Here is a 288,358-nt window from a genome sequence, read left to right as displayed (position 1 = left end):
GATATACTCCTCCCAGTATATACTCCTCCCAGTATATACTCCTCCCAGTATATACTCCTCCCGGGAAATACTCCTCACAGGATATACTCCTCCCGGGATATACTCCTCCCGGGATATACTCCTCCCAGTATATACTCCTCCCAGTATATACTCCTCCCGGGATATACTCCTCCCGGGATATATACTCCTCACGGGATATACTCCTCCCAGTATATACTCCTCCCAGGATATAATCCTCCCAGGATATACTCCTCCCAGGATTTACTCCTCTCAGGATATACTCCTCTCAGGATATACTCCTCCCCCCGATGTGTATTTGAAGCACTCCAAACACTGTAAATGAGTGAGCGAGTGAGTTTAGTTTTACGCCGCTTTTAGTAATGTTCCAAGAATATTACGACGGGGGACACCAGATTTGGGCTTCACACATTCTACCCATGTTGGGAATCGAACCCGGGTCTTCGGCGTGACGAGCGAACGCTTTAACCACCAGGCTACCCGACCGCCCCTACTGTAAAGGAGTATTACTATACTGTTTCTTTTACTCTGTCAGAATGTTCTATCAAAAACTCAACGTGAATAACAAACCGTAATATAAGTTTTCACATACAATTCATACCAAAGCTCTGACTTCAACGATGTAGGGGATTGTTTGGCCAACATTGGCGAATTAAACCCAATGTTGACAGTTCTTGTACAGGAATCTGATGATCATATCTCTGTGAGGCTCTCCTTCCTCACCATACTTGGTCACGACAACATCTCTCCTTCCTTACCATCCTTGGTCACGACAACATCTCTCCTTCCTCACCATACTTGGTCACGACAACATCTCTCCTTCCTCACCATCCTTGGTCACGACAACATCTCTCCTTCCTTACCATCCTTGATCACGATAACATCTCTCCTTCCTTACCATCCTTGGTCACGACAACATCTCTCCTTTCCTACCTCATCCTTGGTCACGACAACATCTCTCCTTCCTTACCATCCTTGATCACGACAACATCTCTCCTTCCTCACCATCCTTGGTCACGACAACATCTCTCCTTCCTCACCATCCTTGGTCACGACAACATCTCTCCTTCCTCACCATCCTTGGTCACGACAACATCTCCCTTCCTCACCATCCTTGGTCACGACAACATCTCTCCTTCCTCACCATCCTTGATCACGACAACATCTCTCCTTCCTCACCATCCTTGGTCACGACAACATCTCTCCTTCCTCACCATCCTTGGTCACGACAACATCTCTCCTTCCTCACCATCCTTGGTCACGACAACATCTCTCCTTCCTCACCATCCTTGGTCACGACAACATCTCTCCTTCCTCACCATCCTTGGTCACGACAACATCTCTCCTTCCTCACCATCCTTGTTCACGACAACATCTCTCCTTCCTCACCATCCTTGATCACGACAACATCTCTCTTTCGTCACCATCCTTGGTCACGACAACATCTCTCCTTCCTCACCATCCTTGGTCACGACAACATCTCTCCTTCCTCACAATCTTTGGTCACGACAACATCTCTCCTTCCCTCACCATCCTTGGTCACGACAACATCTCCTTCCTCACCATCCTTGGTCACGACAACATCTCTCCTTCCTCACCATCCTTGGTCACGACAACATCTCCCTTCCTCACCATCCTTGGTCACGACAACATCTCTCCTTCCTCACCATCCTTGGTCACGACAACATCCCTCCTTCCTCACCATCCTTGGTCACGACAACATCTCTCCTTCCTCACCATCCTTGGTCACGACAACATCTCTCCCTCCTTACCATCCTTGGTCACGACAACATCTCTCCTTCCTCACCATCCTTGGTCACGACAACATCTCCCCCTCCTCACCATCATTTAGTCACAACAACATCTCTTTTTCCTCACCATTCTTGGTCACGAGAACAGCGTCACGTTATCAGAGAAATCACTTTGATGACAACTCGAAATTCATGTTCAATGAACTGCTAGATTAGAAACTATTTGTAGTGTCGATGTATATTGAACTTTTAAACAATCTGTTGTCCACCCAGAAAGGCATGGCGCTGTCCGACAACACCAGAAGTATTGACCAGTCTAACCCGAGGGGATAGCTTGTATGCTCAAGCTTAAGTTTTGACAACACCCGCTATCGGTCATTTCCGTTCCACTGTCGGTGTTGTGCTGTGCTCCGTGTCCCGTTACGCTGCCTGTCACTGGGGCATCAGTATTCAGCGTTTGAAAGCATCTTTATGTTGTTGCAGATGTCGTGCCCATGTCGGTATTGCATGAATCCATTACCGCGACAGGAACCCGGGCGACTCCAGCACACATTAGCACCTCCCACTGATTGCCTCCCAGGTCCTGGACAGCAGAATTGTTTTAGGTTTTAAGAGTAAACGTTTGAATGCGAGTGCTGGGAGTTAAAGCTGCCCTTCATCTCATGTAATCAACTATGACTACAGATGTGTTCCAAACAGAAGACCTTGCTGAGTGAAATGATGGACTCACTCGTACGACTTTCGTGTTGTAGGATATACAGTGGTACAGTTTACTCGTCTAGGATATAGAGTGGTACAGTTGACTCGTCTAGGGTATACAGTTGTACAGTTGACTCGTCTAGGGTATACAGTGGTACAGTTGACTCGTCTAGGGTATACAGTGGTACAGTTGACTCGTCTAGGGTATACAGTTGTACAGTTGACTCGTCTAGGGTATACAGTGGTACAGTTGACTCGTCTAGGATATACAGTGGTACAGTTGACTCGTCTAGGATATACAGTGGTACAGTTGACTCGTCTAGGGTAAAGAGTGGTACAGTTGACTCCTCTAGGATATACAGGGGTACAGTTGACTCGTCTAGGATATACAGGGGTACAGTTGACTCGACTAGGATATACAGTGGAACAGTTGACTCGTCTAGGGTATACAGGGGTACAGTTGACTCGTTTAGGATATACAGGGGTACAGTTGACTCGTCTAGGGTATACAGTGGTACAGTTGACTCGTCTAGGATATACAGGGGTACAGTTGACTCGTCTAGGATATACAGTGGTACAGTTGACTCGTCTAGGATATACAGTTGACTCCGTCTAGGATATACAGTGGTACAGTTGACTCGTCTAGGATATACAGGGGTACAGTTGACTCGTCTAGGATATACAGAGTGGTACAGTTGACTCGTCTAGGATATACAGGGGTACAGTTGACTCGTCTAGGATATACAGTGGTACAGTTGACTCGTCTAGGGATATACAGGGACTACAGTTGACTCGCCTGGATCGTCTAGGATATACAGGGGTACAGTTGACTCGTCTAGGGTATACAGTGGTACAGTTGACTCGTCTAGGATATACAGGGGTACAGTTGACTCGTCTAGGATATACAGGGGTACAGTTGACTCGTCTAGGGTATACAGTGGTACAGTTGACTCGTCTAGGATATACAGTGGTACAGTTGACTCGTCTAGGATATACAGTGGTACAGTTGACTCGTCTAGGATATACAGGGGTACAGTTGACTCGTCTAGGATATACAGTGGTACAGTTGACTCGTCTAGGATATACAGGGGTACAGTTGACTCGTCTAGGATATACAGGGTACAGTTGACTCGTCTAGGATATATACAGTGGTACAGTTGACTCGTCTAGGATATACAGTGGTACAGTTGACTCGTCTAGGATATACAGGGGTACAGTTGACTCGTCTAGGATATACAGGGGTACAGTTGACTCGTCTAGGATATACAGTGGTACAGTTGACTCGTCTAGGATATACAGTGGTACAGTTGACTCGTCTAGGATATACAGTGGTACAGTTGACTCGTCTAGGATATACAGTGGTACAGTTGACTCGTCTAGGTTATACAGGGGTACAGTTGACTCGTCTAGGATATACAGGGGTACAGCTGACTCGTCTAGGATATACAGTGGTACAGTTGACTCGTCTAGGATACACAGTGGTACAGTTGACTCGCCTAGGATAAACAGTGGTACAGTTGACTCCTTTAGGATATACAGTGGTACAGTTGACTAGTCTAGGGTAAAGAGTGGTACAGTTGACTCCTCTAGGATATATAGGGGTACAGTTGACTCGTCTAGGATATACAGGGGTACAGTTGACTCGACTAGGATATACAGTGGAACAGTTGACTCGTCTAGGGTATATAGGGGTACAGTTGACTCGTTTAGGATATACAGGGGTACAGTTGACTCGTCTAGGGTATACAGGGGTACAGTTGACTCGCCTAGGATATACAGGGGTACAGTTGACTCGTCTAGGATATACAGTTGGTCTAGGTATACAGTACAGTGACTCGCCTAGGATATACAGGGGACTCGTCTAGGATATACAGGGATACAGCAGATGACTCGACTAGGATATACAGGGGTACAGTTGACTCGTCTAGGGTATACAGGGGTACAGTTGACTCGTCTAGGATATACAGTGGTACAGTTGACTCGTCTAGGGTATACAATGGTACAGTATCTAGGATATACAGTTGAGTACTCGCCTATGATACAGATTGACTCGACTAGGGTATACAGTGGTACAGTTGACTCGTCTAGGATATACAGTGGTACAGTTGACTCGTCTAGGATATACAGTGGTACAGTTGACTCGTCTAGGGTATACAGGACTCGGTACAGTTGACTCGTCTAGGATATACAGTGGTACAGTTGACTCGTCTAGGATATACAGTGGTACAGTTGACTCGTCTAGGATATACAGTGGTACAGTTGACTCGTCTTAGGATATACAGTGGTACAGTTGACTCGTCTAGGGTATACAGTGGTACAGTTGACTCGTCTAGGATATACAGGGGTACAGTTGACTCGTCTAGGATATACAGGACTCGGTACAGTTGACTCGTCTAGGATATACAGTGGGTACAGTTGACTCGTCTAGGATATATGAGGGGTACAGTTGACTCGTCTAGGATATACAGGGGTACAGTTGACTCGTCTAGGATATACAGTGGTACAGTTGACTCGTCTAGGATATACAGGGGTACAGTTGACTCGTCTAGGATATACAGTGGTATCAGGCTGACAGCTGACTCATCTAGGATATACAGTGGTACAGTTGACTCGTCTAGGATACAGTGATTGATACAGTGGTACCAGTTGACCTGCCTAGGGATGAAACAGTCAGTTACAGTTGACTCGTCTAGGATATACAGTGGTACAGTTGACTCGTCTAGGATATACAGGGGTACAGTTGACTCGTCTAGGATATACAGGGGTACAGTTGACTCGTCTAGGATATACAGGGGTACAGCTGACTCGTCTAGAGGATACAGTTGACTAGCCTAGGATATACAGTGGTACAGTTGACTCGTCTAGGATATACAGGGGTACAGATGACTCGACTAGGGTATAGAGTGGTACAGCTGACTCGTCCAGGATATACAGGGGTACAGTTGACTCGTCTAGGATATACAGTTGTACAGTTGACTCGTCTAGGGTATACAATGGTACAGTTGACTCGTCTAGGATATACAGTGGTATAGTTGACTCGCCTATGATATACAGGGGTACAGTTGACTCGTCTAGGGTATACAGTGGTACAGTTGACTCGTCTAGGATATACAGTGGTACAGTTGACTCGTCTAGGATATACAGTGGTACAGTTGACTCGTCTAGGTTATACAGGGGTACAGTTGACTCGTCTAGGATATACAGGGGTACAGCTGACTCGTCTAGGATATACAGTGGTACAGTTGACTCGTCTAGGATACACAGTGGTACAGTTGACTCGCCTAGGATATACAGTGGTACAGTTGACTCCTTTAGGATATACAGTGGTACAGTTGACTCGTCTAGGGTATACAGTGGTACAGTTGACTCGTCTAGGATATACAGTGGTACAGTTGACTCCTCTAGGATATACAGGGGTACAGTTGACTCGTCTAGATCTAGGATATACAGTGGTACAGTTGACTCGTCTAGGATATACAGGGGTACAGTTGACTCGTCTAGGGTATGCATATATACAGTGGTCTAGGGTACAGTTGACTCGACTAGGGATATACAGGGGTACAGTTGACTCGTCTAGGATATACAGGGGGTACAGTTGACTCGTCTAGGATATACAGTACAGTGACTCGTCTAGGATATACAGTTGACTCGCCTAGGATATACAGGGGTACAGTTGACTCGTCTAGGATATAGAAGTGGTACAGTTGACTCGTCTAGGATATACAGGGGTACAGTTGACTCGTCTAGGATATACAGGTCTAGTACAGATTGACTCGTCTAGGATATACAGTGGTACAGTTGACTCGTCTAGGATACAGAGTGGTACAGTTGACTCGTCTAGGATATACAGTGGTACAGTTGACTCGTCTAGGATATACAGTGGTACAGTTGACTACAGTTGACTCGTCTAGGGGGTATACAGTGGTACAGTTGACTCGTCTAGGATATACAGGGTACAGTTGACTCGTCTAGGATATACAGTGGTACAGTTGACTCGTCTAGGATATACAGGGGTACAGTTGACTCGTCTAGGATATACAGGGGTACAGTTGACTCGTCTAGGATATACAGGGGTACAGTTGACTCGTCTAGGGTATACAGGGGTACAGTTGACTCGTCTAGGATATACAGTGGTACAGTTGACTCGTCTAGGATATACAGTGGTACAGTTGACTCGTCTAGGTTATACAGGGGTACAGTTGACTCGTCTAGGATATACAGGGGTACAGCTGACTCGTCTAGGATATACAGTGGTACAGTTGACTCGTCTAGGATACACAGTGGTACAGTTGACTCGCCTAGGATATACAGTGGTACAGTTGTCTCGTCTAGGATATACAGGGGTACAGTTGACTCGTCTAGGGTAAAGAGTGGTACAGTTGACTCCTCTAGGATATACAGGGGTACAGTTCACTCGTCTAGGATATGCAGGGGTACAGTTCACTCGACTAGGATATACAGTGGTACAGTTGACTCGTCTAGGATATACAGAGGTACAGTTGACTCGTCTAGGATATACAGTGGTACAGTTGACTCGTCTAGGATATACAGGGGTACAGTTGACTCGTCTAGGAGTAAAGAGTGGTACAGTTGACTCCTCTAGGATATACAGGGGTACAGTTGACTCGTCTAGGATATGCAGGGGTACAGTTGACTCGACTAGGATATACAGTAGTACAGTTGACTCGTCTAGGATATACAGAGGTACAGTTGACTCGTCTAGGATATACAGGGGTACAGTTGACTCCTCTAGGATATACAGGGGTACAGTTGACTCGTCTAGGATATACAGGGGTACAGTTGACTCGACTAGCATATACAGTGGTACAGTTGACTCGCCTAGGATATACAGAGGTACAGTTGACTCGTCTAGGATATAGAGTGGTACAGTTGACTCGTCTAGGGTATAGAGTGGTACAGTTGACTCGCCTAGGATATACAGGGGTACAGTTGACTCGTCTAGGGTATGCAATGGTACAGTTGACTCGTCTAGGATGTACAGGGGTACAGTTGACTCGTCTAGGATATACAGTGGTACAGTTGACTAGTGTAGGGTATAGAGTGGTACAGTTGATTGGTCTAGGATATACAGAGGTACAGTTGACTCGCCTAGGATATACAGTGGTACAGTTGCCTCGTCTAGGATATACAGTGGTACAGTTGACATATACCGCATGATACAGAACTTTCATCGTTCAACGTGCTGCCCTCCCTGTGGAATATGATCATACGTTAATTATAATTATTATTATAATAAGTATTTGAAAGATGACTGTGGCGCCGAATCATGCTTGGCATCTGTTGCCTCAGACATCCAGATTGGCTTAGAGATTCTTTGTCATCTCGATAATAACGTTTATCTGTTCGATTCTAAATCTATGTAGGATAAAGGTCAGCAGTGATGGATGATGACGGAGAGCACAGTTGACGGTGCTGCACGATGTTGTAGACGACGCTCCATAACGGTGGGGATGGTAAGCAGTAGATTATCGTGTTCACCCGGGAGGGCGGGTAGTCTTTGTAAAGTCTGTAAAATATACTTCCGTTTAATTCTTGACAGAAAGAACTTCAAAATACGCTGGGTGAATAACGCCGCTGTGTTTACACGTCTCTACAGACTCCATCCTCTCCGACAACGTCAGGGTGAAGGTCACGCCAAGTTGTCAAGTCCGCCGTTGTGTTTACACGTCTCTACAGACTCAATCCTCTCCGACAACGTCAGGGTGAAGGTCACGCCAAGTCGTCAAGGCCGCCGTTGTAGAATGTTTCCTTTGCTCTTTATGTCTTCACTGCGAACAACACCTGAAGAGACCCCGTTCTTTGTCTCTGTGTTTAATGTTTATTTACAGCAGACCGACATGGGACCTTGAATAAACACACGCTGTGTTCACACAGAACAAACATACATGCTCTGTACGCTCTGTACGCTCTGTACGCTCTTTACGCAGGTGTTACTAATAGCAACACACAAAACATGTATGAATAGGATTTCAGATAACTCGTCTTAAGACAAAAGGAATGGCGCCGTTCTGGTGAGCCCGTCAAGATAATCGACTTGATTTAGACATTAATCCTTCTACCACCTCCTCCCGCGACGACGTCCCGCTGCTGGCTGCATCATCACGGTACGCATGTGGATACATATTTCTCGTTACATTCTTCTCAGATTTCATCTTTAATGGCAACAGTTGGCGACTTGCGTTTGATAAGACTCTTCAAAGCACACTTACAGAAAATAATTCTGTTAAATTGGCGACATCCTGCCCCGGCAATGCTTCTCTGATTTCTGCCGCCTAATGGTCGAGTCATGATCGTAAATATCCTTTAATAAGAGGGACAAGCTAAGGTTTCAAAATTAAGACAGAAGAAGTAAGATAAGGCATAATCACCTGCCAGCAATGTAAAACCTCTAAAACACAACTTATCGAACTCACGTCTCTCAACCATAATACCAATTACTCCAGAGACGGTGAAGAACTCATGCAGGATCTCGATATTTTAACTGTATACCTCTCCGATGTCGGTATTAAACTCTGATTGCGACAATTTCTTCAAATAGTGCCTCTGGCAAAAATATCTCAGGTTGAAACGTTGCAAAAACCCATTTTTGATGCAACCTTTAGATCGCTGTGACGCCATTATACTGAGCGATTCTTCTCAGACATGGCATGGTAGGAGACAAGCCTGGACTTAAAACAGACATTTTTTTGTGAGGTCCTTGACCAGAGGGCAACACACGACATGAAATGTCATCTTTCAAAAGATTGCAACATCTCCGGAAACTGGCAGCAACAATACCTGCTATTAGCTTGGAGAGTCGCTGTTGACGTAGAGCTCGCCGGAGCCAGAGGACTCAGTACTGGATATGACAGAAGCTTCTAAAAGCTTCAGATGAGGAGGATGAGATGTTCGCACAAGCCGTATTGCCTGTCATCTACCTCCTAACTGCTGTTGTTTAGTCAATGTTTTATGGCACTTGAAGTCGGGCGAAACTCTATGATTTATACCTCTCTTTCAGGAATATATAAAAAATGGCTTTTATCTTTCAAATAAATTAGTGAACCTCAAACAGCAGAAATGAAAGTAAATCGAGGAATTAAAGGACGCGGGAATTTGTAAGATTTGAGCAAAACGAACTTAAATAAATTCTGAAAATAATAATGTATTCAGGTGAAATCATTCTTTGTCAGACTGGGTTTTCTTCACAGCCACTAAATTTATTTTGGAAGGAAAATGCCAAAATGTTATTTTCTATATAAACGTCAGAAATACTGAGCAAATAACGTCAAATACAGCACAATCGGTAAACCCCACAACACTCTCAGACATGAGGTGGGACTCAGATAAATTATCTGTCTGTCTGTCATTATGTCACTCTGCAATAACGTCATCAATGGACAGTTCGGTGTACGCCGACATCGACGGTTATCCTGCCTCATGTAAGAATGTCCATCTATGACGTTTGATATTTGCGACCTTGAACAAATTACCATGCATGCCCTATCATGTACACCACCCAATCGGGGTATAAATCTTCGCGAGGGACAATAAAGTTTTAAAGCCCGCCCCAATGGAAAAAAGGGTGTCAGCCCGATCTGTCGACAAATGAAAAATAGGATGTTGCTAACTGTCGACAAAACAAAAACCCCGGAGTGTCGACATCGCGGGGTCAACATACCGTGACGGTGTTAATTAGTGAAAGAGAATGTTTGCTTAGTGGTTTGCAAGTGGCTATGTGTATCCTCACGCCTGTGTATCCTCACGCCTGTGTATCCTTACGCCTCTGTATCCTCACGCCTGTGTATCCTCATCGCGTGGTCAACATACCGTGACGGTGTTAATTAATGAAAGAGAATGTTTGCTTTGTGGTTTGCAAGTGGCTATGGTGGCTACAGCTATACTCGTATCATGAGTAAATGAATTAAGTTGATTAAAGAGAATGTCATTTTAACAATTTGCAAGAGAATTAAGGTTGCAAAAACAGACTATTATTTTACGTTATGCTAGTGGAAGGATTACCATTTTGGAGTTTAACATGCAACAACATCCGGAAAGAAACAGAGAGCTTACAAATTATTTTGTGATATTGGGAGTAGAAGGATTATCGAAATGCTGTTGTAAACATTTAACATTTGGGTATAGATAATAGATCATGAATATTTTGTTACCCATGTCAAAATGGCAAACGCTATGGTGCGGGGTACATTGATTGACAACATTCATAGAGGTAAGAATCTTTACCACAATGGATCCAAGTACAGAGTCAAAGACACAGAGCTCAAAAAACATACTGGAGATGTACAGATGCAACCTGTCCATATATAAAGGAGTTTTGGCAAGAAGAAATAACTGGACTCATCTTTTATATATTTATTACTTATACACCTGCAGAAATCACTTATTTATATAAAACACACACACACAAATATATTGTGTGAGCTTTATGAAATATATATACAAATATGTTATATTGTGTGACATATGATACATGCATGTTGTTATATTGACTGAATAACTATATTGTCTACTATATATATCTCACTTTGTTTTAATTGGTTTGTTAATTTCGATGACACTGGGAGTGAAGTCACTCATGTGGAACATCACCTCACTTTTCCCGGACTGTCGACAAGTAATTTGGACGGATTATTTCTTGTTGTCGACAGTCCGGGCATAAACCGAAAAAAACATGCATCAACGGGAGTCAGTGACCCGTGAACCAGTGGTTCGGAGCGACTACCCAGTAACATGTTAGTTAAGTATATGATTGAATTTCAGTTTGTTTTGATGTTATACATAATGAGCGATTTAAATATTCCGTAAGATAAATTGGCTGTAGTCTTGTGATCCGCTACAACAGATTTCATTCGGCGTACACAGCCGCAATCTAATACATTCAATGAACGACAATAGATTCAGATTCATCTGAACAGTTAGACAGGCGGCACATATATAAGATGGCTTGTAGTCTAGCTTTCAGAAATTGTTTAGTTTACACTACTTCTCTAGAATTAAAACCAACATATGGGCGAGCTGCTGTTTCAGTGTATTTTCATATGTCATAGATAACAACGTACCGGCCGCATCAACAAGTGAAGCGTTGATGACGACAGGAGAAATTCATGCTGATGGATAGACACTCAGGTTGGTGAGTCGGAGTGAATAATGTCGGTTTGGAGGAAGAGAGGTTTATGGATGTCAACTACGTCGTGTCTTGCTCCTTCATCAGGTGCGTGAATGCCACGAGGCAGAGATCATATAGACGTACATGTAACAACAACAACAACAGTGATAACTAAAGACAATATGTACACACCTATGCTCTCTGTCTCATAGCATTCATCCACCTAATGAAGGAGTACGCATATATTCCGAAATGTTGTGTTCCTCAAAATATAGATTGAAGCCGAAACCATAAAGCCCCTCTTCCGTATGTGTATCACTTCTAAATGCCATTCAAAGACCTCTCTGTTTAAAGGTCTGATCGAGATATATCAGATATATACAAGCAACAACACATAGTTCTTATTAAACTTGAAAAAATGCTGTCAGGTTGGAAGTTTGATACAGTACGTTGGGTATGTGTACACTGTATAGGTGTACGTGTCATATTCAAAACAGAGCTGTCAGTACATGCAGGGCGTGTAGGGCGTTTAGGGCGTGTAGGACGTGTAGGGCGTGTAGGGTATGTGTACACTGTATAGGTGTACGGGACATATTCAAAACAGAGCTGTCAGTACATGCAGGGCGTGTAGGGCGTGTAGGGCGTTTAGGGCGTGTAGGACGTGTAGGGCGTGGAGGGTATGTGTACACTGTATAAGTGTACGTGTCATATTCAAAACAGAGCTGTCAGTACATGCAGGGCGTGTAGGACGTGTAGGGCGTTTAGGACGTGTAGGGCATGTAGGGCGTGGCTGACGTGGGGAGAATGGCTGGCTATACACAGGCGTGAGGATACACAGGCGTGAGGATACACAGGCGTGAGGATACACAGGCGTGAGGATACACAGGCGTTAGGATACACAGGCGTGAGGATACACAGGCGTGAGGATACACAGGCGTTAGGAGAATGGCTGGCTATACACAGGCGTGAGGATACACAGGCGTGAGGATACACAGGCGTGAGGATACACAGGCGTGAGGATACACCGGCTTCAATGTGTTCTGGCAGCCAACACATGCATCATGTTGAAAATGGAGCCTCTTGCTAAATGATATCTAGTACTATCTGGGAGCAATGCTATCTACGATGTCTAGGCTTTGGAAATACTAAACACGGGTGAAGTAACACATTCTCCGATGTGAGGATCATTTCATTCAATCATTTGATACTGCGACAGAATGTACAGTGTACGTGATACCACTTTTAAAATAACATTTTCAATGGACAACACGATACTTGTCTTTGGATTGAAATGTCAACCGGGTACCGAGGCTGGAGATATAAGCGCCATAGGCCTGGAAAACATGATACTTAAATGTTGATGTTTTTACTGAATGTATAATTATGTTCACTGTCCGAGTATTTCAGGAATATTGTAAACAAGGTTCAGGTGGGAAACTGATACCACACGGCGACATACATCAACTCAGTGCCCTACCACTATGAATGTGAGCAAAATGTCGACATTACAGATAATGTCGGTGGAGCTTGTGGGTCTGTGGAAGAAAACTAAAGTCTCATTTTATCTCAATATCCCCCAACTTGAACAAATCAAATATTTTCTCGGAATACATTGCTGCACTTCTTGCCTCGCGGGCCTGCTGGAGCGGTCGTCAGCCGGGGTACTCACATCAATGTTTAAACGGGCATGCATTTAGAATTCATGACAAGCATAAACGAAAGACACCGAGAAGTTTGTTTGGAGGGAAATGTTTGCTGGACAAATTAGACAATCAAAGATCCGCCGATCTCAATATTCATCGATTCCTTTCAGCAACGTCAGTAACGTCACCGTCCGCTGGTGTAACGTGGCTGGTCCAGACATCAGTTGGTCAACTCCCGACACTAATGGACTCTGCCAAAACTACGTCAATGCTGTCATAAATAGTTACCCACAAGTAAAAAACAAATTCCTTCTGACAGATTAATTTCCAGGAGAAACCTTCACGGTAATTTTCCAGATTAAAATGAAATATATCATGGGCGTCAAATGGAAATATATCGATTTCCGGGATAGAGGAAGAGATTTCCGGAATCCGTAAAGGGGGGTTTTCGTATCAGAGGAAGATTGCAACTTGCTTCTGTCTAAGACTGTTGTAATTAATTGCACGCAGATCGGATGAAGGGTAGTAACTGGTCGTATATGTTAAGCCTGGTATGGCGACAACAGAAACCAGCTACACTTACAGTGACGGAGATTTAGTGCAGCTGGGTTCCTCCATCACCATTTGGGCAGTCGAAGAATCTAATTACACGGTATGGCGTGTAACTCCAGGAGAGGAGTGTTCCTAGGAGAGGTATTACACACAGGGCAGGTGTCTGGCGGTGTTTAACCCTACATGGTGTCATGTGTCAAACAGCTGGAGTCTTGCCCCGAGATGAGAATTGTTCTATTTGTGGGTACACCGACAAAATACCAGTTGATGAAAAGCGTTATGTTAGGGGTAGGCGGAGTTGGGGTGGACAGAGTTGGGGGATGGCGGAGTTGGGGTGGACGTGGACGGAGTTGGGGTGGATGGAGGGGTGGGGTGGGCGGAGTTGGGGTGGGCAGAGTTAGGGGTGGGTGGAGTTGGGGTGGTGGGTGGTGGATGTACGGAGGAGGCACGTGGAGGTGACACTTCAGCAAAACCTCACGGCAGAACCACTGGGTTGCTTTAAACACTAACTTACGTTGAAGCGCTTTTCTGCCCATAATTGTGTCACCCTAAGGAATTGAAGAAGCGGGTACGTTTGTATCTTATTATAGCGCGTAATGGAAGCATTGGGGGTAAACTACTATTTATATCGTCATGAACACAATTTTGAACCAAGGCGGAGATAGGAACATGCAACATCTTGATTCGTCAGGTGTATTTGTCACAATTGTCTTCGTTTGGGTATTAGAACATTAAGTTACAATTCGTCTACGTTTACATACGTTGCATACATATACATGTATTATATATACCGTTTAGGATTTCTATACATTCCTAAACATGTTTAGATCTAAACAGGTTCCATGTGCGTTTTCCTTTTACACATAATTATTTTGTCAGTGTACCCTCAAATAGAACAACTAGTTTTTTGTCAATGTCCGCACAGATAGAACAATTAGTATTTTGTCAGTGTACTCACAAATAGCACAACTGGTATTTTCTCAGTTTACCCACAGATAGAAAAAGTAGTATTTTGTCAGTGTACCCTCAAATAGAACAACTAGTATTTTCTCATTGTACTCACAAATAGAACAACCAGTATTTTGTCAGTATACCAACAAATAGAACAACTAGTATTTTGTCAGTGTACCCACAAATAGAACAAGTAGTATTTTGTCAGTGTCCCCACAAACAGAACAACTAGTATTTTGTCAGTGTACCCACAAATAGAACAGCTAGTATTTTGTCAGTGTACCCACAAATAGAACAACTAGTATTCTGTCAGTATACCAACAAATAGAACCACTATTATTTTGTCAGTGTACCCACAAATAGAACAACTAGTATTTTGTCAGTGTACCCACAGATAGAACAACTAGTATTTTGTCAGTGTACTCACAAATAGAACAACTAGTATTTTGTCAGTGTACCCACAAATAGAACAACTAGTATTTTGTCAGTGTACCCACAAATAGAACAACTAGTATTTTGTCAGTGTACCCACAAATAGAACAACTAGTATTTTGTCAGTGTACCCACAAATAGAACAACTAGTACTTTGTCAGTGTACCAACAGATAGAACAAGTAGTATTTTGTCAGTGTACCCACAAATAGAACAACTAGTATTTTGTCAGTGTACCCACAGATAGAACAACCAGTATTTTGTCAGTGTACCCACAGATAGAACAACTAGTATTTTGTCAGTATAACCACAAATAGAACAACTAGTATTTTGTCAGTGTACCCACAAATAGAACAACTTAGTATTTTCACACGAAACACAGACATGGACAACCTAAAAGATGGCGGAAACAAGGCAACTCCACCATTTGAGTTGTACCCTTCCAACAAAGACAGCCTTAATACCATCTTCAATACCATCCTCAACAGCAGCCTGCAACAACCTCAACAACAACCTCAACAACAACCTCAACAACAACCTCAACAACAACCTCAATAACAGCTTCAATAATAACCTCAATTACAACCTGTAGCACCACCTCTCGTGTAGAGGCTTCTCGTGGTCCCCGCTATTCAACATTTCCATCTCGGCTATCGATTTCCCAATACTCAGTGTCATTTAATGAACCGCTATTTCATCTAATTGCATGTAATAGAATGTGTAATGCGGTGATATTAGTTCTCCTTCCATAGCCATGAGAATCAATTGATAATGTTTTTTTAACTGGATGAATATGATGCTATCAGCGATGGCATGTTTGCCGCAGCCATCGGTTGCACGCACACCTGTTCCACGGACACCTGTTGCACACACACATGTTGCACGAGCACCTGATCTAGACCTGAGCGTCAGGATATGATACCGGCCCCACTGACGGTTTCGAGATGGTGTATGTATTGGTGTCTGGATATCTGCATCCGTTCCTCTCCCATGGCATAACTTGACAGAGGCGAAGTAAGCTGAATTTACACGTATGATGGCGCTCCAATACCAAACCAGAAATGGTGATGCTATTGTGTTATTTTCATAGGGTTAACCGAGGCGATATTACATACATCTCACCTATGGGTACGTATCTCACCAGAGGGAACCTGGCGCGTCAAGGCGGAGCGCACTATCACACAACACAGGGGTGACAGGAACGAAGCAGGTATTTCTATGTTGCTATCATTTGTCCTGCAGATATCGGGGAGGAATGCCACTCAGTCTCATTACAGGCAGCGCGTGTAGGATCATAGCCAGGTAGCTGTGAGTGACAAGTCTGTAAAACTTTAGCCACTCTCATCTCGAACATGATGAACGTAGAATCTCACCCGACCACTGTCTGGTACTACTACATTCATGAACACTGAGCTGGGACAACACGGGGACATGGTGGCACTGTGTGACACTGAGCTGGGACAACACGGGGACATGGTGACACTGTGTGACACTGAGCTGGGACAACACGGGGACATGGTGGCACTGTGTGACACTGAGCTCGGACAACACGGGGACATGGTGACACTGTGTGACACTGAGCTGGGACAACACGGGGACATGGTGGCACTGTGTGACACTGAGCTCGGACTACACGGGGACATGGTGACACTGTGTGACACTGTGCTGGGACAACACGGGGACATGGTGGCACTGTGTGACACTGAGCTCGGACAACACGGGGACATGGTGACACTGTGTGACATTGAGCTTGGACTACACGTGAACATGGTGACACTGTGTGACACTGAGCTGGGATCACACTTGGCCATGGTGACACTGATCTTGGTCTACACGTGGACACTGTGTGACACTGAGCTGGGACACATGTGGACGGGACATGGTGGCACTGTGTGACACTGAGCTCGGACTACACGTGGACATGGTGGCACTGTGTGACACTGGTGACACACGTGGACATGGTGACACTGAGCTGGGATCACACGTGGACATGGTGACACTGAGCTGGGATCACACGTGGACATGGTGACACTGAGCTGGGATCACACGTGGACATGGTCACACTGTGTGACACTGAGCTGGGACACACACGGGGACATGGTGACACTGGTGACACTGAGCTTGGACTACACAACACGGGGTGTGATGGTGACACGTGGTGACACTGTATGAGCTGGGACAACACGTGGACATGGTGGCACTGTGTGACACTGAGCTCGGACTACACGTGGACATGGTGACACTGTGTGACACTGAGCTCGGACTACACGTGGACATGGTGACACTGTGTGACATTGAGCTGGGACTACACGTGGCCATGGTGACACTGAGCTTGGACTACACGTGGACATGGTGGCACTGTGTGACACTGAGCTCGGACTACACGTGGACATGGTGACACTGTGTGACACTGAGCTCGGACAACACGTGGACATGGTGGCACTGTGTGACACTGAGCTGGGATAACACGGGGACATGGTGACACTGTGTGACACTGAGCTAGCACTACACGTGGACATGGTGACACTGTGTGACACTGAGCTCGGACTACACGCGGACATGGTGACAGTGTGTGCCACTGAGCTCGGACTACACGTGGACATGGTGACACTGTGTGACATTGAGCTTGGACTACACGTGGCCATGGTGACACTGAGCTCGGACTACACGTGGACATGGTGGCACTTTGTGACACTGAGCTCGGACTACACGTGGACATGGTGACACTGTGTGACACTGAGCTCGGACAACACGTGGACATGGTGGCGCTGTGTGACACTGAGCTGGGATAACACGGGGACATGGTGACACTGTGTGACATTGAGCTCGGACTACACGTGGACATGGTGACATTGAGCTCGGACTACACGTGGACATGGTGACTGTGTGTGACACTGAGCTCGGACTACACGTGGACATGGTGGCACTGAGCTGGGACAACACGGGGACATGGTGACACTGTGTGACATTGAGCTTGGACTACACGTGGACATGGTGACACTGAGCTCGGACTACACGGGGACATGGTGACTGTGTGTGACACTGAGCTCGGACTACACGTGGACATGGTGACACTGTGTGACACTGAGCTCGGACTACACGTGGACATGGTGACACTGTGTGACATTGAGCTCGGACAACACGTGGACATGGTGACACTGTGTGACACTGAGCTGGGATTACACGGGGACATGGTGGCACTGTGTGACACTGAGCTCGGACTACACGTGGACATGGCGACACTGAGCTGGGACAACACGGGGACATGGTGTTACTGTCTGACACTGAGCTCGGACTACACGTGGACATGGTGACACTGTGTGACACTGAGCTCGGACTACACGTGGACATGGTGACACTGTGTGACACTGAGCTTGGACTACACGGGGACATGGTGGTACTGTATGACACTGAGCTTGGACTACACGTGGACATGGTGACACTGTGTGACACCGTGCTGGGACAACACGGGGACATGGTGGCACTGTGTGAGATCGAGTGAGACGCCAGCCACTCCTCTCTAGCTGTATAAAACATCGGCCATACTGCATGTCAACTCTCACCAGGGGCCGTGGGGTAGCCTAGTGGTTTAAGATTTCGCTAGTCACGCCGAAAACCTGTGTTCGATTCCCCACATGGATACCATGTTTGAAGCCAATTTCTGGTGTCCCCCGCCGTGATATTGCTGGAATATTGCTAAAAGCGGCGTAAAACCATGCTCACTCACTCACCCAACCAACTTCGGTGCATTGTAAACCAGCCACAGTATGTGTTCCTACAACGCCCAACCACCAGCGGTCCATGTTCTTCAGACTGACAGTCCGCCGACCAGGTACCGCTGAATGACGTGACTGTTGGTTCAGAAGCGGAACTCAGGCCACGGGAGTAATTACGTTCATCGAAAAACAAAGACATTTGTAATTGAACTTCAACCGAACAACCAAATCCCGGCTTGCTTCAAATCTCTTTACCTCAAGCAGTTCTCTAATCCGACTCAGGCCTTTTATGGTTTCCAAAACAAATTGCATTTCTTTCAGAGCATCGTACTATGGATCTGAGATCGACCGGTACAAACTGATGCGTCTTGACAGTTTTATTAAGAAAGATTTTCTGGGACGCTTTGGAGGAGAGGAAGCCACATCGTTAGTCAAGCGTCGATCCACGCCACCTCTGGTCGTCTATTGATTACACAGCCATGTTCCCCATGCAGCTTTCTGGAAGTCATGACCCCCAAGCGCCTGTTTCGATTGATACTTAGAAATACAGGGAGCGTGGCTGTACTAGATCTACCCCCGGACAGGGCAGATGAGGCCTGGCATCCCGCTACACATGCACAGCGCAACACCAGACGGGGGACCTGCAGTATGCCTCACTCAACACGGGAACCTGAAAAACGTTTATTGACTGTCTCACTGTTCACGAAGCTGGCAACAACTTCTGGAATTTTTTTATAAGAAAGTTAACCAGTGTGATTGTTCAGATTTTGCAGCAAAAGAAAACAGTCGGTCTGTCAATAAAGGAATTACTACGTTGTCCCCAAGGTTGGTGTTCAGACTCCGAAATGAACACATCTTACTGAAAGACAGTTCTTAAATGCCATTAATGAAATAAAGAGAAGTCCAGATAATGTTTTTCATTTACAGAAACAGTAGAAATATAGACTTACGACCAAATGTAGACTTGCTTAAGCTGTGTTGGATATATTTGCTTCAGTGTCTGACATACTTGGTCCAGGTGACACTTGAGAACTATCAACTTCTTTAAACGTTTGATATATTTGTCTATGACATCTTCCGCCGTCTCAACAAGCACCTTCGCGATAATCTTCAGTCTACCGTGGTGTCTACATGTGTTGCCAAACTGTCCTCTACATGGTCAACCTCCAGGAAAGGAATGTAGCCGAGATAACTCATCGTTAAATGTGCCGCTTACATTGTGATATAAAAAATATCTTCCAACTATTAAATAACATGGACCTTCTGGATACATGGACCTTCTGGACACATGGACCATCTGGATACATGGACCATCTGGATACATGGACCTTCTGGACACATGGTCGTTATGGACACATAGTCGTTATGGACACATGGTCGTTATGGACACATGAACGTTAAGGACACACGATAGTTATGGACACATGGACCTCATGGGCACTTGGTCGTTATGGACGTTCGCATACGGACTGGCAGCAAGCACAACTATAAACAGATAGCCTACATGTCGCAGCACGAGGACACAGAGGAGATCCGTGGAAGATATTGTCTTCAGCAACCTATCCTTGTGAGAGGCGACTAACAGGGGTGACTTGTCTGAACACGTCTTCGTCTCCTAGGTGCGTAGATCGATGCTCGTGATGTAAATCTCTGGATTATCTGGTCCAGACCCATTGTAACAGAACGCCGCCCTACAGAAGGAAACGTGCTGGTCGCGGTGTTAAACAACAAACTTGAAAACAATCAACTAGCGAATCCCAGCACAAAGAGTAGAGGCAGACTGACTGACTGACTGAGTTTGGTTTTACACCGCTTTTAGCAATATTCCAGCAACAGCACGGCACACCAGAAATGGGCTTCACACATTGTACCCATGTGGGGATTCGAACACGGGTTTTCGGCGTGACGAGCCAACGCTTTAACCACTAGGCTACCCCACCGCCCAGTAGAGGCAGAAAGCGTCACACAATAAATATTGGAATGAGTTGATGTAAAACGGGTTAGAATCGCCTCGAGAATGAAACATCCCGTATAGGTGTTAAAGAGTATTGTTATATTCCAACGATCGACCGAAGGTCCAAATTTCAAAGTTCGACGGTGCTCAACCAGGTGAGCACAACATAAATATATTACTGTTAATCTTGCATATGTCGATACACCATATACCTTGAACACAGCACGACAGTACAACAACCATGACCGCACCACCTGTTTCTTCAGTACGAAGATTACCTACAGTGCAGCCATCTAGCTATGTATTGAATTAACGTAGACAGCGACGTCTTTCACGACACACGCTGCTTTAAGGTCAGTTGCCTCATGTCTTGTGCGATCTATCAAACCTGAACGACAGCCAGATCTGTCGTCCCAACAACCCAAAACTATTAATCATGTGTAAATGAATTGAAACCCCATTGACACCCTCAGCAGATAACCGTGTTATGAATGATGTGTGAAATTCATCACCATCACCATCATCAGCAGCAGCAGATATCCCCCCCCCCCCCCAGCCCCCCAGCATACAGGGGCACATACATGTATTGGGAAGCAAGTGGACATGCTTCTCTATCGGCTGGATTGTCACAGTTTCTTCCTGGAGATTACGCATAAAGGAACGTTTAATCTAGATTCATTTCATATTACAAGACTGGTACAATGCGTTTTCTTTTGGAATATTCCTGTATCGACCAGCTCCCGTGGGAGCTCCGAGTTAACTGACGTCGGCATCCGGACAGTCTGACCTGGGCGAGCGTCTGGTCAGTTTTGACCAGGGCCGGTGAAAGACACAAACAATACTGGAATCACGTAACCTCTTGCCTTTCAGCTAATAGTATTGTCACTATCATAATTGTCTTAATATTCGTGAATTGCTTTTCCATCATCATCCTCAGCATCATCATCATCATCATCATCATCATCATCATCATCATCATCATCATCATCATCACTACCATCATCATCATCATCATCATCATCATCATCATCATCCATCATCATCATCATCATCATCACCATCATCATCATCATCATCACCACCATCATCATCATCATCATCATCATCATCATCATCATCATCATCATCATCATCCACCATCATCATCATCATCATCATCATCATCATCATCATCATCATCATCATCATCATCATCATCATCATCATCATCATCATCACCACCACCATCATCATCACCACCATCATCATCACCATCATCATCATCATCATCATCATCATACCATCACCACAATCATCATCATTAGATCATACGAGGGAAAGTTTGATCATCAGAGTGTAAACCACCACCACCATCATCACATCATCCACTACCCATCATTATCATCCCACAATTCCTCCCATCCCTCCCTCCCTTTACCCACTTCCCCTTTACGTAGATTGCCCTCCACGTCTAGCACGCCCAGAGACCTACAGTCAGGTCTGGAGTCCAGGCTTACACAGGACTCTGAGCCGAGATGACCAATCAAAGTGTCTGCGGTGATGGATCAGCCGCTTGATTAGATTCCCGCTCAATCTGGGGGTAATTCTGCCGGAGTGACAGCGGCTTAAGGCAGTAATTGCACGTATGCTTGTAATTTCCCCCGTTCCCACACGGCCGGTGTATGTTTACAAATTATACCGGTGTTTACACATGTGAACATTGGTAACCTGATACAGGGAATTGTTGGGTGCAATTACCCAAGTCATAGAGTGGGTGAGTGAGTATGGATGTCCGTCAGTCGGGTGATGGTGGGACTCGGTGACATGGACGAGGAGTGTCATAGTATTCCTCACACGCAGGTCGATATCCATGTCAATCACGTGACTGTCAGGTCCATACCTGATTATTTACTACCGTCGTCGTATTGCTGCTGACTTCTGAGTTACGCAAATATTTGCACACAGGAAAAGAACACGAACCGTCTGTAGCGAATCCTGGTGTAGATTGTCGTGAGACTCTGGTCAAGAGGATGCAAGTGTTACAAAAAACGTTGAAAGCTACCCGTGTTGTTTCATGCCATTACACCTTGGTACATCACACAACATCTGAATCATGACATGGATGTAAACTGGCCTCATCTTGCTACAGTCTGTAGCCTGTCCACATCTTGCTACAGTCTGTAGCCTGTCCACATCTTGCTACAGTCTGTAGCCTGTCCACATCTTGTCAACGTTTGTAATAACCTTTACTAACATCTCGCAAAGTGCGGAGATCCGTTACGTGAAGCACCGTTTACTGACAGCACGACAACGTGTTGACCTTTAAGGACATCTCCACAACATGTATGGACAATTCACCGAATCTCCACAACGTGTATAGACAATTCACCAAATCTCCACAAGGTGTATAGACAATTCAGCGACATCTCGACATCGCCACCCATTGGCATCTCGAAGACGTGTGTACGTCGAGTGAGGCTTCAACCTCCCCGACAACTACGTTCTGCCCATCCGGCAGTAGTTGCTATAAATACACACATCATCACACACGTTGCGGTGCCCGGAATCTTCACCAGCTGCAATGCTAGAACTAACAGCATCTAGTCACATAGATACATGAAGGGCACTCATCGGGATGTTAACGGACACATCTAGACGGAATACTGCACTGGCAGGTAAACCATGGCACAAGGGAAGAGAAGGCAAAACGATTACTCTGGGAGATCGATCAATGGTCCTTTGGCCCGTATGCTGGACATGAATGGACATGGTTGAAACAGTGGTCATCTGTAGCCAGTTCAGGCGCAGTCGTAATTGGGTCTGTTTATGAAGTGAGCGGTAAGCACATTGCCATACTGTTGACCGGTCACAACGCAGTCCCGATAGTCATGCAACTATCCAGACGTGTGTTACATCTATCAAAACAATACACAATGTCTACATTAGATTGAAATTTTCAGCACAGTCCGCATTAAACCCTGTCATACACAGTCCACATTTAACTATGTCACACACAGCCTATATGAAGACCTGTCTTACCTAAATCCTGCCATACAAATTTCTAAACCATTCAACGATCATCCAGAAACAAATACTACATTGAGTGACATATGACTGTGACAGATGGTCAGACTGTAGTCATGCTAACATGACCGTGACAGCTGGTCAGACTGTAGACATGCTAACATGACCGTGACTGATGGTCAGACTGTAGTCATGCTAACATGACCGTGGCAGATGGGCAGACTGTAGTGATGCTAACATGACCGTGACAGATGGTCAGACTGTAGTCATGCTAACATGACCGTGACAGATGGTCAGACTGTAGTCATGCTAACATGACCGTGACTGATGGTCAGACTGTAGTCATGCTAACATGACCGTGGCAGATGGTCAGACTGTAGTGATGCTAACATGACCGTGACAGATGGTCAGACTGTAGTCATGCTAACATGACCGTGACAGATGGTCAGACTGTAGTCATGCTAACATGACCGTGACAGATGGTCAGACTGTAGTCATGCTAACATGACTATGGCAGATGGTCAGACTGTACTGATGCCTACATGACAGTGGCAGATGGTCAGACTGTAGTCATGCTAACATGACCGTGACAGATGGTCAGACTGTAGTCATGCGAACATGACCGACTACAGATGGTCAGACTGTACATGCCTACCGTGACAGATGGTCAGACTGTACTGTGCTAACATGCATGACTGTGACAGATGGTCAGACTGACATGCTAACATGACCGTGACAGATGGTCAGACTGTAGTCATGCTAACATGACTATGACAGATGGCAGATGGTCAGACTGTACTGATGCCTACATGACAGTGGCAGATGGTCAGACTGTAGTCATGCTAACATGACCGTGGCAGATGGTCAGACTGTAGTCATGCTAACATGACCGTGACAGCTGGTCAGACTGTAGTCATGCTAACATGACCGTGACAGATGGTCAGACTGTAGTCATGCTAACATGACCGTGACAGATGGTCAGACTGTACTGATGCCTACATGCCAGTGACAGATGGTCAGACTGTAGTCATGGTAAGAGACATAGCTAAGAAGACGTAAGCGGATGTTTTATGAGCTCTGTTCTCTGACGAAACCATTTAACAAAGGCTTTTGACATTTTGTTTGTTTTCGGGATCGTAACTTGATTACAGGAACGAGAAACTCCATGTTCAAACAATAAGATTTGACATCTGGTTTACAACGATCTTCTTTCAAATGTCAGTTTCTTCTTTGATGTAGTACGAAATGAGATGTTATCGTATACTTTCACTGGCTCAATACATGCTCCGCTAAATGACTCAAAAACAAAACCAACGGTTAATCCACAAGAGCTTGCCAATCGTGCAATGTGAGTTTCAAATACATCGAATGGTCTTTCTTTCTTTATTCACAAACTCAGGAAACCTAAAGCAGATATCTGATCGCAGAGACAGTTGGTGGAAATACTTCTGTCAAAGTTTAATTAAGGAAACTCAAGTTCTTGCCAGAAACATCCTCTGCATTGTGGGCAGTGGACAGGTTCTTATGAAGACATTGACAGGAGATTTAGAGGAGACCTGATGCCTCTTGTATGCTGGCCGTTGTTTTTGGCAGTGGTAATAGAGGTACAGGGTTGATGGAAGGTAACAGAGAGAATGTAACAGAGAGAATGTAACAGAGAGAATGTAACAGGCATAATGTAACAGATGCACCGAATATCAGTGTGAGAGAGTAGAGTGTAGTAGAAGCAAATCACAGAGGCAGTGGGAAGATTCTGGTGAATAGAATTTAGTTATACAGAGGCATTTGAGGATCATGATGAATATAATCCAGTGGAATGGAGACACTTGGTGATTATGGTGAAAATGATAGATGTTTAAGCAGTATTCACATGCGCGTAGTGACTATTTAGATCAGGGAAGTTCGATGGTGCTACTACAGCCAGTAAATAGAAGATTGTCTATGGTGTATCATGGACACGAGCGTGAGACAGTAGTGTAAAAGTGGAGTGGGGCTAACGGCCCTAATGAAAGCAGAGAACAGAATACGGCACAGTGGTATTTACAACAGTTAAGTGTTACCAACAACCACCACATTACAGGGGATGGGGTGGTCTTCGTGGGGGATGGTAATGGTGTAGGAGACAGTAGAGAGAGGGGATGGTACTGGTGTAGGAGACAGTAGAGAGATGGGATGGTTCTGGTGTAGGAGACAGTAGAGGTAAGGGATGTTCTGGTGTAGGAGACAGTAGAGAGAGGGGATGGTACTGGTGTAGGAGACAGTAGAGAGAGGGGATGGTTCTGGTGTAGGAGACAGTAGAGAGAGGGGATGGTTCTGGTGTAGGAGACAGTAGAGGTAAGGGATGTTCTGGTGTAGGAGACAGTAGAGGTAGGGGATGGTTCTGGTGTAGGAGACAGTAGAGGGTAGGGGATGTTCTGGTGTAGGAGACAGTAGAGGTAGGGGATGGTACTGGTGTAGGAGACAGTAGAGAGAGGGGATGGTTCTGGTGTAGGAGACAGTAGAGGTAGAGATGGTTCTTCTGGTGTAGGAGACAGTAGAGGTAGGGGATGGTTCTGGTGTAGGAGACAGTAGAGGTAGGGGATGGTTCTGGTGTAGGAGACAGTAGAGAGAGGGGATGGTTCTGGTGTAGGAGACAGTAGAGAGAGGGGATGGTTCTGGTGTAGGAGACAGTAGAGGTAGGGGATGTTCTGGTGTAGGAGACAGTAGAGAGAGGGATGGTTCTGGTGTAGGAGACAGTAGAGGGGACAGGATGAGTGTCTGGTGTAGGGAGACAGTAGAGAGAGTAAAGGGATGTTCTGGTGTAGGAGACAGTAGAGGTAAGGGATGTTCTGGTGTAGGAGACAGTAGAGGTAGGGGATGTTCTGGTGTAGGAGACAGTAGAGAGTAGGGGATGGTTCTGGTGTAGGAGACAGTAGAGAGAGGGGATGGTTCTGGTGTAGGAGACAGTAGAGAGAGGGGATGGTTCTGGTGTAGGAGACAGTAGAGGTAGGGATGGTTCTGGTGTAGGAGACAGTAGAGGTAGGGGATGGTTGCTGTGTGGAGACTGGTGTGAGGTTGGGACAGTTCTGAGGGATGTTAGGGAGACAGTAGAGGAGGGATGGTTTGGGGCTGAAGTGTAGGGTAGACAGTAGAGGTAGGGATGGTTCTGGTGTAGGAGACAGTAGAGAGGGATGGGATGGTTCTGGTGTGGGGAGACAGTAGAGAGGGGATGGTTCTGGTGTAGAGACAGTTGAAGTAGGAGGGGATGTTCTGGTGTAGGGAGACAGTAGAGGTAAAGGGATGTTCTGGTGGTGTAGGAGACAGTAGAGGTAGGGGATGGTTCTGGTGTAGGAGGGAGACAGTAGAGGGTAAGGGGATGGTTCTGGTGTAGGAGACAGTAGAGAGACAGGATGGTTCTGGTGTAGGAGACAGTAGAGGTGAGGGAGGATGTTCTGGTGTAGGGGAGACAGTAGAGAGGTAAGGGATGGTTCTGGTGTAGGGAGACAGTAGAGGAGGGGATGGTTCTGGTGTAGGAGACAGTAGAGGAGAGGGGGATGGTACTGGTGTAGGGAGACAGTAGAGGATGGGATGGTTCCTGGGTGTAGGAGACAGTAGAGAGGGGATGGTTCTGGTGTAGAGACAGTAGAGAGGGATGGTTCTGGTGTAAGGAGACAGTAGAGAGTGGATGGTTCTGGTGTAGGGAGACAGTGAGAGGGGATGGTTCTGGTGAGACAGTAGAGGTAGGGATGGTTCTGGTGTAGGAGACAGTAGAGGGGGATGGTTCTGGTGTAGGAGACGAGTAGAGGGGATGGTTCTGTAGGAGACAGTAGAGGGGGATGGACGGGATACTGGTGTAGGAGACAGTAGAGGTAGGGGATGGTTCTGGTGTAGGAGACAGTAGAGAGTGGGGATGGTTCTGGTGTAGGAGACAGTAGAGGTAGGGGATGGTTCTGGTGTAGGAGACAGTAGAGGTAGGGGATGGTTCTGGTGTAGGAGACAGTAGAGAGAGGGGATGGTTCTGGTGTAGGAGACAGTAGAGAGGGGATGGTTCTGGTGTAGGAGACAGTAGAGAGTGAGGGGATGGTTCTGGTGTAGGAGACGGTAGAGGGAGGTTCTGGTGTAGGGATGGTTGTGGTGTAGGAGACGGTGAGGTAGGGGGATGGTACCTGGTGTAGGGAGACAGTAGAGAGGGGATGGTACTGGTGTAGGGGAGACACAGTAGAGGTGAGGGGGATGGTTCTGGTGTAGGGAGACAGTAGAGAGGGGGATGGTTCTGGTGTAGGCAGACAGTAGAGGTAGGGGATGGTTCTGGTGTAGGGAGACGGTAGAGGTGGGGGATGGTTCTGGTGTAGGAGAGACAGTAGAGAGGGGATGGTTCTGGTGTAGGGAGACAGTAGAGGTAGGGGATGGTTCTGGTGTAGGGAGACAGTAGAGGTAGGGATGGTTCTGGTGTAGGGAGACAGTAGAGAGGGTTCTGGATGTAGGGGACAGTAGAGAAGGGATGTGGGGTGTAGGGAGACGGTAGAGGTGGGATGGTTCTGGGTGAGGAGACGGTAGAGAGGGGGATGGTTTACTGGTGTAGGGAGACAGTAGAGGTAGGGGATGGTTCTGGTGTGGGAGACGGTAGAGGTAGGGGATGGTTCTGGTGTAGGGAGACAGCAGTGGAGGTAGGGATGTTCTAGGTGACGGTAGGTGGGTAGAGGGGATGGTTCTGGTGTAGGGAGACGGTGAGAGGGATGGGTTCTGGTGTAGGAGACAGTAGAGGAGGTTCCTGATGTAGGGAGACAGTAGTGTAGTTCTGGGGAGACAGTAGAGGTAGGGATGGTTCACTGGTGTAGGAGACGGTGGAGGTAGAGGGGATGGTTCTGGGTGCTGGGGAGACGGTAGAGGGATGGGGATGGTTCTGGTGTATGGAGACAGTAGAGAGGGATGGTTCTGAATGCCTCCATCCATCCTCCATCCATTCCCTCCATCCTCCATTCCTCCATCCATCCATCTCCCTCCTTCCTCCATCCCTCCATCCACTCCCTCCACTCCTCCTTCCATCCTCCACCTCCACTTCCCTCCATCTCCACCTCCATCCACTCCTCCATTCCCCTCCATCCTCCTTCCATCCATCCACCCCTCCACCTCCACCTCCATCCTCCATCCATTCCACCTCCATCCACCTCCATCCATCCTCCATCCATTCCTTCCATCCCACCTCCATTCATCCATCCATTCCTGTCCATCCCTCCATTCCTCCTCCTTCCTCCATCCTCCATCCATCCTTAATCCACTCCTTCCACTCCTCCATCCATCCATTCACTCCATCCTCCACCTCCTCCATCCATCCACTCCCTCCTCCATCCTCCATCCATCCCCTTCCACTCCATCCATCCTCATCCGTCCTTCCTCTCCGCGTCGTTCCTCTCCATCCATCCATCGTCCTTTCAGCTCATCCGCGTCATCTCCACCGATCATCTCATCGCATCAAAATCATTCATCTCCGTCATCATCTCCTTCCTCCAAGATCGCTCATCTCGGCTCCGGGTCGTCCTCCCCAAAACTCCAAATAAACTCATTCATCATCTCAAGGCTCATCCAGAATCGTTCATCTCCGCTCATCAAAAAGATCGTTCGTCTCCGATCATCAAAAGATCGTCATCTCCTTCCTCATCGCAAAGATCGTCCAAATCTCCAGGCTCATCAAAAGATCATCTCCATCAAAAAAATAAATCTCCGGCATTCCATCAAAGATCGTCCTTCCATCTCCATCATCCATTGTCCAAAAAAGAAGACGTCCTCCAAAAAGATCCACCTCATCCATCCGACCCCTTCCTAAAAAATCAGATATTCCTCCACCTCCATCCTCAGGTTCATCCCTCCATCCATCCATCCATCCTCCATCCTCCATCCTCCACCTCCATCCATCCATCCTCCTCTCCTCCATCCATCCTTCCATCCTCCACCTCCATCCATCCATCCTCCACTCCATCCATCCATCCATCCATTCCTCCATCCACCTCCATCCATCCATCTCTCCTTCCATCCATCCATCCATCCCTCCTTCCTCCTCCACTCCTCCATCCATCCTCCTTCCACTCCTCCATTCCTTCCACTCCTTCCATCCTCCATCCACTCCTTCCCCTCCATCCTCCATCTCATCTCCATCATCTCCGGCTCCATCCTCCTCATTAAATCTCGAGGCTCATCCGTCGAGATCGTTCGTCTCGAAGACTCATCAAAAAGATCGTTCGTCTCGAGGTATAAAATAAATCCCTCCACCTCCATCCTCCCTCCATCCATCCCTTCCATCCATTCCACCCCTTCCATCCCTCCATCCTCCTCCTCCGTCGTCATCTCCTCCATCCCATCTCCGTCCATCCATTCATCTCCGCGTCATCCATCCTCCCGCCTCCATCCGGGCTCATCTCCGCCTCCATCCATCATCCTCTCCATTTCATCCATCACGTCATTCATCTCCGGCTCATCCGCGTCGATCATCTCCGCTCATCCGTCATTCATCTCCGTCAAGATCATGTCCAGCCTCCATCCGCGTCATCTCATCCATCCCGTCGTCAGCTCCGCTCAAGATCATTCATCTCAAATCTCATCCATCCGGGCATCAAATCTCATCCAAGAATCGCTCATCTCAAAATCAAAAGATCGTTCATCCTCGGCTCATCAAAAGATCGTCTCCGTCGCGCGTCGTCGTCTCGAAGGCTCATCAAAGATCATCAAATCTCCGGCTCATCAAAAGATCATCCTCGAAAACTCATCAAAGATCGTCATCTCGGCGTAAAATAAAGATCCTCATCGAATCATCGTCTCCGGCTCATCAAGATCATCGTCTCCGGCTCATCAAAAGATCATCATCAAATCAAAAGTTAATCATCCTGAAATCATCATCCGTCGCCATCCGTCAAAGATCATCATCCGCGCTCAAAAGATCATCATCTCCGTCTATCCAGGCGTCAAAGTCTCAGATCCATCCCGTCTCATTTCTCAAAAGATCGTCATCTCCGTCATCAAAAGTCGTTCGTCTCCGTCATCATCCGTCAAAGATCCATCAAATGCGATTCATCTCCGTTTCAATCTCATCCGAAGATCATCGTCTCGTAAATTTCAGATCATCCGTCATTCGTCATTTCATCAAATCAGTCATTCGTCTCCGGCTCATCCAAAAGATCGTTCGTCATCAAAAGATCGTTCGTCCTCGTCAGATCGTTCAATCATCATCAAGATCGTCGTCTCCGTCATCGCGTCCGGTCGATTTCATCATCGTTCGTCTCGAAGGCTCATCTAAAATGTCGATCGTAAAGTCTCAAAGGCTCTCGTCGTCTCCGTCGTCCGTCGAATCATCGATCATTTCTCGCGTCGTCGTCAAAGATCGTTCGTCGTCATCCGTCGAAGATCGTTCGTCTCGAAGGCTCGTAAAGATCGTTCGTAAATCCATCCAGATCGTCGTCTCGAAGATCCGTAAAGGATCATCGTCGTCGAATCATCAGATCGTTAAAGATCGTTCGTCATCCGTAAAATAAGAGATCGAATCCGTCGAGATCGTTCGTCTCATCCGTCGAAGTAAAGTCTCGTTTCGTCGAGATCATTCGTCCTCGAAGATCGTCAATCCGGAAAGATCGTCATAAAGAAATCGCCAAAAGGATCGTTCGTCTCGGATCGTTCATCTCGTCGTTCAAATTATTATTATAAAGGATATTCGTCTCAAAGATCGTCAGATCGTTATTCGTCGTCGATCGTTCGTCTCAAAGAAAGGATCAATAAAGAGATCGTTCGTCTCATTTCAAAAAAAGAGACAGTTCGTCTCCGGGAGATCGAAAGATCAATCGAAAAGAGATCGTTCGTTCGTCGTCGAGATCGTCCGTAAGAAAGAGATCGATCCTCGTCATCAAAAGAGATCGTTCGTCGACTCGCGTCGTCGAAAGGATCGTCTCGTCTCCGTCGCGAGATCGTTCGTCTCGGTCGTCGAAAAGGATCATCGTCTCGAAGATCGAAAATTCGAAAGGATCGTCGTTCTCGAACAATCAAAAGTCGGAAAGTAAAGAATCGTTCATAAAGAGATAAATAAAGTTTCAATCGTTCGTCTCGAGATTTCATCGTTCGTCTCGTCAAGTAAAGATCATCGTCTCGTCAAAATAAAGATCGTTCGTCTCGAAGACTGGTTAGATCATTCGTAACAATCGCGAAAGATCGTCGTTTCGAAGATAAAGTAAAGGATCGTTCGTCGTCGTCGAGATCATTCGTCTCGATAATCGAAGAAAGGATAGTTCAATCGAAGTCGAAAAGGATCGTTCGGATCGTTCAATCGTCTCGGGAACAATAAAGATCATCGTGCATCAAAAGGATCGTTCTCGTCGAAAAGATCGATCGTCGTCGTCGAGACGTTCGTGTAGGAGGAGACAGTAGAGAGAGGGGATGGTACTGGTGTAGAGACAGAGAGAGGGATGGTACTGGTGTAGGGAGACAGTGAGAGAGGGATCGTTCTGGTGTAGGGAGACAGTAAGTAAGAGAGGGATAGAGGGGATGGTACTGTTCTGGTGTAGGAGACAGTAGAGAGAGGGGATGGTTCTGGTGTAGGAGACAGTAGAGAGAGGGGATGGTTCTGGTGTAGGAGACAGTAGAGAGAGGGGATGGTTCTGGTGTAGGAGACAGTAGAGAGGGGGATGGTTCTGTGTGTAGGAGACAGTAGAGAGTAGGATGGTTCTGGTGTAGGAGACAGTAGAGGTAGGGATGTGGTTCTGGTGTAGGAGACAGTAGAGGTAGGGATGGAGGGATACTGGTGTTGGAGACAGTAGAGAGAGAGTGGTTCTGGTGGGCATGAGAGAGGATGTTCCTGGTGTTGGAGAAGTGAGGAGTAGGAGACAGTAGAGAGGATGGTTCTGGTGTAGGAGGCACAGTAGAGGAGTGGTTCTAGTTATGTAGTAGAGGGGATAGACAGTAGTAGAGACAGTAGAGGTGAGGGGATGGTTCTGGGGGGGATGGTTCTGGTGTAGGAGACAGTAGAGTTAGAGGGATAGAGTTCAGTGGTAGGAGACAGTAGGGTAGGGGATGGTTTCTGAGACAGTAGAGGTAGGGGATGGTTCTGGTGGGAGGGAGACAGTAGAGTAGAGGGGATGGTTCTGGTGTAGGGAGACAGTGTAGAGACAGAGAGGGGATGGTTCTGGTTGTAGGAGACAGTAGAGAGAGAGGGGATGGTTCTGGTGTAGGAGACAGTAGAGAGGGATGGTTCTGGTGTAGGGAGACAGTGAGTAGGGGATAGTTCAGTTAGGGAGGATGTAGGGAGATAGTTCTGGTGTAGGAGACAGTAGAGAGAGGGGATGGTTCTGAGTGTAGGAGACAGTAGAGAGGGATGGGATTCTGGTGTAGGGAGACAGTAGAGAGAGGGGGATGTTCTGAATTGTAGGAGACAGTAGAGAGGGATGGTTCTGTTGGAGACAGTAGGGGAGTAGGAGAGTGTAGAGAGATGGGATGGTTCTGTAGTGTAAGGAGACGAGCAGTAGAGGGGGATGGTTCTGAGGTGTAGGGAGACAGTAGAGAGAGGGGATGGTTCTGGTGTAGGAGACAGTAGAGAGGGGGATGGTTCTGGTGTAGGAGAGACAGTTGAGGAGACAGTAGGGATGGTTCTGGTGTAGGAGACAGTAGAGGGGATTAGGGTGATGGAGACAGTGAGAGTGTTCTGGTGTAAGGAGAGACTGGTGTAGGGACAGGAGGTGATGGTTCTGGTGTAGGAGACAGTAGAGAGAGAGGGATGGTTCTGGTGTAGGAGACAGTAGAGGTAGGGATGGTGTAGGGAGACAGTAGAGTAGTGGTTCTGGTGAAGACAGTAGAGAGAGGGATGGTAGGAGGTGTAGGAGACAGAAGATTGAGTGTAGAGACATTGGAGTTCTGGTGTAGGGGATGACAGTAGAGAAATGGGATGGTTCTGGTGTAGGAGAGAGTAGAGGTAGGGGATGGTTCTAGTGTAGAAGACAGTAGAGAGAGGGGATGGTTCTGGTGTAGGAGACAGTAGAGGTAGGGGATGGTACTGGTGTAGGAGACAGTAGAGGTAGGGGATGGTTCTGGTGTAGGAGACAGTAGAGAGAGGGGAAGTTCTGGTGTAGGAGGCAGTATGAAGGCTCTGTGAACAGTTAATGGGCCAAAGAGGACGTGTGTGCTCAGCTCCAGATGAAAGCCACACTGAAAGGCAGATCTCTGATGCGGCAACTAGAATGTAATGAGAGCCCACTAAAGATGACGAGGTCTGGTCTGAGTCTACCTATACTGGTACAATACATGGTGGATAGCACGGAAGTCACATAGACTGGCACACACACACCGGGCATTTAGTTCAATCTTAGAGGGGAGATGAGCATTGGACCTCATTACAAGATCGAAGGTGGTTTGTTCAACACACAACTTACAGCCATGGGATGGGCGGGGGAGGGGAATATCCCGACTGACAAAACGGTGCTTGATGACAGGAGGTTGGACGCTTTGTTGCATTTTCATTGTTATGAAAAACCCTTTACCATAAAATACCATTTGACAGTATTGCATAGTCAACATCTCAACCGGCGACAACTGACAGGTTGCAGACGACATCCCTAGCACTGAGACCTGGTCTGGACCGTCACCCTGTCGACGTGCTCCCGTGAGTGTTTGATGAATAGGACCAGCCAGGATCCAGGTTGATCCACGTGATGAGGGCACTCAGTATCTGGACCGTCACCCTGTCGACGTGCTCCCGTGAGTGTTTGATGTATAGGACCAGCCAGGGATCCAGGTTGATCCACTTGATGAGGGCACTCAGTATCTGGACTGTCACCCTGTCGACGTGCTCCCGTGAGTGTTTGATGTATAGGACCAGCCAGGATCCAGGTTGATCCACGTGATGAGGACACTCAGTGTCTGGAGCACTAGCTGATGTATCTGTAGACATTACGTCCACTGGCACAATCCGTATTCTTCCTGCAGTGATCACGTACCCATGAAGGTCCGGGTTAGAATGAACCTTCAGTAACCCATGCTTGTCGTAAGAGGTGACTAACGGGATCGAGTGGTCAGGCTCGCTGACTGGGTTGACACATGTCATCGGTTCCCAATTGCGCAGATCGATGCTCATGCTGTTGATCACTAGATTGTCTGGTCCAGACCGCCTCCATATAGCTGGAATATCGCTGAGTGCGGCGTAAAACTAAAATCACTCACTCACTCGCAGTGATCACGTGACACGGGACAAACACAAGGACCAAATGTCTGTTGTCACTCTGATAGTCTGGTGATCTACATACGCACCACACAATATGTATATTATTGTGCCTCTGAAGATCCGGGTTAGAATTGATCTGCAGCAACCCATGCTTGTAGTGAAAGGCGACTAACGGGGTGGGGTGGTCAGGCTCGCTGACACATGTCATCGTATCCCAGTTGCGTAGATAGATGTTCTTGCTGTCGATTACTAGATTGTCTGGTCCAGACTCGATAATTCACAAACCGCCGTCATCTTCCTGGAATATTGCTGAGTGTGGCATTAAACAACCAGCCAACCAACCGTATATTATTTTGACATGTGTATATGAACTCTTCGTTCCCCGATCGTTTGTTCCTGACTTAGAATGGCAGTCAAGCTGCCTTCTACTATATGGGAGTCGTGTTGTCAGGATGTCGTGTGCGTCTCATTGAGTACACTACATTAGAATCCGGATAGATCTCACCGAACTTGAACTATTACGTAAAGCTTGGTGAAGTATAATTAACATTTCATCCTCTTCAAAGGACAAGGAAATCGGCTGTTAAGTATTGATAGGTTACACAGCGGGAAAAGAGGAAATTCAATTCTCTTTCGTTAGATTTCCACTCTTATGCATATTAAAACCAATACACAAATATTACGGAAAGGGTGAAATGGCGCGCGGAGTAAATGACTGATGAGATTACGTCAACAGTCCTTACTGATGAGAATACGTCAACAGTCCTTGCTGATGAGAATATGTCAACAGTCCTTGCTGATGAGAATACGTCAACAGTCCTTACTGATGAGAATACGTCAACAGTCCTTACTGATGAGAATGCATCAACACTCCTTACTGATGAGAATCCGTCAACACTCCTTACTGGTGAGAATACGTCAACACACCTTTGTTATCAGAATACGTCAACACACCTTTGTTATCAGAATACGTGAACAGTCCTTCCTGATGAGAATACGTCAACACTCCTTACTGGTGAGAATACGTCAACAGTCCTTACTGTTGAGAATACGTCAACACTCCTTACTGGTGAGAATACGTCAACACACCTTTGTTATCAGAATACTTTAACAGTCCTTACTGATGAGAATACGTCAATTTCCCTCACTATTTTCCCTTTCACACTCTTTTCTGTTTTCTGTAGAATATGAAGACTGGTTGCTCCATGACGTTGACGTTGACGTTGAAGTTGTCGTTGTATACGACGCAAGTGCTGCACTTCCTGCTGCTGGTCCGGAGACTGCTAAATACTGTCGGTTATCTCCCATTTGACAGACAGTCGATTGACAGACGGTGCACTAGAAAGTTAATTCGGGTAACACCTACGGATATAATGGAACAGTCCACTGTCCATCGAGTAGAGTAGGGTAAGCCGGAACCAGGTTTGAAATACACAACGCCATTTGTGAATTTTGATTGTGTGTAAATAGGACTTTGTTGTGATTAAATGACAATCTGTCTTCTTTTCTCAAAATTGTTTTCCTATCAATTGCAATCCAATATACAAACAGGCTTATCACTGAGAGGTTTGATTGTGTTTAATGATTTGAAACATATTTTATTCATTCAAGAAAATGATTGGGCACAAGTTATCCTACTTAGAAAAGACATCTCCCAAAAAGTACACAATTCATCTTACAACACTGTACACAAGTGACAGCCATAGGCTAGGATATGTACAACAGATGCTACCTGAGAAAACGTTTTTGTTTAAAAGATATAAATATTCTGATTTTCAGTAAATTGAGAGACCTGCATTGCCATGTAAGATAAGATTATTATCAATCAGTGTTCTAATTTTAACAATATGTTCTAAAGAATTTAAGTTTATGTCTTTAAATAGTATACAATGGACATTCAAGTAAGTAATGAAAAACGTTCTCACATCCATGGCCACATTGACGTGACATTTTTCTTTCACGTGGATATAAGATTTAAATGATGCAACAGAGTCGCAGTTTCTAACAACTGATACAATTATCGGAGTTTTTAACTCATAACTTGTCTGGTTGCTAACTACAAACCCCCCCAAATATCTGGTTGCAAGAATTTTATAAAATATTAATGTTAATGTGCATCTTCTCTTTCTCCCAGAAAGTGAGATAAGGTGAGGCGAAATTTGGTTTAACGTCGTGCTTGAGAATATTTCGCTCATATGACGACGTGCATGCGTGTGTATGTGTATGTGCGGCTGCTTGTACTAGCCCAGACTTAAGCTGTTTTTTTATAGTGCTAGCCCACTGAGATACCATGCCGCAGTGAAGCATGAATACCCCACTCAGACACATTATACTGACTCCGAGCCGACCAGTCCTTGTTGTACCCATTAATGCCGAGAGCAAGACAGGGACTAACAAGTACCATATTTTAACGTCTTATGGTATGACGCGGTTGGGGATCGAACCCGCGACCTTCCGCTCTCCGGGCGGACGCTCTAACCACTAGACCACGGAGGTGGTCCTCAGAAAATAAATCCCAAACCTCACCTGCAGACTCAAGGTGTGGCATTATAAATACAGTATAAATACAGTATAAAACAGTATAAATACAGTATATGTTTGCTAATGCTGTTCTATTTAGTAGGAACTTTAATTTCCGATATGCTCCATTCATGTTAGATGTCTATTTGACAATGTTTTCAATTTGATGATGTCAACTCCCGTTAAACGAGAAGGTTAAACCCAAATGTTTATAAAAATCAGCTGTTTTTATATTGCAGCAATCAAAATCCCAATTAATGTCCTTTCGGCCATCTTTCAAAGTAAATGAGATAGCTTCATTTTTAATCTTGTGTTTTTATTTGGACTATTCCATTATAATGTGCAGGTAACAGGTAGTAACTAATCTGTTCACTGAACCGTCAAGGTTGTTTTAAGGCATCTGCGATCTGCCTGTCTGCGTAATGAGAGGACAACCCACTGTCAGGCCATCGTGAAGGTTGCAGGCAAGATATGGAACTCGCCACAAATTCCGTTGTACAATCGTTAAACCAATAAAAGGGGGCTAGCCGAACCCTCGCAACGAAACCAGTGGTAAACCAGGATCACAGGTAATTGGTATTTTCTGTTTTGAATCTAAAGAAACCTCAAGAAAATCATTAAATGGAGATTTGAACCTGGAGACAGATGCAGCATGATAGACTTTCGATTTTCTGGCTCCGTTTCCGGAGTTCAGTAGCATTTAGAACTGTAACACTTTCCTAACAACCTTCAACGTTCCGTGCACATGACGAGCCGGCGTCAAGTGGCTGAGGAGCTTGCTCTCCAACCTCATCCCACCAAGATGTACCATCAATACACTGAATCAAATACACTTACGCTTTTTAAATTGCTGGTCAAAAATTAATTTCGACCCTTTGAAAAACAGGTAACGGGACCAAAATATAGTGTGATACTGGCCGCTTCTAACTCAGTCTTGGTCTAATCCAGGGGAACAGGTTCCTTGTGGTTGAGGATGTGTTGACATGGTGTGAATGTAGTTACTGTCAGTGCAGGGAGATGACCCTGAGCGTCACACTGCCACAGTTTATGGGGTTAACGCAATACGCACATCCGGCTTGTCCCTGGCTGATCTCCATGTTCTGTTTATGTTCTGCAGTAAATTACCAAGCATATCCCTGCCCTGGGTTACAGCTGCTGGGTAAATGTGATAAATATTGATCAGTGGGTGGAACGGCCTCTGTGCTCACATTAAGCTAAGGAATTACAGTTGGGTGATGGCTGTAAAGACACTAAACAAACACAGGGAAACTACATTGCTCAATTTGGCTTTTTACCCAGTGTGTGATGTATTAGGCGGTAGCAAAATCAAACACCTTCCTAACCACGCATTCATGCATCTTACAACGGCAAATTGGAATGTAAGGACTTTAAGATGTGCGCTGCTGCACATTTCATGGATGAACCTTGAGACGATTACTTTGTGTGTCACTGCATCTCCATACTGGTAACGTGCAATGTTTGGGAGGAAACTCAACAGTTCACATCTCACGTGGATGAATGTGAACTGACCTGTCTGTTATTCATTTGCGTTACAGTGCAGAAGGTCGAGATAGGCCTTCAGTATATTAACCATACCTGTCTGGGTGACACGTTTAAATATACTGAGTCGAGGAAGTTGAACGGACTTTCAGAGGAATCGTAGTAAGAAACGAAACACCCCTGAATCACGTTTATTGGAGATCATGTTCAGATTGTCATTATAGGTCGACAAATCATCTTTCCATTATTTTATAAGTTTTTCATCTTCAAAAGCAGTTTCTGGTATTGTAAAAACAACACTGAAGAGATTTCAAAATACAATTCATCGCGTCAAGCCTAAAACTTGTGTCTTTTAATTCATAAAGTCGTTTGGTGTGATGCTTACATTCACATCATTGCGACCAGCGATGTGATGACCCCAAACCTCTTCGCCCTCAATGGCGACAACGACTTCGAGGAACATATCCATCACTTGAACAACACGGTGACATGCGGGCCTGTTGTACAGTAAAGGCGACAAATAGTTCACCGATTGCTGTGTTTTACCACTGGTCCTGAAAGTCGTTAAAATATACTAATTGACATTGTCAGCCCCATCTTAAGGGTTTACAACCACTTTACAAACTGACCAATCTCAGCTGCCCAGTATAATGTCCAGATGTGATTAGAAGGTAAGCCCGTGGTTCAGTCCAGGGATAACTGCCCGTCCAGTGATGAGTGGTCAGACCCACTCAGTAGTATGGTGCTGTACGTGGTCAAGGGACAGACGGATTAACGAGCGCCAGCGTGTAATGTGTCGCTGCCGGACAGAGCTGGGATTACCTACATCAAGCCTTCTCGTTGTCCTGTTATCACCTGTCGGCATGGTGAGATGAACCGTGGGTCAGATTGAGGCGTGTTGCAGCCTCTCTTGACGTTGGACTTGAGGCGATAGGCTTGAGTGGTGAGATGAGGCGTGGGTCAGCGATTGAGGCGTGTTGCAGCCTCTCTTGACGTTGGACTTGAGGCGATAGGCGTGGTGAGATGAACCGTGGGTCAGATTGAGGCGTGTTGCAGCCTCTCTTGACGTTGGACTTGAGGCGATAGGCGTGGTGAGATGAACCGTGGGTCAGATCAACGGTATGCAGCGTTGTTGAGTGTTGCAGCCTCCGTTGGACTTGAGGCGATAGCAGCATCCCCTGCACTTGAGCGATAGGCGTGGTGAGATGAACCGTGGGGTCAGATTGAGGCTGTTGCGTACGTTGGAGTTGGTCTAGACAGGTCTGACGATCAGTTACGTACATGCATAGGCATGGTGAGATGAACCGTGGGTCACGTGTTGCACCTCTTACACTTGAGGCGATAGGCGTGGTGAGTTGGGTCAATATCTAACGAATAGTTTTGTTATGCTCGACTTAGACTATCTTGACATCAACGGTCGTACCTGTCAGTACAGTTGGTCTAGGGTCTGATTTACGTACATGCAGTCTACACCTTCAGTTGCAATGAATAGGTTATGCATTTTACGGTCAGAGGTTTCACAGTTCATGATGTCCTGATGAACCAGGTTCCGTTGTCAACGCCAACATCGGCACCAACATCTACAGATGTATCAACACCAACATCGGCATCAGTGTGAACGCCAACATCGGCACCAACATTGACATCAGTATCGACACCTGAACATCAATCATCATCACCCGTAGCATCAGTACTAACATCAGCACCACCATCAACATCAGCATGAACACAACATCTGCACCATCATCAACATCAGCACCACCATCAACATCAGCATGAACACAACATCTGCACCATCATCAACATGAACACAACATCTGCACCATCATCAACATCAGCACCACCATCAACATCAGCATGAACACAACATCTGCACCATCATCAACATGAACACAACATCTGCACCATCATCAACATGAACACAACATCTGCACCATCATCAACATCTGTACCATCATCAACATCAGCATGAACTCAACATCTGCACCATCATCGACATAAGTATGAACACACAAGCACCATCATCAGTGTCGCCATTAGTATCAACACTAATATCAGCACCACCTTCAGCATCAACACTTACAACAGAACATCCATCAACATCAGCATCAACACTTACAACAGAACATCCAGCAACATCAGCATCAACACTTACAACAGAACATCCATCAACATCAGCATCAACACTTACAACAGAACATCCATCAACATCAGCATCAACACTTACAACAGAACATCCATCAACATCAGCATCAACACTTACAACAGAACATCCATCAACATCAGCATCAACACTTACAACAGAACATCCATCAACATCAGCATCAACACTTACAACAGAACATCCATCAACATCAGCATCAACACTTACAACAGAACATCCATCAACATCAGCATCAACACTTCACAAACAGAAACATCCATCAACATCAGCATCAACACTTACAACAGAACATCCATCAACATCAGCATCAACACTTACAACAGAACATCCATCAACATCAGCATCAACACTTACAACAGAACATCCATCAACATCAGCATCAACACTTACAACAGAACATCCATCAACATCAGCATCAACACTTACAACAGAACATCCATCAACATCAGCATCAACACTTACAACAGAACATCCATCAACATCAGCATCAACACTTACAACAGAACATCCATCAACATCAGCATCAACACTTACAACAGAACATCCAGCAACATCAGCATCAACACTTACAACAGAACATCCATCAACATCAACATCAGCATCAACACAGGGCAGAACATCCATCAACATCAGCATCAACACTTACAACAGAACATCCATCAACATCAGCATCAACACTTACAACAGAACATCCATCAACATCAGCATCAACACTTACAACAGAACATCCATCAACATCAGCATCAACACTTACAACAGAACATCCATCAACATCAGCATCAACACTTACAACAGAACATCCATCAACATCAGCATCAACATTTACAACAGAACATCCATCAACATCAGCATCAACACTTACAACAGAACATCCATCAACATCAGCATCAACACTTACAACAGAACATCCATCAACATCAGCATCAACACTTACAACAGAACATCCATCAACATCAGCATCAACATAAACGTTATCATCACCATTGCCTTAAGCAACAACACTTACATCATCATCACTCTCATCACATCATGACCATCAAAGCCAACATTACAATAACTATCATCACCAGCAACATCCCCATCACCATGGTAACCAACATTATCCCTATAGTCATCTACATCAGGATGAATATACTCCCCGAGCAGACACCACAGTGTACAGTGTCCATTATACCGCGGTCTAATGTGTCTGTGTGTGGACACCTGTCTGTTGATACAGGAACATTGAACTAATCTGTAACGTATCATGTTATATCAACATGGACTCACACATCTGGAGAGTAATCTACACATAAGTAATATCCCCGTCAGTCTGTTCTCGGGTGGCTGATCAAGTACCATTGTGTTTCATATTATTCATAACGCACATTAAACTGGGAATATTGTGTGCCGACATCGAACTATTGACATTCAAATGAAGGTCTAGCCGTATCTGCGACACTGTGTATGATTTCTATAATCAATTATAGCCGTCAGCAAGTAAGTCACCTAACATCGTCTTCATACAGATGATGATTTACCATATCATGATTTGCCATACGTCTAGAGACTCTAGTACTTACACAGGTGCAAATGTATCTCTATGTTCCATGGGCTCACAATATCAGTAGTATGTGTACACCATCAGTACCGCCCCTTTTTGCTTACACCATCAGTACCGTCACTGTGTGCTTACACCATCAGTACAGTCACTGTGTGCCTACACCATCAGTACCGTCACTGTGTGCTTACACCATCAGTACCGTCACTGTGTGCTTACACCATCAGTACCACCACTGTGTGCTTACACCATCAGTACCGCCACTGTGTGCTTACACCATCAGTACCGTCACTGTGTGCTTACACCATCAGTACCGTCACTGTGTGCTTACACCATCAGTACCGTCACAGTGTGCTTACGCCATCAGTACAGTCACTGTGTGCTTACACCATCAGTACAGTCACAGTGTTCTTACACCATCAGTACCGTCACTGTGTGCTTACACCATCAGTACCGTCACTGTGTGCTTACACCATCAGTACCGTCAATGCGTGCTTACACCATCAGTACCGTCAATGCGTGCTTACACCATCAGTACAGTCACAGTGTGCTTACACCATCAGTACCGTCACCGTCACTTTGTTCATCTACACCATCAGTGTGCGTCACTGTGTGCGCTTACACCATCAGTCACAGTCACAGTGTGCTTACACCATCACCATCAGTACCCGACACTGTGTGCTTACATCATCAGTACCACCACTGTGTGCTTACACCATCAGTACCACCACTGTGTGCTTACACCATCAGTACAGTCACTGTGTGCTTACACCATCAGTACCGTCACTGTGTGCTTACACCATCAGTACCGTCACTGTGTGCTTACACCATCAGTACCGTCACTGTGTGCTTACACCATCAGTACCGTCACTGTGTGCTTACAACATCAGTACCGTCAATGTGTGCTTACACCATCAGTACCGACACTGTGTGCTTACACCATCAGTACCGTCACTGTGTGCCTACACCATCAGTACAGTCACAGTGTGCTTACACCATCAGTACCGTCTCTGTGTGCTTACACCATCAGTACCGTCACTGTGTGCCTACACCATCAGTACCGTCACTGTGTGCTTACACCATCAGTACAGTCACTGTGTGCCTACACCATCAGTACAGTCACAGTGTGCTTACACCATCAGTGCCGTCACTGTGTGCCTACACCATCAGTACAGTCACAGTGTGCTTACACCATCAGTACCGTTACTGTGTGCTTACACCATCAGTACCGTCACTGTGTGCCTACACCATCAGTACCGTCACTGTGTGCTTACACCATCAGTACCGTCACTGTGTGCCTACACCATCAGTACCGTCACATTGTGCTTACACCATAAGTACAGTCACAGTGTGCTTACACCATAAGTACCGCCACTTTGTGCCTACACCATCAGTACTGTCACTGTGTGCCTACATGAGCAGTACAGTCACTGTGTGCCTACACCATCAGCACAGTCACTGTGTGCTTACACCATAAGGACCGCAACTTTGTGCCTACACCATCAGTACTGTCACTGTGTGCCTACATCATCAGTGCCGCCACTGTGTTCTTACACCATCAGTACCGCCAATGTGCCTACACCTTCAGTACCGCCACTTTGTGCCTACACCATCAGTACCGCTACTTTGTGCCTACACCATAAGTACCGCCAATGTGTGCTTACACCATCAGTACCGCCACTTTGTGCCTACACCATCAGTACCGCCACTTTGTGCCTACACCATCAGTATCGCCACTTTGTGCTTACACCATCAGTGCCGCCACAGTGTGCCTACACCACCAGTACCGCTTCTTTGTTGATGAGCAACCTGTGTGACAATGTCCTTGGTGACGTATGTTTCAATGTTTCCAGTTTTCCAGTGTGCCTGTCATCTATACATATCCTGTTGTTCTGTGCCAACTATCCAAGGAAGTACGTTGGTGTGTAAGTTAAATGTTTTACTGACAGAAATAGCCTGCAACTGTCACGAGGTATCAAGAGCTGCACGATCAGATATCAACGTGATCTAATTACACAGAACAATACAGGTGGCAGCATTTAGACACGGACTTCCACCACAACAGACTGGACTTGCAGGAGACGTGGCATGGCGCTCATTCCACCGTATGTCAATAACTGTGGACGTCTATATAAGGATAAAACATGTCCGATATTTGTCACAATCACCCGAAATAAGCATATCGTATATTTACTTTGGAAAGGACACACTTTTTTGACAACCATATAATTTCCTGTACGATTATTACAGCATAGGTATTGTTACTGTCAGTCCGCCGTCCCCGGGGTTGGGGTGGGGGCATAATGACGTGCACAGACACCACGGGGCGGCGACGGGGACGGACGTGGCTGACACAAGGAGCGTATTGCACGCACGACACAGCGGGAGTGTAATAACGGGGTCCGCCACACAAAATCCAATATACCGTCTACAGACGTAATAACCCATATTTAGCCTCCTGATGAGCTGTGAGGTAAGTGATTTGCGGGAAGAAATGACTTGGAAGAAACGCATTCTTATAACCTTGCATATAAAACAACAGACAAGAACGATTCTCGTTTGAATATATTTAAGACCGTGTATCGGAGTAGATAAAAAGCTATATGCTGCGTTACTGTCATGCAAGCACGTGTAAAACAAACAACACAGTTTCACAAACAATGCCTGACTATTTCCCGTTTGATGAGCACCCATACACGTGCATGTCACTCCCCGGCGGGTTGCGATGTCTGTACGAGTTTGATTCTCTGTACCGTTCAGAAGCCTGAAGCCGAAGACTGTAGGACAAGAGGGACACTTCAGCATTCCAATCGTCAACTTTATTCAAAGTTCTTGCAAGCTCCACTTGTATTACTGTCTTTATCACGTAACAAAATGCGTAACTTTATCTAATGACTTCTCTACTCACATGAAAAAGGGAGACTAATTATAGTAGGACGAATATAAAAGAGCTGTGGACGAGAAAGATGCGTGAGTATAGGTAGTGCTTGACGTGATGTAGTCGTGGCGCGCTCTGCAACGTGGTCCGCCGTCTCTGCAGTCGAGCACTCAGCCTGATGAGAGGGAGAGCCATGTGTAGTGGTTGATGTACACGGCGAGGGGGTTGCTGACGACCACGCGGAGTGCTGTACTCAGTGAATGTTTCTATATCGTCATCCCCGACTGCTGTACTTGATGGGATGATGCTCGCGGAATCATTACATTACCGTCGTCAATGTTTGATCCCGACAACTGCATCAAAGGATGGTTAGGTACAAGGCAATTAATCAACAGCAGTATCTATATCTCAGCTGGGCCCATTCCCTTCCCAGCTACTTCTCCGTGATCACTCCTGTCCCTCGGGTCTACTCGTCCAGACCCACAGCCAACTCGTCCCGACCCACAGCCGATATCTGCTTCCAGACCAAAGCATGTCCCTCTCAACATGCAACACCCTACTGTTTAAAGACCACACCCTGCTGCTTCCAGACCACACCCTACCCCTCTCTCATACCACACCCTACTGCTTCCAGGCCACTGCCTGCTGCTTCCAGACCACCCCACCCTACCATACCACACCCTACTGCTTGCAGGCCACACCCTGCTGCTTCCAGACCACACCCTACTACTTCCAGACACCACCCTACTACTTCCAGACCACACCCTACTACTTCAAGACCACACCCTATCCCTCTCTCATACCACACCCTACTGTTTCCAGACCACATCCTGCTGCTTCCAGACCACACCCTGCTGCTTCCAGACAACACCCTACTCATACCACACCCTACTGTTTCCAGACCACATCCTATCATTTCTTCCAGACTGCTGCTTCCAGACCACACACCCTGCTGCTTCCAGACAACACCCTACTACTTCCAGACAACACCCTGCTGCTTCCAGACCACACCCTACTACTTCAAGACCACACCCTGCTGCTTCCATACCACACCCTACTGTTTCCAGACCACACCCTACTGCTTCCAGACCACACCCTGCTGCTTCCAGACCACACCCTGCTGCTTCCAGACAACACCCTGCTGCTTCCAGACCACACCCTACTACTTCCAGACCACCCTACTGCTTCAGACCACACCCTGCTGCTTCGGACCACACCTACTGCTTCCAGACCACACCCTACTACTTCCAGACCACACCCTACTGCTTCCAGACCACACCTACTGCTTCCAGACCACACCTGCTGCTTCCAAACCACACCCTGCTGCTTCAGACCACACCCTCCTGCTGCTTCCTAGACCACACCCTACTGACCACAATCCTTCCAGACCACACCCCTACTGCTTCCAGACCACACCCGGACCACTCTGCTTCTATACCACACCCTACTGTTTCCAGACCACATCCTACTGCTTCCAGACCACATCCTACTGCTTCCAGACCACACCCTCCTGCTTCCAGACAACACCCTACTGCTTCCAGACCACACCCTACTACTTCCAGACCACACTCTACTGCATCCAGACCACACCCTACTACTTCCAGACCACAACACTCTACTGCTTCCAGACCACACCCTCCTACTTCCAGACCACACCCTTCTGCTTCCAGACCACACCCTCCTACTTCCAGACCACACCCTACTGCTTCCGGACCACACCCTACTGCTTCCAGACCACATCCTAATGCTTCCAGACCACACCCTACTACTTCCAGACCACATCCTACTGCTTCCAGACCACACCCTCCCCTACATCCAGACCACACCCTACTGCTTCCGGACAACACCCTACTGCTTCCAGACCACACCCTACTGCTTCCAGACCACACCCTCCTACTTCCAGACCACACCCTTCTGCTTCCAGACCAAACCCTCCTACTTCCAGACCACACCCTACTGCTTCCGGACCACATCCTACTGCTTCGAGACCACACCCTACTGCTTCCAGACAACACCCTACTGCTTCCAGACAACACCCTCCTCCTTCCAGACCACACCCTACTGCTTCCAGACAACACCCTCTTACTTCCAGACCACAACCTTCTGCTTCCAGACCACACCCTACTGCTTCCAGACCACACCCTACTGCTTCACGACCACACTCTACTGCTTCCAGACCACACTCTCCTGCTTCCGGAACACACCCTACTACTTCCAGACAACACCCTGCTGCTTCGAGACAACACCCTACTGCTTCCAGACCACACCCTACTGCTTCCAGGCCACACCATACTGCTTCCAGACCACACCCTACTACTTCCAGACCACACCCTACTGCTTCCAGACCACACGCTACTGCTTCCAGACCACACCCTTCTGCTTCCGGAACACATCCTACTGCTTCCAGACCACACCCTACTGCTTCCAGACCACACCCTCTTACTTCCGGACCACCCCCAAATCATTCTCTGTCCCATATCCCACTCCTGTTGGACTCAAACCCCTACCAGTCTCCCGCCCCACAATTCCTGCTTCCAGGCCACACCATACTGCTTCCAGACCACACGCTACTGCTTCCAGACCACACCCTTCTGCTTCCGGACCATACGCTACTGCTTCCAGACCACACCCTTCTGCTTCCAGACCACACCCTCCTACTTCCGGACCATCCCCAAATCATTCTCTGTCCCATATCCCACTCCTGTTGGACTCAAACCCCTACCAGTCTCCCGCCCCACAATTCCTGCTTCCAGGCCACACCATACTGCTTCCAGACCACACGCTACTGCTTCCAGACCACACCCTTCTGCTTCCGGACCATACGCTACTGCTTCCAGACCACACCCTTCTACTTCCAGACCACACCCTTCTGCTTCCAGACCACACCCTCCTACTTCCAGACCACACCCTACTGCTTCCGGACCACACCCTACTGCTTCCAGACCACACACTACTGCTTCCAGACCACACCCTCCTACTTCCAGACCACACCCTTCTGCTTCCAGACCACACCTCCTACTTCCAGACCACACCCTACTGCTTCCGGACCACATCCTACTGCTTCGAGACCACACCCTACTGCTTCCAGACAACACCCTACTGCTTCCAGACAACACCCTCCTCCTTCCAAACCACACCATACTTTTTCCAGTAGGAGGGTGTGGTCTGGAAGCAGAAGGGTGTGGTCTGGAAGTAGTAGGGTGTGGTCTGGAAGCAGTATGGTGTGGCGTGGAAGCAGTAGGGTGTGGTCTGGAAGCAGTAGGATGTTGTCTGGAAACAGTAGGATGTTGTGGAACTGCTCCACACACAGGATATTGTCGGAACTGCTCTACACACAAAATGTTGCGGGAACTGCTCTACACACAAGATGTTACGGGATCTACTCCACACACAGGATGCTTTGGGAACTGCTCCACACACAGGATGCTGTGGGAAACTGCTCCACCACACATGCTGTGGATGCTTGCTCTACACACAGGATGGTTTGGGAACTGCTCCACACACAGGATGCTGTGGGAACTGCTCCACACACAGGATGCTGTGGGAACTGCTCCACACACAGGATGCTGTGGGAACTGATCTACACACAGGATGTTGTGGGAACTGATCCACACACATGATGCGCCGGGATCTGCTCCCACACACAGGATGCTGTGGGAACTGCTGTACACACAGGATGATGTGGAAACTGCTCCACCAACAGGATGCTGTGGGAACTGTTCAACACACAAGATGCTGTGGGACTGCTCTACACACAGGGTGTTGTGGGAACTGCTCCACACACAGGATGTTGTGGGAACTGCTCCACACACAGGATGCTGTGGGAACTGCTCCACACACAGGATGCTGTGGGAACTGCTCAACACACAAGATGCTGTGGGACTGCTCTACACACAGGGTGTTGTGGGAACTGCTCCACACACAAGATGTTGTGGGATCTACTCCACAGACAGGATGTTGTGGGAACTGCTCAACACACAAGATGTTGTGGGAACTGCTCTACACACAAGATGCTGTGGGATCTACTCCACACACAGGATGCTGTGGGATCTACTCCACACACAAGATGCTGTGGAATCTACTCCACACAACGGATGCTGTGGGATCTACTTCACACACATGATGTTGTGGGATCTGCTCCACACACAGTATGCTGTGGGATGTGATCCACACATAAAGATTCTGTGGGATCTACTCCACACACAGGATGCTGTGGGATCTACTCCACACACAAGATGCTGTGGGATCTACTCCACACAACGGATGCTGTGGGATCTACTTCACACACATGGTGTTGTGGGATCTGCTCCACACACAGTATGCTGTGGGATCTACTCCACACACAGGATGTTGTGGGATCGCTCATGTCCTTTTGCAGCTGAAGTTTTCCATTTCCATACAGACTGATTTATGAAGAATACAATTAAGGAGTCCCGCTGGGTATTTCCAACATGAATAAGATTCTTTTAGGGCAGACGGCATGGTGCAATCGATACAAGTGTAGGCATTAGGTATAGGTCTGGCAGTGGCGAACACATCCTTATTTCACCCTGAAGGGCACACTTTTCCTGGAAACTCGCATAAGTCCCCATAAAAATGCAGGGCGTGGTACCCAGCCGTATGTCGTCCAATCTGGCTTCACCGCAGTTACTGGAAATTCACCTACACGAAGGTGATCTCGACATGCGCCAGTATTGAGGGGTTGTTGTCAGTTGACTTGTGGGCTTCTCGTTGTCTCATTGTCTTCCGCGTTATATTGTTATTCTTCTTAGTTAGTACCACCTTGTGGAAACACGAGTATACACATGTTTCATTTTAATGCGTTTCCTCAATATTCATAATCTGAACCAACACAATCCCTGGCTCTAAGTACATCGTAATACAATCACAATGTTTTGATGACACTGTCCCACAGTTCTTGATGACCTCATCCAACAGTAACCAATAACTTGAATACAGTTCCCGGTAACCCTACCCTACAGTACCTGGTAACCCTGCCCTACAGTACCCGGTATCCCTGCCCTACAGTACCTGGTAACCCTGCCGTACACTACCTGGTAACCCTGTCCTACAGTACCTGGTAACCCTGCCCTACAGTACCTGGTAACCCTGTCCTACAGTACCCGGTATCCCTGCCCTACAGAACCCAGTAACCCTGCCCAACAGTACCTGGTAACTCTGTCCTACAGTACCCAGTAACCCTGCCGTACAGTACCTGGTAACCCTGTCCTACAGTACCTGGTAACCCTGCCCTACAGTACCCGGTATACCCTGCCCTACAGTACCTGGTATACCCTGCCGTACAGTACCTGGTAACCCTGTCCTACAGTAGCTGGTAACCCTGCCCTACAGTACCCGGTATACCTGCCCTACAGTACCCGGTATACCTGCCCTACAGTACCCGGTATACCTGCCCTACAGTACCTGGTAACCCTGCCCTACAGTAGCTGGTAACCCTGCCCTACAGTACCCGGTAACCCTGTCCTACAGTACCCGGTAACCCTGCCCTACAGTAGCTGGTAACGCTGCCCTACAGTACCTGGTAACCCTGTCCTACAGTACCCGGTATACCTGCCCTACAGTACCCGGTAACCCTGTCCTACAGTACCTGGTAACCCTGTCCTACAGTGGCTGGTAACCCTGCCCTACAGTGCCTGGTATGCCTGCCCTACAGTACCCGGTAACATACCTGCCCTACAGTACCCGGTATACCTGTCCTACAGTACACCCTGCCCCCTACAGTACCTGGTAACCCTGCCCTACAGTACCTGGTAACCCTGTCCTACAGTAGCTGGTAACCCCTGCCTACAGTACCTGGTAACCCTGTCCTACAGTACCCGGTAACCCTGTCCTACAGTACCTGGTAACCCTGCCCTACAGTACCCGGTATGGTTCCTACAGTGCCGGTATACCTGCCCTACAGTACCTGGTATACCTGCCGTACAGTACCTACAGTAACCCTGCCCTACAGTAGCTGGTAACCCTGCCCTACAGTACCTGGTAACCCTGCCCTACAGTACCTGGTAACCCTGTCCTACAGTACCTGGTAACCCTGTCCTACAGTACCTGGTAACCCTGCCCTACAGTACCCGGTATACCTGCCCTACAGTACCCGGTAACCCTGTCCTACAGTACCTGGTAACCCTGTCCTACAGTAGCTGGTAACCCTGTCCTACAGTACCTGGTAACCCTGCCCTACAGTACCCGGTAACCCTGCCCTACAGTACCTACCCTGGTAACCCTGTCCTACAGTACCTGGTAACCCTGCCCTACAGTACCTGGTAACCCTGCCCTACAGTACCCGGTATACCTGTCCCTACAGTACCTGGTAACCCTGTCCCTACAGTAGCTGGTAACCCTGTCCTACAGTACCTGGTATACCCTGCCCTACAGTACCTGGTAACCTGCCCTACAGTACCCGGTATACCTGTCCTACAGTACCTGGTAACCCTGTCCTACAGTACCTGGTAACCCTGCCCTACAGTACCTGGTAACCCTGCCCTACAGTACCCGGTAACCCTGCCCTACAGTACCCGGTAACCCTGTCCTACAGTACCTGGTAACCCTGTCCTACAGTACCTGGTAACCCTGTCCTACAGTACCTGGTAACCCTGCCCTACAGTACCCTGGTAACCCTGCCCTACAGTACCTGGTAACCCTGCCCTACAGTACCTGGTAACCCTGCCCTACAGTACCTGGTAACCCTGCCCTACAGTACCTGGTAACCCTGCCCTACAGTACCTGGTAACCCTGCCCTACAGTAGCTGGTAACCCTGCCCTACAGTACCTGGTAACCCTGCCCTACAGTACCTGGTAACCCTGTCCTACAGTACCTGGTAACCCTGCCCTACAGTACCTGGTAACCCTGCCCTACAGTACCTGGTAACCCTGCCCTACAGTACCTGGTACCCAGCCCCACATTACCTGGTAACCCTGTCCTACAGTACCTGGTAACCCTGTCCTACAGTACCTGGTAACCCTGCCCTACAGTACCTGGTAACCCTGCCCTACAGTACCTGGTAACCCTGCCCCACAGTACCTGGTAACCCTGCCCTACAGTACCTGGTAACCCTGCCCTACAGTAGCTGGTAACCCTGTCCTACAGTACCCGGTATACCTGTCCTACAGTACCCGGTAACCCTGTCCTACAGTACCTGGTAACCCTGCCCTACAGTACCCGGTAACCCTGGTAACCCTGCCCCTACAGTACCTGGTAACCCTGCCCTCCTGGTACAGTGCCCGGTACCTGCCCTACAGTGCCCGGTAACCCTGCCCAGCTAACCCCTGCCCGGTATACCTGCTCCTGCAGTACCTGGTAACCCTGCCCAACAGTACCCCTGTCCTACAGTACCGGGTAACCCTGCCCTACAGTGCCCGCCCTGCCCTGGTAACACAGTACCCGGTAACCCCCTGTCCCGGTAACACAGTGCCCTGGTTGAGCCAGCCCTGCCCTACAGTACCCGGTAACCCCTGCCCTACGGTGCCCGGTAACTGTAACCCTGCCCTACCAGTAGCTGGTAACCTGCCCCACAGTACCCGTAGCCCTGGTAACCCTGTCTGTACCCGGTATACCTGCTCTACAGTGTACCTGGTATACCCTGCCTACACAGTGGTACCTGGTGGTAACGCCTGCCCTACAGTACCCGGTACCCCTGACAACCCTGCCCTACAGCCCTGGTAACCCTGCCCTACAGTACCTGGTAACCCTGCCCTACAGTACCACGATCTGGTACCCTGGTAACGAAACCCTGCCCTACAGTACCTGGTACCTGGTAACGAAACCCTACAGTACCTGGTAACCCTGAAACCCTACAGTACCTGGTAACGAAATACCTGGTATACCGAAGCCCTACAGTACCTTGTAACGAAATCCTACAGCACCTAGTAACGAAACCCTACAATACCTAGTAACGAAATCCTACAGTATCTGGTAACGAAACCCCACAGTACCTGGTAACGAAACCCTACAGTACCTGGTAACGAAACCCTACATTACCTGGTAACGAAACCCTACAATACCTGGTAACGAAATCCTACAGCACCTGGTAACGAAACCCTACAACACCTAGTAACGAAACACTAGAGTACCTGGTAACGAAACCCTACAGTACCTGGTAACGAAACCCCACAGTATCTGGTAACGAAACCCCACAGTACCTGGTAACGAAACCCTACAGTACCTGGTAACGAAACCCTACAGTACCTGGTAACGAAACCCTACAGTACCTGGTAACGAAACCCCACAGTACCTGGTAACGAAACCCCACAGTACCTGGTAACGAAACCCTACTGTACCTGCTAATCAGATAACACAGCAACAGTACAATGTTACAACGATCACATCATTCACTACAGTTGCCGAAGACGAGTGTTTTCTAAGTGGCATCAATGACATCAAAGAGAAGCCATCCCGCAGTAATTCCCCCCATCATGATGGTGTGTTGTCGTGTAGACCGTCATTGTAATCACACGTAATGAAAGCCTGTGAGTAAGGTCCAGTAATTTTTCCAAATCGCCATGTATTAAACAAAGCAAAAGTCTGATTGAAAAGCAGCGCCATCTGCCGGTGCTAATGAAGCGAGTAAACTCAATTTACGCTGTCCGTGGTCTTACCCCCACTTCCGGCAGCACAAAGGGCAACCGTAGGCAGTGTAGGCAGTGTAGGCAGGATATCGATAAAAAGCCACCACACGCTGCCGTGGTACAATTGTGACGGGCACTGTAATAACACAACCAGTTGTTTCCTACCGCAAGACGTAATCAGCAGAACAGTAGAAGATTTCATAACCAGAGAACAGTTACAGTCTCCTAGCTCACTTGATTACAGTTTCTGGAGTGGATTTCGTCCACTTCAAAGCACATGAAAGGCGATATCGGCGCCGTCGTGCACGACAATCCCGTCGCCCGGCAAGAAGAGATCGCCAGGACGTAATGACGACATATCCAAAGTAGGAAAGCTTCTATTCCTAAAACACGAGTGGGAGAGTAGAAAGTCGACCCCGCGATATACTGGGGTCCCCGGTTAATCAAATACCCACGTTTGCCATACCTGAATAAGCCTGTCTGACTTGACTAAATCGTCTCAGATGTCGTGTCGCAGACTTAGCACACTTCGTGAGAGATGACGCCGCACTTAAAGGGTCCATTGTGGTGGTTATATCATGGCCTCATCGAGGAAGCATGATACCAAGCTTAGCATCAGTATTTAATATAAATATAGTTACAGAAGCTACGATTCCTCAACGTGCTTGTAGACACGATGATATATTAATATCCTAATGTGAATATTCATCACACCAATCTCATAATCAGATCATCCACTCACTGATATCTAAACAAGGAACATGCTGATGAATTGGCAGACTGATGAGAAGGAATTCCCGGAGTAACGGGTGAGCACTGACCAATAACCAGTGTCTTCAGTGGGAGAGGGGTGGGGCCAGATCAACGCGTAAAACGACAGTAATAGTCTAACAACTTGACCATCCAGCCACTTCTTTATCTGACGTATTTTCTTCAACATACCTCCTCCCCTTGTACTGCCGCCGGGTCATAGATTCGCATGGATGTCACCGACAACCAACTCTCACAGCGATTAATGTTATAAATAACGACTCGCGGGAGAAATCGGCTCCAGTAAATAACTTTTTGTAACCCGTAAAGTGTCTTGAGGAGCTTGGAGATCATGAATTAACTGGCAACGCATCTAGACACGCACTTCAGAAAGGCAGTACTTACGGAATGAGATGACGGGGTTTAGGAAGCAGGAGACTCGGTAGCGCTGTTGCCCGGGGCACTCAACAGGATCTGCTGATTGTATCACGTGCGATTATAGAATAATAGGTTATATGTTTAAATGAATATTGGAATCTGATTCCGGTTGAATCGCCGTAGATGTCGGCTGGGAAACCGTGTTAAGACTTTGGGTAAAAATAAACATTTCTACTGATAAACGTCTGCAGTTAGGCGACCATGTTTCAGAAATGTAGCTATGCTGTAATAGACAGCTGTACTGAATAACGTCTTAAACAAGATGACACTGCTTCAGAAATGTATTTTTGCTATTATACATTGACTGCCAAAAGAAAGTTTATCTTAGTTTTCAGTCAACTTACAGCCACAAAACAGAGGGGCATTGAGGAAGCCTTATTGGGTCAAAATCTCAACACAATCAACACTTACAATAACGGTCAAAATCTCAACAAAATCAACACTTACAATAACGGTCAACATTTAATATGCAGCAACCGATATTGGCATGTCACTTCCCAAGTTGAAGCGGATAAGCTGCATTGAGCTTTCAAAGCAATGGAAATTGGCACAAATACCTCAGTAGGCACAGTGACACGTCACATTAATAGCGAGTAGGACCACACCTTGCTGCAAGACAGGCACATATACCTCAGTAGGCACAGTGACACGTCACATTAATAGCGAGTAGGGCCACACCTTGCTGCAAGACAGGCACATATACCTCAGTAGGCACAGTGATACGTCACATTAATAGCGAGTAACGCCACACCTTGCTGCAAGACATCCACATATACCTCAGTAGGCACAGTGACACGTCACATTAATAGCGAGTAACGCCACATCTTGCTGCAACACAGCCACATATACCTCAGTAGGCACAGTGACACGTCACATTAATAGCGAGTAGGGCCACACCTTGCTGCAAGACAGGCACATATACCTCAGTAGGCACAGTGATACGTCACATTAATAGCGAGTAACGCCACACCTTGCTGCAAGACATCCACATATACCTCAGTAGGCACAGTGACACGTCACATTAATAGCGAGTAGGGCCACACCTTGCTGCAAGACAGCCACATATACCTCAGTAGGCACAGTGACACGTCACATTAATAGCGAGTAGGGCCACACCTTGCTGCAAGACAGGCACATATACCTCAGTAGGCACAGTGATCCACATCGTCACATTAATAGCGAGTAGGGCCACACCTTGCTGCAAGACAGGCACATATACCTCAGTAGGCACAGTGATTCGTCACATTAATAGCGAGTAACGCCACACCTTGCTGCAAGACATCCACATATACCTCAGTAGGCACAGTGACACGTCACATTAATAGCGAGTAGGGCCACACCTTGCTGCAAGACATCCACATATACCTCAGTAGGCACAGTGATACGTCACATTAATAGCGAGTAGGGCCACACCTTGCTGCAAGACAGGCACATATACCTCAGTAGGCACAGTGACAAGTCACATTAATAGCGAGTAACGCCACACCTTGCTGCAAGACAGGCAACAACTTTAAGAAGTACAGAAAAAACAGCAGCCATCTGATGACGTCACGCAGGGACACGTCGCCACGTCGGTCATCTGGAGGGTGTGGTTGCTGTAGAAAGCGACGGTGCATGACACCTGGGGGGTGTTCTAGAGGGGTAAGTTCTGTACATTTGGTTGTGTGGTTGTCAGGATCATATAAAACACCATGTGGCAGCTGTTGTAGAAATGGTAGAAAGTTTGAAGAAGGGTATCATTCCTGTAACGCTGAACCTCACTTCTCAGTTAACGATGACCAGTGGTTGACATCCCCTCTGCCATACAACACGACCACTAAACGCAACATGCCGTCTTTCGTTCTCCCCTCGGCGGAAAACATGCTGTCTTCCATTAGCTGTGAACAGAACAGAACAGAACAGAACAGAACCGGCTTTCATCTCGTCACTGCTGGAAACATGCAGTCTCGGCCCAATCTCACCGATGACACATTTCAGTGATGTCTTCTTCATCAGGGTGATGGTACATGCCGACCGTATCAGTCACACGCCGTATACCCTGATTGCACGTGCGGTTTCAGCTCCCTAAGCAGCACGTACGTGTTGTTCGCGTTTACAACAAAGCCAAAAAACGTGCAGCGGACGTGTCTCGCTCTCTCTGCATAGAGCAATATTGTGTATGTGCGATATGTTTAACATTGCTTTAGTTGAACTTGTACTTAAATCCTTTGGAATTTCATTTTCTCTTTGCCGTAAGAGTATACAAATCTTTTTTGATAAACACTGCTAGTGATAAACGTCTACAGCAACACGACAATGTCAAAGACGTATTTTTGTCATAATATCAATTTATCGCAGAAAGTTGGGAAGCAAGACGGCTATTTATGGAACTTTGCTTTACTAACGATATATATGGCTGACCTTCTCACGTGCAAGGCACATGGCGTACTAGTGACCGTCAGAACACGTGTTGCGGCAACACGGTTATCACTTGGTGAAGAATTGAATTATTGACTGCCCCAGTAAAGGTCATGGACACAAGTACTAGTGGAGTATGTCATTGATGCATGCAATAGTGGAGTATGTCATTGATCATCAATGCATGCAATACGTTACCGATACCTCCCTATCTACAGACCCTGCAGTCTGACGGTATTACAGGTATGTTAACAATACCTCCCTATCTACAGACCCTGCAGTCTGACGGTATTACATGTATGTTACCAATACCTCCCTATCTACAGACCCTGCAGTCTGACGGTATTACAGGTATGTTAACAATACCTCCCTATCTACAGACCCTGCAGTCTGACGGTATTACAGGTATGTTAACAATACCTCCCTATCTACAGACCCTGCAGTCTGACGGTATTACAGGTATGTTACCAATACCTCCTATCTACAGACCCTGCAGTCTGACGGTATTACAGGTATGTTAACAATACCTCCTATCTACAGACCCTGCAGTCTGACGGTATTACAGTTATGTTACCAATACCTCCCTATCTACAGACCCTGCAGTCTGACGGTATTACAGGTATGTTAACAATACCTCCCTATCTACAGACCCTGCAGTCTGACGGTATTACATGTATGTTAACAATACCTCCCTATCTACAGACCCTGCAGTCTGACGGTATTACAGGTATGTTACCAATACCTCCCTATCTACAGACCCTGCAGTCTGACGGTATTACAGGTATGTTAACAATACCTCCCTATCTACAGACCCTGCAGTCTGACGGTATTACAGGTATGTTAACAATACCTCCCTATCTACAGACCCTGCAGTCTGACGGTATTACATGTATGTTAACAATACCTCCCTATCTACAGACCCTGCAGTCTGACGGTATTACATGTATGTTACCAATACCTCCCTATCTACAGACCCTGCAGTCTGACGGTATTACATGTATGTTACCAATACCTCCCTATCTACAGACCCTGCAGTCTGACGGTATTACATGTATGTTACCAATACCTCCCTATCTACAGACCCTGCAGTCTGGCGGTATTACATGTATGTTACCAATACCTCCCTATCTACAGACCCTGCAGTGTGGCGGTATTACAGGTATGTTACCAATACCTCCCTATCTACAGACCCTGCAGTCTGACGGTATTAGAGGTATGTTAACAACACCTCCCTATCTACAGACCCTGCAGTCTGACGGTATTACGGGTATGTTACCAATACCTCCCTATCTACAGACCCTGCAGTCTGACGGTATTACAGGTATGTTAACAATACCTCCTATCTACAGACCCTGCAGTCTGACGGTATTGCATGTATGTTAACAATACCTCCCTATCTACAGACCCTGCAGTCTGACGGTATTACAGGTATGTTACCAATACCTCCTATCTACAGACCCTGCAGTCTGACGGTATTACAGGTATGTTAACAATACCTCCCTATCTACAGACCCTGCAGTCTGACGGTATTACAGGTATGTTACCAATACCTCCCTATCTACAGACCCTGCAGTCTGTGGCGGTATTACAGGTATGTTAACAATACCTCCCTATCTACAGACCCTGCAGTCTGACGGTATTACAGGTATGTTAACAATACCTCCCTATCTACAGACCCTGCAGTCTGGCGGTATTACAGGTATGTTAACAATACCTCCCTATCTACAGACCCTGCAGTCTGACGGTATTACATGTATGTTAACAATACCTCCTATCTACAGACCCTGCAGTCTGACGGTATTACAGGTATGTTAACAATACCTCCCTATCTACAGACCCTGCAGTCTGACGGTATTACATGTATGTTAACAATACCTCCCTATCTACAGACCCTGCAGTCTGACGGTATTACATGTATGTTACCAATACCTCCTATCTACAGACCCTGCAGTCTGACGGTATTACATGTATGTTACCAATACCTCTCCCTATCTACAGACCCTGCAGTCTGACGGTATTACATGTATGTTACCAATACCTCCTATCTACAGACCCTGCAGTCTGGCGGTATTACAGGTATGTTACCAATACCTCCCTATCTACAGACCCTGCAGTCTGACGGTATTACAGGTATGTTAACAATACCTCCTATCTACAGACCCTGCAGTCTGACGGTATTACAGGTATGTTAACAATACCTCCCTATCTACAGACCCTGCAGTCTGACGGTATTACAGGTATGTTAACAATACCTCCCTATCTACAGACCCTGCAGTCTGACGGTATTACAGGTATGTTACCAATACCTCCCTATCTACAGACCCTGCAGTCTGACGGTATTACAGGTATGTTAACAATACCTCCCTATCTACAGACCCTGCAGTCTGACGGTATTACAGGTATGTTACCAATACCTCCTATCTACAGACCCTGCAGTCTGATTACATGTATTGTTACATCTACAGACCCTGTATGTTAACAATACCTCCCTATCTACAGACCCTGCAGTCTGACGGTATTACATGTATGTTAACAATACCTCCCTATCTACAGACCCACACGGATGTACATACTCTATCTACAGGAACCCTTACAACGATACACGGGATGTACATACTCCATCTACAGGAACCCTTACAACGACACACGGGATGTACATACTCTATCTACAGGAACCCTTACAACGATACACGTGATGTACATACTCTATCTACAGGAACCCTTACAACGATACACACGGGATGTACATACTCTATCTACAGGAACCCTTACAACGATACACGGGATGTACATACTCTATCTACAGGAACCCTTACAACGACACACAGGATGTACATACTCTATCTACAGGAACCCTTACAACGATACACGAGATGTACATACTCCATCTACAGGAACCCTTACAACGATACACGGGATGTACATACTCCATCTACAGGAACCCTTACAACGATACACGTGATGTACATACTCTATCTACAGGAACCCTTACAACGATACACGGGATGTACATACTCTATCTACAGGAACCCTTACAACGATACACGGGATGTACATACTCCATCTACAGATACACAGGACCCTTACATCTACGAACCACTTACAACGGGATGTACATACTCCATCTACAGGAACCCTTACAACGATACACAGGATGTACATACTCTATCTACAGGAACCCTTACAACGATACACAGGATGATGTACATACTCTATCTACAGGAACCCTTACAACGATACACGGATGTACATACTCCATCTACAGGAACCCTTACAACGATACACGGGATGTACATACTCTATCTACAGGAACCCTTACAACCATACACAAGGATGTACATACTCTATCTACAGGAACCCTTACAACGATACACGGGATGTACATACTCTATCTACAGGAACCCTTACAACGATACACGGGATGTACATACTCCATCTACAGGAACCCTTACAACGACACACAGGATGTACATACTCTATCTACAGGAACCCTTACAACGATACACGGGATGTACATACTCTATCTACAGGAACCCTTACAACGATACACGGGATGTACATACTCTATCTACAGGAACCCTTACAACGATACACAACAGATGTACATACTACTCATCTACAGGAACCCTTACAACGATACACGGGATGTACATACTCCATCTACAGGAACCCTTACAACGATACACGGGATGTACATACTCCATCTACAGGAACCCTTACAACGACACACAGGATGTACATACTCTATCTACAGGAACCCTTACAACGATACACGGGATGTACATACTCTATCTACAGGAACCCTTACAACGATACACAAGATGTACATACTCTATCTACAGGAACCCTTACAACGATACACGGGATGTACATACTCTATCTACAGGAACCCTTACAACGATACACGGGATGTACATACTCTATCTACAGGAACCCTTACAACGATACACGGGATGTACATACTCTATCTACAGGAAACCCACTTTACAACGATACACGGGATGTACATACTCTATCTACTCCATCTACAGGAACCCTTACAACGATAACGATACACACGATGTACATACTCTATCTACAGGAACCCTTACAACGATACACAAGATGTACATACTCCATCTACAGGAACCCTTACAACGATACACGGGATGTACATACTCTCATCTACAGGAACCCTTACAACGATACACGTGATGTACATACTCTATCTACAGGAACCCTTACAACGATACACGGGATGTACACATACTCATCTACAGGAACCCTTACAACGATACACAGGATGTACATACTCTATCTACAGGAACCCTTACAACGATACACGGGATGTACATACTCTATCTACAGGAACCCTTACAACGATACACGGGATGTACATACTCTATCTACAGGAACCCTTACAACGATACACGGGATGTACATACTCTATCTACAGGAACCCTTACAACGATACACAGGATGTACATACTCTATCTACAGGAACCCTTACAACGATACACGGATGTACATACTCTATCTACAGGAACCCTTACAACGATACACGGGATGTACATACTCTATCTACAGGAACCCTAACATTACACGGATGTACATACTCTATCTACAGGAACCCTTACACAACGATACATGTACATGTACAACGATACAACGATACACGGGATACATACTCTATCTACAGGAACCCTTACAACGATACACAGGATGTACATACTCATCTACAGGAACCCTTACAACGATACACGGGATGTACATACTCTATCTACAGGAACCCTTACAACGATACACGGGATGTACATACTCTATCTACAGGAACCCTTACAACGATACACGTGATGTACATACTCTATCTACAGGAACCCTTACAACGATACACAGGATGTACATACTCTATCTACAGGAACCCTTACAACGATACACACGGATGTACATACTCTATCTACAGGAACCCTTACAACGATACACGGGATGTACATACTCTATCTACAGGAACCCTTACAACGATACACGTGATGTACATACTCTATCTACAGGAACCCTTACAACGACACACGGGATGTACATACTCTATCTATCAGGGAACCCTTACAACGATACACGAGATGTACATACTCTATCTACAGGAACCCTTACAACGATACACGGGATGTACATACTCTATCTACAGGAACCCTTACAACGATACACGGATGTACATACTCCATCTACAGGAACCCTTACAACGATACATGGGATGTACATACTCCATCTACAGGAACCCTTACAACCACATTCAGGATGTACATACTCTATCTACAGGAACCCTTACAACGATACACAGGATGTACATACTCTATCTACAGGAACCCTTACAACGATACACGGGATGTACATACTCCATCTACAGGAACCCTTACAACGATACACGGATGTACATACTCTATCTACAGGAACCCTTACAACGATACACGGATGTACATACTCTATCTACAGGAACCCTTACAACGATACACGGATGTACATACTCTATCTACAGGAACCCTTACAACGATACACGGGATGTACATACTCTATCTACAGGAACCCTTACAACGATACACGGGATGTACATACTCTATCTACAGGAACCCTTACAACGATAGATACACGTGATGTACATATTCTATCTACAGGAACCCTTACAACGATACACACAGGATGTACATACTCTATCTACAGGAACCCTTACAACGATACACGGGATGTACATACTCTATCTACAGGAACCCTTACAACGATACACGAGATGTACATACTCCATCTACAGGAACCCTTACAACGACATACACACATATTCAGGATGTACATACTCTATCTACAGGAACCCTTACAACGATACACGGGATGTACATACTCTATCTACAGGAACCCTTACAACGATACACGGGATGTACATACTCCATCTACAGGAACCCTTACAACGATACACAGGATGTACATACTCTATCTACAGGAACCCTTACAACGATACACGGGATGTACATACTCTCAGGAACCCTCTACAGGAACCCTTACAACGATACACGGGATGTACATACTCTATCTACAGGAACCCTTACAACGATACACGGGATGTACATACTCCATCTACAGGAACCCTTACAACCACACTCAGGATGTACATACTCTATCTACAGGAACCCTTACAACGATACACGAGATGTACATACTCTATCTACAGGAACCCTTACAACGATACACGGGATGTACATACTCCATCTACAGGAACCCTTACAACGATACACGGGATGATGTACATACTCCATCTACAGGAACCCTTACAACGACACACGGGATGTACATACTCTATCTACAGGAACCCTTACAACGATACACGGGATGTACATACTCCATCTATCTACAGGAACCCTTACAACGATACACGGGATGTACATACTCTATCTACAGGAACCCTTACAACGATACACGGGATGTACATACTCTATCTACAGGAACCCTTACAACGATACACGGATGTACATACTCTATCTACAGGAACCCTTACAACGATACACGTGATGTACATACTCTATCTACAGGAACCCTTACAACGATACACGTGATGTACATACTCTATCTACAGGAACCCTTACAACGATACACGGATGTACATACTCTATCTACAGGAACCCTTACAACGATACACATGATGTACATACTCTATCTACAGGAACCCTTACAAAGATACACGGGATGTACATACTACATCTACAGGAACCCTTACAACCACATACAGGATATACATATATCTACAGGAACCTTTACAACGACACACGGGATGTACATACTCTATCTACAGGAACCCTTACAACGATACACGAGATGTACATACTCTATCTACAGGAACCCTTACAACCACATTCAGGATGTACATACTCTATCTACAGGAACCCTTACAACGATACACGAGATGTACATACTCTATCTACAGGAACCCTTACAACGATACACGGGATGTACATACTCCATCTACAGGAACCCTTACAACGATACACGGGATGTACATACTCTATCTACAGGAACCCTTACAACGATACACAGGATGTACATACTCTATCTACAGGAACCCTTACAACGATACACATACTCTATCTACAGGATGTACATACATCTCTATCTACAGGAACCCTTACAACGATACACGGGATGTACATACTCTATCTACAGGAACCCTTACAACGATACACGGGATGTACATACTCTCATCTACAGGAACCCTTACAACGATACACACGAGGATGTACGGATGTACATACTCTATCTACAGGAACCCTTACAACGATACACGGGATGTACATACTCTATCTACAGGAACCCTTACAACGACACACACTACAGGATGTACATACTCTCTATCTACAGGAACCCTTACAACGATACACAGGGATGTACATACTCTATCTACAGGAACCCTTACAACGATACACGGGATGTACATACTCTATCTACAGGAACCCTTACAACGATACACGGGATGTACATACTCCATCTACAGGAACCCTTACAACGACACACAGGATGTACATACTCTATCTACAGGAACCCTTACAACGATACACGAGATGTACATACTCTATCTACAGGAACCCTTACAACGATACACGGGATGTACATACTCTATCTACAGGAACCCTTACAACGATACACGGATGTACATACTCCATCTACAGGAACCCTTACAACGATACACGGATGTACATACTCTATCTACAGGAACCCTTACAACGATACACGGGATGTACATACTCTATCTACAGGAACCCTTACAACGATACACGGATGTACATACTCTATCTCACAGGAACCCTTACAACGATACACGGGATGTACATACTCTATCTACAGGAACCCTTACAACGACATACACAGGATGTACATACTCTATCTACAGGAACCCTTACAACGATACACGGATGTACATACTCTATCTACAGGAACCCTTACAACGATACACGGGATGTACATACTCTATCTACAGGAACCCTTACAACGATACACAGGATGTACATACTCTATCTACAGGAACCCTTACAACGATACACGATGTACACACTCTATCTACATGTACAACGATACACGGACATACTCCATCTACAGGAACCCTTACAACGATACACAGGATGTACATACTCTATCTACAGGAACCCTTACAACGATACACGGGATGTACACTCTACTCTATCTACAGGAACCCTTACAACGATACACGGGATGTACATACTCAGGAACATCTACAGGAACCCTTACAACGATACACGGATGTACATACTCTATCTACAGGAACCCTTACAACGATACACAGGATGTACATACTCTATCTACAGGAACCCTTACAACGATACACGGGATGTACATACTCTATCTACAGGAACCCTTACAACGATACACGGGATGTACATACTCTATCTACAGGAACCCTTACAACGATACACAGGATGTACATACTCTATCTACAGGAACCCTTACAACGATACACGGGATGTACATACTCTCCATCTACAGGAACCCTTACAACGATACACGGGATGTACATACTCTATCTACAGGAACCCTTACAACGATACACGGGATGTACATACTCTATCTACAGGAACCCTTACAACGATACACAGGATGTACATACTCTATCTACAGGAACCCTTACAACGATACACGGGATGTACATACTCTATCTACAGGAACCCTTACAACGATACACGGGATGTACATACTCTATCTACAGGAACCCTTACAACGATACACGGGATGTACATACTCTATCTACAGGAACCCTTACAACGATACACAGGATGTACATACTCTATCTACAGGAACCCTTACAACGATACACGGGATGTACATACTCTATCTACAGGAACCCTTACAACGATACACAGGATGTACATACTCTATCTACAGGAACCCTTACAACGATACACGGATGTACATACTCTATCTACAGGAACCCTTACAACGATACACACGGGATGTACATACTCTATCTACAGGAACCCTTACAACGATACACACAGGATGTACATACTCTATCTACAGGAACCCTTACAACGATACACGGATGTACATACTCTATCTACAGGAACCCTTACAACGATACACGAGATGTACATACTCTATCTACAGGAACCCTTACAACGATACACGGGATGTACATACTCTATCTACAGGAACCCTTACAACGATACACGGGATGTACATACTCTATCTACAGGAACCCTTACAACGATACACGGGATGTACATACTCTATCTACAGGAACCCTTACAACGACACACGGGATGTACATACTCTATCTACAGGAACCCTTACAACAATGGCGAGCACATGTGAGTATTGCGAAATATGAAGACTGAGGTCAAGGATGCTTTTTAAAAGAAAAACGTCCGTTCACACCAACTGTAAAATATTCTAAGACATGTTTCATTTTCCTCCACAGACCCGTGGTATGGGGCCACTACAGACAGAGGTAAGTGTTTCAATACTCACATGGTGCAACATATCCGCGATATATGAATTATGATTTTCAAACTCCACGTGTATGAAGTGTGATACTGACACGTGTGACTTTTAAACTCCACGTACAGGAACTGTTCTATCGACATTTGTGATTTACATACCACACCTACAGGGACTGTTTTGTTAACAAAAGTAATTAATCTCCTTAGGCTGGGGCTCCCGATGGCCTTACGCAAGCACCGAAGGTAAAATCGAGTGTAACATTTATTCTGCAGTTTTACATTTATTCTGCAAACATTTTTAAATGAATGTTTTGTGAAGGTTATGGTGTTCAGTAATGAGCTAGCGCCAACGCATATTATTTAAATTAAAGTTCTTTTTATGCCAAATATAATTTCTGAGTTCGTAACAACTGCTATGTCTGATGTGTAACAACTGCTATGTCTGATGTTTTTGCGGTAAAACAAAAATCGATTCCACTTGCAAATATTAACCAATTCAATTCAATACTTTTAGGAACCACACCGGACTGGCGATATCAGACGTCATCTGGCAGCAGTTACGGTATGTGTTGAGTTGCAAAATACCAAATAGACGAGGACACACATTCTTGTTGCAACGTTGAACATATGTGCCAGCGATGGGAAGTAACATTAATAGTAAGAGATAGTCACGACTTCAAAACGAAGACATCGGAACTAGCTTTTGCTACAGCAACTTAAACAAATGGAGACACCTTCTACATGTTATCACTTACTGCAGTGTTATAAGTGAGTTGTACATTTCTAGCAATATGTGTTTGTGAATGCCATGAATGTGATTTTGAATTAAATGAATTCGTTGGTTATTGACACAAATGACAAGTTTCGACTTCGAACTGTGAGTTTGGAGGGGAACACATTTATCGGGAGTATAGTATATGTTCGATCATGAGTACGAATTCCAACTGGTGAAAATGATTTCGTAAACAAAATCCTTTCTACGTAACCATCCAAGTCGAACCTGATGATGTTACATATATACTAAGCAGCAAAAGAAACGTCAGTTTGAAATTTTCCTTCGCAGAAATGGAAAACTGTAAACTCATTTAATGTTTTGATTGTATATTGTTGACAACATCACCAACTTTACCTGAGCAAAGACATTCCTTCCCAAACTCAGAATGAAACCCAGGAAATAGTCTCAAAACGCAACCTGATCTCGGAGATCGTCCGGTGTTCTCCGTGTTTTTCATGCAACTCATGCTGCACGTGCTGTTCACAAGGACAGCCCTATAAAATGCACCCCCAAACCTGTTTGAAACATTCACATTACAACGTCAGCAGGATGCCGCGACTCACGACAGCTGAGAGGAACCAGGCGCTAGGTAGACTCGAAGCTGGCCACACTGCACAAGCCGTTGCCAATCACTTCCAGGACAACGTTCGGACCACCTACAGGCTGCAGCAACGTTTCCGGGCCACCAACACCACAAATGATCGCCCCCGTACTCGCAGACCAAGGGTGACCACAAGACGTCAACTGCAGATGGCAGAACAAGAATATGGCGACGACGTGGCCAGCGTTACTCAGACCAATGTGTTATGGAAAGGGACTCATGGGAAGGTGCAAGCATCATGGTATTGGATGGAATAGGCCTAAACCTGAGAGTGGATCCTGTGGTGTTCCAGAACCTTGGTCCAGGTAGAGGAGGCGGCATCACAGCGGTGCGCTACATCGACCAAGCTCTCAGACCCCACGTCATACCACATTTCACACATCACAGGAACAACATTTTCCAGCTTGATAACGCCCGGGCCCATACTGCCAGAGCTATACGGGGCTTCCTACAGCAGAACGGTGTCAGCATTATGCAGTGGCCAGCCCCTAGTCCTGATTTAAACCCAATTGAACATCTTTGGGATGAAATTCAGAGGAGACTGAATAATGTCATACCAAGACCGAACACGGCCGATTTATTGCGCCAGGCCTTTCTCAGAGTGTGCTTCCAGGTGCCAATGACCTTCATCAATGGATTAGTGTACTCCATGCATAGACGCTGTGCTGCAGTTATTGCTGCTCGTGGTGGTCACAGTAGATACTGAAGTCAAGAGTCTGAATGGACTGCAAACGTTCACATAATGTCTTGAAATTGTGCTGGGTTATGTTGTTCATAGATGTATCAAAATATTGTACACAAAAAATGTTTTTGATCCGCTTATTATGTCCATTTCTGTAATGATTTGATTACAGTGCCTATCTGATTTTGAATTCGTACTGAAGTTTTTTTGCTGCTGAGTATACGATGCTTTCTTAAAGATTCGGGACCAAGATGCTCTATTGAGCTTTCAATGCTTGAGCACATGAATCACTCTGGGTAGAAGACATCCTCTTTGTTGTATAAAAATCCCCCAGAACAGAAATGAAGTCATTTAAATTTACTTCCACTCTTGGACGCCGCTGTCCATCCTTCAAGGGCGCAAACGTAGAGAGCATCGTCCCCTAGAGATGACATGGTCGCATGTGTGACTCCTCATCATCTTCTCATTATCAGTTGGATCTGCTTGATGACGGCACGGTAGCCATGTCTCACCAATGTTTCATCAACACCTTGATGCCTGTAGATATATTTTCCCATGTTGTATATATCTGGTTCAAATCTAAATTTCAAGACAGTTTTGATTGATCCTGAAATATCATTTCTTACATGTGTTTAGATTTGTTACCTTAAGACTAAGTTATTTACAGATTTATGACCAACATGGAAACGACGTGACTGGCAATGTTTATCTTTATGGGAGGTACTTCCGGGTTGTGTTTACTTCTGACGGCAGCAATGTCCAAAGAGGCTTCAAACTGTACTATGGTCCAGGTATGTTGTTATCTTGCCTATACTCTCATCTTAACAGCTCTACTTTGCATTCATAATCTACAGTTTGGGGAATTATAATTACTAGTACATACGTCCTGTGTATGCGTTAGTTACTCAAAGCTCATGAAGATTACGTATGAAATGACATATATGTATACATAAAAACATAATACATACCTAAAACGACTGGTCACTCATCCACGAACACCATACTATGACATATGTACATTGATACAACACCACGAGACATACACATGCCTACAAGACACATACAGTAGCAAGACGATAAACTTGTAAATGATGTGCAAATGTAGACTAATTATGTCCGGAGACCATTCTACTACATAAGTTCCCTGTTGGGCCTGAAGTAAATTCTTTTTTCGATTGATTGTAGATTACTCATCATTCCCGACGTATCCCACAACAGGTAAGAATAATTCTGCTCAGTGCATAGCTTGAACCTCTGAATGCTGATTATTTCGCTAGTACATTTGACCCTCTTTTTAAACATGACACTGAGAGGTAGTGAAACGATATGAGGTTCGAAGTCTCTGTTAAATTTATTGCACTAAACTTGTGACGCGCACGCACATGTGCTTGGCAACTGAACAGGGATCTGTATCCGAATGTCGCACTTACGAAACAAAAGAATCAGTTATCCATAAAATTTGTCTATATTTTGCTTCTCCCCATAATACAATAGTGAAAGGAAGGATAGTGTAGATTTGTAGAAGGTGTCCAGAAATCAAGCCATCGACCAACCGCTCTCCGGGCCGACGCCCCCTCCACAAGACCACGGAGGTGGTCTGTGAAAAGAAAAAGAATGATATACAATGTAGTCACAATAATATTTACCAGTCCAAAACCCCCAGAAAACGTAAGATGTGTCCGAAAGCTAGAAATGCGGTTTTGTTCGTCGAATGTGATTATATACATCGAGTTTACGCACAAAACTATTTTGCAATTGGCGACCAAGCGCAAAGAGTAGAATCTAGATCATTGGTTATCCGGGTGCTTGGCCATGTCAGACAAATATGCGGATACAATGTCGAATCAAGACACTTCATGCGTCTGATCTTGAAATACATTTTCTAACTCTCTCCACCAGACTCAAGTTACAACAGACGGTCATCAAGCCCCTACCCTTGGAATGGAATGGCGACCACATGTGAGTATTGCGAAATATGAAGACTGAGGTCAAGGATGCTTTTAAAAGAAAACGTCCGTTCACACAAATTGTAAAATATTCTGAGACATGTTTCATTTTCCTCCACAGACCCGTGGTATTGGTCCACTACAGACAGAGGTAAGTGTTTCAATACTCAAACGGTGCAACATATCCGCGATATATGAATTATGATTTTCATACTTCACGTCTGTGAACCGTGATACTGACACAGGCGACTTTTATATCCAGGAACTGTCTACCGACATTTGTGATTTTCATACCACACCTACAGGGACTGTTATACTAACAAAAGTGATTTTTATCTCCATAGGCTGGGGCTCCCGATGGCCTTACGCAAGCACTGAAGGTAAAACCGAGTTTCACATTTGTTCTGCAAGCATTTTGAAATGATTGCTTTGTAAAGATTATGGTGTTAAGTGATGAACTACAACCAACGCTTGTTATTGAAGTTAAAGTTCTTTTTACGCAAAATATAATTTCCCAGTTTATAACTGCTGTTATGTCTGTTCTTTTGCGATGAAACAAACATCAATTCCACTTGCAAATATTTACCTAATCAATTCTATTTTTTTAGGAACCACGTCAGACTGGCGATATCAGACGTCATCTGGTTACGGTAGGTCACTTGCATGAATAAAAAATTCACACAATGTTTTAAATATTCGGGGACATGTTATATTTTCCCAAACACACTCGTGATACGCAGCGACTCCAGACAGAAGTAAATGTTTCAATACTCACAAGGAGAAACATATAGGCGATATAAAAATGCAGAGCGGGTATTTATAGCATTATGGCTAAAAGATCAACTTCCTATATACGTTCATGTTCAACCGCGGCAGTGATGACGTCACTGAGCTGTTTATAATTATTTATTTGTATTTACATGTTGCATTATTCGCTCCCTCAGTGCATGCATGTTATCTTTAAGCTTGTGGGGAGACGAGCTACAGCACCAGTGGCGTTTTCCAATCTCCGAACTACCCCAGCAGCTACTCCAACAACCTCTACTGTGTCTACGGGATCTACCCATCTTACAACATAGAACTGAGCATTGACGATTTGATGTTAGAACAGAATTATGACATCCTGAGGGTAATGAAAACACTTTCATACTTTTGTCTTTTCTTTATGACTGGATAATGTTATCAATAGTGGTTTGATTAACGTGAAGGCGCTTTATGACAGATTTTTCTTGTGCACAAACATATTTGTCCGATGATTCTCTTGTGAAGCATGTCAAGGTTCCACAGCTATATAAAACAGGCAAGACTTTATCGTTATGTCAGAGTTGATTTTGCTTATGCTTCTAAACTGATGGATGATGCAGAAATGCTTGTCAACCAAGATAAATTCAAATTTTAAATTGCCGAAGTCTGTTTTTAAAGGAAGGCTAACCGACCACTGCATCGAGTTTATGTCCAGTGTGTTGAGAAGAGCTTGTTTGAAGTCGGCAGGCTTTAAACGTGAAACAACAGCCTTCTGTTAGCCGCTCATAGTCATTTTCAACTTAATACGGTTGTGATTTTGCATCAAACTGTAATATAATTACGAAATGTACATTTTGCTAAGAAGTTAACGACTGTCCAATAAGGACAGGAGTGACGCTGTATCTTACGCTTTCCTCTTTTCCCCCTTTTGACAAAGAGGTGCATCAGTGGTACGATCTAGAATATCGACTTAGCAGAGCTTCTATGGAGAAGTCCCATTCGCTCTCAGGGTTTGGAGAGGGGCAAGAGCCCCGAGCTGAGCCTAACCAGCCCGACTGTTCTTGCGTCACCAAATTTGCTGCATTTAGTTATTTTTATCTGAAAATAATAACAACAATGTGCTACTACCTCATATTCCCCATATACTGTTCTTTCCATTTCAAAATATTAGAACTGTCATAACTAATAATTTACTGGAACACGGTGTAGTGAAAAGATCGGTACATATTTTAATATCACCTCTACCACCTATAGAATCCAATACAGAACCAGCCTGAGGTATGAGAGTATACCTCTAACCATCACACAGCTTAATCGACTCTGCATGTGTTTCAGATTTCATACGAAGATGTGTATGGGTACCAACGGAATGTGTCATTTACCGGTGACAGTCGTGACACAATGGTTGGCAGACAGTTTAAAATGACCTTCACAACTGACGGAAGCAATACTCGCCAAGGATTCAGGCTGTCCTGGAGGAGATATGGTACCGCAGTATAATAGCTCTAACCCTGATAATGACCTACACAGATATGGTACCGCAGTATAATAGCTCTAACCCTGATAATGACCTACACAGATATGGTACCGCAGTATAATAGCTCTAACCCTGATAATGACCTACACAGATACGGTACCGCAGTATAATAGCTCTAACCCTGATAATGACCTACACAGATATGGTACCGCAGTATAATAGCTCTAACCCTGATAATGACCTACACAGATACGGTACCGCAGTATAATAGCTCTAACCCTGATAATGACCTACACAGATACGGTACCGCAGTATAATAGCTCTAACCCTGATAATGACCTACACAGATATGGTACCGCAGTATAATAGCTCTAACCCTGATAATGACCTACACAGATACGGTACCGCAGTATAATAGCTCTAACCCTGATAATGACCTACACAGATATGGTACCGCAGTATAATGGCTCTAACCCTGATAATGACCTACACAGATATGGTACCGCAGTATAATAGCTCTAACCCTGATAATGACCTACACAGATATGGTACCGCAGTATAATGGCTCTAACCCTGATAATGACCTACAATGAATATTTCCCCAGCCGGCTTCCAGTCAGCACACAGAGTACGAAGTAGAACATGTACCTTACTGAGAAAGTGTAATCCCAAACATCACATATATTGTATTTGACCACTTTATAAGTGGCAGTGTGTATGATGTTGATTACCAGTCTGATTTTGGTTCCCAACCTCTCCACTGTTACACAAATACTCCTTAGTATTTTTATGTCAAATTCTTTCATTGTTTCAGATTCATGGGGATCAACGACGAATGGATACTATCGTAAGATATTTCACAAACCTATTCGTTTATGAAGAATGGCTATAATAATTAATTATAGGGGAATGTCCTGTATTTACATTACATTTCTTCAGATTCTACAATACTTCCAACTTCATGTGGCAATAGTTTAATACATGTGTCCACTGTCAAATTGTACCAGATCAATGTTCGTTGTAATTGTTGCTCTGCGTCTATCATAACATCAGACGAAGAGTGACCTAAATAGCCGCTCCGAAGCCTCATGCTGTTGTCAGAATCACATGATTGCTTTGAACAGTCGCCCTCACATTCTAATTCATCAGTTCAATATACATGCTGTTGAGTTTTACGAAGATGATAACGGTCGGAGATATACAAAACCCGAATGCTCTCACTCACCACACCCCTACCTACTACCTCACTCACTCACCAGACCCCTACCTGCTACCTCACTCACTCACCACACCCCTACCTACTACCTCACTCTCTCACCAGACCCCTACCTGCTACCTCACTCACTCACCACACCCCTACCTACTACCTCACTCACTCACCACACCCCTACATACTCACTCACTCACCAGTCACCTACCTACTACCTCACTCACTCACCAGACCCCTACCTACTGCCTCGCTCACTCACCACATCCCTACCTACTCACTCACTCACTCACTCACTCAGACCCCTACCTGCTACCTCACTCACTCACCACACCCCTACATACCTCACTCACTCACCAGTCCCTACCTCTACCTCACTCACTCACCAGACCCCTACCTGCTGCCTCACTCCCCTCACTCACCACACTCCTACTCACACACCACTCACCTGCCCTACTACCTCACTCACTCACTCACCACACCCTCCTACTACCTCACTCACTCACCCCCTACCTCACTCCCCCTCACTCATTCACCACACCCCTACCTGCTACCTCACTCACCACCACACCTGCTACCTCTATCTCACTCACTCCCCTACCTGCTAACACCTCTGCCTGCTACCTCACCCTCACTCACCACCAGACTACCTACTACCTCACTCACTCACCACCCCCCTACCTACTACCTCACTCACTCACCAGACCCCTATCTACTACCTAACTCACTCACCACACCCCTACCTACTGACTCACTCACTCACTCTGATACCTATATCATTCCAGAACCGAGCAGCACCTGGTGGGGCTGGTCATCACAAGGTAGGTAAAACTGTCTATCAGTGCCTGATGTGAAGAGTAGTGTATACTTTATAAATGTGTTATTTCCCCAATGGAATCCATATTGGTCAAGTATGTCGGCTGCGAATTTTACATGCATATGTAACAACGGGAAACACACATTAGACAACATTAATTTTGATTTGTTCTAAAGTCTTGGCCCTATATTTGATTATTAAAACCTATGGTATGAGATCTCTGGTCCGTTTCTTTGTAATAGAGAAGCTCTCATACTGCTTCTATATGATCGATGTCCAGTAGTATATATATAGCATGGTCAAAACTTGTTACCTCACATCACTCTTGTATCAGTCTGGAAGCTTGCGTTAATAACTCAGTATGGTGACAGTTACAGATTAGATCCAACAAGTTGCTAGGTATGGTCTTCAGGAAGCGTCATCACGTGGCTCGCCTAGTAACAGGGGGCGTAATCGAGGAAGGACTTTGGTTGTAACTGTGCTGAACACTGTAATGTGTTTGTTCGATACTTACTTCGTAATATCAGGTTTCAAAATAACGATGAGTAAATCAAATGTTTCCCTCGTAGCTATATGTTGCATGAAAGGCCCCATTCTTTCTTTCTTCTCATCAGCCCCATCTGTCATGGTCACCTGTGACTCCAGAGATTTCAAAGTGACTGTACCACGTGACATGATTCAACAAGTGTTTCCGGGGTCATCTCCATATGACCTGACCCTGGATGACCCTAACTGCCGGGGACAAGTCTACTATGACGTTGTGATGTTTCGTTCAAACATCCTTGGTTGTGGTATGACAAGGGAGGTAACTAACCCGTCCCTATTACGTGTTGTTTTCGGTAAAGCAAAATATCATGTTACTTTGTAAACATTGATTTCACGTAATGTTGAAATAGAAAAACACGAACGAAATATTAATACTGATGTCGATGTGGATGTATAAATGCAATTAGTAGTATATACTAACTGAAAAAAGTGAACTTCCCTTCATATAATGTTAATATATAATGTTATATAAAATAGGGGCGGTAGCCTAGTGGTTAAAGCGTTTGCTCTTCACGCTGATGTGAAGCCCATTTCTGGTGTACCCACACGTGATATTGCTGGAATATTGCGAAAAGCAAACTAAACTCACTCACTCACTCAATAAAAATATATTTACTGTGATATGATATGATATATGTCCGTAGAAATAGTTTTTACACGTAATATTAACATACATGTCAATGTATTCGAAAGTTCACACCCGATCAGTTAAACATACAAGTTGAATTCATTTTACATTATTTTTGTGGAAGTAATCTAAAATCTAAAATCCATACCATTCCTTTATTTTACAATTATGTCACAGAGGACAGGAACACTTTGTTCTATCGCTACAGGGCCATGAGAGTGAGTGTTTACGCTGCTTTTAGCAATATTCCAGCAATATCATGGCATGGGACACCAGAAACGGGCTACACACATTGTACCCATGTGGGGATTCGAACCACGGTCGTCGGGGTGACAAGCAATCGCTTTAACCACTTTGCTACCTCACCGCCCGTACAGGGCCATGACACTCACAACCAAACAATTGTTTTAGGGTTAGCATAATCTTTCCCCTGTAACATTTTAGACAAAGTTGCCATGGCAAAATCAGTTACCATGACCCTATCACGTATGACCAAGAAAGGGCAGTACACCCATTTCGCCAACAACTGGTGTCATCATTGTAAGTTTGCAATCGGAACTTTGAACGAAATCTACATTTCTTTGATCCCTAAGATGCTCACGATTGATATTAGTGGTCATAAATACAATATGTCGTTCACGAACGATTGGCATAATTTCTTTATGAATGAGCTACAACTTAAAATGACGTGGCCTTGTGTGTCTCTGTGCCTTCTCTGAGAGTAACTACACGCAAGCAAGATAGCTGCATCGAAGTCAAATGGGAAATGGCCAAGGTGTGAAGGGATTAGTCGTTACATCTACATCAATCAATCTCTGTTTCTTTTGTAGTGGAGGCCATAGGTCCAGGGTACAGTTCAAAATACATATGTGCATGTATAATTCATAAGACAATAAGTTAATTTACAAAATATACAAAAAGTAAATATGATATTGTTGGCATAGGAGTGAATCTCTAGGATTCATTGCATTGTTTATATATACAAACAATCTTTTACAATATCTGGATTGACAATTTACATGAGCATATTAAACTTATGAATAGTGGGATTTGAATAGAGTTTACGTGGTAAATACAAACATCTTAGATTTTGATAATACATACCAACATAAAATGAAATTAATTTTCAAGAAAGTTGTCTTTACATACAAAACATAACCTATTTGATCTGGGTTGATTAATATATCGACCGGTTTCAATTTGGAGGCGTTGTGATGAACCTCTGAAGTTAGCGAGGGCCGATGGAAATTTTGAAATTGATAAATCTTTTATGTAAAATTCAACACCAAATGAAATTTTAAAACAAGAATAAAGTAAAAAGTTAGGACTATTTACAAGTGATGTGTGCCATTCTTGTTCATAACTAACTCACAGTCTAAAACCAAATTCTGATACGAATTTATCGACATTATATAAATTTTGCTTTTTCCACATGAAGCCAAATCCAAAAGAGTAAAGAATATTCTGATTTTTTTATGCCCTGTTTGTTTTACCATTTACAGAGTCTAAATATTATAACATTTCTACATCTATGAATAGAACGTAATTTCAAATGTTTTCCAAATGGTCGATTATAGAGTAGAGCTGCACTTACTGGTTGCCATACATCCATATATGCACCCATACTTTGCGGTTTTGTTCTTAAGGAAACTGGATATGACATCGTGTACAAGAACAGGATCATGCCACAAGTTAGAGGATACTACGGAACCACAACGGCAACCGGATCAATCATCACGAGGTTCAACTCAAAGGATATATCTCTAGAGTGTCACCTCAACAGAGACGTGTCCATTATTGGACACTTCAGGCCTCAACATGATCATCAGCTGGTTGCAAGTGGCTCGGGAAACTTTTCCATGCATATGAATTTCTACAGGGATCCCAGTATGAATTACAGAATCACCTCCTATCCGATGTACATTGGCCTGAATCAGGATGTATACGTGGACGTCGAGCTGGAGTCGGATGACTCTGATCTCAAGATATCGCTTCAGAACTGCGTGGCTAAACCGTCTGTGGATCCTTACGATTATTACAACCAGTACTACCTCATCAGAGATGGGTAAGTGACACAAGACGTAGTATCAACACTCATCAAACATTCTTAAAACAATTTTCAAAACATGAACATATAAAAATACGAAGAATGCGGTTGATATTTCATAGCACAACTTGGATATTCAAACATTAAACAAAACATTCTGCTGGACTAGTTTTACTTTTTATGGAAATGAAAAAGAACCGTTTTTCTTCACTGTATCCTGTTCTAGATCTCTGCATTGTTAACTTGGTGAAGGAAAGTCATGAAAATGCTATTGAGGTGACTCGGATAGGAGTCAACCCCTAAAATGCTATAACTTGTAATTTACATAGGAATTTGATCCAAAATGTGATCCATTTGGACGAAATTGGATCGCGTTCATGTCCTTGATGAAAACTAGTCTGCAAAAACTCTGTTTACAAAATTACCCCTTTTTTTCATCAAGATGTCCTGCGGACCAGACCGTTGCTTTCGAGTACACTTCCTCCCTGAAACATGTCCACTTCCGGTTCCGACATTTGAATTTGTTCGCAACAATCGGGATGTATACATCTTCTGCTACGTCCGAGTATGCAACGGCACAGACTACGAACACAGATGTCGTCGGGACTGCAACTCAATGCATCGTCGTGTTCGTGAGGCGTCGGATGACAGGACTGAACATGACCTTCACATCTTCCAGGGGCCACTTACCTTCAGAGAGAAACGGAATGCAGGTAGACATATAAGGGTTACTTTTCATTTAGCCGTGCCGGTGTCTTTTGCCATTTTGTGGTTGGGTTTGGTTTTCAAAATGAACCTGATAACCTTACACGTTTTCTTCACCTACTTGTTATAGTAACAGTAATGTTTTAACCGTATGTTCTTGTGTTGTACGAATGTGTGCAGAAATGAGTTTTTCTCAGTGTTTTGAAATTTCACAGTTTTCATTCACGTGGACACGATTTTACATGTCTTTCTGTCATTATGATATCCTAACACAAGTCAGTGCAAAACACCAAATGTCTGGGGAAAAAAGTAATTTAATTTCTATATTTCTTTGTTTTCAGATTTCCAGGTAGCAGAACGAACCGGCGGGAACGACTCCAGCACTACGGCAGCTGTCCCAGCAATTGTAATGGCTATTGCTGCAGTTGCCATGGTGATGGCTGCTGTTGTCATGGTGATTCGAGGGAAGCGCCGTAACAGATCCCACACGAAAGGTGTCGATACCGAATTGTAAAACGTCCAACAGCCTTTGCAACTGTCCGCAATTTCACCGCTTGAACTAAGCATTTAGCTGCTTCCTTATAAACTGATTGTGCATTATTCCATATGTATATGCAATAGATACATTATAGAACATTCGAACACACACATTGATGCAACTCAGAAACTTTAACCATTTCAATCAGAATCAAGATCTGAACACGAGAAGCAGTTATCCATGTTGTTTTCCCGTTGGCGAGACATTGTTGGGTTCACTCACTGAGACGTTTGAATAATACTGTAAACATTTTCCCCAATAAATGTTAAAATTCATCAGTATTCAAAGCTATACATGTTTTGTAATTCAGATGCCTAGGCGATACGGTACTGTATTTTCACCATCTGTGGTATTCGTATTTGTGCTAAATGAAACACGTGTATCAATACGACAGATATACCCAGGACAAGCATGCTAAGAATTCGCTTTGTTTTTACATTTATAGCTTTCGTGCATGCGGCGACCAATTTCTTTCATTTAATAGCAAGTGTTGGACTAGTGTGTCCAGGAATGAAGACAATAAGTGTAGTCGGACTGATCAGCTTTTATCTGTGTTGAGAGTGCATAGAATGATTTAATTATTGTTAATCAAGCTTTCTATATTTACAATAAAGATATAAAACGTGTTGCATTGTTATTGTTGTAAGCAGGAAGTGAATGACAGGGTGCTCGAGTGGTGTAACGCCGCCTTCTATACACAGTTGGGTCCCACATTGACACAAGTACAAGTCAAGGAAGAGCGTCATTATTGTCACAGATGCGTCATATATTTGAAACAGATGTTTTCTCTAACTGAATGAGTTTTACGCCTCTTTTGCCAGTACTCCAGCGATTTCGCGACGGGTGACATCAGAAATTGAACTCATGTGAGAGATCAGCCGGGCGTGAGTCGTGTCCAGCGACACGATACGCTTTTATCAGCAGGCTACTCCTCAGCTTTGCTATCTAAGTCTATTATTTCATATAGATAGGTAATTATTGTATTAGAGTCTCACCTCATTTGGTACATTTTATAAGCATACAAGATATCGATAAACGCATATTACATAAAGTTCCATGAGCCACTCCATTTGGAGTTATGAGAGACTTTAGAAACATAAAATATACATATATATGTTAAGTCAATGTGTAGAATAAATTGCCTGAAATTTTCAGTCCATTTGTAAATTGTCACTTTACAAATTGCCTGAAATATTAGTCGATTTATTTGACAGGCTGACTGAAAGTCAGTTTCAATGTGTATCATTATTAGTGTATAAAAACTTAACTTTTAGAGACAAACCTAACACAGACAATCAAGGGACATCTTTATTGACACAAAACAATATTTCACCAATATTTCAAAATATAAAAAAACATTGGGTGACATTATTTGCTCACATTTTGTGAGGCTTTCGTGGCACCTGCTATTGCATTTGCCTCCTGCTTTAAAGCACTTTAAAGCTGTACAGCGTATATTGGTTTATATTACAAGGGAGTAAGCGCAGTAGTTGGAATAGTAAAACAAATGCACATGCGGTACGTGAATATCGTTGACTTAGACCAACCCCACTTGTTCTCGGTGTTTCGTTTAATGTGCATACCCTTTGTAATACAAACCAATATTAGCGATTTGAATGTATGATCGTTTGTTAAACAACTTTTATCCTAAGTTGAATAAAATTCTGAGATGTAAATGTTCAATTGGCAAGGTAAACTTATGAGGATTCACAGTCTAATTTCACTTTATTCGATTTACTTTTTTGGTTTAAGTGAAATTCATCGGTACGTTTTCACTGTAAACAGACTATAGGTGCATTCCTCCCGGATGTTCAAACTTTGATATAAGCAATCCTAAAGCACGGTTTGCCGAACTAGCCACAGCTTGACCCATCCTGTGGTAATCAATATACTCTGTAAGAATAAGTCCCAGATAATTGTAACTTGTTACAATATCAAGAGATAAAAGGCACCCTTTCTTCAAACCACAACGTACATTATACGTGCTATGTTCCCAGGTCAAGAGGAAGACGGATATATAAGATACGTCCGCTATTAGGAACAATTCGTTTCGGAATTCGTTGTCATGATAAGGCAAGAGAAGATAGTTATTAGTCACTGAAATAACTGAAATATATAGGCGTTTGTGAATTGCAAAGTGTCAATTTCAGTAATGTTACACACAGAAAATTGACATGAACACACAGTCAAATCCCGATGAGTTGAATCGCTGGGGACCAAGTAATAAATTCGACTTATCCGTGTATTCGAGACATAGGTATGTCTATGAGGGTAGAAAACACGTTCAAAACATGTATATAGGAAACACGTTCAAAACATTAAACAGTATAACTGATACATGTACTGTATTGCATGCAAATAAGGACAATAACCGCTGTCGCATGGAAGACGTTGATGTCAGGTTCTTATTGTCGCACACAGTCTCATGTATGAACAAATAGAGTTGACCCTTGTATCGGGATAACAGAAGAGCTATGGTTTCGCTTATGCCAAGAGAGAACTCGAAACTGTATTGCGGAGTTTCTGTCCCTCGTGAATGAATGCTCAAAGTCCTCCTCGACAGACTCGGATATTTACAACCCTTATTCAACCTAATTCCCAAAACTAATTATCCGGCAAAAAACTACGAAACATCGTTTTTATATTTCATGGCTTTTAACTTTCATACTTTCGTTGCTGATAATCATTGTCTACTGTTCCAAAATTTAAAGGTCAGTGTAGTCGCCTAGTGGTTAAAGCCAACGCCCGTCACACCGAAGACTCGGGTTCGATTCCCGTTTATTATGTGAATCAATGTCCCTCGCTATTGCTTGAATGTTACAAAAGGCAGCGAAACGATATGCGTTGATGTACTCGCTCGATAGTATATAAATAATTAACTTGATCTGCCCTTAGATAACATAGAGTGAGTGAGTGAGTTAATATTTAACGTCACATCGGCAATATCTCAGCCATATCGTGACGAAACCAATTTATACAATAAAAAATGAAAACATTTTGGAGAGTAAAACCTGTCAACGAAGGACAGTAAAACAACTAGATTATCACAGGTAGAAATTTAAAACTAAAGTACACACATGGAAAAGTTTAAATCAGCCATGGTATTATATTTCTCAAAATATATAGGTGGCATGACCATCCGAAGATCGAAAGGACTGGATATTATTTGTAAATTGTTATGACATGCCCTTTGCTTCCCAGTTTAATTCCCCTAAAGGGTTATCTTATCTCAGCTTATATCTCTATCCCCCAGCCCGACCCCAACCACCGTCTGCGACACCCGTCCTGAATTTGCTTTTGGGACGACCCCTCCTACCTGTTTGTTTTATAGTGATAGTGAGACTCCATGTCAGCTACATCCTCCATAGTTTCAGTATTACAGTTATCATTTTTTTACGTCAGCTATCGTTATAATGAAGCTAAGTTTAATTTCAAAACTTGTCCTTTGTAATATAATATCAATCCACACTAATTTGCATAAAGCCATGGCCTGTTCCAAATAAGTCACTTTGGACTTAACAAAAAAACGCATTTCTCATTTCTGCACTAATCTCTCCTCAGTAAAGTCCTTTTTCTACAGTCACTAAATCTAAAACATTTAACTATACACGACAATACAATATAAAACCAGGCTATAGATTGCCAACAACTGAAGGTAGATCACCATACTAGGGACCATGGGACTTACAGTACATTTGCTTCCTGCATGGGCCCTAGCTGGATTGACATCATCCCTTCCGCTGTTAGCAATTTATATTGAACTAGCCATACATTAAAAATACACATATGCTACGATTAAATAAGTGGAGAGTTTAAATTGATTTTGAATGTTGCGGGACTTACGTACCTTATCAGGAGGACAATAATTTTACAGTACTTTAACCCCTTTGAGGGTACAGCCACTAACCATCTAAGTTACTAATCTACCAATCATTAAAATACATCTATCTACAGAACATATTATTCAAAATTCATCTATTAAATCAATTTCTTTTAAAAAACTAATAATTAAATGAAAATTAACAGTGCTAAAAAGTTCCTTACCTGTTTTCACATTGAAATATTTATCCCTTATGATGGAGAATTCAACACAGTCAAGCAGGATATGCTTGACGGTGAATCTCTCATCACAAGAGATACAAAACGTAGGATCTTCACCTTTTAGCAAGTATTTGTGAGAATAACGCGTATGGCCAATGCGACATCGTCGCATGATGACCTCCTCAAATCTGGACTGACAACCCAAGTAGGTGTAACCAATATACGGTTTTATTTCATGTAATTTATTTATACCTACTTGAGTGTCCCACTTCTGCATCAGATCCCGGATGTAAGTTCTAATGCTAGCTTTGAAATCGGAGTATGGAATTAGAAGTGGTGTCACAGATCTGTTGAGTGCTGCCTTAGCAACAGATCTGTTGAGTGCTGCCTTAGCAGCAAGATCAGCCATTGTGTTCCCGGAAATGCCAACGTGGCTGGGTAACCAACAAAAAAACGATGTCGCATTGGCCAGTAGCAAGATCATTATACAATTCAATAACTTCTATTAAAAGTGGATGTTTACAAGAAAGATTTTTAATATCCTGAAGACACGAAAGAGAATCGGAAAAGATTATGTATTGTTTATATTTACGGTGTTTATTAATATATTTAAGAGCTGTTAATATGGCGTTAGCTTCTGCTGTGAAAGTAGAGCTGTTATTTGGTAGTCGAGAAGACATTGTTCTGGATCCAATGACAGTGGCACAAGCCACCGCGCCACCATCCTTGGACCCTCCTGTAAATGAGGATTTGTATGTATTATATTTAGTTTTTAATTGATTATATTCTTGCTTATATTGTAATTCATTAGTTTCAGACTTCTTAAACTTGTCAGAGTTAGGTCAACTTCAGGCCTCACCAGTTGCCAAGGAGGAGAAGAAAGAAGACGGGAAGAAGCTATATTTTCCAGCTCAATGCCGGCAGCAGAAATGAATGGTTGAATTCTTAGCCCAAGAGGCGGAACAAGAGAAGACTTTTTGTTGTACAAATCCACATAAAGAGGATTAAAACCACAATTAAATGCAGGGTTAAACTCGTTAGAATATAGTTTGGTAATATATTGTAAAGATAATTTTATACGGCGGTGGGTAAGAGAAGGATCATCTGCCTCGACATAAAGACTGTCAACAGGAGAAGTTCTAAAAGACCCAAGACAAAGTCTTATGCCTTGGTGGTGGACAGAATCAAGTGGTTTTAGGTTGCTTTTGCAGGCTCCACCATATACGATGGAGCCATAATCAAGTTTCTGATCTATATACGTGGAGGAAGGTAGCTTGATCCCCTCCCCACTTTGAGTTGGATACAACTTTCAACAAATCAAAGGCCTTCAGGCATTTGGCTTTAAGGGATTTAATATGCGGCAAAAAAGTTAAATGGGAGTCGAAGATTAGACCCAAGAACCTGGCCTCCTTTACAACGTTTGATGGGAGTGCCATTTAAAGATAGTTCTGGGTCTTTATGCGGCTTATATTTTCTACAAAAGAGTAGACAATTAGTTTTGGACTGTGAAAATTTAAAGCCGTTTTCAAGACACCATTTATGTATTTTATTTAAACACAACTGCAATTGCCATGCAATAGTATGCATATTTTTACCACGACAAGAAACATTAAAATCATCCACAAAAAGTGATCCATCGATTGAATCGTTTAAAACCTTGGATAAACTGTTAATCTTGATACTAAATAAAGTGACAGACAAAATACTGCCTTGTGGGACACCCTGATCCTGATTGTAATGGTCCCAGACAAATTGGTCTGTTAGAACCCACTCGGACTTCAAATTGCCTGTCTGTATAAAAGATCTTGTGATATAAAAGCATTTTATCAAAGGTAAACGATCCCAATCAAACCAAAAGTCATTGTAAATACCTTCAAATTATGCCATGCTTCCAGGTTGTATCATAAGCTTTCTCGAGATCTTGGCCAGGTTTTGGTATTGGGATTACAATGGCATTATGCCATGAAGGAGGAAATTCTCCAGACGTCCATATTTGGTCAAATATATCTAAAAGTGTCATCGGACATGGTTCAGGTAAGTGTTTCAGTAGCTGGTAATGTATATTGTCATCACTCGCTGCAGTGTCATGAGCTTGCTCAAGAGCAGTGTGTAGCTCATGTAATGAAAACGCTTCATTATAATCTTCACCGTTATTTGATTCGAAATTACGTTTTGTCTTTTCTGTTGTTTCTGATATCTCTGAAACTCAGGGACATATTTTGCCGATGATGAATTTTTGGCAAGTGTTTCGCCAAGTCTATTTGCAATTTTAGATTTGTCAGTTATTAAATTAACACCATCTTTAAGATGTGAACAGCAGAGTTTGAACCATTGCCTTTTAGTCTCTGAACCATGTTCCACACCTTAGACATAAGCGTGCGTGAATTTATATTGGAGACATACTTCCTCCAAGATTGTCGTTTGTTTTGTTCGAAGGTACGACGTGCCTTCGCATTAAGTATTTTAGATTTATTTAAGTTATGGACAGTTGGATGATGACGGAAATAATGTTCTGCCTTTTTCCTCGCTTTTCTGGCTTGTCTACAATCTGTATTAAAACATGGTTTCCGTACATGTGGAGTTGTAGAGGACTTTGGTATACACTCATCAGCTATTTCCTTTAAAACGTCAGCAAAAGTCTGAATGGGATCAGTTACGTCACTGAAGCATTCAGGTCGTAGCTTCGATTTACACATATTTTGAAATTCGGACCAGTTAGCCTTCGAAAAATTCCATCTTGTATGCGATGGAGAATCAGATGGAGTTATTTCTCACAGGATAGTTGGGAAGTGGTCACTTCCACAAAGGTCATTGTGAATAGACCAATCAAATTGAATGAGGAGGTTAGAATCTGCAAGACACAAATCCAGAGAAGAATAAGTGCCAGTTTCAGGATGCAGATAGGTGCTTAAATCATCATTATATGTACACAGGTCATTATTGGAAATGAAATCTTCCAGTATTTTACCTTTAGTATTAGTGCTAGTACTGCCCCAGAGCGGGTTGTGCCCGTTTAGGTCACCCATAATAACACAGGGCTTCGGGAGTTGATCACAGAGTGATTGAAGATCGGTCTGCTGAAGTGCCGATGAAGGCGGAATATATAGAGAGCATAATGTAAATGCTACACCCAGAGTAAGTCGCACTGCAACAGCTTGGAGATTAGTGTTAAGTGTAACAGCACTGTGATAACATCCTGTCGTATAAGGATAGTAGAACCTCCAGTGGCCCTATCACCCAGAGGGAAAAATAATGAACCAACGTAATGTAAAATTGTCTGCCTGCTTTAGGTAGGTTTTCTGTAAGCAGAATGCTGGTGGTTGTTAATCCTGAATCAACAACTGTAATTCATTGAAGTTGGTCTTTAGTCCTCTACAATTCCATTGGACAATACGTGAAGAAACTATGTCTTTGGTGGGTTGATGGGGGATCTACCCCTTGTCTATTTTGAGGGCGACAAGCTATGAGCCCTGTACTGTATGTTTTCAGAGACATCCATGTCTTCGAGAGATCCAAACTTATTGTAAATTTGGATTTTGTCTTCTACCCCTTTTGAGGCTCTGCCACTATGGTATTTTCTTGAAGATCCATTGATTGGTTTGATTTGATTTTTCGATAATTGCTTCCCATTAATTCCAGATGGAAGTTTGGAAGTGGACTGTAATGATGATTGTTCCTGGGAAGATGGCCGAGATTGAACTTCTGTTCTAGCAGGTGTTGTTGATACAACGGTTTGCGTTGACTGGTCAGGAGAGTAGACCTCGAGTGCATCTGTTTCAACCCATGTCAAATCAGTTTGGCATTGTGTTGATGAAGTGGATACAGTTGAAGTTACATTTTGATTCGTTTGTTCCCGTAACTGAAGCATAGGACTCATTTGGTTCTGGTGTGTGAACAACAAGCTTTTTGGCATCAACAAAACTAATATTCCTTGTGAATTTAATTTTATTAATTTCCATTTGTTGTTTCCAGATTGGATATTCTTTTGAAAAAGATGAATGAGTACCAGAGCAGTTGGTGCATTTTTATAGTTGCTATCACAATCTTCTGTAACATGGGTTTTTTCGCTGCAGTGAGCGCATGTAACAGAATTTGTACAGTTGTTTACACCATGACCATACTTTTGGCATTTAAAGCATCTCAATGGGTTGGGAATATAAATATCAACGTTGAGATGGCAATTCCCTGCTTTAATTGATTTTTGAGCAGTTGGATAAGAAAAATGGAATATGTAGGTGTTTGTTGTTTTTCCGGGTTGTGAATCGTTTCACAAAAGTTACTCCTTTGTCTTTCATTTCTGTGACTATGTCTAATTCACTCATATCTGCAAATAGTTGATCCCGGTCTCTGACGATTCCTTTGCTTGTGTTTAAAGTTCTATGTGGAGATACCGAAACAGGTATTCCAACAAACAGCTCAGTTGACACCAAATTTGTGGATTGCTGTTTCCAGCTGCATTCGATGAGCAAAGAGCCTGAGCGCAATCGTTTGATCTTGCGGACCTCACCTGCAATACCATGTACACCCTTTGACACTGCAAAAGGGTTTAATTTTAAAGGTGATTTGTAAAGAGTCTCGAGAACTAGAAATCGAGGCCAGTATTCAATTAAGTTAGAAGGTCGTTGGTCGTCATCATCATTGTCCAATTGACGTTTGTTTCGTTTTAGGGGGTTTTGTATTCCATAGTTTAGTGTAGAAGGTTCATCATCCGAGATCCCCACCCACCATGGAGTATCATAAAGACAATGCTAAAAACAAGTGGATATCCGACTTGCAGCACCAAGGATACTAAGATGATATACTCCAGCAGAAAAACTATATGTTTAATTATCCCACTGGATTGGCCCATGAGCCACCGCCTTCTGGGCATAGGACTCTAGGCAAAAGGAACAATTGATCTAATTTTAAGTCATTCAAATTCTGTGAACTTATTTGCCCAAAACAGCATCATTTATGTCAATCAAAAATTTGTGCAATATAAAATAGAATGCACAGGGCTTGGCATGACTAGCCGATTGGTTGAACCGTGCCCATTCAACCACCTGTCTAGGTGAAGTAACGGGCGAAGTGGTGTGTTGGGAACACTGTACCTGGAACCAGTGCCATCAACCACCACCTCCACCGACACAGGGCGCAAACCCACGGCAAACAGGTTGGTGGACCAAATATGCCCCCGGATCCACACGGGGGGTTGAAGAGCGCTTAGCGTTACCCAGCACCAACCACGAGGAGGTGGCTCTTCACGGGTGCCAGATAACATAGATGTAGGACTGGGGCCATAACAGCCAAGTGAGTTCTGTTGGCTTTGAACTGTATTCCTGTGGTTCTATAACGGCATATTTGCTTAGTATGGGAGGAAAGCCTGAACTGATGCAGATCTTAGACACATAGCACGTATACCGAAGAGCATATGTATGGCACTGTAAAACCTTGACACACGAGCCAAGATTCGAATCCATGGTCACATTTCTCCGGCGTTCTAAAAGGACGCGCTTCTGTAGAGGGTAATGTCCGAGTAACTCTCCATTCCTGAAAAATAATAGAGCCGAGGCACCGAAGGAGTATCATTCAGACACCAGGAATCTCGACGAGCCTGGTCCGGGTTATAAATGATTGTCTGAATGGGTTGAGCAGCATAGGTCATCATGATTCCTGACCCACCACACTTGCTGAGACATTGATATACCTCTTATACATCATAGTGAGTGAGTTTAGTTTTACGCCGCACTCAGCGTAATAGTTCAGGGCGAAAGTGTGCTTTATTACACTATACATGGTGGTAGAGCGAACTGTATTTCGTAAATAATGCATAATCGTGCTTGTTCTCGCTCCAGCTTCAGCAGCTTCTCCAGCCAAAATAATGATCACATGCGACTCCATGATTTTCAAAGGGATTGTACCACGTGTCATCAATCAACAAGAGTTTCCGGGGTCATCTGAATATGACCTGACCCTGAATGACCCTACCTGCAGGGGATAGGTCTACCGTGACGTTGTAATGTTTGATTCAAATGTCCTTGGGTGTGGAACGACAAAGGAGGTAACTAATCTATCCTTATCGTTCTGTTTTTAAAGGAGTTATATCACAAAACGTCTTCCAGTGGATGTAAGCAAACAATACTGGTCATGAGTAGCATCTTAATGGATCAACGGTTGGTCAGGCTTGAAACCCAGGTTACAGTGACAAATACAAAATATGTATTAAGCTCGCCAGAGGCTCGCATAATACAATTTTTATTCCTAATATATGATATGAATGATACGGAAACATACTCGGTTAATAATCTCTATTGACTATCCATAGAACTTGGTTTTCCTTCATCTTTACAACTTCTAAAATGCCTCTCAAACAATGTATCCGCTTCAACTCAAACGATATCCTGCTGGAATGTCGCCTGATCAGGGACGTGTATATTACTACAGACTTCAGGCCTCAAAACCATCAGCTGGTTGCAACAGGTTCGGGTATGAATTACAGAATCACTTCCTCTCCGATGTACATTGGCCTGAATCAGGATGTACACATGGACGTCGGGATGGAGACGGATGACCCTGACCTCATGATATCGCTTCAGAAATGCGTGGCTAAACCATCCGCCAATCCTTATGATAAGGAGCAGTACTACCTCATCAGAGATGGGATAGAGCTGGTATAAACAGTGTTGACATTAATCAGTTTTCGTAAATGTTCCCCTGCATTTATAAATAATGATAGAATACACTTACGATGCAATCGGGAACGTATGCAAGTAATTATTTGTGACAATAGTTACTGAACGGCCATGTGTTACCTCCAAATCCAAAGATCCGTAATAGGGTTTGTTTCTACTACGATTTCAAAGCGTGTCATGACACTTTTGTTGAAAGGCCGTGCAACCTACCAGGCCTCAAGAACCCTTTCTAAATATTTTCGATAGACATTGTGGATGATATCTCTAAATTTGACCTTTCAGACACTTGTCACGGCATTGTCGTAACAGTAACATCATTTTAATAGGGTTTTCTTCCGATTTCAGAAAGGGTTCTATCGGTTTTGTTTCACTGTATAGTCAAAAAATAAATATTCCATCCGTTTCCTGTCCAGATATCCTGTTGACCAGACTGTGTCTTTTGAAGACTCTTCCCAGCAGCACGTTCACTTCCGATTTCGAACATTTGAATTTCTGCGCAACAATCGGAAAGTATACATCTTCTGGTACGCCCGTGTGTGCAACGACACAGACTACGACTAACGATGTCGTCAGGACCATCGCCGGGTTCGCGATGTGTCCGAGGACGAAGGTCATGACCTTCGCATGTTCCAAGGACCACTAACATTAAGTGTGGGAAAGGATGCAGGTTGGTATTTAGCACTGAGATTGCACTTTTTAAATTGCGAGGATGTATAGAATGGCAGTGAACATCGATTACCGTATTCTATATTTCAGATTTCCAGGTTGCAGAAAGAACCAGTGGTGAAGATTCCATCAGAACAGCAACTTTCCCAGCAATTGTTATTGCGATTGCTGCAGTTGTCGTTGTGATGGCTGCTGTTGTCATGGTGATTAGAGCTAAGCGGAGAGGATCCCACATACCTGGCGGTGATCTGTATTCACTCTGACCTTAATGTCCCTGATCTCGATCCACATTAATTACATTTTATGACAATACAAGTAATCAAATCAAATCTGGATGTGCTCATGAAATGGTTGGCACAGATACATAATAATGTAAATTTAGCAGTGGAGAATTTGTCTCGTTCACATAAAGGTCTTCTGTTGATTGGTGTTTATATAGCCATTTTTGCAACTCCAGAGCTTGTAAGATTTAGTCCTGAATACAATTAACATTAGATAACGAACGTTTGTTCACTTCTATATAATTATGTTATATAGTTATATTGCCTTGTCGTATTGATATTTTGTCAGCTCCACCTTGTTACTACTGCCATATTTGAACATAACAATCTACTGAATACAGATCTGTAACAATGAAAGCCCCAAGCCAAATATGGGTGAATACATAGGTTACCGGCGATTTTATGACACGATGTATGTGATATGACGGCAAAGTGAAAAACTGACAGAAGTAAATACAGTTATTTTTCTCATTAGGCGATGTCAAATGCTGTGAAAACATAACACTTATATTTTAGTGACTGCCGAGCAGAGGATATCTAGACGTAGCGTCTCAATGGCATTGCTAAATGTTTTATCTTAAGGTACAGGCTTTAAGGTCATGTTAGAGGAAACGTACTGTCTCAGTGACAATGCTGTACGTTACACCTTACCATCCCTGTTTACTCAGTCGCATCTGAAGGAACAGAATAAAAGCGAAAATCAAATATTCGACACGTTACTGAAATGTTTATGCAATAAGACTAGGTGTTCTACGATCGTTGTCCTGTTACACCCTGACCCTTCGGTTTGAAAGCTGAAAATGCTTTTTGTTGCCTGGGCCGCCAATTACGCTGACGAAAGGACAAAAAGACTTGAGTTACACGGACAGGTGCGCCATTTGGCTATTGACATCACACGATTTCGGCACCCCAGGTTTGTGGAAAGTGTTGACTCAGGTGAATCAGGAAGTCACATTTTTTGGTGGGGTAGCCTAGTGGTTAAAGCGTTCGCTCGTTACGCCGAGGACCCGGGTTCGATTCTCCATATGGATACAATGTGAGAAGCAAATTTCTGGTGTACCCTGCCGTGATATTGCTGGAATATTGCTAATTTAAACAGATTTTATTGCGGATTAAACCTAAACTAAGTCTTTTTTGGTCATTGTACCCCGAGCGCGTTGGGGATTGGATCATACCAACAATCACTGGTTTGCCTGGCCCAGAAATGATAGCATACAGACTGTCAGTCCACCAGTACTGGGTCTATTTACAAGGCTGGAATATTGCCGAGTGCTGTGTTAAACAAAAAAAAAAAACTATTTACAAGGTAATCGGTCGTAGTCATTCAAATTTCACAGACATTTTTCTTTGATCAAAACGAACTGCATTATCTTTTAGATCAACTGTCTTACAAAGCTGCAGCGTTGTCAAATCACCAATGAGTACCCCTACACGTATTTACACGTGTATGTGAACATGTCTGGAAATCCTTTGGAGTAAGCGACTGAGTTTGGTTTTACGCCGCTTTAAGCAATATTCCAGCAATATCACGCCGGGGTTGGAGCAAGTCATGTAGGAAACGTTGTTGGCGACCAGCTGCAGGTTCTCACACGACGAGCTTGAAAACAACGATCCGATACTCCTTCTTTGTCAAAGTCGTTCTTATGTCTTCATGGATGGCGTTTTGGTCTTAAACCCTCATTCTGTCAGTACTTGATCACAGCACTTTCCTCAAGTTTGTCCATTTTCTATAGGTAACAGGGTCATCCTTCCTTTACCAGCCTGTCGCTGTCATACAATCTGCTTCACTATTTGTTTGTGTGGATATATCTAGAAACACCATGTCCACACCAAACAATTTCACTATTTACACAATTCTTGTAACATGTTACTTGTCATTTCTTAATCAATTTATCATACGTCCAGTAAATGAGTAACTATTTGAAGACGCCGGCAATTTTGCTAACCATACGTCCAAAACAAGTAATAATAATGTAGACAGCACGATGTAACGATGCCGTATACTTATCTGTATAAAACTTTGTAATGAAAATCCTCAAGATATGCTTCGATTTCATTGATTAAAATTATGCTTGAATTTAATGTTCACTTTGAACTAAAATCCCATTTGTGTCACATTTCTAACCAGAGCTGGTGGTTGACAATGTCACCACTGCTTCACAACTAATCAGGGTATAGTTGGATATAAGCATAGACTGATCACAATGCATAAAGTGTTTTTCAGTGCAAAAACTGCTACAAACAAAATCTGTAGACACTGGATAACAGTACAGACAGACAATGGTTGACAATGAAAAGTCTGCTTCACACACTATCAAGGGAGATATCACTCACAAATAAGCAAACAGACATAAGATGACAAATATATTATTTTATTTTGACAAAAAACTTGCTGCACAAAGTGCACTGGACTGTTGACGTGGAGATTCTTGGTCAATGGAGACAACCATAGTCATTCATCAGGACAGGACATGAAGGCAAGAGGTCATCAACACTGGTACAATAAGGCTCAACTGGAGGACTGTACACAAGTAGTTGATAAAATATTATTAGTATAGGCTCTTTGACAGCTTGTATTGATTATCACGGATTTCTTACTGAATGACAAATAGGAAATACAAGTAGTTCCAACACAGTGTATTCCCATTTTCTCAATCCCTTGTGATGATGTGTTGATGTCACTGTAGGAATTCTATGAAGCTTACACTTTATGTCCCAATTCTCCAAGCCAACATTTCAATCACAAGGATATGCACTTCATCTGAACTACTCAAAGAGAACTCAATTAAGATTCTGTGATCTTATTTTATCTGGAAGAAGTTGGATCTAACTATTCCTAGCAGTATTATGTCACATCACATAAGACGTGTGGAAGGACAACTGAGAGTAATACAGGTATAGATCATATTCTTGAAACCTGTAGTATGAGGGATAACTGGGACAATTGTGAGAATCTAACTACAAATTAGCTGATCCTCACATGCCAAGGGGGATAATTCAACACAGCAAATTCAAGCACCTTAAACAATCTTCCACTGCACTCTGATGTGTATTTTGGATACATACTTTGACATTTAAATAAAAGGTCACTGAGAGAATGGGAATTCACTGCATTTCTATTGCTTTTGATTTCATAAAACCAAGGAATATGTTGTGGAAGTAATCCAGACATGCACATCAATAATACTTGCAATTCAACATTTGTGTTATGAGTCTATATACAGCATACTGACACAGAGGTAGCACTGCAGTAGTATTGAGGTAACCTGAAGCAGATCCATTTGTAAACAACATCAGAGACTGGACTTAGGAGCATGAATGTCAGTTAACATTGAGAAACACTTTCATAATTTTTATAAATTGCTTGTGATATGTTCTTATCCTGTTAAGTATACTTCATTCCAATATGGTTGATGCTATTTTGATTTACGATCAACCATACCATTATTTTACACAAAAGGAAACATGGAATCACATTCCATATCATACTGTTTGTGGAAACACATACACCACCATGTAATCCTATCTGTTTGAAGGAGTAGCACAAGGCATTTACCACACAGTATAACATACATGAGGAACATTTTCCAAACATGTAACCCACAAACAAATAATACAAATCTGGGTACAGAATTAAACATAAATTCTGGATTTATGACTTCTGTAAATACAGAATGTTTTCAACATAATCAGTGTCTTTGGTTAACAGGGGAATAATCCACGCAACACACCAATTCATGTTTGTCACTTATTTAGCAAAGAAACCAGCGATAACTGGGCCATAATTATGTCCAAACTAAAAAGTCATGTCACATTTTAATATTGATAAAGTGAGTGAGTGAGCGGGGTTTTACGCCGCTTTTAGCAATATTCCAGCAATATCACGGTGGGGGACACCAGAAATGGGCTTCACACAATGTACCCATGTGGGGAATCGAACCCGGGTCTTCGGCGTGAAGAGCGAACGCTTTAACCACTAGGCTACCCCACCGCCCATAATATTGATAAAAGAGATGTATACCGGGAACAGTTTACATACCGTTATATCTCAAATGAAGGCCCACTAATTTCTCGGAGATAGTTTGAAAGGAAATGTCATAACCAACATGAACATATAAGAAATGCACCCTCTGATATTCCAACACAAAGAAACCTAAAGCATTGTTAATTCAACCCTCTCAGATAGGAATTGAGTCAGTGAGTCGGATTCAATGCTGCTTTGAATAGCATTCCACTTATATCATGGTGTGGGAAGCCCCAACTGACACAGTGAGTGAGTGAGTTTAGTTTTACGCCGCAATCAGCAATATTCCAGCTATATGGCGGCGTCTGTAAATCATCGAGTCTGGACCAGACAATCCAGTGATCAACAGCATGAGCATCGACCTGCGCAATTGGGAACTGATGACATGTGCCAACCAAGCCAGCGAGCCTGACCGCCCGATCCCGTTAGTTGCCTCTTACGACAAGAATGGGTTACTGAAGGTTCATTCTAACCCGGACCTTCACGGGGCCCAACTGACACAGGCCTAAATGCTTATGCACTCGTGCAGTGCTGACAGACCACGAAACATTAACCTGCCACGATAATCTGGATGAATCTGGATACAATTCACATGATCATCGGTTTCTGTGATACCAAGGGAACATAACTCTGTACAGCGAACTTCGACTGGGCAACCAACAACCCAAACAGAGGAAATGAATCCTTTCAGAAAGTGTCTTGAGCACCTGGGTCAAATTTGAAGATGTAGCGTTCCTACCTGAGGAAATGCCATTGTAAATCTGTAAATTTGAAAACACTGCATATCTAAAGAAAACAGTACTTGCTTTCCCAAATAAAGCTTATAGTACTCCTGGTTCAGATTTACAATTTTCAACACTAATGAACTAATATTAGCAGTAACTGCACAGTGCTTTCAAAGATAATACTTTCATTATCATATGAACAACAGTATGTTTCAATAATTGTCATGTTTAATAACTATGGAATACAAAAAAGCATGGTCACTGTAATGTAAAATGTCCACATTCTGATTTGAAATGACATCATGTTTCTTCTTTATATGTTTCAAGCAAAGTTCTTATTTGAGTCACTGGTGCTCATTATCCAAAGAGCCAACATGATTACTGGTATGGTAATGTAAATTCTACTTGTCTGTTTTTTATACCACTATGACACTGTGTAGGAAATATAATATATGTGTTGGTTCTAAATACTGTACCTTTCGAACCAAGCAGAAATGTACTGATGCCATTTCATGAGTCAAAGTTAAAAGTTGTTGAAAATAGGGATGTGTTTGGAAAAGTTGAAATGCATTAATCTGGCATTAATTGTTTCAAGGGACAGAATAATGTTTTGAGTTTGCATGAATGAATGATACAAAAAAACCATAACTAAGTACACATCTCTACAAAGTCCAAATTCAATGGTCAGCAAATCTGTATATAGAACAATATGAATGGAGGCATGGCTCTGTAGCTCACCTATCATGAACTGAATTAGTACAGTGAGACATTCCAAATCTTGCTGACCACATGGACACACCCTGTATCTTAACCATGAAGCCTTTCAGTAAATTCATCCTAAACAACTTCCTGAAACTGGTTACTTTGGCAACCAAAGTATAGAAACTTACTAGTAAGTTGTTACAACTTGGACCATCAGAGTAGTTTCTACTTTATTGATTGACCAAACAATTTTAACTTGGTAAAGAAATTCACAAAGTAAATATACTTCAGACCCTCCATGCCAGCTGACTGCATGCCACATTATCTAAGTGCATGACCTAATGTAATCAGTCTTCACTTTGACAGAATTGGTGGGATCATCGATGCAACTTCTAGATTCAATGCTCTGTAAACACTTTACAGAAGACACAGGACTCAGCAAAACAAAATGTTGTTATCCACCAGACCAGCATAAAGCTGTGGCCTTGTTGTGGTGTAAGGAATCTGTATCTCCCAATGTCAATGATGTATATTTCAGAAGAGCTATAAGAGAAGACTCTACCATTCAGTCTCCAGTAAATCTAATAAATAAATACTCTTTCATTGAGTTAGCTCTGATCACCTGAACAAAGGGCAGCTGCAACAACATTTACATGCTCCATAGCTAGCAAACTGTATGTTCATAAATACTACATTAATATGAAATAATGTATTATATAGCATTATTGTCAATCTATATTTCCTCTGAGAGAACAGTGAAACTCCTCTAAAACTAAAATTCAGTTTGCATATCTGGCAAAGAAGAAAAACTCAAAATGTGTGTCCTCAAAACAGAAAACGTTTTTCAAAGTTCTACCCACTCTTCCTCTTATTACACAGACATCAATCATAATTTACAGTCAGTACACACATCATTGCATTCACTCTGATTTGTTTCAAATGTAGCATACACAAAATACAACGTAACAGGTTTAGCGAACATTCAAAGGGTAGCAACTGCTGTATTTATGACATTCAACTTCAAGCTGACTTTCTATGCATTTCCACACACATTCTGTCCTGTATATAGGAGGGAAAGCAGAGGTCACAATAAACGGAGGTAAGATTTCCTAGAGCTTTTCAACTGCCTGTAACTGAAAATGTTAAAACCTGTTGATAACAAGCCATATCAGTATAATGTTACCATCTGAGTCTGAAATGATGAAACATGAAACCTTGCACATATATCAACTACAGTCCCTTTGGCTTATAAGTGGACCAATGAATTTCAATGTAACTGGAAAACTAATAAACATAAAATACTCAATAAAACGCTGATCATAATCAAAACATTATTAATTCTGTGCGTGTTTTTGCAGAATTTAAGCCCTAAAAATGAAAAAGTTTAACAAACTATCATTAAAATGTTGACACAGTTCACTATTTGTTACGTGGGAGGAGTGCAGAGAAAGGGACAGCCAGGTGTTCGAGAAGCAAGTGCAAAAGTGCCGACAAAGTTATTGATTCATTAACCTGTGCTGTGCCGTCTCCATCCCTTCTCGCACACCTGGCTGTCCTTTTCTTTGCACTCCTCCCTCGTAACAAATAGTGAATTCTCCAAAACCTCACAGAGTTGGTCTGATGTTTTGATTATGATCAGCATTTCATTGAGTATTAAATGTTTATTAGTTTTCGAGTTAGATTGCAATTCATCGGTCCGCTTTTGAGTCAAACTGACTGTAGTTCGTGGTAATAGAAACACTCCAAAACATATTGCTGGGGTCAGACCAACTATTTTTCCTGTTTTTACTCTAAACTTGAGTGAGATGAAAAGCAATCAACATTTGGCAGATGGGAATACAAACAGTCCAAGTGTATTAGTCTCTTGTGTTGGTTTAACAATAACTACTGCCTATCCTTACAGTAAAGTTAAGTGATAATATTTGCCATTATGTTATTGAAACAATGACTTTCATATGGTCGCCATTGTTATCACTGTGTTCAGAGACAGGATGCATGTATCTGTTCTTCCCTTGTATCTACCTGCCTCTTTGCCAGTACAGAATCTAGCCTCTTTGCAAGAATTTCAGTACAAGACAAACCACACTAAAGTGGTATAGTGTCATGTGTAGCATGTGAACCAAGTCATGTTTAGTACTCCAAGGATAACTTGCGTTGGGACAGCCAGCGGTAATGCCAGGTAATGAGGTTTGAGATATTACTCCAGGTTTAGTTTAAGACTAAAATATATACTTCCTCAAAATTGCATACATCCTTGCTTAAGGTAATGACAATTTTGAAACTGCAATTAATTCCTAAATTTACTAAAAATGTTATTTGGATGTTAGATTGGTGGATTTCAAACAAAATCATTCAAACTATCCTTCACCTATTTGATGTCTTGTCTACAGTGTTGTTGAGAAACCCCGCAGAAGCTACCCCTAGAATAATTCCACAGAAAATAATGAATACAATGTAAAAACAAAATGTTACATGATAATTAATACTTTCCAAGCCAGTACTCAGTGCCTCATTAGTGTGAGAAGTTTAAACATGGAGCACTCAGGTTTTGATATTTCAACTGAGTAAACATGAATCTTCCTCTTTGAACGTATTTATTGCCACTATCATGGCTTGATTAAAATCAAATCTTATCAAACAGCATTCAGACATGGAATCTGCAGACACGTTTTCATTCATGGAAGTCCATACTATGAACATTAATGCGGGTGTCACGATTCACACTGATGTATCATCACATCAACACTGATGTTACAATGTGATACACCTCTAAGTGAATTGGCTCAAAGATTCATTCTAAATTAATGACTTTCACAAATCAATATTTACACAATATACACTTGGGCTGTGTTAAGAAATGCCTGTCAAGAAACATAAATGCGGAATCAGACTGAATAAATCAATCAGAACAAACGTGAACAACCAGCCTTCCAAACATAATGTGACTGACAGCGATAACCTCTTGTTGGACAAACCACATGGAACATGGAGAAACTCAGGGAGAAATGGCACAAGTTAAGTGCCGTGACTTATAATGACTCAAGTATCGTCATAGTAATTGACACGTGAGGGCAGTGTATCGTGAAACCCCTACAGAAAAGCACCACTTGATACATGTTTCTCAGTATTTCTCACCACAGTAATAAATACAAACAGTTAAGAATAGCATTAGGATGCAACATATGCCAAATAAAAACAGTTGAACTGACGTACCCATTCTCTGCCTCTCAGTGTTCTACCAGTATCAAGGTATATAGGAGGGAAGGCTTGACTAGAACAGAACTAAATGCACATTTTAACAATCCAAATTAAAATATTGACATTACAGAGAAAAGTCAGCAAAAACTGTACATCTAGCACTCCTTTGTTCATCATCATCATCATCATCATCATCATCATCATCATCATCATCATCATCATCATGTTTTCAGTTCTACACACTCTCTTTTGCAGATTCAGTCTTTCAGTCTCAGTAAGTTCCCTGACGTTGTCTGTGTACACTGAAAACAGAAGCAGCCATGAAAGAACAACTCAATAACCTGGCAAACTGACCAGCTGATTTCAGTATGTAATAATTGCAGCAGCTCTGTCTGTACACTGAAAACAGAAGCAGGCATGAAAGAACAACTCAATAACTTGGCAAACTGACCAGCTGATTTCAGTATGTAATAATTGCAGCAGCTCTGTTATGACACCCAGTGACATCTGTCCCTCAATGATTTCTGTTATGACACCCAACATCTGTCCCTCAATGATATTGATGAGAAGAAGATTTTAAGAAGCAGGTAGCTCACCTTGCCATGACATGGTAGCTATTCATCATTATCTTATCTTACACCTTTTTTTGAAAATACCCTGATCTGTGGATGATTTAGTTTTCGAAAACATTTGATTTTTTACATAGGCCAGAATAATAATTAAAAGAGAAATTTACAATTTGAAGATACAGTGGCAAAATGATACTTAGTTATGACTGACTGACTGATCTCTTACAACTTGTAATGTGGGGAATTCGAACCCGGTCATTTCAAGAAGATTTATTATTATGTCATGGTGAGATGGTGCCATTTTCAATCGATCGATTCACAAAAGTACATTTTATGCCAAAAAATGTAAAAAAGACAAATGTTCAATGAAATCTTGACAATAACTTATGTTATAATGCATTACAAATGTAAGTCCTATAATGACTGGACAACACAACTAACATTCATTTCAAGAAGATTTTATGGTGAGGTGGTGCATAATTCACAAAAAAATAATCCTAATTCTGTTATTGGTAAGTCCATAATAGGACAAATAAAACAATAATAAACTGGCTGTAAAGACACACATGCATCTGCCCCTTAAGCACATACAGCTGAGTAACTGGCTGTTAGGCATGAATATGTTGTTTGTGCTCTTGACAGTATTTACTGAGTTGTGTGATTTACGAAACTGTGTGCAACCTTGGTTGTCATGCGTGAAAAGTTACCATGGCAACCATTACAAACTGCTTGCAATTGGATGAAGGATGAATTTATCAGTATTGTACTTATCAAGGAATAATTTAAATAGGATGGTTTAAAAAATGAAAATTAGAAAACGTTATACGCCAACACCATTTGTTCAAAAGTCATTGCCTGAGAACCAGTTCTTTGTATTTTTAAGCCTTATGTGAGTAAGGGGAGCTAACTCTTGCCGCAAGATTCTCACAATACATCACAAGAAGACCTCTACTTCACCCATGATTCTCAGCTTAAGCCCATTTTGGGAGCTTGATCACTGGTTCAGTGACGTGAACATGATCACCACTGTCTTTATTGTTGTAGTCACTGTGTTTATATTCTACTAAGTACTACTTTGGAATTTGCACTGCCACTGTGATTCATTTGTAGTGATTGCAATTGCTTTCTAAACTAAGTTATTTTAGAATAAAATTGTCAATCATATCACATTTCTTTGTGGTTTACTGGTTTCACACCAAGTTCTTTTATGGACTGATTTTCAGTTTACTTATAGTTTCAACTTGGACATGAAATCGTAACACAATGACAAGCCTCTCCATACCTCTCGACCAGGTCAGCTCCGATGACATCATGTATGTGATACAAGATCCCAAGGCGAGCCAGCTTCGGCCACTTCCTCTGTTCAAGATCCTTCAAATCAAATCAAAATGTAATTTTTTAAGTAAAATTGATATTTTATACTTATCCTGACTCATGATCTTTGCTTATCTCCCTTTCCCTTGCGATTGGTAGTGGAACACTTGAATCCTTTGTAGTTCCCTGAAGCAGACGTAAAAATACACTCACCGACGAGTTACCTGCCTTTTCCCGCGCAAAAACAGTCATGTGACCAGCCTTACTTGTCACTCTTTCCTGATTTTTCTGCCCATGCCCCTGGATCTACTGTGAAATCCGAAGTTTTTCCAGCGGGGAGGTTGGGAGGGCTTCTCCTCATGAGTCAGGATAAGTATAAAATATCAATTTTACTCAAAAAATGACATATTTTTCCTTATCCTGACTCATGATCTTTGCTTATAGTATCCTACGGATTGGTGGTGGGTCAAGCCACTTCCTGGATTCAACAGCTGTCCATAGATACGTCCTGTATCTCCCCCCTCCATGGGAACTGCGTAACGGCATTTCCTAGATCCTATTCTTCCAACTTCCGTTATAACTCGGGGGACCACAATCTTGTCTTACTTCTCTCTCAGACAAGTGAATCTTCTAGATTCATGTGGCTTAAGATATACTAGTATCTTCTTCTTACTAGTTATCTATAACAACCCATAGATTATGATAAGATCTTTATCATAAATGAGTTGCAACCCCTTCACGTACAGGTAAGATCTTTACCCGTACAGAGTCTTAATACAGAGTCTTAATCACTCATGCTATCATGCTAGCCTAGTCTAGACTGTGCTTTGAGGATGGACTGCTACAACAAACCCAGAACTTTTTGGCTATGTCCAAAGTAAAAGTTATCAACAAGTCAACGAGCAATAAAGCCAGGTGAGATTTTCAATTAGGTTCTAATCCTGCCTTTGAGGAACCTCATCCAAAATGAGTTGTTGTGCTACAACAAGAGGCCAAAACTGGTGAATGCCGGAGAGTCGCCTTCGGATGGCTATGTCTCGGTTGAGGTAGTGGTTGGCAAACACCGTGTATCTCAGACATTCGACTTCCAGAAGCAGGCCTCCATAATTGATGATATAGAGCAAGTAATTCTGGTACTTTCGTCAACTTGATGCCTGACTTCATAGTGACGACTGTACTGATGGCTGCCAGATATGTGGATAATGTCGAACCTTCCAGATGTCTTGTATATCCAAGGTGACATAGATATTCCGCCACTTGAGGATGAGAAGCTTTCATAGCTGTGAAGCCTTTCCTCCTTGCATATTGTTCAAATTTCTGCCATTTGTCGTCATACAAATTGCAAGTAGATCTGCGTAACGCTAAGGTTACTGCTTTCGCTGCTCTGGCGGAGTATCCTCTTTTCTTCAGACAGGTTTTGATACGGTCCACACGTGTAGCTGGAACAGTGTTGGGTTCCTGTGGACTTGCTTGGTGTGTGGATGTCTGAGTAGGTTCGACCATTCTGGTAGTTTGAGGGTTGGACTTCCGAGATCTTCTATTAGGTCTAGGAACCAGAATCTCGCTGGCCAATAGCGCGCGACTAAAGTCAGTTGTAGCGCCTGTGTCTGTTTGATCTTCAACAGTACTTTCGGTAGTAAGATCGGAGGTGGAAACGCATATGCGTTTAGTCCTTCCCATGATATGCTCAGTGCATCTGTTGCCCAGGCTTGAGGATCTGGTACTGGTGAGACAAACGTCTGTAGTTGTTTGTTGAACCTCGTGGCGAACAGGTCTGTGCATGGGGATCCTATTTCCCTTATGATGAGCCGGAATGCTTCTGGATGGAGCATCCATTCCGTGGGTGACGGACGAAGTGGTCGGGAAAGAGCGTCTGTTAGTACGTTCTTGGCTCCCGGTATGTGACACGCCTTTATCCAGATGTTTGCATCCTTCGTGATGTTGAACAACTGGAATGTGAGCTGAAGTAGGCTTGGCGATTTTGTTGATCCTTGCCGATTTATGGATAATGCCACTGTAGAGTTGTCTGTGTGGACCATCAGCATTCTGTTGATCAGCGAGCTCGACCATAGTTGTACGGCATTGATCACAGCTTTCATTTCCAGCAGATTGATGTGAAGATGTTTTCGGCCACTTCCCTGATGCAACTTGGTTGTTGAGATGTGCACCCCATCCCTGTAACGATGCATCTGCGTAAAGATGTGTGTCGAAGGCCGGCTCTTGTAAATAGGTCCCTCCGCAGACATTCGACCTGTGAGTCCATCATAGCAGGTATGTCTTGAGATTGTCTGGTAGCGAGATCAGATCAACGCTGTCCAGATGTTTTGCGAGGAAACGAGAGAGATGACTGCTTCTGGAATCATGGCTTGTATCTTGACCCAATGATCTTCTGGGACCACAATTTGATTCTGTGTTGTGATAAATCTTATTCCCAGAAATTGAAGATCTTGTTTTGGTTCCAACTCTGACTTCATCAGGTTCACCCCAGTTGTGTGAGCAATTTGATTGTGTATTGCCACGCTCTTTTGTCTAGTAGAGTGTTGATGGTGTCTGGTGGACACGCCTGGATGTTCAACCATCGTCATAACTGCGTCAGTAGTTCAAACATAAACTGCAGCTGTCGTCTGAGTTGATCTGCTTGTTGATGCGTCTAGATTGCATTGTCGAGGCAGAATGCACTGCAAAGTCTCTGCTGATGCAACAATGGGCTAGGTTACACATGTAAATAGTCCCAGGGCCGAGGAAATTCCAATTGGAAAATACCTTTCATTTCTGCAACAGGCAAGCAAGGGATGTAACTCTATCTTGACTTGGCCGTGACTCACTGAGACGACCGCCAAATGGGTATCACCGCCATTTCTTTCTTCTTGTGCGCTTCTCATCCTCGGAGATAGGCATCAGCGATGACAACAACCTTGTCCAGCATGGCAATTTGCAGTGATGATACATCATTCTTCCCCTTATATACGCAGACGATCTGTGTTGATCAGCATACATCGAAGCGTTGCCTATTTATAGCAAGACTGGTTCCAGTGTAGTATCGAAGGGGACAGGTACTCATACAGGCTTTTATCAGCGAAAAATTCCAAGATAAATATTGTTTATCGTTTATCCTGCTGTCAAGGCTAGACATCTATTAGATTCCCATGATGATAACGAGCCGTAGTTGTATGCTGTTTTCAAGGCTGCAGATGAAGTATTCCCCCGTACAACGGGTTTGTTTACAAGTCAGTAAACTTGCTGGCGCCTGTTCTGAGAGTAAGGGGCGTTGTCTTTCCTGGACCAATCAGCTTCAAGCATGACATCACCGGTGTTGTAGCAAGTTGGCCTCCATAAAATCTGGTGCAATAGTTGATAGAGTAAAAGCGAGCGTAATTCTACGCCGCTCATATAAACCTCTTGAATAAGGGTTGCTCCAAATGTAAAATATTGTTCAGTGATATTAATCACGTATTTCCCATTGTGGATAATATAAGCCAGCATGACGAAGGAGGCTGTCGAGACGTATGTCTGTATTGTTCTTGAAGAATACTGATGTTGAATCTAGTTGATAGGATATAGATTCCTAATCCCCACGCTGAATGACGAGCGTTAATAATATCATCTGTACGTCCGTCCTAAGATTCTTGAAGGCGTTGTTAACCTTAAGCCACCTTTACGAAGGTCGCCTTGAGGTTCTCCAGCACTTGAGATATCGGCTTCATAGGTGATATCATATTGGAGTTGAAGTCATCAGCATATATGCAGTACGTCTCTGTTGGGTTGGAGTGAGTGAGTGAACGACAATATCAGCAGGCCATCTGCTACCCAGGATAAGACCTCCGCATCTGTGTAGATTAAGTAGGTTGTCGTCTGAAACTGAACCTACTACAGGTGTAAGGTTCGTGCAGGTTGTAGAGTTGTGCAGGCTGTAAGCTGTAGAGATCGCACATGTTGTTGATCTTTTTTTTGTTGAGTTATATCTAAGAGTTCGCGAACCCTGTAGACGTCTGCGTTGCTGATATCTGCCTGTTGATCTGAGAGTTCACGAACCTTGTAGATGTTTGCGTTGCTGATATCTGCTTGTTGATCTGAGGGTTCGCGAACCTTGTAGATGTCTGCGTTGCTTATATCTGCTTGTTGATCTGAGGGTTCGCAAACCTTGTGCCTATGTTGCTAATATCGTCTCTTGATCTGAGGGTTCGCGAACCCTGTAGATGTCTGAGGTTGGTGATATCGTCTGTTGATCTGAGGTTCGTGCCTCTTCTCAAAACTTCCTTTCGCGAACCTTCCTCCGCTAACCTTTCCTCCGGAACTCTGCGTGGGCTGCGGGATCTAGATGAGGATTGACTGGATCTTGGAGAGGACCACATTGACGTTCTTGAACGTTGAGGGTTCGCAGACGTATCTAGGAGGTTCGTGGAACCTTCATCTTCCATGATGATAGAGTCTTCTGAGTGTGAAGATCTTCGCGAACCTCATCTGCAGTTGTAACCTCTGGGTTGAAGCTGCTTCAGGTTCGTGCAGGTCGGAGGGTTTGCGAACGCTGACTGCCATCGTAGGGTTCTACCCAACTGCTGCTTCTTCGGCGAACCAACGTTCCATCATGGCCATCATCTGCGTTGTAAACTGCCTCATAAAATCGCCCGGGTCGAAGTTCTGTGTTGTAGACTGGAACTGCTGCGGCGTGGACGAAGCGTTGGCGAACGCTGAGGTGTTGTGTACGTCTACTTCGCTGATGACTGATGTCTGCGTTGTTGGAGGCTGGTCATCAGGGAGCTGAGCAGCTGCTGTAGTTGCAGGAGACGATACAGTCGTCGTGGAGGTCGACTGCGTCGCTCTTCTAGCCGATCTGAGAGGTACTTTAGGTAGAAGTATCGGCGAGTCAGCAAAAAATGTCTGCTTCGGCAGGCGGCACAATGTCTTCATTAAACGCTCTCTGATGAGATATTTTACCAGAACGAGACGACTTCTCGGACGAGTTAGACCTCTTCTTAGCAGCAGTTAAATCACGAACAGCAGCAGACGACTGCCCCTGCAATGTACTCGGCAAATCACTAGTATTATGTATTTCTGCAGTAGAAGACAACACACGGTTACCGGCATTATCTCCGGTTTATCAACAGTGATTGAGATGACTTCCTCACCTGATCCATGGTACGTCTATAGATGTACGATAAATATTGATTAAATTGCAAATCTGATAAATTAATACAGCATCTGTAACACAAGCTGGAAGAACATGGATTAATGCATGACGGGCATTGGAGGTGAGGATCGGTCACTGATAGCCGGTACCTGTAACACTGCAAGATTCATCAAATGTAAACAAACTACATTATGATGAATAAATGTCACAAAATATGAATAATTTTATGAAAAGTTTGACACACGATGAAAACTAAATATAACCAAAAAACTATACACAGTTTAAATTGGATAAAGGATGTAAATATTAAAGGATATGGTGGCATATATGGGACTCCAGTGCTCGCCCAACCATCCGCCAAAAGGGAGAGAGTGACAAGTAAGGCTGGTCACATGACTGTTTGCGCGGGAAAAGGGAGGAGGTAACTCGTGGGTGAGTGTATTTTTACGTCCGCTTCAGGGAACTACAAAGGATTCAAGTGTTCCACTACCATTCGCAAGGGAAAGGGAGATAAGCAAAGATCATGAGTCAGGATAAGGAAAATACAAAACACTATTCCTTTGTCAGTACGAACACACTCAAAATACACTGGTATCATTTCCTGGGTTAAAAAAACCAAAGCAATAGAAAAGTTCCATAATATTTACTTTTTTTATGGCCACCATAACTATGATAAGCATATCTACCCTGGATTAATTAACCTTCAACCAGGGTTATTCAGTCCTTTAGCATCTCTTTGGTGGATGTAATGTTCCATGGGATAATTCATGAAGACTCAAGTGTGTAAATAAACTCAGATAAGAAACAATTTAGCATAAACTTTAAACATATGGTTTGGATTTTTCTGTACAATAACTATACAAACAACACCTTTTATCAAATCATTATGATTTTCTCATCATAACACAGGTACATTATCGTCTTCATGCACTCTTTATATTATAATAATGGTGGAATCATCAAGGTTAATGCTTCTCATTTTGGTTCTTTTGACCTTTGGCAACGTCTACAGAATCTTCAGAATTTTGGAATGACTGACATTTTCATGGGAAAGAACAAATAACAGTTAAAAACATAATAAAGGTGAATGAAAAAGCAATGTTCATACCTGTTGGAGTATTTCTCTGTATTTGCATTTGCGTATCATTGTCAACAGAGCCTTCCTTCCCCTCATGAAGTTCTTCATGAACACACCAGCGTTAGGGATGGACAACCACCAGCTGCCAACATCTCGAACTGTCAACACTGATGACTTGACAAGCTGCCTGGTGGAAGTTAGTACATACCAACAGTTAACATCATTTTCATACAACACACAACTGCAGTAACACAAACGTTACAATATGCATTAAGGATATAAAACAATCTAACACTAATGTCTAAAACAAATAGTAATGTGTTCCAGGATAAAAGACCAATACGAGACTGTGGGCACACTTGCTATGAAAATGGATGTGTCAAGCAATAGTTTGGTGTGTAGCTCAATGTCTCAGTGTAACTCATTGTGTCAGTTTGTCAGTGAATAAGTCAGTTTGTCTGGGAATATGTCAGTTTGTCTGGGAATATGTCAGTCTGTCAAGGAATATGTCAGTTTGTCAATGTCAAGGAATATGTCAGTTTGCCTGGGAATATGTCAGTCTGTCAATGCCAAGGAATATGTCAGTTTGTCAAGGAATGTCAGTTTGTCAATGTCAACTAACATGTCAGTTTGTCAGTGAATGAGTCAGTTTGCCATTGAATGAGTCAGTTTGTCAGTGAATATTTCAGTTTGTCAGTGAATGTTTCAGTTTGTCAGTGAATGAGACAGTTTGTCAGGGAATGTTTCAGTTTGTCAGTGAATGAGTCAGTTTGTCAGGGAATGTCTTTCAATTTCAATGAAAAGGATATGTCACTGTATGTGTCAGTTTGTCAAGGAATGTGTCAGCTCAACTTTGTCAATGTCAACTAAATGTCAGCTTGTCAATCATATGTCAGTTTGTCAAGGAATATGTCAGTTTGTCAAGGAAATGTGTTTGTCAATGTCAAGGAATCTGTCAGTTTGTCATGGAATGTGTCCATTTGTCTGGGAATATGTCCATTTCTCTGTGTGTCAGTTTGTCATGAAAAGGATGTTCAGTTTGTCAGTGAATATGTCAGCATGTCAAGGAATCAGTTTGTCAGTGAATGTCTGTGAATGTCAACTAACATGTCACTTGTCAATCAATGTGTCAGTTAAAGTGTTGTCAGTTTGTCAGTGAATGTCAGTTGTCAGTCAATGAATTCCATTTGTTAATCAATGTCAATGTGTCAGCTTGTCAGTGAATGTGTCTGTGAATGCTTCTATTTGTTAATCAATGTGTCAGTTAAAGTGTTGGTTTGTCAGTGAATGTGTCTGTGAATGCTTGTATTTGTTAATCAATGTGTCAGTTAAAGTGTCAGCTTGTCAGTGAATGTGTCTGTGAATGCTTCTACTTTGTTAATCAATGTGTCAGTTAAAGTGTCTCTTCAGCAAATGTGTCTGTGAATGCTTGTATTTGTTAATCAATGTGCCAGTGAAAGAGTCAGTTTGCCAGTGAATGAGTCAGTTTGTCAGTGAATATTTCAGTTTGTCAGTGAATGTTTCAGTTTGTCAGTGAATGAGTCAGTTTGTCAGGGAATGTTTCAGTTTGTCAGTGAATGAGTCAGTTTGTCAGGGAATGTCTTTCAATTGCAAGGGAATATGTATTGAATAGGTATGTCACTGTATGTGTGTCAGTTAACTTCAGCTTGTCAATCAATGTGTCATTTCGTCAAGGAAGTTGACAGTGTGTTGGTAAATGTGTTTTTCTGTCAGTCCATCTGTCAGTTCGTCATGAAATGTGTCCATATGGCAGTGAATCTCTCCATTTCTCTGTGAATCTCTCAGTTTAAGGATGTTGCCGTGTCAGTGAATATGTTAGCATGTAAGTCAGTTTGTCAGCGAATGTGTCTGTGAATGCTTCTACTTGTTAATCAATGTGTCAGTTAAAGTGTCGGTTTGTCAGTGAATGTGTCTGTGAATGCTTCTATTTGTTAATCAATGTGTCAGTTAAAGTGTCAGTTTGTCAGTGAATGTGTCTGTGAATGCTTCTATTTGTTAATCAATGTGTCAGTTAAAGTGTCGGTTTGTCAGTGAATGTGTCTGTGAATGCTTCTATTTGTTAATCAATGTGTCAGTGTTATAGTGTCGGTTTGTCAGTGAATGTGTCTGTGAATGCTTCTATTCGTTAATCAATGTGTCAGTTAAAGTGTCTGTCAGCAAATGTGTCTGTGAATGCTTGTATTTGTTAATCAATGTGTCAGTTAAAGTGTCAGCTTGTCAGTTAATGTGTCTGTGAATGCTTCTATTTGTTAATCAATGTGTCAGTTAAAGTGTCAGCTTCTCAATGAATGTGTCTGTGAATGCTTCTATTTGTTAATCAATGTGTCAGTTAAAGTGTCGGTTTGTCAGTGAATGTGTCTGTGAATTCTTCTATTTGTTAATCAATGTGTCAGTTAAAGTGTCAGTTTGTCAGTGAATGTGTCTGTGAATGCTTCTATTTGTTAATCAATGTGTCAGTGTTATAGTGTCGGTTTGTCAGTGAATGTGTCTGTGAATGCTTCTATTTGTTAATCAATGTGTCAGTTAAAGTGTCGGCTTGCCAGTGAATGTGTCTGTGAATTCTTCTATTTGTTAATCAATGTGTCAGTTAAAGTGTCAGCTTGTCAGTGAATGTCTTGGTGTGTCAGTCAATGTGTCAGGGTTTAGTTAATATGGCAGATATAGTATAACTTTTTCAGTTGATGTGTTGGTGTGTAAATGTCTTGGTGAATGTGTCTTTATATTTGGAAAAGTGTCCTTGAATATGCAAATGTGTAGGCCTATATGTCGATTTGTGGCACCAAGCTTGCCAGTAAACACATCAGTGAATATGTCAGTTTGTCAATGTGCCTGTGAATGCATGCCACAACAACTTACGTGATTTCTTCATCTTTAAAGCGGAAATCCTTCATCAAAGTATCTTTGTCAAGACTCACATCATTGCAGTTTTTCACAACCCGTAAGAATTTTTCTGAAAACAAATTTTCCCATGTTCATGCTTGCCTTCCTTTTGCCTTGTCAAGAAAGACAACAGGATGCAGGTTCGGTGAATCAATGCCTGTGTCTTCCCACTTCAGCCTATTCAACATACATACGAATCTATCCAAGACAGATAAATGCTAAGACCACAGCCTTGTCAAGCCGAAGATAACCTGTCTCTACCCACTTCAGCATATTCAACTCGTCACGCCGAAGACCCGGTCAAGATTCCCCACATGGGCAAATGTGTTAACCTGGTGTTCCCCGCCTTGATATTGCTGGAATATTGCTAAAAGCGGCGTAAAACCAAACTCAGTCAGTCAGTCAGTCAGCATATTCAACATACACACAGATCTATCTAGGATTCTAAACTAAGAGCACTTGGCATGCAAATGTTTTTGTCATGTTGTTCAAAACTGGGATTCATTTAAAGTTCCTACTCACACTAACTTTGTCCATTAACATTCCATTCCATAATGCAAAACAAATCATTAAAACCACTTCCCTTGTATTGGTCCTGCTATTGGTGAAACACAAGTTGACGTGACTTGGCCATCAAGCTACAGCTATATCACCATGAATTAAGAATGAATATGGAATATGGAATATGGAATACAGACTAAAGGTCAAATATTGGCTCTGTGTTGATATCGACAAATCCCATATACATCAGTAAATGCATCATGAAAGTTGTATGCATCCAAACTAACTGACAATGTTGTTTTGGGTTTGGTTTTTATTGATTAACACTACACTCAGCAATATTCCAGCTATATGGTGGCAGTCAGAAAGTTATCAAGTCTGGACCAGACAATCCAGGTACTGACGCAGTAGGGATACCATGACGTGCATCAACGAAGTCAGCAAGCCTGACCATCATCCCTAGTCACTTCTTACCACAAGCATAAGTTGCTGAAGACCAGTTCTAACCCGGATCTTCATGGGTCAGCTGGGGCTGTACCCAACATCTTGGCCTTACATTCTTACCTATTATATGATTATGTACATGCAGATCTTTCATGACGTGGAGAATGTGTGTTTCATAGTCATGAGCAAACACAACACACAGGTCGTTGGCATCAGCACCCAGTTTAAACACCTTGATTTCCCCACTGCTACGGAGGTCACCCTGAAGACAGACACATTACCTATTACCAGTGTATGAAATAGGCCAAAACACCCACCCAGACATCAGGGCGGGTAACTTCAAAATGTTACCAGCCCAAAATGGATTTAACCAGACCAGACAATCCAAAGAAAATAACTCAAGTTGTAGTTACAATTAATAATGTAATAAGCCTGAGACATGTATTTCCTGTCTAACGGTCTATTCACAACAGTCATTTTCAGAGAAATCTAACTCTGAGTTGTAGTCAGAGTAACGCTCATTTTAAATAATACATTTTAAGATATGGTGAATTTACTCAAGTGTATGGAACATGTTATCTAAAAGATTTTAAAAGACCATCGGGCTGGCTAGCTGTAAATTTAGACCGTCTGTCAGAAATCTAGCCCGTCTCAGGCGGTCAGGCGGTCCTATGGACGTTAGAAATTCACATGGAAAAAATGCATAATTCTACCAAAAACTGTTATAGTAGATGTACAGTAACTTACAATAACTAAATGTGCCACATGTTCAAATTAATAGCAATATGCTGGACATACACACAGGTTACTTGTTTGAGTGGCATTTTAGAAGTTGAGACGTACAATATAGGATAAGTTTTTTTATGGATAACAACTTCTTTATTTCGTGAATGCGACGTTTCGCACCAATTATGGTAATTGTTTTCTTTGTCAATTATGTGGTCTCATTGTTATATTCAGTATATATATACATCTCCTCCACTTCATGTATCACTCCTGCTTGACAAGGGTACAAGAATCTGTATCGAAACGTCGCAATCACGAAATAAAGAAGTTGTTATCCATAAAATACTTGTCCTATATTATACACACAGGCGTTGTACAAAGTCTTCTATCTGTTAATAGCTGTGATAGGACTCTTAAAAACCCCCACTATTTTTGTTTGGTACCAGCATAAATGAACAGCAGAAAATGTTCCACTGGAAACACTGAAATGCATCATAACCTAAATAAGACAGACCAGTTGTATGTCATGAACAATGCACATACCCAAGTTATGTAACCCATGATACTGCAGTGTATACATGATAAATGTTTAGACACCACCAAATTAAGTACGGATATGTATAAATCGCCATGTAAATTCCATCTGAATGTGATCAGGGCATGATCTGTACTAGGGGAGCCTAGTGTCCCTGAGTGGTATTGCTAGAAATAATGCTGAAAGCGGCATAAAACCATACTCACTCACTCACTGCAAAAAGGCATTTGGCTCCATTCAAACAAGTGGGTTTGGTTCAATACAACAATATTTCACTCATATCAATTATTCATTATTATAGGATATTTATATAGCGCACATATCCATGCTAGTACATGCTCAAGGAGCTATCAGCTTAATGATATATAATAGCTCACTCTTTGTAGTGAACTGTTGGTCCCTCATGATTGAGCAATAACTCTTGAATATCTTCTGGTACGTAATTTATGTCCGTAACCACCATATTGAAACTGCTGTTATCAGTAGTGATACTCACCACATGCTTGTCTACTGTCGTCCTGTTTTTCACAATACTGTACAACTGGTGTTTGAAAATTATTGGTGGAAGACGGTCATCAAACTTGTCCCCAGGAAACAAATTCTTCAGATAAAGTAGTGATGCTTCGGTGTCCGTTGGCAACCCATTCACTGAAATCAAGAGTGTCACAAACACCATGTTAATCTAAACTTCCTGAAGATCAACAGTTCAGCAAAAGTTTCAAACAAGATTATATGATGAACTGTATTACTAGTCTATAAAAACATACATTTGAAATTTTACAGTTCAAGCTCAAATTCATCAATATTGTACACACATCAGACAAAGACAATCTACTAAGAAAAACTAATACCTATGACACAATGTCGGCATTCTCTTACAGCCATAACAAGATATCTGCTTGACACAAAAGTGAATGGCAAAGATCCGATTAATGTACTCCACACTATGTACAGATGAAACATAAAAACACTTACTGAGGGCATTATCATTGAAATCTCCATTTTCTTCAGGCTGAGCTGGTCGAACACATTTTTTCTTGTGTTTGTATATATCTGGCAGAAGTGTTCTTTTGCGACTCATTTCTAAAAAACACCCAGTAAACATAATTACATGTATATGTTATCAACATCAAAGTATTAAAAAACTTTCAAGGTTAATTATTTCGTGGGAAAAACATTTCTCTCTGCAAAAGTATCTATAGTCTGTTTGCAGTGAAAACGTACCGATGAATTTCACTTTAAACAAAAAAGTAAATCAAATTAAGTGAAATTAACATTGCGAATCCTCATAATTTTACCTTGCCAATTAAACATTTAAATCTCAGAATTTTATTCAACTTAGGATGAAAGTTGTTTAAAAAACGATCATAGTTTCAAATCGCTATTATTGGTTTGTATTACAAGGGGGTACATGCAGTAGTTGGAACAGTGAAATAAATGCACGTGCGGTGAGTGATGAGCGTTAACTTAGACTACCGTAGAAACCAATGCTACTTGTTCTCGGGGTTTCATTTATTGTGCATACCCCTTTGTAATACAAACCAATTATAGCAATTTGAAACTATGATCGTTTTTAATGTTCAATTGGCAAGGTAAAGTTATGAGGATTCTCAATCTTAATTTCACTTTATTTGATTTACTTTTTTGTTTAAAGTGCAATTCATCGGTGATGAATTACAAGCATCTTGGGTCTGCAGAAATAAAAATACACTGGTCCCATACTTGGTTGCAGATTTGCAAACCAAGTTTTCAAGATTTCAAGTGTAGCATTAGAAATACTAATTTCATTGTTAAAAATTGCTCAGCTTGAAAACTGAAATGTTTTAATACATGTCGGTGGAAACATAGAAAAATATGTTGATTGTGATAAGCAGTCTCTGTCACAGACAAAACTCAATGTCTGTTTTATTAACACCTATGTGTCTGCCTGCCTGTCTGCTAATGACAATATGCAGTACACAACTTCAATCATTGACCACATGCAAACAGACTATAGCTAAATGGAAGGGTTCCCTACGATGATACACAATGTTCCTCAAACATGATGTATACTTAGTTGATAAACACAGGCGTGAGGTATGATGGAGGAATGTGGTGGACACTAGATGGTGAAGCACTGACAATGTGTGGTATGACAGAGGAATGTGGTGGACACTAGATGGTGAAGCACTGACAATGTGTGGTATGACAGAGGAATGTGGTGGAGACTAGATGGTGAAGCACTGACAATGTGTGGTATGATGGAGGAATGTGGTGGAGACTAGATGGTGAAGCACTGACAATGTGTGGTATGATGGAGGAATGTGGTGGAGACTAGATGGTGAAGCACTGACAATGTGTGGTATGACAGAGGAATGTGGTGGAGACTAGATGGTGAAGCACTGACAATGTGTGGTATGATGGAGGAATGTGGTGGAGACTAGATGGTAAAGCACTGACAATGTGTGGTATGACAAAGGAATGTGGTGGAGACTAGATGGTGAAGCACACTGACAATGTGTGGTATGATGGAGGAATGTGGTGGAGACTAGATGGTGAAGCACTGACAATGTGTGGTATGATGGAGGAATGTGGTGGAGACTAGATGGTAAAGCACTGACAATGTGTGGTATGATGGAGGAATGTGGTGGAGACTAGATGGTGAAGCACTGACAATGTGTGGTATGACGGAGGAATGTGGTGGAGACTAGATGGTGAAGCACTGACAATGTGTGGTATGTATGATGGAGGAATGTGGTGGAGACTAGATGGTGAAGCACTGACAATGTGTGGTATGACGGAGGAATGTGGTGGAGACTAGATGGTGAAGCACTGACAATGTGTGGTATGATGGAGGAATGTGGTGGAGACTAGATGGTGAAGCACTGACAATGTGTGGTATGACGGAGGAATGTGGTGGAGACTAGATGGTGAAGCACTGACAATGTGTGGTATGATGGAGGAATGTGGTGGAGACTAGATGGTGAAGCACTGACAATGTGTGGTATGATGGAGGAATGTGGTGGAGACTAGATGGTGAAGCACTGACAATGTGTGGTATGATGGAGGAATGTGGTGGAGACTAGATGGTGAAGCACTGACAATGTGTGGTATGATGGAGGAATGTGGTGGAGACTAGATGGTGAAGCACTGACAATGTGTGGTATGATGGAGGAATGTGGTGGAGACTAGATGGTGAAGCACTTACAATGTGTGGTATGACGGAGGAATGTGGTGGAGACTAGATGGTGAAGCACTGACAATGTGTGGTATGATGGAGGAATGTGATGGAGACTAGATGGTGAAGCACTGACAATGTGTGGTATGACGGAGGAATGTGGTGGAGACTAGATGGTAAAGTACTGACAATGTGTGGTATGACGGAGGAATGTGGTGGAGACTAGATGGTAAAGTACTGACAATAGGAGGTATGATAAGTGAGGTGAAATGGGGTTTAGTGTCGTACTTAAGAATATTTCGCTCATATGATGACGTGCATGCATGTGCATGTGTACTAGCCGAGACTGAAGCTGGTTTTATAGTGCTAGCTCACTGGGATACTATGTCACAGTTAAGCATGAATACCCCACTCAGAAACATTATACTGACTACGAGCTAACTAGTCTTTGTTTTACCCATTAATTTACCAGAGAGCGCCAGACAGGGACCAACAATTACCATATTTTAACGTCTTTTGGTATGACGTGGACGGTCATCGAACTAGTGACCTGCTCTCTGAGCGGATGCTCTAACCACTACACCACGGAGGCGGTCAGGAGGTATGATAAAGGAATGTGGTGATGACATTACCAAGTATACGTTTTCTAAATAATTAGGCCAAATGTTTCTTCTCTTTTACATGGTATTGTTTATTTATCTATTTATGTATTTGTTGATATTTAACTCTTATACATGTGAGCTCTGTGAGGATGTACAACGTATTCCTGTGATGGGTAATAAACTTTTTTCTCTTGTCTTGTCTTGAAGCACTGATGATGGCAAGCATGATGGGGGAATGTGGTGAACAGAAGATCATGTAGTACTGATGATACAAGGAGTGCCTCGGTAGTGCATAAAAGTCTTTGGAGCACTGACAATGCAAGGGATGATGGCAAAATAAAGTGTAATTAAGACTCTGAAACACTGAGAATGATAGAAGTCTTGGATAAATGTAGCATAGAAAAGCAGTGAAGCACTGTCAGTGTGATGGATGATGGGGGATTTACTGCATACAAGACCATGTGGCACAGAGGATGTTTTGTAGCTTCATATCATGAGACACTCTGAATCAACATAATCAGTATATTAATATTTATATTTTGTATAGACAGACCATGTGGATGACATTCTGGAAATATCATAACTGATTTACTGCCATTGTGTTGTTAATGACACAGATAACTGTTTAAGCTTCACTACCATGTACATGATGGATGCTTTCTACTGGTTACGTGAACATGGGTGATATGGACCTTATCAACCAATAACCTACAATTATTTTTGTTTCAGTTTCAAGCCAGATGAGATAAAGCTGTGAATTTCTTTTGTCACAATCTATGTCATCATTCTGAAGATCTTCAAAGGAACAGATACTGGTCATAAAAAAACAGAATTGGTTCAGTATTTAGCCAACACCAGTGACATTTAAAATGTTCATATACAACAAAGCAAAAGAATCATTATAAACAAACAAACCAGGTATTCATTGATTGATGTTCAGAAAAAAGGTAGGTGTGAAGCTGTAAAGTTTCACATTTATTTTCTTAGAATTTATACACAAGATTTGTATTCAAATAATATATATCATACACATCCACAACCCCCTGAGATTTGTTTACCATTTTACAATTTATTTCCTTAATGAAAGATTAAAAATAATACAGCAACCTGACTGAACAATTTGTTTAAAGGTCACATGCAACACAACACACAACTTTGCAGATTCTGATACCTTTCGGTATGGACTTACTGTAACAAATTATCAAAAATGCAAACTCAACTTATAAAGTTGAAAAATAACGCGATGAAAACCCCCACGCGAAATCGGAGTTCAAACGATTCACTAACGCTGGGGTGAAAAGTGGTTTCAACAGCTGTGCTGAGCTGTGCCCATAGCGCATGCGCAGTGATTAGGTTTGCGCGGCTTGAACCGGGAAGGCAATTCGTAAAAACACAGCAAGTGATACATGTAAGGATTATCGCTGTGGTCGAAGTTGGAGAACAAAAGATGTTTCTTGTGATTACAAGCATCAGTAATAAAAATACACTGGTCCCATACTTGGTTACAGATTTGCAAACCAAGTTTTCAAGATTTCAAGTGTAGCATTAGAAATACTAATTTCATTGTTAAAAATTGCTCAGCTTGAAAACTGAAATGTTTTAATACACGTCTATGGAAACATAGAAAAATATGTTGATTGTGATAAGCAGTCTGTCACAGACAAAACTCAATGTCTGTTTTATTGACACCTATGTGTCTGCCTGCCTGTCATTTTTCTCGGATGACTGGATCAGACGGAAACCGGTGCAAACGACAGATTCCAGCCACACAGTAGTTCACCATCTCAGTATTTGTTGATTGGATCGAACGCAAATGCAGAGAGCACGTATTTACAAAACCCACCATCTCTATATACATTCTTTATGGATAACAACTTCTTTTATTGTATATGATGCAACATTTCGGTATGGATTCTTATACCAGTGTCACGCTTACTTGACAACGGTATAAGAATCCATACCGAAACGTCGCATCATATATACAATAAAAGAAGTTGTTATCTTACTTTCTTATTACTCACCATACTTCTAAAATGCCAATCAAACAGATCATCTCTATATACACACACACAATGAGCCCTCAGCGTATCGGCAAATGAACCAGCCAATGAAAAGACTTTGTTACACTTAAGTGCACACCCACCCTCTCTGACTGGGTTCTGTCTCCAAGATGCTTCGTTTTGAGGGAAGTAAACCCAAGTACAAAATATTGCACTTTTGATTCGCTATTGTACGGCTTATAATTTTGTTTATTTGATTTGTCACAATCAGCAATGTATATTATATGTCATGAATAAGTGATAATTGTGTTTTAATTATGTTTGTTTTTTTGGTTGCATGTGACCTTTAATTTGTTAAATGTGTTAACTAAATGATTCTGTAAAAACGGTAACCTACATACTCAAGATACATGAAACAACATCTCAGGACCCAGGCCTAGTGACTGTAAAGACTATAATTTGTAAAACTCAGAGAACAAAATCTGTGTCCCTTCTTCTGTCTTCAGAACATGTTTAGCTGTGTACACAATGTACAAATTCATTTATTTCTAATGGCAGGTATTTATTGTGTAGTATCTGTAACATACATGCACTTGATTGTCAATATCATCTATGATATCGTGGTGATTATATTCAAACATACAATGATGATGTGAAACACATAAGCTCCAATCTCAGTTGTAATCTCAAGTGAATAATGGTGCTGTGTTGGCAAAAGGCCATTTCAGTCAGCACCCACAACAACAAAGAACAAAGTTCTAGATTATTTTATTTAGAATATATTCATTGAACTGTGCAACATGATATCTTATTATCAAATTTCTGTTGTAAATATATCAGTCTGAGTTTACTAACTATTGCTGAAATCATCGACTTGTTACTGCCTCTGCCTACATCGCGACTTTCAATTAACGTTGATTTTTGCGACGTAACTGTAAAAGTGACATGATAAGACGTAACAGTCAACCACTCAGCTAAACTACATTTTGAACAAAGCGACTGTCAAATAATAAAGAGCTGACCAAAATCACTCTTGTCCGTCTGATGCCCTCGACACAGAACTGTGCTAGGTCATTCTGTCACTGAGCGTGCGCAGACAGACGAAGGAAATATGTTGTTTACTAAGTTTCCAAGTATGACTGTTGATTCATCTTAGAGATATAAACAAAATAACTAGAGCCACAGAAATGTGTTCTTTGGTACATACTTCAATTACAGAGAAGCAGTTACGTAGTTCTGGGCATTCTGTTTCAATAAACTTGGTTACCGGTAAACAACCACTTGCTCAATTCAACGGCAACAGGAGGCTGACATCTTGGTAATAACTGCGTACAGATGATTGGTTAAGATATGACCTTAACCTTGTTCGCTAACATTTCCGGTTGACGATATACTACTCCAAAATGCAAATGTTGATTACAGTTTCAAAAGAACAACTGTAGGATTAGTTACAATGTAAACTCCTTGTTCAAAATACCATAAACATATATCTTCATAAAAGTACTCTACATAAAATGATAATGTACGATACTTAAATTATAGAAAATATCAATTCGCAATTATGAGACAGTATACAATTAGTTGTGACAGATGCAGTTTCATTCTGAAGTAAAACTTCCGACTTCGTCAAATGGCGGGTCCACACATGTACAAATTTCGGACATATCCGGGGAACCAGTTCAATAAGGCTTTTCCATTCTTTAGAATCCCGGAAGAATATGGTTACTTCTCCCAAGATTGTGACAGACAGTTCCGTTCCGACAAAAGTCAATTACGTTTTTATGTTCCACCAGCAAATATGAATCGGGTTAAGTACGATCTTACACATGGATATTCTAATCTGATACGGAAGGACGAAAATAAGAAAGAATATCTTGATGACTTACTCAAGTGGGTCGTTGAAAACAAGATGAAATTCCAAATAGTTCCAAGACAAACTCAGGATTCTAATGAAGACATTCACCCACAAATCACAAGGCAAGGTCCTACACTACTTATCGCACGTTTTACGACTTTTATGCACCACTACAACATGTACAACCATTCAACCAAAACAGTCAATAACGTAAACCCAGCTGTAAGGTTTTCTTACTACCCTGTATACTTTGTTTTTGAAACATGCTTTGCCATCTAAGGGACAGCATATTAGACTTATCTCCATCATGCGTCATGTAAAACCCTGATCATGATCATGTTGATGAACAAAATATATTAGATGAATGTTTATATGATCAATGTTCATGACCTTTGATTGTTCAACTTTTACCAATGAAATGCTTGAGTAAATCCAAAGGGAAAATACATTGACAATTATCCAAGTGCAACATCACACAATTCTGTTCAGTGATTCAGTTCTGAAACCAGAATAATAGTTCAGCAAAATGATAATGAAAAAGGCAAGTGTCGTGCAGAGTAAACAGACTTCTTTCATGAGTTACAAAATACTGCTAAATTAGATTAGGAACCTAGATTAGATTAGAGTTTGTCAAAGAATAGATTACATCATAAATCAGACTAGGTCGTATGAAGAGAATCACTCCCCTGCCCAGAGTTTCTTGCAGCTACTTTCACATCATACACTGTCTGTTCGAGTGTTTTTGATGTGTTTCATTTTAGATGTTCAGATACACATGTCGTGAAATGTTTTATTTTTATTCAGAAAATATACTAAAACATCAAAATCTTTTTCTGTTTGAATATTTATCCTCCAGGGCTGTCATGCCCAACAGATGGGTAGGGATATGGTCACTTTACTTTGTAAGGCTGTATTGCCATGCACCTCTCTGTCACAGTTGTACTAGTAGATGTATATAATTATGCAAAACAGTTGAAGATGGACACCGAAAGACTTGCATTAGACCTGTCTCACTTTTTTTCAGAAAAAGTGTGTTTGTAAACAAACAAGGTTAGTTTGGTCAGGTGATAAGTCTAAAATGCATATTGGTCATTTGAGCAGAAAACCAAATCATCTTAAAATTGAGCAGAAAACTTTCTTGCAGAATAAGGCAGAACTGAGGAAGCTCGTGGGTTGTTGGCTGCTGTTTAACAATGCTGCATAATAGTCAGTACTGTTCCATTAAATGTTGATTATGGATCAAGTTTAGAGTCATGATTTCATTTCAGCAGCATGCAGTTACATATTGACAAAATGTGTTTTTCACATGACTATGAATAAAATGATTTAAGCACTAGTGGATTATTACAACATTCCAGGTGAAACCCCTCCTAACATTGATAACTACAGAACTGTAAGGATGATCACCCATTGCTGCAAACTCAAGTGTTCTTGCTACTTTTTCTCACTGTAGGAAGGTGTACACTTCAGGGAAAAGTAAATTAATCAGCATGATTGTGGAAAGGTATTTTCTGATAAAATTTTACTTGGAACATACAGTGTGTGTGAGAGAGTGCATGTGTACCCACCAGATACTTGCATCTAGTTGCCTAGGATTCATTCACCAGAGCATAGGCTAAATTTGAAACTTTTTGAATAAAAGATTAAGTGTCTGGCATTGATAGGGTGGGATAGTGCGAAAGTGCTTTTGCTGATCTATTTTCTTATTTTCATTGTTACAGTCTTAATACAGACTTTGTGTGTTGGCGGGGACTGCTCACCAGGCTGTTGTGTACACCATATGAGAACCGGGATGGATGGATCATTGCTGTCACATTGTTCAGAGGGACATACTATTTATGTGAATTTGAGACGGAGGAAAAAAGACATGAGCGAGAGACGACCACAGAGAGACAGGACCAGATGTGTTACGGGGGCTGGAAGTTTGAGCAGTATCTTACTACAAGTACTGTATCTGCAATATTAGAATCCTTGCTTTGTGACGAATGTTTTGATCCCCCTTCATACATGTGCTTATAATTTTACCAAAGTTTTAACATGTGCAATACATGTTATTTTCCTCACACAGAAACTTTGGGTGGTGGGGTAGCCCAGTGGTTAAACTTAAAGCGTGCGTTTGTCATGTCGAAGACAAGGGTTTGATTCCCCACATGGGCACAATGTGTTAAGCCCATTTCTGGTGTCCCCCGCTGTGATATTGCTGGAATATTGCTAAAAGCAGCGTAAAACAAACCACTCACTCACATAGAAGCTGACATGCTGTAGCATGCCATGGTGACAGAACAATACTGTTCAACATGCTCTGTGGAACATTAAACTCAGTTTAACCCGCGAAGGTCCGGATTAGAATGAGCCTTCAGTAACCCATGCTTGTCGTAAGAGGGATTGGGTGGTCAGGCTTGCTGGCTTGGTTGACACATGTCATCGGTTCCCAGTTACGCAGATTGATGCTCATGCTGTTGATCACTGGATTGTCTGGTCCAGACTCAATTATGTACAGACCGCCACCCTATAGCTGGAATATTGCTGAGTGCAGCATAAAACTAAACTCACTCAATCCCTAAACTCAGTTTAATCATTCACGGTGTGCAACTGGAATGTATTACAAAGATTTGGGTATGGTTAGAATATTGCATATCAGCAGAACATAATATCTTACCAGTAATTGTGTTGATAGGGAGTTGCATTTCATCTTGAGCAAGGATGCTCTTGTTCATACTGCTTAAAGATCATAAAAAGAGGAAGTGAACTGAAAAATATGTGGCATGTTTTGTAGTAAATATTTTCCAAAAGAAAAGTTCATAATGTTCTTCAAAGGTATTTAAGCATGTTAAATATCTAACTTGCTAAGTAACACTGCTGAAATCACATGCTCCACAATCTGCTTCCAAAATCTTCTATGGTGTGGCCTAAAGGTTTTGATTCACTGTTGCAAGACAATTATTTTTCTTAACTGATATGTGATTCTTAGCAGCTCTAGATGTGCTGTTTCTGCTGTTTTTTCTTATTTCAAAACCAACAACATTGCTATCATTTTTGAATGTGTGAAATAACACCTTAGATTGTGATAGTTTTAGGAATATATAATAACAATCTGTAACAAGCAAGTGACCTGACAATACATTTCTGTTTTAACATATTTAACTGATATCATGTTAAATGAAAGTACATGTAGTTAGGGATTGATGTGGCTTTGAATCTGTGGGCTTTATAAGGACAAAAGGTGGTTTCCATTCAACCGCATTATTTTCTTTGAGGTTGTACTTGGCATGACTGTCAGCAGTAATTGTTGGCTGCAGATACACAGTCCAACAATACTAGTTGTGTATTGTCCTCACTTGCCCATGTGTTAACAGATGTAGAAGGAGGCAGCCCAGACACCAGTGTTCCTGTCAACAACAATGAAGGCTTCTGCTCAGTGGTGAGGACACGGCTGAATAAGCACTCTTTGGGTAAGTAGCTTAGATTCACATGAGAAATTATATCATCATAAATTTGAATGTGTTGAGCATACACTTGTGGATGTGGAGCCATCAGGGTCCCACCTATTATTGCAAGGCTAGGCCATTTTCAGATGTTGCTTACAAATGTTCTTCCCAAAGATAAGAACATTGAAACATGATACTGGATATTTGATATGATCTTGGTTCTAGGTCTGTGAGCATCACATCCATGTACTCTTCTAAAAAGTCTTGTAAACAGTAGTGGGGTTATTAGTATTTCATGAATGTTAATGAAGCTACGAAAAGGGGACTGCTTTCTGAACGTTCTACAGCACTGGTCATTGTGTGTCTTCGATAGCTGGAAGTTATTTATCCAGAAGGATGTCATTAAACTGAGAGGTTTTTGGGTAGCTGGAGACATAGGACTAAATGATGCTCCAGTTAACACCTTTAGGGATCAAGGATCAATTATATTTTGGTAAGGGCAGCATGAAGTCATGAAGTCAAGATGGTTCATGATACATTTTCTGGTTGGATATGTGATAAAAGTTGGAAAGAAAATGAGATAGTTGGCTTCTGCATTTGTGTGTAATGCCACCTTTCTACTAGTTCATTTTTACATGTTGTTTTTAATGTGTGTCGCCCTAAAAGTTCAACAAAATGCTGATGTTTTACAGCAGGATCGGCTAAGTCATTATATGAATGTATCAATAAATCTAACAGTTACAGGAATCATTTATATTGCACTGACTCAGGTTCTTGGACTATATGTATTTATGTTTTTTTATAAATCCCTTTTTATTCATCCCTTAGAATATACATGTAAAAACATTGAATATGAATATAGTACACATGAATATAGTTGTAATAATTATGCATGACTCTATGTATTTGTTGGCAGTATTTGGAGGGGAGGTGGATTGTGTCGATCTGGCGCATGGCTCCAAGAACAAGTATGTAGAATTAAAGACATCTCGAAGGATTGATCATCCAAGACAGAGAGAGAACTTTCACAGGTTTGACATTTGTTTTATTTGAACATAGTGTTCAAAACTGGTCTGTTAGTAGATTCATAAATGTGCAGACTGTTCCATCCCTAACAATATCTGAGCTATGTTATATAAGAGATCACAAAGAATTTCCCAGAAGGTTTATGGTTCCATACGCCATCTCTTCTTGTCATCTGATTGGATGAAAGTTTTTACAGCTGGAACCCTCACAGCTTTATTCTTTCTCTCATAAACAAGCAGGAAATGCAGATAGGAGAGATGCAGGATACTTACACAAATATACCAAATATTTAGATTTTACGAAATTTGTTCTCACAGTTCCGTTTGATGCATCAGTCTATTTTCTTTTTATCCCCCGCAACAACGAAGTTGCGGGGGATATAGAAACGAGTCTGTCCGTCCGATCACACTTTGTCCGAAGCATATCTCCTAAACTATTCGTGATAGCTTAACCAAACTTGTTACACCTGTCAACCATGATCCCTAGATGTGCCTTTTGGGGGTAAGACCCAGATGCGAAAATTATGTTTTAGCTTACATTCAGCTGTACTTATGCTTATACCTACCTGTTAAGCTACCTACCATAAGTCGAATGGAAACAAGGTGTAAACACAAAACAACCCCACCTGTGCAATTACCTCCCCTTCCCTGTCACCAATCTTTCCTGTGCTCCGTAGTCGTCTCGGCAGTTTGCCGAATGTCGTCCGTCTCGGTATGATCGTCCTCCTCGTTATGATTATGACAGGTCAAGGTCAGCTACTCCTTCCCGTTATGGCTGGGCGCGTTCTTATGAAGAGGATTACTCGTCTCCACGTCGTCGTTCTCCTTATCTTTACGCGCGTAGTCGTTCTCCCCGACATCGACCTCCAACAGCAACTATCACTTCATCCAGTGTGTACCCTGATGTCTCGCCGTCTGGTTCGGTGTCCGCTCCTCCCAGTCTTGCCTTACCACCCGACATCTTAACTCAATTGCGTGCTATGCTTTTTCCGTCTGTCGACCCTGTCGACCCTATCTCTACGGTGCCTCCTGCGCCTCAGTCCTCGCTCTTGAAGGTTGACTCAACCCCTACTTTGGAGGAAGGGGATGACAGTCCTCCTCGACCCCCACGGGAAAATGAAGTGTTGGCATGGATGTCCAACTTTATGGACGCTTATGATGCATCAAACCCCACTGCTGGTTTTTTCAAAACACCCCTGACTCCTTTTCGGCCGCCTTCAGCTTTTATGAAACTTTCTACGGACATGAACGAGTCTTTTGCGTCGGTGTTGCCATCTCAACCATTTGCTAAACCGGGAATGCGCCATAAGTTTCCCATTTACTGCCCCTGTCTCTAAAGATCTTGACTGGGCATTACTGTTTCCCTACACTACTTCCTACATGACTGAAGACAAGCATCTTGAATCTGTAGACGCTGCGGCACGCCATCAACTGTTACCATTAGCCATGGTGTCCACTGCAATGGATTGTCTCAATAAATATACTCAGCAGCAAAAAAACGTCAGTACATATTCAAAATTAGATATGCACTGTAATCGAATCATTACAGAAATGGACATAATTAGCGGATCACAAACATTTTTTGTGTACAATATCTTGACACACCAATGAACAACTCAGCATAATTTTTAAGACATTACGTGAAAGTTTGCAGTCCATTCAGACCCTTGACTTCAGTATCTACTGTGACCACCACGAGCGGCAATAACTGCAGCACAGCGTCTATGCATGGAGTGCACCAATCGATTGATGAAGGCCATTGGCACCTGGAACCACACTCTGAAAAAGGCCTGGCGCAATATAATCGGCTGTGTTCAACCTTGGTATGACATTATTCAGTCTCCTCTGAATTTCATCCCAAAGATGTTCAATTGGGTTTAAATCAGGACTAAGGGATGGCCACTGCATAATGTTGACACCGTTCTGCTGTAGGAAGTCCAGTGTAGCTCTGGCAGTATGGGCCCGAGTGTTATCATGCTGGAAAATGTTGTTCCGGTGACGTGCGAAATGTGGTATGACGTGGGGTGTGAGAGCTTGGTCGATGTAGCGCACCGCTGTGATGCAGCCTCCTCTCCCTGGACCAAGGTTCTGGAACCCCACAGGACCCACTCTCTGGTTCAGGCCTATTCCACCCCATACCAAGATGCTTGCACCTCCCCATGAGTCTCTTTCCATAACACATTGGTCTGAGTAACGCTGGCCACGACGTTGCCATATTCTTGTTCTGCCATCTGCAGTTGATACGCAGTACCGACTCTCATCTGTGAACAGAACAGTTCTCCATTGCCTATATTGCCAGTTTTGGTGGTGTAGGGCAAACTGTAGGCGTTCACGCCGATGACAAGGGTGAGGATAGGTCCACGGTAAGGTCTACGGCAATGGAGGTTCCCGCTGCTAAGACGTCAGCGTCCTGTATCAGTACTGATTGGTCTTCCTTGTGTTCCCACTGTCTGGCGTGCTGTTTCGGATGCCTGCATGAAGGGATTCTGTACATGCTGTCGCACAACATGGTCTTGTCGTGATGTTGTCACCCTTAGTCTGCCAGTACGGGGGCGATCATTTGTGGTGTTGGTGGCCCAGATGACTCGTATGTTCAGTGACTTTTGACAAGGGGTAACGCCACCTGACTAGACAAGATTCCGCTGTTAACGTCGTCCCCCTCTTTGGGGACTCCAACGGATGGTCTGACGGAAGCCATCAACATGTTGGTAGAGAAGGCGTCCGTGTTACGCCTGGGATCCTCAGTGACGTCACCCGGCTATTACTCCCCTATCTTCCTCGTTCCGAAGAAGAACTCGTCCAAAATGCGCCTCATTTTCAATCTGAAGCATTTCAATGCCACATATCTCCATCCGGTTTACTTCTCCACTTTTGCCGAGAAACAGGGGTTTGTTCCGTCTTCTGCTATGCCTCCACAGGTGGCCAATTTCTTAGTTCACCTTCGGTCCTCACGTCGTCTCAAGGGTTCGACCATCTCGACTTATCTGGCTGCCATCAGTTCAGTTGTCTCGTCCGATTTGGGTGACAAGCTCACGAAAGTTCCTGCCCTTCAAAAACTCTTTTGGGCTTTTTCTGTGGAGGATCAAGTTTGTAAATTTTGTTCTCCTGCTTGGGATCTTAACGTCGTTCTGCATGATCTTACTAGCGACTCCTATGAACCTCTGGATATGGTCTCTTTTGACCTTCTGACTCAAAAGACAGCGTTTCTCATTTCTTGCTACGGCGGCTAGGGTGTCTGAGCTTCATGCTATTGACTATGGTCGGGTACAGTTTGACTAATGTGTCCATGGCGATGTCCATCTTGGTCTATGGTGGGATTTTCTTGCCAAAAATCAGCTTCCTGGCCAAGAGGCTTGAATGTTTCACATTCCTCCACTTTCCGCCTTCCTGGGTTCTCAAGACCAGGATGACTTGTCCCTTTGTCCGATGCGTGCTTTATGCATTTACCTTCAACGTTCTAAATCACGTCGAAAGAATTTTCTCCGTTTATTCGTTCCGTTGTCTCCAACCTCCAAGTCAGAGATCACCAGAAATGCTCTTTCTTACTGGTTAAGGGCTGTGATTCTCCGGGCATATGCTGCGCAGAATATGGATTCCTCGTCCTCTTCCCACCCTCACGAAGTTCGGGCGCTTGCGTCAACATTGGATCTCGATGGTAACTGTTCCCTCCAGGCTATTTTGGAAGGCTGTTGTTTTAAATCCACTTCGGTTTTCGCCTCTCACTATTTGCGGGATATCTCGACGGCAGATGTTGCAGGCATCCAGCAATTCGGGCCCTTAGTTGTCGCGCACAACAACTTCCCTAAACCCGTCGTCAGTGACTCTTGCCTTAGGTATCTCGACTTCGTGTACTTACTGCAATAAACTGTTGGTGAACGTGATTCACTCTTGTTCTTTATTGCCAGACAGTCTTACGATTCCATGGTTTCCTTTACCGCTTGTTGTGGTTTAGTTTCCTTGGTTATTGCTCACGTTGGACTTTGTTACCTGAGCTGCGACTCATGCTATATCTTCATCGTTCTTAGTGAAGTTCTGTCATTGATATTTGCATCCTCCATCATTCCTCGCTTTTCTACTTGGTTGCATACAGAGCCAGTTGGCCTTATGCTCTTGTGGATTGTTGCGATTGTGTAGTTATTGTACTTTCTTTATGTTTTGGGTACAAACAACCCTCCTTGTGAAGTCTGTCAATACTACGTGTCACCAGGGGTGTGTCGGCTTCACATAGGCAATTATGTGTTTGGGCCTTGTCCCCCCACGCCTGCCGACGGATAAAGCATAAGTACGGCTGAATGTAAGCTAAAACATGTTTTTTTTAGATTAAAAACATTGTTTTAACAAGCTTACAATCAGACGAACGGTTTAGTCCCACCCATCCACCCCTCTGGACTTTGGCCTGTTTGTTGCTCCTCTACGGCTTTCTGGCCTTAGGCTCCGGAAAGATTGGTGACAGGGAAGGGGAGGTAATTGCACAGGTAGGGTTGTTTTATGTTTACACCTCGTTTCCACTCGACTTACGATAGGTAGCTTAACAGGTAGGTATAAGCATAAGTACGTCTGAATGTAAGCTTGTTAAAACAATGTTTTTAATCTAAAAAAAACATTTTTTTTCCCATTGAAACATGACTTAGGCTGTGACTATGATGATGTCATCTTGTCCGGAGCAGATCTCCCAAACTATACATGCTAGCTTCCTCAAACTTGGTACATATGTCAAGCATGATCCCTAGATGTGCCTTTTGGGGTTTAGACCCAGATATGAATTTTATTTTTTGCGTTTTCCATGGAAATGTGACTTAGGCTGTGGCTATGATGATGTCATCTTGTCCGGAGCAGATCTCCTAAACTATACATGCTAGCTTCATTAAACTTGGTACACATATCAAGCATGATCCCTAGATATGCCTTTTGGGGTTTAGACCCAGATATGAATTTTATTTTTCGCTGTTTTCATGGAAACATGACTTATGCTGTGACTATGAGGATGTCATCTTGTCCGGAGCAGATCTCCCAAACAATACATGCTAGCTTCATCAAACTTGGTACATATGTCAAGCATGATCCCTAGATATGCCTTTTGGGGGTTAAACCCAAATATGAATTTTATTTTTTGTGGTTTCCATGGAAACATGACTTAGGCTGTGACTATGTGGATGTCATCTTGTTGCATTTCCATGGCAACAAGTTAGGCTTCAACTGAATTTGATGGTAGTGCTCCTTTCTGGAGCAGATCTTAAAAACCTTTCAATACTCTCCTTCCACTTTGCTGTATACACTCCAAAACATTTGACATAATCATAACTAGTAGACATATTCATAAAGAGTATTTTGTCGTTGCGGGGGATATTGATGACGTTGTCTTCTTGTTGGTCCAGATACAAGCTCATCAAATGGTGGGCCCAGAGTTTCCTTATAGGCATTGAGAAGATCGTCTGTGGTTTCCGAGACGATGATGGAATAGTTCACAGCCTTGAGGAGTTCGCGACACAAGGAATACCTGACATGGTCAAGGTAGTTTCACATAACCCTCCTCATAAACCTCACAATAACCATCCCCTGCACCACAAACATGCATGCATGCAGACATTGACACTAACAGACACAAAATATATACCAGTTGTGACCAAGGGAGTATACACTAACACATAACACCAAACACACAGAGACACTCAAACATACTAGCGACACCAAGGTAATACACCCACACACATACATACTCACATGCAAATTAGCTATGTATTTTGGAAAAATTGCAACATTTTAGGCACCAGTTTTACGTTCAACAAAAGGTGTAACCTCCATAGGGACTTACAGGAAAAATACTACCCTGTGTCCTCTTTCCCATATGGGTAATAAACACTAACACATAACACCAAACATACAGAGACACTCAAACATACTAGCGACACCAAGGTAATACACCCACACACATACATACTCACATTAACACATAACACCAAACATACAGAGACACTCAAACATACTAGCGACACCAAGGTAATACACCCACACACATACACAGATATATTGTTCTCATATCTGTCATCAGAAATTGCAGCATTTAAGGCACCAGTTTTACTTTTTCACTCGAGAAAAACTTTGGTAACAAAGAGTTGTCCTATTTCAGGGTATTCGGAATCCATGGAATGCAGCAGTGTGCTTCAACTTTCTTGACATGTTCCTTGATTTTCTCAAAGAGACAGTTACCACAGATGATCCAAGGTTTGTATAGAGGTTGACAAAGATAACACCCATTCTTCATCCATTTCTCTTCATCTGGAAGTCCAGGTTCAAAATGCACCCTAGCAACTTATGCTGGTTGTAAGAGGCGACCTATTGGATTGGGTTGTCAGGCCCGGAGACTAGGTTTACTGCATGATATGGGGCGGTGGGGCAGCCTAGTGGTTAAAGCGTTGGCTCGTCACACCGAAGACCCGGGTTCGAATCCCCACATGGGTACAATGTGTGAAGCCCATTTCTGGTGTCCCCTGCCGTGATGTTGCTGGAATATTGCTAAAAGCGGCGTAAAACCAAACTCAGTCAGTCAGTATTGCATGATATCATCATTGTTGTTGATGTTAGTGATCACGGGTTGAATATGTATAGGGTAATGTTTCCCAAGTGAAAAAATGAAACTGTTTCAACTGGAATTCCTTGTCTGTGTGTTAATGTCCTCCCCATAATGACTGTCTTGGTCAAAGGTTTTTGATGTCTAAAATGAACAAGGAAAGATATACAAAAACTTTATCATTATTCTCAAATCTGATTAATTAATTAGTAACTGACATTTTGAATTTTTAAACTTGTCCTATCTCACGGTATTCACCTCTCTTGTTCTTGTACGACCCTGTGTGGAAACGTGCTGTAGGCTTAGTTGAATCAAACTTTCTGGCCTCTGACCCCTGACCTCTGCCCGACTCCATAGCAGCACCTGTCAATCATCTCAATAAGCGTGCAGATCGCTCCGATTATCACCTGACAGCCTGCCCTTGTCATTCTCTTACTTGTCGCCACGCTGTCTAGACGTGTGTTTTTCCAAGGAATTTGACTGTTTTCTCAATCATGGGCAAATCTAGTCGCAGTGCGGCATGGAACAAACAAAAGCATTGCGATAGGTGCAATAGTAATTTCTCTGCAGCAGACCCGCATTTGCTTTGCATGGACTGCTTAGGCCGGTGTGACTGGTAGGAACGATGTACTTTTTGTGCTGGACTGAATGACGACGCCTTCTCAGAATATCACCAGGTAGCATCCAGGAGGACAGCTGACTGAGATCGTTTTAGACCCGGCGAGGGTCCTTCTTCTTGGAAGCGGTCTAAGCCTGATCGTCGTTAGAAGACTCCCGTTCGTCGCTCTCATACTCCATCACCTAACGAAGAATTTTTGGACGATGCGTCGGAATATCTCAGCGAGAACTTACAACAATTATTTCGTCCCCAGACGTCCAGTCGTGTCGCCACTGGTGATCGTTCTCCATCCAGGGTAGTCGTATTATCTACCTCTACTACGCAAGGCCGTCCAGCTTCCCTAGTGACAGTTCCACAAGGCTCTAGTCATTCAAGGGGCGTGGCTTCCAGTACGGCTTTCGGATTGGCTGGCACTCACTTACTTTGGATTCGGCGCTCTCCAGCTCGCTGATTGGTCGGACGTTTTCTGCCAGTGAGCCACTTGTATCCAGTTTGGCGCTAAGGTCTAGCTCAGCGATCGCTCCCGATTCGGCGCTTTCCCATCAGCCTTTGATATCTACCAGTTTGCCGACTTCGGTTTCGTATGCCGTCCCTCTGACACCCACTTTTTCCAGTTCGCCGTTTACTTCGAGCTTGGTGACTGTATCCAATGAGTCGATCCCTCCCGGTTCGGCGCTTACTATCAGTTCGGCATTTGTTACCAGAGCGCCGCTTACTGCCAGTTTGACGCTTACTCCCAGTTTGGCGCTTACTCTCAGTTCGGCGCTTGCTTCCATTTCGGCGTTTGCCTCCAGTTCGGCGCTTACCTTGAGTTTGGCGCTTCCTGCTGGTTCGGCGCTTGATCCCTGTTCGGCGCTTGGTTCCAGTTTGGCGCTTGGTTCCAGTTCGGCGCTTGCTACCAGTTCGACGCTGGTGCCTGGTGCACAGATCCTTCCCAGTGCGACGCTCTGCCAGTTTAACGCATACTCCTAGTGCGCTACTTGGTTCAACTTGGCCGTTGTTTCCTGGGCATCCGACTTTGTCTACGGTTCCTTACCCTCCAGGTGCGGCACTGCAATTGTCTTATTCAGCTCCTTCAGCGGGGGAAGTTAGTTCCACGAGAGCGGTGCTTTCTACAATCACTACTGCTACTTCAAGCGGACAACCTACAGCGGGTTCGGGTTTGTTTCCGAGTGCAACGCTTTTCGACTGTTCCGCTCACATCACTTCATCAACAGAATTTTACTATACCAGCGGGCTCCTCTTCAGCTGATAGTGGATCCATACGTCACTCCTCTTTGTCTTCCCCGGGTTCAAATCTGCCTACCCGTTCGGGAACTGCGTATGGTACCAGTTTCCTGGGACCCGTCTACTGATAGTACAGCATCTCACCACATGAACTTTAATGCTATCGTTCAGGCGGTGGCTTCAGCGTTGGGTCAACAAGTTTCAGTGCCTTCCTCGTCTATGCCGCCAGCCGGGCCTTCGACCGTACCGCTTCAACCCGTGGAGGAAGTTCCTCCGTCAGCCACGCCATCGCCTATTTCAGATGGTTCCTCATCCTCCAATGTGAGCATTGATGCTGTAGACGCGCCCCAACTGTTAGTTTGGATTGCGGATAATCTTCAGTTGCTTCACAGCAGATCACCGGCAGACTTGTTATCGAGCTTCGACATGAGACTGGGGGACTTTGGCTCCATCACCTTCCTCCTCGTCCCTGCATTATGCAATTGGCGGCCTCCCTGGACGAGGCATTCGACAATCTCAGAAAGATCAAGGATGGGTTTGCGACGCCCCGTTTCAACTTGGCGTCCTCTCATGTCCATGGCTTTTCCACCTTGATTACCTCCCCTCCGGTAGATGACGACATCACGTTGCTGGGTTCTAAACAGAGGGCCTACACTCCCTTCCGGGTAGAAGACCGCGAGTTGGCGCATCTGGACGGATCAGTTCGGAAGATTTTGGCTCCATTCAATCTTGTCCTGATGGCAACTGAAGCGGTGGCCATGTCGGTCTCTCATGCAACTTTGCCTCAGCAGGCGGACACTCGGGCGGTGATGGTCTTACTGCAGGAGCAGTTTCAAATTGTCTTGGATCAATTGGCTCTCATCTTCTCCTACATCACAGCGATGCGTCGTAGGGGCCCGTTGCACTTATCTTCATGGGAAGATACGACAGACCTCTTTCGCCAGCCTTGGTCGGGCAGATCCCTCTTCAACGGAGCCATCAGAGATGTAGCCACTAAGGTCGGACAAGACGCTCATGTACAAGTCTCGGTAGAACTGTTGAAGTTCCAGCCATTGCAGGTAGAGGACTCTTTATGTCAATGACGACCAGCTCGCTATGTACCGGTGAATCCAGATTTGCGTTCGGGAGCTCCTCCTTCCTTTCGGGGGAGAGGTTCTGGCAGAGGTCGTGCCTGCCGTCATCGCCGATCCTTCACGTCTTCCAGACCAACTCACGCTGCTGATCAGTCCTCCATGCAGAGACCAGACAAACAGTGACTTGCTGATATCAGAGCGAGACTGGATCCTTCCGCCTCCAGTCATTCCTATCAAGGTGTCCCTAGTAGGCAGAAGACTTGGGACTTATGCCCTCAACTGGACCATCTTGGACGACCCTTACGTGCTTTCAACACTGTCCAAGGGGTATCAACTTCCGGTCGTTGGCAATCCTCCTCTCACCTAGCTTCCGGATCACAGGACGTATCCTGCTTCGCAGACGGCTGTCATGCGATCCACAATAGAGACGTTGCTACAGAAACTTGCAATCGAATCCCTGGGCTCAAACCCTGCTGACCCAGGGTTCTATTCTCCAATATTTTTGGTACCGAAGAAAGACTCCGACAAGTTGAGGCTCATCTTCAACATGAAGGTCTTCAACGAGATGTTTCTACAACGTCCGCCTCACTTTTGTATGGTGTCTGTGGCTCTCCTCAAGACTATCATCAAGCCGGGGGATTACATGATCAGCCTCGACCTTCAGGATGCGTACCTCCACATCCCGATGTTCCCAGATCATCGCAAGTTTCTTCGCTTCGTCTTCGAGGGCACCCATTATCAATGGCATTCTCTCCCTCCCACTCCGACAGAGTGGAAGCTACATCCCCATGTGTTCCAGACCTTCTGCTTTCCGCTGACGACTCCAATAGTGGATCTCTTCGCCACCCACTTCAACAACCAGCTACCTCTGTTCGTGTCTCCGATTCCAGATCCTCTTGCTTGGGGTCACGGCGCTTCTAGCCATCCTAAACGCATACGCATTTCCTCCAGTGGCCCTTCTTCCACGATACTACTGAAACTGCGCATCGACTCAGCGGATGACACTGCTTTTGGTCGCGTTGCCCTACTGGCCAGCCAGGGGTTGGTTCGTAGATCTACAAGAAAGGGCCGAACCAGATCCTGTACCACTACCAGACCGTGCCGATCTTCTGGTCCACCCACACTCCGATCACCTGCATTGGTGCCCGCTCACACTCCATCTTCACGCTTTGACGATCTACATAGGTCGTTAACTGCTAAGGGATATTCTAAGCGAAGTCGCTACTGCCATCACTACAGCGCATCACACCTCCACTAGATCTCTCTACGATGAAAAGTGGAAGCATCTCCACCGACGGCGTCACCACAGGTGGTTGCAGAGTACCTCCAACATCTTCGTAACTCCAAGAAGCTGAAGGGTTCTACACTGTCTACTTACCTGGCTGCTCTTAACACTGTTATTGCATCGGCCTCGGGGGTGAAGGTATGTACAGTTCCTGAGCTCCAATCTCTCCTCAGATCGTTTAAGCTTGCTGATCAGTCCCGGAGGAGGAGAAGGACTTCGAACATGTCTCCTTTAAGACCTTCTTTCTCATGGCTTTGGCTACTGCTGCACGCATCTCTGAGCTACACTCCCTCGACATCTCCCTGGTGCGTTTTGAGAGGTCAAGACATGCCAAAGTCTTCCTTGGGGTTAGATAGGACTTCATCGCCAAGAATCAACTACCTGTTCACCCGGACCGCACGTTTACGATCCCGCCGCTGTCCTCTATATTGGGTCCTGATGACATGGAAGATCTTTCCCTGTGCCCAGTTCGGGCATTGCATACATACCTGGCTGCTTCGAAGAACCGACGTAGGCTGCGCAAGAGACTATTCATCCCGTTGTCTACTGCCTCAACCTCAGAAGTCTCTCTCGTACTACTTTGGCGTTCTGGATGAGATCCACTATCCTACGTGCCTACACTTAGGCAGACCTTCCTCCACCCTCAGCGGCGAATCCTCATGAGACCCAGGCCTTAGCATCCACCATGGCGCTCCATCGGAACTGCTCCCTTACAGCCATCATGGAGGGATGCTTCTGGAGATTGGACACAGTCCTCGCCTCACACTATCTTCGAGATCTCTCAGTTACGGATGTGGAAGGTCTGCACCAGTTTGGTCCCTTGGTCGTGGCCCAGCAGCTGTCATCGACCAGTGCTCGCAGATGAGGAGCAATCCTTCCTCGCGTCGGTCTTCCTCGCGTACATAATATAAGATATCGATGTCATCTTTATCTTGGTACTTTTTTCGTTTAGGAATAGACCACCTCACCTAGGCAACTAGGGCGTGTTTGCACTTGTTTTAGAGATGACTCGATAGACTGAGAGGCCAGTCTTGTGCTACATGCAGAGGTGGTCGACACTCCGCTTACTGACCTCTACTCCTCGAGCAATTACGTCAGCGAAGTGTTGATTTCTGATTACCTACATGATTTTCTGGGAGGGTAGATCGGTACTGAACGTTAAACAAGTCGAGCAACCGGGCTATTCCCTCTTTCACCGTCTCCAACGACTGTGGGGGGTAGTTCCGAAGCAGGGACTGGCCAGAAAAGGTCTTCAACTTTAATTCACTGGGGTCACTTGACAAATTGCGGGGAGGTGAGGTCCACTTGCCAAACTGCGTCCTTTTGCTTGTCAAAAGTTGCGGCTGAAAACCACATTAATTCAGGAGTGCCCACTCCCTAGAGTTTTTGTGCTGAGTAAGCTAAGGGGTTACTCGAAGCAACCCGTCACAAGTTTGGAGTTAGCATATCGGGAGTTGGTGCTTTCTCCTGGCCTCCTTGTGTTATGCGACCTCACGGTTGTAGAGTCAAACAGGGTAATCTGCGGCCCGCCTTCCAACCGTGGGATAATGCATACCGTGAGATAGGATAAGTTTAAAAATTTGGAAATTTTAACTATAAATTGTATATTTATATATTTTTCCTTATCCTGACTCATGCTTATTGCTTGTCTCCTTCCTCTTGCGAACGTTAGTGGAACACTTGTATCTTCTATTGAAGCTCCCTTCAATAAAAACAGACGTAAAATCACTACTCACCATGAGTTATCTGTCTGGCCGTTTTGGCGGGAAAAGTGGCGCCACGGCTCCCACATGCTTCACTCTCTCCTTCTTCGCCCTAGTGGACGGTTGGGAGAGCGCCTGTGTCTTCTATACGGCACTATATCCTTTTATTTATTAGTTATTACCCTATACAATACCTTTATAGGGGTTTAGGGAGTATCCTTCAACAATATGGTTTGAAATTTATTCGTATTTTTCACTGTTTATTCACGGTTTTGTCCGTGTTTGTTCAGTTGTTTACATTTCATGAAAACCTGTTTTCGTTGTAGGTTTAGGTTCTCTGCTGCAGACCCGCATTTATTGTGCCCTAGCTGCACAACAACATGTACTTCCAGCTCTCGCTGCAACCTTTGTCAGCATTTAACCAATATTGAATTTAATAAATATATTTTCTGTGTACTAAGGCTTGCTAAAGACAAATCCAGGCGACTTTTTCAAGTCATGGATAAGCCGGCTGAGTCCCTGTTCCTTCCAGTGATCCGCCGGAGATGTCCTCGGAGGATGGGCGTGGGACATTGTCCCCACTTCGAAGAAGAGGGCTGCCACTTCGGACATCCCTTCATCGCAGACGAAGAAGAAGAAGCCATCCTCTACGCAGAGACGGCCACACACCCCTAAGACGACGAGCAGCTCTACGGGGACGTCTGCGCAAACGACTAGGACTTTCTCGGCCGAGATTGTCCCGATGGAGGAAAGAGGACTCTATGATGAGCTGCCGCTTCATCATCCCGGAGATACATCGCCCCAGGAAGAAGCAGGCCTCAGCAACGGTAACATCAGCGCAGTTATCTACGCAGTCCGAGGTATCTATACTGACGGCAGATGAGCAATCCCTGGACCATATCGCTACCAACGCAGAGAGGGCAACTCATCTATCACCGCAGACATTCAACCCCGGGGCTTTCATGCAGCAGTTCTCGCAGCAGATAATGGAATTGATGGAGAGGCGCTTCGCGCAGGAAAGAGATCGTCAACCAGCCCTGGACACCACCCACAGAGAGGACCCGGACCTGCACAAAGGACCCACCGCCGACGACACATCGGAGAGGCCTTCCATTTACGACTCAGATGAACGGCCTTCGCAAAGGTCTGCGGAGACAGCCTCAAGGACGTCATCAACATCTCACAGATCGTCAAGGGATTCGCCGAGGCATTCACGAACCAAGAGACGCTCGCCTCCACGCAGATCCCCAGCGGAGGATGATCAACAATCCCAGATCAACGCCCCTGGAACAGAGGACGAAGGCGGTATTATCTTCTCGGACACAGAGATAAGATATTGGATGGCCAACGAACTGGAGTGAGCGTCACCCTCTAAGGAAGAGAATGCAGCACTCACGTACCTGATGAAGGACGATGATGTCGACACGATCACTCTACCGCCAATTGATCCCATTTCGGAAGTTCCAGAGAACTTGGACGCAGCCTTCAGGAAGGCAACGAAATCCCAGGCGCGCCGAATATTCCACAGTTCAACGCTAAGAAGTTCTCTCTACACAATATGGACCCCTACATGAAGGCACAAGAGATCGATGATAACTACAAGGTCATCAACGACGCCCGGACCAACTCTTATAAGATTGACGACAAAAAGCTGGCGCAGATAGAGACGATGTCCAGAAGGATGTTCTTCGGCCTGAACAGATCCAGGGCAGTGAATGAGACGCTCATCGCCAAGTTCAGGGACTCTACCGCAGAGGAGGACCGGATGATCTACTCTGCTTTACTCATGCAGAAGAAGGACCAGCAGTTCATGACGGACCATCTATCATCCATCTCAGCAGCGTTGACGTTGGCGAGACGACAAGGACTACTGGCATCCTGCAACTGGAGCGAACGCTTCACGAAGTCGCTGTACAGAGCCCCATGGTCGACATCATCCATCTTCGCAGGGGAGATTGACGACGTCGCCAAAGAAGTTACCAAAGACTCCAGAGAAGTCCTCATGATAAAGTCCATCGATACACTAGCCAGTGTCATCAGGCAGACGTCCCAGCGCTACTCGGGCAAGTCGAAGTTCGCAGGCATCCAGAAGGCAAGAGACAAGAAATTGAGCACCTTCAGAGGAGGGAAGGACTCTTTTCATCGCCCAGCCGGCAACTATAGAGGACGACCCAGACGAGGCAGGGCACCCAGAGGCGCCAAGGATCTGAGACGATGAAGGAGGGGTTCGGAACGACTGGAGTCTTCCACCCCCAGCCGTTCCTGTACAACCTTCACAAGTGGGTGGACGTCTACAAAACTACTGGGAGAACTGGGGAATTCTTCAAGATCCATTTGTATCCAGCATCCTAAGAGACGGATATCGCATACAACTACAAGCAACTCCGCCATTGACAGACGAACCTCAGAAGTTCAACTTCACGACCCATCGGACAGAGAGGCTACGAGAAGCGGTCACATCTCTACTAGAGAAGGAAGCCATAGAAGTGGTGGACCAGGACCAGCTCTCACCAGGATTCTACTCCCCAGTTTTCCTAGTGCCAAAGAAAAACTCCAAAGAAAAGTTCCGACTCATCTACAACATGAGGGCCTTCAACAGAGATTATCTACGCAGACCACCAAAGTTCAGCATGATACATCTACCACAACTCCTACACCTCGTCCGTCCGATGGACTACATGGCCAGCATAGATCTACACGACGCCTACCTGCATATTCCTGTACATCCGGACTCAAGGAAGTACCTGAGGTTTATACTGGACGGACGACACTACCAATGGAAGGTCCTGCCATTTGAAATATCATCGGCCCCCCTGGTTGTTTACAAGGGTGACGAAGCCCATAGTCACATACCTACATCATCGAGGTCTACGCAGTGCATTCTACCTAGACGACGGGATTCAAGTACATCAAGATCCCAAGCATCTCAGACTACAACTGGACTTCACCATCAGACTGCTTACACAACTGGGGTGGCTAGTGAATCTCCTCAAGTCGGACCTAGAACCTACACAGGACCTGCAGTTCCTAGGAATCCGGTTCATCACAACACAGAACCGCATAGTGGCACCAGAGGACCGATGGCTCAAGATACAACAGACGATCTCGCAAGCTCTACTCTCTCCGTGGCCACTACGACAATGGCAGAGTCTGTTGGGTCTCCTCACGTCAGCGCAAGACATGACAGCCAGAGGGAGACTACAACTACGCCTACGACGCCTGTCACCTACGACAAACGAAGCGGTTAAAAGGGTCAACACACTCAACATACCTAGCGGCATTGAGCTCAGTCATCACCATGAGGACGAGTGCAAAACTGACGAAAGTACCAGAGTTACTGGCCTTACTATGCTCTTTTAAATTGGAGGACCAACAACAGAGATTCAAAGCTCCGGCATGGGACCTCAACGTAGTTCTACGACATCTCACCAGTGACGTCTACGAACCATTAGAGAGGACATCCTTCGAGTTCTTGACGCAGAAGACGCTGTTCCTGATCACCTTAGCAACAGCAGCAAGGATGTCGGAAATACATGCTCTGGACTTCGAGAGAACATGATTTGATGAAAATCAAAACACCGTGCATATGGGACTGAGATAGGACTTCATCGCAAAGAATCAACTGCCAGGTCAACCGGACAGACAATTCCACGTCCCAGCACTATCATCAGTCCTTGGACCACAGGATACGCAGGACCTATCCTTGTGCCCAGTAAGAGCATTGAAAGTCTACCTACAAAGATCCAAGACCAGGAGACGGAAATTCAAGTGTCTTTTCGTCCCGATATCGACAGCGTCACAGACGGAGGTCTCCCCTCTACGATATCAATCTGGATCTGAACTGTCATACTACGGGCCTACAAAGCAGCAGGACTGGATCCTCCAAGAGCCTCCAACCCGCACGAAGTTAGAGCTCTGGCGTCAACACTCGCTCTACATGGGAATTGCTCTATCAGGACGATAATGGAGGGCTGCTTCTGGAAATCAGACATGGTGTTTGCCAACCATTACCTGAGGGACATCGCCACCGAGGACGTCTCCGGCATTCACCATTTCGGCCCGCTGGTTGTTGCACAACAGTTGACAGTCCCTCAAAGGTGCTGAGACGAAGTCTCGCCCTTTTATCACATGACTTGCAAAAGCCTACACTCATAAGAGTTCAGCTTTAGAGTCTATATGCACTATATGTCTAAGGACAGACTAGCATAAGTGATATGACCCAGTACTTGTAAGGATACTCGTACAGGAAAGGGTTGCTTCTCCACTTGATGCTTGCATCAAGAGATTGAGTCGCAAAATCCACATAAAATGTTAACAGAAGCCAGGACCAAAAGTTAACAATTGTGGTCCCCCCGTCAGAGACAGCTGGAAGTACAGGGTTACAGCAGCAGCAGAGACTAGCAGTAAAATAGCAGTGCCAACAAGAAGTTCCCATAGGGGGGTATATAAGACGTAAATCACTACATGAAATCCAGAAGTAGCTTGACCCACCACCAAATCCAACGGATTCTACAAGCAATAAGCATGAGTCAGGATAAGGAAAAATATGTAATTTTCTGAATAAAATTGATATTTTATACTTATCCTGACTCATGAGGTAAGCCCTCCCAACCTCCCCACTAGACACTTTGGATTTCCCTGCAAATTAAAGTGTCGGGCTCATAATTCGGAGAGAGTGAAGCATGTGGGAGCGGTGGCGCCACTTTTCCCGCCAAAACGGCCAGACAGATAACTCATGGTGAGTAGTGATTTTACGTCTGTTTTTATTGAAGGGAGCTTCAATAGAAGATACAAGTGTTCCACTAACGTTCGCAAGAGGAAGGAGACAAGCAATAAGCATGAGTCAGGATAAGTATAAAATATCAATTTTATTCAGAAAATTACATACTTATCCTATCTCACGCGATGGGTACCCACCCGACCTGCCCCACATCACAGATTACTGGAGGCTCCAAGATGAGAATGACAAGGGCAGGCTGATCTTCGGAGTGATCTGCACGCTTATTGAGATGATTGACAGGTGCTGCTATGGAGTGGGTCAGGGTCAGAGGTCAGAAAAAGTTTGATTGAACTTAGCCTACAGCAAGTTTCCACACAGGGTCGTAGAAGAACAAGAGAGTTGCATACCGTGAGATAAGATAAGTATATAAATATACAATTTATAGTTAAAAATTCCAATTCTGGAGTCTATTTATGTGCAAAATGTTCCAGCAGATTATACATTTCATTGTTTCAGAGTGGTCTATGTGTGCAGATGGCAGCCGAAAGAGGATGTCAGCTGTGAGAAAATGGCACCCAACTCAGAGTTTGTCTTCCTTCCAGACCGGTTCACACAGGAGGAAGCGTGGGGTTAAATATGAGCTTGTGTAACACAATCCTGTATCTGGACATTCAGACTGGTTCAACCAGGTGGAAGTCTTGGGCTGAACATGGGCTGATGTAACACCATTATGTACCAGGACATTAAGATATGAAATTACTAGAATACAGATCAGATTAGGATCAGGAAGGGATTTTAGTGTATTTTAAACCTATCTATAAATAGTCATGCTGGTTGATTTGTTTACCTCAACCAATTTGATTATTGATTGAGAGTGCCCATAATTTTACATCAAATCTTGCTTGTTATTTTTATGTGATATCATTATGCAACTGTTTATCGACTAACACTCTTGAAATATCAGATCAAGTCATACATTCATTTACTGGAAAATAAAGGCAAAATAGTGCACTAATTATGATCAGTTGATGCTTGATTGATTCAGGCCATGAATCTGCTGGTAGATCTTGCCATTCCATGTGAAGTATGAGATGGTGAAACAGGAGGTGGTTAACTGTGAGCTGTCCATGGAGAGGGATGTGTCAAATCTATTGGATCTGGAGACTTCTAGCAGAGGTATGATGGCTGAAAAGGCTAACTCTTATATGTCAATTGTCATTGCTAAACACTTGTGGACAAAGGTGATGGAATCACTTATGTTGGATTTTCAGCTATGTCCATGATGACAGCAGCTTTGTCTTTGTATCCTCATGGTGGTTGTAGGTATGACTTGAGGACTTCAGCTAAGAGCTGCTGCTCAGGTTGACAACAGTTTTAGATGTAATGTGGCTGGCATTCCTTCTGGACTGGGTTGGTCGTATGTTGCTTTGCTATTTCAGCTCTTGGAATGTATGTGTAGTTTTGGTCTCTAATTGATATATGTGACATTTTTCTTTTTGATTTTTGATTTTGTTGATAACTGGTGACCATGTTCTTGTGTTCTAAAGCACCCTGTACATGAACCTTGTGACTACTGTTTGTTGTATGAGGATCCGGAGCCTATTGCTAGCTAAATGTAGTGACTTAATTATAGTGCTGTTGCTTTGTAGGACGGGTGACTTCTGACGTCGGCATAGCTAGATGTTCATGATGTCACTCACTGCATTGTCTGGATTATTGTCAGACCCAATTATTTACAGACTACTGTCATATAGTTGCTGAATGTGTTGTTAAACAACAAATTTTTTACTTACCCCTTATCATCTTATGCATACTTGTCTTACTCTCCAAAAACAGACTGCAGAAGTCTAGATGGAAAGCTTGCTAACCTATTACTTGCGACGGTGGTTTGATTGAAGACATCCGGGTGACCGGTAAGGCTGTTCACACGCATCGCGACAGGAGTCTTCTCGGAGACTCACCTTCATAGGAAGGCTTTTCTTTTCTTTCCTCCTTCCCCCCCCCCCCCCCGACAGGTGGGTGAAGATATTGGCCTTCATCCACAAGGGTTTGACCCAGGTTCTCAAGTTGTGAGATTGGCAAACCATTCTAGGTCTATTCACATCGGTACAGGACCTCACGATCTGGGGGAGGCTCATGCTTCGACCTATCCAAAGGTTTTTGAAACCATTCATAGAAGCCGACGATCTCAGAACCAGCATTCCACTGCCGTTGCATCTGCACCAGTACCTTCGCTGGTGGACTCGGCCGTTGAACGTCTGGGATGGAGTCTGTTTGAGCGAATTCTCCCCCGACATGGAACTCTTTGTGGATGCCTCACTGCAGGGTTGGGGAGCACACCTAAGCGGCCACACAGTCTTGGGGCTGTGGTCAGCAGAGCAACAAGTGTGGCACATCAACAGCTTGGAACTTCAAGCAGTGATCCTCGCAGTGTCTCATTGGTGGAATCACCTCGCAGGATCCAACCTTCTCATTGCATCGGACGAGACAGTGGTTTGGGTGATACACAATCAGTGGACGACTGGCTCATGGCGTCCTCGATCAGATGTTCCAGTTATTCGAGATTCAGGATTGAGCTCAAATCACAGTTCGAGCAAGAAACATTCCCGGTTGCAAGAATGTTCTGGCAGACGCGCTCTCCAGACCCAGCAAACCATCACCCACAGAATGGATGCTTCATCTGGAGGCTTTCGATCTTGTTAGACTTGTTCGCCACGAGCCAGAACAATCAACTTCCGGTCTATGTGTCTCCTGTCCCGGATCCAGCCGCTTGGGCAGTAGACGCCCTGTCTCTATCTTGGGAAAATCTCGATGCCTATGCCATCCTGCCTCCAGTACTCCTAACAGAGGTCGTTGCAACGATAAGACAAACCACTCGACTGAAACTGCCTTTGGGCGAGCCTTAGTGGCCTGCGAGGGATTGGTTCCCTGAACTAAGGCGTCTCGCCAACGCAAACCCAATTCGTCTGCCCAGGTAGAGAAATCTTCTGCAGCACCCTCACAGCAGGCAACTTCACCAAGACCCGGAGAGGTTCAATCTTTGCGTTTGGGTCATCTGCAGAGGACCTTGAGGGCTAAAGGTTATTCGGATGGTGCGTCAAGAATCATCTCACAATCCCATCGGATTTCGACGAGGGGACTTTATGATGACATCTGCAGATTCTCGTCATCTCAAAGGACACACCATCGCGAACTTACCTCTCGGCCATCAACTCTGTTTTAGCGGTGAAAACAAATGAGCGGGTGTCCAAGATCCCCGAGTTGCAGGCTATGTTGAAAGCCTTCAAGCTTGAGGACCAGAAGGTGAAGTTTCGTCTGCCGGCTTGGGACCTCAACGTCGTCCTGCAACACTTATGAGGCGCCCCGTATGAGCCTTTACGTCTTTTGACCTGTTATCCAGAAAGGCAGTCTTTCTTTTAGCATTGGCCACAGCTGCGAGGGTTAGTGAGATTCACGCCCTAGACGTCACGAGAATCCACTTTGAGCAGTCTCGTCATGGTGCTGTCAATTTAGGTCTCTTATGGGACTCGTGGCTAAGAATCAGTTACCGGGACAACCACCATCGGATGACCGGAGATTCACCATCCCTCCTCTCTCCTCTGTGGTAGGGGATGAGGAGACAGACGAACTCTCCCTTTGTCCAGTGAGAGCTTTGAGAGAGTACATTTCCAGATCGTCTCCCAGACGGAGGGCGAGGAAACGTTTATTCATCCCTCTGTCGGCAGGCTCCAAGGGGGAGGTCAACAGGAACATTGTGGCCCTCTGGTTACGGACGACAATCATCAATGCCTACGAGGCGGCCGGGTTACCTCATCCCAAGGCGAATAACCCTCATGAAATTCGTGCTTTGGCTTCCACAATGGCTCTTCATAGGAATTGTTCAATTCCTACGATTATGGAGGGCTGTTTGGGGAAGTCTAACACTGTTTTCGCCAGCCATTATCTTCGAGACGTGGCAGTCGATGATGTTGAAGGACTTCAGAGTTTTTGACCTCTTGTGGTCGCTCAACAGCTGACGCATCCTTCTACTCACTAAGGTACGAGGCGGTGTTCTCTTCCTTTTGAGTGTTGTGACCTATGTATAGGGACAATCCTGATAGTGCCTCACCTATTGTTCCCTTTACTTGCTTCACTTTCATAGTCTTTGTTTTGCTTGAAGACCCCCAAGCATTCACTGTTCCATACGTCTGATCCGCTGGTCTTTCTGGGTGAACAGCGGTTAGAACAACCCTCCTTCCAGTGCTGTCGGATAAGATGCATAAGATGATAAGAGGTAAGTTTAAAATTTGGTAAAATCTAGGTATTTTAGATATTTACATACTTGCCTCTTATCATCAAGTCTGAAGCCCACCGGACACACACACACACACACACACACACTCACACTGCTATCATCGTTTTACCCTTCGTTCTATACGAAAGGAATGACTTTTCCCGTAGCCACGTGATGGACTGCCGTGACCTTACCGGTCACCCGGATGTCTTCAATCGAACCACCTTCGCGAGTAATAGGTTAGCAAGCTTTTGATCTCGACTTCTGCAGTCTGTTTTCGGAAAGTAAGGCAAGTATGCATAAGATGATAAGAGGTAAGTATGTAAATATCTAAAGTGCTTAGATTTTACCAAAACGTAAAGATCACATATACTCTAGGGGGGTACAAATACATAAATCACTATTTGGCATCGTTAAAAATAAAAACCTGTCGTTAAAACTACTTATTTCGATTTTTAATTTACTTAAATCGACCTTTTGACAACAGTGCACAATTCTCACCCGCAAACGAAATTTCAACCAATCAGAGCGGCGCGTCTCTGTGACGTCATGTGAAGACTAGCTATGAGGGCCGATGCAGAATTCATGTACATTTCAGGGGGTAAATTATCTTGTTTACAGCTTTGTATATCCTGAAATCGTGACAACTGTTGTGAAAAATGGAAGCTATATGTTCTTTCAATCTACTTTCATTTAAGTTTGTCTCCTGCTTTGCCTAGTTTCCGAGTTACAACTTGTTTTCATAGACGATTCTGTCAAAATCGCTTGGTGTCGCGAGGCCTTATTTGTTCGAGCCAGACGCTAGTGATAGTGAAAACGATGATCAGCCTCGCTCATCACGGTTAATTTCTTCAACCTAAACAGGTTAAGAAGGGTGGATGCCTATCAGATGCAGTTATTTGAAAATATCCCCGGTAGTTCTTGTCTGATTGTAATAAAGTATCAAAGCAGTGTGGGCTTTTTCAGGATTTCTAATGCCTGGATCGTATAATGACTGATCATAATTGATCCCATTTCTGTGTTTTTTTACCTCGATATTTAATCATGTCATGTAAAAATATGACGTCTATTACGTATGTTATTAAAAATTGACATTTGATTTATTTGAATCTGTAAACTAAACAACCCTACTTTGCCATTGCTAGAAGAATCTGAAAATTTTCTTAGGTAAATAGGTGCATACAGGTTCAGCACACAGCAAATGCTTATAGTATGTATTTCTTATGCAACAATGAAGTTCTGCAATACAGCAATTAATACTCCATTGTTGTAACCCGTGTTAGGTGGTATAAACCTACGCATGTTATTTGTCATCATTTTCTTGATGGTCAGTTAATGAATTTATAACAGGTATAATTAGTGGTAACACCACTTAGATTACCCGACAAAGGTTCCCATTTGGCATTACTTGTGTCTGGAGTACATACTCAACATTATAAACATCGGTCAAAGGATTAACCGATAACATGCTGATTGATTAATTACTTTTATCTTGCACAGCGGATTTGTCAAAAGGTAGTGTTTATGTACGTATGCCAATACATTGATTGATTTACAGTTAAGCGAGACTTACCTGTAAGGCGATGGTTGACTATAATTCCACCAACCTAAGCAGAACTGAGGGATTACGTGAGATGTGCGCATGCGTAAAATAATCAGTCTTTAGCAATAAATGTATACCTTAAGATCCATGGGTGGGAGAAAGGGTGAGCACGTAATCCCTCAGTTCTGCTTAGGTTGGTGGAATTATAGTCAACCATCGCCTTACAGGTAAGTCTCGCTTAACTGTAAATTCCACCAACCCAAGCAGAACCTCAGAATTTAGTGAGATGTTTAGAGTAAGGTATGCATTTATTACACTTCCGCCATATTTTGTGAAAATAATAGAAAACAGACAGAAATTTATGCTACTCTCAAGTTTACTAACAAAATATCCATAGATACATATTACAAATCTTCTCACACTAATTTAGAGTTTTACTAGATGACATTTAACACTGTTTAAGTGTTAGCTTGCAAAATAGCCTCCCCAAATTCACATCCAGTCTCTGTTACTGGTTTGTCATAGTACTTCCTAAAAGTACATTCATTACTCCACCCTGCAGTGTTGAGTATTGTTCTGGAATCTTGGCAGCAGCAGCACTAGTCGAGGCTGCTCTGATGCTGTGTGGCTTAAACACTGATGTATCCACTCCAGAAAAAGTCAGGATAGCCTTCACCCAACGTGCAATAGTGTCTTTTGTCACTCTCTGGTGGGGTTTTTGTGTGGAGATAAACAGGGCTGTTTCTTTACCCCTCAAGCTTGCCGTTTTTTGTAGGTAAAGTCTCATAGACTCCACAACACACAACCTCTTGTCAGGGAACGACTTTAAAACTAATTCCCTTTGGTGGAATCTAGGCCTTGTTTGTTTTAAGAGATCACCAAATCTAATAACAAGTTCACTGTCCTTGATATCAACATTTCTACAGTCTATTAGATGTAGAGACTGCAGTCTTTGTCCAGACAACAACAATATCAATGTAGCTAGTTTTCTACTTAAACACAACAATCTCTCTAGACTAGAGCTACTCAATTTTTTAATGTAATCTAGAACTAAGGATACATCCCATGTCTTCGCATATCTGGGTAGGGCAGGGCGAATATTGAAAACCCCTTTCATAAAGCGTTTCACCATTGGGTGCTGTCCTATGGGATTACCTCTAACACTCACAAAACTAGCTGGCACTGTTCATAGCAGAATAACTGATGCCAGTCTTGAACAATTCAGTGAAAAATTCCAAGCTTTCTCTCAGAGTTGGTGCAATGGGATTGATGTCTTTCCCACAGCAAAACTGCATCCACTTTCTGAAATATGTCCCATATTGTTTCCGTGTACTGGGACGCCATGACTGCAGGATGATGTTTGTAGTTTCTGGCGATAAGCCTTCACTATGAAGGGATTCCCTGACAATCTGTAAGCTGTCAGCCGAAGTTTCTGCCACAGAGGATGGGTTTTCTCTGACAGGTGACTGAGTTGTAGCAGGGTTCTTGACTTTGGTAGCAGTCTGGGGCAGTCTACTGACAGCTCTAACAGCCTGTTGAACCACGGCTGGGTTGTCCACAGTGGAGCGATCACAATTGCTTCGGCTTTGTCGTGGCTGAGTTTTTGCAGGGTCCTTCCTAGAAGACTGAAAGGGCAGAAAATATAATTGAGTTCACTCTGCCATGACAAAGAAAAGGCATCTACCGCCACTGCATCTGGGTCACAATGCCAAGATACAAACTTGGCTACTTTTTTTGTTTATGCGAGGTATCAAAATTGCCTTTGGCCAGTTTTAATTCACGATTTTTCTGAATTTCTAATCTTTTGAAGTGAACTGGTGCATATTGCACCCCAGGATAACTTGCATTTAGCTGTCCTATCAGCGCAGAGAGTTCCCTGATAGTCAAACACTCTTTCTCCAAAACTTGCTTACAATGTGCAATAAGTTTCTCACTTTTCTCTTGCGTAAGCTTGACTGTCATAGCAACACTGTTTATGGTGAATCCTAAATAGGATATTTCTTGAGTCGGATATAACACCGATTTTTCTGGGTGAATAGTGAATCCTAAAGAATCAAGCAGATGAACAGTGTGATGCACATTGTCTTTACACATAATTTTTGTTTCTCCCACTAACAGTGAATCATCAATGTAAGCAGTATTTGCATACCCAAGTTTCCTTAAATGAGAAAACACAGGTTTTAGAATCTTTGTGTACATCCGAGGTGCTGAGCTTAATCCGTTAGGAAAACAGGTATATTGATAAAGTTCATTATCCCAAACAAATCAAAGATATTTTCTATCAGACACATTAACTGGGATGGTGTAATATGCATCCTTTAAATCCACTGATGCGAAAAAACAGTTCTTCCGCACCAAATACAATGCAGATTTTAAAGTTTCCATCTTAAAATGGTGATTATCAACATTCTTGTTCAAATGTTTAAGGTTAAGAATAATTCTCACAGAACCATTTTTCTTATCCCTCATAAAAATGTTTGATATGAATTCACCACATTGATGCTCACATTTTTCAATGACCCCTTCCTTTAGCATGTGACTTAATTGAACATCCATCTTTTCCCTTTCATATGTGTTGAATAGAATTGGTGTAGGAGTATACACTTGTTCTGGGGGAGACGTGAATTCTATGTGGGCTCCCCTAATTGAGGATATAACCCATCTGTCAGAAGTTATCATTTTCCACATATCTGGATACTCACATACTTTACCTGTTCATGTTTAATGGTTTATTCCTAATGGCGGGTTACATACACGACCTCGACCCTCGTGTGGGTTGATACAAAAGCTGGCATAAGATTAATACGAAATATGATTAATCTCGTAACATCCCCTTTTTCATACATGAAGAATTTACCAATTATAGCAATAAACATTAAGAACATGAAACGTTACTAAACCCTTCAATTGGCATGCATTACTGAATTGAAACATGAAATGCATAATTGAAATAAACTAGTTATTGGACAGTAGCTAGATATTTAGAATATCCATTGGCACTTGGGATAATATTGTTGAGCATTTAAAGTCCATATTTGATAAATCAATAAAAAACTTAATTGAAATAAATTTAAACATATAGGTTTTACACCTTGTATAAACCTATAACTTTAAAGTCTTTGAAGATAAAAAGTTTTAACACTTTTAAGCTGAACATTAGCTTATGAAACACAGTTACTCATAAAGAGTTATTTTGGCACAAAATCTTTTGTGAATCTTGTGGGTGGTTTTACAGTTCTTGTCGAACGACGAACACCTGGGGAACCAGTTCAGTTGGTGGCTTTTGTTGAACATCTTTAACAGGCGACGCTGGCATAGGAGGTTTGACTATCTCGGGGTTGACTGGTTGATAGTCAGGCTTTCCTCCAGACTCAGTGATTTCCTCACTTGTGTGTTTGAGGAATTTACGATTGCGACGGTACTCTTTCCCATCAATACTCACAATGTATGATCTGGGGGACACTTGTTGCACACATGTACCTAGTCGCCACTTTCCACTGCGATCTGTTGGAGATGGCTGAACACGCACAGCTTGACCAGTGGTCAATTCAGGTAGTGGTCTAGAACCACGATCATAATAAAGCTTAGATTTCTTAAGCTTATCACACTTTTTAGCCACAACATTTTCCACGTTCTTCGGTTTCAGGAGCTGACTCGCTATAGGTAGTGTTGTACGAGTTCGTCGTGACATCAGACGTTGGACTGGGCTGCTGTCCATTCCTTCTGTTGGTGTGTTTCGCCAGTCCAGAATGGCTTTCCACGGATCATTGCCATTTCTCTTGGATTTTCGTAGAAGTCTCTTTGCGATCTTGACCGCTGACTCCGCTTTCCCATTAGATTGACTGTGATAGGGAGATGATGTCACATGCTCAAATTCCCAATCTTTTGAGAAGTGTTCGAATTCTGCGGATGCTAGTTGAGAACCATTGTCAGTCACCACCTTTTCCGGGATACCGTGACGACTGAATTGCATCTTCATACACTCAATGATACTGGCAGATGTTGTACTTCGAAGTTTGTCGACTTCCCAGTAGTCAGAGTAGTAGTCTACTTGTATGAGGTAGTCGTCCCCATCCAATGTGAAGATGTCGGCTCCGATCTTGCTCCATGGTCTGTCCGGTATGTCATGTGTCATGAGAGGTTCTTTGGGTTGTTTGTCAGACAGTTCACAACACGTTGTACATTTGGCGACATAGTCCTTGATGTCGGAACTCATGTTCGGCCAGTACAGAACATCACGAGCCTTACGGACACATGCTTCAGCCCCAAGGTGGCTGGAATGAATGCGTTGGAGCATTTCTGCTCTGAGTGCATAGGGAATCACGACACGACACCTTTTGTACATAACACCGTTCTGTACTGTTAGTTCTTCTCTGAAGGTCCAGAAGTCTCGGATGCACACAGGAGTTTCATCACGACGTTCTGGCCAGCCGGCTAGAACAGTTGACTTCAGAGTTTGCATCGTTGTGTCTTGATCATTCAAGCGTTGTAGTTGATCAAGTCTTTGATCAGTGACAGGGATGTACTCCGCAGCGTTTACTTCTTCAAATTCATTGTACAGAGCATTTTCTTCTGTGATTGAGAATATCTCATAGTCTTTTGCTGAAGTTTCAACTTTCTTTCTCGGAAGTGATGCTCTAGAGAGAAAGTCTGCAATGTACATTTCTGACCCTTTCTTGTACTTCACTTCAAGATTGTACTTTTGTAGTCTGAGGAGCATTCTTTGTAGTCTCTTTGGAGAAGAGAGCAGAGATTTCTTGAAAATGCTCTCCAGAGGCTTATGGTCACTGTCGACATGTATCACGTCACGTCCATAGACGTACTGATCGAAACGTTCACACGCAAACACAATGGCAAGGCATTCTTTTTCAATTTGCGTAACGCTGTTCAGTTTCAGAGAGAGACCTAGATGCAAAACAGACGGGCTGTCCGTTTTGTAGAAGCGTTACGCCTAGGCCTACTTCACTCGCATCAGCTTGTATAGTGACTTCCTCGTTCACATCATAGTATTTGAGTACAGGAGTACTTGTCACCATACTTTTGATCTGTTCAAAGGCTTTCTCATGCTGATCCAACCAACACCACACTGCATCTTTGTCAAGGAGACGTCTGAGAGGTTCACATATTTCAGAGAGACGAGGCAGGAATTTTGATAGGTAGTTAATGAAACCTATGAATCTTTGAACACTCTTTGCATCAGTTGGTTTTGGCATTTCTTGGACTGCACGTACCTTCTCAGGATCTGGTTTAAGTCCTTCTGCCGTTAAGAGATGACCCAAGTATGGAATCGCTGATTGTCGGAGTCGAAGCTTTGACTTGTTCAGTTTCAAGTTTGATTTTCTGGCCCTTTCAAGTAGTTTGATCAAGTTTCTGTCATGGTCGATGTTGGCTTTATCAAGTGTGTCGCCACATCCATAGACAAGGATGTCGTCATGGATTACCTCAACACCGGATAATCCTTCCAAGACCTCATGCTGACGTCGTTGGTATTCTTCAGGAGCTGTGGCGATGCCAAAAGGCATACGTAACCAGCGATATCGACCAAAAGGAGTCCAGAATGTAGTCAAGTAGCTACTTTCATCATCAAGTTGAACTTGCCAGAAGCCATCTTTTGCGTCAAGAGTTGAAAAGACTTTGGCTTCACCAAGACGAGGAAGAACTTCATCTATGGTTGGAATCTGGTAGTGAGAGCGTTTCAGGGCAACATTTAAGTCCTTAGGATCTAAGCATATCCTCAATTTTCCTGGCTTCTTCACAACTACCATGCTGTTGATCCATTCAGTTGGTTCAGTGACTTTAGCAAGCACACCTTTCTCAACAAGTTCATCGACTTTGCTTTTCACTTCTTGCTTCAGAGCTACTGCTATTCTGCGAGGTTGATGCTGCACAGGTGTGATGGCTGGATCGACATCTAAGTGGTAGGTACCTTGTAGACACCCAAGTCCACGAAATACATCTCCATAATCGTCCATTATCTTCGAGTATGTCAAAGATGGAATCTGTACTTCCTGCACACTGTAGACACGATCATTTACAGTCATGAGATTCAAGATTTCACATGTTTCAGCAGACAAGAGCGGTGTTTGCTGTCCATCAACAATTTGAAATGTCAGTTCATGGGCCTTACCCTCACTAATACACTCCAAAGTTGCTTCACCTCGTGATCTCATCAGAGATTGATCATAGAGTCTAAGTTTTGCCCTTCTTTTCTCAACAGGAGGATCTCCGCGCTGAGCTAGATAACAGTAATCACTGAAGTTCATGATGTTGCATGTTGTTCCCGAGTCGAGTTGACACTTCAAGTCGAGTCGCCATTCTTCACTAGGAACTTTCAAGTTTAAGTCTACAAACCACTGTTTACCCCGTGTTTTAACTGATCCAACACTGTGGGTAATAGAGTACACTGGTTCATCATCAGAGCAATAATCATCATCATCATATTCATCTGCATCAAGATAGTGCAAACTACCCTTGCCTTGTTTCTTTTTCAAACAGGAACTTGCAAAGTGATGAAGTTTCTTGCAGAATGTACATGTCTTGCCATATGCAGGGCATGATTTTCTATCTTGTTTATGTTGTCCACCACAATATTTACATCTGTACTGCAAATGTTCTGTACTATTGCTTTGTGGTTTACCCTTAGGTTTTTCTTTTTTAGCTTGATTCTGTTGCTTCTTCTTGAATGGACGTTTAACAAGATGTATAGCTTCTTCATTGTTTGATGATATTTTCTTTAATTGCTTTGCAGCAATCTCACTAGCTCTGCAAGTGTCAATTGCATGTTTCAGATCAAGTTTTGATTCACGAAGCATTCGTGAACGAGCACCAGTGTCTTTAGTTCCTAACACTATTCTGTCTCTTATCAAGTCATCGTGAAGAGATCCAAAATCACAGGAAGCAGCAAGTTGACGAAGTTTAGTAACATATTCATCAATGCCTTCAGAAATTCCTTGATTTGTAGTGTTAAACACATAGCGTTCATAAATTACATTTCTAGCAGGTAGAAAATGTTTTTTCAAGAGCTTCAAGAATTTGTTTAGGTTTTGTTTTGTCTTCATCAGATATGTCTAGGTGTTGATACACTCTATAACAATTCTTTCCCATCAAACTCAAGAAAGTTGCAACCACAATTTTAGGATCTTTTTTTGTCAAGTTCAGTAGCAATAGCATAATTTTCCCATTGAGAACGAAAGAATGTCCAATTCACACCTAAATCTCCATTAAAGTCCATTGGAGCTGGCACAGGAAAATTGCTAGACGCCATTTTGAAGTGTTTACGGTAGTACTCAAGTTGGCTTTACCGTTGATTTTTCAATGAGATGAAAAATACAGCATTAAAGTTCATGATATTATAAGCAAGACGTTATAAATCACTTTTCACTAAAGTTTGTGTGAAGATATTCAGTTATTTACGTTGTAGAACGCTTCAGAAGGCTGCATTGCTGTCACCTTGAAACCGCATGTCCTATGAAACTTCGCCTGCACTGCTGAGTTGAAGCGACCATCTCGTGAAAAGACACTGTATCCAGGCTTGAAAGTTTAGCTAAACTGTCACTGGATGTCTTGGACATATTCCTACAACTTTTGGGCGCATAGTTTAGTGATTTTTCACCAAACCGGCCACTTCTGACACCATGTTCATGTTTGATGGTTTATTCCTGATGGCGGGTTACATACACGACCTTTGACCCTCGTGTGGGTTGATACAAAAGCTGGCATAAGATTAATACGAAATATGATTAATCTCGTATGATTTCGCCCTCACTCTCACTGTCATGGCCGTGTGGCACTTCCGTCACATTCGAATCATCTCGGCTAACTCGGACGCATTTCGGCCCGGGTTATGCGAGTCCGAGATTTCATAACCCAAACGGGGCCCCAACTTGGCCATCAGCCTGTCGGTCTGCTTCTGCTGGGCGTCTATCATAGCCCGCATCATTGTCTCGAGCGTGGATGCTGGCACTGACCTTTGACCCTCGATCTCACTTTCGTGCGCGCTCACAACCCTCTGGGTATTCTTCCTCCGCTTCTGAGTCCATTCGGGTTTGGACTTGGGTCTCGGTTTATCCAACTGTTGCGACAGATTTTCGACCACTTCAAACGATGAGGGTCTGTTCATGCCAACTGTGTTGGGCTTTGTTATACGGGTAGAGCTGTGCTCCGTCACCCCATTGTCTTTGGTAGGTGTCGCCATATTGTGTCCACTCTTTGACCACGGACTGTGTCCGTCAACGGTTCAAAGAAAAGGTCTATGAAGGCTGTGCCCTCTTCCGACCCACAAAAGTCCCTCCAAGACACTTCTGCAACCGATCACGTAAAACAGAAAGTTGTCTGTATCCGTATTCCGAACTTGTTGCAAAAAACTTGAGAGCTTCGTTAATTAGTTGCTGACCATTCTAAGCAAAGCGCAAACTGATTATTTTACGCATGCGCACATCTCACGGAATTCTGAGGTTCTGCTTGGGTTGGTGGAATTGCTCATTATTGGCGAACTAAATTACTTAGCGGACATTATGCAATTAGTTGCCAGGTGTGCTATCTTGGGTGACCAATGAGACTATACTCAATGTGGTATACCTGAAATGATATATCACTTTTTCGTATTTTAGACTGTTAAAAGACACATCACTTGAAACAGCTGCAGATGAATGGCATATCACTCGTTTTTGTGGATATTGATTGATACATTCCTCGAACAAGATAATAGCCTGACATTGTTCCTATAACTTTAATCTGTTTTAATTTTAATATTTGCATTTTGTTTTTATTCATTTGTCGTAGCATTCAATAGAATCATTGTTTTCGCCGTGAAGTGTAATGAGACAGACAACATACATTAGGGCCTGTGTGCGAATTATGATTCACATTGGCAAACTATAAAATGTCTAGATAATACAGTCCTGTTATAAATTCACTATAAGTATCAGCAGATCGTCTGCTTTTTATTTAGTTTCAAAATGCATACAAGTGTGATAATAAACTAATTAGGATTATAAAGACATACAATGACTAGTATCTACATACTGGTGAGTGGACGTTAACCTCGTGAATGTAGCAAGAAATTTATCGCGCAGTATTGTCACTTCGACCCCCACCTCGCTTCCGTGGAAGAAATCGTTATGTTACAAGTTGTGTCATGCAAAATCCTTTTCGTCATGATTCAAATACATATTTAACTACGAGTAGAAAGTAGTTTTGATTTTCTAACTTGATGAAAACAAACCATAATCTCATTAATTCTAACAGACTTTAAATAGCCCGTGACTTTACGATTATCAAAATTGGCGGCGCCCTGTCGCGAACATCCGCCAGTCTGAGGATAAATGCTATTTAGGTTTGTTTTCACCGAGTTACAACATCAAAACTACTTTCTACTGGTAGTAAAATATGTATTTGATTGATGGCCAATAGGATTTTACATGACATAGCTTATAACATAACAATTTCTCTCGTGGAAGCGAGGTGGGTGTCAATATACATGTAATACTACTTACAATATTAGTGTTACTTCGACCACAACCTGGCTTCCGAGGAAGAAATCGTTATGTTACAAGTTGTGTCATGGAAAATCTTTATAGTCAACAATCATATACACATTTTACTACAACAAGTAAGTAGTTTTGATTCTTTAACTATCGTTAACTATTTAAGATATCGTTTCAGGCTTCCACAATGCTCGCTTCGCACTCACAAACATAACCCATTTAGCACGAACTGTGGGGTCCTGTGGAAAGCTGTGCATGGTGACACCATCTCCCGACCCCTAGGAGCAATTGACGACAACGCAACGATTCGGCATGTCTTCGTTGATGTCGAGAAATCATCAAAATGACGAGCTTGCTACACACTTTATATACAACTAACTGAAAATCCTTCGTCACTGCAGTGCTCTGGCGACAGAGTTCCGTAACCTGTCTGTGGTTTCGTTGGCGGGCGAGAGTGAAGCAGGCGACTTTTTGGCGACTTTTAATCGCTCGATATTAATTAACCACAAGTTTTTTAAGAATGAATTTGGTTTATTTGTTCTTTAAGAAAATAGGTTTCCTGTAGACACAGAGTACAGAACAAACATACATATGCTTAAGAATCAGCCATTTATTGGTTTTATTGACAATGATAATCTCTTTACAATATCAAACATTAATAGACAATTTCCTTTAATGTTACTTATTACAACACACGTAATTGAGTTTCTTATCACAGTCTTGCCGAGATTGACACCTTGTCAATACGTTGTCTATGTACATAATACACAACAATAACAACATGAATATATTCACAACACTACCTTATGTTATGCTGTCAACCACCGTATTAGCAGTGAACATCTTCGGCAGGGCGGTTTGCATGGATTGTCATTCATTGGGACAGAATGTATTTATATCTTTAGTGTGTCTCAAAAACTGTTCCAAATGATGTTACGTGATTGTTGTGGACAGTGAATAATCAAAGATGTCAGATTAAAAAGAACATTTTATTCTACTGGGATTGTCGTGATTTTCTAAAATAGTATTACACTAAACACTGTAACCAAAATATTATCAGGTAAAAGAAATACATTTCTCATAAACATGCTCACTCATTTATGTGTGTATTATTTCTTCCGATCATATCGGACGATTAGAAATGCACACATTTAGCAATTATTTTATATATCGTAAAACTGAGCCTTTGTGGATTTCTGATAGTACAGATCAGTGGAGTTGGGTGGCAGGGACACCCAGTAGTTGTCTCCCTCCAGTGGTTCTGGGGAGAAACGGTCAAGGTCATTCTCCGCGGTGAGCCAGCGTTCCACAGGTACTTGTTGGGTGGCAGCTACAACCTTCGCCTTCTCCTTTCCATCTGAGGTGATAATAAGAGAATAACAGAACAATACACAAAACGAACCTTCTCAACTGAAAACTTCAAGTCAAAACATTGATTCCACAAGAGTTTCGTTTCCTGTTGACTGGGTCCCGTCCTATTGAGCAACTTAGTACAATAACCAGTCCAGAATTTTGAGACAAATTCATTTAACTGGATACATAATTATTAATCAGTATTATCCGATACATCTAAGCACTTGTATATTGCAACACTACGCTCCTTAGCCTTGCAAACACGTCGTGCATATATTATAAATACATAAAATGCTGGTGACGAATGAAAAGTATTCGCTGCTCTGCGGCCCGAACACCAAGTATGCAAACTGCGTGAAGGCAAAGAATACGATACTGAAGACGATGAGAAAGTTGACGATTGGACCAACTGACTTTTTCAGTGTTGTGCTCAGTTGTGTGATCTATATCCAATGTACACTATATATAAGATCTTTCCATGATACACAAAACTGGTTCTCTTAAGATATAAAGTGTATCTGACATAGATGTGTATCCTTATCAAGAGTCGAGTGGTCTACTTAATTTTCTCACCCTGGCTAATGAGGTTATCGAAATGACGCCTGTCATGTCCGGTATGTTAATATAACAATATGTCATGGTACATTTATCCTCAAACCCAGATGCAAAAACGTCATATTCGAAAGGCCTACCATGTGATGTTGGTGACAAACCGATGATTCTCTTCAATTCACTATACATAAATTCCACCATCTTTGGGTCATCGGGACGACAACGCGTGTCCAGTCTGACCCCCGTGAAGACTTCGTTGAGGATACTCAGTAGCATGTTGACGAGGATGAAGATGACAACGAGGGTGAAGGTAAAGAGGAAGAGTGGTCCGAGGATATCGTCAGCCATGATTATTTCTTCAATGTTCACCTTCATTAACAGCATGGAGAACAATGTCTCCATGCTGGTGACGAATGAAAAGTATTCGCTGCTCTGCGGCCCGAACACCAAGTATGCAAACTGCGTGAAGGCAAAGAATACGATACTGAAGACGATGAGAAAGTTGACGATTGGACCAACTGACTTTTTCAGTGTTGTGCTCAGTTGTGTGATCTTGGTATTGAATCGGATGAGACGAAGTAGTTTCAGCATGGCGAGGAAGAGCAGGAACCCTTGCATGCAGGTGAACACATCATCCCATAGAACAATACGCTGAAAGTTGACGAACTCCCCTGGAAATGGAACGATACAATAAGGTTCAGGTTGAACATCCTGACGCCACAAACTACCTCGTGTAACTACAGACTGATAGTTACATTCAAAGAGGAAACATATCCTTGCATCTATGCATATTTACATATCAATGCCACAATTTGTCCATTCATTATGAGATTACCGTACAGGTTCCGCAGTGTTCACACGAAATATCAGTTTTGATGAATCAAGTTGTATTAGATGAGACAAATACCAGTGACAGTGGACTGGTTTTCTGGAATGGTTTTTGGCGTTTATTTGTTTCTTACTTCATGAAAATAGGTTGTTTTAACAAATATTAAAATAACTATGTTTTTCCCAACTTTAAGTTGGTCTTTGAATCATGATCCAAAATACCATTTTACAGGTACAAATAACAAAATTTGCATATTATCAACAAATTTAGAAACATGTTACAACTTAGGTCACAATCAACAATGGGTGGTAACAACCACCTGCAGCACTACTGCTCTGCCATAGCGATTGTGCAAGTTACAATCAAAGCTATGAATGAACTCGTAAAATAGTAGACTTTCAACAAGAGTACATGCATGAAACATGTACTGAGAAAATCCTTGAATCAATTATTTTGTATATCAGTTAGGATAAAAGAAATAAAGGATGAATGGTATATGACGTTTTTCATAAAATATATTATAAATACATAAAATATGGAGATTACGTCTCATTTGCATACTATAGCTTGCATCGGAAACATACATTTTCATTTTGATGAAATTTCAAGGGGTAGAAATGACACGATTTGCTCTCCTGTAAACTCTTCTATTCAGAATGATTTTACAAAAAGTGTTAAAATGAGAAGTTAGGTAAAACGATAGTCATAGAATATTTAACTGTCAAACTTAAGTTGTGTGTTCAAAACTACGAAATAAACTTCAAAAACTATTTTGTTTCTATTTCCATGAGTACTTTAGGAATTCACCAGTCAAATGTAAGCACATTAGCATTAATAGCTCCCTGAATTTCAACATTGGGATCCTCTGCCATTCTTGGTGACTAAAGTACTGTCGGAAATACAAACAACCCCTGATTTTTCTCATTTATATCCACAATTTATAGTTAATATGTGAAAGTGTGAAATATCTGTGAAACTATGTTCGGCCTAACTACAGTCCCAGTGGTGGGGAGATAGGAATCGTTAAAAAAGGACTTTACTGAGGAGAGATTAGTTCAGAAGTGAGTATTGTGGTCCAAGGCGACTTATTTGGCTTGGCTTTATGCAAATTAGTGTGCGATGACATTGTATTACAAAGGACACTTTTTAAATGCCCATTTTGAAATTAGACTTAGCTTCATTATAAACGATAGCTGACGTACAAAATAATCTTAGTAAGGATGTATCTACCACCGAGTCTCACTACCACTATAAAAACCAACAGACAGTTTGCAAAATCAAAATCAGGTCGGATGTCCCAGACGGTGGTTGGGGTCGGGCTGGGGAAACAGAGATATCAACTAAGATAAGATAATCCTTTAGGGGCATTAAACTGGGCAAGTAACAATTTACAAATAATATCCATTCCTGTCGATCTTCGGTTGGCCATGCTGACTATATATTTTGAGACTTAATACGATGGCTGATTTAAGCCTTTCTGTGGGTATCATACTGTTTTACATATTTCAACATAAGTTTTTCGAGAGAAAGACACGTTAGATCAATATATGACACATATTCAACACACAAGAAAACGCATAGAATATCTTTGAGATGATCCCTTGTGCCTGTATGTAGCACGTGCATTTCATGCTAGGTGTGTCGACGGTCCGACCTAATTGTCATCTATAGTCTGAGCTATTGTTTTAAGCAGCTATTCGTATATTTACTACGTTCTGCCCGATTTTACGAGTAAACATGCTTTTCTGGATATCCTATTATGCATCCCACTGAACGCCCAGTTAGACCGATGTGGGTTATTTCGACATATGCTATTTGCTATTGTGTAAATTTTAGGGATACAGAGTAACAGCCTAAAAACAGTTCTTTTTTCTATTTCCGACAGTGCTTTAGGACAGTTCAGGGGCTGAACTGGATGGTCTCCAGTCAAGATGGCCAAAACAATGGCGTTAAATTGGGTTCTAAATTTAAAAATATAGTTAATGCACAACTTAATTCCTGGAATTACACGGGAACAAGACGTTTGGGACAAATGTCAAATGAGTTAATGAAATATACCCTGACAAATTTAATCCAACTAACCTGGATGTTCTTGAAAGTCAGAGAGTGTTAGAGCTGTTATAACAAAGTGCATTCCATAGAAAGCACAACAGAGTATAGCGGCTGTCACATTCAGGAACTCCACGACGTTCCAGAAGTCTTGCAGGTACTTTCTCCCTCTCACCTTCATCTGTTGAACAAGCCTCACGATGAAATATATCGTAAATGCAACGAATATAAGATCCGTGACCACCATGAATAGAGCACTTGGCCCCACATACCTATACAATCGCAGAGGTGAGATATGCGCGTAGCTTATAGCACTTCCGGTAGGGGGAAATTCAAGCACGAGCGATACAGCACAGAATAGATTCACATAAGGGTTGTATACATTCACTTCCAGAATAACTGCCCTGGTTTGACGATCCAACCATCGGTTTTCCTTCAAGTCTAGCAGCATATTTGTTGCTGTGTTGTCATCATTTCCAAGTACAGCGACGTAGCCACCGCCGCCATATGTTGCAAAATACCCAACTGATGGGATGCCGTTAAGTTTGGAGACTCCCTGGTACAGCCAGGGCTCTGCTGGGTTGTTTGTTACGGATGTATTCAATGGAGTCCAGTTGACGTCATAGCTTACGTCATCATAGTTTGTCAATCCATATTCCGCGATGCAGGTTGTTATGAGGCGATTCAAAGGTGCTTGTGGTTTGCATGAATCTGAAGAAAAATATATAATATATCTGAAACAACAGCTTAACGCAAAATGCCCAACCTATATTAGAACATCTTTTATAACTTTTGGTAACACCACGGCAGATACAAATTAGTTCACCACATGGTCCAATACAATTATGTTGTTTTTTTAATCACTGCTGCAGCAAATCATTACACACACAATCTGACAATATGTCCGATAACTGAGAGGCCGTTAGAATCAGGGATACTCTACAACCTTATATAGTCTCCCTGTTAGAATATACTGTCAAGTGCGAATGTAATGTTGTCAAATTCAGGAGGGTACCCCATTACCTTGCAGGGCTCGAGCTTGTCTCAGTCGGGGCGGTCCCACCCTGTAGTGTACATGGTCACCAAGGAAAGACCGCCGATTGTTCGTGACATTGTCACTATTGAAGGTGGTCTTCACATACAGGGCTGGCACCAGGCGGTCGACTGACCACGCCCAAAACTCCTCAAAGGAAGACAACTGAAAATAAGTACGCTGTTATACTTGATCCCTTACTTAGCAGCTGCACGTGTACCATAGAACTACCAATATTTTTAACGTATTTACATAAGTGCATTTAGCGGCCTGGCTGGCAATATGGAGCGTTTTGCTCTACAGCGTTGCGTCCCTTTCTGTGTCAGGATCTGCTCAGTTCATATCGTGGTTTACGATCTGTGCCATTTCGGGCTTTCCTCCCATCTTAAGCGATATACGAGGTTATACGATACACAGAAAATTTACACAAAAGCCGATCATTCACCTGATTGGACCAGAAATGATTTGCTCAATACTCATAAACAAAGCTTTATATACATATGCATGTCATAGAACTCCAGCCCTCGCGACACAATACTACGGTTCGTACCACTTTTATGTGAATATTTTTTGTCAGGGAGAAGTATTGTGTATATATACAATGTATCCACTTACCCCCTCAAAGCCCTTGATGCGACTTGTGCCGACCAGGTGTATGTCCTTGACCATCATGTTGCGGATGTTGTCCACTGTGCGGAAGGACTTCTCATCTCTGTTCTCATAACAGATGATGGCGATGATGACCAGATAGAACACATAGCTCCCAATATCCTTGAGGATTTCTATCATACGGTTCTGTTTCTTTCTGTATTTTCTGACGCTAGAGACGCTGGAGAAGTCAGGGGGTTTTTCAACATAAGGTCTACGATGTGCTGAAACAGATAAATGGTGTCTGATGATGCAAAACGCATTCCAGTAAACTTGTACTAGGACTCATGGATTTCTACACTCAATGCCATCAACAAGGATCGAATATCGAAAAAATACGAAAAACAAGAATAACTACATTCAAAATCTTGAATGTGAAACAATGGAGCAGGGTTTGTTCGCATTAATTAAACTACGCATTTAGGTAAACGGGTGACCCCATCGTCTCTCAGGTAAACGAACAGGTGATAAACTTAATCAATAAAAATGCGAAAAAAGCACAACATTAATATATATGGTTTACTATCTTAATAGTGTTTCTTGTTAGGTTAGGCAGTGTTGTATATGCAGACATTGTAAACAATGCACCGAACTATCAGGCCGCTGTAGATTGACAGTTGAGAAATGCCCAACAACATGCCGCAAAAGCATTTTGTTGCAATGATCGGAGTGAGTGAGTTTAGTTCTACGCCGCACTCAGCAATATTCCAGCTATATGGTGGCGGTCTGTAAATAATCGAGTCTGGCAATGATAGGAAGAAAAAGTGTTCTTTCAGTTGCAGCTTAATAATATCCATACAAAGATCACTTTGCCACAACTAAAGTACTGTCGGAAATGCTAGAAAAATGCTTTTTGACTTATATTTAAAATTCAGAGGTATTACAGTTACTTAAATAACAAGTATCACTTTAAGAAACATCTACCTAATGTAGACCGAGGGAATAAATTTTGAGACATGCCCTAAAATGCGTTTTTACTGATGAAAATACCAAAAACTTAGAAAAATAAGGGGTAGTGGGACGTTATTTGATACAAACATTAACTGCCTGTGTTACGTCATCAGCATGCACGGTATCGACAGGTGAAATTGACACCTGAGCACACGCTCGGGCGAGGGGTCATCTCAATAGATGTTTTCTTCAAAATGTTGAATATGTGTACGTATAGTATACGTATTGGTTATGTAAGGGATCATTTGTGTATGTTTGTTAAGGCTAAAAAGCATTTTTCTAGCATTTCCGACAGTACTTTAGTTACTTTTGCCGGATATATTTTACCTATGGAACAGTTCGCACGAAAACATCATGACATATAACCAGGGAAGTAGTACAAACATATCACATTAAACGACCCATATCATGGCTTCAGTTCCGGTAATGTGACCGTTGTTGCTGTAAATAGTTGGTGAGATCTATCAGTGCAACGTTGTCATGTACACACTACTGCATGAAATACGGAACATAGATGGTACAGGCGGGAATACCAAGTTCAACACAAACCACAGGTCCTCACTATTCCACATCACGTTATAGTGACCAGCAGTTGTACCAATACATACAATGTCATCCACAGACTACAAGAAATTGCAAGGTGAAAGTCTGGTTTCGATACTGCTATGTGGAAGTGTTACAGTGAACTGTGGTACATTGTTTCTCATATAGAGTGTGCGTGTGTAAAGGGGCACCTGTCCTGCATCAGTGATCTTAAATTGTAGCAATGCTCCACGATCATCACGGACGTCACACATTTTACCAACGAGGACAGTGATCGCTTTAACCTACAGAGCTACGCTAGCATCCCATATGAATGGACCATTTGCCATGTATTGGAATTGATTACACTTCCGGAAGTTTAAACTGACATACCTGGTTTCACTGCGCCTGCATAACTAGAATAGTTCCCTTTTGCAGACTGGTTATACTGGATTATCTCCCCCTGTAGCTCTCCAGGTGGCGCCTCTTCAATATCTACTTTTTTAAAGATGAGAGCCAAAACCATTGCAACAGCCAGGACCTGTAGAAAATAATCATCAGATTCTCACGCTCATAACAATAAACTGGAAATACTAATTCGTAAAAATTCAAGTACACGTGTCTTAATAGGAATGTCTTTTCTTCATGTTGTTTTGTTATCCCCTTTTAGATTACTCAATGGGATAACAACAGAATTCAGAGTGAGATTGGAATATTCCAGACATATCACAGTATTGGACACCATTAGTAGATTTCACACATTCTACCTATGTTAAGGCTTGAACCCTTGGTCAGTGCGAGACGCCAGCACTGAGACCACCTATCTACTCCAGTTCCTCACAAGGCTCAAACAAATTAATGACTATCCATCTTTTCACTCTTGAAACTTGCAATGTTAGTTAATAAAATATAAATGAATTCTTGAAAGGTCGCATCATGCGGGTTACCTTGGCTGGTTGAACTAGCAGTACCGACTCCACGAATGACAGGACAAAACTAGTGAGCCAGCGCGATGACTTGTCAGCTCCCCACTCAAGACTGTACAAGACCGTGAAGAAGGCGGGAGCAGCAATGGACAACGCGACCAACAACCAGGCTACGTATGTCACCCAGTACGGCCATACACAGCACGGTTTCTTTGCTTCAGGAGCTTTTGTTACTACGTTTGGAGAATGTTGTTTGTCCACCTGGACGGGTTCAACGGTAAATATTCCACCAGAAGACCACATTGAAGACAGATGCCCTGGTTTGTTCTGTTTGTTGAGAGCGTCACTGCTTTTACCTCTCTTTGGTGGTTTTGGGCTAGCCTTTCTGAAAAGTGTTACAATCAGCAGGTTAATTGGCACAACGATCAGACTCATCATCAGACTTGTAGTCAGCTCCTGTGGCGAGAAGGTGAATGGGCCGAGATGGACGTCCTGGGTGCCTTGTGAGGGGGTTGTTCCATACCACATAGCATTGGCCACCATAGTGGTGAATAGCAGCGACAGACAGCAGGACAGTCTCTGGACTCGGGTGAAGGTGCTCCAGGTGGGACGAGATAGTACAGAAAACCACAGATGACCATCGGTGAGGTCTTGTCGAGACTTGAAGGCAAATATGTGACCGAAAGATTTAAGTTCTTCATTTGTAGACACGGGTATAAAACGTTCTATGAGACCATCATCCTTGTCGACAGCCAGCCAACGATCACAGAGAAACACATACCTGGAATCACGAAAACAACACATGTTATGCTAATGTTTGAATGGTATAATTGTGTCTGGTATATTTGAGTGTCTAGTGGGGACCGGTTGTGACAAAATTCTCCTGTAGGTTTTCACATGAAAAGTATTCAATAATACACATCTAGTTTAGTTTCAACAAAATCAGAGACTGACATCATGTCACTGGATTGTGAGGTCCATCAGTTCATTGACTGTTTTAGTAACTGGCAAGCAGGACACGACATGTGAGGAGCGGCCTGTGAAGACAAACTAACCCTTCCTTTTTATATGGATCATACTGGTTCGGCAGGACATACCTATTGTGAACACCTGGTGTCATCACCGGTTTTCAGTGAAAAATTGATTCAATTTTCGCATATCTTGCTTTTAACAACAGATGAAATTTGTTTCGGAAGTTATTGGAGCATAACTATTCTCTGGCGTTCACGTTTTCTACATACTGTCTTGAAACGCACACATTAAAAGCTTGATATACTTAAGTAATTATTGAAGTTGTTATCTTCTCAGTATATTAGATGATGAGTATAAGCACTGATTGAGCGAGTTTAGTTTTACGCCGCTTTTACCAATATTCCAGCAATATCACGGCGGGGGACACCAGAGATGGGCTTCACACATTGTCCGCATGTGGGGAATTAAACCCGGGTCTTCAGCGTGACAATCGACCACTTGACTACCCCACCGCCCCTGTAAGCATTGTGAGTTCAGGTACATATTGGAAGACAAGCTACAAAAAAGAAAGGTTGATTTTGTGTTCAGATAATGACCCAAGACCTGTACAAAGTAAAACCAGAATTGAATTGATGAGTCCTACTTGATGTCAGTTTGTATGTCCTTCACTACGACCATGTTGAGATACCAGTCGGAGTCTATCCCCTTCCCCGAGTTGTCATGCCAGATCCTCAAGAACAACAGTGATCCCAGAGACTGGGGCACACTGAGGACATAGCTGTTGACACTGCCTCTGTCGGGTTTCTGAAATAATAATGTAGTGAAAACATTGCAATGGGCTAATTATGTCTCCATAGAACGATGTACAGGTACAGAATCATAAACATGTAATACGTTTGAAAGCACAAGGACATTCTCCCAAACCCATACTAAATGTCGTGAGATGTACATGAAGTGTTTCAGATGGGGAACCATATATTTCAAAAAAGATGATGGAAAATAACACTACGTATACTTTCATCATCAAACAGAACATTATATGTTAAATACCAATCTGAGGAGTGATTATGCATTTAGTAATATTTAAAAAAACTATTAAATACAAGTTTGTTTGAGATATTTGTGAATGTGAGGAGGCATAATTTCTGATCCGATAGATGCTAATACTTTGACTCTGATTAGTTGGAATCTGGATCAAAGTAGATGTCACTTACCCGTTTGTTCTTGTCTTCTAGTGAGCGGATCTCCGTGTCCCCTTGTTCGCCGCCCAGCACCAGATACACCTGGGATTTGGTGCCAGCGTTCCGCCTCATGCCCGTGAACACTGTCACTTGGTAGTGGTACACATCTGACAGTAGGTTGTCTCTCAGTGGAACCACACTCCACTGGAACAGGAAGTTGACAACACTGATCGTAATCAATAATTACAATAGGTCCACTATGACGCAGTATGGTGTTCGTGGAAAGAAGCATCTTTTCGAAGTAGGTGTTGAGCAAAATATTTCTGCGATTCACAATACATTGACTGAATAATCACACTATACTGCACTAAACCTCAATCTCAAACTAATCAAACACATTTCCAAATATGACTATATGAATAGTAAATCTGAACTGAAAACAAACATTTCACTACCTTGTCGACATCCTTTTTGTCGGCTCTTCGGACAAAAAATATCACAACGAGGTACAGGACGATGACGACAATGATGGTAGAGAAGACGGCAGCATTGTCTGCGAGGTTTGAGAACTTGGCGAACACGTTCTTAAAGTCGATAGTGTTCGGCGGCACGAAGAAACTGGCCCCAAAGGATGTCAGATGGCTTGCCAGGCATTCTACTTTCGTTAAAGCTGTCCTTTTACCGATCTGAATTATGAATATACAATACACAGAATTAAAATTCAAACCGGAGCAGGAGAAGCAATATTTCACACGTATAGAATACACAGGAGCTGGGGGCAACATACCTCGTCATTGAGGCACAAGGATATATGCCTATCAAGTACATATATATGATCACCCACTCGGTCACCTCGTGACACAAGGATATATGCCCATCAAGTACATATATATGATCACCCACTCGGTCACCTCGTGACACAAGGATATATGCCCACCAAGTACATATATATGATCACCCACTCGGTCACCGCGTGACACAAGGATATATGCCCATCAAGTACATATATATGATCACCCACTCGGTCACCTCGTGACACAAGGATATATGCCCATCAAGTACATATATATGATCACCCACTCGGTCACCTCGTGCCACAAGGATATATGCCCACCAAGTACATATATATGATCACCCACTCGGTCACCTGGTGTGAAATAACATTCCTTGGAACCGTTCCTGACACCAACCAGTCTCGATCATCCGCTGATACAGGTGAGATTGTGTCCAAAGGGCAAAAGAGGGGTGAAAATATTATGGATGGATTACAGAACACCAGCGATGCCACCAGGTGCTCGCCACGGTGCAAGCATGGATTTAACTGGGATGGTATTGTCACATATCCAACATACTCTGAGTGTCATAAAGTGTTATGTTTTGTGTTGTTTCTGTTATATTAATCACTTGTATTTGAGAAAAGGTTTATGATGGTTTATCTTACTTTCAGTCCATCGTGCTTCCAGCTGCTGGATTGCGTGTCATAATACTGACAACCAGCCGAGAAGATCGTCACGTTGAGCACCGAGGAGGTCTCATTTGTATCTGTACAAGTATAAACACGTGTCAGGTGCTCGGCTTGACGTAAAGCACTTTGGGAAACTATTACAGTAATGAAAACTAGGTATCATGTATTGAGAAACATCGTTTGCTAGTATGTCCAGTCTGAATTATCCAAATACATAGAAGCAACAAAACCCTTTCCACATCCATTTAAAACATCTGCTAAAAGCACTTTCGACTCTATCATGAACATGTGGTTATATCAAAACAACCAAGCTAGGGAAGGAGAGACTCACCGTGTAAGGGAATAATTCCAATATACACTGATGGATTTACGTCTTGGCTTTTCTCTTCACTGTAACTGGGAAAGGATGCAACGTTGAACGACAAAGCCCACTGTTCCCCAGCTTCATCTTCCACTGGCAACGTTCCATGAATGTCACTACTCTGATTCGTTGGTACAGAGTTATAGCTAACAAAGTATGCAAAAGAAGCGTTTTGGGCATCTTCAGGCTTGAACTGAACCCCAACAGCAACATCTGCTCTTTCTAGAGAAATCTTGACGTAAAATGGATCTCCTGTGTAGTTTTCAGCCACATCTATTGTATTACTGGTCAAGTCACTTGTTGGGTACACAAACACACTGATGGCATCTGTGAGCTGGCTGATGTCTAACTTATTGCCATGGTTATACAGGGTGACGGATGTTGTACGTGTCTGGACGCTGTCCGCATCATCTATCTGTAGTTTGCTCGATTCAATCACCTTAACGAAAGAATCCGACTAGAGATAGATAGTTTTTCAACACAGGTAAATCAACTAACAAACCATTGCGGTATATTGAATTGCATATTCATTCATTAATGACACCAAACGTTTGTGTGTGCTTGCAATGTTGATAGATACTTTCTCAGTCAATAATATCAAGCCCCAGAGTGGCCATTAAGAAAATGATATTGTTGACAGATGCTCTATGAGTTCATCAAGACAATACTATTATTATGATGTAATACCATGATGCCTCCGCGATATGACAAAACAATGCCATCATCGTAAGTAACAGAAAATACTACTACTAGATAAAATTTGTTAAGTGTATGTTAAATTCTTTTAAGTACATCGCTTTTTTAAGAAATGACTCAACTGGTATTTGTTGAAGATTATCACTGACAAATATACACAGAATATGCTTCCTGTCAGTCATTTAAATACATTTGAAAAAAAGATACGAATAATGTTTTAATTACCAATTTTTAATTTAACTTAAATGCAATACATTGTACCCACGGACTGTAGAACCATTGCAAAAACCTCTCTGACCTACCTCCACATCTACACTCGCTGCATCATCACTCAACAACTTCGCAGTGATGTCGGGGAACACTACAGTCTGTTTCTCAGATCCGGTGCCGGTCGAGGAGTTTGACAAACTTGATGCCTTTGTCCGCTGCACCTTGTAAGTGAGATCACCATTGGTGCTGGTAATAACGGTTGCTCTCTCACCAGCAACGCTACCCTTTAAGAGCATCCTAACCAAGGAGTCCCTTGATTCGAACACAGACTGGGTGGACGCAGCCTGTAGAAGAAGTGGAAGGCAAATGGATGAGAGTGCTGCTTGCCAACACAATGTTACTGGTTCTGGTTAAAAGATAATTCATTTAGTTAAATCCAGATTCCAGTTTATCAAAAGCAAACATAATTCTGAATAAACTATCATTTATCTCTTGAAATAAGCAATTCCGGAATAAACTATCATTTATCTCTTGAAATAAGCAAATTCCTGTTCAGGAGAAAATCTGCCATTTTCTTTCAATCTGGTCATCTTTAATTTTACACTTTCCAGCAACATGCAAGTATAGTTTAGTGCGTCAACTCTAACCAATTTAAACACTTGTGGCACTACATCACAATGATGACATCAGGCATGTAGAAAATGAACGTGGAGCGAAAAGAAGTGGGAAGACAATTTTAGTAGGGACACAAAGGGACATAGGACACCAAATGCTTTACCAGTTATGTAATACTTTATCATGACCTGATCGTAATCATCGCATTCATTAGGTATGGTTCAAGATCTAGTTTCATCTGAGACTCAGGAAGTCTAAAGATATCTGGTTGTCTCAGTGTTTCCCAGTATGAAGCATCACGGTGACTACGGGACAGGTGACTACGTCACTTGTCACATTGTCATTGTTCCCAGCGGTGTTGGTCATAGCTCATAACCATCAAACAGTCCGCATATTACATATCATGATAATATGTACCAGGGTCTTCTTGCTCTCGCAGTCAGTCTCACAGGTCGAGTTGAATGAGTTGGACAGCATCAGACCAATAAACGATTCACACAATCCTGAAATGTGACAGATATTTGTTATATTCGTCACGTTTAACGGCCAATGAAAAGTGTCGTTTCATGTGCTATATTGGAATGTGCATCACACAAATCATCAACACAGACAAAAGGTATTCTAGAATAGTGACAATTATTTGTTATCTAATTCTCATTACAAATGTCGAAAATTCAGTGTATTCTCTGAAAGAGTCAAGTGTGTCAGACTCATTCTGAATATGAGCGTAGCCAAACACATATAAACAATTATTACACATATGGTGTAACATAACAAGTGTCATATATATCATATGTGCACATATCATTTTTGCCTAGCAACCATTGTGTCTGTATTTCGTCGTCTGTGACGTCATTAAACAAATGAACGTAACGTCAATGAAGAGGGCCGTCACATTTGCTTACCATGTTGTACTACACAAATGTACATCAATAAAATGGATAATAAAGAAATTATTACACTTGAGCAAGTGTGTCATATGTCTTATACGGAACCTGTGCAATAATATGTATACAAAATTTAACTCTCGTTTCGTATAAGTTGTATGATGCACATGCTCATGTAATAATCTCTATATATCATTGCTATTGCTATCATGTTTTAATATTGCTCGTTTATGACATTAATTACTAATATTACAGAACTTCAAATAAATATACAATTATACCCCCTATTCTAAATGGCCCATGTTATTGTTAACATGTATGATGTTGTACACAGAGTGATATCGGAATGACATAGGAAAGGTCAAGGATCATAAGAGAGACGAATCTAGGATTCGAACCACTGACAGCGACTTTAGACAACCTGGCCATCTGTGCTCACTGCTCGTGTTTTCGTGTAATGTAATGGACACATTTACTTTGCCAGATGGGCTGCTTTGCCTGTCATAAAACAGTATATGTACAGACACCATGAGTATGAAACTGTAAAATGAAAGTTAACTGCATTAACGGACCTTTTGCCACTCTCTGCTGTGTGACAGAGTCGCTCGACTCATTGAAGACGCTGTCTAGAGAACCGAGCAGAGTACTGAACACTTGGACCGCCTTTTTCTGGAAAACAAACACCGATTATAGGCCACGGTTAGATAGTCTACTGACATACCAATAATCCTTACAGATACGGGTTGTAACAATGAAATTGGTTTGATCAGCTTATGATACTCATTCAATTAGTTAAAAACTTAATCATATTCATTAACAAATCCTTAGCCAGCTACACTGTATTTATTCGGAACGTTTCCCGATCTATTCATAAGACAATTCACATAAAAATCGCCAAAGATAGAACACTATGTGGAATTCAAGTGGATCCAAGGGAACAAAAAGTGTTTTCTTACTCTGGACGTGACCGAGAGTTCCTCTGGTTTCTGAGTGGCTTCTTTCAAGATGTCTGACATAAGTTCCACCTGGGAGGGAGTCTCCACCCAGTCGGCGTGTTCCGATATGTGACTTACCACATTCTCCCGCATCTGTTGTCAAACACATATTTGGGGGTGTTAGAGACAGGGCACCTGTTTGTCAGGACCGGGTTTTAAATCAAATGTGATCAGTGAAAGATTAAGCGGTTACTTGGACGGTCCAATCATCTCAAAATATATTTGTACTGTCCAAGGCATACATGCAGCCTAGTCTAACAAAATGGAAACTTTCAACACGATACTTATAACTTGAAGTAATACATGTGGTATTCAAAACTGTGTGTTTCATTCGAAATTAAACAGTAAATACTACTAAAGCGTTTGTGTTAACGCATAAATGCATCACACATCAAAATCAACACAACAGATATATACTTACATCACCAAAGACTTACAACAAATAAAAGATTCAGATGAAACTGGACATCCGTACATCACGACAAATACAAGACACACGTCAAAGTTCACAGACGAAACAGAATAGAGATATGGAATTCACAGCTGTCTAAAATAGATCACGGCTAGACAAACTCTGAACATTGATTTCTAGCAGGTTCAAATGTCCGTCGTCTGTTTTTTAGACTAGTTCAGTTGTCACTTTGAAGTAGTAGCAAAAGACGTTGCTTGGTTTTATGGCAGTCCAGTTGTGGTCCATAGGATTTAGGGCCTGCGATACAAATCTATTTTCATTCCGCCAATGTTCTTTTTTGTTGAATGAAGTCATCATGTTTACACGATCTCCAGTTTGTGGTATATGTCCAAATCCGATCGTAAGTAAGGTTAAACTACCATGTACCATTTACATTATATTTCTTGTTCTGCGAGTTGTCTAAGGAGAATCTTAAAAAACGTGAAAACAGCAAACAGCTGTAAAAATTGTTTACAACCATACGTCCAGATATCGAAGGAATAATTGTATAACCAGATATATCTTATTAGTGAAATAACAGGATTGAAGTGCGTGAGTTCATTACAATGTATTGATGGTGTTAAGGGTTCGTAGTAATGTCACTGGGATGCGGAAAAACTCAGAAGCTCGTACCCTTGTATCATCCAGGGCCCCGTTCCACAAAGGGACCGTAGCGCTAAGATGATCGTAACTCCCATACTTTAACATTGACTTACGACAGTCGTAGCGCTACGATGGCTTTGAGGAACGGGGTCCAGATACACAGATTTACACAGCTGTAATTGTCGGTAAAAAGCACGCACTATACTTGATAACAACTCACCCAAAAGAGGTCGTCGCTTCTTTGTTAAATTTAGTGAGTGAGTTTGGTTTTACGCCGCTTTTAGCAATATTCCAGCAATATCACGGCGGGCTTCTTTGTTAAAAGAGATGTTGCAAGCTCTGGCGAACATTGAACAAGCAGTGCGAACATATACACTAAAGCGTACGAACATTGTTCACGTCTACAATTTAGACACCACTGACTACCTGTGCAGTCACGGGTACAGGTGAGTTAGTGTTGCTCAGCTGAAATACAATCATGCTCAGAAAATGAACAAAACATGCTCAGAATGTGAACAAAACAATGCCATGTCATGCCATGCCATGCCAAACTCTACATTGGTACCTTCACCCGGTTCTAGTTGTGAACCTATAGAAGTTGTACATTCATGTAAATTTGGACATTTCTGTTTTCATCTCGTTCTTAAACATATGAGATATTTTATTTTCTTCCTATAAGTATTTTCTTGTTATAAAAGCAGGTATTTATCTTCATTAACGAAACCACCCCTTTTTATATTTCACAAAGAAAGTATGTTCTTTCATATCATGAATGGATTTGCTACGTTATATTTCAGTATAGGGACAATAGCAAAATTAAACGTATTGAAGGAATACTAGGCAATGATTCAGGGAAAAAATCATTAGCAGAACTTGTAGCCATATATCAAACATACTACTTTCAGTGCATGGTGGACCATACGGAAATGCCCTAATAATGCTTTGTTATACCTGAAAAGAAACAAACTATGGAAAGTCAGAAACTAAATGAAAAACAAACAGTTAGCACACGCAATGAGGGTGCTTATTATTCATTTCAACACGCATTACGTTTACAATGTGGTCATGCGACATAGTGACATTGCAGATCCCAGTCATGCAAATGCTTATGATGTTTTATCATCACTCTAAAAGAGAGCGTCGTGGTACCTAAATAATACCTACACATATGCCTTCAGACAGATTCACTACGACGGTGTGCTTTATTGGTATATTTGATTGTCTGGGACACATTTGCTCTATATCAGTATGATACAATGGAGCGATCGGCAATGTCCCTTAAATCTGCAAGAACATTATTTCAACATTGTTAAAACTATGCTAATGATTTAAACCAGATATAAAGTAACGTCACTGCTTCCGGTCACCAAAGCTTTTATCTATTCAACAGGTTGTAAATATTTCTAGTCAGAGATAGTGAACACTTCACTTGCCTGTCTGATCCTTAGTAAACCTATATGCAGTTCTCACCTATCGATCGTCGTAAATCATAATTTCATAGTCGAGCTACGTTTCATTTGCCAATTGCCACACTTCGCAGTTCTAATAGTGCACACTGTATTTCATTCTTTTCTTAATCCTTGCTTAAATGAATAGAATGATGGCCTCATCCATTGTTCATGACACCACATGGATATTATATGGAGGTATACGTAAGTGTAGTAATAAATGAATAGATACTTTGTTTAATGAGTAATAATCCATTAACAAGTCCCCATAGCAGTTTACAGTGCACAGAGTACCTTAAAGCGGAATGATATGGAATTAATCAGTCTTTCAGAGACTGCTTTTGAAGTATCTCTAATGCTGTACGTGGACCATGTGTTAGTTAACTGAGTATAGCCTCTGAAATGATCAACAACTCAATTGACAAACCAACAACATGAACCTGTCGTGATGAAACCTTAGTCCCGCAATACTACAGTCTCACCTCATGCAGACGATCTATGACACCCATGTTTATCAGCAATAAGGCGGAGATGTCTTTCTCAGCTTCAAATCTTTTATAGTCGGTGTCCTTGTAAACGTCGGATACAAAACCACTGCTTGGAATTACCTGGAATGTTGACATTTACTCGGTTAAATAACACAGTACTGGTCTTCAAAATGTGTGATATAAACGATATATTCATTTGAGCAAAAAATCAGCAACTTAATACTCAAATGAATAATTAATGAATACATCTTCTCAAATGAATGAGTGAATGAGCATACACACACTTGCATATATATTCATTCATTCATTCATTCAATCATTTGAGCAGTCATGTGCTCATTATTTTGAAGTATGTGTATTTTCTTGGTCATTTAGTCATTATAAAACTCGTGAAAGATTTAGTATCAAACTCCCTTTCGCTCGTTTGATTCCCAATCATTAACTCGTTTAATAAAAATGGTATTACAATGACGTTCGTTTAGAATCCTCTATTCATTACCAAATCTGCAAATCTATTCTGATTATAGTATATATCGTTTATAACAAAGAGGTTAATGACATCACTTTCTCATATGGCCAAAATCATTTATATCACACATTTGGAAAACGAGTATTACACAACAACTCGGGTGCCAAAGTGTTCCTTCCATTCGTATCCCATAACATCGTTATATTAAGACAACTCGTCGATATCAATGTAAGGAATTTCAGGAAATGATTGATTGCCTTCACCTGTGTATAGAGGTATATCAGTTGATACATGCCACATCCCCATTAACCAGTAAAATCTTATCAAATAAACTAAATAACTTAAAGAGTACTTGTAACTTATGTCACGGAGAATACATGTACTCTTCATTATTCCGAATGAAATAGTCTTGGTTTAAACAGAAGGTCTCTTGCATGGAACATCTGAGCTAGTTGCTGAAATAAACCATGTTGTATACCCTTTATCGACGCCCTTAAAAAATGAAAGTTTTGTGTTTGTAACAATGAGTCCATTACGTTGGAACGTATTCTATGGATACAATAAACTACATTCCCTCGAATTACAGGTCGAGTTTACGATCAGTACGAACAAACTGAGGGTAACGAACCTTGATGGAAAGCGTCGTGTTATTTGTAGCTCCACTGCTGTCTGCCACTTCAACATAAAGGTCAATATAATGATCCTCTTCATCTAGTCCAGAGCGGAACATCACTTCCGGTGTTTGGACATTGGTTCCGGTCACCTCGTAGAATACATGGGGTCTTGATGTCAAACCACGCGCTCGGTAGGAGAATTTGAATGTCAGTGGTGCTTTGTACCTGCTGTCTTCAACTGGAGCTCGCACTGGGCGATCTCCTTCGTCCAGCCAATCTTCGCAGTAAATCACAAACATCGTCTTAAACTCCATACCTAAAACATGGTGGTGACATAGTTCAAGTGAACCATACAGTGATCTGTTTTGTAGACATATTAAAAGGCATTCCGAATCTGGTTGTGTGAAGCTCACTGTAAAAACGACATTAATCTATCTCAGGTATTAATCTGTATTTACCATTACTATCAAAGTAATAGCTTTTTAGTTGTTTGTTGTTTAACGCCACACGTAGCAATATCCCAGCTATATGGTGTCGGTCTACGCAATTCGGATACGATGACATGTGCCAACCAAGTCAGCCTGACCACCCGATCTCGTTAGTCACCTCTTACGATAAGTGTGGGTTGCTGAAGATAAGTTCTAACCAGGAGCAGTCAAACGGGTGTGAAACAGTTAAAGTTACCATTTTAAAGTACATACATGTAAATGTAAAACAGAAAAGCTGTGGAAGTAATGACGGCGACCTAAGCAGGTCTTTACTATCGGGAGGAAATGCATTTATGGTGCACATCGCGGATTTGCTTTGGAATTTAACCTGATTATGTTTGTGACAATTTGAATGATGACTGACCCAACTGTTTATCAGCGTAGCAGTGTCCACCATAAGGTGGGAAATTGATGCTGATGTCTCTCTCGGTGATCATGGCGTCATATGTCAGGCGGAGACGGTAGTCAACTCCAGGAGCTAGACTTCCCGGGTTCAGTGCCAAGTTTGGACCCACGAAACCTGTACATATCAAGATTGTAAAGATGTGAAATACGAGTATTAGTTGACTCAAAATGCTTCTAATAGCACATGTGGGGTTATACAACAGAACTCAGGAATAGACAGCGACATAGGTTATACAGAAGAAACTCATTATTATGCAAGGAAGGAAGATATTCCCGGATATCATCAGCTGGATATTAGTGTCTTGTGCTGAATTACTGAAGAATACTCACGAGGTACAAGATGTTTTAAGAGAGAGTACTAAAATGTTGACATTTGTTATGAAACGACTTTGAGTGAACACCTATACAATTACACTAAGTTACTGATAGAATTTTTAAGCTGATGACGTCGTAAAATATTCGAGTCCTATTTCCAGATTATCAATGTGTTGGAACATTTTTTGCGAGATCTTTTCTCCTTAAGTGTTTACACAGAAATGTGTGTATTCACAACGCAGGTGAGAATGTGACAGATGGAGGTGTGAAGACAGGGCCTGAGTGTAGTATCATGTTATAAACAGTGGGTAATATAACTACCTAATACATTATCTGGTATTTTGATTCTGTACACCTTGTGCTTTTTGAGACACTGAAAACCTCACATTTAACAATGATTAAGGACCAAATCATGCACTTCAAGTTATATTTTATTCAGTGAGTGAAAATTACAGTTTTACGACGCTTTTAGCAACATTCCAGCAATATCACTGCGGAGGACACCAGAAATGGGCTTCACACATTGGGAACATGTGGGTTTTCTGATACAGAGCTGAGGCATGGGTCTATATCAGTTTACATTATCGGTGTAGTACATTTACATGCATGTAAAAGAGTACTTGGTGTAAATAAAAACACGCCATGTGCAAAAATAGAAGAATTGGTATTTTAGAAGATGCTATTTGATGAACATAGAGAATTGTCTGGGTTTCATCCTCTTGTGTATTGTTTGGTACAACGTTTCAGGGCTTGTTCTGGCCCCATCATTAGTTCTACCTGTTCATCAACAAATAGAAGTGTTATGAAGCTGTGAGACTTAATTTACTAAATATGTAACGTTACATGATACTCTCGATTTGTATTTGCCTAAAATGGAGAGTATTACTATCTTTCGTGTGTTGCAAAGCGGACCAACAGAAGGTTTGTGCGTGCATGGCAATGTCATACTATAAACGATCCTTAAAGGTATGTTTATTTATACTGACTGACTGAGTTTAGTTTTACGCCGCTTTTAGCAATATTCCAGCAATATCGCGGCGGGGGACACCAGAAAAGGGTGTTTATTTATAAGGTGAAGGAATCAAATTGAGTAATAATATGCATGAAGCAGTCTTTTCGACTCTATGTTCTTTCGTAGTCGATGTTGTAGCCATGAATATATGCCGGCAAATGATAAATATCATGTGTATCACAGCATTTTGTTCATGTACTTGTGGTGTGTGACTACCAGTATAGATGTGTTAGCTCCATGTCTGGGCAAGCCACAGACCTATGATGCTTGCTTACCAGAACTCGTGATGTACTGAGGATACTGTGTAACACACCCATCGAGGTATACAAAAGTGATATGAAATCATACGCTTTGAAATTCTCTCTGTGTGAGTTCATCGGAGAATGAACCTTCAGACAGTTTATATCTACGGAAACACGAACGCTCATACAATTAGGCTCCGTGAAGCTTCATATTCTGATGATCTCACACAAAGTGAAAGTCAGTTTTTAAATGTTGAATTCCAGGTCATGCATTTAAACATCATGCAATATGCGAACCATTATTTTATCAACCATGCAAAATACCTGTCTGTTCCACATCTGTTGTATTTTCACCTGTAGAGAAACGTAAGTAAGGGTGACATTTGAGATAATGTTTGCAGGAAGCAATATCACAACGAGTGCAAATAACTGACTGAGGTGAACATTCGCCTGACTGGACACTGTATCCACCCAATCAAAGGATAAACTTATGTCAACAACGATACTATTCTTATTTGGTGTCGATACATAATGTAATTTTTATGATAAAATTAATATTTTATACTTATCCTGACTCATGCTTATTTGCTTTCTCATTCCTCTCGTCCGAACGGTCAAGTGGAACGTTGAATCCCTTCAATTCCCTTGAAGTGAACGTACAGTCACTCACCCTGAGTTACCTCCCTTGTTACCGACAAAACCGTCACGTGACCACCTCATGCCTTGGTCCTCACTCTCTCCGACTATTGCCCCACGCAAGTTTACAGGGAACCCCGTGTGGTGAGAGGGGGTTGTTGGGAAGGCCAGGATAAGTATAAAATATCAATTTTATCATAAAATTACATATTTTTGCTTATCCTGACTCATGCTTATTTGCTTACTGAATCCGACGGAATAGGTGGTGGGTCAGCAACCTACGGGATTCCCTGCATGATTGTATTCACGTCAGCATTCGCTTGATATATATACCCCCTGGGAATTTTCTTCTTCTGCGGCTAACTTCTATATTTCTTGATGCTCATCGGGGGACCACCTTCACATAAATTCGTATTAGAAGTAACCTCTAGGTTTTGTGGATTTAGTATACTAGACGCCTGGTATTATAGATATCTGCAACGACCCTAAGTGTTCCGGTAAGATCTATTACCGAAACTGGTATCGCGACCCATCTGTTAAGGCAAGGACTTTACCATAACTGAGTCTTTGTATCACTCATGCGCTGACTTATCTTGTAAGACAGGGGAACATGGACTTTCAGCCGGTGGCAATGGATCAGTTGCCTGGCGTCAAAGAGTCTGCGTGACAATGGTGAGATTTCTTCAACGTCTGGCCGGCATAGTGAGTTGCCTGATACGCCTTCCGTCGAGATGTCTCTTAGGTAGTGGTTAGCGAAGACAATGTCTGACTTCCAAAAGCAGCCTTCCATGATGGATGATATCGAGCAGTTCCCATGTAGGGCGAGTGTCGAGGCCAGTGCTCATATGGACTTGATGGTCTTGGAGGCTCTAACCCTGCTGCTTTGTAGGCTCTTAGGATCACCGCTCTGATCCAGAAGGAGACCGTGGTACGGGAGACTTCTACAGTCGTAGCAAGTGATAGCAGGATGAAAAGACGCTTGAACTTCCTTCTTCTCGCAGCACTTCTTTCTAAGTAGATCTTCAGTGATCAGACCGGGAATAAGGACAGGTCTTGTGTGTCCTCTGGATCCAGGATGGTCGATAATGCCGGAACGTGGAACTGACGATCCGGTTGGCCCGGTATCTTGTTCTTAGTCCCATCTAAGACCTAGATGGACTGCCGCCCTTCCTCCCGTGTCGAAATCTTGTACGTCAAGGGCGTGGATCTCAGATATCCGAGCAGCAGTAGCCAGGGCGCGGAGGAATATGATCTATTGAGTTAATAACTCAAATGTTGTCTGCGTCAGCGGCTCATATACATCACTGAAGAGATGCTGCAACACTATGTTGAGGTCCCATGCTGGTGCTCTGAACTTCTGTTGTTGATCTTCTAACTTCAAGGATCTCAGCAGTGTCACTAGTTCAGGCACCTTGGTCAACTTTACCCCTGTCTTCATAGTGACGACCGAGCTGATTGCCGCAAGGTAGGTAGACAATGTAGAGCCCTTCAGATGTCTAGTAGACCTCAAATGACACAAGCAGTCTACTTGTGGACACCTGTCGAACAGCAAACTGGTCAAAGCTTCTCCATTTATCATCATACAAGTTACGTGTACAATCTACGAAAAGCCAAGGTCACTGCCTTGGCTGTTCTAGTGGAGTACCCTCGATTCTTCAAGCATTACGTGATATGCTCCATACGTGTAACCGGAACGCTTCTGGGTTGCCGTGTCGCTGGTTGGTGTGAGGGTGGACGAGTAGGTTCGGCCTGTCTAGAAGTCGTAGTACTGGTTTACCGTGTTGATCTATGAGGTCTGGGAACCATAGTCTCGCTGGTCAGTAAGGCACGACCAAAGTCAGCTATAGACCCTCGCCGGGCTGATCTTGTGTAGCACTTACGGTAGCAGGATCGCTGGGGGGAAGGCGTAAGCATTCAGTCCTTCCCAGGATATGGTTAGGGCGTCGACTGCCCATGCCATTGGGTCTGGCCCTGGCGAGACGAACGTTGTCACCTGATGGTTGAAAGGGGTCGCAAACAGGTCGATGAGAGGACGGCCGAGTCGTGTTGTTACCCACTGGAATGCCTCCGGATGCAACTTCCACTCATTGGGGGACGGCCGTACTGGTCTGGATAGAGCGTCTGCTAAGACGTTTTTCGCCCCCTAGGATGTGGCAGGCCCTCATCCTTAGGTTGATGTCGTCTGCGATGCCGAACAGCTGGAATGTTAGATGAAGCAGTGGCGCTGATCTCGTGGACCCCTGCAGATTGATGTAGAAGGCCACCGTTGAGATGTCCGTGTGTATCACCAGGACCTGATCTTTTAGCTGCGCTGCCCAGTGTTGCACTGCCTCTATTACTGCTTTCAGTTCTAGCCGGTTGATGTGCAGACCCGTCTCTGTTTGTGATCACTGCCCTACTGCATTCTCGTTGTTGAGATGTGCCCCCCATCCTTGGAGGGACGCATCCATGTAGAGATGAAGGTCGTAAGCTGGCTCTCTCAAACAGGTTCCGCCGCAAACAATTAATCTTACTGTTCACCAAAGCAGGAACTGCTTTAGATGTTGTGGGATGGCGAACCCTCTGGACATTGTCTAGATGAGCTATCAGGAAACGCTGTAGCGGTCGTAGCTGCAATCTTCCTCTGCGTGTGAGAGCCTGCGCCGATGTTAGTAGACCCAAGAGTCGCTGCCACGTTCTTAAGTCTAGTGGAGAGTTGAGGGCGTCTTGTATGCACGACTAGATGCTCTGCTATCGGTCGTCTTGAACCAGGATTCGATTCTCTGACGTCAGGAACCTGATGCCCAGGAACTGTAGATCTTGGGTCAGCTCTAACTCCGACTTTTAAAGATTCACCTGCACAATTGTGTCAGCAGGTTGATCATAAACTGCAATTGTTGTTTGAGTTGATCTTCTTCCTGATGCGCCTGGATGCCGTCGTCTTGGTTGAAGGCACTGCATAGACCCCTCTGATGGAGATAAGCTTCGATCGGTTTGGTTATTCGCGTAAATAACCACGGGGCCGACGAAATTCCAAAGGGCAGGACCTTTCACTGGTAGTGTCATCCTTCGAACAGGAATCGCAGGTACTTCTGTGCTTCAGCACCAGGCGCCCCAAAATCTCTTGAAGATCGCTGTGTAGGGGTATGCAGCGACGACCTCGAATATCTAGAAAAGTGCATAGATGATGAGGATTGCTTCCCTGAAGAGGCCACTTGATGCTTCTTATGTTGCGATGACGTCTCTGCCAGAGGGGACTTCCTCTTACTTGTCAGTATGTGGAGTTAACTTCTCCCGTACAGGAGACGGCGCAGACCTCGACTGGGACGACATCCATAATTCAAACATGTGATTATATACAATAATCAAGCATGAAGGTCATAATCAAACCGTAAACCAGCCATTGAAGAACACCCAGGATGTGAATCAAGCGCTGAGACGTGATGGACCAATATTTTACACTGTGAAATGTGAACAAATAGTCATCTGGAACGGAGTCAAAACGTGAATTAATTTGACATGATATGTACAAATTTTGTTACAAATATGATAAATAACATATTAATAAACACATTCACGGCAGAATGTGAGCTATATATGCAAACATTATGAAGTTATAAGCCGCGAAGGGACCCTGAAGTGACCGCCCAACCATCCGCTTGGGCGATAGAGGAGCGAGTGAGGACCAAGGTATGAGGTGGTTACGTGACGGTTTTGGCGGTACCAAGGTAGGTAACTCAGGGTGAGTGATTGTACGTTCGCTTCAAGGGAATTGAAGGGATTCAAGTCTCCACTTGACCGTTCGGAAGATAGGATGAGAAAGCAAATAAGCATGAGTCAGGATAAAGAAAATTATATGATATTCAGTTTTGGTCGCCCCCACAGTAACAAATCAGCTGTATGTGATTCTAGACAAGTCAAGTGACTGACATCATGGACGTTGATCCACGTGTGATTTAGGATACGTTCAAAGCAATCAATACTTCATGAACCTTTCCCAGTCTAAGTAAACTTAGGCTCAGTATTATTCGTTACCCTGCAATACTAACAAAACCTAGTAGAAGGTCGCGTCAGCTAACCTTTGGGCGATCTATAACCGTCCAATCAAACGCAAGACGACCGAATGGATTTAACCAATCAGATAACGACTACTTGTTAGGGTTCGGCGGGACTTACAAAACGGTTTTTGATTTTCTCTTCCCTGGTCGCTGACACTGATCTATCAACAAACGAAAATCCACATAAAACACAGATATTTGACCTGCAGTATATACGCTTATGGGTTTCTAATGACATGGTTACTATTTGCTTATATTTTCGCAAGATGACATCCTTGAATATTGACAAAAGCGCTATTTCCAGCGATTGTTTATTCATTGCGTGTATCACTCGGAAGCGATCGTGCGGAAAATCGTTCGGAATCGTTCGAGGTTTGAGGTAAAGGTTCAAACGGTATGTACGAATATTAACTTTCGAGATTTGGTAAGCTGTGTTCTGATTGGTCAGTCAAAAAGGTTAGTTGACGCGACCTTCTACTAGGTTTTGTTAGACTCAGTTTAGCAGTGAAACGAATAATACTGAGCTTTACTTAGTTTACTTAGACTTGAACCTGTCCCCACAATCCATTTTGTCGCCACTTACAACAGGTTTCTGTAGATATGCGAAACTCACAATGACGGCTTCTATGTTTCTGGAGCCCAGACTCTACCCTTGTGAATATATTAGGTCTTTTATGGATACATGGATTTGATCTCCACGACGGATCTGTCACGACATTCTATGTTCTTTTGCACGCCTTTGCGTGATGAAAATTATTGGTTTATTTAATATGTCGCTCCTTGGGAATTCAAGTATTAACCTTAATTTTATAACTACGAAGATGGGTGTGTATCATGATATAATCGATTCATTAGAACTGATCAAATGAATCACAGCACCAAGGTCATTGTAAGACTCTTTCAATGAGCAATTGATTCGTGGACTTACATATATACTTGGTTTTGCATTATGACTGCACAACAACTGAACAATACAGAGATACAAGAACTATTATTCACCTTCTGCGATCCACAGTGTGATGTTGAGTTGTTGGTAAGTGCCTGCATCGATGAAGAAGAGCTCCCAGTGAAAGGGAAATTCTTGTAGAGCACAAAGTTTGCAGACACTTTCCAATCGCAGCGGCTGGTTTGCCACAACCTTGGCACCACAGTTGTCAAAACACCTTTAAAACAAACACATGGAAGCCTTCGGTATGATTTCGTCTGTGCTGATTCATTACAGGTATATCAAGGCAGTGGTGATGTGCAACGTACCGTTTCATAGGTAACTAATAATGTGTATTCCAATACCACAACCGAAAACCGCTTGAATTATAAGTAATATATATAATCAAGAATACGTTTCAAATTCTCAAATTCAGCAGCTTGACCGGTCAGTTTGTATTCAAAATGGTACTAATCCAACTGAACTGTCCGCATTGATTGTTATCTAATCATGGTTAGGGAAATTCGTATACACGTGGACGTACTGAAACAAAATTGTCTGAATTCTCGGACATAAATTGAAAATAGAAGTGACAAAAATATTTCCAAATTACAAGGAATTTGTACTTAAAGCAGAATCCATTTTACGATTTCGACTATATCAAAAGCATACAGTGAGTGAGTTTAGTTTTACGCCGCACTCAGCAATATTCTAGCTATATGGCGGCGGTCTGTAAATAATCGAGTCTGGACCAGACAATCCAGTGAACAACAGCATGAGCATCGATTTGCGCAAATGAGAACCGATGATATGTGTCAACCAAGACAGTGAGCCTGACCATCCGATCCCGTAATTCGCCTCTTACGACAAGCATGGGTTACTGAAGGTTCATTCTAACCCGGACCTTCACGGGTCATAAGCATATAGTGAAGAATCACTCTCAAATGGCGATAACAGGTGTTGGCGAAACGGTTAGCTATTTTGCCTCATCGACACCCATCACTCAGACATGAAAAGACAAGTCAGTTGTTCTCCTAAAATACCATGAGAACATATGGTCGAAACAGGTTACCTTGGTCGCTCATGCGTAATAATGTCAAAGACGGAAATGAACACACCCACTTACCTCATTTCAATAGGAATTATTCTTGAGCCAACAGTTTTCACTCTTTGTTCTCCATACATAACACGACTATCTTTGCTGATGACTAAACCAAATACATATACCAGATTCACCACAAGTTCATATGAGTTCACATGAAGACTTTCGGAGGTCTGGTTCAGATATCCAAATCCATTGCCAAAACATCCAGGACTTTCAGTTGAAATGCTCTCCATGGGAATACTGTTATTATCAGTGGATAGAGACTCATTCAGCAGGCGACAGTACCATTTGTATTGTAATCCTTTAACGGTATTACCACTGTAGTCTGGATCATAGGATGCACTGCCGTTCACTACTAGATCGTCACCGACATACACCGTTCGGAGATAGTCCCCTGATATGGAGAATTTGAGCTGAGAAGGTATAATTTCTATAAATGAGTAATCAGTTGTGTTATAATCAGAACCTACTTCATAGGAGACAGTTAGAGATATTTTGTACACTCCATACGGTAGGTACCTTGATGGAACGGTCATCGAAGGTAGGCCGTTCGTTGGGTTTGTTATTTCTTCTATGACATCAACCATCTGATGTGACTGGTTGCCTGATACGGACACCCTCTCCATGACCCAGTTGTAAACAGTGTTGACTGGAGGATCACACTGGGTGTCAATGTTAGCTGACAACTCAAACCGTTTGGACCGTTTGATGGTCACTGGGGACAGTTCGTCCTTTGAGAGACCAAGAATCTGAACCTGCGGCTCAATACAGAGATATTCCAGAACAATGACTGGCAACGATACAACGTCCCAAGATACTTCGTTAGAGCTGTTTACTGTGACGTTGTAAGTACCTGCGAACTGGTACACATTACTAACCATTAGCGATGACCCCGAGTTTTCTTTAAACTTGATACCCTTATATTCCGGTCGCGATGGACAGGAAGCAACGCCATATAACATTACAGATCCATCATTGAAGTCAAACATAAAACAAGTGTCCGTTCCCGGTGAGATCACTGTTAGCAGGAACGTGATTGGTTTGTTGAATCGGACTGGAGCATTTGATGTGAGAATGAGTCCTGCAACCTTGTTTTGCACATGGACCGTCAATGTTTCAGACACATTGTTGAAACTGTTGGATGCCCATATAGTGACTTCATAGTTCCCAGTGTCGTTGTATATGTGTTCCACCGTATCTGAAGCAGTTGGGTACGACCTTGTATAGTTCTGTGTAATTGCTGTTCCATCACCTAGATCATATATGTATGTGATGAGAGACCCATAACCTACATCTGCTGTTGCGATAAGTGCTGAGCCAACTGGGATGAACATTCTATTGATAGCCACTGTGATATTCGATATGGGTCCACCAACCTTCAGGTCTTTGGACAGAGCCTTAGTACTGACGTTATTGTAAATAGTAACGTTAAGAACAAAGACACCGTGTGTTTCATATTTGTGTGTAATATTCTGGTGATGATCCTGAATGTCAGTCCTGACACTTGACACTGAGCTTGAATCACCAAAATCTATGTCACTAACTGCATTAGTGGGAATATCTGACGCATTAACAACCTTGAATATGACATAAAGTTCAAAGTCAACTGGATTTAAGACGTCATCTGCGACGACTTCAACATCAGCGACAGAGACTTCAGTGGTGAGGTTACACATTGAACTGACACTTCCATGTATGTTACTGACTGTAAGGTTGATGGTTTTCTCCCCAATGTAACTGTAGCTGTGTTGATATGTGAACACATGGTTGTAGCTGTTTCTGGGTGATGTCAGTTCCACGCTCGTCACATCATCCAGCTGTAAGTCAATAGTCAGGTTGGAACCTTTCGCAATAGTAATGGTGAAGTTTATAACCGCGTCCACAGCATGGAATGTTCCATTTGGTACAATGGTCACCTGGTCAATTGGAATTTCAATTAATACACTTGTGTTATAGTCTTCATGAGATACAAGATTATAGGCTACAAGAGCAAGAGCATGTTGTCCCGTCCAGTTGTAGAATACATGAGGTAATACTGCAGATCCCGACAAATTACTGAACACATAGTTTTCAAGGCGTGTCTCTCTCCCGTCCATCAGAAGGTTAAAGGTTACATTAGTTCCTGTATCGAGACTCCAGGACACATTGACGTCATCCAGGTAACGAACTGGGTTGTCGTTTGAGAGCTGGATGTTACTGATGACGTCCTGAATGATGACTGCGCCGATGTCAGTGTGGTAGGAGACATTGTTGTAGCATGTAATATTGGCAACATACACCTCTGCAGTGGCATATGTATGACTGAAGGAAAATGGTAAAGAATCATCCGTTTTGAACAAACTCTCGCTATCCCCATCACCAAAGTCTGCCTCACACGTGATGTTAGTTCCATTTAGGACTGTTACAGTGAAGCTGATCAGCTCGCCGGTCTTTTCGAAACTTATATAATCTGTGGCTATACTTGTTATAGGGATATATACATATATATCAGTCATATAGTCCTTGTAACTGATTTCATTCATTGCTCTTACAGACACAGTAAATCTGCCAGGTTTATCAGCAGCAAATGACGTGGTATTAAATCCTGTATAGTAATCTGCATCAATGGCTTGTGTTGAGATAAAATACCCAGCATCTGTGCCGTTATTAACGACCATTGTGAAATTAATAGAGTGCCCCATTTCTAACACAACTCCCGGCACTGTGGTAACAACAAGCGTGTCTATCCCAGCAGATGGTGCTACGAGAGGCTGCAGACTTCCAGTGTTATACACAGAGACAGCGTTTTCTCCGCCACATGTCTCAGACATGATGGTGGAGCAGTTGACGTTACAGCTGGTGTCGGGTATGACAGGCTCGCTACCTAGAGTGTCATTACAGAAGACTCTACAACATTAGAAACGCACCACACTACAATGCACTGAAAAAAATGTGAAAATATAGGTTGGAATGAATGCATGATCAATTATGATAGGGATCTCAACATGTAAAACACACATGGTTGTTTGGACTGTTGCATCAAAACAAAACCACATTTGTGACTCGATATCATGAAAATCATGAAATGCAGGTGATTTTAAAACTTCTGACGCAATATCCACAAATGCACATGGGTATAAAAGATCACAATTGCCAAACTGTTAATCACCAGTTTAAGAGAGAATTCAACCGTGATTGACCCTGTTTACCATGCCACGTTTGACACCGGAACAACGAGAAGGAGCAGTGTGTTGCTTGAATGCTGGATGGTCGACTCGGGAAGTGGCTCAAACATTCAACTGCCATCATTCCTCAATTGTCAGACTCCGCCAAAGCTTGCAGCAGACTGGAAGTACCCGTGACCGTCAACGTCCTTGACAACCACGTGTCACCACGCCCAGACAAGATCGACACAAGTCATTGTGTTGTCCCACTTACGGAACAGAACCGAGACTGCTACACGTACAGCTTTGACAATACAGGGGCGACGTGGAATCATCAGCGACCAAACCGTACGGCGCCGTTTACGTCAGTATGGCCTCAACGCTCGGCGTCCCTACAATGGCCCCATATTGACACCCACACACCGACAATGTCGATTAGACTGGCCTGCACCCATCGAAGATGGACGCAGCAACAGTGGGAAGGTGTTCTCTTCACTGATGAATGTCGTTTTCATCACAGTCACGCAGGTGGAAGTGTTCGTGTATGGCGACGTAGTTGGGGACGCTATGCGGATTGCTGTGTGCGACAGGTAGATCGTTGGGGTGGGGGTAGTGCGATGGTTTTGGTGGGGGTAGTGTGATGGTTTGGGGCGTCATAAGTGTTCATTCAAGAACACCACTACATGTGTTTCGAGGACGTGTTAATGCCATCACCTACACAAACGACGTCTTTACGAAACCACGTCATTACACATCTGAACGCCAATCCACGTCTCCAAATCCTTCAGCAAGATAATGCTCGAGCACACACAGCAAGGCACCATGGACTTTTTGACGCAAAACAATGTGGATGTGCTTCCATGGCCAGCTCTATCACCCGATGTGGCTCAACTGAGCACATCTCGGATGAAATGGGCCGACGTCTAATGATGGAAACACCTGCTGTCAATGTCCGTCAATTGGTATGTGTATGGCAACAGATATCCTAGCGAATAATCAGGACGGAGATTTTCTCTCTCAGACAGCTCTGTGTTGCAGTTATCAACGCCAATGGTGGACACGCCAGCTACTGACAGTGTTTACAGTTAACTTGTGACTTTGGGTTTTGACCCCTGGTGCCTCTATACGTGTCATGCTCTGTCAATACATCATTTTTCGGATAAATGTTTTCGTCATTTGTTGAGGGAATCTCCAAGCTTTCTGACGATGCTAAGATATCATGGGTACATTTCAGTCTGAAGGGGATATTTCGTATTATATGGGTGGTGCGTTTCTAATGTTGTTCAGTATATATTGGCTGCGACCTTAAATATACATTCCTATGTTTTAATAGTAAAGCCCGATTGACCAAACCTTATTCAGCACACAAACAGGTGCAAAGATGGAATAGCTACAATATCAATCTCAAATTGTTTGGTATATCGCATCACTGCGGTCTCTATACAGTCTCGTACGTGTGCGTAGCGTATCAGTTAATCATGAGACATGGTGTACTGGTATTACTTCTGAAGTTAATTATGTACCAATGACAGGGTATCAAAACACATTCATGGGCCAGCTTAGCTTACCGAGGTATGGCAGCTTCACAGGAATGAAGGTGTCACACTTGTCTGAGTAGGTCAGACTGGACACAGTAAGTTGGTCAGAGAGCAAGTAGCAGTTCCCCAGCTCCACGTGTGGGCAGAAGGAGAAGGTGTTGCACTCCGTGATGTTGTCCTCGCTGCAGAGGCTGTAGCAGTCAGTCAGGGAAACGCCTTCAGATACTGTTGCTCCGGTGCGGTCAATATCATAGTGGACAAAATGCATCCAGTCCTCAACTGTTTGGACAGAGTAAATTATTATTGTAGTAATATATTTTTAGACTGTATATTTTCCTTTCATCTCACAACTAGCGAAAACACCGACTCTAACAAACTGAATCCCGTTTTCAATTACCAGATTATATACTTGTCTGTTAGGAAAAACACAATGATGGCATCTTACCCTGTCCCTTCATTGAACCATCCACCGCCTTGTCCCAGATATCGATCTGTCCAATTTCATAATTAGGCCGCTCTGTCACCTCCAGACTTGATTTGCCAACCAGTAAGCGTCTATCGACGCCTGAAGCAGGGGTCGTCCTTGCCTTCCCATTGTCTTCCCCTGCAAGCTGCTTGTCCACATATACCTTCAGAGACACGTTGGGATGAAACTCGGCCACGACATGGCTCCATTGTCTATACTGCATATTGAAGAAGACAAAATACTCCTTGTCTAACGTCTTTGCTCCAAGTTTGAAGTACCTTCTGAATGGCATTGATTGGTTGTTAGGGACATATTGTAAAAACACCCCCGTCCCGTCGTCCGTGTCACCTCCCGTTGTGAGGATCATCTGATCATGGTCATTCTGGTCCAGGAAACGGAGCATGACGCTGAGAGTCAAACCGTGAAGACATGAGCCGCCCTGTAGATGACAGGATCCACTTATGACCTCTGAGGTGAGGTTGAGGTACTGTGAGTTGTCTGTCAGGGTAAAACTGGTTCCAGGAAAACCGGAAGATGTTGTATTCCAGTGGAATGGATTCTCGACATACACCGACTGAACTGTAAGAAAAATCAGACTACATGCTTTGGTAACGAAACCTACATATGTAGATGTGAATATAGAAGTGATAACCTATCTTGCTTCATATCCAAAAGCAATAAAGGTATCACTATCACATAAATGTTATCGACATCAGTGGTCATGTTTATTTTTCAAGTCCATTTCACTTACATATCGACGTGCGTGCTCGTGTATTTGTGCCTGTGACTGCTTGTACAGTTTTCTTAATGCTACCGTACTGAGATGCCATACGCGGTTACATATAGACAATTAAGACATCCCGCTGACTCCGAGCCATTCAGTCATGGTTTATCCCCATAATGCCAAGTTCCTGTAAGAACCAATCGCATCGTTATATATCTCTTGCTATGGCACCCTTGGTATCATACCACGGACCTGCCGCTTTCTGGGCAGCTCTCTTACCCCTAGACCACTGATATATATGAAAGAACGTTGAAACAGTTCATGAAATTTCTAAAAAGTGCTCTATATACTGTGGTGTATGTTTAAAGTTACCGGGAGAGAAACTGTCGGATGGGTTCCATAGGGGTTGAACATATTTTCTCGCAAACCCGTATTGCTGGACTGTTTCTAAAACAATACTCACAGAGAAATCACAACATCCATCAACTTACGATACAATCTAACAGCTTCAGCATCTGTCAGAGGCTGCTGCCAGAAGTTGAACTCATCCACGCCACCAGAGAATCCATCAAGGGAGGTCACTCTATCATCAGCTTTGCCAAAGTGGAATCGGGTGGAAGGATAGCTATCATCAGAGAGATACCGACTTTCATCGCTCGTCACAAGGTAGCCATTCACGAACAGATACGGTTTAGCCTCACGCCATGTCAGCAGTAGATGAGACCAGAACCAGTCTCCAATGTGGAAAGGGATGTTATACTCAGTTTTCCCGTCTCTCACAGTCAACCAATAGGATGCAGGGTAGTGTTGGTATTGTGGATGGGAGGTGTGGTACGTTATCATGAATCCACGATGCTGATTGATCGCCGATGCGATGCCAAAATCCGTTTCTGATTCATTCATCTGAGGCTGTATCCACATCACCATGGTAAAGCCTTTACCACACATGTCAAATGAACCAAAACAGTCGAAAGTGAATTGTCCCTTATGGCTCACTGAATCCCCGGAATCGATGAACATGGCGTACCCAAACTTTCCTGGCAGTCTCTGTGTTGATGGCTGCAGGTTTAGTATTGTATTGTACTCAAAATTGAGCTCCATCTGAGCTGATTGTGAATACCGTGACACTAGAAATACAAGCACATATATCTTGAATATATAATTTGTTAAAAGTTTGATTACAATGCATACACACTTCATGGACACAAACTTTGTCATTTTACTATAAACTTTATCCTGATCGCTGTTACAGAATTAAACTGTGTCTTATAGTAATATATATTTGAGTATTGCGTTACATGATCAAGACATAAAAGGAGACGTTTCATGCATATTTTCTCAGTTGCATGAAGAAATAAAGCGGGAATGAAGAGTATGTATTTATAATCAATTGAGAATTTAATTCGTTTCATGAGTATGCGAGTAACAATCTGGCTGCAAACCGCTCAAATGAATGATGGTGATACCAAAGGACTTACCTTCTGTCAGAAGTTCCTCTGGTTCCAGAAGTACGTGTTCAAACACTTCGATCTCGTCCATCCTACCATTAATCTGTTCTCCACCCAAAGGATTAGCACCAATGGATAATGGCACAATGGTTCCGATCTCCGGAGGCGTACATGATTCATGAACTCTTGTATTTTCAATATAGGTATTGTTTTGACCGTTGAAAGACACATATATATCCGAGCTGTTGGTGACGGATATGTACATATGTATCCAGGAGTAGGTGCTTATTTCAAATCTTGTGCTTGTTAGATTTTCACAGTCGCGGACAGCTACGTTCATAAAGTAATAGTCTCCTTCATTCTGCCCATATATGGTAATGCCATGACTGCTGCCGTTTTGCTGGGTGGATAACACGACCTCCCGACTGGATGAGTTGAGGACTGGTACAAGATTAAGCCAGGCTGACAGGGACCAGCCATTGTGGCAGAATCTGAAGTTGTTCAGACACTCATCAGTGTAGTGTGCAACAGCATAGTTCAGTGAGAAATTGGTGGTAGTCCCAATAATGCCATCTGTATTATCCGTGTCGGGTGTTGGCAAGGTGGTATAGTTGAAAGTCGGATTGTCTTTGCCGAGGAATGCTTCTTTATTGGGAATCCCTGAAAACAACAGAATGTTGATTGACATAGTAATCTTCAACTACAGTCTTCACTATCAAAACATTTTTCATGTCAATAATGATACACAATAATGACCTTTAACACCCAGGAGAAATAATACAAAACCAAGTGTTAACCAACCACATGTATAGAATGATATTGCATACAGACTAATCCAGTTTGAATTATGCAACGGTATATTTGTGCCATAACACACAACACCCTTACTGAAAGGAGATCGTTGACAGAGCGCCGCTAAGTGATGGCCACAGTCTACAGCAACATATCTCCAGGTCACCTGCTCCAGCATCACACAGAAGGCAGCAGCAGGTTCCTCCATGCTGTCTGGGAGATGGGCAGCTCTGGTTCCATCGGACCATCTGTACGACCCATCGTTTCCAGTCTTTGACAACCCAATGTGGACACCTGTCTCGAGACCACCTGAAGAATAGATATAATATTTAGACATAATATAGTTACTTTCATAAAGGTGCTTAAAATTGGAAATTTAAAATAGTTCTTTTTATATTCTCAACTTACTTGGACTAAGAACATTGTCAACGAGCCACCCATGCACGGCAGCATCTTGTTCCACAACAAGAGTCCCTCCTTTACTGTTGCATTGGATCTCTGCTTCTAACTGTGACCAGTAGGTGGCGCTGGCTGTCATGTTGTAACACAGGCTCGTTACATTATTGTATATCCAGCCATCACCACACACCGACATATGACCTGTTGAAAGGAAGCAGTTTCATTAATATTTACGAAATGAGTTCAAATGGCATGTTTTCTGTAACTTTATAATCATAATATCAAGAATAAAGCATACGGCTTGACGGATAACAACTTCCTGTCTTTAGCTAAACAACGCTGTAAGAAACGCCCTCTATGCAATAAAGAAGAAGTTGTTATCGATAAAGTCGTATGCTTAATTATTGACTCACCAACTTATAGAATGCAGATCAAAGATCAAATAATCATAATAGCCATGAATCCTCTAACTACGACCTAGTAGTTCTTAGCATATATAACCCGTGAAGATCCGGGTTAGAATATTGATCTTCAGTAACCCATGCTTGTCGTAAGAGGCGACTAACGGATCGGGTGGTCAGGCTCGCTGACCTGGTTTACACATGTCATCGGTTCCGAATTTCGCAGATCGATCCTCATGCTGTTGATCACTGGATTGTCTGGACCAGACTCGATTATTTACAGACCGCCCCATATAGCTGGAATATTGCTTAGTAAAACTAAACTGACTCACTCACTCTTAGCATATATAAAATCACTATTGCTGTGTAGTACTAAGTACTAGCATTACTTACCATAATTGACTCTGCTCTCACTGACAGAGATATCCCTTTCCACGAGCCAAATGTCATCCAGCCTCCACACTCCAACACTATCAGAGCCAGCTGTGTATCCTATCCCCAGATCCTCCTGAACGGAAAGCTTCCCTATGGTCTGATTGTACATGACAGTCGCATTGACCCCTAATCCATGTATGTCATGACCATTCAGGTACACGTTTAGTCCCTGCTGCGGGTTCCAGCTGATAGACACGTGTATCCAGCGACTGATCTGGACAGGGAACTGTAACATCCACCGAGACGTTTCTCCTGCTGCTGCAACTACACACAACACACGATCGGAAATGTCTGAGATAGCCTCACAACTGAAGCTCAGCCCAGAGATGTTGGCCTCAGGGTTCCCACCTAGCTGTACCACTTGGAGTTTACCTGTTGTGGTTGGGATGTTGTCGATGGACATCCACAGGGTGACTGAGACACCAAACGTGCAGTACGAGATGTCTTTGAAGCAGATCGAGTTGACTCCTTTGAGGGTGAACCCTGTTTTGTTTAAGCTTAATGCTAAACCATTGAGACCATTTTCATATCCGTGTGTTCCATATGGTTTGAAGTCAAAGTATATGCCATCATCTGTTGAGTTCTGTTCATCACCCTCCTCCATGGTCAGAACAACCCCATCGTAACCTGCCACATTCACATATATCGAGTTAGAAGTTCACGTTATACTCCTACAAATCAGATATTATGTTAATTTCAATACTATGTACATGTATGTCTTTTCGGCGTTACATTAATGATAAGCTTAGTATAAAACATAAATCATCTGAATCACCAACCCTCGAGATGTTTTCTGTAGCTGGCATAGATATCATAGAGTCTAAAATATATTTTATAGCTACACTTGTAATGGGAATGTCTGAGCCACTAAACCAGACCTGTCATTGGATATCTAAGCTGTCCACATTGAAGAAGGACTCACCAAGAGAAGCACAGACTATGTCGCCAACATACAGACTTGCCGATCCGGCAACGAGTGTATGGACCGTGATGGATGTAACAGGCAGGTGCTGCCTCTCTCGGAGCTCGCCGGCATCTACCCTGGTCATGTCGTCAGTGGCCCCAGCGTCACAGCTGTTGGAGAAGGTACATTCAACACTATACATAATGTGAAGGCACTAACAGACTTGTGTATGTTTATGAACGAGTGATTAGCGTCTCACGTAGTTTTCATGGCACTCCTGTAATTAAACAACGGATGGTTATTTTAATTTTGTATCTCCCTTGGGTCTCGAGTGACAAGCTGACTTGTTACCCAGCTACCAACAGCCCTTTTCCTAAACGGTGCATCTAAAACCAATGTAATACTAATTGTAGCAGTTAATATAGATACTTAAAAGTATTTTTACGAGGTGGCTTGTGTAATGAAGGGTATAATTCAAAGGTTGCATCCTACCACCAATAATACTTTAATTGGAATGCACTGACAACTAAACTGTATAAGTGCCACTTTATAATGACTTACTTGCAAAGAGCACCGTTGTGGCAGGATGCACTGACAGAGCAGGAGCAGGAGTGTGGGACTGTAGAATCTCCCCCTGCCCAGTAGGAGTGGTTAGTATTGTCCAGCGATCTCCAGGTAGTGGCCGGACCACCGGGGTTTCCAAATAAACCTACGAATGCGTAACCAAAATATCCTTGAAATAAATGTTATAGATGAAGCACTGCTAAAGATCGAAGCAGCGGACATAGGAATCGTTTATGCAGTACACTGCACGCTTCTCAAGTTTAGGATACACGACATGTATTCCCCTTGCTGGGCGGATTGGAAATAGAACGTCGTACTCTAAGAACTGCAAAACAACTTGCGACTTCCGTCAACTCATGTTAAGTTCCTTCAGTACATGTATGGGATTGCCACATTACCATATTTGATTCAATCTGTGACTGTTACATCTGCATACAAAAATACATCTAATACTTCAAATGTTTCGTAAACCGCTTTGCTTAGACTGGCGAAGCCCTGCATAATGCATAATTCTATCTAAATCGGGCGACATTTCAGCAACCTCATCACCGGTTCAGACAGATCAAATTTTTTAAATTTTTTGGTACCAGTTGCAATGTACAATGTACCATATACGTAATCATATTATTGTGAACATAATAATAGTTAATGGGTAAGTGCGACGGTTAACTGCTTTGAACAGCATCTCTTTAGAGATTTAGTAGTTTGGTGAATATGGTTCTGATAAACCCAGGGTCTCTGGGATTCGAATCCATGATTACTATTAATGGACGCAGCTCTGCTCGTTGACATCTCTTGATGATAATTATTATCTGTTTCTTGTAGGAGTTTAATGATCAAATCATGGTGTTTTAATACTCTAGAGTATGGCCCTTACCTGTATGAAGACAGTAGTAGGCCACGTACTGTCTGCACTGCTGGGACTCGTCTCGCAGTGACTGTAGGTATGACGTTGATGCGTTGTATGTCAGCACTGTGGTAGACGTGCCAGACAGTGTCTCATTGTCTACCTTGTCATGAACCACGACAGTTAGGCTCTCTGTGTAATGTTGATAAGAACTGTTAGGTTTGCACAGCATACTTGATGCTAGTATTTTTTTTGAAACACCAATACTTGATGCTAGTATATGTTTTTTGAAAGACCAGAAACATTAAACTTTAAAACATTAGCAACAACCGGTTAAGAACAGTAAGCGTTTTCTTGTCATGTTTAACCCTTGTATCATATTTAAACTTTTTCGCGATCATCATTTGATAGGGATATATAATATATGCCCGTCTGATTGTTGGAATTGTTCAACAGACACTGCTTCAGTTGAGAATACGTACAATATGTTAGCCCCCTGTTCAAGTTGAAAACATGGAAATCAAACTCAGGATTAACTAATATTCTGTATAATACGTTACAAAATGATAATATATTTCCTACCATTCATGCTAAAAGCGTGAATATATATGTATAAAAGAAATAATTTAACTCTGGTTTTGAGAATGATTTGATTTGATTTAAACATATTTATTCAAGAGAATGGATTGGGTACAAGTTATGCCAACTTAGTGAAACCCTGATCGTATATCTTCAAGCACTATTAACAGGGATTAGCATCAAATAGACAAGTAACCGAAAATACGTCATGTCTATAAACTAGTCTACTCTCATATATCATTAGTAATTCACTACTGTTCTCACCAGTGTCATTTAACACACATATGACGTTACTGACATCCACGTTGTCAACACTGACTTGTAACCGTCGACGGCCGCGGAAACCAGCTAAATGATATTCCTTGCAGGACCTCAATGCTGCAACAAGAATGATGTAAGTAGTGTCTTTCACGTTATCTATAAAACATGTTTACGTTTATATAACACAAACTCTTTTTACACACTGAGCAGATGGATCCATTTTAATAACATTGTGTCTGTTTATGCCGTTATTAATCTACATAGATATACAGAAACGTCTCACAAAAATATTCACATATTGTTCAATGGTGCGTTGTTTATTACAAATGTTTATGGATCAATGTTTTCCAGGTCAGTGGTCCTTACTATAGAGTTCCCAAGGCTGCTTCACAACACCAAAGAACTGTAGATCATCTATGTCAAACACGCCATGTGTTCCTATCTCCAGATACGAGAAGGGCTGGACTGGATCTATGTAAGTCGGGAGGTGCGAAGTCGTCAAGTTGTCTATCGTCTCTCCATTCACCAACAGGTGGCAGTCGTCACCAAGACTAACCAGAAGGTGGGACCACTGCAGGAAGTCCATGGAGAATGTGAAGTCGTACTCAAGTTTGCTGCGGTGGAGTTGGAAGTGGAAGACATCTTTGTTGTTGTCGTAGGACACGTTCATTGAGACAATTCTGTTCCCATGCATGGTTGAAGGAGTGTATGCAGTGATGTAAGTTTGCGGACTCTTGAAGGCGATGGGTCGTAGCCAGAAGGATAATGTCATCGGCCCCTTACATGACTCTGAAACATAAACACAATGTTGAACAGTAAATGTTTTCTGTATGTATTTCTGTTCAATGTAGCATATGCATTTATTAACTTGACCAGGTAGCAGGTGACCAGAGCAAGTTGTGGAATCATAACGCACATACGTTCACGTGTCATCAATGCATCATAGTTTGTTAACATATATTATAACATAGCGAAAACATTACTTACCATTTAAAACAGACCAAATTTTGCATACAGTCATTCGTTTAGATCGTCTTATAAGAGAGGTTATCTCTCTTACTTGCTGGTGTTTGAGACAGTAGATGTCCACAAATCGAGAACTGTACGACCTTGACCCTGATTTCTAGTTTCCCATGACGTACCTATCCTGGTGAAGCAGTTCCTCATCTGGCCTGTTGACACGGCGGCTGGGACGGCCTCAATACTGTTGGTGTTGTTGACATGCAAGGCGCTGTAGAAGAAGGAGTTTCTCCACACTAGTGACGTCAACGTTTTGTTCCGTATGATCGGCAGGTTGTCCAAGTTGTCCCTGTAGTCCTCGTCAAATGCTAAACTGTATCGTATGCTTGCGGCATCTGCACAGAAGATAACAGTTGTTGATTGAAGGTGGTACACAACTCAAATGTAGACAGTGATGACACAAACACAATAACATAACCTCCAAACTTCAATCACCAACAGCATTTTTGTGAAGAAAACCTTTGGGTATTATATGAACACAAACATGACTCTCTGCTGCTGTGCTGTGTGTGACCATTAGTTAAATTCACAATGCATATTATTATTAACATACTTCTGTGTTTAAAATAAATTTATTGAACCTAATTCCTCATGTTGAGTTGCAAACGAATCTAGACTTTTCATAACAAGGATCACAAAGACTGATTCACCCATTTGATCCATGTAGTCAATGGAACTTGGCGCAACGCACTTACACTTTAACTACTGGACTCCCACAGCAAAAATAACATTATTTTATGAGTAATTGACATTGAAAAATTACGATATTTTCTCCGGATTCTAACATACCATATGTCTTTTCAATATTTTCCTGTGACCAAACCGGCTTGGAAACGACCAGATGTTTCATCAATGCTGTTGTGCCATTCACGTGGCGTGCCAGTAGTAGTTGACTAGGGCTGTTGATCTGAGTCAGATAACCTTGCCGGGGCATCCCTGTTGTGTTGCTGGACATCAACTCGGCATTAACATACAGAAACAGCCCTAACGTCTCCTGCCACGTCACAGCAACATGTGTCCAGTCTTGGATAGGGAAGAACGTCCACGTGGACCATTCGAAGTTAGGTTCTGTTGCGTGGACAGTCAGGATTCTGTAAGGACACATTCAACATATTTCTGATATGGCAATACTTCAATGCATATCACTGCAAATATATAAATAATCAACAAAAATACTTTGCTTTGTACGACTGATTGTTGTTAATGTTCAAGTTGTTTTTATCAATTAAGAGAATGTAATATGACACAAAACGTACAATAAAAAGTCAAAGTCTTTCCTCTTGACATTCAGTTATGTAACCGTAACTGCTCAACAGGCACCTACCTCTTTGCATATGTGACCGTCAGCCCATTAGGTTTGCTTGTGTTAGAATCAAACAACACCGACACTGTGTCAGAGTACACATAGACCCAGAATGCACACGTTATCCCGGGTCTCGATCCAGCAATACCAAATGCGCCCGGGTTGGTCCACGTGGCGCCATCTCCAAGTGATACAGACTGTCTTCCAAGTGAGTCTGGTACTATTTTCGATTCACTAGTCACCATGGTGATTGGAGTCACAGTACTTCCGTCTGTGACATTGCAACTGATGGATGTCGATGATATGATGTTCTCTGGGCTCATTGGACAACTCAGCTGACGCTCTACAAGACCCTCTGTAATGGAAGTTCTTGTGATTTAGACAACTTTTACAAACTCGTTTCTCTACAAGGAGAATTGGTAGAATGGTAAATTATCCTCTAAAAGATCACTTATGGCAGTAGAGTTTCATGTGGACACAGCGATTTATTTTTGGATGTCTTCATCGCGTCAAAACACGCTTAACAGTAAAGATATCTATTAACCCTTTGTTCCCTCATTTCAGATTGAGTAAATCATTCTACTGCTTAGTTAAATGTCACGTACCTTCCCGTGAGAGATTGCTGATTTCAGCTGATGATAGAACTCGTTCATAGAAATGAACATTGTCAACAGAAAAATCTGCCTGGAGTTCTGCAATGAAGTAACGTTATTTTGTCATACATGAAAATCAAGCAAACATTTATTTTGACTGTTCTTGATGATACCCTTCCAATTAGGGCAACAAAATGAACAGTAGATTTGTATTTATGTCAGTTTTAACGCTTCGTATATGAACGCAGTATAACATGTTTGCTATAGTCTCAATTAAAATTGATTTGCTATTTCACGAGTTACTAACCTTGTTGACATATGATACAGTCTGTAGCACACAGCGGACTCACACCATACATGGCAGTGTCACCAGACACGACGATACAGGCTGCAGACTTTGTAACCATGTCTTTATCAAAGAAGGTTCTATCTCCGCCCGCGCCCCAGGTGTACCTGCCGCCGGACAACGTGGCACCAGTCAGACATTTCCGCTCTCCTGCAAGACATAGCATCAAGCTAAGAATCTGTTCAAATTCATCATGGCAATTTATAATTTTCATTTTTCAAATGAGCAATCGGATCATGCCATTAACGATTTCCTTGGTGAACAGATAAGTAATATCTCTCACCTCATAGTATTTCATTATAATGCTAAATTCAAACTGTAACAAGGTGTGTTAGTCTGTCTCAGAGGTATACATAAGTAACTGAATAGTTTAGAAGCAGACATATTGTACTGCTAGAGGGGGAATAGTGTTAAACATCCAACAAACACATCTTTATTAGAAATCTTTTAAGACTTATGGTCGTATATGATATCGATCATAAAAATACAACAATTTGGATTCATCTTCATATGCAGCTACTAATATAGCACTTCTGTAGCTCTTACAGCTCTTATAGCCATTACTAACCAATGTCAAGGTCGTGTATAAGCCTCTCCATGTGGGTGACGTTCTTGATGACCACTGCAGTATAGCCTGCCTGTTGGCAGTGGTCAGTGGCGGCGTTGCCATTGGACACGACATGCTTGTAGTAGCAGGCTCCCCCCGACTGTACCCAGCCGGGCCCACACTGCGTACCTGTTAGAAAAGGTCGTCTGTCAAGATCGATCTCATAGAGAACAGGGTTTGCTGCTTGTGCAAATATTAGAAACATAAACAGTTACATCTACGATGAATACATCAGGAAGTCGTTGAGTAATGAAAGTTCTTCCTTTAATATGATGTCGCCAGCAAGGTACATCATGCAAACACAAGACTCTCCAATCACGGCCGCTTTAAAGAAACATGCGCACGCACACACATCACACACGTACACGCACGCAAAGTTACCTGCACTTCTTTCACAGATGTAGTAGGTTTTATCCGCTGTGCAAGAGATGTCGTCATAGTAACACCCGCCACTGGAACATTTCAGCTGGACACACTGATTACTGGTCAGTGGCCGATAGGTCCAGCTGTCCCACCCCGGGGCCCTCCAGTTCCGGTTAACATGCATCCCCCTTCCGTCAGCCATGTTCTCATACGACATACCTACTATTGTCGACTCTGTGTTGTGGGACCTGGAAACACACTTGGTTTGTAAGATGTGTGTGACAAAATACATGTGTATTTGTTGTAAGCTATTTCAGATAAATACAACAGACCGACGTTACATATGATGTGAAACATGGTTAATGAATGAATCTTGTTTAACACAGTTGGCAATAATACCAACTGTATCTCTGAAACCCACGTAAAATACTCCGGGCAAATTGTGAAAAAAGTCGATGCACGCCATATTGTAACCATATCTCGATATCAGTCAGCTCCTACTCCCATTGGGTAGCTAATTATATGCATGAATAATGATACCTGACAGTTTATGGGATTAGTGATCAACGAGGAGCCGTGTAAACCAGTATCAATGAAGACAGGACAGCTCAGGACGTTACGTACTTCTACATACAGATACATTTCTTTCATTTCTACTACAAGTAAACATTATATATGCATGAACCATTCGATTATACCGATATTGTCCTGTGTATTCTAAGCCTTGAGATTTGTAAGTCTTGTCCTGTGTGTTTTAATACAGAATGCTTGGTTGGGGCACATGTGTAACAGACCGCCGGGCCCCATATGTATCGTGATGAAGACTATTACTGGGATACTTGATTTTGGGGTATAACGGTAACGTATGATTACTTGCTTAAAAAATCTCTACTGATGTCGAGCGTATTTTTCCATATTGTAAGAAAATTCAATGTTAACGAAACTATATGTTTTAAATATCTAGAAAAGATGAACAGGCCAATCCAGAAAATATCTTGTAGGTCTGTGCGATGAGTTACCACAAAAGCTGTAAACAAACGTAAATGTAAATTACTCTGACTTTTCCGACATAATCTACACGTCAGTTTTGGGTTTTGGTTGGTGAGCCATAGACATGCCAACATAAGCGACTTAACCCGTATGTATTTTGGTTCTTTCATGACACTAAAGATAACAAAACTTCCGTTGAATCAAATTTTGCAGCAAGCTTAAATGTAAAAATACGCACTACCGACATAGCAAATATGTCGTCATGGAACAACACGTCACAATTTAATTCTGGACTCACAACTTCATGTTCCATTCGGTCAAATCCCTTGTCAGAAAGTGCCCACAGTGCGGAGAGTTTCTGGACTTTTGTGAGTCCAGAATTAAATTGTGACGTGTTGAACCAAATATTTGCTTCTGATGCTGCAATATGACTTAGTGCAATCCTTTTGAAGGTTGATACTGATTGTAAACAATGTTATTTAGAATATCTGCACAGATAAACATCGATTTATTATCAACTTTGAAAGCACCGACAGCTAAAATGTCGGCGACAGCAATTGTCCCAGTTAACTGAGAATGAGTGCCTGTGTGTTTTAAGCCTGTCAACCTGTCGATTTAGTCCTGTGTATTCAACCTGTCGATTTACACCTGTATGTTTTAAGCCTGTCAATCTGTCTATGTTGTCTTGTGTGTCTAAGCCTTTCAGCCTGTAACTCTTGTCCAGTAATTTAAGCCTGTCACCCTGTCGATTTAGTCCTGTGAATTCTGCGAGGTTTGCGCCTTTCGATAAATAACCCCAACGAAATCAATGTCCACTGACATCTCTTGGCCTATTTCAGAAGTTTACCTGTATGTCAGATTAGCCACAAATCTGAGTTCTTCTTGTGAGTCCACTTCCACAGGATAGGCCCAGACCTCGGCACACTTCTCCTGGGCAGTCACCGCACTGACTTTGTCAAGCCCCATGTGTTTATAGCAGGATCCGTGGAAATACTTCCAGTTGACAGGACACACATTGGCTGCAGGGAACTCTGCAGGCAGAATAATCAAGCCGCATTAATCAAACAATGCCCTCTCAAAATAATCAGAATCTATGAGAGATCAAGGGTGGTGCGATCTGTTGTCTGACATGACTCTTTGTGTGAGGTTATCGGGTATCAGTACTCTGAATTTCACGCACCGTCCAAATGAATACAATGCTAAACGACAGGCACAGCAGTAGTATTTGCTGCATTATCTTTATGGCGACCGTTTATTTCTAAACTCTAGATTTTCTTCAGTCTGCATCAATACATTGTGTACTTTATATGGACATTCTGGAGTTCGTCTCCTAAACGGCATCCTTATTGACGTATAAGACTATCTGAATCCGTCTTCAAAGTGACTAATCCTCCGTCTTCTACAATGCCACGTTTACCGATTGTGTTATGACAGCACCCTGACATGTTGTACACATTGAACATTATCACTATTTTGACGATGATGATGATTATTATGAAAGGCGAACACGTGCCTGTTTGGGTTAGCTCCATCTCATACAGTGTGGGAATGGAGGTTCCGCCCCAGCTTGCCACCGTGCAGGCTGATCCACTGCACACAAGTCTCCGGTACTCCCCTCCACCCCCGCCGAGACTGTCTGTCATGTATGTCTCGTACCCACCGGGCACACGTACAAAACGCTGGGTATCAGGCCTTTCTTCGTGGTAACCCAATAGTAACTGTGAAATTCTGTTCAAAAGGAAAAGTTGCTTTTAATATTCAAGATCCCTTGTAAATATACTATTGTGATCTCCAGTCACTGATTTGACTTTATGAATTCTATTCTGAAATTTAGAGAGAAGGCAAAACCTTAACATGAACAAAACGTAACAACTTGATTAATGAATTTGAGTAAACATGATATTTAAACCGTTCCATGATACATGACTTGGGCATATTACCCGTTTTCCATCATCAAGTCCTGCACAAATTGGTACTCTTCATCTGAATCTATGTGCACATGATGAGCCCCGGCATCCTTCGACACTCGAACATCAGTCCAGAAGAGGCCACCAGATCGGTTCAGATAGTAGCAGGACCACCCGGCCTGAAGCCAGTCCATGGGACACACAGCTGGAATCACGTTTATACATTTAGTCTTGAATGAAACTGTATTTATTCATGATCTAACATGTAACATGTGTCGGGTTCGGGACTACACCTTCTTAGTACTCGATGCATATGTCATGCTTGTCTATTGTTTCATCAAATCATATTCATATGCCATTTTGTATGCTTCACTGAAATGAATAAAAATATTTTTAAAAATTAAAAATTCATTATCTAACATACACAAGTTCAGTATGATCAATATTTGATAATATATCTTTGGATTGTATAATGTCTTAGGGAAAATACGCGAGCTGGCAATGGACGTAAGTTGAATGACGGCCAAGTGCCACTGGTCGGATTTTGTTACACTACGTTGAAAAGTTATGGCCCTTTGTGATAGCTCACCTTGTCCTATGGCCAATGACGACTGAGCAGCTGCAGCACCGACACCACTTCCGGAACTCATTGCCGTTACAGCTAAGACTCCGTCTTGAAACACAGATAGGCCCAATGACGTGTCAAACGTCACCGTTATGTGTTGCCATTTTCCAGAGCTGACCGAATTGACAATAGCTGAATACATTCCTGCACTTACAACCAAACTGACGTGCAAAGTGTCAATTTCCACAGTCACCTTCAGGCCTTGCTTTCCACCAGGAACATCTCCAACAGTGAGGATAGTCATTGGTTTGGGAGAAGGGATGCCTACCTTAACCCAAAAGGTGTAAGTAAATGCCCCCGTACAGCGATGCAGTTTGTCTGCGCAAGTGTTTTTGTCAGAGAGGAAAGCTACCGAGCCATGCTGGTTGAACCTCAACCCCCTGCCATCAACTCCTGGATCTGGATATGTCTTCTTTTCCTGACAGTACTGGTGTCATCCTGCAGCCAGTGAACGGAGCCAGTCGTTGGTTTGAGACCGCCTGTAAGTATATAATTCAAGTTTAACAGCCGATTATCATAGCATCTACAAGTGAGAAGAGTGGGAGAATCATTGAGCTGTTGTATTTTGGGTATTGCTTACTCGGGTAGGTGTCATCTGGTCATTAGTCAGTAGAATGGACATCGGTCATTCTTAGCGCTACCACGTCAAACCATTCTGACCTGTTGTTACTGTGGTTTTCCTTTATGACATCGCTGGATTATTAATAAAACCTTCACGATCATACCAGTTGTGAGTTGAGAGCAGCAAAGCCAGTTTTGCTGATCAAGAAAGGGAACATTCCAAACAATCTCAGTTGTGACAACCATTTCGTGATGAAACAAGATATTTCAATAAGTAGAAACATTTAATTTTTATAGTACATCAGGGTAAAATATACCCTTCACTTAGCACACAGCTGGAGGTAGCACATAGCACACTTACCGTATAAACCGTTGATCTCTTTCCACATCATCTTCTGTGGCTTAAAGCGGACGTCGTAAAGCTTGAAGCTGTCGTTAGCTGCACTGACATCATGCCAGTTACCAAAGAGCGTTTGTTCATAGATCAACGTGCTTGTGAGAGTCGTTGTCAGTGACGTATCAACAGTAAACTCGTTAGCACGTCCACCATCCAGGTGGGTATACATCGTGGTACCTCCATCAAACACAAGGGCCACGTGGTGCCAGGAACCCTTACCGACTGTCAGCCTAGCTACCCTGTTGAAAGTCGTATTGGTGGCATCATTGATGACGATGTTATTGGATGCTGCTGCATAGTAGACACATACACCTACACCCACAGCAAACTGCGACACACAACTCCCTGTTGACAGTATTTCCATATCTGAAGTAGCTTGAGAGTCGATGAATATCCAGAATACGAACGTGAATCCATTGGGACAAAGTTCATGGTTGTTCAGACATCCGAGGTCAAGGTCGTCAGCATATAGCTTTGTGTCATGGCTGAACGCTATGTCGTTTCTATTAACAACGGCATTTGTGGTGACACTGGTGGATGGTTTTTCTAACGCTGTCTCAAGTCTCCTCCAGATATTCCCTACCGACATAGTCAATAGAGATAATTATTTGCATTCATCGTGTGTGTGTGTGTGTGTGTGTGTGTGTGTGTGTGTGTGTGAGAGAGAGAGAGAGAGAGAGAGAGAGAGAGAGAGAGAGAGAGAGAGAGAGAGAGAGAGAGAGAGATATTACTTAAGAAACCTGTCCTGTCTCCCATCCTGAGTGACTCACGGCAAGTCACACGTACATTCAACTAAATGTTAAAGTCAATTCTAGATCAGATAAACTGGTGATTGACAGCATAAACATCTCTCCATCCAATTTAATTGCGATGACAAGCAACCACCCATCTCACCGAGGCTTACCACCCGATCCATGATTCGACTAGTAAGAGGATTTTACGTTGCTGGGTACATATTCTCTTAAACAGACTGTGACGTGTTAAAGCTCAATTAGGGTATGTAAATGTTAGGAAAGACGAGCGACCTACCATTATACGACAAAATATCACAACTGTTCCCATTAACAACGTATCAGTTAGATTTTCAGAAAGAACTGTTCATTGTGGCATGTGGATAGTCATAACTTGTTAGACGGGTGGCTTCCGTAATAAAAACTACGTCAACTCGAGACCCACCTGTTACTGTGCGGCGTTTCTGTTTATATTCACACACAAAGTTGCTCTTGATGCTGGCAGTGCCACACTTCCCATGAATCCATTCTCCCGTGTGGACATCGCTCATGGCACAGTCCAAATCACCCCCGTTATTCTGCAGAAACATATATGAAATATATAACTGTCAGTGAATAAATTAGAATTTAAATTAGAATACACGACGATGATCATTCTTCGCAGACGCCAATCAACCATAGTTAGAGTTATGAATCGTTTAGCTTTAGTTCAGCCTTATTGCGAATACGACTCATTTAATCATTTCCACACATATGATTTCACTGTGGAAAATGCATTGCGTTGTCTCAATAGTTTCCACAATAACACAACAATCTTGTTGGATGTTGCATATAAACAGTATCTTCAATGAACGAATGTATCCAAAACATCACAGTGTGACACCATCAGGCTATTAAGTGAACCAGATGGAATAGTGTGAACATCACAGTGTGACACCATCAGGCTATTAAGTGAACCAGATGGGATAGTGTGAACATCACGATGTGGCACCATCAGGCTATTAAGTGAACCAGATGGGATAGTGTGAACATCACGATGATCAGGCTATTATGAACCAGATGGGATAGTGTGAACATCACGATGTGACACCATCAGGCTATTAAGTGAACCAGATGGGATAGTGTGAACATCACAGATGTGACACCATCAGGCTATTAAGTGAACCAGATGGGATAGTGTGAACATCACAGTGTGACAGCATCAGGCTATTAAGTGAACCAGATGGGATAGTGTGAACATCACAAATTATTTTGCCACCATCAGGCTATTAAGTGAACCAGATGGGATAGTGTGAACATCACAGTGTGACACCATCAGGCTATTAAGTGAACCAGATGGGATAGTGTGAAGATCACAAATTATGTTGACACCATCAGGCTATTAAGTGAACCAGATGGGATAGTGTGAACATCACAGTGTGACACATCAGGCATCAGGCCATTATAGTGAACCAGATGGGATAGTGTGAACGTGTGAACATCACAGTGTGACACCATCAGGCTATTAAGTGAACCAGATGGGATAGTGTGAACATCACAATGTGACACCATCAGGCTATTAAGTGAACCAGATGGGATAGTGTGAACATCACAGTGTGACACCATCAGGCTATTAAGTGAACCAGATGGGATAGTGTGAACATCACAGTGTGACACCATCAGGCTATTGTGACACCATCAGGCTGAACCAGATGGGATAGTGTGAACATCACAGTGTGACACCATCAGGCTGTTAAGTGAACCAGATGGGATAGTGTGAACATCACAGTGTGACACCATCAGGCTATTAAGTGAACCAGATGGGATAGTGTGAACATCACAGTGGACACCAGGCTGTTAAGTGGGATATGTGAACATCACAGTGTGACACCATCAGGCTATTAAGTGAACCAGATGGGATAGTGTGAACATCACAAATTATTTTGACACCATCAGGCTAGTGAGTGAACCAGATTAAGTGAACCAGATGGGATAGTGTGAACATCACAGTGTGACACCATCAGGCTATTAAGTGAACCAGATGGGATAGTGTGAAGATCACAAATTATGTTGACACCATCAGGCTATTAAGTGAACCAGATGGGATAGTGTGAACATCACACATCAGGCTATTAAGTGAACCAGATGGGATAGTGTGAACATCACACTGTGACACCATCAGGCTATTAAGTGAACCAGATGGGATAGTGTGAACATCACAGTGTGACACCATCAGGCTATTAAGTGAACCAGATGGGATAGTGTGAACATCACAATGTGACACCATCAGGCTATTAAGTGAACCAGATGGGATAGTGTGAACATCACAGTGTGACACCATCAGGCTATTAAGTGAACCAGATGGATAGTGTGAGTGTGAACATCACAGTGTGACACCATCAGGCTATTAAGTGAACCAGATGGGATAGTGTGAACATCACAGTGTGACACCATCAGGCTATTAAGTGAACCAGATGGGATAGTGTGAACATCACAGTGTGACACCATCAGGCTATTAAGTGATGGGATAGTGTGATGTGTGACACCATCAGGCATCAAGTGAACCAGATGGGATAGTGTGACATCACAGTGTGACATCAGGCCAACCAGATGGGATAGTGTGAACATCACAATGTGACACCATCAGGCTATTAAGTGAACCAGATGGGATAGTGTGAACATCATCACAGTGTGACACCATCAGGCCATTATTAACCAGATGGGATAGTGTGAACATCAGATGGTGATAGTGAACCAGATCATAGTGTGATGTGGCACACCATCAGGCTATTAAGTGAACCAGATGATGGATAGTGTGAACATCACAATGTGACACCATCAGGCTATTAGGAACCAGATAGAATAGTGTGAACATCACGATGTGACACCATCAGGCTATTAAGGAACCAGATGGGATAGTGTGAACATCACGATGTGGCACCATCAGGCTATTAAGGAACCAGATGGGATAGTGTGAACCATGTGACAGGCTGAATTAAGTCAGGCTATTAAGTGAACCAGATAGGATAGTGACACCATCAGGCATCACGATGTGACACCATCAGGCTATTAAGCTGAACCAGATGGGATAGTGTGAGTCAATGTACACCATCAGGATGTGACACCATCAGCCTATTAAGTGAACCAGATGGGATAGTGTGAACATCACGATGTGACACCATCAGGCTATTAGCTGAACCAGATGGGATAGTGTGAACATCACGATGTGACACCATCAGGCTATTAAGTGAACCAGATGGGATAGTGTGAACATCACAGTGTAACACCATCAGCCTATTAAGTGAACCAGATGGGATAGTGTGAACATCACAATGTGACACCATCAGGCTGTTCACAGAGCCAGATGGAAAAGTTGGAACATCACAATGTGACACCATCAGGCTGTTCGCTATTCACAGAACCAGATGGAAAAGTTTGAACATAACAATGTGACACCATCAGGCTATTAACTTAACCAGATGGGATAGTGTGAACATGACAATGCGAGAACATAGTACTAAAGAAAACTGACATGATCTATTTACATTTACATGCTGAACTTGTGACTACTACCTGTGAACCTGTGTGTAAGAATAATACTGACCCCGTTCCAATTCGTGAAGAAGTACTTCCAGTTGGCTGTCACGTTGTTGTCAACGTCGTAGTAGTTGAAGTGACTGTGGTTCTGCTGATACACCCCTATAGAGACCTTCTCCGCAAAGCTTGAAAAAGGTGAAGTGCATGTTAGTTTCCCTTGCAGTGGTGCGCCCTATGTCTACCATAATAGCCACTACAGTTATTTTATAACACAAAAGTGAGTGACATCTCAAGTGGTGAAACTGCTGCAACATTTTCCGCGTTTTTTGTGAGTGCATTTAGAGCTCAGTTGCAGCAAAGGACGGAAAGAATGGGATTCATATTTTATATCTCTGTGGGGAATTGAACAAAGTTCTTCTTCCTGAAAGACGAATCTACTGAGCAGAGGGTTACACACAATATTCCAGTTAATCACTGGAACATTCTAATTTTGGAATCGAACCCTGAAAGCAAACACTGTGCATTTCCAATGTCCAATGGATGTTTGAAACTCGAACCGACCATACTTTATTATCAACCAGTCGATGGTGTATGATAAATTAACTTTAAACAATGAACAGGAGCTGAGAAACTCGTTTTTCACGGCAAGATATTTGCTATAAGCGTAACACTTGGACCTATCTGAAAACAGCATAACGGGTATCTTCCTAAGTATTCAGATAAGTAAGAAAAATAACACAACATAAATCCAAACCAACGAACTTTGCAAGGCAATAACAGAACAACTCCTATTTACATAAGCCATTGGATTAACTTCTTAACGATATATGTTAGAAAGATAAATATACGTACGTCTGTGCATATCCGAAGTTAACAAAACACTTCCAGTTATATGTTTATGAATAATGCTGAGATTGGCAGATATCTAAAAACATCAAGAAACACCTTTCTCAAAACGAAACGCTGCAACTTCTCTTTTGGCGTCATATTGACTCACCTTGCTGGCTCTGGGTATACATTCTGAGCTAGGAATGCTTGTTTCTCAACACTCTGAATGCTGACGAGATCGCCTCGGTTTCGCCCACAGGAGAAGCGGCCCGTATACCAGTCTAGCTGATGTAGGGACGTGGTGTAACAACGAAGGGGGTCGGAGGGGTCTCTGGGCATGGTGGCACTACATACATTATCTGAAAGAATCACGAAAGATGGAGACACAACCAAATATAAATAATATAGCATAGTGACTGCAGCTTCCAGGGCCATTGTCAGCATCATTAGACCGCTGTCATGATGTCTTAAACTGGACGTGAAGAGTGTGGACATTTGGAGCCAGTTATGGACAGCAACAAGCAAGATTTCGTGTTTTTATATTAGCTTGTTGATCATTAAACCCTGTACAGCATTTTGCTTGTTTCAACTGCATGATGGCGCCTGTAAATATCAGAGTCTTGACCAGACGCACCGAGTATAAACCAAATGTTACCTGATGTTCTATAGATGGAGTGGTACCTCGTCCCACCGCAACTTTCTGAGTTGTCTCCCCTGCATTGTAAGTTACAGGAACTCTCGCGTACGCGTGCACCTATGTTCACGGAGTTGCCACACGTACATTCAACTGCCAACTGCAATGTACGAGGTTTATATGCTATGAAAGTTCACATCAGTCATTATTAAAATTATTTAATCATATCAATCGTTCTCTTAGGAGTACATCACACAATTAATAAATTTTTAATGATTTAAATTGGTAAGGATTAATTTCATAATAATGTTTAAGTCATTGATGATGGTCAGATAATACAAAAGATGAAGATGTACATGTGCACCATGCTTACTTTAGCAGATGCGTATCTGAAGCCAAGGTTCAGGCAGTGATCCCGACATGTCTTTATGTCCATCGTTGACGATAACGTCAGTTTATATTTACTCGTAGGTGGAAAGGACTGGCGGTGTCTGTAAAACATCCCTCGTAATATGCTGAAAGAGACGACAAAACGGTGTATCACGCTTCCTGGGCCCGGTTGTTCAAAACTTGGTTATTTTTTAACCAGCCGTTAAGTACATTCAACCAACTGTTAACTAATAACAGAGGGTTATCTTGTTGTTCAAAACTCTGGTAACTTTTAACAGGTTGTTAACGTGACGTTACGTTAACACACCTAAGGACCGCCGCTATCTTTTTAACAGTGTGGTTAACTCGCAAATGACGTTCATGGCTAACACTGCTTTCATGATGCCAGTTCAGCAAAGAAAGGATAAGGTGTATCGTGGACTGGACTTCGGTACTGGAAATTATTTTGACGAAGAGTTACATACGAAACTGCAACTATGCACTTCATAGGAACTAAACTACATGTTGTACAAGAACATGATGCCTACGTTTCATCTTTTAACACTTGTGTAAAGGTTTATATATGTTTTACTACAGTAAATGTGTGAATTTCTTCTGTAAATATTATTCAAACAAACAGTTTCAAAGAATCAAACACTTACACCTTATACCCACGTATGATATGATATTGAACAAGACTAAATGTAGATGATTAAATTAGTTTCATGAAATAATATCCGAATGATTACATTATGATACTGAAAGTGTAATCGGCGGGATATGGTGATTGTGTATACTCTTATTCTACCGACCTTCACCTCAGAGAAATTGCCAAATATGTACAACAATGTTGACGTATGACATCACTACCGTTGAGATTTCTTAAAAAATGGCGGCAGACATGGGTTTTGCGAGGACCCTTCCCTTGATTCAGGGATCGTTTGTACATAAATATGATATGTAAGTAATCAGAATGATTCTGACTATCTGTGTATTGTTACATGTTTTTATCGTTTTCATTTTAAGAAAGAGAAGAAGCGGCCAGAAATGCCGATTATTACCGTTGTCGTTCTGCGTGATTTTGCATCAGTCATGGCGTCACGCTGCACAGAAACCTGACAGTTTCGTATAAACACATTACATTCCTATATTGCATCTATTCTTAATTTCCTATTTCTTGCTACTATGCTCTTTCCATGCAAATGGGTGTCTGTAAATTGAGAAAATGCTACACAGTATAAAGTCTGAAATTGTCTTTGTTTACATTTCAAACAGGTGTTTTCTTTCGAGAAAAGCATATGTTTCCACCTCCAATATCTTTCGTTTCAGTTTATCTAGACACTTGGTATTGGTGACAAAGACCAGTTGTAATTAGATTCTAAAATGTATGAGGAATTCAGTAGGGCTGGGACGAGTAGGAAACAAGCTTAGGGAATCGAGTACCCGCATGTACTTACCCGAATCGACATCGAGTACCCGGAAATGTAAGAAATACAATATTCGGGTCAACTTTCTGAATATTCACACACGATTTGACAGAGATTATTGTAGAAAACTTGAAAAAGTGGTAATAAGACATTAAAACTGATCTCAAGCTATTTAATTTACGTCTGTTTAACCAATATAGACAGTAACACGGTACCATTACTTACACTCCTCGTTATAACGACGAACGTTTCGTTCCTGCTGCTACTGTAACTTAACTACTCACTGCTCATGCACAGATGAATTACAGTCATTAAAACTATGCTCCATTAATTGGACAATACCAATGACGTAATAACCCGTAGATTTCCGGGTTAGAATATTGATCTTCAGTAACCCATGCTTGTCGTAAGAGGTGACTAATGGGATCGGGTGGACAGACTCGCTGACTTGGTTGACACATGTCATCGTATCCCAGTTGCACACATCGATGCTCCAGGACTCGATTCCTGCTGTACCCGACCCGGATTCGAGTACCGTAGTACCTGTCCCAGCCTTAGAATTCAGTGATGCATTTTGTAGCCGCTGAATATGAAATATATGTGATGTAATTGGCGTCTCAATACCGGCCTTCGAGTTGTGAGTGATATGCAGGCCTACTTCGTAGTCACTTTGATTAAATTTTATATTTGAATATTGAAACCCTTTTGTCACAGCGAACACAACACTATCTCTTGTCATTTTACACGATAATGTTTGGAATTTTAAACTTATTTTATAACAATATCTGAATGCTAATGTTATACACTGATGTATTTTATATAAGGAATACAATGGCACAATAGTATTTCTCTGCCGAATCGTTGCAGCGTTCTATAATACACTTATGAAATATAATACATGTTTTCCGTCCTTGAAGAAAGTGAAAAGAACTATCTATGCATTTTCTATAGTCACTTGTGAATTGAACTAAATGGAGTGAGTATCGAGGAAATTATGTTCGTCTACTACAGCGTTCTATAATACACTTATGAAATATGATACATGTTTCCGACCTTGAAGTCATTAAAAAGAATTATGCATTTTCTGCAGTCACTTGTGAATTGAACTAAATGAAGGTTCATCTGATTAATGAGTATCGAGGAAATTATGTTCATCTATAAATTAGACGCAGCTTCATGTTTTTCAAGACATCTTTCCGGAATATGCGTCTGTGAAGGCGTTCAGATAATGACGATATTGCACAGTCTTATTCGTGAGATTCCTGTCAACAGTAAGGTCGAATAATAGATCGATTAAATTCAGCAGTGTTGGCCCTGGGGCCTATAGTGCAATTACAGTTTGATTACTTGCACGTGGTGCTAGTAACATATTAAGTTTCTATTGGCATTGAATGCATATTTCAGATAAAAGCTAATGGTATTATTGTCACAACATCTATATTGTTTGATGTTAAAAAATTTGGTAATGTGTGTTCATACATTACAATTTTTGACAGACTTGGCAAATAATTAATAAATGATATTGATAGCATCTTAATGACTTGGCCATACAGTCATGACAATTTAAGGAGTGAAAAGTGAGCGATAGGTCTTGTGGGAATTCCAAGATTCATTAAGACTGTAAGCATAACTCCTGTGTGTAATATTTGTAAATATTCTATCCACTGAAAACATGCTTCTACTATTAATATTACATGTATTTTCATGGATTCATCATATATTTGATCTATAGCTGTGCTATAGTTTCTCATTAAAATGCCTTTTCTGTTGTCGGAATTGAAGTAAGTCCCACACAGAGCTGGGATCATATGTCTTTGAAATATAAATTATGCAAACGGCTGGAACCTTGTGTTCCAATACAAAGCGTTCGTAGCGCTACGACATTCGCATGCCTATGATAAACTATAGAGTTGGTCTCAACCATTGACTGCATTACATTCTCATCGTCAGCAGAGAAATTTCAATTTCAAGACATTTCGCGATTCCATTTTTGGTAATCCGGAAGTAAACAGAAGACGGAATTGTGGGATATATGGAAGCTAACCAGTGACGTTAACCACACTGTTAAACTTTGACGGCGACGTTAGCTAACGGCATGACTAACCATATATGACTAACCATATATATGTATATGTACTAAAGGCCTGTGGCCTCTTCAGTACGAAATAAAGATTGAATTGAATTGACTAACCATGTTTTGTATACCGCATATTTAACGTTCGGTTACCTAACGGCTGGTTAAGGATTTAACCGGCCGTTAGGAGTTAACCGACGGTTAAGATAACCGAGTATTGAACAACCGGGCCCTGTAGGATGTACCATGAGCAAATTATGATGAGCATTGATTTTCATCGCGATAAGGTGTTACGGTTGAGGCCCTATAGATATGATACAACACAACAGAACTTAATAAATTAAGATTATCTCTGCTAGGTATAGAAACCTACACTCACAAATGGTGCATATTGCACGAATCACTATATTGACAGAATCAGTTATATCAATGTTTTCTGGAACAAATGGTGACAAACATATCAGCTGTATAACCACAACTCTGACCCACTCTGAGTCACCCAGGATGGAGCTGAGGGTTTGATCTACTGTGTATAGAAACATCCCCTCCCCCCACCCCCCAAGCATTGGCTTGATCAACACTGTGCGACACAGAAGGATCAACCACAATTACATATTATTGTGGAAGGCTTTATCAACACGGAGCAGAACACACCCTGAATCAGCCACAGCCAATGTAGGGCTTTATCAATGCTGTGCAGAAGATGGCGTTAATTAGCAACAGCAATGGTGTTGGTCTTGATCAATACTGTGCAGGACAGAGCCTAAATCAGCCAGAATGGTGATGCTGTGCTTCATTAACTTTAAGCTGTTTCTTAAAACTAGCTTAATTCAGCTGCAAGTGTCGTCATTTGCTAGGTTGTCACTGTATTGATGCTGAGGAATCTCTAAAGAAATGTCAATATACCAGTATCAGCAGTGCTTCCTACCTTGATTAGTAGACATGTTTGTGTGGACATCCAGCTCACAAATATACAGGTAACTGTCATTGCATGCCACACTCCTCCAGACACCAACTGCATCCAGTCTCCGCGAGCTGGCCGTGCAGGCTCTCCCAGCTTCAGGCTGCAGGTTCGCCCAGTGGGTAAACTCTCTCTCTAAGACATTAGTTTTCAGTCTGTAACTTGAGGCGTAGCTATCATAGCCAACCCAGAATTCTTGTATTGAATTAAACTGCCTGGGGTAGAAAAGAGAAAGATATTTTATCATTTGGTTATCATGGGTGCAATTTGGGTATCATTGTGCATTTGGTGTTACCATTAAATGAACCAAACACGGTTGCAACTACTTACTTCTCTGATAGTTCCAGCCATACGTTGTTGTCTGCCATTGATCCAATAGATGCCACTCTCCCGCCAAGTTTCCCACACTCTGCTGTTGCACCGGCGAAGTTGTCTTTCCGGTCAGAGATCAAGAAACATCTTCCCCTACTCATATCTCATCGAAGAAGGGCAATCTGGATAAAAATATTGAAATTGGTGTATCGACCCTGAAACATTGGCCACTTATACACTGTTTCGGCTTGTAATACAGCAAGCCGGACACAGAGCAGTACGTCATGACTACTTAGAGATGCGAATAGTTACACATGCTATCAGCAACTGGTCTGCCTTGACACGACACTGAACAGATCCTAGCAGGCCAGGTGGTGTAATCATAGGTTCATGACATCGATTCCTCACATGTGTGCTTTGAGCGAAGTGATTCATGGAGGCAAAATAATCCTTATTTATCATGAAAGTCATTCACAACAAGCATCCTTGTTTGGACACTACGACCTAACACATTAAATCGTTCCCTTCTTCTTTTAGTCTTATGAAATGTAAAGAATATATTACGCGTTACGTATGCTGACTATAAGAGCCGCCGAGTTGAAGGAGTTCTGAATAATATCACTAACATCCTGTATGTTTAACAAACGACCAGAGCTGTGTTACCTGGATGTCGGCATGTTGGTGGTGTCACGAGTCCTCCACGAGAGTACCCGATACACTTGAGTCCAGCTGCTTCACAGAAGCGGTCAGTCACACACGGGACGTTGCTGTAGTCCGTGGCCACGCCCACCATCGCTGTAACACAGTGCCTCGTCACTCTCCCGAAACAATCTAACATTCTGACTGTCTCCTATTGCCCTGTAGCATCCCACGGTTTAATAAACAGTTCACGACTGTGTAAAACATTATGTAAATAAAAAGGGTCCCTATATTATTCACATTCCAATTGTTTGACATGCACTAAAATTGAACTCTGGTGTAACCTCAACGCAAGCGAATAATCAGTGTCTAGCATTGGTCACAGATTACACTGGTCGTAAAATGCAGAAAGGAAGTTATATACATGTAAATGGATCACTGAACGTAAAGGATAAACTACCATGCACGGTAGAACCTGCCGTGAACGCAATACGCCTGACAACAGCTTCTATATGGTGATCTTAGATGTTTTACCCAGTGGTGCTTGACAAACGAAGCGTCTTGACTCTGTGCAGGAGGCTAATCTGACGTCAGTGGCACCGACCAGGTAGCACATCTCCTGTAGAATCTCTCCAGCGACCCCCGTTGCATGTGTCCAGTCGTGGATGGAACCATCAGCATACTTCCAGTCCTCGTTGGCCGGCTTCATCAGACCCGTGTACGCATAACCCGCCACACCGGACATTTCACTGAAATGCGTTCTCCTAGTTAGTAGTCTTATAGCTAATGATAGTATCTAACTATATACGAGCAAGTCCGTGGGTCAACTGGATATCGAACTGTTAGTACACTAAATGTGCTCACGTTGGCGCAATGTGAGATAACGAGATATAAGTTTTCCACCTTGGTAAAATCAACGAGTTCGTATGATGGTGCAGACATACCTACCTGTGCGAGTATGGGCTTCGAACCAACAATCAGCAGATCGTGGTTGCTATGGGTACATACACGTCATTTTAGGCAACTGGGCAACCAATATCCCCTCATATGTAAAACGCTAGACGTTTACTACAGTTCAAGTGCGCATGGTCTCTTAAAATGCTGGAAATATCAAGTCAAGCAACCACAGAACTATTGTTTTCTGATCTAAGGTTTCGCCTGAGTGAAGAAATGATGTACAACAGTTTGTTTTGACACATTAAATACATATACGTTGTGAAAACATAAACGTCTTACACGGTGTACTTGATGAAGTCCATGTCGACGGCACTATGGGGTGTGACGAGGGTGTATCCCTGGTCACTACACGAACTTTCCGCATCTCCATACGAAGAAGCCGCAGTAGTGGGGATGTGGTAGCAGGTGTTGTTGAAGTAGTACCAGTCGTCGGGGCAACTTAGTTCTGGAATATAGGAACAGTTAATACCATTTATATCTGATACATACAAGACGTGAACGTGTCAGGAAATATAATGACGAATCAGAGAAACCACCCAGCTAGATGTAAATTGTTATTAGCACCTTTTTGTTTTATGTCTTGGGCGTCTGAAAACCTTTAAAGCGTTCTATTTACAAGACTGATACCAGCATCCTATGTTTGTAGTAGTCCAAATTAACATGACGATACACTAACCATCATAGAGAACTTTAAATGTAACATCAAAATGTTCCTACCTGGCAGGGCTTTCTTGCACACAAATGCAGCGGTGTCTGTTAGGATGCTGAATCTTATCAGAGTATTGGCAGCAACATCGACGACAATGGCTGACTCAGGTTGGACGACCGGCACTTCCATGGTTAGGGCCTCCATGTCCCCGATATAGGGCGCTGTCCATCTCCAGGTGCCCAGATCAGTGTACAGTCCGAGCCAGAACCTCGTGTCCACCATGCTCTTGTTCTGTCTGGCAAAACAAAACTGGGATATGAGGGTGGACTCAAACATTATGGGACAGTGTTTACGATCATTGATTTATCTTAATAGTCAATTAAAGATATATGTATAGAAAACAAAAATCAGAAATGAAACCCTTTAATGGTAAAGGACTAAACCGTTTCCAGAATGATAAAATCATCACTTATTCGGTCAAAAGCAAAGTTTATATCACAAGTCCGACTGTCAAATATTGACGACACCAGGTGTTCGCAAAAAGGTGCACACCTGTCCGACAGGTACCACCCGTCACATACAAATGAAAAATCAAATCACCTTTAAACTGTAAAATAACATAGGAACTTATGGCAAAAAACAAGATGGGGAATTGTATCGGTAAGCATATCCTTTACTAATGCGCCAGAAGTGGAAATATACGCTTCATGTCTGCCATGAGAGAGTGAGTGAGTGAGTTTAGTTTTACGCAGCACTCAGCAATATTCCAGCTATATGGCGGCGGTCTGTAAATAATCGAGTCTGGCCGAGACAATTCAGTGATCAACAGCATGAGCATCGATTTGCACAATTTCATGTCTGCCATGAAGATCATCTAAGACAGACATTTAATGTTTTGTATCATTTAGAAAGTAAGCGTCTCGTCTTGATAGTTATACAGTTGTGGGATTGCCCAGGGGAAAGGCGTTGACTCGTCATAGCAAAGACATGAACTACCCGAAGGTTTCCTTGGCCAATTCCTATAGACATGTACGAGGGCTATTCTTGGTGTGACACCAATAATCCAGCAACTCATATTGCAACTCATATTGCTGGATTATTGCTGAAAGAGGCACAGAACATTGGTTATGCCAAATTTTATGTGAAAAGCAAGCATTCCAATTCTCTGCTGATATTATGACATGTACATTACATCTCCAAGAACCGAAAACGCCACTATTTCACACGGCACAGCATTCCTGATAAAACACAGTACCTTATTTGGTCTGTAAAGTTGAGTTCATACGCCATGTTGACGTTGAGCAGCGTGGCGTCTACGTCGGTACACACAGCGTGTGCCTGCTTGAAGGTGCGTGGCGTCTCATATACCATGTAACAGCTTCCGTTCCAGTAGTACCACCCCGTCTCACACAGATCTATACACAACACGGGAAACAAATCACAAGATTAACAATGTATTTCATCCTTGCTGTTGTCATTCTTCAATTCTATTACACAAACACAGACGGCACCGATTTTACAACAGAATCCGTGCCTACCTCAATCACCTGTGATCATGTCCATTTAACATTTACATTAACTGGTGGATTTTGCGTAGAGAGAATATATTCTGTAATCGGTTAGTTGTGTCTTGGGACCTTATGGTTATTAACCATATCTTCATACGACTTACTTCTACAGGTCGGTAGCCTGGTCCACTTGCCCCCTTGCTGACAATGGACTAGTCCATCCTGTTTGTCTGTGAAACCCTCCCCTAGATTAGTACACGTGTACCGAAGCTGATCGCCCACGCTGTACCGCCCTGATACTTTGCGGATCACATCCGATGACGTCATCCCTGATACGACTTGGGGTGGATCACAACCTGAAGGTTAAATCAGTCAGTGTGAGGAACACATTGATCACCGAGAAACAACGATGTTCCTAACCTTCCAGACAATGTTAAGAAAGTATATTTTAAAACTGTTGTTATATTATTGTCTGACGTTTAAGAATATTAATATATTATAATAGACAGACATACACCAAAATAGTGTACGCTATATACGCAAACGTTCAAAGCGATCTTTGCACTGCCATGTTAAAATATAGAAGTACGATCGTAGAAGTGTTGAGATCGCTATGTGGAATGGTGCCGAGCTGGTATACGATATCTTCTTCATTACGGTGTCCTAGGTATGATTAAAATACCCAAAGGCTTGCAATCGTGACATTCTCGACTTATATTGCAGTAATTAAGGGAATACTGCTTGTAACGTTTGGTACAAAGGCAAACAATGAAATATATCTCGGCATGCCGGAATCATCAAGTATATCACATACCCAGGTGTCTTTTGAACACATAACTGTCATAAGTGACGAGGGTGTCCTGTATCGTGTCATACAGACGACAGCTGTTACTGGCCGTGTCATACACTACTGCCAGACACACATACTGTGCCTGGAGACACGCCTGGGCGCACTCCTCCATAGACTTTAGGGTCAGGTGGCCAGTCGGCATCCCGGTCACAGCCATATTGTACACAGTATGGAACTCATTCAGGTCTGATTCTGAAAATGAAATTAATTCTGATCAAGTTTAGCATCAAGCAAACCAAACGGTGTATACAGTATATATATATACCAAGTATATTTCTTATGACATGTATATTTTGTGAGAGAGGAATGAGAGAGAGAGAGAAAGAGAGAATGAGAGAGAGAGAGAGAGTGATAAATGTATGTCTGTCTGTATGTATGTATGTATGTATGTATGTATGTATGTATGTATGTATGTATGTATGTATGTATGTATGTATGTATGCATGCATGCATATACGTAATATAGTACCAGTATTTCAATTAAGTAAATAAATCTTGAATATTTTCACATGATATACATAAATATTCAGCTAGTAATCAGTGCGTTCAGCTACTATACCTCTCAGCTCGGCATAGATGCTGACGGTGGAGTGTTCCGCCACGCCATCCCTGGATTGGTTGTTGAGTCTGTTCATGTACAACACACAGTCGCCATAGTCGTAGTGGACAGACAGACACCGGAACTCTCTCTCCGTGATGCACTTCATCTGACAGTCTTGGAGGGACTGGATGTTGTAGTAAGCTTTCCTCTTGGTGCTGGAGAACCAGTCTTCAGTGTCAATGAGGAAGGTTTGGAATCGGTCTGAAAATCAACAGAAACATTTAGTAAGTATATTTGTCAATTCTCACAAACATACGTTCAAATACGTTTTATTTTATGAAATTGTATGCTATGCACAGTTACCATATACATGTTCAAGCATCAGACCTCACGTCATGTATGTAATCATATATACATCCATATATTTACTCTCTCTCTCTCTCTCTCTCTCTCTCTCTCTCTCTCTCTCTCTCTCTCTCTCTCCGTTTTTTGCTCAATTGATCAGATATTCCCGGATTTTTCGATCGAATGCGTTTGGTTTGGAACATGGGAATCATACAAAAAGACTGATTGACTGAGTTTGGTTTTACGCCGCTTATAGCAATATTCCAGCAACATCACGGCGGGGGACATCAGAAATGGGCTTCACACATTGTGCCCATGTGGGGATTCGAACCCGGTTCTTCGGCGTGACGAGCCAACGCTTTAACCATTAGGCTACCCCACCGCCCCCATACAAAAAGAAATACTTACTTAAAATTATATTTAATAAATGTTTGGTATCGTTTCTTATGGACTCACCTTGACAAATCGGAAACTTCTCCCACTGGCCATTGTCTCTACAGGTGATGGACAAACTACTCCCCGGCAGGATCCGCCCGAGGGGTGTACAGGCATAGGTGAGCACACTGCCCACTGTCCGGTTGGTCCCTGTCGTCACCACAGCGTTACTGACCACGGGTACAGACGGACATGCTGAGGACGTTAGGAAGACACATGCTACATATAACTGACAAACAGTCAATTGAAAACAGTAGGTGGAGTGGTATTTAGGTTTTGGTGAGGTCTGTGTAGTTATTTGATCAATACATCGCCATGGAAACAGACATCTTTTGATGCATGAAACCTGTACCAAACTGATCCCTATGATGACGAAATGGATGTGAAGGATATATTAGCATCACCACCAGAATAAATATAAATATGAAAACTTAAGTGTTAAGAAAGATACTTATCAATCACTGTCAATATTACACTTTATTATATAATATATATAATTGTCAACAAGCAGCACACAACGTTGTGTCTACTTGCAGTATTTGTCTTCATTTTACTCAAAATAAACACATTTCTTTGTTAACACTGTGGTAATCTTGTCCTCTAACCACGAAGGGAGATGCCGGCAGGGCACTAGGTAATCGTTTGCGATTGGTTCCGTGTAAACTTTTATTGAAATAGAATTGTTTGTGATAGAAGTATGATACCGTAACGCTTTCATGAGACAAGACATGACATATCCTCTATACGATGTGAGGACATCACATACCTATCCGTTTCTTCACAGCACATACCTATTCGTTTCTTCACATCACATACCTATCCGTTTCTTCACATGACATACCTATTCGTTTCTTCACGGTGGCCCCAGGTGGGAATGGTATGAAGTCAGTAGACAGGTGACTGACTGCTGTATAGAGTTGACAGAGGACCCCTAAGAAGCTGAAGGCGACACAAGCCTCCCCATTGCTGTAGCAAGTCTCAGCACACGTCTGTATGTCTGTCGCGTTCATAGCTGGTGTGGCGGTCAGTCCGTACCCCTCTTCTGCATCACCAAACACACTGTCCACTAGCGCTGTAATTGAGTTTTGAGACAATTTCAGATCCACATCTGTTGTTCGCCTTCTTTTCCTATATATGTTAGCAAGGTGTAAACGACATGGCAATTCATACAGTGAGTGAGTGAGTGAGTTTAGTTTTACGCCGAACTCAGCAATGTTCCAGCTATATGGCGGCGGTCTGTAAATAATCGAGTTTGGACCATACAATCCAGTGATCAACAGCATGAGCATCGATTTGCGCAATTGGGAACTGAGGACATGTGTCAACCAAGTCAGCGAGCCTGACCACCCGATAGGGGTGACTGCTGACGGGGAAACAACTATTGCGATAGCGATTGTCTATTGCAACATACTATTGCAATACTATTGCAAAAGTATTTTTTTTCACATTGAATTGTCTCATTTGAAGTCATTTTCCAAATGAATATATAGTTTATATGAAATAAAAACAGTATCCTCTCATAACTGACTAGAAACTTGAAGCCTAGATCAAGTAAACAGTTAAAACATAAACTCAAAGAAGCTGCAAGTCTGCACCCAAACAATCTGGTACATAGTCACACATACTATCGATGCATCGATAGTTTTTTCGTTTCTACCATCGATTAATTGCTGTCAGAGACTCAACAATTGCAATCCATCGATAGTTCGATGCATCGTTACAGCCCTACCACACGATCCCGTTACGACAAGCATGGGATACTGAAGATCAATATTCTAACCCGGACCTTCACGGGTACAATTTGCACAGACTTCAATGGACTCTTTCAGGACAGGGCATGCCAGTTCATCTTGTTGAGTATTTGAATCATTACTTGTACAGAGGATTTACTTAAATTGTGAGATTGAAGCTGGAAAAGGCTAATTTACGTTGTAACTGATGCAAATAGATTATCGTGTTCTGAAATGTAACCGGAAATTCAACTGAATGAACATGAAGGGACTCAATTTAAATCTTATATTAAACCAAACTGACACTTACAGACACACGACGGAGGTGGATCCCATATAGATGTCCCAGACGAAGCCATGATAGGCTGGCAGATAATCCTCCCAGTGTGTACCCCATCAATGACGTACCCGGAGTCACACTGATATTCGTATACAGTGCCCACAGGTACAAACTCTGACATTGTCTTGTTGACAGAATTGGATACTTGTGGAAGAGTATGGCACACTGAAATCAACAAGCAGGGAGTAGTTAGTAACTAGGTGGGAGTAGCTATTAAGGAAAAGGGAGTAGTGAGAAGGGAATATTGAGTAGTAAGTGATGAGTTGGATGCAGAGCGTGAGGAGTAGATATTAACTAGATGCAAGTAGAGATATTCATATACTAGTAGTGAGTAGTAAGTGATGAGTTGGATGCAGAGCGTGAGGAGTAGATATTAACTAGATGCAAGTAGAGATATTCATATACTAGTAGTGAGTAGTAAGTGATGAGTTGGATGCAGAGCGTGACGAGTAGATATTAACTAGATGCAAGTAGAGATATTCATATACTAGTAGTGAGTAGTAAGTGATGAGTTGGATGCAGAGCGTGACGAGTAGATATTAACTAGATGCAAGTAGAGATATTCATATACTAGTAGTGAGTAGTAAGTGATGAGTTGGATGCAGAGCGTGACGAGTAGATATTAACGAGATGCGAGTAGTGAGTTGAGATATTAATATACTAGTAGTGAGTAGGAAGTGATGAGTTTGGTGCAGTGAGTAAGGAGAAGAAACTAGCGAGAAGCAAGCAGGGAGAAGTGAGAACGGAGAGGGAGTAAGGAGAAGAAACTAGCGAGAAGCAAGCAGGGAGAAGTGAGAACGGACAGGGAGTAAGGAGAAGAAACTAGCGAGAAGCAAGCAGGGAGAAGTGAGAACGGACAGGGAGTAAGGAGTAGACTCTCCTAGACATCAGTGAGTAAGGAGTGTCGAGATTAGTGAGTAGCAGCAAACAAAGATAAAATGTTTGGTTGTTGCTGCAACATTCTATCTTTGGAAATAATTCCGTGCAAATAATCGAAACGCGGCCAGGTACTCGCCTACACAATGACAGACAATCAACCAAGATACAGGGCTTGGCCTACTAGGTCCCAATTTAGTGGGCTCGTAAGACCTATCTTGGTATGCGGGTTTTTCTAAACCGCAATCCCTGCACTGGTGATAAAGGGAACGTCTGTGTCCACAGTCTTGCCATCTCATAAACGCCTGATATGTTTGCAATAAATCAAGACTACTCACATTTAGGAGTGGCACAGACATACGCAGAAGGAGAAGTGGCGTAGCATTTATCTTTGACCCATCCACCCTGAATACTGAGATAGACACAAGTCTCGTTGACCAGTATGTTGTTGCCGGTCCCTGACCGGAAGTTGGTGTAGTTGCTGGCGGCACCCATGACTGTCCCATCTGCCCACCGCAGCTCCCCCTCCCGGCCGTGAAGACTCATCCACTTGTTACTGCGCGATCTGAAAAATGCAACGAATACATACCACATCAAACATTACGAGTGACTGAGTGTTGGCCAAAGAAACTTTCTGAAGAATCTAAGTTGTGTGGAAAACAAGGGCTACTATCATACAGTGTGTCTATTATGGACCTATATGTCTTAAAGAAAGGCCTTGGCTTCTTTCTGATTATTTATCAGAAAGTGGTCACACAACGATTAAATGTGGTTTCTAGTTTCATCTTATTAACTATAATTACAGCTATATTTACCCCAACAGGAGAAGAAAGTCGTTGAAATCCTGATCTACTGGGGAGGCAAGCAGCCCGCCTTTCTGTATACATTCCTGGTCTGGGTTTCGGTCAGTTACTCTCGAGGTGAACAGCTTGTAACACTTGTTGCCATATGCTCGCCAATCACCACTGCACCCAGGTATATCTGAAACAAGAAGATAAAATTTCAAGTGTCAATAATGTCAATAATGTTACGCTAGTAAGATGTTATAATTGTCTGACTCCAGCGATGTCTATGAACATTTCCACAAGAACACCGACAAAGTGTTCCATGGTCATCTCCATTTCAAATGGTGCCAATCAGTCCTTAATCCAGCGGACTCATGTTGCTAACGGTATGGTCAAGTGGTAAGAACGTGCACGTGAGAAAGACAAAGGTTCGATTCCCATCATTGGAACATACAATGCCTGTCTCCACTTCAAAGTGAAACCCTCCCATAAGTTAATATAGTAGCTTTGATATAGACGTTAGTTCAAACCTGATTCACACGTGGTGACGTAGCTGTTGTTTTGACCGTTCTGGATTAGCGGTGAGGGACATTTGCACCAGTCGTTGATGCAGACTGACTGATTGAAGCAGAGATCGTTCCTTGATTTGCATCCCTTACCGCCGACTGGTTGAACTGGATAGAAGAACATTCAAATCATCCACACCTTTGTGTTATCATACCACGCTGCTCATTTAGAGAATACATTTCAGCTTGGGGTGTGTTTAACCACAAGCTGACAACGTAATATGACAATATACATTGCCTGGCGAAATAGTATACACACACATGTTTGATAATGGCTAATGACGAAACAAACAAGACATGGTTGTTAGATAGTGATGCACCTGATACAAGTATAGTTGTGTCTTGGACCATATCCCAACACAAGCTGAATTCGACGTTCTGGTGATTTCGACGATTGCATTGCACGCGCTATATCGGGTGAGTACGTGTGAGATCGGAATGCACAAGCAGTTTCACTGGTAGGGCGGGTGCCAAGTCGCTGTCGTGAGAAGTTTTATTGACAATGGAAATCGGGAAGTAAAGTTATATAAAAAGCAAACAAACATCAATATTATTTACCCGAGATCGTTAATACCACTTACGATGCAAAATCAGTTCCCTTTATAACAAACAATAGAAAGCGAAAAATTCAGTTAGATCAGTAGTCTGCTGGTGACAGGCAATATATAAATAGGAAGCCACGTGATCACAACACTCCCTCGCAGTGCGGAGCAAAAAGTATTGCTCATCGTCGAAAACCCATACAAAATACCCGGATGTTACGAGCGGCAACAGTTTCGCCGATAGGATTTCATCAACGCTATTTTTGTAGGGAACACTTGATATTTTTGTGTGAAATAGATGAATATATCCTTTATCACTCAAGGTTAGTAAAATACAAACTTTAAATGATATTACAGATAAAGAATACGTTTTTGTCTTACATCGTCGAAAAACCCTGACACCGCGATACGTTGTCAGTGGTTCGGCGAATTGTTTTTATAGCTTGGTCGAAACAAGACTTTAAGCGTAAGATTTTGCCAGGCAGCTTATTTATAGTATTTTTCTACTCAGGAAATTAGAAAATAGTTACGAAGATTGCTTTATATGGCACGTGGTACAGTTATATTGATAGGGAGGGGTTTTAAAGCGTATGTGCGTCACTCCCATTCCACAGAATGGAACAATTTATGAAGCCATTTTATTGTATTTCAATTATGACAATGCCGCGATATTGCCTGAAACGACGAAAAAGAAAACTCATTTACTGTTATACGTGGAAAACAGTGCATGATATAAAATGATTTCATCTACCACGACTCACTGAGATCACACTTGGCATTGTTATGTCCATCTTGGCCTGTCTGCCTGTATGTGCCATTCGGACACACGCAATGGTCGTTGATACACTCGGCAATTGATTTACACGGGGATTCCGGGTATGCTGCACAGCCTGGGGAGCCCACGTTGAACACTGGAAATACATTAACAGGTAACCATAGCAACACACAATTATACGGTTCGTTAATAATCCTGGTACTACATCGTAAAACTCACAAATGATAACAAATAACTAATTAGATATCATGTGTGTGTTCTGGTATTGTCTCAAAGATCTAGACTTTTATTTTCTTCGCTTCTTCATGAGAATCGATCGAGGCAAATGAGATATCATTACATGAACCTAGCAGGTCAGCCCGATCCCTATCTCACCTTAAGATCCATTCGGACCCTGTTGTTCAATGGGAATTTAACGGTATGTCAGATCACCACAACCTGTCAACTTGTGACGCTTACCGAACACAGGTAAGGCACTAGCACACCATAGATCATTAGGCAGAGATTCTGGGGTTCGATTCCATGATCAGATGATCCTGACAAAGCTAAAAAAACAAATCTTCGCAATTTTCGATGTCATAAATAAATGGCATCATAGATTTTCAATGGTTAGCATTCCCCACCAATGGCAACATATCACAAACACACGCCAAGGCAAGACAACTGTTCGTCCGTCATATACACACGCACTAGGATGTCAAATATCCGCTCTCCACATCAGAAGAAAAGGAAATTAAACACCAAAACAAACTATTTTACCCTTAGTTTCACACACAAAAGCTTGTTTCTCCTCACAGTCGGTGTCACTGTAGTAGTGTCTACCAGCGTAATAATCATCGTAACTCTTTCTCAGCTCTATGCAGTCTTGATTTTCCCGTACGCCATCGTTCAAAATGTACCCTGTTGGCTCAGCTGAGATGTTGTCTTTTCCTGGGAACCAGTCCAGTACTGTGATGTCTGTGAATGGATGCTGACGCCATCGGTACCAGTGTTGCTGAAACGAAATGTTGCACGTCTTAAAAATAGAAAATATCATAACCTTTGCGTGCTAACGGACACAACGTTGATGTGTGGTATTACAATGTATTTTAATCTTACTAACTAAAGTATAGTGCCCCAAATACTCACGAAGTCACACAGTGTGAATGGCACATATAACGTCAGTCTATACCATGTCACACAGTGTGAACGGCACATATAGTGTCAGTCTATACTACGTTACAAAGGGTGCCAATAGCACATACAGTACATACATGTTACAGTGAATATGTAAAGTTCAGTGATTATGTACAATGATTCACTCATTAAGTTTTACATATTCACTGTAATATATATACTTAGATCACTAGCAATACCAGTAGGCGCTGGGGGCTTAATAAGCCACAAATAAGGCCATGAGCGGAAGTGGTCCAGAATCCCCATTGTCATACTACTACCAACATATACAAAAGGAATACATACCAGACCAATGTCGTTGCCTCCAGTCCACACAACCAAATCTCTATCAAAGTCCAGTATATCCACAATAAACTGTCTCTCTTCGTCGTCATTGATCTCCACCAGATAGCCATTCCTGTTCTCACATGCTTCAGCTGCAGCTGACCAACTCAGGGTCTCCTCTACGATCAGGTAGCAGCTCGAGCCCCGCCTCATCCAGTTCTCAGGACAAGGCTGGTCATCTGGGAGGAAGACACCCATACTCAAACAACAACGTTCGTAACAACTGGTAATCTAAATTAAGTTCATTTTCCGCTGTAGCTTGTCGTTACGTCAAGTTGTATCAAAGTTACAACTTAACCTCCAGAATGCCGTGAAGGTAGTGTAACGTGGTGAGTAGAGCCTCACTCTACCTGGTCGGACACTGGGAAGGTATGTATGTATCTACCCGGGTGACACATGGGAAACAACGTCTCTACCTACCCGGGTGACACATGGGAAACAACGTCTCTACCTACCCGGGTGACACATGGGTAACAACGTCTCTACCTACCCGGATGACACATGGGAAACAACGTCTGTGACACATTGGAAACAACGGTTGTACTTACTCAGTTGACACATGGGGAGTTGTGTCCACAGTGTGTTGCTCTGACACATGGGGAACAACGTCTCTACCTACCCGGATGACACATGGGAAACAACGTCTGTGACACATTGGAAACAACGGTTGTACTTACTCAGTTGACACATGGGGAGTTGTGTCCACAGTGTGTTGCTCTGACACATGGGGAACAATGTCTGTACCTATCTTACGGACAGAATGTTTAGTCTGACATATGAGAAACAACGCTTGTTCCTACCCGTCTAACACATGTGAAGTTTTGTATGATCTACCCGTCTGACACATGGGAAACAAAGCTTGTTTCTATCCGTCTAACACATGGGAAGTTTTGTATGATCTACCGGTCTGACACATGGGAAACAGCGCTTGTTTCACATGTGAAGTTATGTATGATCTACTCGTCTGACACATGGGAAACAAGGTCCGTACTTACCCGGATGACACATGGGAAACAAAGGTCTGTACCTACTCGCATTACACATGGGACACAACGTCTGTGACACATGGGAATCAACGCTTATTTCTACCCGTCTAATACATATGAAGTTATGTATGATCTACTCGTCTGACACATGGGAAACAAGGTCCGTACCCACCCGGATAACACATGGGAAACAAAGGTATGTACCTACTCGCATGACACATATGGTACAACGTCTGTGACACATGTGACACAACGTCTGTGACACATGTGACACAATGTCTATGACACATTACCCGGATGACACATGGGAAACAACGTCTATGACACATGGGAAACAACAGTTGTATCTACCCGGGTGAAACGTGGAAACAACGGTTGTACCTACCCGTCTGACACACGGGGAACGACGTCTGTACCTACCCGGATGATACATGGGGAACAACGTCTGTGACACGTGGGAAACACTGTCTGTGACACATGGGGAACAACGTCTGTACTTACTCGGTTGACACATTGGGAGTTGTGTCCACAGTGTGTTGCCCTGACAAGTGACGCTGATGTTGGCTACGTGGGCGGTGAAGTTGTTGCAGTTGTATGTAACCTCAGAGCTAACAGCAGTCGTTCCTGCCACCGCGCTAACCGTACCATAAAGTACCGATGTTATCGGGGCACATGCTGAAATAAATATTCAATCAAATGTCTCTGTTATAAAAAAAATTTGGTTCATTCAACATAAAGTCATTAAACTGCTCTCTTGTGACAGTCCTTAATGGGTTGTAAAACTTGACTAACATTATTTGAAGCACATTTTCGATCCCAAAAGTTTGTCAGTTTCAAATTGTCAGAGTTGCGTCCCTTAGGTGGTATCGTAACCGCGATCATGAATCTGCATCGATGTGGACCATTTGTGTAATCACCATCACCTTGTTCCCGTGGGATGACTATTTTTTTCTACTCTGGTCTTTCTCCAGACTTGAAGCTTACATTGATACTCAATACTGCTCAAAGCTAAAAGTGGTTTCATTATTCCACGAGGTATTACCAGATCGTGTCCAGTAGTCCATGGTCGTTGCTTCCCCAGTGCTCGTCGTGTCGTTGAACAGCCAACATGTACTGTCCGACGTTGTAAATCCGTACGAGGTACACCGAGCCTGGCTGAGACACTCTGCTCCACACCAGTCACTGGTGCTGGTCCACAGAGTCTGCATGGGCTCCAAGGATACAGATGAACCGAGCTGGACCGTAGCACGTTCAGAGCCTGGAACAAAAGTGTTTGTGTGACCTGCTGTGAATTTATATACGATAGAAATAACTGTACTGACAAATTGGATACTTTCATCATCCGTGCATCGGCAGGCCTCATACTCTCTTGTTAAACAAAAAGCTTATTATCAGGCAGAAATGCGTTTTTGAAACAATATAGAGACACATAGGAGTTCTATGTTTGGTGGACCTCGAAGTATTCCATCCATATCCTGTAAACAATCGAGGCTCGAGTAGACAGTAAGGTGAACAACGATCGGTGTTGACCTTGGCTTTAAGTGTTTACTTACTGTTGACCTTCGAGCACAGAGCGGGTGTATTGGATGTGCACGAGTGTTTGAACAACTTAGGCCCCGCCTTGCTGACTTCAAACACAATGCAGTCGCCAGTCGACGTGAACGCCGGTGTGCTGCTACGTCCATTTCGCCAGGGGAGATAATCCTCCAAAATGTCGTCAAATTCAGCAATACCCTGATCTTCGTACTTGGAATTGTTCTTCTTCAGACTAGACCAGTAGTACATGGCTGGAAACACGGGGACCGTAAACACATGCTGGCAAGCACAGGAGACATTGGGAAACGAAATCTTGAAGCAACTGTGACAATCTACCTGAGAAATATTTTCATTCATTCCAGTCTTCCATGTATTTATCTCAAACCTCATTCTCCAATATCTATATTTTCTGCTTTGAAGATTTGAATTAGAATGCACTGTAATTTTCGAAGCGTTTCCTTGGATGGAACGACAAAATAAAGAGTACTCGATAGATGTACGATAGATGTACTCACGTATTCTCTCTATCACTCAATAAATATGTGTTTACCTTTTAAGAAAGAGTATCAATACCTTTGTCGTAGCCTCTTCTTGCGTAGAACTGTCTGAGGGCTGAGTCCATCATGTGGGAGATTGGCGCCATGAGGGCACCGCCCTCCCTTTTACAGGCTGCCATGGCTATATCGTGGGGCAGCGAATCAGGAATCTCACTAAATCTGTAGCCGTTGTACAATGTCCAATCTGGAATATCACCGTCCGTATTTCCGTTAAAAAACTCAACGAATTCTACAGAATTATTTTTAGTAATCTGGGTCATATATGTCTTCGTTTCTATCCCACTGATCTCTGTGTTTCAGCTTGTGGTTTACTCGCGTATTATCGACATTATTACTCTACAATACTAATGCTGACTCAGTGGTTTACTCGCATATTGTCGACATTATTACTCTACAATACTAATGCTGACTCAGTGGTTTATTAGCGTATTATCGACATTATTACTCTGCAATACTAATGCTGACTCAGTGGTTTACTCGCGTAATATCGACATTATTACTCTGCAATACTAATGCTGACTCAGTGGTTTACTAGCGTATTATCGACATTATTACTCTGCAATACTAATGCTGACTCAGTGGTTTACTTGCGTAATATCGACATTATTACTCTACAATACTAATGCTGACTCGGTGGTTTAATGCGTATTATCGACATTATTACTCTACAATACTAATGCTGACTCAGTGGTTTACTAGCGTATTATCGACATTATTACTCTACAATACTAATGCTGACTCAGTGGTTTACTCGCGTATTATCGACATTATTACTCTACAATACTAATGCTGACTCAGTGGTTTACTCGCGTAATATCGACATTATTACTCTACAATACTAATGCTGACTCAGTGGTTTACTCGCGTAATATCGACATTATTACTCTACAATACTAATGCTGACTCAGTGGTTTACTCGCGTATTATCGACATTATTACTCTACAATACTAATGCTGACTCAGTGGTTTACTCGCGTATTATCGACATTATTACTCTGACTCAGTGGTTTACATTATCGACATTATTACTCTACAATACTAATGCTGACTCAGTGGTTTACTCGCGTATTATCGACATTATTACTCTACAATACTAATGCTGACTCAGTGGTTTACTAGCGTAATATCGACATTATTACTCTACAATACTAATGCTGACTCAGTGGTTTACTTATCGACATTAATGCTGACTCAGTGGTTTACTACTCTAATACTAATGCTGACTCAGTGGTTTACTCGCGTATTATCGACATTATTACTCTACAATACTAATGCTGACTCAGTGGTTTACATTATCGACATTATTACTCTACAATACTAATGCTGACTCAGTGGTTTACTCGCGTAATATCGACATTATTACTCTACAATACTAATGCTGACTCAGTGGTTTACTCGCGTAATATCGACATTATTACTCTACAATACTAATGCTGACTCAGTGGTTTACTCGCGTAATATCGACATTATTACTCTACAATACTAATGCTGACTCAGTGGTTTACTCGCGTAATATCGACATTATTACTCTACAATACTAATGCTGACTCAGTGGTTTACTCACGTATTATCGACATTATTACTCTGCAATACTAATGCTGACTCAGTGGTTTACTCACCGCGTATATCGACATTATTACTCTGCAATACTAATGCTGACTCAGTGGTTTACTCGCGTAATATCGACATTATTACTCTACAATACTAATGCTGACTCAGTGGTTTACTCGCGTAATATCGACATTATTACTCTACAATACTAATGCTGACTCAGTGGTTTACTCGCGTAATATCGACATTATTACTCTACAATACTAATGCTGACTCAGTGGTTTACTCGCGTAATATCGACATTATTACTCTACAATACTAATGCTGACTCAGTGGTTTACTCGCGTATTATCGACATTATTACTCTACAATACTAATGCTGACTCAGTGGTTTACTCGCGTATTATCGACATTATTACTCTGCAATACTAATGCTGACTCAGTGGTGACACGAGCGTACACGTTGTACTTGTATTCCAAGCTGTACTTGACATACCTCTATCACAGACAGCGGAAGCGCTGGACCCCACCGTTTCGTTGTACGGGTACATGCATCTACATTGAGACGCATTGCAAGATGACCTCCCTCTGCACCAGCTATCGTCGTGACAGTGGTCGCCAACATGCTGCCCTGTAACAGTCACCCATCCACTTTACATGATATCACTCAGTTTATTCAATGTCTAGCTCCACACTCGAAACAATAAATGAAGGTGAAAATATAATCGTCTTGCTGCAAAATATGTGTATATGTAATTTCAACCTGTTTTCAAAAAATGATGTCAGGTCTTATCACCTTTCCACTGTATGACTGAATCATGTTGTCACTACTTCGGTGGAAGTGAAATCATGTTTTCACTTTTCCACTGTATGACTGAATTATGTTGTCACTACTTCGGTGTACAGTGAAACCGTGTTTTCACCTTTCCACTGTATGACTGAATTATGTTGTCACTACTTCGGTGGAAGTGAAACCATGTTTTCACTTTTCCACTGTATGACTGAATTATGTTGTCACTACGTCGGTGTACAGTGAAACCGTGTTTTCACTTTTCCAATGTATGACTGAATTATGTTGTCACTACTTCGGTGGAAGTGAAACCGTGTTTTCACCTTTCCACTGTATGACTGAATCATGTTGTCACTACTTCGGTGGAAGTGAAACCGTGTTATCACTACTCCCTTGACGTCCCATTACAATGATGTAAAAACATCATGTATTCTTTCAGCTGCTACTCTAACTGATACAGTTATGCTTTGTTTTCCCCCTGAATCAGGAAGAAGTGTGTTTGCCAGGGTAATACTTTATACTCCTAACAGAATACATGTAATACATGCATCTGTAAAAAATACTTTCTCGTTATTACTACACAGGAACCCATTAATACACTAAATGGTGCACAAGTGTGCATTCTAAAGATTGAGAGAATGCATTTTAATGATGAAGTCAACTCACTCCCAATTTCACATATAGAGTATGTAGGCTGTGAGCAGTTGGTTGCGTCGAAGAAGAACTTTCCCTTATCCACGCCATTCCACGTCCGCTTCAGTTGGACACAGTGGCCCGAGGGGTCGCCGGCTTCACTGTGCCATCTCGTGTACGAGATCTTGTTGTACTCTCGTGTCCAGTGGAACCACGTGTCCTGGCAAGCATTTAAAATGAACAGAACACTGTACGTTAGGGTTAGAAAATATGATTCTCTGCACGCTGCATTACAGCTCAATGCTGATGGAATATATCACAGAGTGTAATATGGATGAATGCTGTTTTGAGACGTATTTAGACATATACACTGAAAACACATTTAATTCATCTCTATATTTTGTCCACCTTGGTTTGTGCGCCCTGTAGTAAGAATGCAGTATATTAACTTCAGCGAAGATCTCATTTGACTAGACGCAACTGAAAACAATCATTCATTACTTTACTGACTGACTGACTGAGTTTAGTTTTACGCCGCTTTTAGCAATATTCCAGCAATATCACGGCAGGGGACACCAGAAATTAGCTTCACACATTGTGCCCATGTAGGGAATCGAACCTGGGTCTTCGGCGTGACGAGCCAACGCTTTAACTACTAGGCTACCCCACCGCCCAATTTCTTAACTATTTGAATTCATAAACACACACAGCGATTATCACTCCTTTAGGCACCGCTTTAGAATATGGTTGACACAATTTGCATTCAAGAATCCAGGGGCTAAGGGTATACCTGGAGCATCCTTAGCTAAAAACAGCGAACCCTCGTATAGGCAGTCGAGATCGGTGAGTGAGTGAGTGAGTGAGTTTAGTTTCACGCCGCAATATTCCAGCTATCAGTGAAGCCATACTAAATAATTATTCATGTAATCCTGCTTTTTGATACTTTTGGCGGGGACTCTTTTCTCACATCATGTTTTGTTTACCACCCGGCAGTTACTTGCCTTCGTTGAGCCTTCGTCTATTGCTGCTAAAACTGCCACAGTTTCTACTACCTTTATTTCATCGGAGGCTCCAATCCAAAACGTCTCATTCTCTCTTCCGAGCAACAGCTTATCCACTACAGTCATTTTCGTTGCGTCCTTGACCTCAAGTACGTGACCTCCAAGTGCTTGGCAAACCTGGTGTGCCGTATACCACGTCATCGGACTGTCCGGGATCTGGTAACATATTCCTTCATAGGACACCTGACCTGACAGGCAATCGCGGACATCTGCAGCAAGACACATACTGTTAGTAAGTGCACTCAACGTTACCGTCAACCGTATACCTAGCAACCGCTCTAAACGTTACCGTCAAGCCTGGGTTGAGTCCCAATTCGCCTACATCCCATTTCGCCTACATCCCATTTCGCCTACAGTAAACATGTAGGCGAATAGGGAATAGAAAATGCACCCCTATTGAGAGAATGGACTTGACTTAGTGGAATTAAGGAAGGTCAGTTTCACAATGTATGAGTTAAAAGATAAGTATATCATTGTCTTCAAATGGAGTCAACTTATAATATGTGTTTATATAAGGAATTGGCTTAAGGATTACGGCTATGAAGATCAAAAGTAGCAGTGAAATACTTACAACACTTTGTGATTATATAAATATTAATCATTTTGTTGCTACACACTGGAAGTGTGTGATCCAGGGATGTAAAGGAAGATGCAGCACCATAATGGTCTGAAAAAACTTGTCGGAAAGCACCATCCGAACATTTATGAATTCATAACAGCTATCAAGAACATTGAATCAACCAACAAGATCACTCGCCTTTAGATTGACCATGGTGCAACAACTCGGCTACGCTCACGAGTTTACAGAGATCTTGACCAGTGTCTCAACCGACTGAGACAACTTGAAAGTGGAAGAAGATCACCTATTCAGCTGCAGGACGCAGCAGGTCACTTATTGAAGCTTCAATAAACTCAGGCATCCATGAACTCAAGTACAGTGTACTAGTTAACAGCCAATGTTATTTTGATTATTGTATTATATTGTACTATGATTTGCTGTGAATAAAAGCATGAAAGAAGAACAAAAATTTTTATTTTAATGCAAAGAGCCATGTTGTCTACATGTGCTATTAATCAAATAAAGGAAAACTATGGGAGATTCCATTTATATCTGAAGGGGGTCAACTTATTACTCATGCATGAAATAACAGTCACTAGACCATAAATTGTTGATTTAAGACTGTAGGCGAAATGGGATGTAGGCGAAATGGGAACATGCCCAAGCCTGTACCATGCAGAGAGATAACTTACCATCTACTGGTTATATTAGACAGAGAAAAATCTATATTTCAACTTGATTCACATGTTTCACGAGTTTAAACTGACTATATCATTACAGTAAAAGACCAGATTTACACATTAAACAGCTTTTTATTTCCGTTCTCCGAGTGAGTGCACAGCAGTTAATGCCGTTTTGAGCGGCAACACAGAATCATTAAATTCAAAACAAATTCAATGTAAAATAAAACAATTTAAATTATGCTTAAAACAATTATACTTGTTTCAGTTCATTCCCTTTTTTACACTTACATCCTGTTTTTACATTACATCCCTAATATACTGAAATTGAAAGGCACGGGATCTCTACAAATGGACGTGGTAAAATCTTCAGGCCACATGGTCGCTGCGCCAATTCTTGTAACGAACTCATAGACACCTCCAATCATTGGCGTAAATTTTCAAACTTTAAAAGTGGAAACAACAAAAACTGAACAACTATTGTTTTATCGGGAACTGGAAGATAAAGTAGACCAACTATGAAATGTTGCCCAAAATTATCTAAAAAGACGCACGTCCTTTGTATTCTACTACTCCTAAGTTCCATCGACTTTTCAGATTACTATTACAAATTACATTGTTAATTCAAGTAATAATTTTGAATATAGCTATGACAAAAAATACAGACAGAATGTCATATTTATACGGACACATGTGAAGAAAATAAATACTCGTTCGAAGGAACCAGTTCCACTTTGATATGTTTCAACAGGTAGAATGGAGGACTTTGGAGCATGACGAGGCACACACTAGTGAGTACAAATGGTAGAGAAAGTAAGCGAGTGACCTATCCCTGCTGTAGATTGTCCCTGGTTTCAAGATTGTATTGATCTGATATTCGGTTACCTCCCCTACTGACTTACAGCTGGAGAAGTCCCATGGAATAACCGCGGCATACTCTTTCATTTCATTCTTGCAACAAATTGTCCAACACATTTATGAATTTACGGATTTCGTGAAAATATGAAACTGAACAACTATCAAAAAGATGGTAATGTGTAAAAGACATATGTCAAAACTGAATTATCACAGACAATTGCAGACAATGTTCGAAAAGTATGAGTTACCTATACAATTACCCACCAACCCCCAAACGCCCACCGACTTGTCACAGAACTACTACACTATGGCACTATAGCTGCCGTGGAGTCTGTGTACTGTGTCATTCCTAAGGGATGCAACTCTCAGCTTCTGCACGAGTGGGCCGATTGTGTCTCCCAAGAGGGCAAAACACATCTAGTCCACGATGTTCATTTTACTATAGAGGACAAAAATTGTTTCTGAAGTCAATAATTCTTTTGTAAGAGCAGAAAACAACAGTGGTTGGCGGGTCGATATGTAAGCTCCCTTCACCAAGGCGTTCTGTGTTATCATGTTATAACAGGTGGTGTGCAATGGCGGAGATAATGGTAACATTGCCAATAGGAATCCAAACTTAACAAAATACATAAGGAAATAGAGTTCTTGTTGCTTAATGTCAGCCTAAAACACCTATGACGTAACTATCGCTGATTGAAGCTTTTGTCGATCAAAAGGTGCTACCAAATCAATTATGCAAGTAATGTTTGTATGTATTACCTATATTTATAGCGTCAAATCACCATGATTGCATGTCATATAACCAATCAGGATCAATCCGCACCTTTTAGCAACATTTCTGGCAGCTGGTTACTCAAGTACCTGCATTTATGCTTGATAATGGCAATCGATTGTCTATTAGGTAAGCCGACAACACTATGGGCTATGCCTGGGGACACTTATATATTATAATTAACGATGGAAGTTAATTATGGGTTTAACATTTTATCGCCATTGTGTTTGTGAAACAAATTCAAAGCGTTGTTCTTTACTTGTGAGCCACAGAATCTCTGAACTTCAACACAGGAGACGTAATTACATTTTTTTCTCGTTCATCGATAACTTGATTGTCTGGTTTGTTTACAGGCCGCCGCCGCATGGCAGGAGTACTGGTGGGCCGCGTCAGTCTGCTAATACTTTATAGTGTACTTTGTTAGGCTTGTGTGTGTGAATGGTGGGTGCTAACGGGAGGGCAGGACATGCGCACCCTTTTCTCGAACACCTGGTGTCATCACTCAGTTTTAGTAGTCCATTCATACCTTTTCACAGCTATTTGCCCTATCTTTCTGTGAAAAGTCAAGACGAGGTATTCGTTTGCACTGACGATTAATAATCGGTTTGTTCATTTACAAGTGTATTTTTCATATTTTCGAGTCCTACCAATTTTCAGACAGCGTAAAATCTATATCTCTGAACTTAAGTTACTCCCTCATTGTTATACTACTTGTGTCACCTTTGTTAGCTAATAGCACTGGTTGAGTATAAAGTGTGTGTCCTTACCACCAGCGATACAAGATGGGTACTCAGTCCACCTTCCGTTCGGTTGACAGGACACAGCCGAGGGTGTTGGTGTGTAATCCACTATGCAGCTGACGTTGTGGACATCACCGACATTGTTGCTGAGGCCGTTCATATTTTTGCTGTTATCCGGAACAACAAGTGTTGCACATCCTGTACGGGAAATGGTTAACAGTTAAAATCGAGCGGAAGTCACTCGAGCAACGGATATAAAAGCCACCATTCTTAATGTAAGATTAAGTTATCAACTTAAAAAAAATGTCACTTCAAAAACAAAGTGAACAACCCTGTTAGAAAAGAGAATATAGGTCACGTTCAGCTGAGAAAATAACGTCACTTCCGGCAACGATTGTGTACGTCGCTTCAGAAACGAAATGGTTTAGAACCGTCATACGTTCAGCGGTAATTTCAGCAACGATAGTGGACGTTAATTTCGGCATCAGATATCACTCTCGGTGTGAACAACGACTGTACACGTCACTGACGTAACATCTTTTGTGTACATCATCAGACACACACAGCTAATGTCACTTCAACAAAGCGTGGGTATATCACGTTTGGCCGCGATTCTGATTTTGTTTTTGTTGGTTTGTTGTTTAACGCCGCACTCAGCAATATTCCAGCTATATGTAGGCGGTATGTAAACAGTCGAGTCCGGACCAGACAATACAGTAATCGACATCATTAGCATCGATCTATGCAATTGGGATACGATGACATGTGTCAACCACGTCAGCGAGTCTGACCACCCGAGCCCGTTAATCGCCTCTTACGACAAGCATGGGCTGCTGAAGACCAATTCTGACCTGGGTGGCCGCGATGGTGAACTAAAGCTGAAAAAAGACTGAGCGAGTTAGTTTTAACTAACGTTAACTTTAATTTAATGGAGCTTCGATCGCTATTTCAGTTATATAAGCTTGAATTTGAAAGAAAATGAACTGTATGCAGGCCGTAGACGATTCCACTGTAATAATACCAACAAGCTTGGGCATAGTAAGATCAGACAGGCACGGGACCTCTAAACACTAAGGCACTCAAGTTGAAATGAAATTTTGACGTAATTACAGGATAAAGTCCATAAGAAGCTTAAGGTAGTAATGGGGGTATATGCAGAAAACGCCGTATATGCCCTGGGTACCATGGTAACTGGCTCATCAGCTCTCTGAAGCAAGAGCATTGCTACTGACTTTAGATACAGACTGATCAGTACACCGGTTGACGTGATCGATATTTATTCGTATATACGCATAACGTGTTTACTAGACTCACGCTTAGTCCCTAATTATATGTAATATTGATGGTAGCAAATAAACCCATTTAAATTAAATGGGTTTGCTGATGTCCAAACAAATTGAATACTAAATATGAATTTCTCATGAATGCATACCTCGGGAGTGATTTGTACGAGTAGAATAAAGTACGGGCAAAAATACCGAAAAAGTGGGGGAAACCCTAAAAAAACGCAACCACGTTTGCGTGAGAAACCATCTATGCACAGCAGATCTTGGCCCGAGACGACCAGTGCTAGGACTGATCAGCATCGTAGGCTGCGATGTCAGTGACGTCATGGACACACAGTGTGGCCACAACAGCGAGGGAGACGTGTTTGGTTTAGTGCCGAGTCACGTTCATTGCTTCTCAGAATTCGTCGTGCTTTTGGGGAAAGTTATGCTCGAAACTGCATACAGGAAGTGAACAGATTTGGTGGTGAACGTGAAAGGATCTGGGGCGCGATCTCCCATACAGCTAGAATAGACGTCCAGGGTAATTTAACGGCACAACGTAACACAGGTGAAATACAAGATATTGAGTACAGATGACCTTCACCTTGACATTCGGTAGCGTGTGCCCTTATGACCCTCGGTCAGTAGCAATGACTTGTGCCAAACTTGCAAAATATGTTATTATCTGTTGATTATTTATATATGCATAAAGTATACATTTGAAAACTACTTCTGCGTTTTCCGTTTTTGCGATAGTTCGAATCACACTCTAAACACCTGATTCATTGATCAACACTTACTTGCAATTGTCTTGGTAACATTCTTATCTGTCTCCACCTTGCGGGTATCAAAGAGATGGCATGCCTGTGTCGCGGACAGGTAAGTGTACGTGACACAAGTGGTCCTCTCCACACACTCCTGGGCACAGGACGCAGATGTTTCGACGTCCGTCAAATTCAGGATTAGGGGAGCTAGTGGCAGATCGGGGAAGGGGTCTTCATAACGAGTAAACAGTATCTGGGCTGAAAAGACAAGGAAAATGATGACAAAGACACGCTATTATCCGTCAATAAAGTTACCCTCCTATCCAACCTATTCAAAGGGTCTCGGGTATTTTTCAGTCGGTGGTGGTTGCCTAGAATATGAGTGCTACAAAGATTAGGTGTGTAAAAGTCATAGTTACTGTGACCGTCTCTGTTGTATAATAATGCCCCACAATCACTTGTTCCATTAATCGAAAAGCTACAAAATTGCTGATGCAGCGTTAAAACAATACTCACTGACTTATTAGTAGTTTACACAATACATTAGTCATTTATCATCACATAACTGTAAACGGTAATGCGAGAACAGGGGTAAGAGGGACCCTCAAACTTTCTTTCTATATGTTCTCGACACTTACCTTTGTTGGGGAATCGACATGTATCTATGTTGCAGATCCAAACATTGTATATAAGTAGCTATAGGGAGTAGACACAATGTTTCTTAGTCTACTTCTGTTTGTTTTATAATGTTCCTACAGTCCGTTTGAGTCAGAAACGGACCGATGAATTGCAAATTTTATCATTGTACAAAATTGCCACATAAATATAAATAGTACACATGTTTATCATTTACTAATACCCAACAGCTTTCTTATATTTGAAAATTGTCCGGACTCCAACCAAAAAAGTTCTTTAAAAAACTATCATTAAAATTTTGACACAGTTCACTATTTGTTACGAGGGAGGAGTGCAGAGAACGGGACAGCCAGGTGTAAGAGAAGCACGTGCACAAGTGCCCACCAACTTATTGATTCATTAGCCTGTGCTGTGCCGTCTCCATCCTTTCTCGCACACCTGGCTGTCCCTTTCTCTGCACTCCTCCCTCGTAACAAATAGTGAACTGAGTCAAAATTTTAATGATAGTTTCTTAAAGAACTTTTTTGGTGGAGTCCGGACAATTTTCAAATATAAGAAAGCTGTTGGGTATTAGTAAATGATAAACATGTGTACTATTTATATTTATGTGGCAATTTTGTACAATGATAAAATTTGCAATTCATCGGTCCGTTTCTGACTCAAACGGACTGTAAATTTCAGTAACTATGATTTTTTTGGTATTCGTCCATTAGTGTTATCAGCCCATTTCAAAGTTGATTCAATAAGTTTAGCAGAAGTCTGTAGCTAAATGAATCTAGTTTGAAGAAATGTTCTCAATGATAATTTCACTCTAACATAAATCAAGTTTACAAATCAAAGAATCAAGTGGCTGTACAACTTCCATTACAATGGCAGTGTAAGATAAAACAGAAGTGGTCCTGCCAGTAAAGTCACTGATAAAATCATTCACCTCTGCAAGTTTCGAAAAGGATATCCACGGTAAAAATATCGATTTCATAGACTGTTTAGACTGTTGGATTTGATGTAATTGAAGATGACAGAGACAAGCGTGGTCCTCTTGATTTTTTATAAACAAACTTTCAGACATTTCTTAACTAAGATGGACTATTCTGGCTTGTCCGGAGGCTTCCACATTCTCTTGTCTAAATACCGTAACCACCACACCAATTCCATCTGTTGAATCTCAGCAGAATCAATACAGTACAATTGAATCACTGTTTTACATTGAGTTACACAGCCACATATCAATTAGTCACTGTAAGAATATACGTATTTTCAAACTTCGATCGTGTGCACGATCTTATCATCAAATGTGTGTATGCCAGTCTCTGGCTTGCATAACACGACGTGGAGCATCACATTTCCAATGTTCCAGAGACATCATGGCTAACAGGAAATGGGTGTGTAGCACCTCGCCAGTCACAATGTAGGCACCCACCCAATCAAATCTGAAGCTGTAATCACGTGATTGAGTATCGTTCAATGTTCATAGTTTACGAAGATCTTAGGAATATAAACAAAATCCCAACATGTCAGGCATTTTCAGGAAGGCTCACGTGCATCATCCATCCGAACATTTTACAAAATATATTCGAAACTCTTAATTAAATAAGTACATATATGTGCCTATCCTTGTTTAAAAGGGCTTTAGTAGGCTTCCTTCTATGATGCACAAGGGTCTTCTGTTACGACGTAAATTGTAATAAAAACGAAATTGTAATACTTGCAGCAAATTGTAATAAACTTGACGTAAATTGTAATAAAAACGTAAATTGTAATAAAAATTGACGTAAATTTTAATACGCAAATTGTAATAAAAATTGACGTAAATTGTAATAATTTTCGTTGCGGTAAAATGTAATAAATGTTTACTTAATTTGTCATAACAGTTTTAATCACTCGTAAATTCGCGAGTGTTTGTTTTTCGTTGCATTTCATACATCAAATAAGCTTGTTAGGGCGATAACTCAAGAAAGAAATGATGGATTTTGTTCAAATTTGGTACCAAGGTATATTGGCGAGATTCACCGACACAAGTGAAATGGAGTGACCTTGAGATAATTTTCAAGGTCACAGCAAAAATCTGAGGGTTTTGCCAAGATAAAGATTGTTAGCGCGATAACCCAAGAAAGAAATGACGAAAATGATATTCGTCCTGATATATAATCGATATAAACTGTCCTCTGTATCATGTCTTTTCGCAAATATCTTTTGAGGTTTTGATATGTATACATATAAAGTGGGGTGGGGTAGGGTGGGTTTCTAACGGGTATATCTAACACACTTGCATGCATGTAGAGTCGGAGAGGTGGGTGGGTTTTCTAACGGGTATAACTACGAGGGACGTTCAAATAGTAGTCAGCCTCACCTAGAATATGATACAAATGCAGCTGTTTTTATGTTTTATTTTTCTACATATTATCTCAGCCTCAAGCAAATTGGTTTTGCTATGTTGCAGCCTCACGATCCCCATTTCGTGAGACTTTGTATCTTGGCTTGGGACTCCCAAAAAACGTAAAATCTGCAATAAAATGCATCACAAACTTCAGGAAACAAAATATGCTATGTTTGAGATTGGTAGAAGTCGGCTAGAATTAAACTTAGATATTAAACTGCACAAAAAAGCAATTTCAAAACTAAAATCGCTTGTTCAAATGTCTCCCCATTCTGTTTACTGAAAGAACTCGAGAAAGAAATGAAGGATTTTGTTCAAATTTGGTACCAAGGTTTATTGACTGGAGATTGGAGATTTACCGACACCACTTGAATTTAGTGTTTTGCACATGTCTAACTTTTTAGTGCGAAAATACAAGACAGAATTAATATGTTTTGCTGAAAGGTAGTACCAACATGCGTTGGGAGTATCGTCTAACGCCAGTCGAATTCAGTGACCTTCGGATTATTTTCAAGGTCACAGCGAGTATTCTTGGGATATCTCAAAACCTAATGGATGGAATTTGTTCGCATTTTGTATCAAGGCATCAGATGACAGTTTCGGTAACGTTTACATAATTTTTAGGGTCAGACAGAGGATAATTGCGACATTCAGATATCGACATGTGGCTGGGGTAATAGCTATATGTTTGTGACAAACGCTTTGTCATTACTAATTTACTAATTTTTGTTAGCATATGGTTTCTATAATTTCATGTTAATTCTACCACCTGTGAAATTATTCGTGACACGTCTTAAAAAAGCCAGAGATTATTTGGGTATGTTTTGAAAATTAAAGTGAATTGTTTTTCATTATGGAGTTATTTTTTATGTTGACGCGAGGACATATTTTACGAGCAATAGCTTTCATTAATTTAATGTTATTTCTATTACATTTTGAAGTTCTTCATAGCATATCCAAAATTAACAGGATATTGTTTGTTTACGCTTGCACGTTTCTTTTTCTTCATTTTCGAATTATTTTCAATGTTGACGCAATGACATATTTGAAGTTAATTTAATGTTTTTATCATATGTGATTTATTATGATTTATGTTTCGATCATACATTCATATATTGCGTTGTCATAGTTTAACCTGGTTCGTATTATTTTCTTCATCATATTACTACATATTATTGTATTTTATGAGAGGGAATTTTAAGTTACATTTGCTAAGGATATCATAAATCGCTGGCGCCTGGTTATTCCTTGCCACATAGCTGTGATAGAGTCGGTAGAGAGGCTAGTGTTGATGGGTTGTTGGAGGTTGTCAATTCTGTCGCGTAGAGCTTCAAGGGCTTCTTCCCGAGGTACATTGGTGAATAGGTCCACAACGGATCCATACGGAATAATACATCCACTACAACTCCAACCACCCCCCCTAAAGTCAAGACCGGCGTCTTCTCTACATTGACCAGAAGAGCCAAAAACATCTGCTCAACAAACCTACAAGAAGAAATTGAACACCTAAGGAAAGTCTTTGTAGAACGCAACCACTACCCACCTGAAATAGTCAACAGAACTATCGAAGCAACGCTTTCACCTGCCAAAAGATCTAAACCAGAATCAGCCCCCATCAAGATATCCATTCCCTACATAGGTAAACCATCACATCAAATCAGCCGACTCCTGAAACAACAGGCAGGCAAAGACACAACCTTCTCAGCGTCCTCCAGCCTCAACAACCTCCTCCATGCCAACGGAAGAAAACAACCCACCGTCAACAACAACAACCCGAAATGTTTTATTTATAAAATAAACTGTGATTGTGGACAAAGCTACATAGGTGAAACATCCCGACCCATCAACACCCCAGTCAAAGAACATCGCACCTCTGTTGCTAATTCCGACACCAAATCAGCTATCTCTGACCACATCAAAGCAAACCCCAATCATCAAATAAAGTGGTCCGACTTCACCATCAACCGTGACCAAGGATACTTCATTCCATCAGCTTATGATCCACTCCTCCACCAAGCCCAATCTAGTGTATAAACATCGCACCTATTGTATAAACATCTCCTTCATTGTACCACTCCTTTATTTATACATCTCTGGCTTCCATTCACGATCATTTGTGTACTCACTGGCTTCATCAGCTTACTGCTTTACCAATTATGGCAATTATGTTGTTTCCTTTGTCAATTACAATGTATGTAGTTTCTTTGTTATACACAGTATAAATATGCAGCTCCTCCACTTCATGTATCACTCTTGCTTGACAACGTTACAAGAATCTGTATCGAAACGTCGCACTCACGAAATAAAGAAGTTGTTATCCATAAAAAGTTGTTCCATATTTTACGTCTTAACTTCTAAAAATGTCACTCAAGCAAGTTAATGCTTATAACATACGAGGGCAAACATATCGGGGATAATTTGTTTTCATGCAATATGCACCGGGTAAAATATCACTTTGTCATGGTGACATGACATCATGAACAATGTTATGACGTCACGTTGCTTCCAAGAAGCCGCCTTCTAAATACAACGATGACGGGGAGCATGCATTTGTTGGAAAGGGATTATCGCGTAATTTCCACAATTAAAGACTTCGGTAATGAATAGAAAATTATATTCGTGACCATAATATGCTAGGTTAACGACCTAAATATCGGCATATCCCTTCTCTGGTTTCGAAAATACCAAGATTTAGGCAGTTGTGTTGTAAACTGATATTTATCTTCTATAAAGTCGGCTATATTCAAACCATGAGAAATGTCGTCAAAAAATGTCTGATGACAGTGAACCAACAAATAGTGTCCATATATTTTAGATATCTATAACAATAAAGCACAACCTCACTACTTTTTTTTATAAATGACAAAGGATTATTCAACCATATTAAAAGGTGTTCAGGCTTGAAGGACGAAGCTCATTAAAATCTAGTGCCAGCTCCCTTTAGAGACTGATAAAAAGTTCGAAAATTTGGGTCATAAATGCATGAAAGTTTTTATTGTTGTTCATACCCGTTAGGCCTCCCGCATCTACATGTAGTTGAGATATAACCGTTAGAACCACCACCACCCTCTCTGTCTTAAAGTATGCTAGATATAACCGTTAGAACACACCACACCACTTTTCTGCACATTTATTCAATTGGGCTAAATCATAGTTGAGAGTTGCTTCTATGGATTTTACATATTTTCCCGCAACGACGATTGATGTGTCATCGGCCAACATTATTGTGATATTTTGTAAATTTCCAGGTAAATCATTGATATATACAAGGAACACAAATTAACCAAGGGCAGATCCTTGAGGAACCCCTGCAGTAACGTTTAGTTTTTCATAATGTTCCATTAACAGAGACACACTGTCGTCTATCAGGGCCCGGTTGTTCAAAACTCGGTTATCTTTAAACCAGCCGTTAAGTACATTTAACCGAGTGTTACCTAATAACAGAGGGTTATCTTGTTGTTCAAAACTCTGTTAACTTTTAACAGGCTGTTAACGTGACGTTAAGTTAACACACGCCGCTAACATAACTCGCAAATGGCGTTCATGGCTAACACTGCTTTCATGACGCCAGTTCAGCAAAGAAAGGATAGGGTGTATCGTGGACTTGACTTCGATATTCGAAATTATTCTGACGAAGAGTTACATACGAAACTGTAAGTATGCACATCATAGGAACTAAAATACATGTTGTACAAGTACATGATGCCTACGTTTAATCTTTTAACACTTGTGGAAAGGTTTATATATGCTTCACTACACTAAATGTGTGAATTTCTTCTGTAAATATTATTCAAACAAACACTTTCAAAGAATATAACACGTACACCCTATACCCACGTATGATATGATATTGAACAAGGCTACATGTAGATAATTAAATTAGTTTCATGAAAAAATATCCGAACTATTATATTATGATACTGAAAGTGTAATCGGCGGGATATGGTGATTGTGTATGCTCTTATTCTACCGACCTTCACCTCAGAGAAACTGCCAAATACACTCCCATTTTAAGATAGAGAAGAAGCCAGAAATGCCGATTATTACCGTTGTCGTTCTGCGTGATTTTGCGTCAGTCATGGCGTCACGCAGCACAGAAACTTGACAGTTTCGTGTAACTACATGACATTCCTGTATTGCATCTATTTTTAATTTCCTATTTCTTGCTACTATGCTCTTTCCATGCAAATGGGTGTCTGAAAATTTGAGAAAATGCTACACAGTATAACGTCTGAAATTTTCTTTGTTTACATTTCAAACAGGTGTTGTCTTTCGAGCACAGCATTTGTTTCCACCTCCAATATCTTTCGTTTCACTTTATCTAGACACTGGGTATTGGTGCCAAAAAACCCAGTTGTAATTAGATTCTAAAATGTATTAGGAATTCAGTAGGACTGGGACGAGTAGGAAACAATGGAATCGAGTACCCGCATGTACGTACCCGAATCGGAATCGAGTACCCGGAAATGTAAGAAATACAATATTCGGGTCAACTTTCTGAATATTCAATCACGATTTGACAGAGATTATTGTAGAAAACTTGAACATTTAAACTGACCTCAAGCTATTTAATTTACGTCTGTTTAACCAATATAGAGAGTAACACCATTACTTACATTCCTCGTTATAACATCGAACGTTTTGTTCCTGCTGCTACTGTAACTTAACTATTCACTGCTCATACACAGATAAATTACAGTAATTAAAACTATGCCCCATTAATCGGACAATACCAATGATGTAAAAACCCGTTTAATTTCATGGTTAGAATAATGATCTTCAGTAACCCATGCTTGTCGTAAGAGGCGACTAACGGGATCGGGTGGTCAGACTCACTGACTTGGTTGACATATGTCATCGGTTCCCAATTGCGTACATCGATGCTCATGTTGTTGATCACTGGATTGTCTGGTCCAGACTCAATTATTTACAGACCGCCGCCATATAGCTGGAATATTGCTGAGTGAGGCGTAAAACTAAACTCACTCACTCACTCACTCAATGATGTAAATGTGTGTTACGTCAAAAATGAAAAAGACAAGCTATTGTCTGCCCTTGTCATTACAGAGCTCTCTCCCTTTCCGGATACTCGATTCCTAGATATAGGACTCGATTCCAGCTGTACCCGACCCGAATTCGAGTACCCGAGTTCCCGTCCCAGCCTTAGAATGCCGTGATTCATTTGTCGCCGCTGAATATGAAATACAAGTGATGTAACTGGCGTTTCGATACCGGCCTTCGCGAAACGTGATTTTGTAAACACTATCCAATAGGGCGCAAAATTCACTTGGGCGTTCGTGTGAGTGTATTTATGAAAACATCTGAACACGATTCCAGGCTTATCGGCAACGTTTCAGAATTATTAGTGATTTTATTAAAAACTGATATCATTGTTATTTTTGAAAGTCTATACTCCAAGTAATTATCCAATGTCCGTCTGGCATCCCTTCCCATAGATGGATTTTAATTATATATTTACTAATCATTTCAGTGAGTGAGTGATATGCAGGCCTACTTCGTAGTCATTTTGATTAAATGTTATATTTGAATATCGAAACCTTTTTGTCACAGCGAACACAACACTATCTCTTGTCATATTACACGATAATATTTGGAATTTTAAACTTATTTTATAACAATATCTGAATGCTAATGTTATTCCGTCCTTGAAGTCATTAACAAGAATTATGCATTTCCTGCAGTCACTTGTGAATTGAACTAAATGAAGGTTCGTCTGATTAATAAGTATCGAGGAAATTATGTTCATCTATAAATTAGACGCAGCTTCATGTTTTTCAAGACATCTTTCCGGAATATGCGTCTGTGAAGGCGTTCAGATAATGACGATATTGCACAGTATTATTCATGAGATTCTTGACAAAAGTAACGTCGGATAATAGATGGATTTTATTCAGCAGTGTTGGCACTGGGGCCTTTAGTACAATTACAGTTTGATTACTTGCACGTGGTGCTAGTAACATATAAAGTTTCTACTGGCATTGAATGCATATTTCAGATAGAAAGCTAATGGTATTATTGTCACAACATCTATTTTGTTTGATGTTAAAAGATTTGGCAATGTGTGTTCATACATTACAAGCTATGGTATTAATTACCCAACATCTATATTGTTTGATGTTAAAAGATTTGGCAATGTGTGTTCATACATTACAATTTTTGACAGACTTGGCAAATAATTAATAAATGATATTGATAGAATCTTCACGACTTGGCCATACAGTCATGACAATTTAAGGAGTGAAAAGTGAGGGATAGGTCTTGTGAAAATTCAAAGATTCATTAAGACTGTAGCCGTCTAAGCGTAACTCTGTGTGTAATATTTATACATTTTCTATCCACGGACAACATGCTTCTAATATTAATATTATTTTCATGGATTCATCATATTTTATCTATAGCTGTGCTATAGTTTTTCAATAAAATGTCTTTTCTGTTGCTGGAATTGAAGTAAGTCCCACACAGAGCTGGGATTATATGTCTTTGAAATATAAATTATGCAAACGGCTGGAACCTTGTGTTCCAATACAAAATGTTCGTAACGCTACGACATTCGCATGCCTATGATAAACTATAGAGTTGGCCTCAACCATTCACTGGATTACATTCTCTTCGTCAGCAGAGAAATTTCGACTTCTCAATTTCCTTGGGGTGCAGGCGACATTTTGCGTTTCCATTTTTGGTAAACCGGAAGTAAACGGAACTATGGGATATATGGAAGCTAACCAGTGACATTAACCACACTGTTAAACTTTGACGGCGACGTTAGCTAACGGCATGACTAACCATGTTTTGAACAACGCATATTTAACGTTCGGTTACCTAACGGCCGGTTAAGGATTTATCCGGCCGTTAGGAGTTAACCGGCGGTTAAGATAACCGAGTATTGAACAACCGGGCCCAGATAGATAGTTAGTTAACCAACTAAGTACGTTTCCACGAACTCCATCATTTTCTAATTTGTGCAATAAACCTTTATGCCATGCCCTGTAAAGAGCTTTTGAAATATCACAAAACAGCATACAGTAAAGGTGGATTATCTAGGACTGAGCATATATTATGATAAATGTCTATGTTGAGATGTAGTAAAATGACTAGCAGTAAAACCTGACTGGAATTTACTTAAAATGTTATGTTCAGGGAAGTGGTCGTGCACATGCTTTACCATTATTCTTTCAAGGATTTTCAAAAGGATAGGTATTAAACTAATAGGTCTGTAATTAGTTGGGAGGGATGCATTTCCTTCTTTCAAAATAGGAGTAACATTACCCGTTTTAGACATTGTAGGAAATACAGTCACTCAGTGATATATTGTACAACAAACAAAGAGGTTCAGCTATAGATGTACAAATTCGTTTTAACACTCCATTTTATTTTGAAGGAATCATTAGCAAAGTCATATCCAAAATTTCATGTGAGTAATGTGGTTAACGAGATATTAGTCATCACAACATTGGGGTATTATGTTTCTTGCAAATTTGCAGAAAATGGAAAACAATCTCCCATTGGGTATCTAGTAATAGTAATAGTCCGCTTATATGGCGCTCACATCCAGGCACATTGCCTGCTCACGGCGCTACGTACATTACTATCCCCGATCATAGGACATTATCGTAGTTTCCGACACTTTTTCAACTCCCTGGGGACTGTACAGCCATGCTGCCTGTTAGGCGCAATGAACCAAACACTCACATTGCCAGCACATACTCACGGGTACCCATTTTACAGCTGGGTGAACTGAGACAGTGTAGATCTAAGTATCTTGTCCAAGGATACTACGCAAATGTGCCCATCTCGGGAACCGAACCTCGGTGCCTCCTCGAAACAGGGCCTTCAGCGTGATAGGCAGACGCCTTACAACTGCACTATTGCGCTATCTCTTGGATAATGGTATACCCTCAGATAGTATCATATAAAATATGTTCAGCATAGTATTGGATGACTTCCCGTCATCATCAACATTCAAAGGTTTGGATTGCTGGATTTACATTTAGACGGGGACTGTTTTTTAGGACACCCTCATTTTAAATTTTCAAAAACATTGTGTCCAGATATACAACATATTGAGAGCTGACATTTGTGTGACCATTCAGTATTTAGTTTGAACCCTTGACACCATGTAGGAATAAGTGAAAACTTTAGGATGAGTTATATCCTTATGATGACGTCAACTGAAAGGGGGTGGGTAGTGTCTCAAAAACAAGCCCTTTCAGTAAACATGAAGGTGGAGTCACTTAAACAAGCGATTATAGTTTAAAATTGCTTGTTTGTGCAGTTTAATATCTAAGTTTGACTTTTACCAACATACAACATGTTTTTTGCATATTTTGTTTCAATTGGTGTAGGGGGATTCCCGCCAATACACCTTGTTATAAAATTGGATCAAAATCTATTAATTCTTTCCTAAGTTCGCGGCTACCAAGCATGGCATGTGCAAAACTGTTACACCTTCGCTGTGACCTTTAAAATGACCTCAAGGTCACTAAATTCAAGTGGTGTCGGAAAATCTCGACAATAAACCTTGGTACCAAATTTGAACAAAATCCTTCATTTCTTTCTCGAGTTCTTTCAGTAAACAGAATGGGGAGTCATTTGAACAAGCGATTGTAGTTTCAAATTGCCCTTTTGTGCAGTTTAATATCTAAGTTTGATTCTAGCCGACCTCTACCAATCTCAAACATACAAAAATGTTCCTTGCATATTTTGTTTCCTGAAGTTTAATTTGTGATGCATTTCATTGCTAGTCAGCTAGGCTATTCCATTTGTCCGAACAACAACATACGGAGACAGATCAATTAGCAGACCGGGTGCTGTACTCTGGAATTGATTACCTGAAAATGTCAGAAAATCGGAAAATATCAACAGTTTCCGATCTTGTCGAAAAACCCTCCTCTTCAAACGAGCATTCGACTAAGCGCACATGAGCAGGACTCTGGATATGTAGCGCTATACAAATGTCTAATTTGATTTGATTTGATATACCCGTTAGATTATTACAATTTGCTGCAAGTATTACAATTTCGTTTTTATTACAATTTACGTCGTAACATCTTCCATGTCTGTAGTTCGACCGTACCAAAATATGTGACTTCTCTTCATATTTCAAACAAAACCAATGCTATTCACACGGGTGTTTACGCGCTCAAGACACAAGCACTCATTGCGGTATTGATTATCAAGGTGTGTAGTCTTGTGGGGCCATGTACGCGTGGTAATGGGGAATGATACTGCTAATACGACGGTAATAAACCTAGATATAGATATATGTATACAATACGTGGCAGTAAACGTCTGGAAGTGGTCTAATGAGACACTTGTATTGTCATTAGTTCTATACCTCTATGTAGATAGCAAAAGGTGTCAACTGGACAGGAGTCCTCTTAGAATACTTCATGAAACAGGCATGCTTGGTAAAGCTTTATCGTGAACGACGGACAAAATCACGCTCCATACATATATGACGAACGGCGAGCAAAATAATGTTCTGTATATTGACCACTATACAATAACGTTTTAAATATATAAAAAGACAATTTACATATTAACGTTACTTTGTTCCTTGTTTACAATAAAGCTTTACCATAAAAACACTTAAGGTTGTAAATTCAGAACAAAACCTTTTTTTCATTTATCGAATACGTGCTTCTGAGGAATACAATCGCATATTTTATTTCTGAATTGTAGTTGTCATCATGCTCATTAATCGGCGTATTAGCATAGCGTTAGCGTGGGGTATACAGTTCACACCGTACCTGACAATATGTATCTTAAATGTTGCCTAGAAGATCACACCAATATCAATACATGAAGCGCTTTGTCTATGTTTAGTTTGTGTGACGTCACGTCACGTTACGTCGCATCAATTATTAATTTGTCAACTTCTGAAGACGTACAACTCTAATCAATTTTGCTTTAGTATATACATGTATACGCCTTCCTGTTATTTTATTCATGGCTAGGTGTTCCCTCAAGTGTAAAACAAAGGCCGACGGTTCCTAGTATTGTTGTACTTCCAGTACAAAGGATTTACAGACCTAACTTGACCTTCCACGTGCATAGCAGCTTGTGGTTCACATATTTCTTTGGTGTATATCTGTACAAGATACAAATACATGGAAGAGTTTCTTCATATAAGCGTGTAAAAACGTTTCTACACGTTATAACCAGATAATGAAAGGATGAAACTGTAGGCTTCCTTCATTTCATATCCGGTAACAGACCACATGTAAATACTAGTTGCTTTGCTTTGTTAAGCAATTTTAAGTGTTCATAAAGTTGTAGGCGTAATTAATATGACTCTGTCAGAATTAACTACATAGACTTCGATACAGTTTTTACACAGCGTTGTAGCCCTTCGATTGCTTTCTTGATTCGATGAAGTATTATCCTGATTTCCAAATTAAACACAAATTCAATAAATATGTCCCTCGTGACCTTTGATACCTAAGTTATCGCCAATCTGCAAGCCGCGGACGTTTTGATAGATAGATCTTTGATATTTGGTATCTAACAAGGTATGTTGTATGTATATTATCGAAAAATACTTACATGTGAAACACAAGTTTAGGTTTGCAGTACGAATGTGAATAATTTAATATCACAGGTTGGTTTGTTCATGTAGCACGTGCACAGCACCCCTGGCACATTTCCCAAATCAAAATTTTGTCCCTAACAGCTTGCCATACTGCTGAGTTGGCTGCCAGCAGGTACATCCTGGGCTCTGGCACCCGCTGCTCCTGTGCGGGCAGGTGATGGCATACACCATGCTGGCAGTGGCAGCCCGCACAGTGTAGTTTCCATAACTATAGGTATGCAAGTTTGTTTGAATGAATTATTCATATTAAAACAATTTCTCATATTTATAAGTCAGGTAAAATTCTGTATATTCTAGCAAATTTATTCAATACTGGTTTAGCAACCATGAACTTAATTATTTCTATTTAATAATCATATAAATGCCACATTGACAGTTTTACTTTGTAACTTTCATCGTAATTATCCCGCGCCACTCGTTTAGCACGAAGCGGGGGATATATAGGCTCCGTCCGTACGTACGTGCGAATTAGAATATCTCTTTGTCATTCGTTTTGTACATTTTTGCCAGAACCATGTACATGTAATACTATGCGCATACTTCTACACAATTTGTAACGCCTACTGTGTCAAAACTATTGTATGAGAATACTGTCATTGACTGTTTCTCTGTATCTAAGACATATTGCTTATACTGTACTCATTTGTGCCTCCTGTCTTTAAATACAACCATGCTTGTAACCTGATTTGCTGGAATAAAAAAAAAAAAATTAAATTGTTTTTTAGAATATCTTAAGTACCGTTGACTATAGTCCGTTTGGCTCAAAAGCGGACCGATGAATTGCAGTCTAACTCGAAAACTAATAAACATAAAATACTCAATGAAAAACTGATCATAATCAAAACGTCAGACCAACTCTGTACAGCATTTGCAAAAAATTATGTCCTAAAAATAGAAATGTTGTTTAACAAACTGTCATTAAAATATTGACACAGGTCACTATTTGTTACGAGGGAGGAGTGCAGAGAAAGGGACAGCCAGGTGTGCGAGAAAGGATGGAGACGGCACAGCACAGATTAATGAATCAATAGCTTTGTCGGCACTTGTGCATGTGTTTCTCTAACACCTGGCTGTCCCTTTAACGTTTTACGCTTGTCAGCGTGATATCTCAAGAACCGTTTACTAGATTTTTGTCAGATTTGACACCTAGCTTTAACTAGGGAAGGCGCAGAGCCCAGTCGATTTGGTGAACCTTCATGTGATTTTTAAGGTCACGGCGACCCTTTGAAGATTTCAGCATGTTAACCTGCATGTTAAGCTTGGAAGCGCGATATCTCAAGAACCGGGCGCTGAATGTTCTTCATATTTGACACCAAGCTTCATCTGGGGAAGGCACAGAGCCCAGTCGATTTTGATGAGCTTCATGTAATTTTCAAGGTCACGGCGACACTTTGAAGATTTCAGCATGTTAACCCGATGGTTTTTTCATAAGAAATTTCTTTATTACTATTTTTGTATGTTTCATATTCCATTGCATTTATGTCAAGGTCAAAGTGAGTCTTATAATATTTGTGTGTTTGAACAACTACAGAGCAAGATGTTATGTTTTTGTTGATAGCTAACTTCATCTTAAACTACGACCTTCACTTTCATTATTTTTTAATTTGATATTTTGCGGCGCGGGATTATGTCACCATAGTGACAATGCTTGTTAATAATGTATGACATATCATGCTGGCAGTGGCAGTCTTGGCATGTAGTTTCCGTATTACTGGTATACAAATGGCACGCTCTGCACCCCAGATGGCAAAATAAAAGATTGAAAACCAGCCCAGTATAATCCTGCGACATTAATGATTGGACACCACAGAAATACAGTGTTAAAAGGAACAGGAGAATGTGAAACATGCATTATTTATGAGTAGGTCTATACTTGCCGGCTGAAGAGGAAGCTGATGACTTTCTTACAATCGTTTAAATGAATAATCAAAAACGCACATGCACATGCTTACGTGTCAGTTGAGAATAATTGTCTTGAACAAAGGAATTTTAAATCCTTCCCAAGACACATGTTGATGTAAAAGATAATGGCAAAATGTCAGAAAATATCGATCAGCTCTTTGAAATGTTTCATACACGGTTTGTGACACAGAACAAGTTCACCCGCAGTGATGCAACAAGTAAACTTAACTGAGACTTGTAGAGACTGATTACAATATGTATGTCAGTAGTATGTGTTTGAGGGAATCGCTCAAGCTTTTGTTTATTTGGACACTATTAAATATACATGAAACACTAATATTCCAAACTATTGAACATTGTTTGCCAAATACATATTTTGTCAAACGAGACATGTATCCATGGTTACTTTAATACATGACAATGCTAGTAAAGTATGGCTTTTAGGATTGCAGCCACGTAGGTTACGTGGTAGTACAAAGTGTGTTACCGTGGGTACTAACGCCGAGTTAATCATTGACCGACGCCTCTTCACAAATATCTTTGGCATAAGTGCGAGCGCTCTTAAAACATACTCAAAGGCAAAAGTTATTGTAATGGACTTGAAACTTGAAGTTAGATATGTGAATGAACAACTGATATTTTTTATGATGAGACATTTTTAATATTTCAAGAAAATCATTCCACACGAGGATCGCAAATGGCACATTTTAAAAATTTCTGGCGAGCACATGCTATGACTGACTGACTGAGTTGTGACCGTTCTCTCACTGTGACTTCATAGCATGTGGGGGCGGTGGGGTAGCCTAGTGGTTAAAGCGTTGGCTCGTCACGCCGAAGACCCGGGTTCGAATCCCCACATGGGTACAATGAGTGAAGCCCATTTCTGGTGTCCCCCGCCGTGATATTGCTGGAATATTGCTAAAAGCGGCGTAAAACCAAACTCAGTCAGTCAGTCATTTTTAGTTAGACGTGGCATAGAGAAATGCAAGCAGATTCTTCCAAATTTGTGACTTTTTCGAACCCGTCGACGTCTAAACAATGACTTGGGTGACAATGATTCGAGGTTTAGAGCCACACGTTTTAAAGGGCACGTTTTATGCCTTTATTCCACGGACTTCTTGAAAGCACAAAAAAACCATACAAAACAAAACTACCGACAGGGTATGTTAAGTTATTAAAAAGAATGTTTAAATTCGCTATAAAAATTCTCATTTATATCAACAAATGTGTTGATGTCACTAACGTTTGCCATTGAGTATATATATTAATGTGTGTGCAGAGTAGAAACATGTAATTCTACGAAATTTAACGTGCCCTTTAACAATTTACATCTGCTATTTTGAGCTGAAAACGGTTAAATGAAAGGCTGGTATATAAATACATTATATTTTTGGCTGTTTATTTTTCTGACTCCGAACCTCTGATTCATGAATAAAATGTAACTTATTCAATATTTAGATACCATCAAAATCCTCAGCGCAGATTACTTCCTGGTTATTGTCGCACAAGAAACAATACACCGCCGTCTTGTGTTTAATTACATGTTGCTGAATGTGCTTAAAAGCACTTGAACGAACTAATCACGCTTTTACTGAAATGTTGAACTATTAAACTAAAAGGAGAATAATATATGCTATTACATCAGTGTAACTTAACGAACCTGACATTATTTAGTTATCGTTATTTTGTGTGTACTTTGTGTACACCCTGATTTGTCTCCGACGACTTCCTTATGTTTAACAACAGGGCTACATTCCTCTTGGACCCACCAAACATATTTAGAAGGGAATCCAACTCAAGTCAAGAATGATTTGGCATGTCCAGAATATTTAATCTTACAGCCTGAATTTGTCCTGGGGTCCTTTTGAATTGTACTTTACATTTTGTGGACATGTATTGGTTAATGATATATATATCGGACTAAATTATATATAACATAAACTCACGGGCGAAAGAAACGTCACCTCGCTTTTTTAACATGTCACAAAAGAACAAACTCAGATTTTGGAAATGTAACAGTCATATTTGGAAAATTAATGGTTTTACAACATTCTAAATGATGAAAGTGTGAACTACAGATTTGAATGATCACATAGTGCACAATTGAATCAAGGACAGTTGACTGTCTGGTATTCGAGTACCATCTGTTTCATCATAAGCGGCTCTAAAGTGAAGACAGACTGTTTAATACAGTCAATATCTTGTTTGGTCACCCCTGGCTTGTATGCAAGCATGGACACGACGTCTAGCAGATAATGTCAGTCGTCTGATCACATGTATCAGGATTCTGCGCCATTCTTCCTGTAGGGCCTGTGCCAACGCCTCTCTTGTCTGTATGGGTGGCTGTCGCTTTTGTTGATTTGTCGGGAGATCGAGCTGGCCAAGGAAGTAACGTCACATTCTGGGCATTAAAGAAGTCCATACTGATGCGTGCCTTATGAGGTGTGGCGTTGTCTTTTGTTGGAACATGGTACGTGGGTGATTCTGGATGAATGGCACGACGACTGGTCTTAAAACTTCATTGATGTACCGTGCAGCTGTTAGATTACCATGAATCAACATAAGATCAGTCTTCATGTCGCCAGAAATCCCCCCCCCCCCCAGACCATCACGCTTCCACCACCATAGTGGTTGGTCTCTTGTACGCAGCAACGTCGTGTACGTTCTCCCCGCCTTCGGTATACCCGTTGTCTACCGTCTGGTTTAAACACGTGGAAAAGGCTTTCATCGGTAAAGAGCACTCTGGACCAGTTTCTTGCCTGCCATCGCTCAACAGTTCTCGCCCACCTCAGTCTTTGACGACGATGTTCAGGCGTCAACGTCATAGCCTTCAGCGGTCGATAGGCTCTGATACCATGGTGTCGAAGACGTCTGGCAACGGTCCTTTTGCTGACTGGATGGCCAAGAGCAGTTCGGGCGGATGACGTCACAGTTAAGAAGCGGTTCCTCAAGTGAAGCAGTCGTAAATAACGGTCTTCCTGGGGGGTCGTGACTCTCGGACGTCCACTTCTTGGCCTGTCAGACGTGACACCCGTCCTTCTGTAACGGCTCACCAATCTTAGGATTGTTCGCTTTGAACAGTTCATCAACCTTGCAACATGGGACTGCGTCGCTCCCAAATCCAGCATACCAATAGCTCGTTCTCCCTGCTGTGCTGTTAGCCTCGGCATGTTTCCTTTGTACCATACGATGTGATAATGGAATACATCATTTCTCTACACATTTTATACCTGAATTCAATACGGCTTTTTACGAAGGGATTTCGCAAAATTCCGTGCAAATTTAACATTTTTACACAAATCACATGAATCTCGTGCAATTCAATGCGTAGTGTATGTTGGTTGCGTTCGGGCAAGTTGTGTCAACCCGTTTTTTATTGAAAAAAATACAAAGGTACGTTAAAAAATGAAACATAATTTTGGTGACGTTTCTTTTGCCCGTGAGTTTATATTCGTAATCAGACAAGTGTGATGTAGAAGCTATAGGAAACATTAAGGTGACTATATGAAGGACGAAGGTTGCATAGGCATGAGCTTAAACTGATGTTAATTGATCAACTCATATAATGTTTAACTCTATTTTGTCTTTTGGAATCTGTTTCCGGTGAATCGAGACTGGTTATTCTCTGGCTCTGATGTGATAGTTTCAGTACCCGTTAAGACCCGGGTTAGAATTGGTCTTCAGTAACCCATGCTCGTCGTAAGAGACGACTAACGGGATAGGTGGTCATGCTCGCTGTTTTGGTTGACACATGTCATCGTATCCCAGTTGTGTAGATTGATGCTCACGCTCTTGATCACTGGGTTGTCTGGTCCAGACTCGGTTATTTTCAGATCGCCGACATATAGCTGGGATATTGCTGCATGTGGTCCCTTACTGGACTGTCACGTGGGTTTCAGATACCGCATTGCATTGCTTGGGTACTACGGCGCTGGGTCAGGCGACGGATCACATGCTCTTAAGTAAATTGTGTGACTGGCGGGTGTTACCTAGGAGAAAGGGTGGGACATGCTTACTCTTTTCGGGAAGACCTGATGTCATCATTGATTTTTAGCGATTCATTCAGATAGGTTTCACGTCTAGTTTGCTTTTCTGACCATTAGATCAGTTTCGTCGAATGATCTAGACCTGATATTTCCCGGCCTTCACGTTGCAGTTCTTCTGGTCAAAGGGTTATTTATCTGACTAAAAGTTTTGATTGTAATTGCATTGCAGCTGTTGTTAACTATCATTTTAGTTACTATTACTCTTAAAACATTTGAACTGTCGCGGATAATAATTAGATTTTAGTAATTATATTTATTTTAGGCTTCATATTAGTGATAACTCAAACGGGATACATGTAGTTGTAAGGGTCTCTCCCCCTTGACCAGAGAATTTTCGTCGATCATACGACAACTTTTAGAAGATGAAAGAAATGACAACCTATTGAGGGAGATCATATTCGGTCCCATTTCGGCTAGGTTTTGACACACAGGGGAGGTGGGGTAGACCAGTGGTCAAAGTGTTCGCTCTTCACGCAGAAGGCCCAGGTTCGATTCCCCAATGGGTACAATGTGTGAAACCCATTTCTGATGTCCCTCGCCGTCATATTGCTGGAGTATTGATAAAAGCGGAGTAAAACTCAACTCCCTCACTTACTCTGACGCACAAGGGTGTTTGAGCGACTTAAGAGCCCTCAGCTTTTTTACTTATTCAATGAGAAAATGTTTTCTAAAACGAAGTAACATGTTTTGAAACATACCTATCCATATAATTAACCACTTCTGTGTAGGACACTGTGCAGACTTACGTTCCCTAGTTGTGTCGTAGGTCCTCACTGCCCTGATAATGTCCCTTGATTTTCAGCACTATAATCTCTGGTATGTCACCAGAGTTATTGAAGTCGACACTCCGCATTCAATCAGCGCTAAGCTAACTGCCTGAGACAATGTTGACTGATTCACTCACTGTAAAGAATGTAGATTTGAACTTACCATTCACCGTTCTGCAGTGGGAGAATAGCATTGTTGAACAGTCCTCCAGGTAAAAGGAGACGGACAACTTTGTTACTTCTACAGCAACACAAGAATTGTTAGATGTTCCGCTGGGTCTTTCGCCGGGTTTCCATGGCAACGGAACTTGTGATATCTTTTCATAAAATCCTATACCTTTCCATTCAAAAACTTCGATGGACTCGTTTGATGCATGAAGACTCGTCCAATAGTGCTCAACTGAAAATCACACAAATTCAGCTTTCAATCACTAACTGAAACTATTAATAAAACATAGACCGGTGAAAAGATGCTGTAGAAAAAAAGTGTATTACATTATCTATCTCTCATACCAACGTGGAGAAGTCGTGGGGTAGCGATTGCTTAAAGCTTATAGTTCCACTATTTTTTAGTAGTTGTACCACGATACAAGGATCGGGGTCGTGTATACCTGTGGTGTATATCTGTGTGGGGTTCGTATACTAGGCACATAAAGAAACTGTGCATACAAAAATTTAAAATCTAAATTTATCACACCTGTGTAGACACATAAGGATTTAAACTCAGGGATTAGTGACATGTATCCAACATGCATGCACGTGCCACGTTCCGTGACGTCAGTGGGTTCGTCCTGGAGACGTGCAATACGTTGTTGCACGTGCATTCTGGGAAAGAGAAACAGAGCAAATGAATGCAACACAATACTGTCACTTTGGAAAGCTCAACCCCTGCCCTTGCGATCGTTCAAAACATTAAACGGCTATTGATACGCATAGCATGCCAAGGCTCACGTCTGCACAACGTCATGAGGCCGTTGGGATGGACCATGGGGGAATGTCTCAACGACAAGTGGCTGCACATTTCCACTGCCACCGGAACACCATTTCTGCACTGGTGAGACGCTACCAGAACACAAATGACGTCATCGATCGGCCACGTTCTGGACGTCAACGTGTAACAACGCCAAGACAGGACAAATGGATAAGGGTGACCCATCTTCGCCACAGGTTTCAGACTGCAGTGATGACTGCCGGAACCATCCCAGGACTTCGCCGTATCCACCCCAACACAGTTCGATAACGTTTACGTCATCACGGGATCAGACCACGACGTCCCGCCATACGGCCTATCCTGACACAACGTCACCGACAAGCTCGCCGAATGTGGTGCCGAAATCATGTCCGCAGACCCTTGTTTTGGTGGAGAAATGATGTTTCTACAGATGAGTCCAGGTTTAACATTTACCATAGTGATGGACGTCAACGTGTCTATAGACGCGTGGGAGAACGTTATGCACAGGCCTGTGTCTTGGAGAGGAATCGCTTTGGTGGTGGTGGTGGTTCCGTGATGATTTGGGGTGGAATAACAGCACGGAACCAAAGAACACCTTTGGTGATTGTTCAGGGCAACTTAACTGGTGTGGCCTACAGGGATCAGATTCTTCGACCAGTGGCAATTCCTTTTCTGCAACGTCATGGCCCTGGGTTAACATTCCAACAGGACAATGCCCGCCCTCATACGGCAAGGGTTGCTATGGATTTCTTGCAACGTTGATTTACTGCCTTGGCCTGCAAATTCACCGGATCTCTCCCCGATAGAGTATGTTTGGGACGAGATGGATCGACGTCTACGTCGTCTTCCTCATCCGCCAGATAACGTCCTTGACCTTGCAACAGAACTTGAGAGAATCTGGCGTGACATCCCACAAGCCTTCCTTGCACGTTTGATAGGCTCTATGCGACGTCGATGCACTTCTGTTTTCAATGCCGATGCTGGACATACCCGTTATTGAGCTTGTGACATGGTCGTTTGACCCCTGTCCCGCTTGTGGACTCGTGACGTCATTGTGATTGACTTTTCAATTGAAATTCTCCCGACTTGTTATGGTGTCATGATCCCTCCATTAAAGTTTATATGTACCTTTGACATTGTTATCGTACTTATCAACTGGGATAATATTTTGGGATAACAGTTTCTTTATGTGGCTAGTATATATACATGGTTGGCGAACGTAATCAACCTACCTGTGTTGTTAACACCTTGTATGAGGGTCTCCTGCTGGCTCTGCTCCAGAGGATTGAAAACCTCTTTACCGCCATCCTTACAATGCTGGATTGAAGCGTTCCATGTGTGTGGTGCAGATGATCTGCGTTGACCAACCGCAGCAGAAGCTGTGAAAGAAAACATAACGTTGCGATACAAGGACGATGTCTCAATGTATGGTGGAAAATTCAAAACATCATAAACGAAAAACAATTAAATGATATTTTCAATAATTTTGATCTTATTTCCACGTTGATATTAATTTATTTTTATACTGTGAAGTATGATAATTCAGAGAACATTTAGAGCTCGTAAAAGGGAGCGTGTGCTGTTTGATTGTATTGTTGGTACCAGTCCACATACACATACTTCAAGGTCACCAGACACTAAAGAAGTCAGGGATCTATCATTTGAGCATTAAAATATTCCATAAAGACTAAAGCACTTTCGAAAGTGAGGTATTGCTTCGAGAAATCTCCATGCTGAAGGACAGTGTTCATTCAGTGGGAGGCTGATCTGTATTTGTCTTGCATATACCGACAAATCAGATTCTTAGATTAAAACCTGAGGTTCTGTACATAGAAACAACTCTGTGCAGGCGATTCGCGCCTCAGCGATGATTAACAGGTACGTAATGGTAGCCTTCACAAAGTTTGAGGTAAAATAGAATCAAAATTGCCTTGAACATATTTTCAACATGAATGCTCACAATTATTTTGCTTGATGAACTGTCCCAAAACATATTTAGGTGCATAATAGTTTGAACACATGTTAATGTTTGTAAAGTGGAAATAGCTGCAATTATAGCAAAATAATCGAATATTTAATTCTGGCACACTACCCGAGCCTACGTCTGCACTACCCAACTCCTACTCCTCCATTTTCGAACAATATTTCTAACCAATTACACTGTCATTATTCAACAGCCGTATTCAGGATTGTTTAACATAACAATATTTAAGTATTGATCGTTGTTATTATGGATCAAACCTATGGCGATTTATTCAATACATACGTATGAAATATGGTCAAAATGTGTTTACCTAAGTACAGCGCGAAAATATATGTGCTCTTAGTTCACTTGAAGTATGCTTTTATTACGCTCTCAATATGACATCCTTTAGTTATTCAGATTAATCAGTGATTACATCCATACAAAACTCGAATCGACATGCTTTATTTGGAAGTTTTATCAGACACTGTGTGTCAAAGAGTTAGCAAAAAGTATTTATCACATGTTTTGGGATAATAGGCCAATGCATCTGTATTCACACAAATCCTAGGTATGTTGACAAGGAACCAGCTTAACATTACTCTCGGATAAACTCCTATCTACAGCTTTAAAGGTCACTGCTATCACAATAATGTACATCTGAATTTCAATTGTCAACATTTTAGTACAGATTATCTTTGTTTCTTCATAATATAAGTCTTCAATTAATTTCATTTTTGTGTTTTGAAGGTATTTTACAAAAACGTTCCCGATGGCATCTGAAGACAGCAAGTTGATTTTCGTTGCAGAAGTTGAATGTTTTTTATTTTATATTTGTGCAGGCCCGTGAAGATCCGGGGTAGAATAGGTCTTCAGCAACCCACGCTTGCCACAAAAGGCAACTATGCTTGTCGTAAGAGGCGACTAACGGGATCGGGTGGTCAGGCTCGCTGAATTGGTTGACACATGTCATCGGTTCCCAAATGCGCAGATCGATGCTCATGCTGTTGTTCACTGGATTGTCTGGTCCGACTCGATTATTTACAGACCGCCCCATATAGCTGGAATATTGCTGAGTTCGGCGTAAAACTAAACTCACTCACTCACTCTTTATATTTCTGCAAAGTCTACATCCATTGATACATCGTATCCACATAAAAAGTGTCATGTACTCAGGTTCTTCCAAAAGACCAAATGCCTGTCAAAGCAGTAGTTAGGATTAAGATTTAAACACAATAATGCAACCAGCCACTGTAAATTTTGTATTTGCGCCAAAGGAATTTGGTTTTTAGACATGATCATAGGCCATAATTCACGAATGACTCTATTGTGTAATTCAGAACAGTAAATACTCTGGTATATATTAGTTTCCGAACAATATAGATGTTGGATACATATTAACAGCACATCAATCAACTGTGACGTCAAGCCTGTGTATGAAGTCATCTGGGAATAAACATAAAGCAATAATAGAACAAGCACAAACACCTTTCACGGTTTCAATTCCCCTAGTGAACATTACCGACAACTATTTCTTTGTATCCCTGCATGTAAGGTAAATACAAAGTTAACCCATATGCACATCAATTAAACAATACTGCTACCTTAACATCTGACACGGTCATCAAAGATGAACAATGTGTTGTCCCAATAGACACAACACGTTCCCCCAAGAATCATGCTTGTTAAAGTGTTTGGAGCAACGAGAGACAACACGACATGCTAAAACACTGATAAGGTTGATGGTAATAAAGAACTGTTCATATCAATCAACGCCAAATCAAGCAAAAGGTTCGCAATACACTTAAGGATGGAAACGTGGATTACAAATTTGAAATATATGAGTATACGAGAAACTAAACGTGAGTGATGAATGTCAACAGTTAACCAGCTAACTAGGAAAGTATACTGTGGCATATAAGAGTGAAATATATTACCCTTGGTTTGTGCAAAATATTAAAAAACGAGTGACAATCCATTAGGTGTGTTCTGCTCAAATGAGTTTTGTGTGCCAGTGAGTGCATTGGATCATTCAAAATATGGTGAATCTCATGATCAATTCCATCAGCAAGTTCTGCAAAATGTTACATTAATCTTAATATAACAATGTTGGTTTTCTTGTAGATCTCCAGTGTGACGTCTATATCTTCAGGGAAGGATTTAGAGAGATAATGTTTGACTTACCACCGACGAAAATGAAGATCCAAATCCAACGCTGTTGTGTGTTCATGACTGTTTTGAGCTGGTGTTTCCCATACCTTCCTGGCGTCAGCAGGTTTCTGTAAGATGGTTGTTAACGCACTGAATATATTCAGTCACTGATACAATGGTATTCTCTCGGTGCAATCAACAAACTTTAGCCCAATGAAGTTTACTGATTGCCCAGGGAGATCTATCAGAGCAATCTACCCGTGAGCCCGCGGTATTGATTCGCCAGCCACTGGGGGATTAAGATACATCATTGTTCCAAACTGTTTCGCGGCTTACAATAGACATTGATCACTCCATCTGTTCTATCTTGAAATCCACCGGGTACATGTCATATCACTGACTCCCTGTATCCATGGAGCTCATTGTGTAATGTTGAGTTTCGAATCTCATTCAAATACGCATTTTATGACATGTATGAATTCTGAAGAATCGAGAGAGATTCTTCGCTGTTTTACATTCTCTCTCTCTCTCTCTCTCTCTCTCTCTCTCTCTCTTGGAGTGATGCTTGTTTTCAGACATACATCTGTATATCGTAGACTTCCTTATTGCTTTTGGAAGGAAAAAGTCTAATGTTTATGTATTATTTTACAAAAATATGCAAATTGTATTTTAACAGTACATGAGAGACATGAGCGCTTTATATCGTCATTGAGCAAAACGTGAACAGTGTAAATCTTTCGTTACAGATTATAGTAGTATGCAGCAGAGAGAGTTTGGATGATCCTGGAACAATCAGGCTTAAAATAATAATATTATTATCATGATGATTAAAAAGTCCAGTAGATACAACATAATATGTTACCCTTACTGCTCACTGGAACTATATAGAATCTAACCATTCGTTCAACAGATAAAGTCACGCTGAACTCTTCTTTACACCGTTCACGTCCACGTCATCTTGTACGACATGTAGGATCACACAGTTATACACGTAGTTAATGAAACGATCGTATTGCAACCTGAAACATACAGAATTCGATGTCCGTTTAATGTAATAACGCATGTTGAACTGTGTGTGGTGATACTTATTGTTACACCTTTTGGTGTGTTTAATTGTGTGTCATGAATGATACTACTGCTGGCATGTATTATTGTATGCATTTGCAATACAAAGAAAATATTTGAGCAAACGTAACTATTTTCGCACATGGGCAAGATATTTTCATGATGCTGTGAAGTAGGTGAATTAAGTTGAAAGAAGGTGAATTCTTTGTCACCATACATGGAAACAAACTTTCATACAATTGCAGCCCCGAGCCCGAGTTTGAGGAAAAGTACGTATTCTCGCCTATGGGGCAACTATTTCGCCCATATTTGAAATATTTCAATTAGGAGATAAACCTACTGTGTGGGAAAATCAGAGGTATATAACGAAATTATAATAGCTCTAAATTTCATTTAAAACCGAACGCGTAGCGTGAGGTTTTAAATGAACAATTTAGAGCTATTATAATTTCGTTATATACCTCTGATTTTCCAACACAGTAGGTTTATCTCCATTCTACCATGACAATTTTATGAACAATTTCAGGTGGAGCTCTTTCTTTGGTTACGAGTCAATACGTGAAGCGGCCTCGCATTCCAATCTCAAGTGGTATCGCCCGAAACGCAGGGGTGTTTGGTGGCAAACCGTCAATGACTAACAAACTCCAGATTCAGTAATAACAAATCACGTTTTGTTTTTTCAATGCATCAATCACCAATCATTAACTGATAAGTTTGAAAACATATATCAAATAAGTTTAAAAAGCTTGGTTCACATTTGAAAATTCCACCGTAGACCCTTTCCCCACCAGAAAAGTGGCAGCAACCTCATGGCCTTGACCTTTTCTCGAAGTCATTGTTTACATTTACGTGCAAATTTGGAAAGATTCGACAGGAGAGCCTCTGACAGTTTGCGCAAGGTTAACCTGATTGTATGACTGAGATAGTCTTTGATATCTAATTACTGGTACTGGTACAAAATTTAAGAGTAGGGGCGCTTTTGCTGTAACGGGAAGTCCGTGTTGTACCGAATTTAGATACTGTTGAATTTTGTGCCCTGTCAACTTGACGATTTCACGCACCTCTACGTCTGCGTGCGACAGCTGTGGTGACTCTTACACACTCATGTGTGTACTTTGTGCTCAAATTCGGTTCTACGGATATTATTTTCTACATTTTGGAAAGTGTTTTGTGACCTAGTGGCTTCAAAGTGTAGTGAATTCAAATTGAATCGGATTCGCTGGCATGTTCGCGAGTCTGTTGACAAAGAGCCAGATTTGTGGTGATATCCGAAAGGATGGATCAGGACACGAGGGTGTACCTCTGGCATAAACACGGTAAGGTAATTAATTATACTTTAATAGACTACTTTAGATCAAGCAGTGTAATGGATAAGAGGGATCATGACTAAGCTAAATAACTTTTTCAACGATATTATACATTTAGAAAAATATGTTGGGCTAAACAGAACGGTTTGCAGATTCTGTAGATCTAATTGTGTTTTACTACCGCTCAATTTGAAACAGTACAAATTTCAAAATATCATTTTGTTTGAATTGATAACCCAACTGTTTATTTATGTGGACGGAAGGCATTAAAATGTCTTCGGCGTTCGATGTTAATGCATCCTCCGTTACCGGATCAAGATCAGTGGCGATATCGTTGACGAAAGCTGATAATAAATTTAACACGGAAATTTTGTAGCAGTCTATTGCTGGATCTATTCTGACATAACATAGAATCAACGTAAACCAATTTGTTTTTGCTGAATTTTTATTCGGAAAGCAGACGATGTTTTGATCTTGTTCGACTGAATATTTATTTCCATGCTTTCGAAGTACTTCTGTATGTATAAACACCTATTGTTGTGATTTACGCAAGTAGTGAGTCGAGCCCGTCATCGCTAAATCCATCTTTAAAGACATATGTGTAATTTCCGACAGTAAATCGCCGTAATTTATCGATGCATCGGTAGGTTGTTTGGTGTCCGCCATGTTAGTGGGCAGACAAAAATAGTGCATTACCGTAAACCATGTATGATTGCGCACGGAAAACAGAGACCTGTATAACGTGATTATATACCTCTGAATGACTTTAATTAACCAATCACAATCCTGTGTTTACTGAAGTCATGGTAGAATAACCCTTTAACATAGCACACACTTCCATTTAAGTTGCAGCCTCAAAAACATATGGTTTGAGCAAGCCCTTACTTATATCATATGTATATTGTGATAACATTGTTATACCCAACACTACCACATAACAATACCAGCAATAGATAAATAGTGTATCTTACTTCAGTCACAGTGACAAACATAGTATTTGCATTCCCATCAAATACAGGACGTAAAAGGGTCAACGCCGTCGGACGTTTCGGGATTTCCGAAGTAGTTCATGAACCGGAGTCGATAACAAGTGTTGTTCCATTGATCATTCAGCCGATCAATGCAAGTTGATGATAGATGTGTGTCATAGAGATACCTCAATTTTGCTAAAACGTTAATTTCAACATTTAATGGTAAACACTTTCAGAAACAACGTATCCATATTTATGGATTTCGTGTAATCTTCACATTATAAACATATATTTGTTAATGAGCATTGTTATCTTTCAGTGAGTGAGTGAGTTAACATTTAAAGTCACATCAGCAATATTACAGCTATATGTTGGCGGTCTGTAAATACTCGAATCTGGAACAGACAATCCGGTGATCAACAGCATGAGCATTGATCTACGCAATTGGGATACGATGACATATGTCACCCAAGTCAGTGACCCCGACCGGCCGATCCGGTTAGTCGCCTCTTACGACAAGCATGGGTTGCTGAAGACCAATTCTAACCCGGATCGTCATGGGTCACAACCTGCATGGACTCCAGCTGGATTTAAATCACCCCTTTAACTGTTAACGACTGTATGTAAGGTTAGCCATTTATATAAAACCCGACATAGAAATTACGATTATATAACTATTCCTTGAATGAAGTGGGCTTACGTGTCCTCTAAGGGGGACACTATGTTATAGTACTGCAACCCGCATGGCCACAAACAATCTGAGTCAATCATCATATACCATAAATGTATGGATTAAATCCTTTTTCTTAAAACAAGCACACAACTATATTGTAATTAACGTTATCAAAAAGTTCCTGGACCGTCTTACAATGGAATATTTATCCCTTGTGATGGAAAAATCAGTGTGTAATCTTTTACATGGAGTGTGTGTCGCTGCAGTCAGCAACAGTTATATTGCTGTATTACGCTGGGTCTGTATAAGGCATGGTGTAAGAAATCGCTTGAGCTACGTCTCATGCAGACAGGATTTTGACGACTCTCAACCATCCGCCGTGCAGCCTACCACGTGGTCTCCATGTAAGCTACAACCATCCGTCGTTCAGCCTACCATGTGATCTTCATGTTAGCTACAACCATCCGCCGTGCAGCCTACCAAGTGGTCTCCATGTTAGCTACAACCATCCGCCGTGCAGCCTACCATGTGATCTCCATGTTAGCTACAACCATCCGCCGTGCAGCCTACCATGTGATCTCCATGCTAGCTACAACCATCCGCCGTGCAGCCTACCATGTGATCTCCATGTTAGCTACAACCATCCGCCGTGTAGCCTACCATGTGATCTCCATGTTAGCTACAACCATCCGCTGTGCAGCCTACCACGTGATCTCCATGCTAGCTACAACCATCCGCCGTGCAGCCTACCATGTGATCTCCAATCTCCATGCTAGCTACAACCATCCGCCGTGCAGCCTACCACGTGATCTCCATGCTAGCTACAACCATCCGCCGTGCAGCCTACCATGTGATCTCCATGCTAGCTACAACCATCCGCCGTGCAGCCTACCATGTGATCTCCATGCAGGCTACAACCATCCGCCGTGCAGCCTACCATGTGATCTCCATGTTAGCTACTAACCATCCGCCGTGTAGCCTACCATGTGATCTCCATGTTAGCTACAACCATCCGCCGTGCAGCCTACCATGTGATCTCCATGCTAGCTACAACCATCCGCCGTGCAGCCTACCATGTGATCTCCATGCTAGCTACAACCATCCGCCGTGCAGCCTACCATGTGATCTCCATGTTAGCTACAACCATCCGCCGTGCAGCCTACCATGTGATCTCCATGCTAGCTACAACCATCCGCCATGCAGCCTACCATGTGATCTGCTTGTTAGCTACAATCTTTTATCGTCATCATGTTATTATATTTTTTGAAAACTGATAAAAGTGATGCAATTGTCGCACATATCGGAGCTATGTCTGACTAAAATGTAATACACACTCTAGGAAAACCTCAGCAATATTCCAGCTATATGGCGGTGGTCTGTAAATAATCGAAACTGGATCAGGCATTCCAGAGATCAACATCATGAGCATCGATCTACGTAATTGGGATAAGGTCGCCTAGAGAGAACAGGAAACCTCTCTTCATACACCGCGTTGCATCCCTGTCCCCTGTTCTAGGTAATTCCGTAAAACAAACTGGTTTACATAATGTACAGACGTACAAATTTGATTTAATCACAATAAACACAGAGACTCCGTGTCCAACCAAAACACTGGTGCTCGGCTTTATAGGGGTGAAACAAGGTTTGGTCGGCTCGGACACACCATGCTGTGTATTAATGTTTAACTTACGGCACGCTATCTCACTGACTCTTGTCGGAACCAGTACATACAGGCACGCACGCACGCTTTATAACCAATAGCTACAATAGTAACGTTTCTCGCTATCGACGTGTAACTTCCTTGTATATGTGCTGTGGTGGTGTGTGGTCCTGTGCCTAGAGCTCAGGGTGCCGTTCCACTAACCGATCTTAGGCCTACGCCAATCGTAAACCCATAAAATCCCAATCTTAGCGTGACGTTACGATCGGCATACCGTTCCACTAACCAATCTTACCCAAGTCAATCGTAAAGTTAAGATTCAAAGTCTAAGTTGCTCATGACCAACTTAGGATAGCTAAAATCAATCGTAGAGAAACCAAAATGGTGGCTTTCCTATTCTATGTGAAAAATAAGAGCGAGCATTTCACCGTGAGCGTCCCCTAAAATCCCCCATGAAATGAATTTGTATATTTCTGTGATGTAAACAAACACTGCTTTGAAGCCTTACAAATGTCAGGCCAGTCTGACCACTGTCGTCATGGGAACACAACCGAGCGAGTCGGTGTAACACATTTGTATTGTACAACAATATTGCAACGTCATGGTTAAGAATAGGGACAGCCGTGAAGTGAACAATGTTCTGAAGCAAAAAGATACAAATATGTTTGATTTCACTGCGCATATTTGGTGGGGGATTCTAAAGGCAGACCGCGTGTTATTCAGGCACATATTAAAAGCTCTGACACAATTGACATTTTTAAAGTCCAGACTTAAAATCTGTTCTCAGTTTATTACCTCGGCAGTAAATGATCTCGTGTAAATTATCTGTACATGGCGCTTTGAGCATGCCCCAGGATGTGGAATAGGCGCACTATAAATGTGCATTATTATTATTATATTATGCCTGATACCCAGCGTTCACACGCACTTGCACCTGAAACCAAGGTGCTCACTACCCTAATATTTTGCTCCAGCCTTTTTCTCCACGTTTACACTTGGTTGGAAAAATACCAATGAAGGCCCGGGTTAGAATATTGAACTTCAATAACCCATGCTTGTCGTAAGAGGCCACTAACGGGATCGGGTGGTCAGGCTCGCTGACTTGGTTGACATTATGTCATCGGTTCCCAACTGCGCAGATCGATGCTCATGCTGTTGATCACTGGATTGTCTGGTCCAGACTCGATTATTTATAGCTAAGATACATAGCGTTAACTAACATGAACGCTCATGTTAGTGAACGCTATGCATCTTAGTTAGATTATTTACAGACCGCCGCCATATAGCTGGACTATTGCTGAGTGCGGCGTAAATCTAAACTCACTCATTCAGTTGGTTCGTAAACTACTTCCATCATTTGCTAGACTATGCAAAGGGAGATAACTCGTGCCTCGCATTCCTCTATCTCTCGCACGAAAGAGTTTCGATCTAAGCTTGGATCGGATCGTAAGATCGGGACCGGCTACAATCGGCCTAAAATCGGTTAGTGGAACGGGTGTAACTTTTAGCTAAGACGATTGTAAAATTGGCGTAACTTGCTAAGATTGATCTTAGATAAGATCGGTTAGTGGAACGGCACCCAGGTCACAAATCAGTTGAAGTTAAGCGTTGGGCGCGGAGATTCCTTGGATTGGTGACCGTGTTTGGCACTCCTGAGAGTTTCCAGGACATCAGTCCAGCCCCAAAACGAAGCAAATGTGATCCATGTGGTCTCACCTTAGGCAAGTGAGTTTGTTTCAAATTGCCTCTGTTTGCCCAGCAGAAAATGGGTACCCGGTGGGATAAGTCATGCAGCTATAACCTTCTAGCGCCTCACAGGCTGCCTGGGTTATCCGGGGTAATGATGTAATAACGCTTTGAGCATGCACAAGTATGTGGAAACAGCCGCTCTATAAATGGCCATCATTATTATTATATAAGTGTTAAAACCACTACACCCAATGCTTCAGCTATTCCAGTGATCTCACTGCTACCACCATTAATCTTTCACATTCCAAGACATTCGCTTCACTGCTGGTCCATGACTTTACGTCTGTTAAACAATTGTTTCACCCGACATCCCACAGCCTACGAACAAAACATACCCGTCGGTCAGGTCGTGTACTCGATGACTAACAATCAATTCTATTGTCAAACCTCATGCTGCGCTGCCATCAAACAGATGTGTATAAAGTTGGATTCATAGCCCATTAGCACTTCGGTGTTCGCATGTGTATGCATACATCATCATATCCAATTGCATAAGCTATTTTACTGAACTGTGAGAATCCAGCTGTAGCATTACATCCTGTTGTTTTCTGTGTTACAACATGTCAGACAATACTAACATATAGTTATTTGTTTTCGTCTTCAGTAAAGTGAGTGAGTGAATTTAGTTTTACGCCGCTTTTAGCAATATTCCCGCAATATCATGGCTGGGGACACCAGAAATGGGCTTCACACATTGTACCCATGTGGGGAATCGAACCCGTGTCTTTGGCGTGACGAGAGAACGCCTTAACCACTAGGCTACCCCACCGGCCCCGTCTTCAGTTAAACTGTTAATGAGGATATGATAGCTGAATGAATGAATGAATGAATGAATAAACATACTCATTCACTCATATGATAGCTTCATCAAATCGCGATCGTTGTTTCGTTACTTTCGTTACAAAAACACTGAGCCATATGTACTATGTGTCTGATGTATTGCTGTAAGTGTTTTGAATGGCACATAGATTAGTACGGTGTATTGCTGTATCTGATCTGATGTGTATGATGTTTACCGTGTGTGATATACATGTACTGATGTATGAGATGCAATGATGCATCATGTATTGCTGTGTATAGATGTATTGGTGTGTTGCTAACTTGCTGTGTATGAGTGTTGATGTGTATGGCGTACTGATGTATTGCTGTGTATGGCGTACTGATGTATTGCTGTGTATGATGTACTGATGTATTGCTGTGTATGATGTACTGATGTATTGCTGTATATGGGTGTTGATGTGTATGATGTATTGCTGTGTATGAGTGTATGATGTATTGCTGTGCATGATGTATTGCTATGTATGATGTATTATTGTATATGATGTATTGATGTGTATGAGTGTATGATGTATTGCTGTGTATGAGTGTATGATGTATTGTTGTGTATGATGTATTGATGTATTGTTGTGTATGATGTATTGTTGTGTATGAGTGTATGATATATTGATGTGTATGATGTATTGATGTATTGTTGTGTATGATGTATTGGTGTATGGATGTGTATGATGTATTGATGTATTGCTGTGTATGAGTGTTGATGTGTGTTATGTATCAGTAAGTATTATGGATTCATGACAGAAACTTGAATCGGACAAACATTCCACTTCAATACCAGACTTAAATTATCAAAAGCGAAGTACAGTAACGCGAAGTGTTCCGTTGGGAGCCACGCCAGTTGGTTTTTACAAATGTCATAAAATGGAAGCTGAAGCCATGCCATTTACTTGAAGAGAGTCAGTGAAGTACGAATTGAAGACACCATGCTGGATGAGCTGCTGATGACGGGAAATACCCTTTGAGGCGGCACAGATTTCCCGTTGTAATATGCAGGCCAATGTGGAGCTTTCTTTTGGTAACCCGACCATTCGAATTGAAACTTTAGAATGTGGAATTAACTGAGGGTATTAAACAGTTCTGTGTGCCTTCGCTCGATTACTAACGTAAGCACACAGGACATGGACTTTCATCAGGCAATAAAACAGTCACATTGGTAGTGATCACGTTGTCGAGGTTATCCGCTACTGTTACTTATTCACTTCTCAAAGAACACCATCGGTGGTACACTGGCGAAATATCATGTTTATCATATTGACATACACAACTCACCAAGATGTTAGGTAGTTATGTTCACATAGCATTAGTTAGTATTGTCCAGAGATTTCCAGTGGTAACCTCAGCAACCTTCTCAGTTTATACACACTTTCTGCATTGTACAGTTGCAACCGTTAGGCTGAGTTGTAGCAGTGCTTCACGTTTAAACAAGTAGTGGAATTTGTCACCAGCTGCTTGGGAGGTACATAAGTTATCCACTCTGTGTTCTCGTCATTATTCCTATATAGCGCAAACATATCTTTATTTATGACATTTAACGTTACACCACACATATAGCCATCGGTGCGTGAAGACAAATACATGGTCATGGAGTGTTTGGACGATCTCCAGTTTCTTTACAGTGTATCGGTCTTTGATAAACACTTTATGTTAGAAATGTTGAAAATACCAAAATAACAATAAATTTGTCAATTTAGAAACCATGCAGGAACATTTTCCAATAACAGCTAAATAACAGCGACAAAGTTATTATTAAGCTTGAAAGCACTTAACTGTATAATTCCGACCATATCATACGCATGTGTTCGGCATACATTTCTCCTGATTATGGAAATGGTTTATGTCGTACTACTTATGAAACAGTGATGATACCAGAAGTTTGGAACTGCAGCAGACATTGTGTTTGTCACGGACTCGTCAAATGTGGAAATGTCCTCTAAAACCGTTTTGAAAAGGTTTACTAAGACGTTGAATGATGTAGCATTGATCACGTACTTTGAGCAAGTTCGTATTAATGATAAAGATTGTATCACACAAACTTGAAATGTAGGCTGTGAATAGAAGAATGCCCGCTGCTGGAGCATTGCTCGAGACAATCGAAAAGCTGATTATTGCACAGGTGTCACCCCATCGATTTTCCTTCAATAAGTGAGGCACATTCCGATCGATTTCTCAAATCGTCTGTGTCTTACTTTTTCCTGGTGTACTTCAATGTGCAGAGCCTAGCTGGCCCCAACAGTATAACTATACCCCTACTCCTGTGCCCTCAAAGTCCGTTTCTCTAAGGGTGAGGTACTACAATGAACTGGTGCAATGAGACGGGTGCAGCAGTATGTAATTTTAGTGAACAAATGTGGCAGTGTTATTATTATATTATGTATATATCTGTATTTTACATATTTGTATATATTCAATGTTGTAATGAAATAATGTACTAATTTTTACTGTGATGTTCAGAATAAAATAAACTTGCTTTCTATTTAGCTCCTGGTTGACTTGTCTTTAATTCAGCTTTAATATTATTTAACTGCCTTTGGGTAGCTGTGGGGTAAGATTGCATAGCTTGGGTCACTCCTTTGTTTAAGACAGCTTACGCCTGATTGGTCTTGTTTAAAATACTAAAGTTGAGCACTTCACCAGCCACTGTAGACTGAGACTGACCAGATGTTCCTCCAGATAAGTTATGTATTTTGTATGTTTTTACAATTATGTACTTGTATATAGTGCTTAATCAGTTATAGTCAAATCATGTTTTACTTTTATCTATATAATCAATATAGGTATAACCCAAAAATGTAATTTAACTAAAACAGTAAGTCTATACACAGTTTAATTCACCTAAACATCAGCTTTTCACTTTCCTATTTCTGTCCTTGAGAATGACAGAGCGAGTATACACTTTTTATCATTTATGTGTTCGTCTATAACTATGTATGTATGTTTTGAAGTGTTCCTAGGTATGTTGTGGGTCGTACATGGTATGTTACCCAGTCTTTCAATAGTATTTATATTTGTATATTCATTTGTATTTAGATGCAGTTGGTATATTCAACTGGTGCAGTCAGTCCACGCCCCAGTACTACCCACAGGGTACGCTTGTAACTCTCTTTTTTGTGTATTTATATAAAAGTAGTCTTTATGCATATCATATGTATACATAGTCAGTGTAGTTTATGCTTGAATGTATTTGATAAATATATTATTTAACTACATTATACCACGTCGTCCATTTGATTAAATGTGTGCATATATATGAATATATATATGAATTGTGATTGTAATGTACCCTTACATACGCATGTATATATATGTACTTATTGCTATGTATATGTTTCAGGGCGTTTGTTCTGACATATACTCCTCCAATAAATCCTTGAAACTCAAACCCGATCTGTGTGTCATGATTGAACTCCCCGGGTTACACAAATGTAGTTTACAAATGCTGATAGCGTGAATCAGTCTCACCTTCTCATGATGGTGATTGGCAAGGGAATAGATGTTCAGCAGCCCCAGTCATATTGAGAAGAATACAACAACATATTCATTATGGTACAACGAATGCTTAGGCGTAATGCCTTTGAGTAGAATAAACTACTAACCCATTTTCAATACAATGACTCTTTAAGTCGATTATACTGTTATGTGTTGATTCGCACGTTGAAACTAAATCGTTAACCGGGAATCAGTCGGAATAAGAACTAGGTGTGAAACGAATAAATAACAAAGAAGTGTGATAAAATTAACAATTTTATTCTAGAATTAACTTAGTTCACAAATTTAGTACAAAGGTCCCACTATGGCAGTACAAAATAGAGTGGCAATACAAGTTCAAAGGCGGTGTAATACAAGAAAGGTGATTGTAGCAATAAAGACAGTGGTGGATATATTTACCTCTGAGTCACTGTTATCCAACTTGCCAAAAATAGGCCTGTCATGGTTATAATGATCGTCATACATGCAGGTCTCCTGGTAACCGCCATGCCATTTTAACACAAGAGTTAACTCCTCTTACATACTTGAGAAAAGATGCTAGAAAGTCCTACTAATGACAAATTATTATGGAATAAGCTCCTTATAGAACGTTCCAGATTTGTCTGTCTAAATGTAGTACAAGTCGAAATATAGCACAATGAATGTATATTGCTCACAGACTCAGTGGTAAAAGCTTAGCATTGCGTTGCCCGATAAGGCTGAAACACTGCCGTATTGCGTCACACGTGCCAGACGGCAGGCACGCTTGTCGATGTTGATGTCGTAATTCATCACTCCGAACGCAACATCAAAGGGTGCAGGTATCAAAAGAACTCACTGTTAATCTACTAAAGTCATACAATTACTGGTTGTAAATACATCCTGTCAACTAATGTTTGATTATAAATCACTATAAAATAGTGATGATGTCGGGTGTTCCAAAAGGTGAGCCTATCCTGCCTCACCGGTGGCACCCGTCATAAGCACATGCAAAGGTGAGTCGACTGATCACCGAAAAAAACACTTACAAAAACACAAGAACGTATGGTACAGCTCAAATTCGGGAATTGTATCGGACATCAATTTTGAAACAAGTTCTCAAATGTCCTTCACAAATCTACTATAACACTTTTTTCACAGTTTTGCCGAAGCCTTGAACATTGTAACCTTGAACTTTTTAGCAAGAGTAATATGACGCTGTTTGAAAAACCTTGATAAAAAGAACATGCTCGACTACACCTCAGTAGTTGTGAAATGTAAACACCAAAGACTGTTCCTGCTGGACTATTGCTCGACATAAAAAGAAAGATAACTGTTAGACAGATGAAGACATCCCTCTTTTATAGAGCCATGTGGGGAGATTTTATCAGTGTAAATCTTTATGCGTGAATCTAAATATAAAGCATGTGAAGTGGGCTCGCTGGTTTCCTATATTTCAAGGGCATTGATTAGTATTGAAAGCTAATAGATAACAGATATACCTTAAACTTTAGTAAACATCTTGTCCAAATTACCTTGTTTTCATTTTTCAACCCAAGCAGACATTCTAACTCGTATGCACAAAGAAAGAGGTCCGAAAGGAGGGGAACACAGTTGGTGCCGGTGGGAATGCAAATTTCTTGTCTGAACTTTTTGCTCAGAAATATACGCAGATCAAAAACGAAGTCCTGCATTTCACATTATGTTTTCTCACCAGACTTGAGACACCATTTGCTTTCAGGTGATAGATATGTAACTATATCTATGCTCAATACGTTTATTATCCAATTCGCCATTAAGTAAAAAGATTTTTTGGAATCAGTGCTATATACTACCGACAAAAAATAAGGGAACTGATGAAATGACAGTGAATGTGAAATTGCTCTGAATGTCCACTAAATCAAATGTGGGCGTAAAGTTCAATATCTGGTGTGTCCACCATGTTGGGCAACACATTCGCGACACCTTGATGGCATACTGTTGATTAATTTCCGGATGGTTGCCCGTGGTATTGCCCGCCATTCCCCCCTGAAGAGCTGCACCAAGCTCGGCCAGGTTGACGGGTGCGGGGTCCCTGGCGTACACCCTGCGACCGAGAATGTCCCATAGATGTTCAATTGGGGACAGGTCTGGGGACTTAGAGGGCCAGTCCAATGTCTGTATGCCCTCTCGTCGGAGATAAGCTGTGACAATTTGGGCCCGATGTGGTCTGGCATTATCATCGTGGAATTCAAAATTCCTGCCGATGATTCTAGCCAGTGGAGCCACGACAGGACGCAAAATTTCGTCAACGTATCGCTGACCAGTCAAGGATCCATTAACGATGACCAGATCTGATCGCCTGTCATGTGTAACCCCGCCCCACACCATGACACTACCACCCCCATATCGATCATGGTCAATAATTGCCGCTCTGGCATACCGCTCACCGCTACGGCGGCAACAACGTTTTCTGCCATCTGTGAATCTGGGGCAAAACCTTGACTCATCTGAGAACATGGTGTAACGCCAATGGCGCAAAGCCCGTCCCTGATGCTGCCTAGCCCATGCCAATCTTAGGTGCCTATGGTGAGCTGTAAGAGTAACACCCTTGAAAGGCCGCCTTGCTTTCAGACGTGCTTGATAGAGCCGGTCTTTAACGGTTGAGTGTGAAATTCGTCGCCCAGTGAGTGTGCGGAATTCCCTATTGATGGCAGGTGCTGATATGAACCTATTGCGTAGGGCCATTAATGTACTGAGACGATCCTGTCGTGGTGTCGTTGATTTTGGTCTACTACGCCCAGGTCTCATTGCAACCCCACCCGTTTGACGGTACTTGTCCCACAGGCGTGAAATTACACTTTTTGTTTTACCCAACATTCGGGCAACTTGACACAATGATGTCCCCCCCCTCTATCATCCCCACAATTCTCCATTTTGTTTGTTCATTGAGATACTGCCTCGGAGGCATTTTTCAGCATATGTTCAACTCTCTTACATTAGTGATTGTGAGTTCTCCAATACGTTTACAGTGGTTGACTTCTGTGTGCACGTGCATCACGTGTTGGTAATGCATCATGTGGAATTTCATTGTCATTGGATGTTGCGTTCGGGTGCAACGCTACGGTAACGTACCCTTTCACCTCTACGTTTGCTGCATTCAATTTCTTCGTTCCCTTATTTTTTGTCGATAGTATATTTTAGATGGTACAACGAAACCGCCATTACACGGACGTACTGTTTCAAGCAAATTTCGGGAAAACTGTTGGTCGAGGAAACGTTGGGGACATTGAAAGTGTTATTTACAATTAGTTATGGTATTCGTCATGTCTAATGGATGAATCGACTATTTCTTTGTTATAGAGAGGACATTGAGGGTAAATGCCTGTACATCCTTGCGACATATTTCATATTAATGATATGGATTCCTATATCTATTTCCATTTCCCGAACACTCTACATTGATCTACAACGATGAAGGACACATTCAACTCAGCCGCCACAGGCAATCCAATTGATTTTACAATCCTTTCCTGTTTGTTCAAAACCGAGACCTCATTTCACCATAATCATAACAAAGTGTGTTTTAGTTTCATGTATTATACATATAATGAATTTCATTTTAGAATAGTATTCTAAGGCCCTGCAATTCGGCACAAGGTTCATTTCAAACCATGTCTGCCTGTGCACTTAAGGCGACAAAAGCTTCCATTCTCTCTATACATATAATCACACATGTGTGTTTGTCTGATTATTAGATATGATTATCAAGTTAATCACGATTTATCGATTCCTTCCGTGAGGTAAACTGTCCTCATTAAAACGTCAGTAGCGGTTGGAGATTTACTTGCGGAGGAAGGTTTCAAGTGTGTTAAATCTTCACAAAAACACATTCCGTAAACAAGCAAACATGTTTGCATGCTGGTATTTTGTGCTAGTCAGACATTAGAATTCAGGCGTTGTTCAATGAACTTCAGAATTCCACATGTAAAATGATATGAACGAACGTGTCTTATCGCAACGAGGAAACGACGTAAAGTTACCTATTTCAAAGTAGACACAAGTTTAGGTATTTCCAGTGCAAAATTTGACAGTCACTACATTAACGGCAATCTAGGAATCAAGTGGAAATTACATAAACACAGGGCGTGTAAATATATCTTTACAATGAAGTTTGTAATCAGAAATAAGGTACCAGTATGACTTGAGAGTTGTTTTGTACAAGTGCAAACAATGCATTTAGCTCAAAATGATTTCAGAACTGATTGGAGCAGCAGTTCCTGTTCGAAAAAGCGACACACAAAATCTCTGTTGAGGCAGATGAGTTCGTATTATCAGATTATATTACAAATGTATGTTTATTGACCAATATCATCCTGAGATGATACCAGTTATGTGCAAAAAGGTGAGCATATCCTGACCACTGTCAGAGACAGCCATCACAAACACATGCAAAGGCAAATCACGTGTTCAACTAACAAGTCGAAACAGGGATGTGTTTCGGGTATCAGGTCCTCCACAACACTCAACCACAACCATTCGTTTTGAAAGCTTTACAAAGACCTTAAAAGCTGAGACCCTGATCAAACACCTTTTGACTGAAGAGTCGTATGTCGCTCTTTGAAATCTTTACAGAAAGAACATGCTCGATCAATTGCATCTAAACAAATATCAGTTAAAGCTAAAAGGCTGAAGCCCGTAAAATATTTTCCTCGGCATAAAGAGGAAGTTTACTTTTAGTCATCCATCATGTCATACTGTGCAGTGTTGTGAAGAGTGTTTGTCTCTGTGAAAATGGGTGCATAAGCGATTAGCCAGTTTCATTGGTCTCTTCTATCTGTAGTTCAAGTTGGTAAATCCGTGGAAGGGAATTGAAAGTTGACATCAGGGCATCGAGATTGTCAGTTGAACTCTACATGGCAATGACGGAACATATTACTCTTTGCGGCTCTATAGATGTGTCGTGAGCGGTATTCGAACCAAAGTCTAGCATATGGAGTCCGCTTGAGTTAACAACTACTAGTATACATACACGCCATGAAAGTGTATTGCGTTCTTTTTAATACAAATACAATTAAGGCAAATTGCTATCATAAGGACGATTTGAGGGTCAAGGACGTTATGTAATCTTTTCGAACAGCATTATATGGACATTACCTGAAGACTGTATAAGGGGTAAGGGTCTATCATTTCTCATAACATTAAGTTCTAGTTGTGGTAAGATATCTATATTAGGCCTCGTTCGTAAACTTGGCCGTGTTGCTACTTGGTGAACATTGTTGTCACTGACTTTACTGATTTTAACACTGCTATTTTCTTTTCTTCTGCCATTACAATTGCACAGCCATTGATCGTTGTACTATTGACTACTGCCATTGATCGTTGTACTATTGACTACTGCCATTGGTCGTTGTACTATTGACTACTGCCATTGATCGTTGTGCTATTGACTACTGCCATTGATCGCTGTACTATTGACTACTGCCATTGATCGTTGTACTATTGAATACTACCATTGATCGTTGTACTATTAACTACTACCATTGATCGTTGTACTATTGACTACTACCATTGATCGTTGTACTATGGACTCCTGCCATTGATCGTTGTACTATTGACTACTACCATTGATCGTTGTACTATTGACTACTGCCATTGATCGTTGTACTATTGACTACTGCCATTGATCGTTGTACTATTGACTACTGCCATTGATCGTTGTACTATTGACTACTGCCATTGGTCGTTGTGCTATTGACTACTACCATCGTTGTACTATTGACTACTGCCATTGATCGTTGTACTATTGACTACTACCATTGATCGTTGTACTATTGACTACTGCCATTGATCGTTGTACTATGGACTACTACCATTGATCGTTGTACTATTGACTA

The 288,358-nt window shown here is 42.2% G+C and overlaps 7 protein-coding genes and 2 long non-coding RNA genes across 10 annotated transcripts in view; 4 read left to right on the top strand and 5 right to left on the bottom strand.

Annotated features, from left to right (window-relative positions):
* The first annotated feature begins 67,104 nt into the window (after positions 1–67,104).
* LOC124286722 lies at positions 67,105–67,812 on the top strand. The gene is made up of 4 exons (XR_006901096.1): positions 67,105–67,117; positions 67,228–67,257; positions 67,457–67,492; positions 67,764–67,812. It is a non-coding gene; the product is annotated as an uncharacterized LOC124286722 (long non-coding RNA).
* A 2,167-nt stretch (positions 67,813–69,979) lies between these two features.
* Positions 69,980–80,588, top strand: LOC124286734 (deleted in malignant brain tumors 1 protein-like). Its single transcript, XM_046723160.1, has 14 exons — positions 69,980–70,098; positions 70,493–70,525; positions 71,207–71,266; positions 71,375–71,404; positions 71,598–71,633; positions 71,862–71,903; positions 72,219–72,382; positions 73,333–73,483; positions 74,289–74,321; positions 75,467–75,502; positions 76,113–76,303; positions 78,319–78,737; positions 79,162–79,432; positions 79,766–80,588. Exons 3-14 carry the CDS (start codon positions 71,254–71,256, stop codon positions 79,775–79,777), a joined length of 1,398 nt encoding a protein of 465 aa, XP_046579116.1. The 5' UTR covers positions 69,980–70,098; positions 70,493–70,525; positions 71,207–71,253; the 3' UTR covers positions 79,778–80,588.
* Positions 80,589–98,689: 18,101 nt separating this feature from the next.
* Positions 98,690–120,551, bottom strand: LOC124286748 (serine/threonine-protein kinase 19-like). 2 transcript variants are annotated; one of them, XM_046723171.1, is made up of 8 exons: positions 120,433–120,551; positions 114,442–114,549; positions 113,963–114,114; positions 112,326–112,467; positions 111,237–111,330; positions 108,390–108,546; positions 102,122–102,210; positions 98,690–100,572 (listed from the first exon to the last, which is right to left on the bottom strand). In XM_046723171.1, the coding sequence occupies exons 2-8, from the start codon at positions 114,545–114,547 to the stop codon at positions 100,542–100,544; spliced, it is 771 nt and encodes a 256-aa protein (XP_046579127.1). In that variant the 5' UTR covers positions 114,548–114,549; positions 120,433–120,551; the 3' UTR covers positions 98,690–100,541. The 2 variants fall into 2 exon arrangements, with proteins under 2 accessions (XP_046579127.1, XP_046579128.1); XM_046723172.1 differs by having other exon boundaries at positions 120,493–120,549.
* A 269-nt stretch (positions 120,552–120,820) lies between these two features.
* Positions 120,821–144,290, top strand: LOC124286747 (decapping and exoribonuclease protein-like). The gene is made up of 7 exons (XM_046723170.1): positions 120,821–121,202; positions 122,802–123,025; positions 124,437–124,532; positions 125,425–125,539; positions 130,909–131,044; positions 131,661–131,755; positions 143,245–144,290. The coding sequence occupies exons 1-7, from the start codon at positions 120,856–120,858 to the stop codon at positions 143,360–143,362; spliced, it is 1,131 nt and encodes a 376-aa protein (XP_046579126.1). The 5' UTR covers positions 120,821–120,855; the 3' UTR covers positions 143,363–144,290.
* A 14,329-nt stretch (positions 144,291–158,619) lies between these two features.
* Positions 158,620–190,402, bottom strand: LOC124286746 (polycystic kidney disease protein 1-like 2). The gene is made up of 23 exons (XM_046723169.1): positions 187,534–190,402; positions 186,482–186,645; positions 181,134–181,163; positions 179,200–179,355; positions 178,362–178,663; positions 177,259–177,384; positions 175,755–175,793; positions 174,236–174,367; positions 173,852–173,948; positions 172,810–172,895; positions 171,870–172,121; positions 170,842–171,310; positions 170,487–170,587; positions 169,501–169,731; positions 169,079–169,249; positions 168,508–168,668; positions 166,914–167,673; positions 166,360–166,507; positions 164,461–164,717; positions 163,836–164,010; positions 162,846–163,523; positions 160,075–160,605; positions 158,620–159,386 (listed from the first exon to the last, which is right to left on the bottom strand). The coding sequence occupies exons 1-23, from the start codon at positions 190,320–190,322 to the stop codon at positions 159,193–159,195; spliced, it is 8,049 nt and encodes a 2,682-aa protein (XP_046579125.1). The 5' UTR covers positions 190,323–190,402; the 3' UTR covers positions 158,620–159,192.
* Positions 190,403–192,191: 1,789 nt separating this feature from the next.
* On the bottom strand, positions 192,192–207,792 carry LOC124286684. The gene is made up of 23 exons (XM_046723092.1): positions 207,732–207,792; positions 207,176–207,347; positions 206,749–206,963; positions 206,083–206,266; positions 204,264–204,493; positions 203,844–204,011; positions 203,237–203,425; positions 202,942–203,028; positions 202,358–202,691; positions 201,823–202,124; positions 201,156–201,368; positions 200,380–200,802; positions 200,017–200,130; positions 199,204–199,365; positions 198,324–198,471; positions 197,781–197,932; positions 196,817–197,485; positions 196,032–196,223; positions 195,720–195,932; positions 194,862–195,491; positions 193,875–194,510; positions 192,639–193,238; positions 192,192–192,472 (listed from the first exon to the last, which is right to left on the bottom strand). Exons 1-23 carry the CDS (start codon positions 207,790–207,792, stop codon positions 192,192–192,194), a joined length of 6,375 nt encoding a protein of 2,124 aa, XP_046579048.1.
* On the bottom strand, positions 206,755–219,474 carry LOC124286721. The gene is made up of 10 exons (XM_046723148.1): positions 219,233–219,474; positions 214,808–214,949; positions 214,456–214,594; positions 213,970–214,159; positions 213,040–213,157; positions 209,902–210,034; positions 208,690–209,304; positions 207,732–208,246; positions 207,176–207,347; positions 206,755–206,963 (listed from the first exon to the last, which is right to left on the bottom strand). Exons 2-8 carry the CDS (start codon positions 214,934–214,936, stop codon positions 208,140–208,142), a joined length of 1,431 nt encoding a protein of 476 aa, XP_046579104.1. The 5' UTR covers positions 214,937–214,949; positions 219,233–219,474; the 3' UTR covers positions 206,755–206,963; positions 207,176–207,347; positions 207,732–208,139.
* A 128-nt stretch (positions 219,475–219,602) lies between these two features.
* On the bottom strand, positions 219,603–270,884 carry LOC124286683. Its single transcript, XM_046723091.1, has 30 exons — positions 270,810–270,884; positions 267,895–268,041; positions 265,874–266,110; positions 245,407–245,628; positions 243,366–243,536; positions 239,721–239,938; positions 238,702–238,888; positions 237,742–237,876; positions 235,711–235,878; positions 235,155–235,388; positions 234,644–234,859; positions 234,103–234,276; positions 232,577–232,794; positions 231,875–232,109; positions 231,102–231,251; positions 229,763–229,906; positions 229,263–229,428; positions 228,786–229,012; positions 227,542–227,736; positions 226,343–226,573; positions 225,523–225,696; positions 224,740–224,982; positions 224,145–224,372; positions 223,495–223,686; positions 223,078–223,237; positions 221,891–222,117; positions 221,453–221,618; positions 220,751–220,965; positions 220,241–220,372; positions 219,603–219,759 (listed from the first exon to the last, which is right to left on the bottom strand). The coding sequence occupies exons 1-30, from the start codon at positions 270,853–270,855 to the stop codon at positions 219,731–219,733; spliced, it is 5,487 nt and encodes a 1,828-aa protein (XP_046579047.1). The 5' UTR covers positions 270,856–270,884; the 3' UTR covers positions 219,603–219,730.
* A 12,606-nt stretch (positions 270,885–283,490) lies between these two features.
* Positions 283,491–288,358, top strand: part of LOC124286711 — an 18,282-nt gene continuing 13,414 nt past the window's right edge. Inside the window, exon 1 of the long non-coding RNA XR_006901094.1 lies at positions 283,491–283,502. This is a non-coding gene — a long non-coding RNA (uncharacterized LOC124286711). The remainder of the gene's footprint in view (positions 283,503–288,358) is intronic.

This window comes from Haliotis rubra, unplaced genomic scaffold, assembly GCF_003918875.1.
Source record: "Haliotis rubra isolate DU_JTF1 unplaced genomic scaffold, ASM391887v1 Scf39, whole genome shotgun sequence".
Taxonomy (NCBI): domain Eukaryota; kingdom Metazoa; phylum Mollusca; class Gastropoda; order Lepetellida; family Haliotidae; genus Haliotis; species Haliotis rubra.
Note: the sequence above shows the minus strand (reverse complement) of the source record. Positions and strands in the feature narration are given on the sequence as shown.

What these genes read in the sequence shown, in the direction of transcription:
- LOC124286734 (XM_046723160.1), top strand. An exon ending in TCAGACGTCATCTGGTTACG is followed by an intron (nt 71,904 to 72,218) that starts GTAGGTCACTTG and finishes GTTATCTTTAAG; the next exon opens with CTTGTGGGGAGACGAGCTAC. An exon ending in AACGACGAATGGATACTATC is followed by an intron (nt 74,322 to 75,466) that starts GTAAGATATTTC and finishes ATATCATTCCAG; the next exon opens with AACCGAGCAGCACCTGGTGG.
- LOC124286748 (XM_046723171.1), bottom strand. Translation starts at nt 114,547, where the DNA reads ATGAGTCGCAAAAGAACACTTCTGCCAGATATATACAAACACAAGAAA. An exon ending in TTTAAAGATGAAGAAATCAC is followed by an intron (nt 108,547 to 111,236) that starts GTAAGTTGTTGT and finishes AACTTCCACCAG; the next exon opens with GCAGCTTGTCAAGTCATCAG. An exon ending in ACAGAGAAATACTCCAACAG is followed by an intron (nt 102,211 to 108,389) that starts GTATGAACATTG and finishes TTTGATTTGAAG; the next exon opens with GATCTTGAACAGAGGAAGTG.
- LOC124286747 (XM_046723170.1), top strand. Translation starts at nt 120,856, where the DNA reads ATGGCGGGTCCACACATGTACAAATTTCGGACATATCCGGGGAACCAG. An exon ending in GAATACCTGACATGGTCAAG is followed by an intron (nt 131,045 to 131,660) that starts GTAGTTTCACAT and finishes GTCCTATTTCAG; the next exon opens with GGTATTCGGAATCCATGGAA. An exon ending in GTTACCACAGATGATCCAAG is followed by an intron (nt 131,756 to 143,244) that starts GTTTGTATAGAG and finishes TCATTGTTTCAG; the next exon opens with AGTGGTCTATGTGTGCAGAT.
- LOC124286746 (XM_046723169.1), bottom strand. Translation starts at nt 190,322, where the DNA reads ATGTCTGAGACATGTGGCGGAGAAAACGCTGTCTCTGTGTATAACACT. An exon ending in GACATACAAACTGACATCAA is followed by an intron (nt 167,674 to 168,507) that starts GTAGGACTCATC and finishes TCGTGATTCCAG; the next exon opens with GTATGTGTTTCTCTGTGATC. An exon ending in GCATCAAGGGCTTTGAGGGG is followed by an intron (nt 164,011 to 164,460) that starts GTAAGTGGATAC and finishes ACTTATTTTCAG; the next exon opens with TTGTCTTCCTTTGAGGAGTT.
- LOC124286684 (XM_046723092.1), bottom strand. Translation starts at nt 207,792, where the DNA reads ATGAGTTCCGGAAGTGGTGTCGGTGCTGCAGCTGCTCAGTCGTCATTG. An exon ending in TATACACGACCTTGACATTG is followed by an intron (nt 203,426 to 203,843) that starts GTTAGTAATGGC and finishes TATGTCTTGCAG; the next exon opens with GAGAGCGGAAATGTCTGACT. An exon ending in ACGGTCACATATGCAAAGAG is followed by an intron (nt 202,125 to 202,357) that starts GTAGGTGCCTGT and finishes GTGTCCTTACAG; the next exon opens with AATCCTGACTGTCCACGCAA.
- LOC124286721 (XM_046723148.1), bottom strand. Translation starts at nt 214,936, where the DNA reads ATGTTTTACAGACACCGCCAGTCCTTTCCACCTACGAGTAAATATAAA. An exon ending in TCTTCACGAATTGGAACGGG is followed by an intron (nt 210,035 to 213,039) that starts GTCAGTATTATT and finishes ATGTTTCTGCAG; the next exon opens with AATAACGGGGGTGATTTGGA. An exon ending in AGAGATCAACGGTTTATACG is followed by an intron (nt 208,247 to 208,689) that starts GTAAGTGTGCTA and finishes ATATACTTACAG; the next exon opens with GCGGTCTCAAACCAACGACT.
- LOC124286683 (XM_046723091.1), bottom strand. Translation starts at nt 270,855, where the DNA reads ATGAACACACAACAGCGTTGGATTTGGATCTTCATTTTCGTCGGTG. An exon ending in GACTTTCTTCTCCTGTTGGG is followed by an intron (nt 229,013 to 229,262) that starts GTAAATATAGCT and finishes TGCATTTTTCAG; the next exon opens with ATCGCGCAGTAACAAGTGGA. An exon ending in GACTTCATCAAGTACACCGT is followed by an intron (nt 220,966 to 221,452) that starts GTAAGACGTTTA and finishes AACGCATTTCAG; the next exon opens with TGAAATGTCCGGTGTGGCGG.